The sequence below is a fragment of the Loxodonta africana genome, chromosome 12 (genome assembly GCF_030014295.1).
Source record: "Loxodonta africana isolate mLoxAfr1 chromosome 12, mLoxAfr1.hap2, whole genome shotgun sequence".
In the NCBI taxonomy this organism is placed as follows: Eukaryota; Metazoa; Chordata; class Mammalia; order Proboscidea; family Elephantidae; genus Loxodonta; species Loxodonta africana.
This window is the reverse complement of record NC_087353.1, coordinates 50,247,410-50,535,767: the sequence shown is the minus strand read 5'-3', so window position 1 is coordinate 50,535,767 and position 288,358 is coordinate 50,247,410. Positions and strand designations below refer to the sequence as shown.

Genomic DNA, 288,358 nt, shown 5'->3' with positions numbered 1-288,358 from the left:
AAGCTCAAAGTGGCCAATGCTATGAGCTCCCTAGAACACTCTGAGTGACATCTAGTTCAGTACAAACATCTCTCACTTTATGTCCTAATCAGACTTTCCAATCAAGGTCTTTCTCCTCCCCCAAACCCATGGCTCTCCATTGCACTTACAATAAAATTCATATTCCTTACATTTATTTTCCTTAAGATGGCCTATAAGTAGGGTGATTGTAAAATTTATCATCTAAACCATACACTGGGTAAACCAGAACACATGATCACATAAAGCCTTGGATGAGCTTGTTCCTTACTGACCTTCTCCATGCCATGCCACCCTTGCCTATTCTTGTTCTCCAGGCTCTAGCCAGCCACAGCCTTTGAAAGCTGTTCCTTCTGCCTGCAACGCTGTCCTCTATTCACCCTGCAATCTGCCCACAGATCTTCACACAGTTGGCTTCTCATTCTTTAAGACTCTTCTTAAATGTTGCCTCCTCCTGCCTGACCACCTAAAATAGTTGGCCCCTTCCATGTGATTCTGTAGCACAGCTTCCTGCCCCTTATCTCCACAACAATTGTTTAAATTTGTAATTATTTGTTTATTTGTCTGCTTTTGTCCCACAAGCACAGTGAAAACCAACAACCTAGTAGTCACAGAGGGTGCAGAACAGGCCTGGAGTTCTTCCAAAATGCTATTCTCGGAGAATTGACCCTGTTTGAAATTGGTGATTTTCTTGTTAACGAGGTCATGCCAGAGTAGAGTGCGTCCTAAACCTAATCATTTCTGAATGGTGTCACAAAAAAAGCAGAATAGACATAGACATGCACAAGCAGGAGAAGAGAGAGGCTATGTGAGAATGTTTCTACAAGCCAAAGAACACCAACGATTGCTAGCAGACACCAGAAACTAGGAGAGGTTCGCAGAAGGAACTGACACAGCCAAGACCCTCGTTTGGACTTTTAGCCTCCAGAACTGTGAGAAAATTAACTCCTGTTTTTTAAAGCCACCCATCTGTGGTATTTTTTGTTACAGCAGCACTAGGTAACTAACGCAGGGCTCAACAGCAGATTTTAGATGGCAGAAGAAAGAATCCATGAATTTAAAGATTGGTCAATTAAGGTTATTCAGTCTGAGGAACAACAAGAAGAAAAAAAAATAATGAATAAAAGTGAACAGTGCCTCAGAGACCTGTGGGACCATATCAAGTTTACCAGCATATACATAAAACACATAAAGTCAGAAACAAGGCCAAGATGGTGGAATAATCATGTACTTCCTGTCATCCCTCTTACAGCAAAGACCTGAAAAAACAAGTGAATTCAATATGTACAACAATCTGGGAGCTCTAATCATCCAAGACAGAGTTGAAGAATTGGACTGAGTGGCAGGTGGAGGGAGAGACTATTTAAAAGCAGTGGAAATGGGAAGTTCAGATCCTGGGATAGCCAGCCCCCTGCTAGCTGAGTCTTTGTGGTGCACACTGACTGAGGCAAGCAGCAATATTTAAAGCCAATGCCTACCACATTGGGTGCAGCCAAACACCAAGGAATCTGCACGCTCCTCCAGAACCAAGCAGGAGCAACACCAGACCTGCGAAAGTTAAGAGCAAGCTTCTAACCTACCAAGCATGGGATCAAAATAATCCTTTCACCCCAGAGCTTTCCAGTGGAAGAGTGCTTCCTTCCCCACATGCACTCCCCACCCAGCTCTGATCTCTGGCATTCAGCAACACCACGCCCCCTAAGCCAGGAACCCAGGGATGGTTGGGGGGCCCTGCCCCTTCACCCAGCCACTGGCATAAGGAGTCCATGGATTTGCAGTTCTCTTCCCCCCTGCCTGACCTCTTGTGGGCCAATTCAGTATCCCATGCCCTCGTTAGCATAAAACAGCAGGGCATACACCTGAAATTCATTTTACCAGCAACAGCCAAGATGGAGCTCCAGATCTGTGATATTTGACACCCCCCGACCCCTAAGTAGGGGCCTCACCTACCAACACCTGGGGCTGGAGGGCCAGCAGTACAGCTTGCTCCATCTACCACCAACTACAGAAATCTGAGAATTAGTGGCACCTCCCAGTCCCTCCAGCCAACAGCACTAGGTGCCCTTGGAGTGGCTGCACTGCCCCCTCATCCCCACTATGAGCTCTAGGGGACAGTGACATGCCTTCCATTCAGGCACCCCTGGGGGAAGCCATCAGCCCCCTGCCTTGCTCCACAGCAACCGGAGACCTGTGCCTGCTCCAAACACCCCCATGTAGCCCTGCCCGCCTAGGACTCTAGGTGAGAGTCTGTACCACACACTCGATGACCGACAACCTGGACATCTATGTGTTGAATAACCGCACCTCCACAAGAATAGTGAGCAGACTCCTGGGCTCACACACCAAGTAGCTGCTCTGACCACCTGGGGACAGAACGTGAGAGCTTCAAAGATGCCAATAACCAAAGTAGCTCACATGCCTAGCCTACTTGGGCACATCAAAACAAAAATATAGAACATAGTAAACAAAAATACAATAAATAAATATAAAAACTTATGGATGCCTCAGAGACAAGGGTCTATATCAAATCACATAAAGAAGCAGGTCAAGATGGGTCCAGCAAACACTGAAAATAAAGAACCAGAAAACCTCCCAGAGGAAGATAAGGCAATGGAACTACCCGAGAAGGAATTCAAAAGACTAACATGCAGAGCTCTTCAAGAGATCAGGAAGGAGATCAGGCAAAACTTAGATCAAGCCAAGGAACACAGATAAAGCCATAGAAGAATTCAGGAAAACAATACAAGAACAAAACAACAAATAAACAGGCTGCTGGAAACCATACAGAGACAGAAACTAGAAATCCAGAAGATTAACAATAAAATTTCAGAATTAGATGGTGTGGTAGGTCATAATAGCAGAAGTGAGACAATGTAAGTCAGAATTAGTAAGACTGAGGATAAATTCCTTGACACCAGTTTGTTTGAGGAAACATCAGAAAAAAGAATGAAAAAAATGAAGAAAGCCTAAGAATTGCGTGGGATACTATCAAGAGGAAAAACTTTCGAGTGATTGGAGTACCAGAACTGAAGGGATAACAGAAAACACAGAGAGAATGGTTAAAGATTTTTCTGGCAGAAAACTTCCCTAATATCATGAAAGATGAGGAGATACCTAGCCAAGAAGTTCAACAAATCCCATACATGAAATAGAGAAAATGGTTTTTTTCCAGTGTTTTAATACTAAAGTAGAGACAATATTTCCTCGTTTGTTTTCATATAGCTGTATAAGCTGTGATTAATCTCTAGTCTTTAGAAAATGGCACAGGTTCAGCTCAAGATATGCCCGAGCAAGCAACCTGCTCTACTCTTAACAAACACCCTAATACCTTACAACATGTCTTCTCCTATTCACAATGGGTGATTGAGAACTTGACATAACTAATGCCATAATGATGCTTTAAGTAATCTCTAAAAACATTTTTTTTTTACCGCACCAGCTGCAGTCTCTTCTAAAGGGGCGTGAAGCTCTCTCAGCTCCTGTGGCCTTGGTCTCTCTTCTCTGTTCCCTTGAGATGTGGCCTTCAGCCTATAAGACAGCAGCTAGAAAAACCTTCTGACATTTTTAATCTACAACTTTCTTTCTTGCTCCCTATCTCAGCCAGAGTGGACTTGGCAGAATAGTTCCACTAGCCAAGAGATTCTTATGTGAGTTTTTTTTAGCCTGTAACAATCATACCGATTAGAGTCCAGATGTCTGACAGGCATATCTTTAGTTTAATAAAGAGTTTCTTGTAGTAGTTTTGTGATGTATAAGACCATCTGTGGACTGCGTGATCAAAACATTGGGTGACCCTGACCTTCCCCCCATAAAACTCTCCCACTAGCTCTTTAAATTTAGACAGAATTTGGGAGGAATTTAATCCCCTCTTTCTCTTGAATACCAATATTCGATAAAGCCCTCTTACTGCTTACCTCCTCCTGTCTCAGTATTGTCTTTGCAGCAGGCAGCTCAAATCCATGATTTGCAGTAACATAGAGGTAGACCTCAAAAGAAAGTCACCAGTACTTGTCGTAATCAAACTCTCCAAAACCAAAAACAAAGATGGAATCTTGAGAGTGGCTAGGGATAAATGAAAAGTCACCTATAAAAGAGAACCAGTAAGACTAAACTCTGACTACTCAGCAGAAACCATGCAGGCAAGAAGAAAATGGGATGACATATATAAATCTTTGAAAGAAAAATTGCCTAATTCAGGGCACTGGCTCTAGGCGAAGGCTTTCTCTTTCTGTCACCTCTGGGGGAAGATCCTTGTTCCTTGGTTTCTTGGCGATCTCCATGTAGTGTGGCATCTACCTTCCCCCATCTCTGCTTCATTGATTCCTTGCTTAATCTGCTCCTTTTATATCTCAAAATAGATTGATTCAAGACACAACCTACACTAATATTGTCTCATTAACATAACAAAGAAAATCCATTCCCAAATGAGATTATAACCACAGGTGTGGGGTTAGGATTTACAACACATTGTTGGGGGACATAATTGAATCCACAACAGCTATCCACAAACAACATACATACCTATTACATACCTATTGTGTAATAGGTAGGAGTTAGGAGGTGGGGGTCCCAGTTCTGGCTTTGTAGTCGGTGTGATCCTCAACCCTCAACAAGTCTCGTACCTTCCAAACCAGATTCTTCTCTATATACCAATCCATTCACATACATTCTCATCCCTCAAGCTTCTCAGCTTTCATATGCACACAGATTACCTGGGAATCTTGTTAAAAAGCACTTCCTGATTCAACGTGTCTGGGTTGGGGCCTGATATTCAGCATTATTAACAAGCTCTCAGGTGATGTTACGATTCTGGTCCTTGGACCACACTTTGAATAGCAAGGTCTTAACCTCTCTGAGCCTCAGTTTCTTCCGTAAAATCAGAGAATAAGATTTGAAATTCCTTCCCATTATGCCATTTGATCCTCACAAATGTAAAGCAGGTTTTTTTTATCCTCATTGGGCCAATGAAGAAACTGAAGCTCAGAAGCAGAGCCAGAATACAGCTTAAGAATACCATAGTAAGATCTCCATTAATATTTTAATACGTGGATGATTTGATGGATGAGAATGTATATGAATGGATTGGTATATAGAGAAGAATCTGGTTTGGAAGGTAGGAATGTCCATGAGTGACCAGCGAGATGTCCATGGAATGATAACCCAACCAAAAATACCGGGCCCAGGATATGTTGTAACTGCTTTTCAAAGGTCATCAACACAGGCCCAACTCTTTGCCAAAGGGCATTCCAGAAAATTGATAAGGATGTGGAGAAATTGGGACCCTCATCCATTGTTGGTGGCATTTTAAAATGGTTCAGCCACTGTGGAAAACAGTTTGATGGTTCCTTAAAAAGTTAAACATAGAATTGTCATAAACAAACCAAAAAAAAAAAAAACCCAGTACCGTCTAGTCGATTTTCCACTCCTAGGTTTTTTTTAGGTTTATACCAAAAGACTTGAGAGCAGGGATGCTAGCAGATATCTGAACAGCACTGTTCATTGCAGTACTATTCACAATAGCCAAAAGGTGGAAACAATCTACATGTCATCAACAGGCAGATGGATAAACAGATGTGGTGTATACATACAATAGAATGTTACCCAGCCGTAAAGATAAATGAAGTTCTGATACATACTATGACATGGTGAACCTTGAAAACATTATGCTGAGTGATTTGGTCATTTACGAATGAATAAATATTGTATGATTCCACTTATACGAAATATCTAGAATAGGCAAATGCATAAAGACCAACATTTATTAGTTGTTCAGGGGTGGTATGCAGGGGAAAAGGAAGAGGTACGGCTTAAGGGGTACTAAGTTTATGTTAAGAGTGACGGAGAAATTTGGAAACGGATAGTAGTGACAGCTGTGAATCAGGCAGTCATGAAAAGGTTACTAACCATCCCATAATCATTGTTTTTCATAAAGTCTACTCTTGCTACATTTTTGTTACTACTTTTGCTACACCACTTCACGATGACTGGTCGAATCCCCAGGTTTCTTCTCTTCTTCTGGAAGAAAGTTGAGGCATAGGCATACTGGCTCTGAATTTACCCACTATATATGACCTTCCTGGAGTGGCAGTAGTAAGCTGTTGCCATCTTTGGACCAGATGCAAAGACCCATTCACCAAATATTAGGCATAAACCACTTGCGGACTACAGGCCCTTCTTCCTATCACAAGACTGAAGACCTTGCTCATGTTACTCCCTATAAAAGGAGCAAATCTGCCCTGGTTCACAGCCTTAGGTCACAAGACCCTGCCTATCTCCCAGTCTGCAAAAGCAGATAAACCTTTCTATTCTTCCAGCTCTTCATCTGGCTGACTTCAATTCACTAGTCTGCTTGAAAAGACCCTGTTAGTTGACGGCTTCAGTTGCACAACATGATGAATGTAATTAAATGTCACTGAATTGTAGGAGGTGATCCAAGATGGCGGAATAGACAGACGCATCCAGCAAGCCCTCTTTACAACAAAGACCTGAAAAAAAAAAGTGAAATGAGTATGTTTATGACAAGCTAGGAGCCCTGACCATCAAAGGCAAGCTTAGAAAACAAATAGAGGGGCACAGGGAGGAAGAGATGGTTCAGAAACAGAGAGGAGTTACCGGAAATGAATTGTGGGGAGCCCTCCGGCACCATTCCTGGAGCCGCGGTGGCAGGCTGATACTAGCATTCAGCTGCAGTTTCCTCAGGGAGAAGCAGCCAGCCACACAGCCTACTCACACCTCCAGAACCAGAGAATAATGGCGCTCTCGGCAAAAGCTAAGTACTTGCATGTATTTTAACGTGCCCCCCCCCCCAAGTTGGCTTCAGCGGCTGAATTCCCTGGGCCTGAGATAGGCACTGTTGAGCACCTAGAGCCATCCTCCCGTCCTTGAAGAAGGAAAAAATTTGCGTTTGGGGGAAAAGATAATTTGCCAGCTCCACTAACCAGGGGAGCTCAGAACAGAAGTGGCTCCTGTTCAGGCATAAACAGTCTGTGGACTTTGAGCATCTTTCCCCTCTGCATGAACCTGTGTGGGCCTATTTCAGGAGAATAGCCCCTTGTTGGCAGACTCCAACTGTTTCAGCTGTGCAGATGAGAGGTGGGTGTTCGATGCTTGGCATTGCTTTGCCTATTACACGGAGTCCTCACCTACCCAGATCAGGGAACTATGGACTCGTAGCCCCACTCACATCACCAAGCCACCCATGACAGGGGTCCAAGGATAAATGGTACCTCCCAGTCCTTACAACCAAAAACATTGGGTGCCCATGGTCTGTCTGCAGAAACTACTCACCTGCACGCTCTAGGGAACAGGGATGTGCTTGCATCAGAGATACTCAGGGGTCGGTTCTCAACCCCCTGCCATGTTCGGAGCATGACCCTCTGCTGCAACCAGATACCAGTACTTAAACCAATCACCCCTGCCCCTCTAAGACTGTAGGACAGAGCCTGTACCACATACTTGATGATCAGCTACCTGGACACCTGAGCTGAATTCATACAAGGAAAGTGAATGGACTCCTAGACTGATATACCTGATAACAGCTCTAGCCATCTGGGGACAGGACGTCAGAGCTCCCAAGGTGAAAATAAGCTAGTTCACTCAAGCAACCCATTTGGGCATATCAAAACAAAACAAGAAGCTATGACACAGTAAGCAAACAAACTAATACAATAACTTACATATGTCTCAGAGACACCAGTCAATATCAAGTCACATAAAGAAACAGACCATGATCCCCTCAAAAACTCTCAAAACAAAGAATCCAGGGATCTTCTAGATGGAAGTGCATTTCTGGAATTAGCAGAGGCAGAATACAAAAGATTAATATACAGAACCCTTAAGACATCAGAAAGGAAACGAGGCAATATGCAGAACAAGCCATGGAACACACAGATAAAGCAAATGAAGAAATTAGAAAGATTATTTAGGAACATAATGGAAAATTTAATAAGCTAGAAAAATCCATAGACAGACAGCAATCAGAAATTCAGAAGATTAACAATAAAATTGCAGAAGTAGACAACTCAATAGAAAATCAGAGGAGCAGAATTTAGCAAGTGGAAACTAGAATTTCTGAACTTGAAGATAAATCACATGGCACTAATATATTTGAAGAAAAATCAGATAAAAGGATTTAAAAAAAAAATGAAGAAACTTTAAGAATCATGTGGGACTCTATTTATCAAGAGAAACAACCTACGAGTGATTGGAGTACCAGAACAGGGAGGGAAAACAGAAAATACAGAGAGAATTGCTGAAGATTTATTGGCAGAAAACTTCCCTGATGTCGTGAAAGATGAGAAGATATCTATCCAAGATGCTCATCAAACTCCGCATAAGGTAGATGTTAAAAGAAAGTCACCAAGACGTATTATTATCAAACTTGCCAAAACCAAAGATAAAAAGAGAATTTTAAGAGCAGCTAGGGATAAAAGATAAGTCACCTAAAAAGGAGAGCCCATAAGAATAAGCTCAGACTACTCAGCAGAAACCATGCAGGCGAGAAGGCAACGAGATGACTTATAAAAAAAATTGAAGGAAAACAATTGCCAGCCAAGAATCATATAGCCAGCAAAACTGTCTATCAAATATGAATGTGAAATTAGGACATGTCCAGATAAACAGAAGTTTAGGGAATTTGTAAAAACCAAACCAAAACTACAAGAAATACTAAAGGGAGTTCTTTGGTTAGAAAATCAATAATATCATGTGTGAACCCAAGACTAGAATACTGAGCAGAGCAATCAGAAGTCAACACAGACAGGGAAATAAAAAAAACAAGGCAAGATTTAAAAAAAAAAAAAAAAAAGCTCAAAACAAGGTAACAGCAATGTTATTATATAAAAGAAGACAACATTAAAACAACAAAGAGGGACTAAGAAATGTAATCATAGACCTTCCACATGGAGATGAAGATATGTCAATACAAAGTTAGGTTTAAATTTAGAAAAATAGGGGTAAATAATAAGGTAACCACAAAGGAGAAAAACTATCCTATTCATCAAAATAAAATACAAGAAAAAAATAGTGACTCAGCAGGAAAAAATCAACAACAATGAATATGAGGAAAGGACAATATATAGAGATAATCTACTCAGCACATAAAATTAAGTGGGGAAAAGAAACTGTCAACAACACACAAAAAAAGACATCAAAATGACAGCACTAAATTCATACCTACCCATAATTACACTGACTCTAAATGGACTAAATGCACCATAAAGAGACAGAGAGTGGCAGAAGGGGTTAAAAAACATGATCCATGCATATACTGCCTACAAGAGACACACCTTAGACTTAGAGGCACAAACAAACTAAAACTTAAAGGATGGAAAAAAATATATCAAGCAAACAACAATCAAAAAAGAGCAGGAGTGACAATATTAATTTCTGACAAAATAGACTTTAAAGTGAAATCCATCATAAAGGATAGGAACGACACTATATAATGATTAAAGGGACAATATACCAAGAAGATATAACCATATTAAATATTTATGTACCCAATGACAGGGCTGCAAGACACATAAAACAAATTCTATCAACACCGAAAAGTGAGGTAGACGGCTCCACAATAATAGTGGGAGATTTCAACATGCCACTTTCAGTGAAGGACAGGACATCCAGAAAGAAGCTCAATAAAGAAACAGAAGATCTGAATGCCACAGTCAACCAACTCGACCTCATAGAGATATACAGAATAGTCCACCTAACAGCAACCAAGTATACTTTCTTTTCTAGTGCACATGGAACATTCTCTAGAATAGATCACATAGTAGGTCATAAAGCAAACCTTAGCAGAATCCAAAACACTGAAATATTACAAAGCATCTTTTCTGACCATAAGGCTGTAAAAATGGAAATAAATAACAGAAAAAGGAGAGAAAAGAAAACAAACACTTGGAAACTGAACAATACCCTGCTAAAAAAAAGACTGGATTATAGAAGACAGTAAGGATGGAATAAAGAAATTCATAGAATCCAATGAGAATGAAAATACTTCTTATCAGAACTTTTGGGACACAGCAAAAGCAGTGCTCAGAGGTCAATTTATATCAATAAATGCACACATCCAAAAAGAAGAAAGGGCGAAAATCAAAGAATTGTCTGTACAACTTGAACAAATAGAGAGCAACAAAAGAAACCCTCAGGCACCAGAAGAAAACAAATCATAAAAACTAGAACAGAATTAAATGAAACAGAAAACAGAAAAACAATTGAAAGAATTAACAAGACCAAAAGCTGGTTCTTTGAAAAAATCAACAAAATTGATAAAGCATTAGCCAAACTGACAAAAGAAAGACAGGAGAGGAAGCAAATAACCCAAATAAGAAATGAGTTGGGCAATATTACAACAGACCCAACTGAAATTAAAAGAATCATATCAGATTACTATGAAAAATTGTGCTCTAATAAATTCGAAAACCTAGAAGAAATGGATGATTTCCCAGAAACACACTACCTACCTAAACTAACACAAACAGAGTAGAACAACTAAATAGACTCGTAACAAAAGAAGAGATTGAAAAGGTAATAAAAAAAAAAACTCCCAACGACAACAAAAAAAAAGCCCTGGCCTGGGTGGCTTCACTGCAGAGTTATAAGAAACTTTCAGAGAAGAGTTAACACCACTACAACTAAAGGTATTTCAGAGCATAGAAAAGGACGGAATACCCCCAAACTCATTCTATGAAGCCAGCATATCCCTGATACCAAAACTAGGTAAAGACACCAAAAAAAAAAGAAAATTACAGACCTATATCCCTCATGAACTTAGAAGTAAAAATCCCCCACAAAATTCTAGCCAATAGAATTGAACAATATATCAAAAAAATAATTCTCCATGACCAAGTGGGATTCATACCAGGTATGCAGGGATGGTTCAACACTAGAAAAACAACTAATGTAATCCATCACATAAATAAAACAAGAATCACATGATTTTATCAATTGATGCAGAAAAGGCATTGGACAAAGTTCAACACCCATTCATGATAAAAACTCTCAGCAAAATAGGAATAGGAAGAAAATTCCTCAACATTATAAAAGGCATTTATACAAAGCCAATAGCCAACATCATCCTAAATGGAGAGAGCCTGAAAGCAATTCCTTGAGAACGGGAACCAGGCAAGGATGCCCCTTATCACCATTCTTATTCAACATTGTGCTGGAAGTCCTAGCCAGAGCAATTAGGCTAGACAAAGAAATAAAGGGCATCCAGATTGACAAGGAAGAAGTAAAATTATCTCTATTTGCATTCAACATGATCTTGTACACAGAAAACCCTAAGGAATGCTCAAGAAAACTGCTGAAACTAATAGAAGAGTTCAGCAGAGAATCAGGATACAAGGTAAACATACAAAAATCTGTTGGATTCCTCTACACCAACAAAAAGAACATCGAAGGGGAAATCACCAAATCAATACCATTTACAGTAGCCCCCAAGAAGATAAAATACTTAGGAATAAATCTTACCAGAGATGTAAAAGACTTATACAAAGAAAACTACAGTACACTTCTGTAAGAAACCAAAAAAGACCTACATAAGTGGGAAAACATACCCTGCTCATGGACAGGAAGACTTAACATTTTAAAAGTGTCTATTCTACCAAAAGCCATTTATAGATACAATGCAATTCCAATTGAAATTCCAATGACAATTTTTAATGAGATGAAGAAACAAATCACCAACTTCATAAAAAAGGGAAAGAGGCCCCAGATCAGTAAAGCATTACTGAAAAAGAAGAACAAAGTGGGAGGCCTTACTCTACCTGATTTTAGAACCTATTATACTGCCACAGTAGTCAAAACAGCCTGGTACTGGTATAACAACAGATACATAGACCAGTGGAACAGAATTGAGAATCCAGACGTAAATCTATCCACATATGAGCAGTTGATATTTGACAAAGGCCCCAAAACAGTTAAATGGGGGAAAAGACAGTCTTTTTAACAAATGGTGCTGGCATAACTGGATATCCATCTGTAAAAAAAAGAACAAGACCCTTATCTCACTCCATGCACAAAAATGAGCTCAAAATGGATAAAAGACCTAAATATAAAATCTAAAACAATAAAGATCACGGAAGAAAAAATAGGGACAATGTAAGGAGCCCTAATACATGGCATAAACAGTACACAAAACATTACTAACAATGCAGAAGAGAAACTAGATAACTGGGAGCTCCTAAAAATCAAACACCTATGCTCATCCAAAGACTTCACCAAAAGAGTAAAAAGATTACCTACAGGCTGGGAAAAAGTTTTTAGCTATGACATTTCCGATCAGTGCCTGATCTCTAAAATCTACATGATACTGCAAAGCGCAACTGTGAAAAGACAAATAACCCAATTAAAAAATGGGCAAAAGATATGAACAGACACTTTACTAAAGAAGACATTCAGGTAGCTAACAGATACATGAGGAAATGCTCACAATCATTAGCCATTAGAGAAACACAAATCAAAACTACAATGAGATTCCATCTGACTCCAACAAGGCTGGCATTAATCCAAAATACACAAAACAATAAATGTTGGAGAACCTGTGGAGAGATTGGAAGACTTATACACTGCTGGTGGAAATGTAAAACGGTACAACCACTTTGGAAATTGATTTGGTGCTTCCTTAAAAGGCTAGAAATAGAACTACCATACGATCCAGCAATCCCACTCCTTGGAATATATCCTAGAGAAATAAGAGCCTTTACATGAACAGATATATGCAAACCCATGTTCATTGCAGCACTATTAACAATAGCAAAAAGGAGGAAGCAACCAAGGTGCCCATCAACGGATGAATGGATAAATAAATTATGGTATATTCACACAATGGAATACCACGCATTGATAAAGAACAGTGATGTATCTGTGAAACATTTCATAACATGGAGGAATCTAGAAGGCATTATGCTGAGTGAAATCAGTTGCAAAAGGACAAATATTGTATAAGACCATTATTACAAGAACTCAAGAAATAGTTTAAACAGAAAAGAAAATATTCTTTGATGGCTATGAGAGGGAAGAAGGGTAATCACTAATTAGTAGATAAGAAGTACTTTAGGTGATGAGAAAGAAATCACACAATACAGGCAAGGTCACCATAACTGGACTAAACCAAAAGCAGTTTCTTGAATAAACTGAATGCTTCAAAGGCCAGCGTAGCAGGGCGGGGGTTGGGGACCATGGTTTCATGGGATATCTAAGTCAATTGTCATAATTAAATCTATTAAGAAACCATTCTGCATCCCAGCTTGGAGAGGGGCATCTGGGGTCCTAAACGCTAGCTAAAAAAAAAAAAAAGTTTTTTTTTTTTTTTAATGGCCATCTAAGATGCATCAACTTGTCTCAGCCCACCTGGATCAAAGGAGAATGAAGAACACCAAGGACACAAGGTAATTGTGAGCCCAAGAGACAGAAAGGGCCACATAAACCAGAGACTACATCAGCCTGAAACAAGAAGAGCTAGACGGTCCCCGGCTACAACCGATAACTGCCCTGACAGGGAATGCAACAGAGAACCCCTGAGGGAGCAGGAGAGTAGTGGGATGCAGACCCCAACTTCTCATAAAAAGACCACACTTAATGGTCTGACTGAGACTAGAAGAACTCTGGTGGTCATGGCCCCCAGACCTTCTGTTGCCCCAGGACAGGAACCATTCCCAAAGCCAACTCTTCAGACAGGAATTGGACTGGACAATGGGTTGGAGAGGGATGCTGGGGATGCGTGAGCTTCTTGGATCAGGCGGACACTTGAGATTATGTTGGCATCTCCCGCCTGGAGGGAAGATGAGAGGGTAGAGGGAGTTAGAAGCTGGCGAAATGGACACAAAAAGAGAGAGAGGAGGGAGGGAGTAGGCTGTCTCATTAGGGGGAGAGCAATTGGGAGTATGTAGCAAGGTGTATATGGGTTTTTGCGTGAGAGACTGACTTCATTTGTAAACTTTCACTTAAAGCACAATAAAGATTTTTTTTAAAAGTCACTGAATTGTACATGTAAAATAATGTTGAAATGCCAAATGTTTTGTTATATGTATTTACCACTATTTTTTAAAAAGAAAATACAGACTAATGTAACAAACATCCATCTATTCAGTCGACAAGTATTTAGTATCTGCCAGTTATGTGCCAGGCACTATTCTGGGCTCTGGGATAGTGCAGTGACTAAAATGTCTGCTACGTTTCAGGAGAGAGGAGAGGAACAGTCAACAATACAGACAAATAAATAAATAAATGATGTAGTATGTTAGAAGGTAATAAATGCTGTGGGAGAAAATCATAGTGCAGAGTAAAGAGGTCAGACATGGAGAAGGAGAGGGTTGAAACTTTCAATAAAGTGGTCAGGCAGCCTTTGTTGAGAAAATAACATTTGAGTTTAGATTTGAAGGAGGTGAGGGAACGAGTCATATTACTATCTGAGGGAAAAAATGTTCCAGACAATGAGAATAGGTGGTGCAAAGGTCCTGAGGTTGGAGCATGCCTGGCATCTCAAGACACAGCAAGGAAGCCAGTGTGGCTGGAGTGGTGTGAGCAGTTGGGAGAGCAGTAAGAGATGAGGCCAGAAAGGTTGTAGAAGAGGCTAGATCATGTAAGGCCTTGGTGGTCCCAAGAGGGCTTTGGATTTTACTCTGAGTGAAATGGGGAGCCATAGCATTGTTTTGAGCAGAGAATTGACTTGACCTATGTTTTTAAAAGATCACTCCAGCTGCTGTGCTGAGAACAGACCCGGGGGCGGGGGGCGGGGGGGATGAGCGGGCGGTTAGGGCAGAATCAGAGAATCCGGGAGACCAGTAAACGGGAATGGCTGTGCATTCCACCCTGGGACGTCCCGGGTTACAGCTGTTGCTGCAGCATAATTAGTTAGTATATTTTAAGAGTCCCTGTTTACTCTCAGAAGTGTTCCAATTAGATGATAAACTATATGGTCACCCTTATTAGGAGACTACTGTAAACCAGGTAAGAGCTGATGTAGCTCAAACAAGGTGGTAGCCCTGGTGACATTTTTTTTTAAAGTAGGTGTGGCTTTTTTTTTTTAAAGGAAAAATACAAGAAAAACTTTACAAAACTGCAACAATGTCTTAAAAATAAAATAAGATAATGCATTAAAAGAAAAAAGGGCTTTCCAGAAAAAAGGACAATAGTGGGAAAACTGACAAATTCAAGTTAGGTCTGTGTAGTAGTTAAGAGTATCCTATCAATGCTAATTTCCATGTTTCCGTAATTGCACTTGGGTTATGTAAGATGTTCACATGAGGGGAAGCTGGGTAAAGAGTACACGGAACTGTCTGTAATATTTGTGCAACCTTTTCTGTAAGTCTAAAATCATTTCAACGTAAAAGGTTTAAAATATGGACACATTATGTGCTTTGATTTAAACACCTACGTCCAGATTCATTTTTCTCTGAAAATACAGTTGTGTGCCGTTTCTTTGCTTTATAAGTTGCTAACAAAATTATGCGAAAAGCGGCTCCCCAGTTAACTCGTAACACAGCACCCAGTAACTTGTCTTAGAAACCTTGTGTTTTCAGTGCGTTCTGGTTCATGGAGACCTTATGTGTAACAGACCACAGCTCCTTTAGTTATATACACTTTGGCCAGTAGGTGGCATCATGTGATCATCCTGTTCAGCAAAACCCAGGAAGCAAGGGAGATGTTGAAGAGTGGAGTGAAACCCTGAGACATCCAGCAAATAGGAGCTGCAGGTGAGGAAGTCATTACCTGATGTGTAAGCATTATACGGAGATGTCATTTTTAGATGAGGAGGCATGGAGGAATTAAATTGTAAACAGTGATGTCAAGCATGGAAGCCAAATTATCTGCCCAAGCCCTGCCCCCACAACCTGCTTGAGGCATCAGGAAAGAGCCCTAAGCACTGCTTCTACTGAGTGCTTAATGCCACCCTGCTTAAGGAATAATAAAGGGTGAATTGCAAATTTTTAAGGCTTTCCAAGAATGAATTACAAAGAAACTACAAGTCATACAATAGTACAGGAAATGGAATCGTTTAAAATAAGACTATAGCTAAATTTGAGTCCCTGGGTGGCACCAACAGTTAAGCACATGACTACTAGCTGAAAGGTTGGTGGTTTGAACCCACTCAGAGACACCTCAGAAGACAGGCCTGGGGATCTGCCTCCAAAAGGTTCACAGGGCCTTGAAAGTCCTTGGAGCAGTTCTATTCTGCACACATGGGGTCACCATGAGTCAGAATCAACTTGAGGCCAACCAACAACAAGAGAGCTAAATTTATATTTGTGGGTTGGTTTTTCCTTAGACTTGTGTGCCTGGAAGGAATTCCATTCAATTCTTTTTCTCCTCTTTTTTTTTTTTTTTTTTTTGTTTTCAAACCCAGAACTGCTCACATCACTCAACAGCCATCTAAATCTAATACTTGACAACAGTCATCTCGGCTATCTTTGTTAGCACTGAGCCCCAGGAAGGTCAAGAGACTTGTTTAAAACACCACAGCTAGGAAGTGCCACACAGTGGAATGCTTGTGCATAGTCAGTAAATCACAGGTAAACATCTTTCTGGTATTCTCTGCTATCAGCCAAGACCCAAGATCTAAGATGTTTACCTGTGTTTCATTGACTATGCAAACGCATTCAAAAGTGTGGATCGTAGCAAATTATGGATAACGTTGCAAAGAATAGGAACTCCAGAACACTTAATTGTGCTCATGCAGAACCTGTACCTAGACCAAGAAGCAGTCCTTTGAACAGAACAAGGGGATACTGCGTGGTTTAAAATTAGGAAAAGTGTGCATCAGGGTTGTAAACTTTCAACATACTTATTTAACCTGTATGCTGAGCAAACAATCCGAAAAGCCGGACTGTATGAAGAAAAGCATGGCATCGGGATTGATGGGAGACTCATTAACTACCTGCGATAGGCAGATGACACGACCTTGCTTGCTGAAAGTGAACAGGACTTGAAGTACTTAATGATGAAGATCAAAGACCACAGCCTTCAGTATGGATTACACCTCAACATAAAGAAAACAGAAATCCTCATAACTGGACCAATAAGCAACATAATGGCAGACATAGAAAAGGTTGAAGTTGCCAAGGATTTCATTTTACTTGGATCCACAATCGATGCCCATGGAAGCAGCAGTCAAGAAATCAAATAATGCATTGCATTGGGCAAATCGCCAAAAAAAAAAAAAAGACCTCTTTAAAGTGTTAAAAAGCAAAAAAAAAAAAAATTTAAGAGGTCACTTTGAGGACTAAGGTGCACCTAACCCAAGCTGTGGTGTTCTCAATCGTCTCAAATGCATGCGAAAGCTGGACAATGAATAAGGAAGACCGAAGAAGAATTGATGTCTTTGAATTCTGGTGTTGGCGAAGAATACTGAATACACCATGGACTGTCAGAAGAACAAACAAATCTGTCTTGGAAGAAGTACAGCCAGAGTGCTCCTTAGAAGCAAGGATGGTGAGACTTGGTCTCATTTACTTTGGACAGTCTATCAAGAGGGACTGTAACCCAACGCCACTCGGGTTCTTGTCCTGTCTTATTAGCCGATTGAAATAAGACGGACACTGATTGCAACGGAAACAGAAAGTGGCAAGTTTATTGTCGGTGCATACAAGGAGCGCATGGGGTCTAGTGACCTTAAGGCCACAAGCTCGCTGACTAAGGGGGCTGGGGAGCTTTTTGTTTCCAGTGGCATCATGGGATTGGGTTTGGTACCCGGAATTTTCTGCCTTTAGCCCTCCCATGCCTATATTTGGGGGTGGGGGGGTCAGCTGAAGGATGTGATTTCAATCTGTGCATGCTTCAGGGTGTAACTTGGGCTAGTCAGTGGACGGAGCCACTACCTGCTGCAACTTCCTGCTCGAAACAAGCTTGTGGTTAGCAAGACAAAGAGAGGGGGGAAGGAGCATTGATTGGGGTTTTCAATATGGCTGAGCAGCCTGTTTCAGGACCAGTCCCTGGAGAAGGACATCATGCTTGGTAAGATAGAGGGTCATTGAAAAAGAGGAAGACCCTCAACAAAATTGACTGACACAGTGGCTCCAACCATGGTCTTGAGCATAACAACAATTGTGCTGATGGCGCAGGACCAGGGAGTGTTTTGTTCTGTTGCACATAATGTCACTATGAGTCAGAACTGACTCCATGACACCTGACAAGAACAAGAGGGTTCAATCAATCATGTTAAGATTAGCCAATGGTTGATCTTCTGTACTGCTCCCTCCTCTATAAGCCTCATTGTACCTAGCTTCTCCCAGCTATTTGCTTTTTCTGGAATCAAAATGATTTCCCTATAGGCAACAATGAGACCTCGTGGCACAGTGGCTAAAGCGCTGGGCTGCTAACCAAAGGGTCAGCAGTTGAAATCCATCAGCTGCTCCTTGAAAACCCTATGGGGCAGTCCTTCTCTGTTTTATAGGGTCACTATGATTCAGAGTCAACTTGACTGCAATAGGTTTGGTTTTGGTTACGGGGCAATTCTACTCTGTCCTTACAGTGTTGCTATAGGCTGGCATTGACAGGATGGTGATGGGTATATGCATATAGAATAACTGCTCCAAATAAACCTTATTTTCAGATTTTGTTGAGTTTTGGTTATTTTTAACACCACTAAACCTAATCCTCCCAGCAATGATGAAGATATTTAAAATATGTATTTTAGTAATATTTTAGTCTCTGATTTTTCAACACTAAGAGCTTCTCTTCCTCATTCTACTACTCCACCGGACTAATCTTTTCCTTCCCCTTTAAAGTAGGAGGTTAATTGGTAAGAAATATAAAGCCCAGAGCTTCCTACTACTTCTGAAGCCTCTCCCAGAATGATCTCAACCACTAGGCCTCAAACCAAACCAACAAATAGGAAATGTATTTAAAGATATCCTTTCTACCACCCCTAATCCATAGCCTACTGCTCGTGGACAAATGGCTCTCCAGCAGTATTAGAATACTCAGTTAACACTCACTGCCTGGCATCCTGAAACTCCTACTCCACTCTTTCAGCAAAGCAGCAGGTTGGAAGGATTTGTGGAGGGACGTGGCCTGGAGCATCAGCCAGAATCCAGCAGGAATCCCTGAGGGCTAGGCTTGAAAGATACTATGCAGACAAGGAAGAGCTCAAAGGATCCATTCTAATAGGAGTGTTCCTGAGTTTCTGGTCCAGGCCCAGTTGAGCCCACTGAGGGCAGCTATCTTTGAAGGAGCCCCAGCGTCTAGTCCAGACCAACAGTCCTAGGAATGTGGAGGGCCCAGATAATAGATGGATCCCATTGGTTCCTCCTGAGGAGGGACCCTTAGAATGTAGAGGCACAGACATTATTCTGAGATCTGTATGCTTGGGGGGCACAGAGGCCTCCCCTTCCAGCCCGAGCTCCTTGCAGTTCACAATGACAGGCACAGTAATGAGGCCTGGAGTACAGGTCGTTGACCTGGGGCATGCCTGTTGCTACTTTGGACTTTCTTGCCACATCTGCAGCTGAATGTGATAGGATGTGGGCAAGAGGATTTGAATACTGTGATGCAAGAATCCATGGCTTTACATAACATACGGCCTGCTCTGCTGACCCTGTAGATTTAATACAAGACCTCAGTTCCACAAAGCAGCAACTCAAGACTGTCAGCCATGCATAGCTGCAAACGTTGTGGTTTGCTGTGATCCACCACCACCACCCACCCATGCCCCAGCACCTGGCCCGCACCCTTTGTCAGTAATCACACTGGCTTTTTCTGTGTATGTGTACTTAAGGTGAAAGTTCACAGCTCAAGTTAATTTATCACATGAAAATTTATACATATATTATTATGTAACCCTACTTGCAATCCCTGTAATGTGACAGCACACTTCCCCTTTCCACCCCGAGTTTCCCATGTCCATTCAACCATCTTCTATTCCTTTCTAACTTCTCATCCCGCCTTTGGACAGGAGCTGCCCACTTAGTCTCATGTAACTACTTGAACTCAGAGGCACACCCTACATGAGTATTATTTTATGTTTTAGAGTCCAATCTAATCTTTGTCTGAAGAGTTGGCTTTAGGAATGGTTTAGGTTCTGGGTTAACAGAGAGCCTGGAGGCCATGGCTTCTGGGGTTCCTCCTGTCTCGGTTAGGCCATTAAGTCTGGTCTTTTTTAAGTGAATTTGAATTCTGCACCACACTTTTCTCCTGCTCCTTCAGGGACTATCTGATTTGTTCCCTGTCAGGGCAGTCATGGTTATAGCTGGGCACCATCTAGTTCTTCTGGTCTCAGGCTGATGGAGTCTCTGGTTTATATGGCTCTTCTGTCTCTTGGGCTAATATTTCCCTTGTGTCTTTGGTGTCCTTTATTCTCCTTTGCTCCAGCGGGGTGGGAACCATTTGATGCATCTTAGATAGTTGCTCACATGCTTTTAAGACCCCAGACGCCACTCACCAAAGTGGAATGCAGAACATTTTCTTAATAAACTTTGTTATGCCAATTCACCTAGATGTCCCCTGAAACAATGGCTCCCAGACCCCATCCCTGCTACTCTGTCCCTCAAAGTGTTTGGTTGTGTTCAGGAAACTTCTTAGCTTTTGGTTTATCCCAGTTATGCTGACTTCCCCTGTATTGCTAAGGTAATTCCTATCTACTACCTAGTTAGTGAATTCCCCTCTCCCTCCCTCCCCTCCCCATAACTGTCAAAGAATGTTTTCTTCTGCATTTAAACTTTTTCTTCAGTTCTTATAATAGTAGTATCATACAATATTTGTCCTTTTATGACTAATTTCACTCAGCATAATGCCTTCCAGATTCATCCATGTTGTGAGGTGCTTCGAGGATTCATCATTGTTCTTTACCAATGCGCAGTATTCCGTTGTGTGAATATACCATAATTTGTTTATCCATTCATCCATTGAGGGGCACCTAGGTTGCTTCCATCTTTTTTGCTATTGTAAACAGTGCTGCAATGAACATGGGTGTGCATATATCTATTCGTGTGACAGCTGTTATTTCTTTAGGATATATTCCAAGGAGTGGGCTTGCTGAATCACATAGTAATTCTATTTCTAGCTTTTTAAAAGGAAGCAATAAATCAATTTCCAAAGTGGCAGTACTATTTTACATTCCCACCAGCAGTGCATTTAAGTGTTCTAGTCTCTCCAAAACCTCTCCAACATTTAACATTTTGTATTTTTTGATTAATGCTAGCCTTGTTGGGGTGAGATGGTATCTCACTGTAGTTTTGATTTGCATTTCTCTAATGGCTAATGATCCTGAGCATTTCCTCAAGTATCTGTTAGCCATCTGAGTATCTTCTTTGGTGAAGTGCCTGTTCATACCCTTTGCCCATTTTTTAATTGAGTTACTTGTCCCTTTGTTTTTGAGGTTTGCAGTATCTTGTAGATTTTAAAGATTATACACTGATCAGATATGTCATAGCCAAAAATTTTTTTCCAGTGGGTAGATTGTCTTTTTACTCTTTTGGTGAAGTCTTTGGATGAACATAAGTGTTTGATTTTTAGGAGCTCCCAGTTATCTAGTTTCTGTTCTGGTGTTTGTACAGTGTTAGTTATGTTTTGTATTCTGTTTATGCCCTGCAATAGGGCTCCTAGCATTGCCCCTATTTATTCTTACATGATCTTTATCGTTTTAGATTTTATATGTAGGTCTTTGATCCATTTTGAGTTGGTTTTTGTACATGATGTGAGATATGGGTCCTGTTTCATTTTTCTGCAGATGGATATCCAGTTATGCCAGCACCATTTGTTAAAGAGACTGTCTCTTCCCCAATTTAATGGGCTTTGGACCCTTGTCAAATATCAGCTGCTCATAGGTGGATGAATTTATATCTGGGTTCTCAATTCTGTTCCATTGGTCTATGAATCTGTGGTTGTACCAGTACCAGGCTGTTTTGATTACTGCAGTGGTATAATGGTTTCTAAAATCAGGTAGTGTGAGGCCTCCCACTTTGTTATTCTTCAGTAATGCTTTACTTATCTGGGGCCTCTTCCATTTCCCTATGAAGTTGGTGATTTTTTTCTCCATTTCATAAAAAAATGCCTTTGGAATTTAGATCGGGATTGCATTTGTCTCTGTAGATCGCTTTAAGTAGAATTGACATTTTCACAATGTTGAGTCTTTCTATCCATGAGCAAGGTATGTTTTTCCACTTATGCAGGTCTCTTTTGGTTTCTTGCAATAGCGTCTTCTAATTTTCTTTGTATAGGTCTTTTACATCCCTGGTTAGATTTATTCCTAAGTATTTTATCTTCTTGGGGGCTATTGTAAATGGTATTGATTTGGTGATCTCCTCTTCAAAGTTCTCTTTTTTGGTGTAGAAGAATCCAACTGATTTTTGTATGTTTACCTTGTATCCTGATACCTTGCTCTAAGCTTTTATAAATTCTAGTAGTTTCCTTGTGGATTCTTTGGAGTTTCCTGTGTATAACATCATATCACCTGCAAATAGGTCTACTTTTACTTCTTCCTTACCAATTTGGATGCCCTTTATTTCTTTTTTTTGCCTTATTGCTTCGGCTAAGACCTCCAGTACAATTTTGAATAAGAGTGGTGATAAAGGGCATCCTTGTCTGGTTCCCATTCTCAAGGCAGAATGCTTTAAATTCTCTCCATTTAGGATGATGTTGGCTGTTGGCTTTGTATAAATGCCCTTTATTATGTTAAGGAATTTCCTTCTATTCCTATTTTGCTGAGAGTTTTTATCATGAATGGGTGTTGAACTCTGTCAAATGCCTTTTCTGCATCATTTGATAAGATTGTGTGGTTCGTATCCTTTGTTCTATTTATGTGATGGATTATATTGATTGTTTTTCTAATTTTGAACCATCCGTGCATACCTGGTATGAATCCCACTTGGTCATGGGGAATTATTTTTTTGATATGTTGTTGAATTCTATTGGCTAGAATTTAGTTGAGAATTTTTGCATTTATGTTCATGAGGGATAGTGGTCTGTAATTTTCTTTTTTTGTGGTGTCTTTAACTAGTTTTGGTATCAGGGTTCTGCTGGCTTCGTAGAATGAGTTTGGGAATATTCTACCCTTTTCTATGCCCTGAAATACTTTTGGTAGTCCTGGTGTTAACTCTTCTCTGAAAGTTTGGTAGAACTTTTGTTGGAAGTTTTTTTAATTGCCTCTTCAATCTCTCCTTTTGTTATAGGATTGTTTAGTTTGTGTTAGTTTAGGTAGGTAGTGTTTTTCTAGAAATTAGTCCATTTCCTCTAGGTTTTCAAAGTTGTTGGAATACAATTTTTCATAGTATTCTGTTATGATTCTTTTAATTTCAGTTGGGTCTGTTGTGATATTGCTCATCTCATTTCTTATTCGGGTTATTTGATTCCTCTCCTGTTTTTCTTTTGTCAGTTTGGCCAGTGGTTTATTTATTTATTTATAATCTTTTCAAAGAACCAGCTTTTGGTCTTGTTAACTCTCTCAGTTGTTCTCTATTCTCTATTTCATTTAATTCTGCTCTAATTTTTATTATTTGCTTTCTTCTGGTGCCTGAGGGCTTTTTTGCTGCTCTCTTTCTACTTGCTCTAGTTGTAGGATTAATGTTTTGATTTTGGCCCCTTCTTTTTGGATGTGTGCGTTTATTGCTATGAATTGACATCTGAGCAATGCTTTTGCTGTGTCCCAAAGTTTCTGGTAGCACATGTTTTCATTCTTATTTGATTCTGTGTATTTCTTTATTCCATCTTTAATTTCTTCTATAACCCTGAAGTTTTTTGAGCAAGGCATTGTTCAGTTTCTATGTATTTGATTTTTTTTTCCCCCTTGCTTTTTCTGTTATTGATTTCTATTTTTCTGGCTTTATGGTCAGAGAAGATACTTCGTAATATGTTGATGTTTTGGGTTCTGTTAAGTCTTCCTTTGTGGTCTAATATGTGGTCTATTCTGAAGAATGTTTCATGTGCTTAGAAAAAAAAGTATACATGGTTGCTGTTGATTGGCATCCTCTGTATATGTCTATGAGATCAAGGTGGCTGATTGTAGCATTTAGATCTTCTGTGTCTTTATTAGAAACCCTGGTGGCCTAGTGGTTAAGAGCTGTGGCTGCTAACCAAAAGATTAGCAGTTTGGATTAACCAGGCTCTGCTTGGAAGCTCTGTGGGGCAGTTCTACTCTGTCCTATAGGGTTGCTACTAGTTGGAATCAACTCAGCGGCAATGGGTTTTGGTGTCTTTATTGAGGCTTCTTTCTGGATGTTCTGTTCTTCATTAAAAGTGATGTGTTGAAGCCTCTACTATTATTGTGGAGCTGTCTATTTCTCTTTTCATGCTCTTAGAGTTTGTTTTATATATTTTGGAGCCCTGTTATCAGGTAGATAAATATTTATTATGGTTATGTCCTACTGGAGTATTGATCCTTTAATCATTATGTAATGTCCTTATCTTTTATGGTGGATTTTGCTTTAAAGTCTATTTTGTCAGAGATTAATATTGCCACTCCTGCTCTTTTTTGATTGTTATTTGCTTGATATATTTTTTTCTACCCTTTGGGTTTTAGTTTGTTTGTGTCTTTGAGTCTAAGATGTGTCTCTTTTAGGCAGCATATAGACGAATCTGTTTTTTTTTTTTCCATTCTACCACTCTCTGTCTCTTTATTGGTGCATTTAGTCCATTTACATTCAGAGTAATTATTGATAGGTATGGGTTTTAGTCCTATCATTTTGATGTATTTTTTGTGTGTGTTGTTGGCAATTTCTTTGTTCCACTTAATTTTCTGTTCTGAGTCATTTTTCTTTATGCATTTTCTTTTCATCTTTTTCATTGTTGTTAATTTTGTATTTGCCGAGTCTTTGTGTTTTTCTTCTTTTCTATTTTGATGTGTAGGATTGTTAGTTTCCTTTTTTGTTACCTTAATATTTACCTCTATTTTTCTAAGTTTAAACCAATCTTTTATTTCTTTGTATTGCCTTGACTCCCTGTTCATGTGAAAGATTTGTGACTACATTAGTCCCTCTTTTTTGTTTTAGTACTATCACCTTTTACATATTGACATCTCTGTTTCCCTATTTTGGTGTTTTAGCTTTGATTTACTTTTGTCACTTCCCTATCTGGGTTGATATCTGATTGTCCTGTCCTGTGCTCTATTCTTGGTTTGTTGTCTGATGTTATTGATTTTCTAACTACAGGACTTCCTTTAGTATTTCTTATAATTTTGGTTTGGTTTTTACAAGTTCCCTTAACTTCCGTTTATCTGGAAATGCCCTAATTTTGCCATCATATTTGAGAGACATTTTTGTTAGATATATAATTCTTGGATGACAATGGTTTTCCTTCAAGGCTTTATACATGTCATCCCATTGCCTTCTGGCCTGCATGGTTTCTGCTGAGTAGTCAGAGTTTAGTCTTATTGACTCTCCTTTGTAGGTAATTTTTCTTTTATCCTTAGCAGCTTTTAAAATTCTCTCTTTATCTTTGGTTTTGTCAAGTTTGATTATAGTATGTCTTGTTGACTTTCTTTTGGGATCTTCCCTGTGTGACACTTTCTTTTAATTAAGCAGAGTGAAAATAAAAATGTAGTATAGCCCTGTTTCCCTGATCTGGTGACCTTCATTTTAAGATCTCAAAGTCCCAGGGAGGAAAAACAGTTTTTGTTTTTAGTTTTTGCTTTGTTTTGTTATTTAACTTCAGTGTTTTTGTTGGTTGTTAGGTACTGACGAGCCAGTTTCAACCCTACGTACAACAGAACAAAACAGTGCCCAGTCCTGCACAATCCTCATAATTGTTGTTATGCTTGAACTCATTCTTGCAGCCACTGTTTTGATCCATCTCATTGAGGGCCTTCCTTTTTTTTGCTGATCCTCTACTTTACCAAGCATGTTGTCCTTCTCCAAGTACTGGTCCCTCCTGATAGCATGTCCAAATTATGTGAGATGAAGTTTCACCATCCTTGCTTTTAAGGAGCATTCTGGCTATACTTCTAAGACAAACTTGTTTGTTCTTCTGTCAGTCCATGGTATATTCAATATTATTTGCCAACACCATTATTCAAAGGTGTTAATTCTTTAGTCTTCCTTATTCATTGCCCATCTTTCCCCTGTATATGAAACAATTGAAAATATCATGGCTTCGATCAGATGCACCGTAGTCCTCAGAGTGACATCTTTGCTTTTCAATACTTGAAAGAGCCCCCCCCCTTTTTTTTTAAGCAGATTTGTTCAACGCAACACATCATTTGACTTCCTGACCGTGTTGATTTTGGATCCAAGTAAAATGAAATCCTTGACAATTTCAATCTTATCTGTACTTATCACGATTTTGCTTATTGGTCCACTTGTAAGGATTTTTGTTTTTTTATGCTGAGGCACAATCTATATTCAGGTGGGATATACTCAAGGTCATATTTTGGCTCATGGACTTGTTCTGCATTGGGCTTCTAACCAAAACGTCAGCTGTTCAAATCCACCAGCCGCTCCTTGGAAACCCTGTGGGGCAGCTCTACTCTGTCCTGTAGGATCACTGTGAGTCAGAATCTACTTGACGGCAACAGGTTTGGTTTTGGTTTGGGCTTGTTGTGATTTTCTTCAGCTTCAACTTGAACTTGCATATAAGCAATTGATCGTCTGTTCCACAGTCAGCCCCTGGCCTTGTTCTGACTGATGATATTAAGCTTTTCCATTATCTCTTTCCAAAGATACAATCAATTTGATTCCTGTGTATTCCATCCGATGAGGTCCATGTGTATCATCACCATTTATGTTGTTAAAAAAAGGTATTTGCAATGAAGAAGTCGTTGATCTTGCAAAATTCTATCATGCAATATCCAGCATTGTTTTTATCACCAAGGCCATATTTTCCAACTACTGTTCCGCCTTCTTTGTTTTCAACTTTCACTTTCCAATCACCAGTAATTATCAGTGCATCTTGATTGCATGTTTGATCAATTTTAGACTACAAAAGTTGGTAAAAATCTTCAGTTTCCTCATCTTTGGAATTAGTGGTTGGCGCATAAATTTGAATAATAGTTGTATTACCTGGACTTCCTTGTAGGTGTATGGATATTATCCTATTACTGATAGTGTTGTACTTCAGGATAGATCCTGAAATGCCTTTTTTGACGATGAACATGAAGCCATTCCTCTTAATTTGTCATTCTCAGCATAATAGACCATATGATTGTTCAATCCAAAATGGCCAATACCAGTCCATTTCAGCTCACTAATGCACCCATGGTGGCCTGGTGGTTAAGAGTTCCACTGCTAACCAAAAGGTCAACAGTTTGAATCCACCAGCTGCTCCTTAGAAACCCTATGGGGCAATTTTACTCAGTGCTGTAGGGTCACTATGATTCAGAATCAACTCAACGGCAAAAGGTTTAATGCCTAGGATATTGATCTTTATGTGTTCCATTTCATTTTTGACTACTTCTAATTTTCCTGTATTCATACTTCGTACATTCCATGTTCTGATTATTAGTGGATGTTTTCAGCTGTTTCTTCTCATTTTCAGTTGTGCCACATTAGCAAATGAAGGTCCCGAAAGCTTTACCCTGTCCATGCATGTCATTAAGGTCAACTCTACTTTGAATGCTCCTTAGAAGCAAGGATGGTGAGACTATGTCTCACATACTTTGGACATGTTATCAGGAGGGATCAGTCCCTGGAGAAGGACATCATGCTTAGTAAAGTAGAGGGCCAGTGAAAAAGAGGAAGACTCTCAACAAGATGGATTGACACAGTGGCTGCAACAATGGGTTCAAAAATAACAATTGTGAGAATGGCATGGGACCAGGCAGTGTTTCGTTCTGTTGTACATAGGGTTGCTATGAGTTGGAATTGACTCAACAGTACCTAACAACAATAACAACTACTTTGAGGAGGCAGCTCTTCCCCAGTCATATTTGGAGTGCCTTCCAACCTGAGGGGCTCATTTTCTGAAACTATACCAGACAGTATTCCACTGCTATTCATAAGGTTTTCACTGGTCAATTTTTTCAGAATTAGACCACCATGTTCTTTTTTCTAGTCTGTCTTAGTCTGGAAGTTACACTGAAACCTGTCCACTATGGGTGACCCTGCTGGTATTTAAAATACCAGTGGCATAGCTTCCAGCATCACAGCAACATGCAAGGCACCACAGTACAACAAACGGACAGACATCTAGGGAAATGAATTCAGTATACGTCTTTTAATAATATCAACGTTTTTCTATAGTCATAATAACATTTCACATTTAATTGAATAGTTCCTTAATGTTCCTTAATGGTTAAAATTCAAATTTCTCAAAATTTTCCCCCAGAGTTTCCATGTGTCTGAACCAGAATCCAAGACTATACATTGTATCTGTTTTTTGTTTTTTATGTCTCTTTAGTCTCTTAATCTACAACAGTCCCTTTCTTCATGCTACTGACTCATCAAAGACTCGGGCAAGTCGACCTATAGAATGCCTGGCCTCTGGGTGTGTCTGATGCTTCACCCACAGGCCCGTTTTTGTTTTTCTATCCCTTGCACTTCCTATAACCTGAAAGTTAGATCTAGAAGTTTGATAGATTACGATTAAATGTTTTTGAAGTGCCAGAATTCCAAGTATATTTTATAAATGGAGTATCACACAGAAAATATGAATTACATAAATGAAAATTACATAAAGAATCAAACATCAAACCAGTACTGCTCAATTAGATCATCTAAATCTCATAAAACACAAAATTTCCTTATTTATTCATTATAGGGACAGGGATATACTTATAACTCTACTTTTAAACCCAGTACCCAGTGCCGTCGAGTCGATTCTGACTCCCAGCGACCCTATAGGACAAAGCAGAACTGCCATTTAGAACCTATAAAGTCACCTACATATGCTCTGATAAGGCTTTGAAGAAATCAACGTAAGGGGAATCAGAATATTTGAACTTTCTACAGGGAATTCCTGTAGCAATGTCTCTGGCTGTTTCTACTTTTTGACTCACAGCCCACCATGATCCTAATCCTGATCTGGTGTCGTCCAAGCCCTTCTATTTCATACCTGTCCTGCCTGGTCTCTACCTCAGCCCTAAACCCAGATGTGACAAATCTGGGTAGACAAATACTGGACATTTGAAGTTCTATTTTGTTCTCAATGTTTACAACAGCTTCTAATTTCAAAACTAATCTATCCCCAATTCTAAATATTTGTGGAATAAATGCATTTGTTCCGTGTCTTACTGAAACAAGCCACCTTAAGGTAACCTTGGTCATTTCTTTTGTTTAAGGGAATGTTTAGCCTCTTGATCACCCTTAAGACACATCAGCTTCTGCCTTCTGATATGGCGATAATAGAACATTGGGCAGCTGCTGGGAGGGATGAAGTCCAGTTCCAAGGGCTGAGGTTCCCTCGGGATAAATCTGTCAGTTAAAAAAGCAAGGAGGTTATAAAAAAAAAGAAAAGACAGAAGAAAAGGCAAGGAGACTCAACTGTGTACTCAAAAAAAAAAAAAAAATGGCCATGGAATCCACTCCAACTCATGGTGACCCCATGTGTTTCAGAGTAGAACGGTGCTCCATAGGGTTGTCAGTGGCTGTGGATTGCCAGGCCTTTCTTCCAAGGTGTTTCTGGATACATTGACCCTCCAAACTTTCAGTTTGGCAGCAGGTTGGGCTAGCTGTTTGCACCACCCAGGGACTCTGTACTCCCATGTAGGTTAAAAAAAAAACGGGAAAGGAAAGAGTATAAGGGGACATACATACTTACATATGCCTGAATATGTATAGAATATTTCTGGAAGGCTAAGTAAGAATCTGATGAGAATGATATCAGGGAGGGGGGGAAGAGTAATTGGGAGACTGAAGGTATGGAGTGAGGAGAACTAATTTTAATGTGTAACCGCTTCTACTCTTTGAATGACTTTTTCAGCAACAAAAGAAAGCTTTGTGTGTTCTTTTTTTTAATACATTGATCTCTAATGTTATTATTAGGAGGATTTGCATTTTAACATGTCTTCAGCTAAAGGCATCTGTTAATGATAGAATTTCAGGTGCCTGGTCATCAGGGTTGTTGTTAGGTGCCATGGAGTATATTTTGCTGATAGTGACCCTATTTGACAGAGTAGAGATGACCCATCCGGTTTTCTTGGCTACAACCTTTATGGAAGCAGATCACCAGGCCTTTCTCCCCCAGAGCCACTGAGTGAGTATAACCTGCCAGCCTTTCAGTTAGCAGTTTAACCATTTGCACCACCAGGGCTCATCGGTTATCAGTATAGAGAAGATATTTTACTTAGGAGAAGGCCTTTCCCAACTTTTCTGAAATTGCAATGACTACTCAAGACAGACCAGACTATGCTTGGGGATGGGGGGAGTGTGTGGTGGACTACACAGGTATTTGCATAGCTCTCCAGGCCCTGGTCAGACAGGTATGGCAGTGGCCTTCACTGCCCTCTACAAGGTGAAGCCCTGCACTCCCTAACCAGAGGACAGAAAGGTGTTTTTAACCTTGGTGTAGGCTTACATGGGGTTTCAGGTATTCTCTGAGGAGTACTATGAGTTAAAAAAACTGAGATACAACACTTAGACTCATCTGCCCTACCTCAGTGTGCACCTTGGAGAATTGGACCATAAAAACTGTAATAAATGACAGCTCTTTATTACACTTCCCCAGAAACCCTTTGGATATTGTCTTTCTTTTTTTTCTGACACAAAAGTGCAGCAGAGGGATGTACCAGTACCACCCCCAGTCCCATGGGGAAGGGGATAGAGAAATTACCTCCTTGTCACCTGCCTTAACTAGACCAGGAAGAGAAACCAGATGTAGGTCTATTACAAAAGAACTAGAATTACAGGTAGGTTATTTAGGTCCTCTTCTGAAGGTGGTGTGCATTAGTCATAAGATCTAATGGCACATGAATTAGGCAAATCAAGTCAACAGGAAATTGATCATGTTATTCATAAAATGAAGACAAAAATTGAAGCATACATGCTACACAAATAGATTCTTTGGGAATTGGGAGGAGGCGGTGGTGGATTCCCCCCCCCCGCCCCCGTCCCCACACTTACCCAGAAAGTAGGTGAAGGGGTGCAAATTTACAAATTTATTAACAAAAGAAAGATGCAGACCCATCATAAGTAAATATATATCCCCATAAGCCCTGGCTAAGCACATGCTGGGCTAGAAAATACAGTAGTTTGATTTCATTTCAGGAGAGTTGTCCCCTCCCTTCAGAGAAATGGAATCTAAACTTAAGCAGGTATTGTGTTTGGTTCAAAAAAGAAACACAATAGGAAGTTAAGCCTAAAGAGACCACTAAATTTTTTATTACAAGTCTGTATGACTCTTTCAGTCCACGGCCTTTCAGAAAATGGAACCCATTCAAGAATTTAAATCAAATTTTGTCTGGGTTTTGTGGGTTCACGCTGGTCTAAGAATAAGCTTGACCTCCCAGCGGTCTCTCAGATTATGGTAAACTAAGAACTGGCTTCTCTTGTGTCACTGACATAGAATGCTCCCAGTTGCAAGGCAGGGATAGGCTAGTTTCATAGTTTATAGCTGTCTATCTTGTTCCAAATACCAGATACGTGTGTGGAATCCCTCAAGGAGTCCCTCAGGGCTGGCAGGAAGTGGGGCTGCTTTTAGAGCTTTGCTACCTGATTCCTCTCAGCTGTGGTATCTTTCCTTTCACATCTCCGTTCCTGCCATCCTACCCCTTCATCTTCCTAACTGCTCATCCCACTTCTTTCTGATTGTGAAGTATCTCAGCTAGCTTTTATTTTTTTAAATGGACCCTAAAATGACACTAATAATTAACACCATGTGGGTACCTAATTATTAAATCATTGTTTCGCACCTAATTCTTTACTTCTTCAGCAATGTGAAATGACACGATTGCAGAAAACCTGAAATTTCACATAAGCAATTTTTAAAATTAGAATTTTTATTTATAGACTAAATCCCCTGTTGTAAGTGATTTCACATAGTTATGGTCTAATGTCTATTGCTATACAGACTTATCTAAACAACCTTGGTTCTTCCGTCTTGCTTCTTAATTGGAAGAGGAATTTGGAAATCACTGGCAAATAACTGAATGAGTCACAACAGGTGACTGTATTTTTCTTTCCGGTGTGAGGCAGTACAAGATACATTTAGTTTTCATTATTTATGTTGTTTTTCAGGAAGAGCAAGATTTGCAAAATAAATTAGGATTATCAACCTGATCCATTTGTATTTCCTTTTCCTTCAGGGGTGTTTCTAACCAACAGTGAAAAAATCTTTTCATTAACTACTCAAAGGCTCTTTGTTAGTCAGACCAGAGATGCAAACTTTTTGTTGTTAAAACATATTTGCACCACTTAATAACCACAATCAATCATATGGTTCATACAATCTGTTTAATGTAGTATTGACAGCTGACAGATTTTGGTTCTTTGTTTTTCATTTCGTATTCATTCCTTCCATAAACACTAATTCAGTACCTACTGTGTCCAGGGTTGCACTATGAACTGTGAGGTAAAAGTACATGTAAGGTCTGGCCTGTGTCTGCAAGGGACCTAAATGTCAACAAAATAACTAGTGACTAATTCTCAGGTGAAATTCCTAGGTGGTGAAAATGGTTAACACACTCAGCTGCTAACCAAAAAATTGGAGATTTGAGTCCCCACAGAGGCACCATGGAACAAAAGAAGGACCAGTCCCTAGAGAAGGACATTATGCTAGGTAAAGTAGAGGGTCAGCGAAAAAGAGGAAGACCTCAACGAGATAGATTGACACAGTAGCTGCAACAATGGGGTCAAACATAGCAACAATTGTGAGGATGGGGTCAGATGGCGCAGTGTTTCAATTCTATTGTACATATAGGGTCACTAAGAGTCAAAATTGACTAGACGCCAATTAATAACAATGTATGCATAAGCGCTAAGAGTTTAAGGAGGGGAAGGCTTACCCTGAGGGACAATTACTCAAGACACCACCATAAAAGAAAGAAGAGTGAAATTCGTCCTTAAAAAAGCAAAAGAATTTGAGGCATTTCTGGCAATATGGCAGATTAAATACTCTGAATAGATACTCCCCGCAAAAAAACTAGATCTCCAAGGAAACATACATTTTCTCTTTTATTGTACTTTAGATGAAGATTTACAGAACAAACTACTTTCTCATTAAAAAGTTAGTACACATATTACTTTATGATATTAGTTAACAACCCCATAACATGTCAACACTCTCCCTTCTCAACCTTTTACCTATTACCAGCTTTCCTGTCTCCTTCTGCCTTCTAGTCCTTACCCCTGGGCTGGTGTATACCTTTAGTCTCGTTTTGTTTTATGGGCCTTTCTAATCTTTGGTTGAAGGATGAACCTCAGGAGTGGCTTCATTACTGAGCTGTAAGAGTGTCCAGGGGCCGTACTCTCAGGGTTTCTCCAGTCTCTGTTGGGCCAGTAAGCTTGGTCTTTTTTTGTAAGTTATAATTTTGTTCTACATTATTTTCCAGCTCTATCCAGGACCCTCTATCATGATCCCTCTCAGAGGAGTCAGTGGTGGTAGCCAGGCACCACCTAGTTGTACTGGACTCAATCTAGTGGAAGTTGTGGTCCATTAGTCCTTTGGACTAATCTTTCCCTTGTATTTTTAGTTTTCTTCATTCTCCCTTTCTCCTGAATGGGTGAGACCAGTGGAGTATCTTAGATGGCCGCTCACAGGCTTTTTAAGACCCCAGACACTACTCGCCAAAGTAGATTGTAGAACATTTTCTTCATAAACTATGCTATGCCAGTTGAGCTAGGTGTTCCCAAGACCATGGTCCCCACAGCCCTCAGCCCAGCAATTCGGTCTCTCAGGAAGTCTGGATGTGTCTATGGAGCTTCCATGACCTTGCCTTGTACATGTTGTGCTGGCTTCACCAGTATTGTGTACTGTCTTACCCTTCACCAAAGTTACCACTTATCTATTTTCTATTTCGTGTTTCTCCATCCTCACCCATTCCCTCCCTCATAACCATCAAAGATTGTTTCCTTTTGGTGTAAACCTTTTCATGAGTTTTTATAGTAGTGGTCTCATACAGTATTTGTCCTTTTATGATTGATTTATCTCACTCAGCATAATGCCTTCCAGATTCATCCATGTTGTGAGATGCTTTGAAGATTCGTCATTATTCTTTATCGTTGTGTAGTACTCCATTGTGTGTATGTACCCCAGTTTGTTTATCCATTCATCAGTTGATGGGCATCTAGGTTTTTTCTATCTTTTTGCTATAGTGAACAATGCTGCAGTGAACATGGGTGTGCATATGTCTATTCGTGTTACAGCTCTTACTTCTCTAGAATATATTTCTAGGAGTGGGAGCACTGGATCATATGATATTTCTATTTCTAGCTTTCTAAGGAAGCACCATATTGTTTTCCAAAGTGGTTGTACCATTTCACATTCCCACCAGCAGTGTATGAGTTCCAACATCCCCATCCCCGCAGCCTCTCCAGCATTTGTTATTTCCTGTTTTTTTTTTTTATTTGTGCCAATATTGCTGGGGTGACATGGTATCTTACTGTGGTTTTGATTTACATTTCTCTAAGGGCTAGTGATCGCCAGCATTTCCTCATGTGCCTGTTAGCCACTTGAATATCTTCTTTAGTGAAGTATCTGTTCATTTCCTTTGCCCATTTTTTAATTGGATTATTTCTATTTTTGTTGTAGAGGTGTTGGATTTTCCTGTAGATTTTACAGATTAGACCTTTGCTGGAGTTGTAATAGCCAAAAGTTTTTCCCAGTCTATAGGTTCTTTTTTTTTTAATCTTTTGGTGAAGTCTTTTGATGAACATAAGTGTTTAATTTTTAGAAGAGCCCAGTTATCTAGCTTTTCTTCTGGAGTTTATATGTTGTTAGTTATGGTTCGTATCCTGTTTATGCCATGTATCAGGGCCTCTAGTGTTGACCCTGTTTTTTCTTCTATGATCTTTATAGTTTTTGGCTTTATATTTAGGTCTTTGATCCATTTCGAATTAGTTTTTGTGTATGCTGTGAGGTATAGGACCTGACTTCATTTTTTTGCAAATGGACATCCAGTTTTTTGTTTTGTTTTGTTTTTAATTATTGTGTTTTAGGTTAAAGTTTACAAACCAAGTCAGTCTCTCATACAAAAAGTTATACGCACCTTGCTATGTACTCCTAGCTGCTGTCCTCCTAATGAAACAGCACATTCTTCCTCTCCACCCTGTATGTCCCATGTCCATTCAACCAGCTCCTGTCCCCTTCTTATCTCGCCACTACACAGGAGTTGCCCACATAGTCTCAAGTGTCTACGTCAGTCAAGAAGCTCAATCCTCACCAGTATGATTGTCTATCTTATAGTCCAGTCCTATCACTCTCTGTAGAGTTGGCTTTGGGAATGGTCCTAATCTTGGGCTAACAAAGGGTCTGGGGACCATGACCTCCAGAGTCTCTACAGTCTCAGTCAGACCACTAAGGCTGGTCTTTTTAGGAGAATTTCAGATCTGCATCCCACTGTTCTCCTGCTCGATCAGGGATTCTCTGTTGTGTTCGCTGTCAGGGCACTCATCCATGGTAGCTGAGCACCATCTAGTTCTTCTGGACTTAGGCTGATGGAGTCTCTGGTTTATGTGGCCTTTTCTGTCTCCTGGGCTGATCTTTACCATATGTCTTTGGTGTTCTTCATTCTCCTTTGTTCCAGGTAGGTTGAGAACAATTGATGCATCTTAGATGGCTGCTTGCTAGTGTTTAAGACCCCAGATGCCTCTCACCAAAGTGGGATGCAGAATGTTCTCTTAATACATTTTGTTATGCCAATTGACCTAGATATCCCGTGAAAGCATGGTCCCCAGAACCCTGTCCCTGCTACTCTGTACTTCGAAGCATTTGGTTGTATTCAGGAAACTTCTTTGCTTTTGGTTTTGTCCAGTCCTGTGTTGTGTATTGCCCTTCCCTTACCTAAAAAAATTTTTGTCTACTATCTAGTTAGGGAATATCCCCCTTCCTCCTCCCCACCCTTGTAACCATCAAAGAATGTTTTCTTCTGTGTTTAAACTTTACCTAGAGTTCTTATAATAGTCGTCTCATATAATATTTGTCTGTTTGCAACTAATTTTACTCAGCATATTGCCCTCCAGATTCCTCCATGTTAAGAAATGTTTCACAGATTCATCGTTGTTCTTAATTGTTGCATAGTATTCCACTGTGTGAATATACCATAATTTATTTATCCATTCCTCTATTGATGGGCACCTTGGTTGCTTCCATCCTATTGCTATTACCAACAGTGCTGCAATGAACATGGTGTACATATATCCGTTTGTGTGAAGGCTCTTATTTCTTTAGGGTATATTGCAAGGAGTGGGATTGCTGGATCATATGGTAGTTCTATTTCTAGCTTTTTAAGGAAGAGCCAAATCAATTTCCAAGGTGGTTATACAATTTGACAGTCCCACCAGCAGTGTATAAGTTTTCCTATCTCCCCATAATCTCTCCAGCATTTATTATTTTGTGTTTTTTGGATTAATGCCAGCTTTATTGGGGTAAAATGGAATCTCATAGTAGTTCTGATTTGCATTTCCCTAATAGCTAATGATCGTGAGCATTTCCTCATGTATCTGCAGCAGCCTGAATGTCTTTTTTGGTAAAATGTCTGTTCATATCCTTTGCTCATTTTTAAATTGGGTTATTTGTCTTTTTGTTGTTGAGCTTTTGCAGTATCAAGTAGATATTACAGATCAGATGCTGATTGGAAATATAGCTAAAAACTTTTTCCCAGCCTGTAGGTAATCTTTTTACTCTTTTAGTGAAGTCTTTGGATGAACATAGGTGTTTGACTTTTAGGAGCTCCTAGTTATCTAGTTTCTCTTCTGGTGTTTGCGCATTGTTAGTAATGTTTTGTATACTGTTTATGCCATGAATTTGGGCTCCTAACTTTGTCTCTATTTTTTCTTCCATGATCTTTATCATTTAATATTTTATGTTTAGGTCTTTGATCCATTGTGAGTTAGTTTTTGTGCATGGTGTGAGGTATGGGTCTCGTTTCGGTTTTTTGCAGGTGGATATCCAGTTACGCCAGCACCATTTGTTAAAGAGATGGTCTTTTCCGCATTTAATGGACGTTGGGCCTTTGTCAAATATCAGCTGCTCATATATGGATGGATTTATGTCTAGATTCTCAATTCTTTTCCATTGTTCTATGTATCTGTTGTTGTACCAGTACCAAGATGTTTTGACCACTTTGGGGGTATAATATGTTCTAAAATCAGGTAGTGTGAGGCCTCCCACTTTCTTCTTCTTTTTCAGTAATGCTTTACTTATCCGGGGCTTCTTTCCCTTCCATATGAAGTTGGTGATTTGTTTCTCCATCTCATTAAGAAATGTCATTGGTATTTGGATCAGGATTCCATTGTATCTATAGATCGCTGTGGGTAGAATACACATTTTTACAGTGTTAAGTCTGCCTATCCATGGTCAAGGTATGTTTTTCTACGTTGATTTCTTGCAGCAGTGTCTTAAAGTTTTCTTTGCATAGTTCTTTTACATCTCTGGTTACATTTTTTCCTAAGTATTTGATATACTTGGGGGCTATTGTAAATAATATTGATTTGGTGATTTCCTCTTCGACGTTCTCTTTGTTGGTGTAGAGGAATCCAACTGATTTATGTATGTGTATCTTGTATCCTGATACTCTGCTAAACTCTTCTTTTGGTTTCAGTAGTTTTCTTGAGGATTTGTTAGTTTTTTCTGTGCATAAGATCATGTCATCTGCAAATAGAGATATCTTTACTTCTTCTTTGCCAATTTGGATGCCATTTATTTCTTTATCTAGCCTAATTGCTCTGACTAGGACCTCCAGCACAATGTTGAATAAGAGTGGTGATAAAGGGCATCCTTGTCTGGTTCCCGTTCTCAAGGGGAATGTTTTCAGTCTCCCTCCATTAAGGATGATGTTGGATGTTGGTGTTGCATAAATTCTCTTTATCGTGCTGAGGAATTTTCCTTCTATTCATATTTTGTGGAGAGTTTTTATCATAAATGGGTGTTGGACATTGTCAAATGCCTTTTCTGCATCAATTGATAAGATCATATGGTTCTTGCCTTTTGCTTTATTTATGTGATGTATTACACTGATTATTTTTCTACCATTGAACCATCCCTGCATACCTCGTATAAATCCCACTTGGTCATGGTCAATTATTTTTTTGATATGTTCTTGCATTCTATTGGCTAGAAGTTTGTTGAGGATTTTTGTGTCTAAGTTCAGGAGGGATATTGTCCTGTAATTTTCTTTTTTGTGTGGTGTGTTTACCTGGTTTTGGTATCAGGGTTATGCTGGCTTCATAGGATAAATTTGGCAGTATTCAATCTTTTTCTATGCTCTGAAGTACCTTTAGAAGTAGTGGTGTTAACTCTTCTCTGAAAGTTTGGCAGAATTCTCCAGTGAAGCCCTCAGGGCCAGGGAGTTTTTTTGTTGGGAGTTTTTAAATTACCTTTTCAATCTCTTCTTTTGTTATAGGCTTATCTAGTTGTTCTACCTCTGTTTGTGTTAGTTGAGGTAGGTAATGTGTTTCTAGGAATTCGTCCATCTCCTCTAGGTTTTCAAATTAATTAGACTACAATTTTTCATAGTATTCCGTTATGATTCTTTTAATTTCAGTTGGGACTTTTGTGACATTGCTTATTTCATTTCTTATTCGAGTTATTTGCTTCATCTCCTGTTTTTCTTTTGTCAGTCTGGCCAATGGTTTATTGATTTTGTTAATCTTCAGAGAACCAGCTTTTGGTCTTGTTCACTCAATTGTTCTTCTGTTCTTTATTTCATTTAATTTTTCTCTAATTTTTTTTTCTTCTTGTGCCTGAGGGTTCCCCCCTCCCCTTTCTATTTGTTCAAGTTGTAGGGATAATTCTTTGATTTTGACCCTTTCTTCTTTTTGTGTGTGTGCATTTATTCCTATAAATTGACCTCTGAGCACTGCCTTAGCTGTGTCCCAAAGGCACTGATAGGAAGTGTTTTCATTCTCATTTAATTCTATGAATTTCTTTATTCCATCCTAAATTTCTTCCATAAACCAATGATTTTCAAGCAAAGTGTTGTTCAGTTTCCATGTGTTTGATTTCTTTTCCCTGTTTTTTCTGTTAACTGACTTCTAGTTTTATGGCTGTATGGTCAGAGAAGATGCTTTGCAATATTTCAATGTTTTGGATTCTGTTAAGGCTTGCTTTATGGCCTAATACATGCTCTATTCTAGAGAATGTTCCATGTGTACTAGAAAAGAAAGTATACTTGGCTGCTGTTGGGTGGAGTGTTCTGTATATGTCTGTGAGGTCAAGTTGGTTGATTGTGGCATTTAGATCTTCATTGTCTTCCTTGAGCTTCTTTCTGGATGTTCTGTCCTTCACTGAAAGTGGAGTGTTGAAGTCTCCTACTATTATTGTGGAGCTATCTATCTTGTTTTTCAATGCTGTTAGAGTTTGTTTTATGTACCTTGAAGCTCTGTTGTTTCACGTGTAAATATTTAATATGGTAATATCCTCCTGGTATATTGTCCTTTTAATCATTATATAGTGTCCTTCTTTATCCTTTGTGGTAGATTTAAGTTTGAAGTCTTTTTGTCAGAAATTAGTATAGCCACTCCTGCTCTTTTTTGATTGTTGTTTGCTTGATATATTTTTTTCCATCCTTTAAAAAAAAAAAAAATTTTTTTTTTTTTGAGTTTTAGATTGTGTCTTTAAGTCTAAGGTATGCCTCTTGTAGGCAGCATATAGATGGATCGTGGTTTTTTTTTTTTTTTTCCATTCTGCAACTCTCTATCTCTTTATTTGGTGCATTTAGTCCATTTACATTCAGCATGATTACAGATAAGTATGAGTTCAGTGCTGTCATTTTGATGTCTTTTTTTTGTGTGTTGCTGCCAGTTTCTCTTTCCCACTCAATTTTTTGTGCTGAGTAGTTTTTCTTTGTAAATTGTGTGTTCCTCTTTTTCATTGTTGTTGATTTTGTTTTTGCTGAGTCTTTATGTTTTTCTTGTTTTTTATTTTGATGTGTAGGATTGTTAGTCTCCTTTGTGGTAACCTTAATATTTACCCCTACTTTTCTAATTTGAAACCTGACTTTTATCTCCCTATATTGCCTTGATTTCCTCTCCATATGAAAGATCTATGACTACTTTATTTAGTCCTTCTTTATTGATTTAATGTAGTCATCTTTTACATAATGACATTGCTCTTTCCTTGTTTTAAGCATTTTCTTATACTGATTTATTTCTGTGATTTCCCTATCTGGGTTGATATGTGGTTGCTCTGTCCTGTGTTCTACTGTTCTGTTGATATCTGATAGTGGTTTACTAATCAGAGAATTCCCGTTAGTATTTCTTATAGTTTTGGTTTCGTTTTTGCAAATTCCCTAAGGTTTTGTTTATCTGGAAATGTCCTAATTTTGTCTTCATATTTGAGAGACAGTTTTGCTGGATATATGTTTCTTGGCTGGCATTTTTTCTCCTTCAATGCTTTATATATGTCATCCCACTGCCTTCAAGCCTGCATGATTTCTGCTGAGTAGTCCAAGCTTATTCTTCTTGACTCTCTTTTGTAGGTGACTTCTTGCTTGTCTCTGGCTGCTCTTTAAATTTTCTCATTATCGAGAAGCAGGACAACATGGCTGACTAGGTAAACGCTACCTCGGATCCCTCTTGCAACAAAGATTCGGAAAAACAAGTGAATCGATCACGTACATGACAATCTATAAACCCTGACCATCAAACACAGATCTAAAGAGTTGGCCTGAGTGACAGGTGTGCGAAAAGCTGTGCCCTGAACCAGCGACTGCTTCTGGAACCCGCGACCCACTCCACAGCCTTGAGCCCTCGTGGTTCCCTGGTGCTGAGTGGCAGGGCTGATAGCGGCTTGCTGAGGTGGGGCAGGCACGGGACACAGCGCTAACCCCTAGCCCCCTGGGGTAACATCCGTAGAGACTCAGCCAGTGCAAGCAGACTGCACACTAACAGGGCTAATAAGAGAACAAACAAGCAACCACGGGGAAGCAGCGACTGTTTTCAGAGCCTGGATCCACCATCCCAGTCAGAAAACCTTGGCACCGGGCTTTGGACAGGGCACAGGGGAGCTGATCACGGCATCCTGAGATGGAGCAAACATGGGACACAGCCCTAGACCCCTGAAATGACCTCGGGGGAAGCCCAGCCAGTGCATGCAGGCAGTGCAGCGACACGGCTAACAGGAGGAGAAGTCACTGGGAGGCAGCAACTGGTTTTGGAGCCAGGAGTGCGGCATCCCAGCTGGGGAACCGAGGCTCTGGGCTTTGGACCAGGAACAGAGGAACTGACCAGGGCTTCTGAGACACCACATGCACAGGACTCGGGCCTGACCCCTGGGGGCGATCTCGACCCAGTCAATGCACACAGGCTACACACCCCTCGGGAATCTCAGATAAAACAGTCCTCACCAAGCAAGATAAGTAAATTTGTCTATATTCCTGGGTGCTACTCTCTCCTATCTATCTGATCCCTCCCTCCCCTTCCCAGGCGGCTTCATTAACATTGGAATTTCCTGGGCCAGAGATTGAAGTGCTCTGCGGTTTTTTGTTTGTTTGTTTGTTTTTTGTCTTTCCCTAACCCATTCTCCTGGCCTGAGAGAAGCAGCTACAAAAAACCCAGAGACCAAGAATCCTTCCCTGACTTCCTGAAATTGGACTAAAAATACACACCCAGCTCCAGCCAAGCATATGAGATCCACAGTCTTGGGCTTTCATCCCTACAGGGAACAAGGTGGCTATTATAATGCGAAGGCAATTCTGATAGTGATCTGATTGTAATTGTTTTAGCGGATTACTGGAAAGACAAGTTTCCCAGGTCTGATATCTCGACCTATTAAACCGAACCCTCACTGACCCACAACAGGGAACTGAGGGCTGAAGCTCCACCCAAACCACCTAGCCTCCTGCCATAGGGGTCTGAGGATAGTGACATCTACCAGTCTGTAGAGGTACATGTATTGGGTGCCTAAGGTACAGCTGCAGAGCCCACCCACCAAAGTGCTTTAGGAATACAGACACATTACCTCACTGGTACTTGGGGGAAGCTTGTCAGCATCCTGCCCCCCTCCCCAGTGTGTGAACCCCTGCTGCTACTAGTATCTGGTGCACACAACTATCACCACTACTCCTCTAAGTGAATAGGTGACACTCTACCCTACACAATTGGTGACCCAAAATCAGATTCTACTCAGGAATAGTGAATGGACTCTTAGGCTTATATTTCTGGTAACGGCCCAAACCAGTTGGTAAGAAGACATAAGTGATTCAAAGACCACAACAATCAAGACTGCGCAATCTAGTAGCCCATCTACTTATATTGAAAGAAAACAAAACAAGATAAGACTCAGAGAGCAAATATAAAATAAATCACTACAATATCTTATAGATGGCTCGGAGACAGCAGTCATCAAACCACATAAAGAAGCAGACCATGATTGCTTCTACAACTCCCCAAAATAAAGAATCAAAATCTTTCCCAAATGAAGATACAATCCTGGAATTGCCAGGTGCAGAATATAAAAAACTAACTTACAGAATGCTTCCAGACATCAGGGATGACCTCAAAAATGAAATAAGGCAATCTACAGGAAAAGCCAAGAAACACACTGATAAAGCAGTTGAAGAACTCGAAAAGATTATTCAAGAACATAGTGGGAAAATTAATAAGCTACAAGAATCCATAGAGAGACAGCATTCAGAAATCCAAAAGATTAACAGTAAAATTACAGAATTAGACAACTCAATAAAAAGTCAGAGGAGCAGAATCGAGGAATTGGAATGCGGGGGGGGGGGAGTGGGAGGTTAAAGCAATCGACACCAATATAGTTGAAAAAAATCAGATAAAAGAATTAAAAAAAATGAAGAAACCCTAAGAATCATGTGGGACTGTATCAAGAAGAATAACTTGCGTGTGATTGGAGTCCAGAAAAAGGAGGGATAACAGAAAATACAGTGAGAAAAGTTGCAGGTCTGTTGGCAGAAAACTCCCCTGACATCATGAAAGACAAAAGGATATCTATCCAAGATGCTCATCAAACCCCATATAAGATTGATCCAAAAAGAAAATCACCAAGACATATTATCATCAAACTTGCCAAAACCAAAGATAAAGAGAAAAATTTAAAAGCAGCCAGGGATAAAAGAAAGGTCTCCTACAAAGGAGAATCAATAAGAATAAGTTCAGACTACTCAGCAGAAACCATGCAGTCAAGAAGGCAATGGGATGACATATATAGAGCACTAAAGGAGAAAAACTGCCAGTCAAGGATCATTTATCCACCAAAACTCTCTCTCAAATATGAAGGCAAAATTAAAACATTTACAGAATGTAATTAGAGAATTTGCAAAAACCAAACCAAAGCTACCAGAAATACTAAAGGAAATTGTTTGGTCAGAAAATCAATAACATCAGGCAATGACATAACACAAGGTCACAGAACAGAACATCCTGATATCAACTCAAATAGGGAAATCACAAAAACAAATTAAGATTAATTTTAAAAAGAAAAAAATGCTCAAAACAGTGAATCATTGAAGTCATTATGTAAAAGATCACAATAATCAAAAAGAGGGACTAAATACAGGAGGCATAGAACTGCCATATGGACAGGAAAACAAGGTTATATAGGATGATACAAGTTAGGTTTTTACTTAGAAAAATAGGGGTAAATATTAAGGTTACCACAAAGACGTCTAACAATTCCATAACTCAAAATAAAAACCAAGAAAAACATAACGGCTCAGCAAACATAACGGCTCAGCAAACATAAATTCAACTACTATGAAAATGAGGAACACACAATTTACAAAGAAAAAACGTCTCAGCACAAAAAAGCAAGTGGAAAAATGGAATTGTCAACAACACACACAAAAAGGCATCAAAATGACAACACTAAACACATACTTATCTATAATTACACTGAATGTAAATGGTCTAAATGCACCAATAAAGAGACAGTGAGTCTCAGACTGGATAAAGAAACACGATCTGTCTATATGGTGCCTACAAGAGACACACCTTAGACTTAGAGACACAAACAAACTAAAACTCAAAGGATGGAAAAAAATATATCAAGCAAACAACAAGCAAAAAAGAGCAGGACTAGCAATATTAATTTCTGACAAAATAGACTTCATAGTTAAATCCACCACAAAGGATAAAGAAGGACACTACATAATGATTAAATAGACAATTGATCAGGAAGACATAACCATATTAAATATTTATGCACCAATGACAGGGCTGCAAGATACATAAAAGAAACTTTAACAGAACTGAAAAGTGAGATAGACACCTCCACAATTACAGTAAAAGACTTCAACACACCACTTTCAGATAAGGATAGGACTTCCATTAAGAAGCTCCGTAGAGACATGGAAGACCTAATTGCTGCAATCAACCAACGTGACCACATAGACCTATACAGAACACTCCACCCAATAGCTGCAAAGTAACCTTTTTTCTAGTGCACATGGAACATTCTCTAGAATAGGTCCCATATTAGGTCATAAAACAAACCTTTGCAGAATTCAAAACATAGAAATAGTTACAAAGCATCTTCTCAGACCACAAGGCCATAAAAGTGGAAATCAATAACAGAAAAATCAGGGAAAGAAATCAAATGCTTGGAAACTGAACAATACCCTGCTCAAAAAAGACTGGGTTATAGAAGACATTAAGGAGGCAGTAAAGGAATTAATAGAATGGTATGAGAATGAAAACCCTTCCTATCAAAACCTCTGGGACACAGCAAAAGCAGTGCTCAGAGGTCAATTTATATCGATCAATGCACACATACATAAAGAAGAAAGAGCCAAAATCTGAGAACTGTCCCTACAACTTGAACAAATAGAAAGCAAGCAACAAAAGAATCCATCAGGCACCAGAAGAAAACAAATAATAAAAATTAGAGCTGAACTAAATGAATTAGAGAACAGAAAAACAATTGAAAGAATTAACAAAGCCAAAAGCTGGTTCTTTGAAAAAATTAACAAAATTGATAAACCATTGGCCAGACTGACTAAAGACATAAAGGAAAGGAAACAACCTGAATAAGAGACGAGATGGGCCATATCACAACAGACCCAACTGAAATTAAAAGAATCATATCAGATTATTACGAAAAATTGTACTCTAACAAATTTGAAAACATAGAAAAAATGGGTGAATTCTTAGAAAAACACTACCTACCTAAACTAACACAATCAGAAGTAGAACAACTAAATAGACACATAACAAAAAAAGAGATTGAAAAGGTAATCAAAAAACTCCCAAAAAAAAAAAAAGCCCTGGCCCGGATGGCTTCACTGCAGAGTTCTACCAAACTGTCAGAGAAGAGTTAACACCACTACTACTAAAGGTATTTCAAAGCATAGGAAATGATGGAGTACTACCTAACTCATTCTATGAAGCCACCATATCCCTGATACCAATACCAGGTAAAGACATTACAAAAAAAGAAAATTACAGACCTATATCCCTCATGAACATAGATGCAAAATCCTCAACAAAATTCTAGCCGATAGAATTCAACAACATATCAAAAAAATAATCCACCACGACCAAGTGGGATTTATACCTGGTATTAGAAAAACCATTAGTGTAATACACCATATAAATAAGACAAAAGACAAAAACCACGTGATCTTATCAATTGATGCAGAAAAGGCATTTGACAAAGTCCAACACCCATTCATGACAAAAACTCTCACCAAAGTAGGAATTGAAGGGAAATTCCTCAACATAATAAAGGGCATCTATACAAAGCCAGCAGCCAACATCATTCTAAATGGAGAGAGCCTGAAAGCATTTCCCTTGAGAACGGGAACATACAAGGATGCGCTTTATCACCGCTCTTATTCAACATTGCGCTAGAGGTCTTAGCCAGAGCAATTAGGCTAGAAAAAGGAATAAAGGGCATCCGGATTGGCAAGGAAGAAGTCAAATTATCTCTATTTGCAGATGACATGATCTTATACACAGAAAACCCCAAGGAATCCTCCAGAAAACAACTGAAACTAATAGAAGAGTTTGGCAGAGTCTCAGGTTACAAGATAAACATACAAAAATCACTTGGATTCCTCTACATCAACAAAAAGAACATCGAAGAGGAAATAACCAAATCAATACCATTCACAGTAGCCCCCAAGAGGATAAAATACTTAGGAATAAATCTTACCAAAGATGTAAAAGACCTATACAAAGAAAACTACAAAGTACTAGTGCAAGAAACTAAAAGGGACCTACATAAGTGGAAAAACATACCTCACTCATGGATAGGAAGACTTAACATAGTAGAAATGTCTGTTCTACCAAAAGCCATCTATACATACAATGCACTTCTGATCCAAATTCCAACGACATTTTGTAAAGTGATGGAGAAACAAATCACCAACTTCATATGGAAGGGAAAGAAGCCCTGGGTAAGTAAAGTATTACTGAAAAAGAAGAAGAAAGTGGGAGGCCTCACTCTACCTGATTTTAGAACATATTATACAGCCACAGTAGTCAAAACAGCCTGTTATTGGTACAACAACAGGCACATAGACCAATGGAACAGAATTGAGAACCCAGATATAAATCCATCCACATATGAGCAGCTGATATTTGACAAAGGCCCAGTGTCACTTAATTGGGGAAAAGATAGTCTTTTTAACAAATGGTGCTGGCATAACTGGATATCCATTTGCAAAAGAATGAAACAGGACCCATACTTAACACCATGCACAAAAACTAACTCCAAGTGGATCAAAGACCTAGACATAAAGATTAAAATGATAAAGATCATGGAAGAAAAAATAGGGACAACGTTAGGAGCCCTAATACAAGGCATAAACAGAATACAAAACATTAACTAAAAATGACGAAGAGAAACCAGATAACAGGGAGCTCCTAAAAATCAAACAGCTATGCTCATCTAAAGACTTCACCAAAAGAGTAGAAAGACCACCTACAGATTGGGAAAAAATTTTCAGCTATGACATCTCTGACCAGTGCCTGATCTCTAAAATCTATATGATTCTGTTAAAACTCAACCACAAAAAGGCAAACAACCCAGTCAAAAAGTGGGCAAAGGATATGAACAGGCAGTTCACTAAAGAAGATATTCAGGAAGCTGACAGACACATGAGAAAATGCTCTCGATCATTAGCCGTTAGAGAAATGCAAATTAAAACTATGATGAGATTCCATCTCACCCCAACAAAAATAAAAAAAGGCTGGCATTAATCCAAAAAACACAAAATAATAAATGTTGGAGGGGCTGCGGAGAGATTGGAACTCTTATACACTGCTGGTGGGAACGTAAAATGGTACAGCCACTTTGGAAATCTATCTGGCGTTATCTTAAACAGTTAGAAATAGAACTACCATACAACCCAGAAATCCCACTCCTCGGAATATACCCTAGAGATACAAGAGCCTTCACACAAACAGATATATGCACACCCATGTTTATTGCAGCTCTGTTTACAATAGCAAAAAGCTGGAAGCAACCAAGGTGTCCGTCAACGGATGAATGGGTAAATAAATTGTGGTATATTCACACAATGGAATACTACGCATCGATAAAGAACAGTGACGAATCTCTGAAACATTTCATAACATGGAGGAACCTGGAAGGCATTATGCTGAGCGAAATCAGTCAGAGGCAAAAGGACAAATATTGTATAAGACCACTATTATAAGATCTTGAGAAGTAGTAAAAACTGAGAAGAACACATACTTTTGTGGTTATGAAGGGGGGAGGGAGGGACGGAGGGAGAGAGTTTTTTATTGATTAATCAGTAGATAAGAACTGCTTTGGGTGAAGGGAAAGACAACACTCAATACATGGAAGGTCAGCTCAATTGGACTGGACCAAAAGCAAAGAAGTTTCCAGGATAAAATGAATGCTTCAAAGGTCAGCGGAGCAGGGGCGGGGGCCTGGGGAACATGGTTTGAGGGGACTAAGTCAATTGGCAAAATAATTCCATTATGAAAACGTTCTGCATCCCACTTTGAAATGTGGCATCTGGGGTCTTAAATGCTAACAAGCGGCCATCTAAGATGCAGCAATTGGTCTCAACCCACCTGGAGCAAAGGAAAATGAAGAACACCAAGGTCACACGACAACTAAGAGCCCAAGAGACAGAAAGGGCCACATGAACCAGAGACCTACATCATCCTGAGACCAGAAGAACTAGTTGGTGCCCGGCCACAATCGATGACTGCCCTGACAGGGAGCACAACAGAGAACTCCTGAGGGAGCGGGAGATCAGTGGGATGCAGACCCCAAATTCTCATAAAAAGACCATACTTAATGGTCTGACTGAGACTAGAGGAATCCCGGCGGCCATACTCCCCAGACCTTCTGTTGGCACAGGACGGGAACCATCCCCGAAGACAACTCATCAGACATGAAAGGGACTGGTCAGCGGGTGGGAGAGAGATGCTGATGAAGAGTGAGCTAATTATATCTGGTGGACACTTGAGATTGTGTTGGCAACTCTTGTCTGGAGGGGGGATGGGAGGATAGAGAGAGAGGGAAGCTGGCAAAACTGTCACAAAAGGAGAGACTGAAAGGGCTGACTCAATAGGGGGAGAGCAAGTGGGAGTACGGAGTAAGATGTATGTAAACTTATATGTGACAGACTGATTGGATTTGTAAATGTTCACTTGAAGCTTAATAAAAGGTAATAAAAAAAAAAAAAAAAGTCAAACACCCACCTCTCCACCACAGAGCTGAAACAGTTACAGTCAGACCTCAAACACATTCATCCATGCAATATAACAGTGAGAGCCTATCTGCTGTAATGGGGCCACCTGGATCCATGCAGGTGTGAAAGACAAAGTCTGTGGACTACCAGTGCTTCGACAGGAGTTGCTTCTGCTCTAAGTTTCCGAATTAGGGGAGTCGGCAGATTATTTTTTCCCATTTGTTAATTTGTTCCTTTTCCAAGGCCGGGAGAATGGCTCAGGGAGCGCAGCAGAACCTATATCAGGCCCAGGGAAATCAACTGTCACTGAAGCCAGATGGGGAGAGGAAGGAAAGATCAGATGGATGGGATGGAGTTCTTTCAAAAGGAGGAGCTATTAGATCCATGCAGTAAATTAGACAAAATCAATTCTTGTGCAAAGAGTCCTGTTTTATCTCGGATTCCAGAGACATGCGTAGATTCTCTGTGCTGCCTTGGCCCCACCTTGGCCATGCCAGGGGATCGGGGTGGCGCCACCTTGCCTGCCTTCTTTCGCTGAAGCAGCCGCATCCCAAACACTATGGCCAGCCCTGCCACGGTCGCACCAAGGGATCAGGGCTGAGGCGCTCCCGCCAACTCAGCAACTGCTCCCTCCTTCTGCACTGTCTCTCCCTCCCCCTGTGATTTCTTAACTTTGCCTTTGATATTCAGGGTTCCTAGCTTGTCATATGTATAATTGATTCACTTGTTTTTTTTTTTTTTTGAGTCTTCGTTGTAAGAGGGACCACCAGAAGAGTCTGACTACTCCACCATCTTGGCCTCGCCTCCCCCAGGACATCCAGTTTTGCCAGTACCATTTGTTAAAAAGACTGTCTTTTCCCCCATTTGATGGACTTTGGGCCTTTGTCAAAGATCAGTTGGTCACAGATGGGTGGATTTATATCTGGGTTCTCAATTCTGTTCCATCAGTCAATGTATCTGTTGTACCAGTATCAGGGAGTTTTGACTATAGTAACTGTATAGTATGTTCTCGTGTCAAGTACTGAGAAGCCTCCTACTTTATTCTTCTTCAATAGTACTTCACTTATTCGGAGCTTCTTCCCTTTCTATGTAAAGTTAATAATTAGTTTTTCCATCTCTTTAAAGAATGTTGTTGGTAATTGGATTGTTATTGTGTTTTATTTGTAAATTGCTTTGGGAAGAATTGTTATTTTCACAATGTTGAGTCTACCTATTCATGAGCATGGTATGTTTTTCCATTTATGTAGATCTCTTTTGGTTTCTTGCAGTAGTGTTTTGTAGTTTTCTTTGTATAGGTCTTTTACATCCCTGGTTAGATTTATTCCTAAGTTTTTTTTGTTTTTTTTTTAGGTGCTATTTATTATAAACAGTATTGTTTTCTTGATTTCCTTTTCATCATTCTCTTTATTGGTGTATAGGAATCCAGCTGATTTTTGTATGTTTGTCTTGTGTCCTCCTGCTCTGCTGAATCTATTAGTTCCAGTAGTTTTCTCATGGAGTCTTTTGGATTTTCTATGTATAGTATCATATCATCCACAAATAAAGAGAGTTTTGCTTCTTCATTACCAATTTGGTTGCCCTTTATTTCTTTTTCTTGCCTTGTTCCTCTGGCTAGGAATTCCAGCACAATGTTAAATAGGAGTGATGAGAAAGGGCATCCTTGTCTTGTTCCTGCTCTCAGGGGGAATATTTTCAGCCTCTCTCCATTAAGAATAATGTTGGCTGTTGGTTTTGTATAGATGCCCTTTATTATGTTGAGGAATTTCCCTTCTACACCTATTTTAATGAGATTTTTTTTTTTTTATCAGGAATGGGTGTTGGACTTTGTTGAATGCCTTTTCTGCGTTGATTGAGATGATTATGTGATTCCTTTCTTTATGTGTTAGATTATGTTGATTGATTTTCTACTGTTGAACCATAATTGCATAACTGGTATGAATCCCACTTGTTCATGGTGTATTATTTTTTTGATATGATGCTGAATTCTATTGGCCAGAATTTTGTTGAGAATTTTTGCATCTATATTCATGAGGGACATTGGTCTGTAATTTTCTTTTCTTGTGGTATCTTTGCTTGGTTTTGGTATCAGGGTTATGCTGGCTTCATAGAATGAATTAGGAACTATCCCTTATTTTCCTATGTTCTGAAATAGTTTGAGTAGTATTGGCATAAGCTCTTCTCTGAATATTTGGTAGAACTCTCCAGTGAAGCCATCTGGGCCAGGAGTTTTTTTTTTATTGGGAGTTTTTTTTTTTTTTTTTTTTAATTACCTTTTCAATCTCTTCTCTTGTTATGGGTCAGTACAGATTTTCAGCATCATTGTGCGTTAGTCTGTGTAGGTAGTGTGTTTCTAGAAATTTGTCCATTTCCTCTAGGTTTTCAAATTTGTTGGAATACAGGTTTTCATACTACCCTGTTATGATCCTTTTTATTTCAGTTGGGTCTGTTCTAATGTCCCCCACTTCATTTCTTATTTGGGTTATTTGCATCCTCTCATGTTTTTCTTTTGTCAACTTGGCCAGTGGCTTGTCAATTTTGTTGATCCTTTCAAAGAACCAACTTTCGGTTTTGTTGTTTCTTTTTATTACTTTTCTATTCTCTGATCTTTATTATTTCCTTTCTTCTGGTGGTTGTGGGCTTCTTTTGCTGTTCTCTTTCTATTTTCTCAAATTGGGTAGCTAATATTTCAATTTCAGCCCTTTTTTCTTTTTTTGATGTGTGCATCTTTTGCTCTAAATTGACCTCTCAGCACTGCCTTTGCTGTGTCCCAAAAGTTTTGGTATGAAGTGTTTTCATTCTTGTTGGATGTTAGGAATTTTTTTATTCCATCTCCGATTTCTTCTATTATTCAGTGGTTTTTTAAGCTGGTTGTTATTCAGTTTCCATGTAATTTTTTTCCTTTGCTTTTCTTGTTGTTAATTTCTACTTTGATGATATTGTGGCCAGAGAAGATACTTTGTATTACCTCAGTGTTTCAGATTTTGTGGAGGGTTGCTTTGCAGCATAAGATATGGTCTATTCTGAAGAGTGTTCCATGTGCGTTGGAAAAGAATGTGTACTTGCAGCTGTTGGGTGGAGTGTTCTATATATGTCTTTGAGTTCAAGTTGGCTGATTGTGTCCTTTAAATCTTCTGTATCTTTTTTGAGTTTCTTTCTAAATGTTCTGTCCTTACTGAGAGTCGTGTGTTGAAGTCTCCTACTATTATTATGGAGCTGTCAATTTCTCTTTTCAGTGCTGTTAGAGTTTGTTTTATGTATTTTGGAGCCCTGTCATTGGGTGTGTAGATATTCATTATGGTTATGTCTTCATGATGGATCGTCCCTTTAATCATTATATAGTGCCCTTCTTTGTCTTTTAGGGTGGATTTTGTTTTAAAGTTTATTTTATCTGATATTAGTATTGTCACTCCTGCTCTTTTTTTGGTAGCTGTTTGCTTGATTTATTTTTTTCCATCCTTTGATTTTTAATAAATTTACATCTTTGTTTTTAAGGTGCATCTCTTGTAGACAGCATATTGATGGATCCTGTTTTTTTTTTTTTAACCCATTTTGTCACTCTCTGTCTCTTTATGGGTGCATTTAGGCCATTTACGTTCAGTGTTAATTATTGATAGATGTGAGTTTATTATTGTCATGTTGTAGTGCTCTTTTTTTTTTTTTTGTGGTGTAGACATTTTCTTTGTTTCTATTACTCTCCTGTGCTGAATTCCTTTTGTTTGTGGATTTTTTCCCCTTTCTTTTGTTTTTGTAGATCTTGTTTTTACTGAGACTTTGTGTCTCTTCTTTATTTTGGTGAGTAGGTTTGTTAACTTTCTTTGTGTTTACCTTGAAATTTACCCTTATCTTCCTAGGCTTGAACCAGTCTGTTATTACTTGGTATTGCCTTGCCTTCCTCTCCATTAGAAAGTTGTATACCTACACCATTTATTCTCTCTTTTATTGTTCTGACGTTGTTACCATTTACAGATTAACCTTTTTGGTTCCCTGTTGTAAATCTTTTTTTTGTTTTGATAGTCCTTTAGTGTTCATTTCCTAGGTTGGTATCTGGCTGGTGTGATCTTCCAACTTAGATTCAGGCTGTCGTCCGATGTTGCTTATTTTCAAACCAAAGGACTCCCTTTAATTATTCTTGTAAGTTTGGTTTGGTTTTTACATATCCCCTTAATTTGTGTTTATCTGGAAATGTCCTAACTTCACCATCATATATGAATGAGAGTTTTGCAGGATATATTACTCTTGGTTGGCAATACTTTTTATTTCAAGGTTTTATGTATGCTATCCCATTTCCACATCCCATTTCCTTCTTGCCTGCATGGTTTATGCTGAGTAATCAGAGCTCAGTCGTTGTTTCCCCTCTGTACATGACTTTTTGTTTTTCTCAAGCTGCTCTCAGGATTCTTTCTTTGTCTGTGGTTTTAGTGAGCGTGATTATGATGTGATTTTACTTTCGGGTCTATCCTATATGGATATTGTTGAGCTTCTTGAGCATTTCATCTTTTATTGTATTAGGGAAGTTTTCTGTCAGCAATTCTTCAATGATCCTCTTGTGTTTTCCATTTTCTCCCTCTGTTCTGGATCTCCTATCACTTGCACATTTTTGCTTTTAATTGTATCCTACATTATTCTGTTTATCTTTTGGATTTCTAATCATTTTTGTGTGATTCCTAGCTGTGAATTTATTTTGACATTTTGTTCCTGTATTATTTCCCTGAATTCATCCTTTTTTTCTGTATTTTCCATGAATTTGTCTTCCTTTTCCATGAATTTGTCTACTTTTTCCTTATTTTTTTGCTTCAACTCTCGGATAACTCTGAATAGTAGAGATTTGAGTCCCCTATCAGGTAGTTCTAGTGCCTTTTCTTCTACTGGAAAGTCATCTGGTGTTTTATTTTAGATGCATACTGGAATCATCTTGTCTTTTTTTTTTTTTTTTTTTTAAGTTTTGTTAGTGTCTGCTGTCTTTGGGACATTCAGTAGTTATTTTCTTCATTTCTTGATTGTAGGTTTGTTTGTTTCAGCCTGCTTTTTTGTTTTATTTGGTTATCTTTGTGCAGGCAGGCTGTGCATTCTTTGTTGTTTGCTCATCTGTGGGCACAATATTTTTCACCTCTTTGTCCAATGGGCAGCACCAGTTGCTCAACTATGTTGCAGCAAGGCAGATCCAGCTGAAGGGGAGGAGCTAGGATGGGTCATTTGTGGCATGCACTGGGGCCAACAGGGTGGGCCAGGGGTCAGTGCAGGGAAGGTTCTGGTAGGCCATGCCTGTGCTGCTCGGGAGTGTGATAGCACACAGTGTAGATAGGCAAGAGGGAGGGGAGAGGTTGTGAAGAGAGAGAGAAGAGAGAAACAGGAGCCAAAACAAACAAACAAATAAAAAGTGCTGAGGGAGTTTATCTTTGTTGTGGAGTGACAAGAAATCAAGAAATGAAGAAAAACGAAAAGGAAAAGAGAAAAAAAAATAAAATTAAAAAAAGAAATGCTCCCCAGGGATCCCATAGGTGACCAGGGATGTTGCTCCCATGCCTCAGGGCACAGCCCATCTAGAAAGGGTGGAGATGGCATACAGCACCAGGTATTCCAGAGACAGAAAAAGAAGGAAAGCAAGAGAGATGAGAAACAGAGAAATGAAGAAAAACAAAAAGAAAAAAGAAAGAAAGAAAGGCCCCCAGGGATCCCAGGGGGAGTGGCTTCCAAGCTGCATAGTACTCCCCAGGTAGAAGAACAGATGACACACAGCACCAGGTATTCAGGAGACAGTAAAAGAAGGTAAATAGAGAAGAGAAGAGAAACAGTAAAAGAGGGTAAATAGAGAGAGAAGAGAAACTGAGAAATGAAAAAAGCCAAAAAAAAAAAAAAAGAAATGGCCCAGGGATCCCACTGGCATGGCTTCACGGTCCAGGGGAGTGGCTCCCAAGCTACACTGTACATCCTGGCTAGAAGGGGCTCTGAAGTCTTGAAAAGAAAAAGAAAACAAACAAAATAAAAGTCCCGGGGACCCCACCAGAGTGGTAGCATGGCCTGGGGTAGCAGTTCCCCAGGTGAGCTGTGCTTCACAGCCTGTCAAGAAGAAGCATGGAGCCAGGTGTTTGAAAGAAAGGAGGGGGAGGAGATAAGAGGCAGGGAAGAAAACAAAAGAGGCTAAAAAAAGCAACAGCAGCAACAATAAAATGGTACTGAAGGAGCCAGCCAGTGTGGGCAAGGCAAATCCAAGCATTATGGAGCTGGCACCTCTTGGCCAAGCAACTGAGGCCAGCTGGGAAGAGGCAGAGGTAGAGCAGGGGGATGAAGGGTGGAGGTAAGAAAGCATGTATCATTGGTTACCAGGTGCTCTGTCTCCTGCTGGGAGCTCTGTGAAGCTGCCTTCCAGTACTCCCTGGGCCCAGATCTCTGACAGGAGTCCAAGATGGTGAATCCATGCTGCATTGGCTGATAGCAGACCTCCTAACAGATCCCTCCTCACTCTCTGTTCTCTGTCAGTTTCTTATTCCATTCGGTGTTTGGTTGAGTTCTTTATCCCTTCGATTGACACGTAGGGTTCCAGAATTGATGTTTGCCTCTGTTTTACTTAGTTTTTCAGTTCTTTGCTGTGGAGGCACAACATGGTGCTTCTGTCTATAGGGCCATGTTGGCTCTGCCCCTTCCAATGAAACATACTTTTCACTGCATCAATGAGTTTATAAGAAGTAAGAAAAATTTCAAAGGGGTAGATATAGAAATGTAAGCTGAAACTGCAGTTGCAAATAAAAGCACCCAGGAAAGCTGCAGTTACCCTGAGGGCTAGCCCTGACAAGCTGCTCTACAGAGCTTGAGCTCTGGGTCAGCAGCAAGATGAGGGAGTTGAACCTTAGGCTCCAGATTAAGCCAAGAGTCCTGGAAGTGCTGAAGTGGTCCCAAGTAGGTAATGCCCCAAGCTGCTAGTAGATGCAAATAAAAATTTCCTCTGAAGGAAAGCAACCTCAGTTTAGGCCCTGAGGATTCCTACAGATAAAGATCAAACAAATATGAGCTCATTACCAAACATCAATTAGGAAAAAAGCCACTATGAGTGAGCATCAACAAAAACAACAGTTTGAACTCCCTAGAACTTTAAATAATAAAATTATCAGATAAAGAATAAAAACAATTATATATGAAATGTTTAAAGAAATGAAAGTTGGAATCACAAAAATGAAAGAGAGACAGAGATACTAAAAAATGACCAGGCTGATGTGCATATGATCCATATAAAATTTTAGAAGTAAAAATAGAAAAATAGAATTTAAAACAATTCTAAATGGAGAGCTTAATTAGAGTTGAAGCAAACAGTAGCTAACTAGAAGAGAGATCTTAAAAAATTAACCAGAATATAACACAGAGCGGAAAGGTAGCACATAGAAAAAAATGAAAATTTTAACATATGCCTAATTAGAGTATCAGAAGGAGAGATATGAGAGAATACAAGAGAGGCAATATTGAAAGAGATCGCTGCTGAGAATTTTCCAGAGTAATGAAAGACAAGAATCCATAGGTATAGTAAGAACAATCTATAATAAGCAAGGTGTCAACGAGTAAGGACACATACTCTGCTAATAATAAAAGTATAGACTTATTGAGGGTTCAAGGCAGTTTGAACCGAGCACACAAAGTGAAACCAAATGCTCCAAAATGACAGTTACAGAAGTATTTTTATGAGGTAAAATACAACATTCTGATTGGAAGCTGCAAGATTAGGTAAGCAGGAGGAGGGACAACTTGAAGGGGGCTTTACAATGTTTGGATGGAAACACGAATGTGGGCTATTTGATTTGGTTAGTTTAAATACATGACTAAGGGGAGTTTTACAAGATGGTCACAAGGTAGTTATCTTAAAACATTTTCTGAGGGCTTCTGAGGGGATTTCTGATAAGGGTTCTTTATCTTTAAGTTTGTCTAAGGGTTTGACAGTTGCAGGGAAAATCCTTTGTTATGTACTTAAGTCTGTCTATTAAGGGTTTGATGGTTGCAGAGGAAATTCTTTTTTATATACTTAAATCCGACTAAGGTTTTGAGGGTTACAGGGGAAATAAGCAAAAGCTAAGATGGAGTCAGGGCTCAGACCTGGGCCAATCATTCTGATACAAGCCAGGCACCTCAGTTTTGGAACTCTCACACAAAGGTAAATTTTTAGAAAATCCAGACCTAGTTACATGATGGTGAAATTTTGAAAACACCAGAGACAAAAATCTTAACACAGAGAAAAAAGACAGATCACCTACTGTCAATTTCAGTGACAGTACACAATGGAATAATACTTTCAAAGTTTGAGAGAAAATAACTGACAAATTAAAACTATGTATCCAGCAAAACTATTTTGCAAGAACAAGAAAGAAATGAAGATATCTCAGAAAAACAAAAACTGAATTTACTACCAACAAACTTGTACTAAGGCAACTTCTAAAGGATCTTGTCTTAGTTTGGGTTCTTCCAGAAAATACATCCTGATTTGAGTGCAAGTAGTTTATTTGAGAGGGGAGAAAACACCTGTAGGCAAGTGGGAACGTGAGAGAGGAAAAGAAAGGAAGCCAGAAAGGGGTACATTATCAGCAAGGTACGTCTATGGGCAACTGAAGCTTTATCCCACTGGGAAACTCAGTGTAGAAAATGTCTCAGATTATTCCTTCTGAAGGACAAGGGAGCTGGTGTATCTACCAACTTCTTTCAGACCTTGATTGAGGGCTGCTTCTAGAAGGCATTACTTCTCCCTAACTTCTTGACTGCTCCTGGCAGGGCAAGGGAAGGTCCAGCAGGCAGAGAGAGCCTTCAGGCAGAGCCACAGATGCTGAACTTGGAAATGGTAAGTGTTGAGGGGTAGGGAAGGGATACTGGCCACGTCTACCACCGATGTACTCCAGGAAAATGGAAAAGGATTGCTGTCTCAGGGAAAAAACTTTCAATGCAGTCAGTGATACAGACGCATAGTATGCTGACCATGCTCTCTAATTTTAATCTGGATTTCTAGTCTAACAGCTATGTTTTTGAGAAAAATATGTTTTTCCTCAGTGGTCAAAACCAGGCTGTGAAACCATATGCCCTGAGGGGTCTTGACCAAGAGACTATCTGCACCCCTCAAAGTACACATACCCAGGAAAAGTGTTGTCTAGGTGCTGTTGCCAGCAAGGTGTTTTTGCAAGATAGACAAACAAAATACATGTAAGCGTCTTGTGACCATTATCTAAACATCCTGTAAAACTACCTGTAATCTCTAATTATAGCTATTGATAATTAGTAACCAATCAGTGTTTTGCAGCTATGCTCTCTGGACCAATAAGGTAGCCTTCCCCCGCCTTGCAAAATCCTGCCTCTCACTTCGCTAATCAGAGAAGCACTAATCAAGCATAACCTGTGGCTGATGCCTTCCTTAGCAGTGGAATGATTCCTGATTCACACCCTTTCTTTGGACACCACTGTCTCATCTCAATGAGTTGAAACTGTAATCTTTGCTTAGGATAAACCTCTGTGATTTTATCTTAAACATATGTGTTTTCTGTACTGTGGCGACACTTTAAACCCTTAATAAACCTCTCTGTTTTACTTGAAACATCATTCGAGTTTTCTCTACAACATTGCGGAAGGGGAAAGTCTGGTGTATTATAAAGAACAATCAGTCAATAGATCAGTAACCAGTTAGATAAACCTAAGCAAACACTGTTAGTATAAACTTATAATTTAGTATCTAATTTTTAGTCCAGTACAAAACAAAACAGAACAGAACTAAAATATTGGATGCTAGCATATTTTAAGAGAGTATCTGCATCACTATTATGGGCAAGAAATAAAAAATTAGGAACCTTAAGTTCCTTTAAAGAATAAAGTTTGACCACTCAGATTGGTAAAAAGAGGATAAAGGCTGTGTCAACTGAGGTCACCTGATGGAAAATAAGCAGAAAGGGGAGTTGAAATAGCATGAGCTTCCAGAAATGCCAAGCTTGAAGGGAGTGAAACAACTGTGGTAGGGAATGGCTGGAGAGATAAGGCAAGGAGAGGGTAAAGATAAAAACAAAACCAAACCCATTGCCAACTCATGGCAACCTCACATGTCTCAGAGTAGAACTACTCCGTAGAGTTTTCTTGGCTGTAATCTTTCCAGAAGCAGATTGCCAGGCCTTTCTTTCATGGCACCGCTGGGTGGATTTGAACTGCCAATCTTTAGGTTAGCATCTGATCACAAACCACTTATGCCACCCAGGGACCTATTTTGTAGACCAGAGTTTCACAAATGTTTTTTAAATCACTAGCCCCATCCATAAAAATGTTTTAATTTATACTCCTGTAATACTTGTACTATCTTACTAATATGTACATAAAACAAACAGAATATTTTAAAGAGGAGTTAGATTAGATAATAAAAATATTAAATTTTTAAAAATATTTTTTCTCCCTAAAAACAATATTAATAATTTAGTTGTAATCAATAAGATTGTCTATGATTCATTATTGTGAAAATCTTGGCTTAACACAAAAGATCAGTATTATTTTGACACTGGGTTTTAATGGCTGTCATGGCTGATAAAAGAAACCTCACCAAAGGAAAGGCAACCCAAAGGAAGAAGTGTGCTGACTAAATCATAGTAATCATTTTTCAATCTCCCATCCATATTATGCAAACATTTTTGCTGAAATCCAGCTAGGAAATTTCCATCTTCTTTGATTTCAATCAGTGGTAACAGTATGCTAATCAGAAGGGGATGATTTACAATTTTTTAACAAATGGGTTCAAAACACAGTGAAATTTTTCATCAGACTGATTTTTAAACAGATTAGAAAATTCTTTTTCTGAGTTTTAAAAGCAGGGCCTGCTGGGTAGAAGGAGTAAGGACAGCAGTTATCTGCAGAGGTTGGCAAGGCTTTGTTCCAAAATCCTAAGGATCTGCGCTGTGATTCACCAGTAGGGGCCTACAAATGACTTCAAACAGCACCTCTATCTGCTACTGCCACTAACACCTCAGGCACCATTGGATCAGCCAGATCACATGGCCCAAGTGGCAAAACGGCTTGCATAGCAACCGGAACCTGTTGCAAGGTGTCTTTGCTATCTAGTGCTGCTATCACAAAAATACCACAAGTGGATGGCTTTAAGAAACAGAATTTTATTCTCTTGCAGTTTAGGAGGCTAGAAGTCCAAATTCAGGGCACCAGCTCTAGGGGACAGCTTTCTCTCTCTGTGAGTTCTGGGGGAAGGTCCTTGTCATCAAACTTAACCTGGTCTAGGAGCTTCTCAGTGCAGGGACCCTGAGTCCAAAGGACATGCTCCACTCCCGGTGCTTCTATCTTGGTGGCATGAGGTCCCTCTTCTCTCTGCTCGATTCTCTCTTTTATATCAAAAAAGAGATTGACTCAAGATATAACTTAATCATGTTGATTGACCTCTGCCTCATTAACATAACCGTCTCTAATCCTGTCTCATTAACATCATAGAGGTTAATATTTAAAACACATGGGATAATCACATCAGATCACAAAATGGTAGACAACCACACAATACTGGGAATCATGACCTAGTCAAGTTGACATACATTTTTGGGAGAAACAATTCAATCCATAACACAGAATCTTCTCTTATTCTGGGCCCCACACAAAATTAGCAGCTTTTTGAGTCACTAGATAAATGGGCCAGAGTAGCACACTCAGATGAGGAATATGTTGCCTCCAATATACAAAGAGGCACACCAAGTGCTTTGTCTCCTTTTTAGTTGTGGGAGGGGCCAGATGCAATAACTTATCCTTCACTTGAGAAGGAATACCTTCCTTTACATGCCCCACACCACTGGCCCCCCAGAAATTTCACTGAGGTAGAAGGCACCTGAATTTTTGTCAGATTAATTTTCCACTCTCTAGCACACCCTGGTGGCATAGTGGTTAAGTGCTATGGCTGCTAACCAAAGGGTTGGCAGTTCGAATCCGCCAGGTGCTCCTTGGAAACTCTATGGGGCAGTTCTACTCTGTCTTGTAGGATCGCTATGAGTCAGAATTGACTCGACGGCACTGGGTTAGCACACAAATGTTTTACCAATAAGTCCAGAGTCATTGACAATTTTTCCTACAAGGTCCATTCATCAAAATGTCATCAATGTAATGGACCAGTGTGACATTTGAGGAAGGGAAAGGCAACCAAGGTCCCTGTGGACTAAATTTGACATAGGGCTAGAGAATTGATATACCCCTGAGATAGGACAATGAAGGCATATTTCTGGCCTTGCCTGCTGAAGGCAAACTACTTCTGGTGTTCCTTCAAAACCAGAATGGAGAAAAAGGCGTTGGCAAGATCAATAGCAGCATACCGGGTACCAGGAGATGTAGTAACTTGCTCAAGCAGTAAAACCACGTCTGAAACAATTGGAGTTGCCACCTGGTTAAATTTACAATAAGCCACTGCCATTCTTTAAGATCCATCTGTTTTTTGCACAGGCCATATAGGTGAGTTGAATGCGGATGTGGTGGCAATCACCACCCATGTATCCTTCAAGGCCTTGATGATGGCAGTAAATCTCTGCAATCTCTCCAGGAATGTGGTATTGCTTTTGGTTTACTAGTTTCCTAGATAGGGGCAGTTCTATTGGCTTGCACTTGGCTTTTCATACCATAATAGCCCTTACTACACTTGTCAGGGATCCAACGTGGGGATTCAGCCATTTGCTGAGTATGTCTATTCCAATTATGCATTCTGAAACTGGAGGAATCACTACAGGATGGGTTCAGGGGCTCACTGGACCCTCTGTGAGACAAACCTGAGCTAAGATTTCAATAATAATCTGACCTCCATATACCCCCACTCTGACTGATGGGCCACAGTGATGTTTTGGCTCTCCTGGAATTAGTGTCAGTTCAGAGCCAGTACCCAGCAATCTCCAAAAAGTCTGATTATTTCCTTTTCCCCAGTGAACAGTCACTCTCATAAAAGGCTGCAGATCACTTTGTGGAAGGCTGGGAGAAGGATTAAGGGTACAAATTTTTGGCTATGTAGTGGGGGATCTTCCTCAAGGAGACCTGGCCTCTCCTTCGTTCAAGGGGTTGTGGGTCTGTAACGTGGTTCGTGTCTGGGAATTGATTGAGGGGCCGTGACTCTCTTCTCTGTCAATTTGAGTTAGATTACAATTCAATTGACCTAAAATTCTTCCACTTGTACAGATCAAGTAAATATTTAATAAGTTTCTCATCTATTTCTCTCCTAGAGACACCACGACTAAATAGTCAACAACAAGTCCTTACAAGTCAGACTATTCTGATTATGGCTTTGACTCTGCTGTCCAGTATGGTAACCACAGCCACCTTGTCTTTCTTGAGTAAATGCCACCACTTGGCCCCTAACACCACAGTATTCAACCAGCCCCATTGTAGCTATTGTCTTAATTCAGCTAGGGAAGTTTCCACTGACAAATATGACTTACATAAAATAGCAATCACAGCAGACTTCAATGATGCTGGGGCTAACTTCACAAATTTGTTCCTCACCATTGTGATAAAAAGTGTGCTCTCTGGGCACTCCATGTGTGCGTCTATGGGTCTAACCTGATAAATCCACTGTAACATGCCAACTGCCCTGAATTTTTGGATACTTTCTTCAACAGTATACCAAGGCAGGTCAAGTACTTCAACTTAATTTAGCATAGACCGCCACATGATCTGTGCTCCAGTGAACCAAATAAATAAACTATTGGATTTTTTCCTAATCTCTCAAGCTGAAACACTGAAAGAAGAATCTGTGCTTAGTGGATCCATATCAATAAACTCAGATTGATCCAACTTTATGTTCCTTGTACCATTATCCCATACCCTTAATAGCCATTCCCACACATATCCCCAGGTTTCTGATAGTACATATTAGAAAAGTCAAGCAATTCTTTTGGAGGGTAGTGTACCTCCTCCTGGGTCATGCTTTGTACTTCACCTTTTGAGGCTCGCTGGGGCTTAAGTCTAGTTATAGGTCTAGAAGTAAAAATGAGTGGTGGGGATGTGTTCCAAAAATGTTCAGCAATGTCTTGTAAGGCATCTGCCTCAGCTGATGCCCCGGGCAAAAACTCAGCAGGCTATTCAGGTAATGACCCAGATGCCCTCCCAGGTAATATCTCAGACAAAGGCTTTTCAGGTACAGAGAGGTTAATCTCATCATATGGGGATGGAGAAGCTAATGGTTTTATTAAGGAAAGTGGCTTAGCAGACAAAGATGGAGTAATTTCTTCAGATGGGAGTGAGAGAGCTGGTCCTGCTGGCAAGAGCGTTCAACAGAATTCAGGGGCTCAGTGTTCACAATTTCCTGATTATCTGCCCATATGTCCCCATCCCAAGTCTCAGGATCCCATTTCTTTCCAATCAATGCCCTCACTTTAACTTCAGACACCATTCAAATTTGGAAATTCAATTGGTGCTGTAATTCAGCAACTCTTATGATAAGACTCTGGGTTTGATTTAGGCAATATCAGCTCTGTTACTACAAGAAATAAGGCTTTCTTTCAGGGCACAAATGGCAACTTTGAAGTCGTTTATGCAGCACTTGAGCTGTGACTCAGAAGCTCATCTCTTTTTTTTCACCACTTTGTCTACCAAAAGTAGGACCAACCAACCAAACTCCTTATACTTCTCATTCTGACAAAATTTTAAGAAAAGTATCAAATATATGATCACTCAGAGACTTGCCTTTCACCAATACTTGATCTATTGGTGGTGATATTTTGTGTATTTCTATTGCCACTTCACACCATAGATTAGCAGTGCCGTTTTTAAAGAATCATCAACATCTTTAAAACTAACCAGACTTGAAAACCAATTTAGGAAACTCACCCTTACAATTTTGTTTCTCTAGAACCACTCCAGCACCAAATGTCTGAGGCTGGGTTCTCTACAGAAGCAAGACCAGTGAAGTATATATATATATATATATATATATCGAGGGAGATTTATCTCAAGGAAATGGCTCACATGGTTGTAGAGGCTGGCAAGTCCCAGGTCGATGGGGCTGGCATTAGGTTGGAAGTTTCTCCTAACTCACATAGCTACAGGGACCGACAAACCCAAGACTGGTAGCTCATAAGGCATGCTGCTTGCTCATGGGCTGCAGAGGTTGATGAATCCCAAGATTGGCAGGCAATAAGGCAGACTCCTGGCTCAGGTACCAAGAACTGAACGTCAGATGATAACGAGCTGGATGCAGGATCCAGAGAGAGCAAAAGCCATTGAGCTTTGCCAGAATGTCCATATAGACTGGATGCAGTCACAACTCTGAGGAAAGTCCCCTTACAATTGATTGGTTGATCACATCAGATCATATCACGGAGGTGATTACATCATATCACAAAATGGAGGATAACTACATTGTTACATAACTGACAAATTATATAAGGGCCAAACTACATTATCACATAGCTGCCAAACCACTGGGAATCATGGCCCAGCCAGACTGACACACAACCTGCACCATCACAAGGTCTTTGCACTATAATTCTCTACTTTGTCTTTTCAAGCCGCCCTTTGGAATCTTCTGTTCAGCTCCTTTACCTCATTATTTCTTCCTTTCCCTTTAACTACTCTATGTTCATGAGCAAGTTTCAGTCTCTTCTGACATCCATTTTGGTGTTTTATTTCTCTCCTGTCTTTTTAATGACTTTTTGCTTTCTTCATGATGATCTTCCCTAAATTGTGTTCAATGTGTCAAATTTATTCTTGAGATGGTCTCAAAATTCACATAGGATATATTCAAGGTTGTACTTTGGCTTTTGTGGACTTGTTTTAATTTTCTCCATCTTCAACTTGAAGTTGCATATGAGCAATTGATGGTCTGTTCCTCAGTCAGTTCATGGCCTTATTCTGGCTGATGATATTGAGCTTCTCCATGATCTTTTTCCACAGATGTAGTCAGCTTGATTCCTGTGTATTCTGTCTGGGGAGGTCCATGTGTATAGTCACTGTTTGTGTTGTTGAAAAAAGATATCTGCAATGAAAAAGTCATTGGTCTTGTAAAATTCTATCATGTGATCTCCAGCATCATTTCTATCACCAAGGCCATATTTTCTAACTACTCTTCCTTCTTCTTTGTTTCAAACTTTCATGTTCCAATCACCAGTAATTATCAATGCATCTTGATTGCATGTTTGATCAATTTCAGACTGCAGAAATTGGTAAAAATCTTCTATGTCTTCATCTTTAGCATTAGTGGTTGGTGAGTAAAATTGAATAATAGTCGTATTAACTGGTCTTCCTTGTAGGCGTATGGATATTATCCTATCACTGACAGTGTTGTACTTCAGTATGGATCTTTAAATGTTCTTTCTGACAATGAATGCTACACCATTCCTCTTCAATTTGTTATTTCCGGTACCGTAGACCATATGATTGTCTGATTCAAAACTGGGCAATACCAGTCCATTTCACCTCACTAACACCTAGGATATAGATCTTCCACTTCATTTTTGATAACTTCCCATTTTCCTAGATTCATACTTCATACATTCCACATTTTGATTATTAATGGATGTTTGCAGCTGTTTCTTCTTATTTTGAGTCATGCCACATCAACAAATGAACTTCCCAAAAGCTTTATTTCATCCACGTTCATCACTGAGGTTGACTCTATTTTGAGGAGGTAGCTCTTCCCCAGTTGAATTTGGAGAGCCTTCCAACCTGAGGGGCTCGTCTCCCGGAACTATGCCAGACAATGTTCTGCTGTTATTCATAAGGTTTTTACTGGCCAATTTTTTAGAAGTAGCTTTCCAGCTCCTTTTGCCTAGACTGTCTTAGTCTGGAAGCCTCAGCTGAAACCTGTCCACTATGGGTGACACTGCTGGTATTTGTAATACCAGTGACAAATCTTCCAAAATCACAGCAACATGCAAGCCACCACAGTACAACAAACTGACAGACAAGTGGTAGATTCTATGGGCAAAACATTGAATGAAACAGGAAGCATCAGTAGAAGATGGAAGGAATATACAGAGTCACTATACCAAAAAGAATTGGTCAACATTCAACCATTTCAGGAGGTAGCATATGATCAAGAGCCAATGGTACTGAAAGAAGAAGTCCAAGCTGCACTGAAGGCATTGGTAAAAAAAAGGCTCCAGGAATTGATGGGATGCCAATTAAAATATTTCAGCAAATGGATGTAACACTGGAAGCATTCGCTCATCTATGCCGAGAAATTTGGAAGACAGCTACCTGGTCAACCGATTGGAATAGATCCATATTTGTGCCCATTCCAAAGAAATGTGATCCAACAGAATATGGAAATTAATGAACAATATCCTCAATATCGTATGCAAGTAAAATTTTGCTGAAGATAATTCAAAAATGGTTGCAGCAGTACATGGACAGGGAACTGCCAGAAATTCAAGCCAGATTCAGAAGAGTACATAGAATGAGAGATATCATTGGTGATGTCAGATGGATCTTGGCTGAAAGCAGAAAATACCAGAAAGGTGTATATCTGTGTTTCATCGACTATGCAAAGATATTTGACTGTGTGGATTGTAACAAATTATGGATAACATTGTGAAGAATGTGGATTCCAGAACACTGAATTATGCTCATGCAGAACCTGTACATAGACCAAGAGGCAAGAGTTCAAACAAAACAAGGGAATACTGAGTGGTTTAAAATCAGAAAAGACATGCGTCAGAGTTGTATTACCATTTCACCATACTTATTCAATCTGTATGCTGAGCAAATAACCCAAGAAGCAGAATAGGAACATGGCATCAGAATTGGATAAATACTCATTAACAGCCTGCAATACGCAGATAACACAACTTTGCTTGCTGAAAGTGAAGAGGACTTGAAGCACTTACTGATGAAGACCAAATACTACAGCCTTCAGCATGGATTACCTCTCAACATAAAGAAAACAAAAATCTTCATTCTCTGTTCTCTGTCAGTTTCTTATTCCATTCGGTACTTGACTGAGTTATTGCTTCATTTGACGCTTGGGGTTCTATGATTAACGTTTGTATCTGTTTTACTTAGTTTTTCAGGTCTTTGCTGCAGAAGGACTGAATGGTGCTTTGCCTTCTTCTTCTCCTTTTATCCAATTCTACCCAAAGCAATCTACAAATACAATGCAATCCTAATCCAAATGCCAACAGCGTTCTTTAACGAGATGGAAAAAGTAATCGTTAACTTTATGTTGAAAGGAAAGAGGCCCCAGTTAAGTAAAGCACTATTGAAGAAGAAGAATAAAGTAGGAGGTGTCGAACTACCTCACTTCAGAACCTACTATACAGCTACAGTAGTCAAAACAGCCTGGTGCTGGTACAATAACAACTGCATTGACCAATGGAACAGAGTCAAGAACCCAGAGGTAAATTCATCCACCTATGATCTTTGACAAAGGCCACACCCCCCCAAAAAAGTCCATTAAATGGGAAAAAGTCAGTCTTTTTAACAAAAGGTGCCGGCAAAACTGGGTGAAAAAAAAAAATGAAACAGTACCCACACCTCACACCATACACATAAACTAATTCAAAATTGATCAAAGGTCTAAATATAAAACCATAAACTCTAAGGGTCATAGAAGAAAAAATAGGGTCAATGCTAGAGGCCCTAATGTATGGCATAAATAGGGTACAAACCATAGCTAACAATACACAAATGCCAGAAGATAAACTAGGTAACTGAAACATTATAAAAATTAAACACTTATGCTCAACAAAAGACTTCACCAAAAGAGTTAAAAAGAGAACCTACAGACTGGAAAAAACTTTTGTCTTTGACATATCTGACAAAGATCTTATCTCTAAAATCTATGGGAAAATCCAACACCTCTACAACAAAAAGACAAATAATCCAATCAAAAAATGGGCAAAGGTTATGAACAGACACTTCACCAAAGAAGACATTCAGGCGTCTAACAGACACATGAGGAAATACTCGTGATCACTAGCCACTAGAGAAGTGCAAATCAAACTGCGATGAGATACCATCTCACCCGGACATTACTGGCATGTATCAAAAAAACAGAAATAACATATGTTGGAGAGGCTGCCAGGAGATTGGAACTCTTATGCATCACTGGTGGGAATGCAAAACAGTACAACCATTTTGAAAACAATATGGCACTTCCTTAAAAAGCTAAAAATAGAAATACCATATGATCCAGCAATCTTACTGCTAGGAATATATCCTAGAGGAATAAGAACCATCACACGAATGGATGTAAGCACATCCATGTTCATTGCAGCATTATTCACCACAGCAAAAAGATGGAAACAACCTAGATGCCCATCAACAGATGAATAAATAAACTATGGTACATACAAACAATGGAATACTGTGCAACAACATGGATGAATCTGGAGGATATTACGCTGAGTGGAATAAGTCAATCACAAAAGGACAAATGCTGTATGAGACCACTATTATAAAAACTCATGAAAAGGTTTACACACAGAAAGAAACCATCTTTGATGGTTATGAGGGAAGGGTAGGGTAAGGAGGGCAAAATACTAACTAGACAATAGATAAGTGGTAATTTTGGCAAAGTGTAAGATAGTACCCAATACTGGGGAAATCAGCACAATTTCACCAAGGCAAAGTCATAGAAACTTCATAGACACATCCAAACATCCTGAGGGACCAAGTTACTGAACTGAGGGCTGGGGACCATGGTCTCAGGGGACATCTAGCTCAACTGGCATAAGACAGTTTATGAAGAAAAGCTCTATACCCTATTTTGGTGAGTAGCATCTGGGGTCTTAAAAGCTTGTGAGTGGCCATTTAAGATATCCCACTGGTCCCACCCCATCTGGAGCAAGGGAGGATAAAGAAACCAAAGACACAAGGGAAAAGATTAGTCCAAAGGACTAATGGCCCACAACTACCACAGCCTCCACCAGACTGAGTCTAGCATAACTAGATAGTGTTCGGCGCTACCACCACCAATAGAGGGTCCTGAACAGAGAGGGAGAAAAATGTAGAACAAAATTCAAACTCACAAAAAAAAAAAAAAACTTGCTGGTCTGACAGAGACTGGAGAAACCCTGAGAGTAGGCCCCTGGATGCCCTTTTAACTTAGTACTGAAGTCACTCCTGAGGTTCACCCTTTAGCCAAAGATTGGACAGGCCCATAAAACAAACAATAATACATATAGCTCTACCATGTATACCAGACTAGATGGGCACACCAGCCCAGTGCCAAGGACGAGAAGGCAGTAGGGGACAGGATAGCTTGAGGAATGGAAACAGGGAATCCAATGTTGAGAAGGGGACAGTGTTGATACATGGCATTGTTGGCAACCAATTTCACAAAACAATATCTGTATTAATTGTTTAATAAGAAACAAATTTGCTCTGTAAATCTTCATCTAAAGCACACACACACACACACAAAATCCTCACACATGGACCAATAAACAACATCATGATAAATGGAGAAAAAATTGAAGTTGTGGAGGATTTCGTTTTCCTTGGATCCACAATCAAAGTCCATGGAAGCAGCAGTCAAGAAGTCAAATGACTTGTTGCATTGGGCATATCTGCTGCAAAAGACCTCTTTCGAGCGTTAAAAAGCAAAGACGTCACTTTGAAGACTAAGGTGACCCTGACCCAAGTCATGGTATTTTCAATTGCCTCATATGCACGTGAAAGCTTGATAATGAATAAGGAGTACCAAAGAAGAATTTATGTCTTTGAATTATGGTGTTGGTGAAGAATATTGAATATGCCATGGACAGCTAGAAGAAGGAACAAATCTGTCTTGGAAGAAGTACAGCCAGAACGCTCCTTTAGAAGTTAGGATGGCAAAACTTCATCTCAGGTACTTTAGACATGTTATTAGGAGGGACCAGTCCCTGAAGAAGGACATCATGCTTGGTAAAGTACAGGGTCAGCACGAAAGAGGAAGACCCTCAACAAGATGGACTGACACAGTGGCTGCAACAATGGGCTCAAACATAACGATTGTGAGGATGGCACAGTACAGTGTTTCTTTCTGTTGTACATAGGGTCGCTGTGAGTAGGAACCAACTCAATGGCATCTAACAATAACAACAATAAAAATTTAAAATTATAGCCCGAAATATTCAGAAATATCTGTAGTGGTTTTATATTTTGATATATATAAAATAAATATTTTCTCATTCAGAGTTTCAAAAATATGTCCCCTGTTTTCATTTCACAGCCAATTCTGGGACACTGTAGTCTGGTAAATTTTAGGGTCAAAATTCTAGGAAAAGAAAGAATTTTTATCATAATAAGTATTCTTTTTAATTTTGTTTTATTTTGATTGTTTCAGAGCATTTGTTATATTTTCATAGTTTGATTCATTTCCCTCTAGATAAGGTCAAGTTCCCTAGAACTTTTGATGTCATTATTTAAAAATGAAGTAGATGTTACATGTTTATTAAAAGTGATTCAGAAACCAGGAAGCCTACAGTGATATTTTTTGCCTCAATAATCTTGCTGGCACACTTACATATTTGGATTTGAATGCTAGCTCAAATTAATCTTCTAAGCACTAATCAATAGTTGATGGGGTTTCCTCCAAATATTGAAACTGCAAAGTTCCATTATATTTACAGATGCAAATTTAAGCTAATCTTCAAGAAGTCTTTGTATTTTGAGATCACTTACCCTAACTGCGGGACGTACATCTGCATGGCGCTGAGCATCAGCACAATCCCTAACTTCCCAGCAAGTCCTCATTGCCAGCATTATTGTTGTGCCAGTCAGAGTCAGGTATGGATCAAAAATGACAAGAGAGAGACAAAGAATTTCAAATCAGATGGTTCAAAGGGGCAGAGTTCATGTTTCCAAATTAAACTTTATGTTTCGTTCCTTTCCAACTTCATACCGACACTGAAGCCCTTTCAGATTAGTAACAGTAGTCACCATCTCAGAGAGCTCCTCTTCCTCAGTTTCTGTGTGACCCATGATCTTCAGACAACATTACCCTCAGATAAAGTGAAATGAAATCACAGGGACTTGATGCCTCCCAACAAACTCAAATGTCCATACTAACATAATAAAACCAGTTGTTATCAAATTTATTCTGACTCATAGTGACCCCATTTGTTTCAGAATAGAACTGCACTCCATAGGGTTGTCAATGACTGTGACCTTCCAGAAGTAGATCACCAGGCCTTTCTTCCAAGGCACCTCTGAATGGATTCACAGTTAGTAGCCAAATGCTTAACAGTTCATGCCACCCAGGGACCTATATTCCTAGTCCGTCTTAGTCTGGAACATTTGTATCATAAATGCAGCATTTTCTGAGGACTGGTTGTGTATACAATATAATTCTGGGTAATGAAAATATACCAAAAAAATCACAAGAGATTTTTCCTGCTCTTAAAAAAAAAAAAAGTATCATCTTATTAAAGAGCGAAGAGTAGCAACAAGAAATGATTTGAAAATAGTGCAAGACAACATTTAATCAGAAACCCTAACTTAAGTCAGAGAGACCCAAATTGTAAATACAAGGCATTCTGGTGTAAGTGGTCTTGGGAAAAGCATTTACTCTTTCAGACCTCAGTTCCCTTGTTGTTTTGTTTTTAGGTAGGACTAATATTAATCCCTTACTATCTTTTTGAATTTTTTTTTTTAATCTTTTTGAATAATGCTGCAATGCACAAATTTAACAAAGTATGTGGAGGCACTTGGAAAAATTTTTACTACTATTCAAATGTAATACATTATCTAATTATTGTTATTTTAATCATCAGCACAACGATTATTAATCTAATTCTTAGAGTTCAGGGAGGGGTGGGGCCCTGGGACTCAGGGAAACCTGCCCAAAGAAGGAAGTACCTGAAAACTTGAGCCAGCTTTGAAGGACGAACAACCCCAATTTGGGGGAGCATAGGGGAGAACAGTGTGAATAGACACATTGTGACGAGCGTGAAGCATATGAGGCATCAACTGGGTACCAGCTTACGTGAACAGAGGGGTTTTTTTCTGAGGAACAGAATCCGTACTAGGATGAATAAGGAGGCTGACCCAAGACATACCTCATCATTAAGGTGGAGCATGTGTATGAGCTCTGCAGCTTGAGAGGCAGAAGTTGGCATTTTCTTTCCTCAAGACTAGGGTTTTGCATAGGAAAAGGGAAGTATACTTACCTATTCAGACTTCGGAGCATTAAAATGTTTAATTCTACTACCTCTTTCAAGCAGTGTCTCATTCTTTAAGTCAGTGTATTTTTTTCTTGTGGCTCTGATGGTATTCAGCCCGGAGCTTAGCAGACAGTAAGTGCCCTGGAACTACTGGCTGAGTTGAATCCATTCCACCTGTATTATCTTCCATCACTATTGTTGATAGTTGGCATTGAGTCGGCTCTGACTCACAGTGACCTGCTATATAACAGAATGAAACATTGTCCAGTTCTACGCTATCTTCAATCTCCTTGATATGTTTGGGCTCATCTTCCAGCACTATATTGGACAATATTCTATTGTGATGCATAAGATTTGTATTGGCTAATTTCGGAAATAGATCACCAGGCCTATGTTCCTAGTCTTAGTCTGGAACTTCCACTAAAACCTACCCACCATGGGTGACCCTGTTACCAACTGCCAATCTGATACAAAGGGTCCTTGTCTTTTCCCGAGTAAGAATACATGAGAAAGACAAACTTTATCTTCAGCAAGCTTTATTTTGCTTGAGTCAAGAAAAAGGAGTTAGCGGGGATCTAAGTCTCTCCAAAAGACTGACTCAAAAAGGGAAGCAAGGCTAAGGCTTATATGGGTTCTGTGGAGACACTAGAGTAATGAATATTTAGTAGGCTTCTTTCAAGGGGTGGGTATTTCTCAGAATGGCGGTGTGTGCTAATTAGGCTGTGCATGCATCTGGAATCTAAGATGGAACCTGTTGATATTCAAGATGGAGTCCTCTCGGCAGCCCTTGGCATCACTTATTATGGGATATAGCGCAAGCACACTTGATCTTTGGCACTACATCACCATCTTCAGAGGGCTAAGGAAGGTTAAACAGCAGTTACATTTTGTTCTTCTGTGCATGTGGAGCCTGTAAAGGAGGAGGGGACTAGAAAAACACCAAGAAAAAAAAAAAAACAGAAGGAGGTAGTAATTCATGCGTTGTTTCAATCTTATCTCATGTTGACAGGGTGGGTTCCTGTTTACCCAACTTCTAAATGGTAATCTTTTAACACCTCTTTTGTTCAGCTGCCGGCACAGTTAACCCTGTCTGTCTCAACCCTGCTGGTACAGTATTTGAAATACAGATGGCAGAGTTTCCAGCATAATAGCAACATTCAAGCCATCACAGTATGATAAACAGACGAATGGTGGTCCATCATCACTACTACTACCCAATTCCTTTGTTACCAATGACCTCATTCTATACCAGTCATGGTCATTTCTTTGTCTTCATCCTTCTTGACGTCTCTGCTGAATCTGCGCCTAGTCCTTACTCATTCTACATTTTCACAGAAGGCTGCATTGTCTACATGGTTCTGGGAACAATTGTATCACTGATTCCCAGACAAATAGCTTCAGAATTCTGCCTGAAATTTAAACCTAGATATTTATTCCTGCAAATCAGTAATTTCTTTTAAAATACAAATGCATCCAAGGTGGCTAGAGAAGCCTAAGATTTACACTTAATTGTTAATTATTTCAATTAATTAATTTTTCTCGTATGAGCCTATGAGCTACACTTGAAGGAATGAAGGAATGCTTGTTTTGACGCGTATAGGTGGAAGGAAAGTCATCGAGAACATGTGAGAATCATGCAGGAGGGCTTTGGTCAAATGAAGAGCAGGATGAGGATACCAGAGATGAACCTCATTTTCAACTTTTGTCGAAATTCAACCTTGTCCTCTCCTACTCATTTAGGTATTCCCACCCCCACCCCAGGCTTCTCTCCAGCTTCAGAGGGAAGTCAACTTTCATTCATGAAGGCAGCTTCAAGTAAAAATAAACACAAATTACTTTTTTCTCTCCAACCAAGTCCTGCAGGGTTCTCAGGAGGGAATTCTTGGCTCCTTTACAGGGTCGATCGATCTCAGAGCTACAATTGCGAATACTCAAACTGCAAATTACCTCTGCCTCCCTCTCCTTCCCTATCTTCACCCAAGAGCAACCTGGAGGGGATATTAGCTAGCTCTGCCCAGATTAAAACTTGGGCTCCTTTAAAATCTAACTTCCAAGACCCACCTGTTCTGGAAGGTTCTTTTGAAAGAATAAGACTGAGTCACATGACAGCCTCCCTTTATCTCATATTCCATCACTGGCCCCTACAATAGTAACTTGTGCCCACATTTTGTCCTCTCAGGGAAGTGAGAAAGCTGCTCCCAGCTCTGGCCCTTGGTGAGGAATGACCATATGACCTTGGGGGTAGAGGTCACACTGCTTGCTCACTGTTTCTGCCTGAGACCTGTCTGTATATCAGGGCTTTCAACCCCTTCTGGTTCCAAACGACTGTTCAGAATTTGCAGTTCTAGCAAGTTCCCTGCTGAAAATTCGCATTTCCACCCCAATACACTGAATCAGAATCTACATTTTAACAAGATCCCAGGTGAGTCTTACATATAACTTCCTGGGAACTTGTTAAAAATGCACATTCTCAGCAGGGGTTCCAATTAGAACGAATCTGTGTGAAACCCTGCTGTACAGTCTCCTGTCTGATTTTGTTTCCACGCGGCAATAGCTAGGTAAAGGCTCAGGGCCTGAATTCTAGGCCAATGGCTCCCTGCGTCTCCTCTCCGTGTTTGATGGACAATGAGAGTAGACTCAATTCCCTGAAGAGGCCAGTCAGGTGTGCTTGGCAGACCAGATCTCCCTACTCACAGATAGAACCAAGGGATCGGGCTGTGGTTGGTAGAGCCTCCTGCCTAGGTCACAGGTACAAGCCGTGTTCTCTAGTCCATATTGCCATTAGTAAAGCTCCATTTTTACTTCCATTAGACTTCTGTGCCTATTTCTCAACTGATTCTGAACCAGAGGGGAAGAAGGATACGATTGGCTGTTGTCCCTAACGTGTCAACAATGATTCCAGGAGAATTGCTTAGCCTAGAAATCTACTCCTCTGCTTCCCGGTGCCCCCTGAAGACCATGAATCCATTCCTATATTTTTCTTAGTGATCTCACTCCCTATCTCCAGGTCTCACCTTCTCCCGCCCCCATTTGAGGCCTGGTGTTTGTCAACTGTATTTTGCAAGATGTAAAGCACACAGAGTTGGAGCTGAGGATCTAGTCACCCATGAGTTATATCCTCTTCCACTCCTTTTCAGTGTTCCTGATTTGGGACATGCTGTGGATTACTGAGGTATTTGGAACCTGGTGGCTTACTGATTAAGAGCTATAGCTGCTAATCAAAAGGTTAGCAGTTCAAATCCACCAGGTACTCCTTGGAAACCCTATGAGACAGTTCTACTCTGTCCTATAGGGTTGCTATGAGTCAGAACTGACTCAGCTGCAATGGGTTTGGTTTTTGAAGGATATGCTCTAAGGGCTATAACCCAAGATATACTTAAGTCTATGTGGTTTATACTGCATGTTGTTGGTGTTACTTGCCGTCGAGTTGATTCTGACTGATAGAAACCCTATGTGACACTGTAGAACTATCCTATAGGATTTTCTAGGCTGTAATCTTTTTTTTTTTTTTTTTACAGGGAGCCCTGGTGGCACAGTAGTTAAGAGCTCAGCTGCTAACCAAAAGGTCAGCAATTCGAATCCACCAGCTGCTCCTTCGTAAGCCTATGGGGCAGTTCCACTCTGTCCTATAGAGTCACTATGAGTCAGAATTGACTCAACAGCAATGTTTTTTTTTTTAATCTTTATGGAGCTGATCACCAGGTCTGTCTTAGTTATCTAGCGCTGCTATAACAGAAATACCACAAGTAGATGGCTTTAACAAAGAGAAATTTATTTTCTCACAGTCTAGTAGGCTAGAAGTCCAAATTCAGGGCATCAGCTACGGGGAAGGCTTTCTCTCTCTGTCGGGTCAAGAGGAAGGTCCTTCTCATCAATCTTTCCTTGGACTAGGAGCTTCCCTACACGGGAACCCCGGGTCCAAAGGACACACTCTGCTCCCAGTGCTGCTTTCTTGGTGGTAGGAAGTCCTCAACTTTTTGCTTGCTTCCCTTTCATCTTTGGTAAGATAAAAGGTGGTACAGGGAAACCCCATTTACATTGGATCAGGGGTATGACCTTAGTAAGGGTGTTACAACCTCGCTCTAATCCTCTTTAACATAATCTAATCTTGCCTCATTTAACACAGGCAGAGATTAGGACTTACAATACGTAGTATAATTACAATCATGAAATGGAGGAGGAGAGCCACACAATACTGGGAATCATGGCCTAACCAAGTTGACACATATTTTTGGGGGGGTCACAATTCAATCCACTACAAGGCCTTTTCTCCCGCAGAACCACTGGGACCCTTTGCAGGACCACCAACCCTTTAGTTAGCCAAGCACTTAACTGCTGCACCACCAGGGCTGCCTTTTTTATCCTGCATAGTTAGCACTATTAAGAGAAAAAGTGGAACGTTTTTAAAATCCTTAATATTCTTTAGGAAAAAACGTCTTGGCTAATACTGTAGTATTTATCAATGTCATAAGACTAAATATTTTTATCTTGTAAACACATTTCTGATGTATTACTTTTAATGAAAAATATATTTTTAATTATTCATATTACAAGCGAATTTGGGACAATAACTCTATAATTCAATTACATTGTGAGAGTTTTCTGGCACAAACCACTATTGAACTGTCTCATAAAAAAGCAATGAGAGAAAAAACACATATAATCATTGTTTTTATGTCTGGATGGTTGGCTGGCTGGTTGTCATGGCCATATTTCTATTAGAATTATGTTCCATCTGCATATTTTCCACCTATGATTCAGCTAGATAGACCCATGATAGAAAAGGTCATGTCGAGGACTCAGGCTTAGTAAACTTACAAACAATTCCATTCTACAGATGGACTTTAAAAATTAGTGGTAAGCAAGAACTGAAAACAGTTTCTCAAACATGTACATGCATGGTCACAGCAGCACTATTCACAATAGCCAAAAGGTGGAAACAGCTCAAATGTCCATCAACAGATGAATGGATAAACAAATGTTGGTATATACATACATTTGGTCATGTAAAGGAATCAAGTACTGATGCATGCTACACCAGGAATGAATCTCTTAAACTTATGCTAAGTGAAAGAAGCCAAATACAAAAGTCATATTGTATGATTCCTTTATATGAAATATCCAAAATCATTAAATCCATAGAGACAAAATGCAGATTAATGGTTACCAGGGACAAGGGGGAAGGTGGATTTAGGGAGAAACTTAACGACAATGAGGTTTCCTTTTGATGTGATGAAATGTTTTGGAACTAGATAGATATAATAGTACCCTGTGAATGTACTAAATGCCACTGAATTATTCACTTTAAAATGTTTTATGTTACATGAATTTCATCTCAATACAAATAAATTAGTGATAAAGCAATTTCAATAGCCCTATTTTGCAGGTGATCTAATGAGTGAAGTTCATTTGCATGACTTGAGGCAACATATATTTAAATAGAAACTACACATCTTCCTAAACTATGTTGCTATAACATACTGCTGTAAGCATTTCAAAGAAAAGGTGTTCTTATATTTCATTCAGAGAGCAAATGCTTAAATATCTGCACGATTCTGAACACATATGAATCGGCAACAATTCTTTTTGTAATTATTTGGAAAAAGGTGTTGCCGAGGCATGAAAGTCATACATACTTAGAGTAATCTTGTAATATTTCCCTTGTTAGAGGTTTCCTCCTACCCCACCAGTAACCCAGGGTTGAAAATCTAGCATCTTCTTTTGTCTCCTTCCTTTTTTGTTCTCCCACATCTTGGTACTTTCTAAGTCCATAAATGTTTCCTATTTTTTTATGTGATCTTCCCAGTTGCTGCCTCCTTTTCACCCTTTTTGTCACAACCTTGTCACCCCTTCTAAATGAAGAGACCTCTAACTGAAGTCTTGTTCTTAAACCCAGGTAAGGGAGCTCCCTCCCCAGGTCCACTTGCAGTCTTCTGTGGCTATGTCCTCTCCACAAGGCAAGGATACTGCAGAGCTCGGAAACATGCTACTTGGAGTCCAAATCCGTACTTCCAGACCACTATTGTAATAGTATTGTTTGGACCCTAGAATTCCTTGTCCAGACAGTCCTGAGTGTGCTTCCAGAGCCTGTGCAGGGTTTTTCCTGGGGTCCATCTGAGTCGGAATGGACGTGATGGCAATGGGTTTGGATCCTCTGGAGGGTAAACCTTGCAACCACTCTGAGCACCACTAGGCCTAAAGGGTGCCCAAAAGGTGGCTATTTGAAGGGGGTGTGATGTCAGGGGAAGAGAAAGGAGGAGGGCTGTGGGCCAGGGCCTAGAGACTGGTAGAGGGGTTCAGCTCTCACTGTGACATCACATTTTGTGTCGGGATCTGAGAAGTTTAAATTTAAATCTGGTTTTCCAGGTTGTTCTGAAGGTGTATTTGTCAAGGTAGGAGGATAGAACATATTTTATTTAACACCTGGTCAGCTTTATGTACAACTTTTAAATATTTAGATGTATGGTGCATAGGCCTCCCTTTCTACTCAGGCTCTGAGCCCTATATACGTCAGTAGCAGGCCTGCCTAACTGGTCTCCTTACCCTGGGAAAATTTTAAGACAAACATTAGACCTCCAACCCCTAAGAACAAAAGGGAGACATTTGTTATATCTTAGGCTTTGTCCCTTAGAATCTTTGGAAATATGCTTTGAGGTTTTGCCCTGAGCTATTTATTTTGTGTCATTTACAAAGAGGTAAAAAAAAAAAAAAAAAAAAGCAGTTAGTTGTAACGACTAGTTACATTAAGTCCATCAACACCTCAAACCAAAAAAACTGTAGAGTCTATGGTCACATTTCTGTTCATTGAGCAAGCTATATGCTAGCAGACAGCAACCAAACCACCAACCACTTCTGTTTGTATGTAACAGGGAGTATTTGTGTAATCCAGTGATGTTGTTGGGTGCCTTTGAGTCAATTTCAACTCATAGCAACCCCGTGTGACGGAGTAGAACTGCCCTATAGAGTTTTCTTGGCTCTTATCTTTACAGGAGCAGATCCCCAGGTCTTCTCCTGCAGAGCTGCCAGATGGGTTTGAACCACCAACCCTTGGGTTACAGCTGAGTGCTTAACTTTCGCAACCAGGGCCCTCAACCACATGTCTGAATAATACTCCATACTCTTTGAAGTACTTCCACACACATAACCTCATTTGTTCTTCACAACTACTCTGTAAGGTCACTAAGGTACAACATCATTCCCATTTTACAGATGAGAAAACAGAGGACTGGAGAAGGTAAATTAGTGAACTGACTAAAATTATATAGGTAATAAATGGCATAGTTTTCTAAGGACTGATTCCAAATTTCTGCTTCTAAGAGGTACAGGATCTAGACTTACTAAGACATACACGTGTACTTTTTATATTTGGAAAAGCTGCGCTAGGAGAAAGTGTATTTGACTTCCTGTCCTGGTTTGGCACTGACAAATAACATTTCTTAGGGAAATCAACCAAGAGAGGTTAGGCCTCAGTTTCCTCCTCTTTAAGATAAAGGAGTTAATTAAAGTAGATAATCTCTATGGTTTCTTCCAACTCTGTGGCTCTTTTACAGTCTATACCCTAGATTGCTTTCACAAGTCTGAAATTTAGGTAGAGGTTATGTTACACTAATGAGCCTTCATCAAATGGCTCCAGGTGTCCTCCATCCCCTGAAGGTAACAGATCAACTGGCACCAGTTTAATCAGAAGTGAACAGTGAACACTGGGGGCAAATGGCAAATCAACTGTATTTTTTTGTTGCTATTTCAGGTTTTTTTTTTTTTTTTTCCAAACATTTTTTGAGACAAGTCCACAGGGCATTATTTAACAAATTCCGTTCCACAGTACATCGGTTCTAAGAGGTAGTAATAGGATCTCCTTGAAAAGGGAGTTTTTTGGCACTGGGTTAAACGATATCAAACAAGTTTCTTTTGTGCAGACCTTTAGTATGCATATGGTCACTAATTATTAATCTCCAGAGGAGGATTTCCCATCTCCAGGAACCAGTGATCCTCAGAACATAGTTTTGGGAAACACTGATTGTTGCTAGCACCTCGAAGTTTATCCTAAAAGCAAAGTGGAGCTTTTGATGATGTCTCATATGTGCTAGGAGCCCTGGTGGTTTAATGGTTAAGAGCTTCGCTGCTAATGAAAACGATGGCAGTTTGAATCTACCAGCTGCTCCTTGGAAGCCCTGTGGGGCAGTTCTACTCTGTCTTTTAGGGTCGCTATGAGTCAGAATTGACTCGACGGCAATAGGTATTTGGTTTTTTGGTTTTCTTTTTTTTTCGTATGTACTAAACACGATATGAGATCACGAGACTTTTTTTTTTTTTTTTAAATAAACCAAAAGACAAGAATGTTCCTACCTACCTGGCAGTTCTTTAAAAACTTCCTAAGGAAATGATACTTAATGCAATGATCAATCAAATCAATCATGGCAATTGAAGGAATGATGCCGGCTGTCTAAAAATTTTTAATTGCATTCTTTTGAAGTTGCATTCCGGACTGAATGTGACCCACAGAAAGAAATGTTCTTATGTAATGGTCATATTCTCGTTTTTTATTCCAAACAGCTTCACTCACCTACATTCTTCATTAAATTTAGCTCACAGTGACTGTTAGCTATTTTTGAAAGGTAAAATCTATCACTATGGCAGATTGTATTTTCCAAATGTACCTGCAATAATCACATTCTATATGCTCTTCTTACAATGAAACTTTGAGCCAGATCATAAAAGTGTCATGCATTTCTGCCTTGCTTTCTTGGGATGCTTGTTCTTGGAACCCAGCTGCCATGCTGTGAGAAAGCGCAAACTAACGTGTGTAGAGACCACCTCGATAGCCAGACATATGAGGGAAAATGTCTCTAGCAGATTTCAGCCTCCAGCCAGCCATGGATTCACCCCAGCCTTCATCCTGGCTGAGGACTCATTCATCAGAGAGCAGAGACATCCCCTCTCTGCCCCGTCAGAATTCCTGACCCACAGAATCTGTGAGCATAATAAAATGGTTAGGTTGTATCATGAAGTTTTGGGGTGATTTGTGAGGCAGCAATAGTAACTAAACAACCACCAAAGAATAAAATTTGCTGCTGCTGAGGAAATTCAAAAGAATGTGCCAACAAAGTTTTATTTTATAAATCTTCAGGATTAAATATTTATAATCCTAGAATCTTGGACCTCTTTATATTGAAGATTTTTGGGTATGTAATCCAATCAGCATTTTAGCATCTGAATTTCCCCAAGAGATATAGTTTCTGGGAAGGATTATCAAAATGTCTGCTTCTAGGAATGACTGGCACTGTCTCCTTCCCAACCCCACAGCACCTTCCTACAGAATCAAAGCCTCTTTTCAAATTTACAATCCCTGACAGTGACAGATGATCCAGTAAACAAGGTAAGCACAGGTTTACTTGTGCTTACTAATCTGTAGTGAAATTGTTTGCTACAGATGATCAGATAAGCATTTACCTTGCCTATTGGATAATCTGCCCCTGCACAGTTTAACAGAAAATTTCCAGGGATTTCAAAATAAAAAACCCAACCCAATGCCTAGAAGTAGAGCTCACAAAATCATGTAAAAACCTTCAGGGGCAGATGGGTAATAAAAACTAATCAAGTAGAGGCTTGGGGGCCTGGGGAAAATTAGAGGGTCCCAACAAGACCATTGGTGTATGACTTCTAGAGGGAAGCGACCTGGCCCCACCTCCTCATCCAAAATTCTAAAGGAAGCCCCCTGGGTCTATTGCAAACCCATTCTTGTGCCAATTCTCTTTTACAAGCTCAAAAGGACACTCAGAGTCCCAAAGTATCCCCAGAATCTGTATTCTTTGGATGTTGAAACAGGGCTTCAAATGTTATTCTCAAGGGAAACACACTAAGCCTGATAGATATGCTGATTCTAGAGGGCAGTCCTAATTAGACCTCTCAGTGAAAATGTAGTCTGAGAACTAGTAATGGGTCATTTGCTACACAGGATCCTATCAAGCTTCCAGGAATAAACTCTTTATTCCTTTATCAGTTCATAAACTTGGCTCAAATTCCTGAGAATTCTGAGCTTCTGGACTGGGAGCTCATCTCCCCCACTGACACATCTGTGTATGCATTCACAGCTTGATGAATAAACAGGCAATTCCTTATTTGTTTATAATTTTTTTAAAAACACAATATCAATCAATTGATTATCAGCTTAATTGTGTCTTCTGCTTTAGACTGAAACCTCCTTTGGGGGACTCCTTGCCTGTCTTATTTACTTTTACATCTCCAGCACTCAGCACCATGTCCTGCACGTAACAAGCACGTAATAAGCGTTGCTTAGTCAATGAATGAACAGTCTCCCACTCATTTAGTCTATACATACACATTAAACACCTACTATAGGGTCGCTGGTGGAGTAGTGGTTAAGTGCTATGGCTGCTAACTAAAGGGTCGGCAGTTCGAATCTGCCAGGCACTCCTTGGAAACTCTATGGGGCAGTTCTACTCTGTCCTATAGGGTGGCTATGAGTCGGAATCGACTCGACGGCACTGGGTTTGTTTGTTATAGGGCCACTGGAGCCCTGGTGGCACAGTGGGTTAAGAGCTGGCTGCTAACAACGAGGTTAGCAATTCGAATCCACCAGCCACTAGTTGGAAACACCATGGGGCAGTTCTACTCAGCCCTATACAGTTGCTATGAGTTGGAATGACTTGATGACAATGGATTTGGTTTTTGATAATGTGTTAAGTTTTTATCCTAGAAGTGGGCATAATGTGATGAGCAATAGGGACCCACTGTGCCCTCAAGGCATTTACATTGTAGTGGGGGGGAGGGAACAGGAAAAATATCCAAGTAAACAAAGGAGCCCTGCTTCCACAACAATTAAGCATTCAGCTGTTAATGGAAAAGGTTGTTGGTTTGAGCCCACCCGACAGCTCTTTGGGAGAAAGACCTGGCTATCTGCTCCCATAAAGAGTACAGTCTAGGAATGCTGTGGGGCAGTTTTACAGTCACTATTTACTGGGGTTGCTATGAGTTGGAATCCATTAGATATCACCTAACAACTAACAAACTTGATAATTTCAGGTAGTGCTTAGATTATAAAGAAAACAAAACAGCGTACTGTGACGGATTCAGGAAAAAAAAATCTTACAAAGACTGTGACTTCCTGAGCCAAGCACTGAATGAAGGGGAGCAAGGTATTTCAATAAAGGAGGTGAGATACATGTTTCAGTAGCAGGAGCAACCAGCGCAAAGGCCCTGAGGCAGACAGAATTTCTATGCCTTATTTAAGGGACATGGAACAACATTAAGAAGACAGTGCTGCTGAAGCATAGTGAAAGAGGGACACACGAAGGGGAGAAAGAGAAGTTGGCAGAGGCAGAGCAGGGAGGGTCTGGTAAGCCTTGATATTTGATACTGGTAAATCTGGATACTCAGGGGCACAGAGCAGCAAACTGTAACAAGAATCAAAGGAGTTGGTAGGCCCAAGCCTGTCCTTCATGGAACCTAAAATAACATAAATACACAAACTGAAACTTCACTAGTTCCAGCTGCAATCTCCCAGGTGCTCAGTCTTACACTTACCCACCAGGCCTCTGAACTTGAGGACACCTGACCTCAACGCTGCCTTTCTTTGGAATCTGCTGCCAGCAATACAGCACAGCAGTGACTGGCTGGCAATTCACTCGCTACAGAAATTTGTAATTCTGAGTTTCTGTGGGGCAGATGTCAACCCTTCAATGCAAATGTCAGAGTATTAAGGCTCAGCATCATTATCATTATAAGAATCACAAAGCATGCCATGTTGCTTTACTGTAGCACAGACAAAACAGACTGCAGTATCAGGGATCGGGCTTTGACAACAAAACTATTTTGGTTAGCCAAGTTGTGGCCATCAAGGCCCCCTCCTCCAACAAGCCATGGCTCCTGGCCTAGTCTGTCTAATTAACTTCTTTCCAGACTCCTCCCTCTGGCAGACTCCACCCTCTGCCTTGCTCTATTTACAGTTGAAGCAGCAGATCTAGTTGCTGCTGCTGCTGCCTCTGTCTACACACTGTCAGATCCTTGTCTCTCCCTTCTGTGGCAGGGCAAGCTCCTGGCCACAAGCCTGTGTGGACGAGACCTAGTAGGTATGTGTCTGGAGAAATGGGGATGGAAAGGGACACTGGCGGTTAGGAGACAAGAGATGGGAGGGGGCCGCAGGCATGAGGGAGAAGAGTGAGAAGAGGCCAGGCGAGGTGAAGGAGTCAGATAGCCTTGTAATAGGATGAGGTTAGAGAGGTACCTGGAGTATTTAATAAGAAATAAGCGGAGGCTGGATGCAATCTTAGGAAGCTTGAAAGTAAGTTCTATGCATTTTATGTTAAAAGGTCAATGCGAAAAATGATCCTTAACTTGTTTTGTAGCCAATAGCTTGGTCCTTTGGGAGAAAGCAGAATTAGAGCTTTGGTACAAAGTTCCACAATTATAAGAAATATTCTATGTGAAATTCTCAATCAGTAGTAACCATTCTACTACAAAAAGGCCAAGGATTTGGGAATGATAGGTGGCCAGCAAGAGCCTTGAAAGTTAATAAATACTGGGAAAAGGGCTCCAGGTCAGTTGTTAAGACAAATGTGAAATTTCAGAATGCTGAATATACAGCTTGAACGCAATCACAGGATCTGAGAGCTGAAAGAGAATTTAGACATCCTTGGATCTAGAGTGTTCAAAACTGACCCACTTGCTTGGATGTGTTTCGTCTGGTCTGCACAGTGTTCGTGTTTTTTTTTTTTTTAATTTTAACGTGGAGGCTTTCAGGCAAGAATGCTCAGCTGGCCTTCTGCCCTGGTTGGCCTAATCTTCACCACTCCCTATCACATCACCTCAGCCAACTTCAGTTGGGTTACCTGCTTGGCCCTGGAGACATTTGTGTTTGTGCTTAACTCAAAACCTCATTTTATCTAGCTATGTGTGAACACCCCCAAGTGTCTGTCAGTTTGTCGTACTGTGGAGCTTGCGTGTTGCTGTGATGCTGGAAGCTATGCCACCGGTATTCAGTTACCAGCATGGTAACCCATGGCGGACAGGTTTTAGCTGAGATTCCAGGCTAAGATTAGGAAAAAGGACCCTGCAGCCTTCTTCTGAAAAGAATTAGCCACTGAAAACCTTATGAATAGCAGCAGAACCTTGTCTGATATGGTGGCAGAAGATAAGCCACTCAGGTTGGAAAGCACTCAAGCTTTTGGGACCTTCATTTGCTGATGCCGCACAACTCAAAATGAGAGGAAACAGCTGCAAATATCCATTAATAATCAGAAAAGAGGAAGACCCTCAACGAAATGGATTGACACAGTGGCTGCAACAATGGGCTCAAGCATAACAACGATTGTGAGCATGGCACAGAACCTAGTAGTGTTTTGCTCTGTGGTAGATAGGGTTGCTATGAGTTGGACTTCACGGCAAGGGGTTTGGGTTTTTTTTTTTAAGAATCAGAATGGACTCAATAGCACCTAACAACGATCTGTGAACAATTGGATAATAGTGTGGTGAATCACCTAAGCGGATAAAGTTAAGAGGCTTGAGGGGATACTGTTCAGACCTCCAGGCACAGAAGGAAAAAAATGCAGTTTTAAATTGGTGCTATTTGGACGTGGGTTTCCAAAAAAGTGGCGGCGGATTTCCAAAAGTGGATTAACAGAAGCTCTTTTTTTTTTTTTCCCTCTATTCGGTCCCTCAAACTTCGTGAGGTAGATTTTAATTTAACACCCTTACTTGATTAAAAATCCTCCAAAACCTTGAACTCCTTTATAAAGTCAGCCTGATAGGCAAACTCATCTTCATAGGCTCTAGAAGGGTTAGACTGTTCTGGTTAGTCATAATCCTTCAAGCTGCTGTGAGTAGGACGGACCTCTTCCTTCCCTTCCTTTTGTTCATTTGTCATTTTTTCCTATTTACTGCTGTTCTAATTTAATACCATCTTGGAAACTCTATGGGGCAGTTCTACTCTGTCCTATAGGGCCCCTAGGAGTCAGAAGCGACTCAACTGCAATGGTTGCATTTAAAACTCACGGTGGTTTTCCCAGGACAGCTCCATTCTCCTTTCCTCAAGTCCTTGCACAGCATCCCAAATCTGTGATTTCAGCCTCTGGTGACAAGGTTTCTGTGACATGGGTGCAGTATGGATTGGGGACTAGGATTTTCCTGTCTATACAAAGACGAAATTGCTTTCAGTGGCTAACATATGAGAGGCAAATGAATTTAACAAATGTCATTTTGTATTTTTAATGAGCATTTCTCATTTCTCCTTTATATTGCTGAATTATTTTTATTTTTGTGTTTATTATCTGTAAGGGCAAATGAATTCCTATTTTTAGCCAGTGGGTTATAATCATTGTTATCATTTATTTTGATGCTCAATTTTCCCTGATTTGAACAGTGGGGGCCCTTTCAAACTGGTTTCTATTTCCTTTTGAAAGCCCAGTCACTTTTTTGAATATTTTCTTACTATAAGTTCATAATGTACCTTGCTACTCCAGCTCTGCAATAAGTCATTCTTCAAAGAGCTCTGGTCCCTTTTAGTGGGTGATAGTATTAAGAAACCAAGATCTGGGTGCTAGTCATGCTTATTGCTACTGTGGTGTCAATACTTTTCTGCCATTTTGGAAACTACGAGTTCCATACTGATAACTCCAATTCTAGTGTAACTCCATAGGGTTCTTCCTTGCCTTCTACTTTTTGTGTTTCAGCATCAGTGCATTAACTCATTTGCTCAATCCTATGTAGTATAGAGTCACTATGACTTGGAATCGACATGATGGCAATACATTTGGTTTGGTTCGGGGTTTGGATAATACTATAAAGTAATTTCAGAATTGCTAGACCCATGCCGCTATGAAAAATAAACGTACCAACTGCAGTATAATATTTGTAGTTCTTTTCTTCATAGACTGAGAATATAAATATAGTTCAAGTAATGTGTTCAAGAGCTAATTGAATTAGTTCTTTTCCCCCATTCACTCATTTGAAATGAAGTTGGGTTTATTGGTTCATTTATATCCATTTGCATTTAATTATAATTTTTTCTTCCATCCTCTTGGCTTAATTTTATTTTTTGAATATGTAGAACATTAGCTGCTTCTAAAAGGGAAAACTATTAGAAAATGTATACTCAGAGAAGCACCATTCCCTGACCTATCCTTCCCAACCCAATTCCCTTTTACTCCTTGTAGGTAACCACTTTATTTTCTGGTAGATCCTTCCTATCTTTCATTTTTGCAAAAATAATGGATATGTGTATGTTTTCTCTTATTTCCTATTAACAAGTTAGCATATGTCTTAGTTTGCTAGTGCTGCCATAACAAAATATACCACAAGTGGGTGACTTTAAGGAACAGAATTTTATTTTTGCACGTTTATGGAGTCTAAACTAAAAAAAGCAAACCCAAGACTGTCAAGTGGATTCCAACTTACAGTGACCCTATAGAACAGAGTAGAACTGCCCCAATAGGGTTTCCAACTCTGTAATCTTTATGAAAGCAAACTGCCACATCTTTCTTCTGTGGAGCCACTGTTGGGCTCCAACCACCAAACTATGGAGGCTAGGAGTCTAAATTTAGGATGAAGGCAGGGGTAGGCTCGCCCCGTCGCCGCGTCGCCCCGTCACTCTATGGAAGAGCTTTGTCTCTTTCCACTCCTGTAGCCCTGGGCTGGCCTTGGCTTGTACTAGATAGTCTCTCACATGGTCTCTTTGTGTTGTTTGTCTCTCTCTCCATGTATATTTTCCTTTTTTATAAAACATCACTCAGAAGGAATTAGGTTTGGGACTCACCCTACTCCATGCCTATGAAATATAACCTCAGTTATATAACAAAAGGAAAACCCTTCACAGGTACCACCAAAAACCCATGGGCATCGAGTCCGACTCATAGAGACCCCAGAGGGTTTCCAACGCCGTAAATCTTGTAGGAAAGCAGACCACCAAATCATTCTCAGAGCTACCGGTGGTTTCAAATCATTGGACATTTTGGTTAGCAGTCGATTGTTTTAACCACTGTGTCACCAGGGCTCCTTACAGGTATAGAGTTTAGAATTTCAATGTATGTTTTTTGGGGGACACAATTCAATCCATAATAGCATACTATAGATACTATTTTGCATTTTGTCTCCTCTTAACGGCACTGGGTTGGGTTAATATATCCTGGAAGTCACAACAAATTAGTTCATAAGACGTTTCTTTTGTTTGTTTGTTTGTTTTTACAGCTGCATAGTACTCCGTTGTGTATATGTACCATATTTTATTCAACAGTTTCCTATTGTGTAATTAATAATCTTGTACATATGCATTTTTATATTCTTGGGGGGATAGCGAATCTTCAAGTAAATTCCCAGGAGTGGAATTTCTGGTTAAAGTTTAAACACATGTTTAGTTTCCAAGGAGCGCCTGGCGGATTCAAACTGCCGACCCTTTGGTTAGCAGCCATAGTACTTAACCACTACACCGCCAGGTTTCCTTTAGTTTTGTTAGAGATTGCAAATTCCTTTTATAAGGGTTCTACCATTTTCCATTCCCACCAGCAATGTATAAGAGTGTGTGTTTCTTCACAGCGGTGCCAACAGACTATATCATCATTTTGTCAATCTGGTGGGAGAGAAATGGTATCTCAATGTGTTAATTTGCATTTCTCTTGTTATGACTGCAGTTGAACATTTTTTAAGGAGTTTTTGGCATTTTCACTCTAAAACTTGATCAGTATACAAACCATCCCATAATCACTGTAACAAACATCTCCATCACTCCTAAAAGTTTTCCTGTGTCACTTTTGTAATTTATCCATATTTCTTTCCACCCCCAGGGAAACACTGATCTGCTTTTTGTCACTACAGATTAGTTTGCATTTTCTAGACTCTTGTATGAATGGAATAGTGCAATATGTACTCCTTGGCTTCTTTCAGCATAATTTTGAGATTCATCTATGTCGTTGTGTGTATTGGCAGTTTGCTCCTTTTCATTACTAATATTCCATTGTGTAGTAAACCACATTTTGTTTATCCATTTACCTGATAATAGACATTTGGATTCTTTCCAATCTGAAGTTATTACAAATAAAGCTGTTGTGAACATTTGTGTACAAGTCTCTCTTTTTGTTGACATATATTTTTATTTCCCTTGGGTAAATACCTAGAAGAAAAATGGCTTATTATGACTGAAATTGAACATCTTTTAAATACCATTTTTCTTTCTTTTGTGATTGGTCATATCTTTTGCCCTTTTTTAAATTAAAGTTCTTTATTAGGAGTATATACCTTTATCATGCATATCTATGTATAGAAAACAAATATTCTTCCCCAATTTGTTATTCATATATTAATTTTGCTTAAGATTTTGTTATATGTAAAAGTTTATATTTTTATGTAGTCAAATTTACCTGTCTTTTCTTTAATTGCACCTGGATTTTTAACTATAGTTAGAAATCCTTCCTCTATACCTAGATTATAGAGAAATTCACCAATGTTTTCTAGTATTAGTATGGTTTGATTTTTTACCTTTAAATTCCTGACTCATTTGAAGTTTATTCTTGTGTGTGGTGTGAAGAAAAGATCTAATTTTTCTTTTTCTAAATGACTATCCAGTTACATAAAAATATTAAAAGTCCATTTTTTCCCCAGATTTGAAAAATCGCCTTTATCATATAATCACCTTTATCATGTATTCTGTCTCCATGTATATCGGGGGCTATTCTGAATGTTCCATTCTTTTCCATTGGTCGGTCTGTTTAATTCATGACTCAGCACTTTCGTTGTAGGTTTTAATTCTTGGTAGGACTGGTCATCCTCTCAGAGATCTTGCTTTTCAAATTTTCTAGCTATTCTTGCACGTTTATTTTTCTTTGTAAGCTTTAATATCAACCTGTTTAGCCCCCCCCCCAAAAAAAACTTGTCATTGAGATCATGTTAAATTTATAAGTTAACTTAGAGAGAACTGACATATTGATGATGATGGTGATGATAATTAAATATCCTAACCAAGAGCAAGGGGTGTCCTTCCAATTGTTAGACAAATATATATTTGTTTGAGATAAATATATCCAAAAGCTCAACCAGCGATTACTTCCATAAGACAGGTAAAAACAAGAAATCATATCTTTCTTTCCAATAAAAGAAAGCAACAGTTTTAAAACAGTAGTACATTGCTTAATTGTGTTCAGGAATTATAAGCATCTTGGTTTGCAGCATTCAAGCTTGTTAGGTGTCACTTCCTTGAGTGTGCTCTGCGTAAATAGGAAGGGTAGTGGCTTCTGGTTATATATAGTAAGCCTAGTCACTCTAAGGTTTTTGTTTTTGTTTTTTTGAAGGTGTCCTTGATAGTTTTAAGAATCTGAAAGCTGTGGACTCTTTCCCCAAATACAGACTCACAATATTTTTCATAGGGGAGGAGGGATCAAAGACCTTCTGAAGCCAGTTCTTGGGTCCTAGTTTTGAAACCCTGCTCACAGGGTTATATATTACAGGTTTACAAACCTAGAGCTGATTGGTCAATATTCCAGGTTTGGACACTTTTTTTACACACTGACATTAATACATATTATTCATCTTGCCTTATTTCTTCTGAGGGATTTATAAAATTTGTTTCTGAGAAAATTCTAATTTGGCATGTAAAACCTCACCAAGAAGATCATTAAGCTATCCCTATGGAAGTTCTAGAAAAGAGAATAAGTAACTACTTCCTTCACTGGTAGTTAACTTGCTCTTCTATTCCATGTTGAAATCTAAAAGTTGTATTCTAAAGAATGTGTACATAGAGAATAAAGTACTTGAAGCTACACCCATACATACTAAGCATTAGCAATGAAGAGGAAGCTGTCTTTTGGGATGCCCCACGTGTAGTGTTTAATCTCCTTCAGGTTTGGAAATCTCACCCTACAGCTGACAATTCTAGGAGACAAAGGCAAGAGGGCACATGACAGAGAATTGCTGATGATGTCACTAGGATACTTCAGATTCTCACAAATACTAAATCCAAATGCTACAGTAGGGAGCAACAGTAGGATACCCTCAGAATTCTGGGGAGTGGCTATCTGAAAGTTAACCTAAGGAAATTCCCACATGATAGCATATTCTGATGACTTGCACAGATGCCTGCTGGAGAGAGAGATAATGTGTGGACAGATCATAAAAGGCCTTGTTTATCATGGTAAGGAGTTTGGATTTTGTTCTGAGACAAAGGGAACCACTCAAGTGGAATGGCATTATCAGATCTGATTTTTGAAAAAAATCACTGTGGCTATTGTAAGGAGAGTTGTTTTGGGGGATGGAGAGGACATTTGAGGCAAAAAGACTAGGAGACTGTATCAGAGGAACACTGAAGGTCTTAAAAGGCCATGGCAGCCACAAGATTTGACTGAAGGGATATAGCGGTTAGATTAAGAAAAGGACCCACCAAGGGTGACTGAATATACTGACAATGATGTGGAAGTGTTGGACATTGGTGATCACTCCCTGTGAGTCCCTTCCTCCCTAGCCAAATGATCTTTCTCAAAGATATTTTCCTATCTCATCTCTGCAACGGGAATAAAATTATTCAGTCCCAAGTGCTACCAATGTGAGGGCACAGATAAGAAAATAGAGAAGAAATGGAAAGTAGTTAAAAAACAAAACATGTATGTGTACACTGAACAGGAGTCCGGCATTTCACGGTGTTCAGTAATTTCTGAGCATTGGTGGCTTAACTCAAGTTCTCAATATGCCAAGGTTGGGGGCATACTTGGGCAAAATGGTACATTTTGTAGTGCTCCTACTTTCAAAATACTTCTATTTTCATTCTTTTTTACTCATCCAAGATTAACTTTATTGCTCTTTCCAATAGGTCAACTGACAGCTTTAGACTATATTAAAACCATTCCCAAAGTTTTGTCATGGTTTAAGTTTCCAAAAACACTACCACCTCTGCAGATGTAACCAAGTTTATTTATTGTTTAGTAAGTAATAACATACAGTAAAATACACTAATCTTAAGGGCATGGTTTAAGTTTTTACATAAGTATATATCTGGATAGGAAGCTGTGGTAGCATAGTGGTTAAGAGCTGTGGCTGCTAACCAAAAGGTCAGCAGTTCGAATCCACCAGGCGCCCCTTGGAAACCGTATGGGGCAGTTCTACTCTGTCCTATAGGGTCACTATGAGTCGGAGTTGACTCGACAGCAACAGGTTTGGTTTGGTTTTGGTTATTTACTTGGATAACCACTATCTAGATAAAAATACAGAGTATTTCCTGCACCCCATGAGATTTTCTTGTGTACTTTTCAGTGTACACTGCTGAGAGGTTAATCACTATTCTGACTTCTATCAACATCTTTTAGTTCTGCCTATTCTTGAACTTTATATAAATGGAGTCATCTCTTTCATGCCTGGCTTCTTTCACTCAACATAGTATCTGTGAGATTTGTCCATCTTTTTGCCAGTGCTGATTATCCTTTTTTTAATTGATTGTAGTATTCCATTATATAAATATATCACTATTCACCTGTTGGGTTGTTTCGTCTTTTGGATATTATGAATACAGCTCTATGAATGTATTGCACAAATGAGAGGACATTTGCACTTGTTTCTCTTGGGCATAAAGAATAGAACTGCTGGGTCATAAAGTAAATGCTGGGTCCTAAAATATTAGATAGGGAATAGTTTTCCAAAGAGATTGTGTCATCTTGTACTCCCACCAGCAATATATAAGGGCCCTAGCAGTGCAATGGTTAAGTGCTCAGCTGCTAACAGAAAGTTTGGTAGTCCCAGCTGCCCAGCAGCTCTGGAGGAAAGACTGGCAATCTGCTTCTGTAAAGATTACAGCCTAGGAAACCCTACTGGGCAATTCTACTCTGTCACATTGGGTCTCTGATTTGAAATAGACTCGATGGCACCTAATAACACCTTTACAAACACTTGATGTTGCCTGCCTGTAATTTTAGCCAGTCTGAGGTGAGAACAGGGATCTTTCATGTGGTTTCAATTTCCATTTCCTTGCTGAGAAATGATATTGAGCTTTATTTCATGTTTATTGACCATTTGGTTATCTTCTTCTGGAAACTTCCTGTTCAAGTCTTTTGCTCAATTTTTTTTAATTTTTTTTTTTTTTCTTGTTGATTCGTAGTTCTTTTTTTTATTACTGTGGATATGAATTCTTTGTCAGATGTTGTATTGCAAGTACCTTCTTCTAGTTTACGGCTTGCAAACAAGTTTATTTACAAAAAAATGGAATTTCTTGCTCTTAACCTAATGATTATTAGGAAGACTAGGAAAAAACTCTCAAGTATATTTCATCATGTTCTTATGAATTATATATCATGTTCTTATGAATTATATGTTATATTCTCCATGTCAGCTTTCTGAACAGGCATTAATTTACTTCAATACAACTAGACATTTATCAAGCATTTGTTAGCATCCTCTTGGGATTCCAAGGTATATAAGATATAGTCTTTCTCCATGAAGTGTTTATGGTTGAGCAAGAGAGGCAGGCAAGTCAAACAAGACTGTTAAACAATATGAAAAGGTATATACAGTAAAACGTGTTAAAGGTGGAACCTGTGTAAGGCAGAAACCTGTCAGATAGGTTTGTGTAACCAATTTGTCACTTCTTTTTTAAATGTATGATGCATCTATTTGTCACTTCTTTTTTAAATGTATGAATTTGTCACTTCTTTTTTAAATGTATGATGCATCTATTGCTATAAATTGGCCTCTGAGCACTACCTTTGCTTTATCCGAAAGGTTTTGGTATGATCTCTTTTAATTCTCGTTTGAGTCTAGGAATTTTTTTAATTCTATTTTAGATTTCTTCTATTACCCAGTGGTTTTTTAAACAGGGAGTTATTCAGTTTTCATGTATTTGATTTTTTTTTCCCTTGTTCTTCCTGTTATTAATTTCTACTTTGATGGAGCTGCAATGAGAGAATAATACAAAGTATTATCTCAACGTTTTTTTGTTGAGGGTTCCTTTGTGGCCTAAGATGTGGGTCTATTCCAGAGAACACTCCACGTGAGTTGGAAAAGAATGTGTACTTTGGTGTTGTTGGGTAGAGGGTTCTATATATGTCTATGAGGTCAAGTTGGTTGATTGTGGTCTTTAGCTCTTCTGTATGTGGTTGAGTTTCTTTCTACATGTTCTGTCTTTTACTGAGAGTGGTGTGTTGAAGTCTCCTACTATTGTGGAACTGTCAATTTCTCTTCTCAGTGCTGTTAGATTTAGTTTTATGTATTTTGGAGCCCTGTCATTGGGTGTGTAGTTATTCATTATGGTTGTGTCTTCATGGTGGATTGTCCCTTTAATCATCATATAATGTCCTTCTTTGTCTTTTATGGTGGATTTCGTTTTAAAGTCTATTTTATCTAAGATTAATATTGCCACTCCTGCTATTTTTTGGTAACTGCTTGATAATTTCTTTTCCATCCTTTGATTTTCAATAAATTTGTCTTAAAGGTGTGTCTAGACAGGATATTGCTGGGTCCTGGTGGATGTAGATAGTTGGGTGGTCTGAAGTTCAAAGGAAAGGGTCGTGCTAGAAAAGTAGGCTTGGAAGCTAACTACCATGTGGAGCCTGTTGAAGCTATGAGCTTGTTCAGAGAGTACTTGTAGACTGATAAGACTGAGGAACTTTAGGAGAAAACTAACTTTTAAAAGGTAATCAGAAAAAGAGGAGCTAGCAAAGGAAATAAAGAGCCATCAGGGAAAATACAGATTGTTACATTTAAAAGTGGGAAAGTGGTAGTGGTTCTGGGAAGCCCGTGAGACACACAAAAATTTTTTTTTTAATTGTGCTTCAGGTGAAAGTTTGTAGCTCAAGTTAATTTCTCATTCAAAAATTTACACATACTGTTTTGTGACATTGGTTGCAACCCCACAATGTGACAGCACCCTCCCCCCTTCCCACCCAGGTTCCGTGTGTCCATTAGTCCCGTTCCTGTTTCTGCCTTCTCATCCTGCTTTTGGACAGGAGCTGCCCATTTGGTCTCATATATCTGACTGAACTGAGAAACACATTCCTCATGTATTATCTGACAAAATACATTTTTAAATTAAATTTTTTGATTCTTTGGCAACAGTGCTGTTGTAACAGGGTTTTTTGTGTTACGAATGTTTTTGTTTCAGCATTGATTATATTTTCTGTAGCTGATCTAACACAAAGGTGCTGGATAAGTTTCTATGAATTGAGTTTCTAAGCAATCACATATGAAAATGTACTCAGTTGGGGGTTTAAGTGGGAAATGCAAAGAGGCTGACATGAAAAATTGCAAAATTCTAGGTTATATATTTGAAGATGTATCAAAGTAGTCACATCATATGGTGCGCTTAATTTTAGGGCAACTCACCTATACTCACTGAACAATAGTAAGGAGAAAGCTAGGCATGAAAGAGAAGAGAAGAATTTAAATAGTGCAGGCACGCATACTTGCCGTTCCCCTCAAATAGTTATCTTTCTCTATGTGAGCATGAGAAGCAAGGCTTGAAGAGACTGCTCCGTTCTTTGGCATTAGTTTTCACACATCTTTCTTAGTGTAAGCATTCTGCTGTGCTAAGCATAATTTTAATGTTCCATGTAAACTAGCTTGTTAAATTCCATTTAAAAAACTTTCTGAGATTTTGACTGAGATTGCATTGAATTTATAGATTGAGAAACCTTATCTTTAAACATGGAGTTTTATCAAGGAACACAGTCTGTTTTTTCATTTACTTAAATCTTTTACGTCATTTTTTTTTTCCATATGTCTTCAATATTTTTCATTAGCTTTATGTTTAAGTGACGGTATGTTTTGTTGCTGTTGTCAATGCTATAGATGCAGTGTCAACACTGCAATGTATTCAGCCTTGTTATTTTGGCAAATCCATACCACTGGTATATGAGAAGCTATTAAATTTTTTAAGTTGATCCTATATTCAACCACTTTAATGAATTCTCTTTAGTTCTACTAGTCTAACCATACCCTCTGAAATACTTTTGTCTCAACCTTTCCCTTTATTTATATTTTATGTCTTTTTTTTTTTTTTGGACTTAGTGTGTTGGCTAAAACCTCAATGATAGTATCAAATACTAGTGGTGGCAGTAGGTATTCTTACATTGTTCTTGACTTTAAAGGGAATGTTTGCTTAGAATGTTTCACTATTAGGTATGTTGCTTGCTATAATGTTGTAGTAAATATAAGGAAATTTTCCTCTTAACTCTCTAAGGTGTTTTAATAGAAATAAGTATTTAATTCTGTAAAATGTATTTTTCAGTGTAAGATGATTGTTTGGTTTATTTAATCAGATAATGTGGTGATTTGTATTGATAGATTTCCCAAGGTTAAAGCAATCCTGCATTCCTAGGATAAACTCTCTTGATCATGATGTAATATTCTTTTACACTACTATATTCTGTGCTAATACCGTATTTGGAAGTTTTGCTTCTATGTTCATAAGTGAGAATCTATATTTTTTGTGGGCTTGTTTTTATTTTTTTTGGAGAGAGTGCTTTGCATTTTGTTTTGTTAATCACGGCTATATTGGTCTCAGAAGGAGAGAAGAAGCTTTTAATCCTTTTCTTTTGCTTTCGGGTAGTTTATATAACAAAGGAATTACTGTTTCTGATGGTTTGATAGAACTTTCTCTTAAACTGTCCTGGGCCTGTTATCATTGTTTTAGGAGTAGGTCTTTGACTAACTTTTCAATTTTTAGATAGCGATTAATCTATTTAGATTTTCTACCTAATCTTGATTTCTTTTTTCCTTCAAATTACCCATTTCATTTTAATTTTCAAATTTACTGGTATAAAAAAATATCTTTTTTTTCTGGTAATTGAAATTATCTTCTGTAGCTGTAGTTATATCTCCTCTTATTATTTAATGTTTGTGTTCTCTTCTTAGAGAGCTGCGGACATTTAAACTGCAGCCTATTTAGTTAAAAAACAACAGGAGATACTTTCCACAGCAGTACTATAGCAACCAGACTAGGTTTCATACAGCAATTAGAAGTTTAGGTGTTTAGGGATTTGGGTATTTTGGAAGGAAAGCCTGTAAAAAAAATTCAGTGGTAAAATACAACTAAGAGCATCTTTAGTCCCTTAGTATGCCAAATAAAATACTAGCTAGAGAGCCTGAGAAACTCTAAAGGGCTTAACAATGTCCCCCATCTCTTTACTCCCACTGGGACATCTTACCTCCACTGGGAAAGACATTCACTCTTAATTTTAGTCAGTCTAAGAAATAATAGCATTAAGATTTTTTGCTTGACTATTGAGTTACCAGCAGGGTCATCACAGAATACAATTCAATTTTACGTAAGCGTCAGATTCCATCTTCATTTTCCTTCAACGGTTTAATGGATCACCTACAGCTTTATTTTCAGCCTTGTTATCTTGGCCAATCTATATCTTTCACTTAGGAGATGGAAAAATGTTCAGCCCTGGTGGCTCAGTGGTTAAGAGCTTCGGCTGCTAACGAAAAGGTCGGCAGCTTGAATCTACCAACTGCTCCTTGGAAACCCTATAGGGCAGTTCTACTCTGTTCTGTAGGGTCACTATGAGTTGAAATAGTCTGAAAGGTAACAGATTTGTTCTTGTTTTTTCTTTATTCCAGGATTCGCACAGGTGGCACATTATCACTGGTGCAAAATGCTGCCATATGAATGTCATCATTGTGTTCTCTTCCTTCTACTGTTGACTTATGCAATCTCACCTTATTGTTACTATCTTCTGGATCTACTCAGGGGCCATATTCTAGTTAAGTTTTGCCAACCCCGATTTTTGTTTTTGTTTCAGAAGTGTTAAATCTTAGAAAACTCTGAACTAAGCTTTATTCTGAAATGAACATAGGCATCCTTAAATTAAAATGTTAACACACAGAATTTAATGCTATATCCTTGTCAATGTAAGGTTTTTGAAAAACCAGGGTTAGTTAAAACAAAACAAAAGTAGATCACAAGGATTCTGAGAAATATTTTTAGGCTTGTCCATATAATACACATTAAGACCCAAATAAGTATTCCAGACTAGACCTTATTACCATATGGGCAGAAGCCATGTCAATCTTACTCACAAACAAATTGCTTATACTAGTACATGTCCGACACTTAGTAAGTAATCAGTACATATTGTTGATTGAATAAGTAATTGAAGGAGGCGGGGCCAAGATGGCAGAGTACTCAGATGCTTCTAGTGATCCCCCTTACAACAAAGACCGAAAAAACAAACGAAACAATTATATATATGACAAGTGAGGAGCCCTGAACATCAAAGGCAAAGTTAGAAAATGGATTGAGTGTCGGGGGAGGAAGAGACAGTTCAGAAGTGGTGAGGAGTTGCTGGATGTGAATCACCAGAAACCCTCAGGGACCATTCCCTGGAGCAACTGCAGTGGGGCTGGCAGTAGCATTTCAGATGTGGTTTCCTCAGGGAAAGACAGTGAGCTCACACCTCCAGAACCAGAGAAAAATGGCACTCTTGGCAAAAGATAAGTACTTGCATTTATTTTACTGCACCCCCAGCCTCCAAGTCAGCTTCAGTGGCTGTCAATTTCCCTGCATGCCTTGAGCCATTCTCCCAGCCTTAGAGAAGAAATAAATTCACAATTGGGGGAAAAGATAATCTGCCAGCTCCACTAAGCTGGGGAGCTCAGGACAGAAACGGCTCCTGTCCAGGCACAAATGGTCCATGGACTTTGAATAACTTTCAGCTCTGCATGGACCTGTGTGTGCCCATTTCAGGAGAATAGGCCCTTGTTGGCAGACTGCAACTGTTTCAGCTGTGTGGCGAAGAGGTGGGTGTTTGGTGTTTGGTGTTTGACACCGCTCTGCCTATTAAACAGGGTCCTCACCTACCCACATCACAGGCCAAGGACTGGTGGCTCCACCCACATCACCTAGCCACCTGTGACAGGGGTCCAAGGATAACTGGTACCTCCCAGTCCCTACAACCAAAACCACTGGGTGCCCATGGTCCAGTTGCAGAACCCACCCACCTGTGCACCGTAGGGAACAGGGACATACTTTCCTCACAGACACTCAGGGGACGGTTGTCAGCCCCTGCCTTGTTCAGAGTGTGACCCCTGTTGCAACCAGATACCTGTACCTACACCAATCATGCCTGCCCCTCTAAGACTGTAGGACAGAGCCTGTACCGCAGAATTGATGACCAACTATCTGGACACCTGGGCTGAATCCATACAAGAAAAGTCAGTGAACTCCTGGGCTCCTATATCTGATAACAGCTCTAGCCATCTGGTGACAGGATATTAGAGCTTCAAAGATGAAAATAATCAAGCTAGCTCACTCAAGCAACCCATTTGGGCATATCAAAACAAAACAAAGAAGCTAGGATATATTAACAAACATAAATAAACTAATACAATAACTTATAGATGGCTCCGAGACAACAGTCAATATCAAATCACATAAAGAAGCAGACCATTTTCATTTCAACAAGCTCTCAAAAAAAGAACCAAGGAATCTTCCAGACGAAGGTGTATTCCTGGAATTACCAGATGCAGAATACAAAAGATTAATATACAGAACTCTTCAAGACATCAGGAATGACATCAGGCAAAATGCAGAACAAGCCAAGGAACACACAAATAAAGGAGTTGAAGAAATTAAAAAGGTTACTCAAGAACATAATGAAAAACTTAATAAGCTGCAAGAATTCATAGACAGCAATCAGATATTCAGAAGATTAACAATAAAACTGAGGAATTAGACAACTCAATAGAAAGTCAGAGGAGCAGAATTGAGGGACTGGAAGGCAGAATTAGTGAGATTGAAGATAAAACACTTGGCACCAATATATTCCAAGAAAAATCAGATAAAAGAATTGAAAGAATAAAGAAACCCTAAGAATCATGTGGGACTTAAGGAAGAAAAATAACCTGCAAGTGACTGTAGTACCAGAACAGGGAGGGATAAAATACAGAGAGAATTGAAGATCTGCTGGCAGAAAACTTCCCTGATGTTGTGAAAGATGAGAAGATATCTATCCAAGATGCTCATCCAACTCCACATAAGTTAGATCTCAAAAGAAAGTCACCAAGACATGTTATAATCAAACTTGCCAAAACCAAAGATAAAGAGAGAATTTTAAGAGCAACAAGTTTTTTTTTTAGGGATAAAAGGAGAGTCGATAAGAATAAGCTCAGAGAGGTGGGGCCAAGATGGCAGAGTAGTCAGACACTTCTGGTGATGTCTTTTACAACAACCCCCCCCCCCAAAAACAAGTGAGTTGATTATATATATGACAAGGTAGGAACACTGACCATCAAAGGCAAAGTTAAGAAATCAGACTGAGTGATGGGGGAGGGAGAGTCCGTACAGAAGCAGGGAGGAATTGCTAAGCCCGTGGCAGCACATCAGCCCTGATTACTTGGACTGACTTCAGCAGGGCTGATGGTAGTTTTCGGGGACACAGCTGCTTCAGTGAAGGAAGGCAAGTGAAGTGGCGCACCCCTGACCCTGTGCTGTCTGCAATGGGACGGGCCTTGGCATTTAAGACACAGAAGCTTCAGTGAAAGAAGGCAAGCGCGGGACACAGCCTTAACCTCCTGGAGTGACCTCAGCGGGGACCCATCCAGTGTACACAGACTACACACACCTCTGCAATCTGAGATAAAACAGCGCTCTCAGCACAAGGTAAGTGATTTCTCTAATTTACCACACAGATCTAATACTCTTTTGAAATAACTCTCTCCTATCTATATGATCCCTTCTCTCTCTTCCCCAGCCGGCTTCATTAACAGTTGATTTCCCTGGGCCTAAGATAGCTCCTGCTGCACTCCCTGAGCCATTCTCCCGGCCTTGGAGGAGGAACAAATCAAGAAACGGGAAAAATACTCTTCTGACTCCCCTGATCCAGAAACTCAGAGCAGAAGTGGCTCCAGTCCAGGCACAAGTGATCCACAGACTTTATCTTTCACCCCTGCATGGGTCCACGTGGCTCCACTACACCAGACAGGATCTGGATATTATATGGCAAGGGCAAATCTGTTTGAGGCCCAAGTGTAACTCTTTCAGCTGTGTGGTTGAGAGGCAGGTTTTGGACATTTGATACTGCTCTGCCTATTAAACAAGGCCTTCACCTACCCACAGCAGGGGCCTGAGGACTGGAGCCTCCAACCATGCCAACTAGCCACCCATGAAAGGGCTCCAAGAATAAGTGGTACCTACCAGTTCTTACAGGTAAAACCCTTGGGTGCCTATGGTATGGCTGCAGAGCCCACCAACCAGAGTGCCCTAGAGAACAGAGATGTGCCTTCCTCACAGACACTCGACGGAAAGTTGTCAGCCCCCTGCCTCCCTCAGAGTGTGACCCTCTGCTACTACCAGAAAACTGCATATACCGATCACCACTGTTCCTCTAAGATAGTAAGTGCGAGCCTACGCCACACACTAGGTAACCAACTATCAGGACACCTGAGCTGAATGTATACAAGAATAGTGAATGGACTCCTAGGCTCATGTACCTGGTAACAGCTCTAGCCATCTGGTAACAGGACATTAGTGCTCCAAAGGCTCCAATAATCAAGTCAGCTCTCTCTAGTAGCCTATTTTGGTATATCAAAACAAAACAAAGCAAGAAACTAGGACACAGTGAGCAAACAAAATAAATTAATACCTTAGAGATGGCTCGGAGAAAACAGTTGATATCAAATCACATAAAGAAGACCATGATTGCTTCAACAAAATCCCAAAACAAAGAATCAACAGCTCTCCTGGATGAAGATGTATTCCTGGAATTACCAGATGTAGAATACAGAAGATTAATATACAGAACTCTTCAAGACATTGTGAATGGCATCAGGAATGAGATCAGGCAAAAAGCAGAACACACCAAGGAACACAGAGATAAAGCAGTTGAAGTTAAAAAGATTATTCAAGAACATAATGAAAAATTTAATAAGCAGCAAGAATACATCGAGAGACAGCAATCAGATATTCAGAAGATTAAAAATAAATTGCAGAATTAGACAACTCAGTTGAAAGTCAGAGGAGCAGAACTGTGAAAGTGGAAGGTAGAATTAGACTGAAAACACTTGGCAATAATATATTAGAATAAAAATCATATAAAAGAGCTTAAAAAAATGAAGAAACCCTAAGAATCATGTAGGACTCTATCAAGAAGAATAACTTGCAAGTGATTGGAATACCAGAACAGGGAGGGATAACAGAAAATACAGAGAGAATTGTTGAGGATTTGTTGGCAGAAAACTTCACCGACATTGTGAAAGATGAAAGGATATGTATCCAAGGTGCTCACTGAGCCCCATACAAGGTAGATCCTGGAAGAAAGTCACCAAGACGTTATAATCAAATTTGCCAAAACCAAAGATAAAAAGAAAATTTTAAGAGCAGCCAGGGATAAGCGAAAAGTCACCTACAAAGGAGAATCAAGAAGAATAAGCTCAGATTACTTGGCAGAAACCATGCAGGCAAGAGTGCAGTGGGATGTCATATATAAAGCATTGAAAGAGAAAAATTGCCGGCCAAGAATCATATATCCAGCAAAACTGTCTCTGAAATATGAAGGCGAAATTAGGACACTTCCAGACAAACGAAGTTTAGGGAATTCGTAAAAAACAAACCAAAACTACAAAAAATACTAAAGAGAGCCCTCTGGTTAGGAAATCAATAATATCAGGAATCAACCCAAGACTAGAACACAGGACAGAGCAACCAGTATCAACCCAGACAGGGAAATCACAAAAATAAATCAAGATAAAAAAATGTTCAAGACAGGGAAACAGCAATGTCATTATGTAAAATAAGACAACATTAAAACAGTAAAGAGGAACTAAGAAATGTAGTCATATGGAGAGGAAGACAAGGCAATATAAAGAAATAAAAGTTAGGTTTAAACTTAGAAAAATAGAGGTAAAGATTAAGTAACCACAAAGGAGACTAACAATCCTACTCATCAAAATAAAATACAAGAGAAAAATAAAGACACAGCAAAAACAAAATCCACAACAATGAATAAGAGCAAAAGATAATACATAAAGATAAACTAAGCAGCACAGAAAATTAAGTGGGAATAAGTGATTGACGTATGTAGGGAATCTAATTCAATAATGTATCTTAACTTTTTTACTCATAATTTGAAAGCAGTGTAAAACTGCATTTTTTTGGGTTTCAAGTATCAAAGAGATGTTCAGGTTGCCTTTGTTATAGGGGTTTGTTGGAAGGATTCATGGATCCATAAAAGAAAGAAAAATTCTCGACAGGTATACAGCCAGGCCACACAGAAAAGAGGACCATCATCTCCATCTTTCAGGACTGATGGCACCTCTAGCAGCCTAACAGTAGCTCTTGACTTAAGAGCACTCAGTTATTATTCCTTTAGAATCGGTGTCAGTTGCTCCTTTCTACATTGCCCGTTGTTAGGGAGGCCTCTGTGTCTACTTCTCCAGCTGCTACCAAAGCCATGTGTCTGAAGCACATCAGCAACCTCCCACTACCACCATCATAAATAATATGATTAGCTAGTCACTAGCCATTATACAGTCATCCTGCTGAGTTCAGTTCTCTAACACTTGGCCACTTCACAGGCCACTAGCCAGCCTATAAAGGGTTATATCGGAGTCAAGTGTTGATCCCTGGTTCAGATAATTGTGGCAGGGAAGTAGAGCAAAAAGGGGGGCACAAATGCGGCAGGCATTCTGAGACATCTCGCATGGCTTAGTACTTTCCAATATTTATTTTCTGTTTTTTGATTCATGCCAGTAATGTCTGGGTGAGATGGTATCTCATTGTGGTTTTGATTTGCATTTCTTTAATGGCTAATGATCGGGAGCATTTCCTTATGTATCTGTTAGCCATTTGAATGTCTGCTTTGGTAAAGTGTCTGTTCATATCCTTTGCCCATTTTTTAACTGGATTATTTGGGTTTTGGTTGTTGTTGTTGTTATTGTTGGAGAGGTGTTAGATTTCCCTGTAGATTTTAGAGATTAGACCTTTGTTGGAATTGTCATAGCCCAAAATTTTTCCCCATTCTGTAGGTTCTCTTTTGGTGAAGTCTTTTGATGAGCTAAGTGTTAAATTTTTAGAAGATCCTAGTTATCTAGCTTGCATGACTGATTTTGCTGGTACACTTTATGAGATCTTGGATAACAGTCTTTCTGTGATATAATTCAAATGATGGTGAATTCCTAAAATGTGTTCAGGATAAAAACCTACCAGCTATTCTCAGGATTATGCCACACTGACCTCGTGTATAGTGATTTGATTCAAAACAATGACACAGTTAATTTCCCATCTGAGGGTTATTTTCTGAATACACAGTGAATCAGTTGGGCCCAGGCCACTTCAGTCCATTTGTAAAAAGAGGTTTAAAATTGTTCCTTTTCTTTGACACGATTGCCAAACCGAAAGGACATTTCTCAGTCCTTATCTTATTTAACTTTTCCACAACCACCAACACTGTTGAACATCTTTTCCTCAATATTCCAAGATATTTTCCCTACTTTCATGGAGTAGTCACCATTTGTATGCCGATGGCTTCTAACTAATACATATCCAGATGAGACCTCATCCCCAAGATCCGAAGAGGAATCTTTCCCTGCCTTCAGAATACAATATGTCTAAAGCAAAATACATACCCCTGCTTTGTTCTCTACCCTCCCCCCACACCTCAGTGGCCAATCTGATCTTTCTTCTGTATTTCTTATCTTAAAGGAAACAGTAGTTCACCATCTGTCTTTTGCGGGGGAGGGAGAAAGGGCAGAGAGAAAGGTGCCCTTTCTTTATCTATAGCCGACCACCACTAAGTTCTATCTCCTAAATCTCTATTTCATTCCCGCTGCCATTGACTTAGTTCGGAGCTAGACCATTATAATAGCTCCATTGTATCCGCTTCCTCACCATCCTCCTTTTATCTTCATCTTCCACACTGCTGCCAAAGCTATCTTTCTGAAACAATCTAGTTATATATGTATTAAAATTCTTCGTAGTTTTCTGTCATCTATAAGATAAAAACCAAAAGCACGAATATGACTATATTGGCTTGCTATTGTTGCAATAATACTGCATTTAAAAAATCCCAAAACTCAGTGGTTTAAAACAATTTATTTTCATGGATCTAGGGATCAGCTGTAGTGGTTCTGCTAATCAAGGCTGGGGCTTGCTCACCCATCTGTGGGTCGCTTGGGGAGGCTCAGCTTCAATCCACTTGTCTCTCATCTTCTTCCTGGGATCAGCGGGTTCACCCAGGCATCTTTGTATTTTTCAGCAATGGGAGAGGCACAAGAAAGCAAACGGAAACAGCTAAGACTTCTTAAGGGCTAGCTCAGAATCGGTACAGTGTCAGTTCATCCTCATTCTATTTGCTAAGGCAAGTCATGTGGCTGAACCCAAAGCTAAGGGGTTGGGAAATACATTCTGACTCTTTATTGGGAGAGAGTACAAAGGGCATGGACACCCAGGAGGGATGAAGAACTGGGGCCAATGCCTCCCATTACCCCCGCCCCACACACACACAAAAAAAGCTCTAATGTAATTATCACTTATATATAACCTGTTTGAATCTGATCCTCTAGTATCATGTCTTGAGCAAAACATGTTTTATCATGCCTCAGTGTACACTGTTTCTTCTGTCAGGAGAAACTCGCCCCATCTCAATCCCACCCCACTTTTCCTGTCTCATGGCCTCCTTTTATCCTCCAAACTTAGCGATTATGTTCTTTTTTCCTTCCTTAGCAGCCCCTTCTGGAGAGAATTAATTTTTCCTTCCTTCATGCCTCATCTTTTCCTTACACATGAATTTTACTGCTGTTATCAAACTAAATTGCAGTTATTTATTTACATGGCTGTCTCCCCTTCTAGGTTAAAAAAATTCTTTGAGGGTGTCTTTGTTATCTAGTGCTGCTATAACAGAAATAAAAGTGGGTGGCTTTGTGTATGTGTGTGTGTGCGCTTTAAATAAAAGTATACAATTCAAGTCAGTTTCTCTTACAAAAACTTATACGTACGTTGTAATGTGACCCTAGTTGCTTTCCCTCAATGTAACAGCACACTCCTCCTCTCCACCCTATATTTCTCATGTCCATTCAACCAGTGCCTGTCCCCCTCTGCCTTCTCATCTCGCCTCTGGACAGGAGCTGGCCACATAGTCTCATGTATCTACTTGAGCTAAGAAGCACACTCCTCACCAGTTACCACTTTATGTCTCATAGTCCAGTCTAATCTTTGTCTGAAGAGATGGCTTCAAGAATGGTTTTAGTCCTGGACCAACAAAGAGTCCAGGGGCCATATCCTCTGGGGTCCCTCCAGTCTCAGTCAGACCATTAAATCTGGTCTTTTTACTAGAATTTGAGTTCTGCATCCTACTTTTCTGCTGCTCCATCAGGGATTCTCTGTTTTGTTCCCTGTCAGGGCAGTCATTGGTAGTAGCCGAGCACCGTCCAGTTCTTCCAGTCTCAGGATGATGGAGTCTCTGGTTTATGTGGCCCTTTTGTCTCTTGGGCTCATATTTTTCTTGCATCATTCTCCTTTGCCCCAGGTGGGTTAAGATCAATTGATGCATCTTAGATGGCCGCTTGCTAGCTTTTAAGACCCCAGATGCCACTCACCAAAGTGGGATGCAGAACATTTTTTTTAATACAGTTAGGCCAATTGACCTAGGTGTCCCCTAGAACCATGATCCCCAGACTGCTACCCCTGTTATGCTGATCCTAGAAGTGTTTGGTTATATTCAGGAAACTTCTTAGCTTTTGGGCTGACTTCCCTTGTATTGTATGTTGTCCTTCCCTTCATGTAAAATAATTCTTGTCTACTATCAAGTTAGTGAATACTCCTTCCCTCCCAACCCTCATAACCACCAAAGAATATTTTCTTCTGTGTTTAAAACTTTTCTTGAGTTCTTATAATAGTGGTCTCATATAATATTTGTCCTTTTGTGACTAATTTCACTCAGCATTATGCCTTTCAGATTCCTCCATGTTTCATGGATTCATTGTTGTTCTTTATTGTTGTGTAGTATTCCACTGTATGAACATACCATAATTTGTTTATCCATTCATGTGTTGATGGGCATCTTGGTTGTTTCCACCTTTTTGCTATTGTAAACAGTGCCACGATGAACGTAGTGTGTATGTATCTGTTTGTGTGAAGACTCTTATTTCTCTAGGATATATTCAAAGGAGTAGGATTGCTGGATCCTATGGTAGTTCTATTTCTAGCTTTTTAAGGAAGCACCAAATTGATTTCCAAAGCGGTTGTACCATTTTACATTCCCACCAGCAGTGTATAAGTGTTCCAGTCTCTCCACAACCTCTTCAACATTGATTATTTTGTGTTTTTTTGGATTAATGCCAGCCTTGTTGTGGTGAGATGGTATCTCACTGTAGTTCCAATTTGCATTTCTCTAATGGCTAATGTGAGCATTTCCTCATGTATCTGGTAGCCACCTGAATGTCATCTTTGGCTAAGTGTCTGTTCGTATCCTTTGCCCTTTTTTTAATTAGATTATTTGCCCTTTTGTAGTTGAGGTTTTATAGTATCTTGTAGATTTTAGAGATTATGTTCTGATTGGATTTGTCGTAACCAAATATTTTTTCTCAGTCTATAGGTTGTCTTTTTACTCTTTTGCTGAAGTCTTTGGATGAGCACAAGTGTTTGATTTTTAAGAGCCCCCTGTTATCTAGTTTCTCTTCTGGTGTTTGTGTGTTGCTAGTAATGTTTTGTGTACTGTATATGCCATGTATTAGGGCTCCTAGCTTTGTCCCTATTTTTTCTTCCATGATCGCTATCGTTTTAGATTTTATATTTAGGCCTTTGATCCATTTTGAGTTAGTTTTTGTGCATGGTGTGAGGTATGGGTCTTGTTTCATTTTTTTGCAGGTGGATATCCAGTTATGCCAGCACCACTTCTTAAAGAGACTGTCTTTTCCGCATTTAATGGACTTTGGGTCCTTGTCAAATATCAGCTGCTCATAGGTGGATGGATTTATGTCTGGATTCTCAATTCTGTTCCATTGGTCTGTATATCTGTTGTTGTACCAGTACCAGGCTGTTTTAACTACTGTGGTGGTATAATAGGTTCTGAGATCAGATAGTGTGAGGCCTCCAACTTTGTTCTTCTTTTTCAGTAATGCTTTACTTATCCGGGGTCTCTTCCCTTTCCATATGAGGTTGATGATGTTTCTCCATCTCATTAAAAAATGCTATTGCAATTTGGATTGGGACTGCGTTGTGTCTATAGATTGCTTTGGGTGGAATAGACACTTTCACAATGTTGAGTCTTCCTATCTGTGAGCAAGGCTCATAAGTGTTTTTCCACTTATGTAGGCCTCTTTCAGTTTTTTGCAGTAGTGTCTTGCAGTTTTCTTTGTGTAGGTCTTCTACTTCTCTGGTAAGATTTATTCCTAAGTATTTTATCTTCTTGGAGACTATTGCAAATAGTATTGATTTGGTGATTTCCTCTTCAACGTTCTTTGTTGGTGTAGAGCAATCCAACTGATTGTTCTATGTTTATCTTGTATTCTGATAGTTTGCTGAATTATTCTATTAGTTCCAGTAGTTTTCTTGAGGATTCTTTTGGGTATTCTGTGTATAAAATCATACCGTCTGCAAATAGATTCTTTCACTTCTCTCTTACCAATTTGGATGCCCTTTATTTCTTTTTCTAGCCTAATTACTCTGACTAGAACCTCTACCACAACGTTGGATAAGAGTGGTGATAAAGGGCACCCTTGTCTGGTTCCTGTTCTCAAGGGGAATGCTTTCAGACTCTCTCCATTTAGGATGATGTTGGCTCTTGGCTTTGTATAAATGCCCTTCATTATGTTGAGAAATTTCCTTTCTATTCCTATTTTGCTGAGAGTTTTTATCACAAATTAGTGTTGAACTTTGTCAAATGCCTTTTCTGCATCAATTGATAAGATCATGTGGTTCTTGTCTTTTGTTTTATTTATGTGATGGATTACACTGACTGTTTTTCTAATGTTGAACCATTCTTGCGTACCTGGTATGTTCCCGGTTGGTGATGGTGATTTTTTTTTTGATATGTTGCTTAAGTCTATTGGCTAGAATTTTGTTGAGAATTTTTGCATCTGTGTTCATGAAGGATATTGGTGTGTGATCCTTTTTTTGTGATCTTTTTTTGTGGTGTTTTTACCTGATTTTCGTATAGTGGTTATGCTGGCTTCATAGAATGAGTTTGGGAATATTCCGTCCTTTTCTGTGCTCTGAAATACCTTTAGTAGCAGTGGTATTAACTCTTCTGTGAAAGTTTGGTAGAATTCTCCATTGAAGCCATCCGGGCGAGGGCTTTTTTGTTGTTGTTGAGAGTTTTTTAAATTACCTTTTCAATCTCTTCTTTTATTATAGGTTTATTTAGTTGTTCTACCTCTGTTAGTTTAGGTAAGCAGTGTGTTTCTAAAAATTTGTCCCTTTACCCTATGTTTTCAAATTTGTTAGAGTACAAGTTTTCATAGTATTTTGTTATGATTCTTTTAATTTCAGTTGGGTCTGTTGTGATATCAACCTCATGTCTTATTCGGGTTATTTGCTTCCTCTCCTGTTTTTCTTTTGTCCGTTCGATCAATGGTTTATCAATTTTGTTGATCTTTTCAAAGAGCCAGCTGTTGGTCTTGTTAACTCTTTCAATTTTTTTCTGGTCTCTATTTCATTTAATTCTGCTGTGATTTTTATTATGTGCTTTCTTCTGGTGCCCAAGGCTTCTTTTGCTGCTCTCTATTTGTTCAAGTTGTAGGGATAATTCTTTGATTTTGGGCCTTTCTTCTTTTTGTATGTGTGCATTTATTGATATAAATTGACCTCTGAGCACTGCTTTTGCTGTGTCCCAAAGGTTCTGGTAGGATGTGTTTTCATTCTCATTTGATTATACGAATTTCTTTATTCCATCCTTAATTTCTTCTATAACCCAGTAGTTTTTGAGCAAGGTGTTGTTCAGTTTCCATGTGTTTGGGGTTTTTTTTTTTTTTTCTTCCTTGCTTTGTCTGTTTCTAATTTCTACTTTTATGGCTTTATGGCCAGAAAAGATACTTTGTAATATTTTGATCTTTTGGATTCTGTTAAGGCTTGCTTCATGACTTAATACGTGGTCTGTTCTGGAGAATGTTCCATGTGCACTGGAAAAGGAAGTATACTTGGCTGCTGTTGGGTAGAGTGGTTTGTATATGCCTATGGGTCAAGTTGGTTGATTGTGGCATTTAGATCTTTGGTGTCTACATTGAGCTTCTTTCTGGATGTTCTGTCCTTCACGAAAGTGGTATATTGAAGTTTCCGGAGCTGCCTATCTCTTTTCAATGCTGTTAGATTTTGTTTTATGTATTTTGGAGCCCTGTCATTGGGCATATAAATACTTAATATGGTTATATCATCCTGGTACATTGACCCTTTAATTATTATATAGTGTCCGTCCTTATCCTTTGTGGTGGGTTTCACTTTAAAGTCTGTCTTTTCACAAATTAATATTGCCACTCGTGCTCTTTTTTGATTGTTATTTTCTTGATATATTTTTTCCATCCTTTGAGTTTTAGTTTGTATCTTTCAGTCTAAGGTATGCCTCTTATACACAGCATATAGATGAATTTTGTTTTTTTAATCCATTCTACCACTCTCTTTATTGGTGCTTTTATTCCGTTTACATCCAGCATAATTATTGATAGTTATGAGTTCAGTGCTTTCATTTTGATGTCTTTTTGTGTGTGTGTGCTTTTGACATTTTCTTTTTTCAGCTTAATTTTCTGTGCTGAGTAGTTTTTTTCTTTATATATTGTCTTTTCCTCTTTCTCGTTGTTGCTTCTGTATTTGCTGAGTCTATATGTTTTTCTTTTTTTATTTTGATGTGTAGGATTGTCAGTTTCCTTTGTGGTTACCTTAATATTTACCTCTATTTTTCTAAGTTTAATCCAATCTTTTATTTCTTTATATAGTCTCGACTTCCTCTCCTTATGAAAGATCTGTGACTACATTTTTCAGTTCCTCTGTTTGGTTTTAATGCTGTCATCTTTCACATAATGATGTCTCCATTTCCCTCTTTTGAGCATTTTAGCTTTGATTTATTTTTGTGATTTCTCTATCCGAGTTGATATCTGGTTGCTCTTTCTTGTGTTCTTGTGCAAATTCCCTAAAATTCTGTTTATTTGGAAATGTCCTAATTTCACCTTCATATTTGAGAGACAGTTTTGCTGGATATATAATTCTTGGTTGGCAATTTTTTTCCTTCAAGTCTTTATGTATGTCATCCCATTGCCTTCTTGCCTACATGGTTTCTGCGTGGTTTCATGCTTTCTTTCTCTCTTTTGTAGGTGACTTTTCATTTATCTCTAGCTGCTCTTAAAATTCTCTCTTTATTTTTGGTTTTGGCAAGTTCAATTATAATATGTCTTGGTGACTTTCTTTGGATCTACTTTGTATAGGGTTCGATGAGCATGTTTCACGATATCAGGGAAGTTTTCTGCCAACAAATCTTCAACAAATTGCTCTGTATTTTCTGGATTTCCCCCCGTTCTGGTACTCCAGTCACTCATAGGTTGTTGCTCCCACATAATTCTTAGAGTTTTTTCATTTTTAAAATTTTTAAAAATTCTTTTATCTGATTTTTCCTCAAATAAGTTGGTGTCAAGTGCTTTATCTTCAGTCCCACTAATTCTGACTTCTATTGCCTCAATTCTGCTCCTCTGACTTTCTATTGAGTTGTCTAATTTTGAAATTTAATTGTTAATCTTTCAGATTTCTGTTTGCTGTCTCTCTATGGATTTTTGCAGCCTATTAAATTTGTCATTATGCTCTTCTCTAATCTTCTTAAGTTTATCTAATGCTTTGTGTGTTCCTTGGCTTGTTCTGTGTTTTGCCTGATCTTCATGATCTTTTGAAGAGGTCTGTGTATTAATCTTTTATATTCTACCTCTGGTAATTCCAGAAAGTTATCTTCATCTAGAACTTTTCTTGATTCTTTGTTTTGGGAGCTTGCTGAAGCCATCATGGTCTGCCTGTTTATGTGATTTGATATTGACTGTTGTCTCCAAGTCATCGATAGGTTATTGTATTTAGTTTTGTTTGCTTAATGTGTCCTAACTTCTTGTTTTGTTTTGATATGCCCAAATAGGCTTCTCAAGTGAGCTTGTTCCATTATTGGCACCTGTGAATCTCAAAGTCCTGTCACCAGGTAGTCAGAGCAGTTACTATGTATATGAACCAGGAGTATATTTACTTCCATTGTATGGATTCATCTCAGGTGCCCAGGTAGTCAATTACCAGGTATGTGGTGCAGGCGTGATTGGTGTAGGCACAGATATCTGGCTGCAGTAGTGGCTCATGTGCTGAGCAAGGCAGGGGGCTGACAACTGCCCCTGAGTGTCTGTGAGGAAAGCGTGTCCCTGTCCCCTAGAGTGTATTGGTGGATGGGTTTTGCATCCAGACTGTGGGCACCCAGTGCTGTTGGCTCTAAGGACTGGGAGGCAACACTTATCCTTGAACCCCTGTTGCAGGCAGCTGGGTGGCATGGGTGGAGCCATGCTCTATCAACTACGTGTAAAGAATTTAGATTCAATTATGAGTTTTCCCATTTGTGAAAAGGACTTGGGGATTTCTGGCCATGTTGTGTGTATTCTTACAAACCAGAAGGTAAAGCTCTGCACAAAATATTTTTTTCTGAAGTATCTGATCATTTAGTTTATTATTGTACATTTTGAAACAGTGATCACTGCTGTTGTTCATATCTACTTTTCAAGCTAAATGGTATGGAATCTGTTTAACATGAAAAGCACTATCCCGGAATTCTCAGTAGGATGCAATGAACTTATGCAGTGATTCTGATGGAGAAATTTAAAGGATCAGTAATTTGATTTATAACACACCTAATGTCTTTGAGTCAGAATCGACTTGACGGCAGTGGGTTTGGTTTTTAATTATTTTTTAATGCCTCTACCAGCTCATAGACCAAGACGCCGTCATTCAAGCAGAACAAGGGGATACTGCATGCTTTAAAGGCAGGAAAGGTGTGTATCAGGGCTGTATCCTTTCCCCATACTTATTCAAACTGTATGTTAATCAAATAATCTGAGAAGCTGGACTATATAAAGAAGAACATGGGATCAGGATTGATGGAAGGCTCATTAACAACCTGAGTTATGCAGAGGACACGAAACTTCCTTGCTGAAAGTGAAGAGGACTTGAAGCACTTACTGATGAAGATCAAAGATTACAGCCTTCCGTATGGATTGTACCTCGATATATAAAAATCAAAAATCTTTACAACTGGACTAATAAGCAACGTCATGATAAACAAAGAAAAGACTGAAGTTGTCAAGGATTTCATTTTACTTGGATCCACAATCAACGCCCATGGTAGCAGCAGTCAAGAAATCAGCTGCTATATCGTGTTGGGCAAATCTGCTGCAAAAGACCTCTTTAAAGTGTTAAATACCAAGATGTCACTTGGTCATATGCATGCAAAAGCTGGATAATGAATAAGGAAGACCACAGCGGAATTGACACCTTTGCATTATGGTGTTGATGAAAAATACTGAATATACCACGGACTTCCACAAGAACTAACAAGTCTATCTTGGAGGAAGTACAGCCAGAATGCTCCTCAGAAGCCAGGATGGGGAGACTTCATCTCACATACATTGGATATGTTTTCAGGAAGGACCAGTCCCTGGAGAAGGACATCATGCTGGGAGAGTGGAGGGTCAGTGAAAAAGAGGAAGACCCTCAATGAGATGGATTGACATAGCGGCTGCAACAGCGGGCTCAAGTATAGCAAAGATTGTGAGGGTAGTGCTGGACCGAACAGTGTGTCATTCTGTTGTACATAGGGTCACTGAATCAGAACTCACAGGAAGGCACACACCATCACCACCAGCTCATAAAGAATGTTTAAGTGTTTTGTGAAGCCTACTTATCACTGCTTCTGAAAAGAGTTTCTACCATTTAGGTTTAGGTATTCTCTAATAAATGGGCATGAAGAGAAAAGTAATTTTTATGAAAATGCTATTGAATTCAGCATGTGTGTTTGTAAGAGTGATTCACTACTGTGCTCACTGTATGTAAGGTGTACCCTAACCACTTTGTGATGCATTCAAGTCTCATTAAGATGCCTTGAACTCTTGGTAAGGTTAGGGTAAGCAGCAAGTTTCCTTAGCCCACATTTTACACTGGTAGAAGGCATCTCTTTTTTGATGATGCTGGATAAACTACTAAGTCCTAGAGCAGTGCTGTCTAATAGAAATATTATGCAAACTACAGATGTGATTTTAAGTATGTCATTATTCACATTAAAAATGTACCAGTAGTCACATTAACAAGAAATCCAATATGTCTAAACTACCACTTAAACATGTAATTAATACTTTAAAAGTTTAAAGTTTTTTTTTTTTTTTACAGTCTTTTTGTCATACTAAGTCTTTGAAATCTGGTATATATTTTAACACTGACCAAAAAAGCTAAACTCGTTGCTGTCAAGTTGTTTTCAACTCACAGCGACCCTATAGGACAGAGTAGAAATGCCCTATGAGGTTTCCAAGGCTGTAATCTTTACAGAAGCACACTGCCATGTCTCTCTCTTGTGGAGTGGCTGATGGGTTCAAACCACTGACCATTAGGTTAGCAGCCAAGCACTTAACTACTGTACCACCAGGGCTCCTTATTTAACACTGATAAAAATCTTAATTTGGACTCTAAATTTTTATCCAAAATACTGATCTGTATTTAGGTCTCGTAAGTTTACAACTAGAAGAGTAGACTCAGACTCAAGTTGTTTCAAATATACTTCAAAGTTTTCCAATAACTGAATCATGAGTTTTAAATTTTATATTTAAGTTAAATTAAAAAAAAAAAAATTCAATCCCTCAGTTACACTAGTCAAATTTCAAGGGCTCAGAAGCCACATACGAGTGGTTACCATGAGAGCCAGTACAGTCCTACAGAAGAGTGAAGGCCCTGAGGCTTCAGTAATTACTTGTGTCTTTGTGCTCAGGCTGGAGCTATGCGGAAAAATACAAAGGAATTTGAAGTCACAGCCCATCCCTGCCCATAAAAAGATAAAATGAATATGTAGTTTTAAGATGAAAGATATAATACACATTCAGAGAAAAGATGGTTGTATGTGAGCGTGGGTTATAGAGTGTTGTGGGGTGAGACTTATTTGGGCCCTGAATGTTCACAAGGGTTTTGGTAGAAGTTGGGATGGGGCCCCATGTGGGCAAAATGGCAAAAGTCCAGTGGCAAGAATAAGTAGAGTTTAGGTAGAATACCAAACTACATAGAAACAGTACTGGGTACTGGTTAAGAACTGAATGTGCCAGAGTTATGCTCCTTGGGTGTGAATCTTGGCTCTGCCATTTCCTAATTGCTTGGCCTTGGGCAAGTTAACTTCCTTTTCCTGTTTATTCTGTTATAAAATGGAGATAATAATACTTCATAAGGATGTTGTGAGGATTAAATGCAATGATGCGTGCCTATAAAGCACTCCGAATACTGTCTACCACCTAAGAGTTCAAGAACTGTTAGCTGCTTTTATTACCTGCATGTGAGCATTTGCTCTTTGGCGCTTACACATAACAAACAACAGAGCCATTCTTTTTAGAACTTATATCTCAAAGCATTGAGCCTAAGTTCATATAAATCAGTTTAAATACTAAATGTGCAAACTCTCCTCAGTGTTTCTGAGCCTTAGTATCCACACATGAAAAAATCGAAATAATCTAGACTACTATTTAATGTTGTAAAAGTTGTAGTCGGGGTTAAATGAGGCTATTTAAAAAGAAGCTTCTTTCAACTTATTAACTGTACCCTTGGGAAAGTTATTCTTCTCTGAGCCTGAATTTTCTAATCTGCAATATAATATCACAATCTTATAATCAAATATATAACAAACATGAAGTGCTCAGCACACTTAAACAAAAAAAAATTGTTGTCAAGCTAATTCCGACTCACAGTGACTCTATAGGACAGGGTAGAACTGTCCCGTAGGACTTTCAAGGCTGTAAATCATTTTTAGTTTTTATTGTGCTTTAAGTGAAAGTTTACAAAACAAGTCAGTCTCTCATACAAAAATTTATGTACACCTTGCTATATACTCCTACTTGCTCTTCCCCTAATGAGACAGCACACTCCTTTCCACTCTCTATTTTCATGTCCATTCGGCCAGCTTCTGACCCGCTCTGCCCTCTCATCTCCCATCTAGACAGGAGCTACCCACATAGTCTCATGTGTCTACTTGGTCCAAGAAGATCACTACTCACTAGTATCATTTTCTATCTCATGACAATTCCTGTCTGAAGAGTTGGCTTTGGGAGTGGTTCCTGTTTTGGGCTAACAGAAGGTCTGGGGACTATGACCTCCAGGGTCCTTCCAGTCTCAGTCAGACCATTAAGTCTGGTCTTTTTACGAGAATTTGAGGTCTGCATCCCACTGCTCTCCTGCTGCCTCAAGGGTTCTCTGTTGTGTTCCCTCTCAGGGCAGTCATTGGTTGTAGCTGGGCACCATCTAGTTCTTCTGGTCTCAGGCTGATGTAGTCTCTGGTTTATGTGGTACTTTCTGTTTCTTGGGCTCATAATTACCTTGTGTCTTTGGTGTTCTTCATTCTCCTTTGCTCCAGGGGGGTTGAGACCAATTGATGCATCTTAGATGGCTGTGTGCTTGCATTTAAGACCCCAGATGCCACTCTCCAAAGTGGGATGCAGAATATTTTTTTAATAGATTATGCCAAATGACCTAGATGTCCCCTGAAATCATGGTCCCCCAACCCCGCCCCTGCTACTCTGGCCTTTGAAGTGTTCAGTTTATTCGGGAAACTTCTTTGCTTTTGGTTTAGTCCAGTTGTGCTGACCTCTCCTGTATTGTGTGTTGTCTTTCCCTTCACCTGAAATAGTTATTGTCTGCTATATAATTAGTGAATACCCCTCACCCTCCCTCTCTCCCCACTCTTGTAACCATCAAAGAATATTTTCTTCTCTGTTTAAGCTATTTCTCGAGTTCTTATAATAGTGGTCTCATACAATATTTGTCCTTTTGCAACTGACTAATTTCAGCCAGCATATTGCCTTCCAGTTTCCTCCATGTTATGAAACGTTTCACGGATTCATCATTGTTCTTTACCGATGAGTAGTATTCCGTTGTGTGAATATACCATAATTTATTTATACATTAATCTGTTGATGGGCCCCTTGGTTGCTTCCATCTTTCTGCTATTGTGAATGGTGCTGCAGTTAACATGGGTGTGCATACATCTGTTTGTGTAAATACTCTTAGTTTTTCTAGGATGTATTCCAAGGGGTGGGATTGCTGGAACATATGGTAGTTCTATTTCTAGCTTTTTGAGGGAGCGCCAAATCGATTTCCAAAGTGATTGTACAATTTTACATTCCTACCAGCAGTGTATAAGTGTTCCAGTCTCTCCACAACCTCTCCAACATTTCTTATTTTGTGTTTTTTGGATTAATGCCAGCCTTGTTGGAGTGAGACGGAATCTCATTGTAGTTTTGCTTTGCATTTCTGTAATGGCTAATGATCGTGAGCATTTCCTCACGTATCTGTTAGCTACCTGAATGTCTTCTTTAGTGAAGTGCCTGTTCATATCCTTTGTCCATTTTTTAATTGGGTCATTTGTCTTTTTATACTTGCGTTTTTGCAGTATCATGTAGATTTTAGAGATCAGACGCTGATCGGAAATACAGCCAAAAACTTTTTCCCAGCCTGTAGGTAATCTTTTTACTCTTTTGGTGAAGTTTTTTTTTTTTGGATGAGCATAGGTTTTTGATTTTAGGAGCTTCCAGTTATCTGGTTTCTCTTCTGGTGTTTGTGCATTGTTAGTAATATTTTGTATACTTTTTATGCCATGTGTTAGAGCTCCTAGCATTGTCCCTATTTCTTCTTCCATGACCTTTATTGTTTCAGATTTTATATTTAGGTCTTTGATCCATTTTGAGTTTGTTTTTGTGCATGGTGTGAGGTATGGGTCTTGTTTAATTTTTTGCAGATGGATATCCAGTTATGCCAGGACCATTTGTTAAAGAGACTGTCTTTTCCCCATTTAACTGACTTTGGACCTTTGTCAAATATCAGCTGCTCATATGTGGATAAATTTATGTCTGGATTCTCAATTCTGTTCCGTGGGTCTACGTATCTGTTGTTGTACCAGTACCAGGCTCTATTGGCTACTGTTGTGGTATAATAGGTTCTAAAGTCAGGTAGAGTGAGGCCTCCCACTTTGTTCTTCTTTTTCAGTAATGCTTTACTTATCTGGGGCCTTCTGCCTTTCATATGAAGTTGGTGATTTGTTTCTCCATCTCATTAAAAAATGTCCTTGGAATTGGGATTGGAATTGCATTGTATCTACAGGTTGCTTTTGGTAGAACAGACATTTTTACATTGTTAAGTCTTCTGATCCATGAGCAAGGCATGTTATTGCACTTATGTAGGTCCCTTTTGGTTGTCTGGAAACCCTGGCGGTGTAGTGGTTAAGTGCAATGGCTGCTAACCAAGACGTTGGCAGTTCAAATCCAGCAGCTGCTCCTTGGAAACTCTATGGGGCAGTTCTTCTCTGTCCCATAGGGTTGCTATGAGTCGGAATCGGCTCAAAGGCAGTGTCTCGTAGTTTTCTTTGTATAGATCTTTTAAATCTCTGGTAAGATTTATTCCAAAGTATTTTATCTTCTTGGGGGCTACTGTAAATTGTATTATTGATTTGGTGATTTCCTCTTTGATGTTCTTTTTGTTGGTGTGGAAGAATCCAACTGATTTTTGTCTGTTTATCTTGTACCTTGATACTCTGCTGAACTCTTAGTTTCAGTAGTTTTCTTGAGGATTCTTTAGGGTTTACTGTGTATAAGATCATGTTGTCTGCAAATAGATATACTTTTACTTGTTCTTTACCAATCTGAATGCCCTTTTTTTCTTTATTTAGCCTAATTGTTTTGGCTAGGACCCCAGCACAATGTTGAATAAGAGTGGTGATAAAGGGGGCATCCTTGTCTAGATCCTGTTCTCAAGGGGAATGCTTTCAGACTCTCTCCATTGAGGGTGATGTTGGCTGTTGGCTTTGTATAAATGAGCTTTGTCATGTTGAGGAATTTTCCTTCTATTCCTATTTTGCTGAGAGTTGATCAAAAATGGGTGTTGAACTTTGTCAAATGCCTTTTCTGCATCAATTGCTAAGATTCTGTGGTTCCTGTCTATTGTTTTATTTATATGATGGATTACATTAATAGTTTTTCTGACGTTGAACCATCCCTGCATACCTGGTATGAATCCCAGTTCGTCAGGGTGAATTATTTTTTTGATATGTTGTTGAATTGTATTGGCTAGAATTTTATGGAGGATTTTTGCTTCTAAGTTCATGGGGGATATAGGTCTGCAATTTTGTTTTTTTTTTTTTGTGGTGTCTTTAGCTCGTTTTGGTATCAGGGATATGCTGGCTTCATAGAATGAGTTTGGGAGTATTTCATCCTCTTCTATGCTCTGAAATACCTTTAGTAGTAGTGGTGTTAACTCTTCTCTGAAAGTTTGGTAGAATTCTGCAGTGAAGCCATCCGGGCCAGAGTTTTTTTTTTTAGGGGGAAGGGGAGTGTTTTGATTACCTTTTCAACCTCTTCTTTTGTTACGAGTCTGTTTAGTTGTTCGACCTCTGTGTTAGTTTAGGTAGGTAGTATGTTTTTAGAAATGTATCCATTTCTTCTAGGTTTTCAAATTTGTTAAAGTACAATTTTTCATAGTAATCTGATATGTCTTTTAATTTCAGCTGTGTCTGTTGTAATATTCCCCATCTCATTTCTTATTAAGATTATTTGCTTCCTCTCCTGTTTTTTCTTTTGTCACTTTGGCCAAGGGTTTATCAATTTTGTTAATTTTTTCAAAGAACCAGCTTTTGGTCTTATTAACTCTTCCAAATGTTCCTCTGTTCTCTATTTCATTTAATTCTGCTCTAATTTTTATTTGCTTTCCTCTGGTGCCTGAGGATTTCTTTTATTGCTCTCTTTCTATTTGTTCAAGTTGTAGGGATAATTCTTTAATTTTTGGCCCTTTTTCATTGTGTACGTTAATTGATATAAATTGACTTCTGATCACTGCTTTCGCTGTGTCCCAAAGGTTCTGATAGGAAGTGTTTTTATTCTCATTGGATTCTGTGAATTTCTGTATTTCATCCTTCATGTCTTCTGTAATCCAGTCATTTTTTAGCAGGGTTCTGTTCAGCTTCCAAGTGTTTGATTTCTTTTCCCTGCTTTTTCCCTTACTGATTTCTACTTTTGTGGTCTTGTGGTCACAGAAGATGCTTTGTAACAGTTCGATGTTTTGGATTCTGCTAAGGCTTGCTTTATGACCTAATATGTGGTCTATTCTAGAGAATGTTCCATGTGCACTAGAAAAGAAAGTATACTTGGTTGCTGTTGGGTGGAGTGTTCTGTATATGTTTATGAGGTCAACTTGGTTGATTGTGGCATTTAGGTCTTCCCTGCCTTTACTGAGCTTCTTTCTGGATGTCCTGTCCTGTATCAAAAGTGGTGTGTTGAAGTCTTCTGGTATAATTGTGGAGCTGTCTCACTTTTCAGTGCTGTTCGAGTTTTTCTGTATCTTGCAGCCCTGTCACTGGGTGCATAAATTTGTAATATGTTATATCCTCCTGGTATATTGTCCCTTTAATCATTATGTAGTGTCCTTTTAGGGTCGCCATGAGTCGGTATTGACTCGACAGCACTGGGGTTTTGGGTTCCTTACGCTTTAGATTTAACTTTTTAAAGTCTATTTTGTCAGAAATTAATATTGCCACCCCTGCTCTTTTTTCACTGTTGTTTCCTTGATATGTTTTTTTCCATCCTTTGAGTTTTAGTTTGCTTGTGTCTCTAAGTCTAAGGTGTGTCTCTTGTATGTAGGCAGCATATAGAGGGATCATATTTTTTAATCCATTCTGCCAGTCTGTCTCTTTATTGGTGCGTTTAGTGCATTTACATTCAGTGTAATTATGGATAGGTATGAGTTTTGTGCTGTCATTTTGATGTCTTTGTGTGTTGTTAACAGTTTTTTTTCCCATTTAATTTTTTGTGCTGAGTAGTTTATCTTTATATATTGTCTTTTCCTCTTATTCGTTGTTGTTGATTTTGTTTCTGCCGAGTCTATTTTTTTCTTGTATTTTATTTTAATGAGTAGAATTGTTAGTCTCCTTTGTGGTTATCCTAATATTCACCCCTATTTTTCTAAGTTTAAACCTACCTTTTATTTCTTTATAATGCCTTGTCTTCCTCTCCATATGAAACATCTATGACTACATTTCTTGGGTCCTCTTTATTGTTTTAATGTTGTCTTCTTTTACATAACGACATCGTTGTTTCCTTCTTTAGAGCTTTTTTTAATCTTGATTTATTTTTGTGATTTCCCTGTCTAGGCTGCATATGATTGCTCTGTCCTGTGTTCTAGTCTTGGGTTGATATCTGATATTATTGATCTTCTAACCAGAGAACTCCCTTTAGTATTTCTTGTAGGTTTGGTTTGGTTTTTACGAATACCCTAAACTTCTGTTTGTCTGCTTTTTATAAGTCATCTCATTGCCTTCTTGCCTGCATGGCTTCTGCTGAGTAGTCCAAGCTTATTCTTATTGACTCTCCTTTGTAAGTGACTTTTCGTTCGTTTATCCTTAGTTGCTCTTAAAATTCTCTCCTTATGTTCAGTTTTGGCAAGTTTGATTATAGTATGCCTTGGTGACTTTCTTTTGAGATCTACCTTTTATGGAATTCAACGAGCATCTTGGATAGATATCGTCTCAGCTTTCATGGTATCAGGGAAGTATTCTGCCAAAAAATCCTCAACAATTTTCGCTGTATTTTCTGTTACCCCTCCCTGTTCTGGTACTCCAATCACTTGTAGGTTATTTCTTTTGATAGAGTTCCACATGATTCTTAGGGTTTCTTTTTTTAAGATACTGTTATCTGATTTTTCTTCGAAATACATTGGTGCCAAGTGTTTTATCTTTAGTCTCACTAATTTTGGCTTCCAGTTCCACAGTTCTGCTCCTCTGACTTTCTATTGAGTTGTCTAATTCTGTAATTTTATTGTTAATCTTCTGAATTTCTTATTTCTGTTTCTCTATGGATTCTTAGGAAACCCTGGTGGCTTAGTGGTTAAGTGCTATGGCTGCTAACCAAAGGGCTGGCAGTTCAAATCTGCCAGGTGCTCCTCGGAAACTGTATGGGGCAGTTCTACTCTGTCCTATAGGGTTGCTATGAGTCAGAATCGACTCAACGGCACTAGGTTTGGTTTTTTGGTTTATGGCTTATTAAATTCTTCCTTATGTTCTTGAAAAACCTTTTCAATTTCTTCAACTGCTTTATCTGTGTGTTCCTTGGCTTGTTATGCATATTGCCTGATCTCTTTCCTGTTCATGTTCCTGATGTCTTAAGAATTCTCTACATTAATCTTTTGTAATCTGCATCTGCTAATTCCCAGAAGGCACGTTCATCCAGAAGATTCCTTGATTCTTTGTTTTAAGAGCGTATTGAAGTGACCATGGTCTGCTTCTTTATTTGATTTGTATTGACTGTTGTCTCTGAGCCATCTATAATTTGTTGTAGTTTATTTTATGTTTGCTTACTGTATCCTAGCTTCTTGCTTTGTTTTGTTTTGATATGCCCAAATGGGTTGCTTGAGTGAGCTAGCCTGATTATTTTTGCCTTTGAAGCTCTAAGGTCCTGTCACTAGGTGCTAGAGCTGTTATCAAGTATATCAGCCTAGGAGTCCATTCGCTTTTCTTGTATGGATTCAGCTTAGGTGTACAGGCAATTGGCCATCAAGTGTGTGGTACAGGCTCTGTCCTACATTCTTAAAGGGGCAGGGGTGATTAGAGTAGGTACCGGTATCTGGTTGCAGCAGGGGTCATGCTCTGGACAGGGCAGGGTGCTGAGAACTGTCTGAGTGTCTGTGAGGAAAGCATGTACCTGTTCCCTAGAGTGCACAGGTGGGTGGGTTCTGCAGATAGACCATGGTCACCTGATGCTTTTGGTTGTAAGGATTGGGAAGTACCAGTTATCCTTGGACTCCTGTCATGGGTGGCTGGGTGAACTGAGTGGAACCACCAGTCCTTAGACCTGTGATGTTGGTAGGGGAGGACTCTGTTTAATAGGCAAAGTGGTGTCAAACATCAAACACCCACCTCTTCACTGCACAGCTGAAACAGTTGCAGTCTACCAGTAAGGGCCTATTCCCCTGAAATAGGCCTACACAGGTTCACATGGGGGGAAAGGTATTCAAAGTCAATGGACCATTTATGCCAGGACAGGAGCTGCTTCTGTCCTGAGCTCCCCAGGTTAGTGGAGGTGGCAGATTATCTTTTCCCCCAGTTGTGAATTTATTCCTTCTCCAAAACCAGGAGAATGGCTCGGGACACTCAGCAAGACCTATCTTAGGCCCAGGGAAATCATCAGCCACTGAAGGCGGCTTGGAGGCTGGGGGCATGGTAAAATACACACAAATACTTAGCTTTTGCCGAGAGTGCCATTCTTCTCTGGTTCGTGAGACGTGAATAGGCTGTGCGTGTAGCTGGCTGTTTCTCCCTGAGGGAACCGCAGCCAAACACTACCACCACCCGGCTACAGCTGCTCCCGGGAATGGTGCCTGAGGGTTCCCGGTGATTCAGGTCCGGCAAGTACTCTCTGCTTCTGAACTGTCTCTTCCTCCCCCTGCTGCTTAGTCCATTTTTTAACTTTTCCTTTGATGTTCAGGGCTTCTAAACTTGCCATAAATATAATTGTTTCACTTGTATTTTTTGGTCTTTGTCGTAAGAGGGATCACCGGAAGCATCTGACTACTCCACCATCTTGGCCCTGCCCAGGCTGTAAATCTTTTGTGTGTGTGTGTACATGTGTGCTTTAGGTGAAAGCTTACAGAGCAAATTAGATTCCTATTCCATAGTTTGTACAAGGTGTTTCATGGCCTTGGCTTCATTCCATACAATGTGTCAGCACTCTCCTGTTTTTGTCCTAGGTTCTCCATTTCCTTATTTTCTACCTTCTCATCTTTGCTTTGGGGCAAATATTGCCCTTTTGATCTCTTATTATTGCTTGATTAAGGAGCACGTTCCTCTCGGGTGTTAAATTGTTTATTTTATGGGCTTGTCTATTGTTTGGCTAGAAGGTGGTCTCTGGGAAACAGCTTCAGTTCCAGGTCAGAAGGGTGTCTTACAGCTATAGTCTCAGGGGTTCCTCCATTCTTTGTCAGACCCATAAGTCTGGTCTTTTTTGTGAATTTGATCTTTTGTTCTACATTTCTCTCCCACTCTGTCAAAGATCCTCTGTTGTAATCCCAGTCAGAGCAGTTGCTAGTAGTACCCAGGCACCATCTAGTTTTTCTGGTAGTAGGGTCATGTAGGCTATGGCTTACATGGTCTATTAGTCCTTTGGACTAATTCCTCCCTTGAGTCTTTGGTTTTTTCACTCTCTTTTGTTCCAGACTGGAAAAGACCAATGGTTGTATCTTATATGGCCATTTGCAAGCTTTTAAGACCTAGACACTCCTCACCAAAGTTGGATGTACAATGTCTTTAAGAACAATGTTGTACCAATTGACACAGATACCCCCCAAGTCTTTGGTCCTTTGTCTTTACCTGGGGAAGTTCATCCCATGTGGTATTTAGTTACGTCTAAGAGATTTCTCTGACTGTGCCACTTGTGTGCTCTATTGTCTATATTAATATATAAGGAGCACCTACAGTCATATGTTTAGAAATTGCCACCACCGAACCTGTATCTGCCAGTTGGTGTGCTTTCTTGGACCTTCTCTCACCTCTTGGCACATCTGTCTATCTACATACCCATTCGTAAACTATCATTTGTAAAACTATTGTTTTAGGATTGTCTATTTATGCTGTAATAGTTACCATAGTTGTCCTTTATTCCTGCATTCTTCTCCATGTCCTCACGTGCCATGTTGTGCCGACCTTTCCCATATTGTATATTGCCTTTCCCTTCACCATTATTAACATGTGTCTACTATCTGTATAGGGTCGCTGTAGTGTCGCTATGAGTCAGAATCCACTCAACAGCACTGGGTTTGGTTTTTTGGTTTGGTCTACTATCTCTTTGGTAATTTACCCTCTCTGCCCCTCCTATGCCCAGTAATCATCACAGAACTTTTTTTTCCCATGTGTAAACCTTTTGTTGTTACTTCATAATAGAAGTCTCATACGTGTCCTTTTGCCATTGACTTATTTCACTCAGCGTAATTTCCTCCAGATTCATCCATGTTGTGAGATGTTTTGCAGATTCATTGTTATTCTTTATCATTTTATAGTATTCCATTGTGTGTACGTACTATAGTTTGTTTATATTTATCTGTGGATGGGCACTTAGGTCGTTTCCATCTTTTTGCTGTTGTGAATAATGCTGCAATGAACATGAGTGTGCATATGTCTATTTTTCACAGCTCCTACTTCTTTAGGGTATATATGTAGTGGGATTGCTGGATCATATGGTCTTTCTATTTCCAGCTTTTTAAAGAAGTTCCATTCCACTTTCTATAGTGGTTGTTCCATTTTCCTTTCTCACTAGCAGTGAATCTCCCCACAGCCTCACCAACATTTGTTAATTCTCTGTTTTTATGATTTGTGCCAGTAATTTCAGGGTGAGTTGGTATCTTATTGTAGTTTTGATTTACATCTCTTTAATTGCTATTGATCGTGAGCATTTCTTCAAACAACTGTTCGCTGCCTGAATGTCTTCTTTAGTAAAATGTCTGTTCACATCCTTTGCACATTTTTTAATTGGATTGTCTTTTTTTTTTCTTAAGCTGTTGAAGTTTTGTATAAATTTTAGAGATTAGAACCTTATCACATATATCATAGCCAATTTTTCTTTTTAACCAATTCGTAGGTTCTCTCTTTTTACCCTTTTGGAGAAGTCCTTTGCTGAGCATAAGTATTTAATTTTTGTTAGTTGTTAAAAAAATCAAGTCCATTCTGACTGATAGCAACCCTATGTACAACAGAAAGAAACACTGTCCAGTCCTGTGCCATCCTCATGGTCATTGTTTGCTTGAGCCAACTGATACAGCCACTGTGTTAATCCATCTCATTGAGGGTCTTCCTCTTTTTCACTGACCCTGTACTCTACAAAGCATGATATCCTTCTCTAGGGACTAGTCCCTCCTATAACATGTCCAAAGTATGTGAGACAAAATTTTGCCATCCTTGCTTCCAAAGGAGCATTCTGGCTGTATTTCTTCCAAAACAGATGTGTTTGTTCCTCTGGCAGTCCATGGTATGTTCAATATTCTTTGCCAACACCATAATTCAAAGGCACCAATTCTTCCATCTCCTTTATTCATCATTTCTCAAGCTGAACTGAAGAAAAAATTCAAACCTCGAGTTGCAATATTGAAGGATCCTATGAGGAAAATACTGGATAATGCAGAAAGCATCAAAAGAAGATGGAAGGAATACACACAGTCACTGTATCAAAAAGAATTAATCAATATTCAGTCATTCCGGAGGTAACATATGATCAAGAATTGATGGTATTGAAGGAAGAAGTCGAAGTTGCACTGAAGGCATTGGTTAAAAACAAGGCTCCAGGAGTTGACAGAATACCAATTGAGATGTTTCAGCCAGTGGACGCAAGTGCTAGAAATGCTCGCTCATCTATGCCTAGAGATTTGGAAGACAGTTGCCTGACCTACTGACTGAAAAAGATCATATTTGTACTCATTCCAAAGAAAGGTGATCTAACAGAATATGGAAATTATAGAACAATATTATTAATGTCATAAAAAAAAATGTCATAGGCAAGTAAAATTTGTTGTAGCAGTACATGTAGCAACAGGGAACTACCAGAAATTCAAGCTGGATTCAGAAGAGGATGTTGAACAAAGGCTATCATTGCAGATGTCAGATGGGTCTTGGCTGAAAGCAGAAAATACCAGAAAGATGCTTACCTGTCTTTTATCAACTATATAAAGGCATTTGACTGTGTGGATCATAACAAATTATGGATAACATTTCAAAGAATGAGAATTCCAGAACACTTAATTGTGCTTATGCAGAACCTGGATATACACCAAGTGGCAGTCATTCAGACAGAACAAGGGAATACTTTGTGGTTTAAAGTCAGGAAAGGGGTGGGTCAGGTTGTATCCTTTCACATACTTATTCAGTCTGTATGCTGAGCAAACAACCCGAGAAGCCGGACTATGTGAAGAAGAATGTCAGCAGGTTTGGAGGAAGACTCATTAACAACCTGCATTATACAGATGACACAACCTTGCTTGCTGAAAGTGAAGAGGACTTGAAGCACTTACTTATGAAAAGCAAAGGCTGCATCATTCATTGTGGATTGCACCTCAACATAAAACAAAAATCCTCATAACTGGACTAATAAGCAACATCATAATGAATGGAGAAAAGATTAGAGTTGTCAAGAATTTCTTTGATTTCATTTTACTTGGATCTACAATCAATGCCCATGAAAACATCAGTCAAGAAATCAAACAACATATTGCATTGGGTAAATCTGCTGCAAAAGACCTCTTTAAAGTGTTAAATACCAAGATGTCACTTTGAGGAGTAAAATACACTTGACCCAAGCCATGGTATTTTCAATCACCTCATATGCATGTGAAAGGTGGATAGTGAATAAGGAAGACCAAAGAAGAACTGATGCCTTTGAATTATGGTATTGGCAAAGAATACTGAATATATGCTGGACTGCCAGAAGAATGAACAAATCTGTCTTAGAAGAAATACAGCCAGAATGGTCCTTAGAAGTGAGGATGGCAGACTTTGTCTCAAGTACTTCGAACATATTATCAGGAGGGACCAGCCCCTGGAGAAAGACATCAAGCTTGGTAAAGTAGAAGGTCATCGAAAAAGAGGAAGACCCTTGAGGAAATGGATTGACACAGTGGCTGCAACAATGGGCTCAAGCATAACAACAATTATGAGGATGGCACAGGACCAGGCAGTGTTTCCTTCTGTTGTACATGAGGTTGCTATGAGTCAGAAGCTACCCAACAACATCTACCAATAACACTAATAGCCCATTTCATTAAAACCTGTAAGGTTCAGAAAATTACTCCCTTGCTAAAGATAGTTAAATTTTTTGGAATTAATTACTCATCTGGCTTTGGAACTCTGGGGGAAAGCAAAATGAAGTGCAAACGGGATGCAAAGAGCTTGAGGTTCCTGTCCGTTAAGTTGATTTCATTGCTTCACCCACCCTCATCCCTCACCCCTCACCAAATAGGAAGTAGAGAGATTTGTTCTGCTTGGGTGCCTTGACATTTGAATCAACATTTAGAGTGAGTTGTCATTTTAGGTCCTTATTTTCAATCATTGTAGCCATGTTTTATACAATTATAGGATTGCTTTAGAACTGGAAGGGAAATTATTTATTGTCAGAATCCATTTTCACTTTTATAGGTGAAACTCAGGCTGTGGAATGTGACTTCACCAAGGCCCTGCACCTATAGTAGTCAGTACTTCAAGCTCCATGAGAGTAGTATCCCTGTCTCTTTTTGGTGACCTTTGTAACCTCGGACACTAGCAGGTGCCTAGGAGATATTAAGTGAGCAATAAACGTGTGTTGAGTGGATGAAACAATGACTTGAATAATGAATGAGTGAGTCAGAATTATACCACTTTCTAAATATTTTTTTTCCAACTGCCATGAGGATCTCAAATTTTCAGACGGATTTTTAAGATTGTTTGAAATTTCCAGATTGGTCTAACAAATGTTCAGACATCATTATTTATCCACCCACTGTTAAAACAGTACATTTTTCTTTTCTTTTTTTAATTTAAGAAAGAATTCTGTAGTTTGTATCCTGTTGCTGTTAGGTGTTGTCGAGTCCATTCCAACTCACAGCAACCCTGTGTATAACAGAATGAAACGCCGCGTGGTACTGCATCATCCTCAAAATCCTTGCTGTTTGAGTCCACTGTTGCAGCCACTGTGTGAACCCATCCTGTTGGGGGGCTTACTCTTTTCCCCAGACCTTCTGCTTTACCAAGCATGATGTCCTTCTCCAGGGATTGGAACTGCCTGATACACATCCAAAGTATGTGAGACAGTCTCACCATCCTCACTTACAAGGAGCACTCTGGCTGTACTTCTTCCAAAACAAACTTGTTCCTTCTTCTGTCAGTCCATGGTTCGTGTCCTAGATTAACTATACTTTCAGTTTCTGCTCTTTATACCTCTTGCAAATTAGGCGGAGGAAGAAGAGCTGAATCACAGATCTTCCTGCCTGTTTACCCAAGTAAGCCTTTTACAATAGCTGTTATCTGGTCCCAGCTGTTGTGTTAAATTTAGGATTTTGTATTATCTGTAACTGTTCTGTCTCGCATTACCAAGGTTAATTGAGAAGTGATTGTAGAACAAGTAAAACTTGAGTTCACAAAAGAAACTACATAATACAGTACTCAAAAATATCAAAATAGAATCCACTGAGAGCGTAAGGGTTCTAGCCATTATAAAGATTAAGGAACTGCTGCCATTAGTGAGAAGTTTCATGATGCCAGAACACTTCAGGAAAAATGAAATGTTACCCTCCTGAAATGTTCTGCCCTTTTCTGATTAGATACAATCTTGGAGTTATGGTTAATAATTATAGCTGTGCATATGATTTTACTGTACAGATGTAAGTATCTAGAAAATATTACTATTTTTATAATAGAAATTTTCTGTATTTGTGATAGATCTGGAGGAGCCCTGGTGGTGCAGTGGTTAAAGCACTTGGCTGCGGACCTTTGGCTGCTAACCAAAAGGTTGGCAGTTAGAACCCTCAAGCCTCCCTGTGAGAGAAAGATGTGGGGTCTGCTTTGTAAAGATTACAGTCTTGGAAACGCTATGGGGCAGTTATACTGTCTTCTACGGTCACTATGAGTCCGCATAGACTTGACAGGAAGAGTTTTGGTTTTAGTGATAGATCCGAAGCCAAAAAAATGCTTTGTCATTCTTGTATGTTACAAAAACAACTTTTCTGATTTAAAAGTAATACATACTCATTGGAAAATACAGAAAAGTACAGAGTAAAGTAAAATATCCCCTTTCCATCCACCCTAGTACTTTTCTGTTGTGACTCTTGCATGCAAAATTATTTCTACAAAATAGTCTTTTTTAACGAAACCAAAGAGCATTGCAAATTTTACTTCTTGTTTCCTTTTGGGCTCACAGCTCCACATAAATTCGTCTGTAAACTGAGTAGGTAATAGCTTCAGTCCTTTTTATGATTGCTTTTTTAAACTACAGCAGATCCTTGTCATCTGTTTGTGTTTAAGGGATGGCACAGCATCACAATATGAAATGTCATCATGTCACATTGTTATAGCACAACAAAATTACAGTTCTCCAACAATAACACGGTGTGTCGCAAGTGTCTTCCTGCCATGAGTCAGTGTTTTAGAAGTTATAAAAATTATTTTTAAGCACAGCTAGTGCCTCAGAAGCTTGGGTTCCGAATCCTGACAAAATTACTAGTTTGGGTAAATCTAGGGTGAGGGTTTTTTAAACTCCCCACTCCCTGACCCGCATGACTACCCTCAGTCCTGTCCTGGCCACGTTAAACGCAGATTCCAATGTGTGCCGCAATCCACACAGGGCTGGTTCACAACTCTGCGCCAGCATCTCGCGTGGAGGAGAAAACTATAATTATCCGCCTAGTCTGGGGCAGGCCCTTCAATGACATCTCTCCAGTTACCCTGTGCTCTAACAGCACGGTTCAGATTCCTGGTCCCAGACGTTTGCTGCAGCTGGCTCCCAGCACCTGCAGGAGGTGAGCAAGGAGGAAGCGCTTCCGGCCCCCCCTCCCCCCGCTGCCACACGCTGGCCCCTCCCAGCCACCATCCTTAGCGCCCTCACGCTAGCCAGGCACCTGCACCGAACCCGGGCCAGAGCTAGAGCCCTGGGCACGCGCGGAGGCGTTGCCATAACAACCAGGCCTCGGACCTCAGCGGCTGCCTGGGAGGAAGTGACGAGCAGTGGGTTGGCTGCTGTTGGGACACGTGACCTGGGCAGTGTTTTGACAGGGCAAACAGCAGAGAAAGAACTGGGCGAGCGAGGGGGAACGGGAGCTGGGGCGCCCGAGCTAGAGACAGCGGGCGGGCAAGCAGCCGGCAGAGGCGTGGGGCAGGCGGGTTGGCCGGGGTGACGGGCGAGCGAAGCCCGGGCTCGGGTGGGAGCCAGGCAGGGAGAGGGTCTGAGCGCAGGGAGTGGAGCCAGGCGGCGGCTGAGGTGGGGGTGGATGGCCACAGTGGCACCGGGGAGCCGTGTCTGGCTTGCCATCTCGGACTCCCATGGTTTTTTAACGCAGCCCCGGGGGCCGCTGCGTGCAGCACTCCACTCTCGCCGGCCTTGCGCTTCCAGGAGCCTAGGGTCTGAGGTGGGAGTGTGATGTGAGCCGCTGGGCGAGCGGCCCAGAGAAGTGCCTAGAGAAGGCGTCCGGAGCTTGAGAGAAGAGCGATTTAGTCAGCAGTTGGCCGAGGAGCCAGGCATCCCAAGAGCTCCGTGAAGACAACTCTCCCGAGGAGAGAAGAGCGGGCGTGGCGCTTGGTGCTTCGGGCTGAAAGAAATCCCGGGGGCGCTGCGGGGACGGAAGGAGCCCGCACCCGGCAGGCGGGAGCGGAGCGGAGGCAGACACCTTCTTCGCCTGGCCCTCAGGCCCGGCGACGTAGGGCGAGGGTTGGGAGGGGGCGACCCGGGACAGCCAGGGAGAGTTCGTTTGGAGCTGGGGGTTGGGCATGAGGAGATGACTCTGATTGTGTAAACTTGGCTGCGGTTGCCAGCAGGAAGGCTAGCCAGAGGGGTTATTACACAGGTGAGGCCTGGGCGGGCAGGAGGAGCTCTAGGCTAGGCGCTGGGGGTCTTGAGTCTCCTGTGTCCAGCCACGAAGTCGAAGAGTTTCTGTAACAGACATTGTGGAGGTACCACTGTTCCCAGGGGTGCTTTTTACGAAGGGGTTAGTTAGCTTGTGTTGCTTTTTTCCCTCCTTGCCCGTACCTCCAGGTTATAAATAGATCTTGCTTTTGTTTCAGAGACTCTGTGTCAAAGAAGGACACACTGGCCTGGAGAGGGCAGGGAGAGGGGTGCTCGGTCGGAGGAGGTGGGGGGGGGAGCAGTTTTGCTTTTTCAGTCGTGACCTGCTGATAGTGCTGTCACCACAGTTCCTGCCAGGAAGAGGCCTAGCTGTTAGTAGTTTTCTTGCAAGGTTCAGGTGTTTGCACAGGACCAAACTAATTTGTTTTGATCTCTTTTAGCATTTTGAAAACAAAGCAGAAGCCACAGAATCAGCGGTGAGCCTGTTGAAACAACCCACACGTGTATTTTTCAAAGCACTCTGGGTGGAAATTGGATGTGAAAATGAAGCCAGACCGAGGTAAATGATTTATTTAAGTAGGGTTTGGCTTTTTTTCTGTGCCTGATTTTAGAAGCGTTAACCTAATTCTGAGGCAGGATCAACTATTTCTGTATTATGTGTGATTATCTGTTTGTTACAGATTCCAGCTGGTGAGGTAGAGAAGGGCATTTGTAAGAGAGAGTTAGGGTCTGGATGGAAGGATGGGTTCTTCAAAAGTGCTTGTAAAGTAGTAGTTTCAAGAGAGGCTCTGGGTGGAACTCAAAATGAACGAAGTTGTTCCAGAACAAAATTTTATCTGTAGCCATGATACTTAATATCGTTTTAGAGCTGCGTTTACTCATTTTTAGGTAAAGTAAATCTAACTTTAACTTTAAAGAAGTTGATAAGCTTTTTAAACTTGATAATTAAAATTTGATAATTGAAGAAAAACTTGACTTTATTTTTATTGCTTTCTTTAGCTGATTTTTGTACTTTAAGCAAACTCCAAAAGTTGTAACATGTACTCCACTGTCTTATTCAATATATCAATATATGGACAGTTGGGGTTATGAAATTCTTGGTTCAGTAATAGGTAAATATGTCACTTCTTTCCTAAACCTGTATATATTTTCAGGACTTCAGAGAATAATATATACACCATGCTTTTCAAGGACTTTAAAGGAATTAAAAACTCATTTGTCAATCTTTTGACTAATGGCAAGGGCCAGTGTTAGAAAATTTTTATGTAACAGTGGTTAGGAATGGAGGCTTTGCAGGCAGACAGACATAGGATTTCAAGGGCCATAGTAAGGAGGGGATTTTTGTCTTGGATAGGTGGTTGGACTAGATTAGATTACATGGAGTTCCTTCCAAATTTGAGATTTTGATTGGAAATGTTAACTTATCCTGATATGAATTAAATGCTCATTTTTAAAAAGGTATGTGTTAAACTGGATATCTTTTCCATATGTATTTTTTCCTTTCTCTTTTTCATTGTACTTTAGATGAAGGTTTACAGAACAAACCAGTTTCTCATCGTTCCATGACATTGGCTAACGACCCCAAGAGATGTCAGCACTCTCCCTTCTCAACCCTGGATTCCCTATTACCAGCTTTCCTGTTCCCTCCTGCCTTCCAGTCCCTGGCCCAAGGCTGGTGTGCCCCTTTAGCCTTGTTTTGTTCCATGGGCCTGTTCAGTCTTTGGCTGAAGGGTAAACCTCAGGAGTGGCCTCATTACTGAGCTGAAAGAGTGTTCAGAGGCTATACTCTCAGGGTTTCTCCAGTCTCTGTCAGGCCAGCAAGTCTGTTCTTTTTGAGTTAGAATTTTGTTATACATTATTCTCCAGCTCTGTCCAGGACCCTCTGTTGTGATCCCTGTCAAAGTAGTCAGTGGTGATAGCCAGGCACCATCTTGTTGCTCTGGACTCAGTCTGATGGAGACTGAGGTAGATGTGGTCCATTAGTCCTTATGACTAATCTTTCCCTTGTATCTTTAGTTTTCTTCATTCTTCCTTGCTCCCAAAGGCGTGAGACTAGTGGAGTATCCTAGATGGCCGCTCACAGGCCTTTAAGACCCCAGACACTACTCAACAAAGTAGAACGTAGAACATATTCTTTATAAACTATGTTATGCCAAATGAGCTAGATATTCCCTGAGATCATGGTCCCCACAGCCCTCAGCCCAGCAATTTGGTCCCTCAGGGAGTTTGGATGTGTCTATGGAGCTACCATGGCCTTGCCTTGTACAAGTTGTGCTGGCTTCCCCTGTATTGTGTACTCTTACCCTTCACCAGAGTTTCCTCTTATCTGTTGTCTATTAAGTATTTTTCCATTTCCACTCCTCCTTACCCTTATAACCATCAAAGATTATTTCTTTTTGTATGTAAACCTTTTCATGAGTTTTTATACTAGCGGTCTCATACAATATTTGCCCTTTTGCAATTGACTTATTTCACTCAGCATAATGCCCTCCAGATTCATCCATCCTATGAGATGCTTCACAGATTCATTGTTATTCTTTATCATTGCATAATACTCCATTGTGCGTATGTAGCAGTTTGTTTATCCGTTCCTCAGTTGATGGGCATCTAGGTTGTTTCCATCTTTTTGCTATTATGAACAGTGCTGCAGTGAACATGGGTGTGGATGTGTCTGTCCATGTGATGACTCTTATTTCTCTAGGATATATTCCTAGGAGTGGGATTGCTGGATCATATGGTATAGGTGTGAGTTTATTGCTGTCATTTTGTTGTGCTTTGTTTTTTTGGTGCTAAAGTTTTCTTTGTTCATCTCACTTTACTGTGCTGAGTTCCTTTTGTTTGTAGATTTCTTCTGTTTTTGTAGATTTTGTTTTCATTGAGCCTTTGTTTTTCTTCTTTATTTTGGTGAGTAGGTTTGTTAACTTTCTTTGTGGTTACCTTGAAATTTACCCTTATCTTCCTAGGTTTGAACCAGTCTATCATTACTTGGTATTGCCTTGCCTTCCTCTCCATTAGAAAGTTCTATACGTACACCATTTATTTCCTCTCTTGTTGTTCTGATGTTGTTGTCATTTACAGATTAATCTCTCTGGTTCTCTGTTGCAGTTCTTTTGGTTTTGGATAGTCCTTGAGAGTTCATTTCCTACACTGGTATCTGGCTAGTAGTCTTGCGTCTTAGATTCAGGCTGTGGTCTGATGTTCTTTGTTCTTAGACCAAAGGACTCCCTTTAATAATTCTTGATGTTTGGTTTGGTTTTTACATATTCCCTTAATTTCTGTTTGTCTGGAAATGTCCTAATTTCACCATCATATTTGAACGAGGGTTTTGCAGGATATATTATTCTTGGTTGGCAGTGTTTTTCTTCAAGGTTTTATATATATCATCCCATTGCCTTCTTGCCTGCGTGGTTTCTGCCGAATAATCAGAGCCTAGTCTTACCATTTCTCCTCTGTATGTGACTTTTTGTTTTTCTTGAGCTCCTCACAGGATTTTTTCTTTATCTTTGGTTTTAGGGAGTGTGATTATGATATGCCTTGGTGTTTTTCTTTTGGGGTCTGTACTGTATGGGGTTCGTTGAGCTTCTTGGATGGTCCGCTTTTCATCATTCATGCTATTAGGGAAGTTTTCTGTTAGCAACTGCTCAATGATCTTGTCTGTGTTTTCCGTTTTCTCTCCCTGTTCTGGAACCCCAGTCACTCGAGAATTTTTGCTTTTGATTGTATCCCACGTAATTCTGAGTTTCCTCACTCTTTTTCTGATTTTTCCTCAAATAGTTGTATCCAAGTGTTTGTTTTCAATTTCACTGATCCTGTTTTCCATCATTTCAAACCTACTCCTCGGTCCTTCTATGACAGTGTCCATTTCTGAAATCTTGTTGTTTATCTTTTGGATTTCTAATTGTTTTTGTATGATTTCTAGTTGTGAATTTATTTTGACCTTTTGTTCCTGCAGTATTTTCCTGAATTATTCCATTTCGTGGTCTGTATTTTCCATGAATTTATCTGCTTTTTCCATAAATTTGTCTATTTTTTCCCATTTTTGTCTGCTTTTTGCTTCAACTCTTGGATAGCACTGAACAGTAGAGATTTGAATTTCCTTTTCTCCTACTGGAAAGTCATCTGTTTTACTTTGAACACCTACTAGAACCATCCTGTCGTGTTTTTTTTTTAAATATGGTTTGACATTGTCTGCTGTCTTGGGGACATTCAGTAGTTTTTTTCTTCATTTCTTGTTTGTGGATTTGTTTCATCCTTCTTTTTTGTTTTATTTGGTTATGTTGAGCATGCGGGCTGTGCATTCTTTGTTGTTTGTTTATCTGTAGTCATGACGCTCTTCACCTCCTTGTTCAATGTGGGGGTTGGGGGCAGTCACTCAGCTATGGTGTAGCAGGGCAGGTCCTACTGAAAAGGAGGGGCTGTACTAGGTTGTTTGTGGCATGTACTAGGGTCGACAGGGTGGACCAGGAGTCAGTGCCGGGCAGGTTCCGGTAGGCCGTGCCTGTGCTGCTCAGAGGGGTGGTGTTCAGTGTACAATGCAGGTTGGCAGGAAAGAAGGGGGGAGGTTGCGATATATGGAGCTAGTATGGGTATTGGAAAGAAGAGAAAGAAACAGGAGCCAAAAACAAAGGAAAACACACATACACGCCCCCCTCCCCCCAAAAAAAAGAGTGCAAAGGGAGCTTGCTGTTGGAGTGGAGAGATGAGAACCTGAGGAATGGAGAGAAGCAAAAAGGAAAAAAAAAAAAAAAAGAAAAAGGGAAATAAAAGATGAAAAAAATAACTAGATAAAAATTTGGAAAAGAAAAAAAAAAAAAAGTAGAAAAGAAAAGCCCCCAGGGGTTCCACCAGTGTGGCCGTGAAGACCGGGGAAGTCTCCCAGGTTGCTCAGTATAACCTGGCTAGAGGGGGTATAGATGTCACACAACACCAGGTATTCAGGAGACTGGAAAAGAAGGTAAATATAGATAGACGAGAACTGAGAAATTAAGAGAGACAGAAAGGGAAAAAGAGAGAAGGAAAAAACAGAAATGCCCCAGGAGTCCTGCCTATAGGGGTGTACAGATTAGGGGAGTGGCTCCTAGGCCATACAGTGCAGCCCAGTTAGAAGGGGATCCCAAGTGCAAAAAGAGAAAGAAAACCAACAGAACAAAGCAGCAAAACAAAACAAGCAAAAAAAAAAAAAAAGTCCCAGGGATCCCACCAGCATGACATCACAGGCTAGGGGAGTGGATCCCCAAGTTGAGCGGGGCTTCACAGCCTTTCGAGAAGAAGCAAAGATGGCACACAGAGCCAGATGTTCAAGAGAAAGGAGGGGAAGGTGGTAGGAGGCACAGAAGAAACCAAAAGAGATGGAAAGAAGCCACACCAGCTCAGTGACCCAGCCAGTGTGGACAGGGCGAATCCAAGCATCCCAGGGTGGAAGCAGTTGCCTCCTGGCCAAGAGACTGCCGGTGGCGGGAAGCAGAGGAGGCCGAAGGGAGAGGGGAAGAAGGGTGGGAGTTAAGAAGTGTATATAGCTCCTCGCTGGGTGCTCTGTCTCCTGCTGGGAACTTCATGAAGCTGCTTTCCTGTACCCCCTGTGATGTGGGTGGGGCAAATCCAAGCTGCATGGACACTGCACTTCCCAGCCGATGGAGCTAGGAATCTCAGAGGTAGAGCAGCAGAAAGAAGATGGGGGGTGGGAAAGTGCATATTGCTGGTTACCTGCTGGGAGCTCCATGAAGCTGCTTTCTCGTGCTCCCTGTTAGCTGATCTCTGACAGGAGTCCACAATGACAAACCTGTGCTGCGTTAGCTGATAAAGTATCTCTCCTCGCTGTCAGTCCTCTGTCAGTTTCTTATTCCATTCAGTGTTTTGGCTGAGTTCTTCATCTCTTTGCTTGGCACTTCAGGTTCTAGGAATGATGCTCATCTCTGTTTTACTGCTCTTTGCTGTGGAGGGACGGCGTAGTGCTTCTGTCTATGGTACCAGTTTAGCCAGAACTCCCATATGTATTTTTAAAGGGGGTTAGAAAGACAAATTTTCTAGTTTAAATGCCTTTGGTAATAGTGTCTTAAAATGTACTAGAAGGAAATGGAGAAAGTCATTCTTCATTGTTTTATTTTATTTTTATTGTGATTTAGGTGAAAGTTTACATAGCAAATTAGTTTCTCATTTAACAGTTAACGCACGAATTGTTTTGTGACATTGGTTACCAACCCCACACTGTGTCAACACCCTCCCCTTCTCCACCTGAGGTTCCCTGTTTCCATTTGTACAGTTTTCCTGTCCCTTCCTGTCTTCTTGTCTTTGCTTTTCGGCTGCTTAAATTAGTTTTAAGTGGCTGTTTAAAATCAGGCTACTGCTGTGTAGCTAAAGTATTAGGGAGGTATGTTGCCACTGAGCAGGTTGCTTGTACAGAATGTCAAGTTTTGATTTGGAAAAAATGTCACCAGCGTCAATAATTGCTTTTTAGAATAAACAAGCAAATAAAATCACTTTTTTTTCGTATTGCTATTAAAACTTGCTTTAAGGTCAAGTAGTTTAAAATACAGTATTTGCACACAATCTCTACGTTAGTCAAAACTAGTGTTAAACACAATAATATGTTATATTCTAATGTAAATTACTAGGGAAAATAAATTTATTCACCAAGATTCCTAAAGAACTGGCTTTCTTTCGCATTTTGAAGTAAAATTATGGGATTGCAGGTTTAGTATTGGGATATTTCATAATGTTATATGTATCTTTAGGCCCATTGCTGTCTTTTGACTGGCACCCAGAATGAGAAATACCCTTTATTTTGAAAACTAGTACACAAATACTGAAAGACATTTTTCACAAAACATATTTACCCTTACTTTGTGCAACGTTGTCCTGTATTTTCTGTTTCTTTTTTTAAAAATTGCTGTTACAACCTGTTGAATTGATTTCTTGATCAGTTGCTAGGTCATGAAGACCTGAAGTTTGAAAGGCAGTGTAGTTTGGGCAACACCTAACTAGAAGATAGTAATATTTAACTTTTTTTCTTTTGGTGTCCAAGGAACTTTTCTATGTGAATGAATTTTCTGGATAATTAAAACTTCACTCTTTAAGTCCCAAAAATACTTTCTACTGTAATCACGATATATAGAGAGATTCTTAAAGTATTAATACTTCCCTGCCCTTAAAACAAACAAAAGCAGAATATACAGTAAATGTTATGTAACCTTTACTTGATGATAAAAGAGTATTATTGTGAATTTCAATATTGTACTCTGCTATAATTTAGGAATACCCTTAAAAGATATTTAAGTTTGTAAGGTTTTTTGTTTCTACCTTAAATCACTTTCAGCCCATATTTTTTTGAGTATTGATTTTTAAATTCCCTTGCTGTCAGTAGTCTTTGTTGCTCATATGCCTTTTCTTGCCCACTTTAAATTTTACTGCTTTTAAAAAACTAGACAACCATGCTTAACTTGAGTTCTCTATAAAATGAGAGTAAGTAGGATAACCCTTCAGATACTCATTCAGAATGTGAATGAAATGTGAGGATTTTAGTGTGAACATGCTGAGCTATTTGCTTTAGTGGGATAGTACAACAGGAGCCTCTTATCCCACATGATTGGGTATAGTAATTGGTTGGCTAATGGAAGAAGTGAGTTAAAGTCAGGAATAATAAAAAATAGCAGTCTTAATTATTTCACCTATCTTTGATGCAGGACCACGGTCTTATTTGGAGCTGGAGCCTGGGTTCTAATTTTTAAAGTTGCCCACGATCTTTCTTCTATAAAAACAAGACAAAACAGTTGTCACTGAGTCAACTTGAATTCATGGTGTCCATGCATGTATAAACCAACCAATAACATACATTTAAGATTTCTATTTTTGATTTCTTTAAAGTGGAATCTTTTACATTTTAAAATACTTTTTCGCAATCTTTAGTAGATGTGATTTTAGTGTGGACATGCTGAGTCCTTACTCAAAATGATATCACATACAGAGCCCTAGTAGTGCAGTGGTTAAAGCGATCAACTGCTAAAGTCAGCAGTTTGAAACCACCAGCGGCTCCTTGGGAGAAAGGTATGCCAGTATGCTTCTGTAGAGATTTATAGCCTTCGAAACCCTGTGGGATCACTATAGGTCAGAACCTGCTCGATGGCAGTGGGTTTGGGTGAATATGTACACATAATTAAACAGGACTTTTTTGGGGGGAGTGGGGAGATGTATGTTCATCAACTCTTTCTAAAGCAGTCAACTTAGCTTTCATATAAATTACTGCTTATATTTTATTGGTATATATGGTACTTTAAGTACAGTTTGCATAGACTGATATGAAAACAAGCACATTCTTGTTAAGCATATGGCACAATGAGCTGAAGTAGTGTGCAGATGAACGAGATCATAGCCTATTAGCTAATGGTGTTCAGTATCCATGGTGTCTGTCAGTTTCTTCTTATGGAGTATAAGAAGAGCATTGGTTGATCCTGTAGCTGATTAAGTGGAGGTCAGTTAGGAAAGCTTCTCCTGTACTGTCAGATACTCCTTGTCATCAAGTTGATTCCAACTCACAGTGACCATATAGGACAGAGTAGAACTGCCCCAAAAGGCTTCCAAGTTTATGGAAGCCTATTGCCATACCTCGCTTTCTTTTTTTTAAAATTTTCATTGTGCTTTTAGCAAAAGCTAACAAATCAAGTCAGTCTCTCGTACAAAAATTTATCTACACCTTGCCCCTAGTTGCTCTCCCACTAATGAGACGGCACACTCCTCTCCACTCTATTTTCGTGTCCATTCAGCCAATTTTTGTCCCCCTCTACCCTCTCCTCTCCCAGACAGGAGCTGCCCACATAGTCTCATGTGTCTGCTTGATACAAGAAGCTCACTCTTCACTAGTACCATTTTCTCTCCCATATTCCAGTCCAATTCCTGTCTGAAGAGTTGGCTTTGGGAATGGTTCCTGTCTTGGGCTAACAGAAGGTCTGGGGACCATGACCTCTGGGGTCCTTCTACTCTCAGCCAGACCTCTAAGTCTGATCCTTTTACGAGAATTTGAGATCTGTATCCCACTGCTCTCCTGCTCCCTCAGGGGTTCTCTGTTGTGTTCCCTGTCAGGGAAGTCATCGGTTGTAGCTGGGCACCATCTAGTTGTTCTGGTCTCAAGCTGATGTAGTTTCTGGTTTATCTGGCCCTTTTGGTCTCTTGGGCTCATAATTACCTTGTGTCTTTGGTGTTCTTCATTCTCCTTTGCTTCAGGTGGATTGAGACCCATTGATGCATCTTAGATGGCCGCTTGCTAGCATTTAAGACCCCAGGCACCACTCTCCAAAGTAAGATACAGAATGTTTTCTTAATAGATTTTATTATGCCAGTCGACTTAGATGCCCCTGGAAACCATGGTCCCCAAACCCCCACCCCTGCCACACTGGCCTTCAAACTGTTCATTTTATTCAGGAAACTTCTTCGCTTTTGGTTTAGTCCAGTTGTGCTGACCTCTCCTGTATAGTGTGTTGTCTTTCCCTTCAGCTAAAATAGTTCTTATCTACTATCTAATTAGTGAAAATTCCTCTCCTTCTCTCCCTCCCTACTCTCGTAACCACAAAGGAGTATTTTCTTCTCTGTTTAAGCTATTTTTCGAGTTCTTACAACTGACTAATTTCACTCAGTATAAGGCCTTCCAGATTCCTCCATGTTATGAAATGTTTCACAGATTCATCGTTGTTCTTCGATTCGTAGAATTCCATCCTGTGAATATACCATAATTTATTTATCCTTTTATCCATTGATGGGCGCCTTGGTTGCTTCAATCTTTTTCGCTATTGTGAACAGTGCAGCAGTGAACATGGGTGTGCGTATATCTGTTCATGCAAGGGCTCTTACTTCTCTAGGATATATTCTACGGAATGGGATTGCTGGATCATACGGTAGTTATATTTCTAACTTTTTAGGGAAGCGCCAAATCGATTTACAAAGTGGTTGTACCATTTGATATTCCCACCGGCAGTGTGTAAGCGTTGCAGTCTCTCCAAAACCTCTCCAACATTTATTATTTTGTGTTTTTTGGATTAATGCCAGCCTTGTTGGAGTGAGATGGAATCTCATTGTTTTAGTTTTGATGTGCATTTCTCTGATGGGTAATGATGCTGAGCATTTCCTCATGTATCTGTTTGCTACCTGAATGTCTTCTTTGGTGAACTGCCTGTTCTTATCCTTTGCCCATTTTTTAATTGGGTTATTTGCCTATTTGTAGTTGAGTTTTTGCACTATCATGTAGATTTTAGAGATCAGACACTGTTCAGAAATATCATAGCTAAAAAATTTTCCCAGGTCTGTAGGTAATCTTTTTACTCTTTTGGTGAAGTCTTTGGATGAGCATAGGTGTTTGATTTTTAAGAGCTTCCCAGTTATCGAGTTTCTCTTCTGCATTGTTAGTAATGTTTTGTATACTGTTTATGCCATGCTGTCCCTATTTTTTCTTCTATGATCTTTATCGTTTTAGATTTTATATTTAGGTCTTTGATCCATTTTGAGTTTGTTTTTGTACATGGTGTGAGGTATGGGTCTTGTTTCATTTTTTTGCACATGGATATCCAGTTACGCCAGCACCATTTGTTAAACAGACCCCCCCTCCCCCCAATTAACTGACTTTGGACCTTTGTCAAATATCAGCTGCTCATATGGGGATGGATTAATGTTTGGATTCTCAGTTCAGTTCCATTGGTCTGTGTATCTGTTGTTGTACCAGTACCAGGCTGTTTTGACTACTATGGTGGTATAAAAAAAAAAAATAGGTTCTAAAATCAGGTAGAGTGAGGCCTCTCACTTTTTTCTTCTTTTTCAGCAATGCTTTACTTACCTGAGGCCTCTTTCCCTTCCACATGAAGTTGGTGATTTGTTTCTCCATCTCATTAAAAAATGTCCTTGGAATTTGGATCGGAATTGCATTCTATCTATAAATGGTTTTTGGTAGAATGGGCATTTTTACGATGTTAAGTCTTCCTATCTGTGAGCAAGGTATGTTTTTCCACTTATGTAGGTCTCTTTTGGTTTCTTGCTGTAGTGTCTTGTAGTTTTCTTTGTATAGGTCTTTTACATCTCTGGTAAGATTTATTCCTAAGAATTTTTTTTTCTTGAGTGCTACTGTAAATGAATGGTATTGATTTGGTATTTCCTCTTCGATGTTCTTATTGTTGGTGTAGAGGAATCCAACTGAGTTTTGTATGTTTATCTTGTATCCTGATACTCTGCTGAAGTCTGTTAGTTTCAGTAGTTTTCTTGAGGATTCCTTAGGGTTTTCCCTGCTTTTTCTGTACAAGATCATTTCATCTGCAGATAGAGATAATTTTACTTCTTCCTTACCAATCTGGATGCCCTTTATTTATGTAGCCTAATTGCTCTGTCTAGGACCTCCAGCATGATGTTGAAAAAGAGTGGTGATAAAGGGCATCCTTGTCTGGTTCCCGTTCTCAAGGGGAATGCTTTCAGACTCTCTCCATTTAGGTGATGTTGGCTGTTGGCTTTGTATAAATACCCTTTATTATGTAGAGGGATTTTTCTTCTCTTCCTATTTTGCTGGGAGTTTTTAATCACGAATGGGTGTTGAACTTCGTCAAGTGCCTTTTCTGCATCAATTGATAAGATCATGTGGTTCTTGTGTTTTGTTTTATTTATATGATGGATTACAGTAATTGTTTTTCTAATCTTGAACCACCCCTGCATGCCTGGTATGAGTCCCACTTGGTCATGGTGAATTATTTTTTTGATATGTTGTTGAATTCTATCGGCTAGAACTTTATGGAGGATTTTTGCATCTAAGTTCATGAGGGATATAGTTCCGTAATTTTCTTTTTTTATTGTGTCTTTACCTGGTTTTGGTATCAGGGATATGGTAGCCTCATAGAATGAGTTTGGGAGTATTCTGTCCTTTTCTATGCTCTGAAATACCGTTAGCAGTAGTGGTGTTAACTCTTCTCTGAAAGTTTGGTAGAAATCTGCAGTGAAGCCCTCCAGGCCAGGGCTTTTTTTTGTTGGGAATTTTTTTTATTACCTTTTCAATCTCTTCTTTTGTTATGGGTCCATTTAGTTGTTCTACCTCTATTTGTGTTAGTTTAGGTAGGTAGCGTGTTTCTAGGAATTCATCCATTTCTTCTAGGTTTTCAAATTTGTTACAGTATAATTTTTCATAATAATCTGACATGATTCTTTTAATATCAGTTAGGTGTGTTGTAATACCACCCATCTCATTTCTTATTCAGGTTATTTGCTTCCTCTCCTGTTTTTCCTTTGTCAGTTTGGTCAGTGGTTTATCAATTTTGTTAATTTTCTCAAAGAACCAGATTTTGGTCTTATAAACTCTGTTCAATTGTGTTTCTGTTCTCTATTTCTTTTAATTCTGCTCTACTTTTTATTATTTCCTTTCCTCTGGTGCCTGAAAGTTTCTTTTGTTGCTCTCTCTTTTGTTCAAGTTGTAGGGGTAATTCTTTGATTTTCGGCCCTTTGTTCTTTTTCTATGTGTGCATTTATTGATATAAATTGACTTCTGAGTGCTGCTTTCACCATGTCCCAAAGGTTCTGTTAGGAAGTGTTTTCATTCTCATTGGATTGTATGAATTTCTTTATTTCATCCTTCATGTCATCTGTAACCCAGTTGTTTTTGAGTAGGGTATTGTTCAGTTTCCAAGTGTTTGATTTCTTTTCCCTGCTTTTTCTGTTATTGATTTTTACTTTTATGGCCTTATGGTCAGAGAAGATGCTTTGTAATATGTCAATGTTTTAGATTCTGCTAAGGCTTGCTTTATGACCTAATATGTGGTCTATTCTAGAGAATGTTCCATGTGCACTAGAAAAGAAAGTTTACTTGTTTGCTGTTGAGTGGAGTGTTCTGTATATCTCTATGAGGTCAAGTTGGTTGGTTGTGGCATTTAGATCTTCCGTGTCTTTATTGAGCTTCTTTCTGGATGGCCTGTCCCTCACTGAAAGTGGTGTGTTGAAGTCTCCTAGTGTAATTGTGGAGCTGTCTATCTCACTTTTCAGTGCTGTTAGAGTTTGTTTTATGTACCTTGCAGCCCTATCATTGGGTGCATGAATATTTAATATGGATATATCCTCCTGGTATATTGTCCCTTTAATCATTATATAGTGTCCTTCCTTATCCTTTGGTGGATTTAACTTTAAAGTCTATTTTGTCAGAAATTAATATTGCCACTCCTGCTCTTTTTTGATTGTTGTTTGCTTGATATATTTTTTCAATCCTTTGAGTTTTAGTTTGTTTGTGTCTCTAAGTCTACAGTGTGTCTCTTGTAGGCACCATATAAACAGATTGTGTTTTTTAATCCATTCTGTCACTCTCTGTCTCTTTATTGGTGCATTTAGTGCATTTACATTCAGTGTAATTATGGATAGGTGTGAGTGTAGTACTGTCAATTTGATTTCTTTGTGTGTTGTTAACAGTTTCTTTTTCCCACTTAATTTTTTTGCTGAGTAGTTTGTGTATTGTTTTCCTCTTATTTGTTGTTCTTGATTTTGTTTCTGCTGAGTCTATATTTTTCTTGTATTTTTGTTTTTGATGGGTAGGATTGTTTGTCTCCTTTGTGGTTGTCTTAATATTTACCTGTTTTTCTAAATTTAAACCTAACTTTGATGTCTTTGTTTCGCCTTGTCTTCCTCTGCTTTTGAAAGAGCTATGACTACATTTCTTAGTCCCTTTTTATTGTTTTAATGTTGCCTTCTTTTACATATTGACATTGCTGTTTCCCTCTTTTGAGCTTTTTTTATCTTGATTTATTTTTGTGATTTTCCTTTCTGGGTTGACATCTGATTGTTCTGTCCAGTGTTCTAGTCTTGGGTTGATACCTGATATTATTTGATTTTCTAACCAAAGAACTCCCTTTAGTATTTCTTGTAGTTTTGGTTTGGTTTTTTACGAATTCCTAAACTTCTGTTTATCTGGAAATGTCCTAATTTCACCTTTGTATTTGAGAGACAGTTTTGCTTGATATATGATTCTTGGCTGCCAATTTTTTTCTTTCAAAGCTCTGTATAAGTCATCCCATTGTCTTCTTGCCTGCATGGTTTCTGCTGAGTAGTCTGAGTTTATTTTTACTGACTCTCCTTTGTAGGTGACTTTTTGTTTATCCCTAGCTGCTCTTAAAATCCTCTCTTTATCTTTGGTTTTGGCAAGTTTGATTATAATATGTCTTGGTGACTTTCTTTTGAGATCTAAATTTTGTGGAGTTTGATGACTATCTTGGATAGATATTTTCTCATCTTTCACAGTATTAGGGATGTGCTTTGCCAGCAAATGTTCAACAATTCTCTCTGTATTTTCTGTTATCCCTCCCTGTTCTGGTACTCCAATCACTCATAGGTTATTTCTCTTCATAAACTTCACATGATTCATAGGGTTTCTTCATTTTTTAAAAATTCTTTTATCTTATTTTTCTTCAGATATATTGGTGCCAAGTGCTTTATCTTGAGTATCACCAATTCTGCCTCCACTTGCTCAGTTTTGCTCCTCTGACTTTCTATTGAGTTGTCTAATTCTGTAATTTTATTGTTAATCTTCTGAATTTCTGATTGCTGTCTCTCTATGGATTCTTGCAGCTTATTAAACTTTTCATTATGTTCTTGAATGACCTTTTTAATTTCTTCAACTGCTTTATCTGTGTGTTCCTTGGCTTATTCTGCATACTGCCTTATCTCCTTCCTGATCTCACTCTGATGTCTTGAAGAGTTCTGTATGTTAATCTTTTGTATTCTGCATCCGGTAATTCCAGGATGGTACCTTCATCCAGGAGATCCCTTGGTTCTTTGTTTTGAGAACTTCTTGACACGATCATGGTCTGCTTCTTTATGTTATTTGATATTAACTGTTGTCTCTGAGCCATCTCTATGTTATTGTATTAGCTTATTTTGTGTTTGCTTACTGTATCCTAGACTGTTGTTTTGTTTTGATATGTCCAAATAGGTTGCTTGAGCAAGCTAGCTTGATTATTTTTGTCTTTGAAGCTCTAATGTCCTGTCACCAGATGGCTAAAGCTGTTATCAGGCATATGCACCCAGGAGTCCATTCACTTTCCCTGTATGGATTCATCTCAGGTGTCCAGGTAGTTAGTAATCAAGTGTGTGGTGCAGGCTTTGTCCTACATTCTTAGAGGGGCAGTGGTGATTGGCGTAGGTATTGATATGTGGTTGCAGCAGGGGGTCACACTCTCAACAAAGCAGGGGGCTGACAACCATACCCCGAGTGTCTATGAGTAAAGTGTGTCCCTTTTCCCTCTAGTGCACAGGTGGATGGGTTCTGCAGATGGCCTGGGCAGGGTCAAGATGGGGGAGAAGTCAGATGCTTCCGGTGATCCCTCTTACAACAAAGACCAAAAAAACAAGTGAAATGATTATATTTATGATAAGCTAGGAGCCCTGAACATCAAAGGAAAAGTTTATGCTTCTGGTTATAAGGACTGGGAGGTACCAGGTAGCCTTGAACCTCTGTCATGGGTGGCTGGGTGACCTGAGTGGAGCCACCAGTGCTTAGGCCCCTGATGTGGGCAGTTGAGGACCCTGTTTAATTGGCAAAGCAGTGTCAAACATCAAACACCCACCTCAACACTGCACAGCTGAAACTGTTGCAGTCTGCTGACAGGGCCTGTTCAAAATCCTTGTACCGTTTATGCCAGGACAGGAGCTGCTTCTGTCCTGAGCTCCCCAGGTTAGTGGAGGTGGCAAATTATCTTTTCCTCCAATTGTGAATTTATTCCTTCTCTTAGGCAGTGAGAATGGCTCAGGATGCTCAGCAGGCCCTATCTCAGGCCTAGGGAAATTAACAGCCACCGAAGCCAGGTTGGGGGCAGGGGTGTGATAAAATATACGCAGTAGTTCGCTTTTGCCAGGAGCGGTGTTATTCTCTGGTTCCAGAGGTGTGAGTAGCCTGTGTGGCTTGCTGTTTCTCCCTGGGGAAACTGTGGCCAAACGCTACCATCAGCCTGCTGTAGTCACTCCCAGGAATGGTGCCTGAGGGTTCCCGGTGATTCAGGCCTGGCAACTCCTCTCTGCCTCTGACCTGTCTCTCCCTCCCGCTGCTGCTCAGTCCATTTTCTAACTTTTCCTTTGATGTTCAGGGCTCCTAGCTTGTCATAAATATAATCATTTCACTTGTTTTTTTGGTCTTTGTGGTAAGAGGGATCACCGGAAGCATCTGACTTCTCCCCCATCTTGACCCTGCCTTTCTTCTTTCTTTTTTTATTGTGATTTAGGTGAAAGTTTACATAGCAAATTAGTTTCTCAATAAAAATTAATACGCATATTGTTTTGTGACATGGGTTGCCAACTCTGAGATGTGTCAACAGTCTCCCCTTCTCTATCCCTCATTCCGTGTTTCCATTCCTCCAGTTTTCCTGTCCCTTCCTGCCCTCTCATCTTTGCATTTGGGCTGGTATATCCATTAGCCTTGTATACGCGGTTGAACTATGAAGCATGTCCCCCATGTGTATTGTTGTTTGCCCTATAGATCTGTCTAATCTTTGGCTGAAGGGTGAGGTTCAGGAGTGACTTCGGTACTGAGTTGAAAAGGCATCCAGGGGTTCTTCCTCATTTTTCTCCTGTGGAGTGGCTGGTGGGTTTGAACTGCCAGCCTTTTAACCACTGTGCCACCAGGGCTCCAACCAAGATATTACAGTTGCTTAAATGTTGGGCAGTTATACAGCATAGCAGGGGTGGGGATTTGGGGACCATGGTTTCAAGGGACATCTAAGTCAACTGGCATAATAAAATCTATTAAGAAACATTCTGCATCGCACTTTGGAGAGTGGCGCCTGGGGTCTTAAACGCTAGCAAGCGGCCATCTAAGATGCATCAATGGGTCTCGACCCACCTGGAGCAAAGGAGAATGAAGAACTCCAAAGACACAAGGTAATTATGAGCCCAAGAAGCAGAAAGGGCCACATAAAGCAGAGTCTGTATCAGCCTGAGACCAGAAGAATTAGATGGTGCCCGGCAACAATGGATGACTATCCTGTCAGGGAACACAACAAAGAACCCCTGAGGGAGCAGGAGAGCAGTGGGATGCAGACCCCAAATTCTCGTAAAAAGACCAGACTTAATGGTCTGACTGAGACTAGAATGACCATGGAGGTCGTGGTCCCCAGACCTTCTGTTAGCCCAAAACAAGAACCATTCCCAAAACCAACTCTTCAGACAAGGATTGGACTGGACTATGGGATAGACAATGATACTGGTAAAGAATGAGCTTCTTGGATCAAGTAGATTCATGAGACTATGTTGGTATCTCCTATCTGAAGGGGAGATGAGAGGGAAGAGGGGGTCAGAAGCTGGCTGAAAGAATACGAAAAGAGAGAGTGGAGGGAAGGAGTGTGCTGTCTCATTAGGGGGAGAGCTATTTTATTTTTTAATTAGTATATAGCAAGGTGTTTATAAATTTTTGTATGAGAATCCAAGTTGATTTGTAAACTTTCACTTAAAGCACAATAAAAATTAAAAAAAAATGTTGGGCAGTTATAAAATATGTTCAGTAGAAGTAAGGAAATAATCAAATGTATGATAACCTAACATTGTTTTGTTTTGCATTCATAGTGTTCTACCTGCCAAGGCTCAAGTGGATTTAATAAGCTTTCAATATGTAGTTATGTGGGAATATATAAAAGCTACAAAAGGATGCTTTACATTTATGTGGAATTTCTTTATTTTGTCACTTGCTATTACAATTATAGGGTGTCTTGGCCTCGCAGTGGTTAAAATGCTTGGCTGCTAACCAAAAGATCGGCACTTTGAACCCACCAGCTGCTCCATGGGAGAAAGATGGGGCCATCTGCTTCTGTAAAGATAACAGCCTTGAAAACTCCATGGAGCAGTTCTAATCTGTTCTACAAGGTGGCTATGAATTGGAATTGATTTGATGGCAGCGAGTTCATTACAATTATAGTTTAATTTCTATATGTGGGGTAGTGACATGAGTAGACCAAATTTTCCAGGAATAATTAGATTTTTAAGAAATAATGTTAACTGCTGATGTTAGAGCTGGGCAGCTAGGGAGGTTAAACAACATTATTCCACCTTGGACTCGAGGGTGTGTAAGTTTAAACGTGGTCATGTATTGCTCTCTATATCTCAAATGCCCAGTGTTCCGAGAGGAGTCTAAAGTGTGGTCTTTGTGGAGAAGTAATTAAAAAATTTTACATTATTACAAATGTATGGTATTTCTAATCTTAATTATTTTTGAATGATGTCTTTTCTATAGAAACATTTTAAAATAATAGAATATAAGCTTATGTTTTGATTTTGAAAGTTCCAGAAGTTTCAGAAATTCTAAATTTATGCTATTGTACAACAACTTGAGTAGAATAAAAATGTTAATTTTAAAGATAAATGTCAGTTTGTTACGGTTTAGTTAGAAACATTTTTTTCATCACCCATTTCTAGGAATGTTATCTGAACTTATCAAATGTTAAGAAAGATTAAGACCTATAAAATTTAATAAATTATCAATAAATAACTTAAGCATGCTGTGTTTCAGTTCACATTTAGATGCATATATTATTTATGATCCTTATGTAAAACAATTAGTGAAAAACCTGCTATATAAACAAAATACCAAAAATTTTGTTTTTGAAGTTAAAACTGAGGTTACTGCTGTTCTAGTTTTCTCTTCGCTCCTGGTTATATTACAAATTTAAGCCTCTAGCTTTAGTATTGCAGTGGCTTATGAACTTACCTATAGTGTGATGCAACCCTGTTAACCTCAAATACTTCCTTTGGTGGATAGCTGAAATAGGAGGGAAAGTGAAAAAGACTAGACAAAAATAGCAAGGAAGTTAGTTGCATTGCTCCCAGGCTAAAAATGGTTCATTGTTAATGTATGTAAAATCAAACAACAGAAGTGACAGATGTTGGAGGAAAAGAAACGATAACTAAATAGAACAGCCTTTTGCTAAATTCCCATGTGGAGTTGGTTGTGGAGGCTATGTGCCGGGCATTGTTCCAAGTATTTTACATATACCAAAAACCAAACTCAGTGCCGTCGAGTCAATTCCGACTTATAGCGACCCTATAGGACAGAGTAGAACTGTCCCACAGAGTTTCCAAGGAGTGCCTGGTGGAGTCGAACTGCCGACCCTTTGGTTAGCAGCTGTAGCACTTAACCACTACGCCACCAGGGTTTCCAATTTATAGCTCATTTAACTCTCACAACTCTTCTAGGAAGTAGATGCTGTTGTCATTTCCATTTTACAGGTAAATAAAACCTAGTCACAGAGAGAGGTTTGGTAACTTATCCAAGGTTACAGCTAATAAGAAGGCAAGCTTGGATCTTCATTGAGCTCAAGTTCACACTCTTAAACCACTGACTGGTTGTAGTAAGTTATATAAAATATTGGGGCCAAATTGGTTTAAAAGTGGGTTTGTGAGGTGAAGAAAATCCATAACTCAAAACAAATATTTAGTAAATATTATGATCTTAAGGAGCCCTGGTGGTGCAGTGGTTAAGCATTTGGCTGTTAATCAAAAGGTCAGCGGTTCAAACCCACCAGCTACTCCGTGGTAGAAAGATGTGGCAGTCTGCTTCTATAAAGATTACAGCCTTGGAAACCCTATGGAGCAGTTCTTCTCTGTCCTATAGGGTTACTGTGAGTCAGAATTAATTCCATGGCAATGAGTTTAGTTTATTATGATCTTGGAAATCTGCTTATCTTCCCTGTACCTCAGCTTCCTCGTCTTTACAAGGCTATTTTGAGAATTAAATAAGTTATTGTATGTAATATGCTTAGAACAGCAGCTGGCACATTCAAATAATGAGTTGCTATTATTATCGGACATTTTCTAAATTAAGAAGCAGCCAGTCATTTAGGGAAAGCTGGAGAGGACAAAAGAAAGGGGCTAATTCAGCTGCATATGTTTGGTATATTCACTGTGATCTGAAGTCAAAAGTTGGCTTCTGTTGTTCTATCATGTATTTACATCGATTGGTCTTGACACATCAGTAGTTGTCAAATAATTGCTGGCTTGGTATAACTTCTGAGCTTCAGCTACTAAAGGGATTGACAAAGGGGTTCCTCATCTATGTTTTTGCCTGTCATCCAATAAGAAGGAAATGGTTCAGTGGACTGAACACTGTCATTTCTTTGAAGGACGAGAAAAAAGATAATCGGAAGGTAGAATTGAGAGGCTAATGTGTTTATAGGGAGAGTGACTTAAAAATTGATTTCTTCCTCAAAAAATGAAACACATGAGGTCATAGCATTTTGGTATTATGAATAAGTATAGAAAAAAAATTAGCTGTTAAAAAATATTCTGCCTTTCTTAACTTAGTATCTAATTATGGTAATAGTTTTTTTCCCCCTTTGAGGCTTATTTTAATTGAGGATATTAAATTTAGAATAAGTTAATACTGTCTTTTTTTGTAATTAAAAAAATAAAATCTTACTTATAGTACCTGGAAACAGTACTTTTTCTCAGTAGGTAAACCAAAGTCAATTTGAAAATAGTTAATTCTGTCTGTTTCAGATGAGTGAAAAATAAGAATAGTGGTTAGAATTTCTTGGTTATATCAGATGTTCTTACTAAACTCAAGCAGGATGCACTGCATAAAAATGCTAGTAGCTAGTCAAGATGCAGACTAAGAGCCCGTGTGTAATACTAGAGACACTTAGCAATAATTTGAATTGAATCATATTTTCCTTTCCATGTAAAAGATGCTTATCCAGTAAAATTATAATAAGACCTTTTACATCCCTTCCACCTCTTTCCCTTCACCATGGTAAGGCTATGCCTAAAAGGCCTTTCTCCCCAGTCATCAAATGGTTGGCTTTGTCATACTTTTGATCTCAGTTTAAATGTCACTTTTCAGAGAGGCTTTCTTTGACTACCCCCTAAAATGCTTGATTAATATTAGCTGCTGTAATTTAGATATACTTTGTTATTCTCTGTCTCAGCAGCCTGTTTTCCTTCATAGCATTTACCGCATTTTTAATTTTTTTTTTGTTTGTTTATTGTCTGTCTTTACAACTAGATTTTAAGTTCCATGAGACCAGGAACCTTGTCTCTTGTTCACAGCTCTAGTCCCATCACCTAGCAGACAGCCTTGTACATGGTAGGTACATCCTAGGTACATAGAAAGTGCCTAATACATATTTGTTGAATGAGTAGATGTTCAGTGTTTGTGGAGCAAACACGAGCAAATGGCTGTATTGATTGTTTTACTGACTCCAACTGAAATTTTTCTAATTTGGGCATTTATATGAATTAATGACTGTTTTCTTTAGACTATATTTGTAATTTTATACCCTATTAATTTTTTTAAATAGATTTAAAAATGTACTTGCCTATAACTTATTTGAAGGAAATTCAATAATTTTGTTAAATTGATGAAATACTGATTAAATTTATTGAACTGAAATAAAATAGCTAAGGAGCAGGCAAAAACTGGCATAGACAGTCCTTGGGTTATATAAATCTGGTTAACAATGATCCATGCACAGACATTTGCCAGAAGGTCTCTGCCTCCATCTACCATGCTGAAATTGTTCCTGTTGTTGTTTTCTGAGAATTTTTTTTGTGTGTGTGTGCACGTCTTTAAATTGACTAGAGAACCTCAGGTTCACAAGTACAAGAAGGTAGGATAGAATAATAGGAAAAAGACCTAAAGGATTTAATTTGGATTTGACACCCCTTCTGTCTCTCATAGGTTCTGTGACTTAGATCAAATCTCAAACATGTTTTCTGTAAATATGCCCTTCTGAGAGTGCGCAGGTTCACGCATAGACAAGCAAAGGGCCAGATACTCCTAAAGCACAGCCAGCTTTTTCTTAGTTGGGGCCACTCTGTCTGAAAATGTCCATTCACACATTATTATTTTCAAAGTTCCTTCATGTTAACTTGACTGAAATTATACCAACTAGAGATTCATTTAGATAAATAAATGTAAATTTAATTACAAATTTTGGGGGGAGAATTGAACCGATGACCATACTTTTATATAAAGTTAGCTCAAACTGTTTGTAACAGCATGCTATAATGCAGGAAGACTTGGCGCTTTAGAGTCAAACTTAGATTCAGATTCTAACTACAGCACTTACCAGCCAAATGATATTGAGCAAATACATAGCCTGTTTGATGGTATCTGCTCTAACACCATCAACCTTAAAGATGTGGGGAAGATGAATTGAAAACATGTGGTTCAGCATCTAACATATGCCTGGCACAGGGCAGGGATTAGTAAATGGTTTCCTTTACTTTTCAGGATATACAACTTGGGTCAGCTGCACTGAGGAAATGAGGTGCTCTGTTGTGAGGAGTAGCGCTAATAGGCATAAGAGGTCACCTGACCCTTAATTATGGCACTTTCAACCTTATCTTCTGTGATATACAACCGTTGTTGTTGTCGTGTGCCATTGAGCTGATTCCAACTTGTGGTGACATGATGTTTTACAGCCTAGAACTGCTTCACAAGGTTTTCTTTCTGTAATCGTTACAGAAGCAGATCACCAGGCCTGTTTCCTCCACAATGCCAGTGAGTAGGTTTGAACTGCCAAACTTTTGGTTACCAGCCAAGTGCAAACCACTGTACCACCCAGGGACCTTAATGTATGACTAGAAGAACTCAAACCCAAATTGGACTACAAATATTTAGAATAGGAAGTGGGGTTTGGGCGGGGGGGAGGGTGAGTAGGTACTTTGAAGTACAGGCAAGTATTTCTGAGTGATAATACACCATCATGAGCAGTTTAGAGCAGAGTTAGGACAAAGACATTGGGAGTTGGGGGAGAGGACCACTAGAAGGAGATTGATGGAAAACGTTAGAGTGGTGAGAATGGTACCCAAAATGGCTTTTTCTTCATTTCAGAATATTACCTAAAACTGAGTGCTTGCAGCATGGCCCTTTGCTTCTGTGACCTAGAAATTAGACTCATTACATGATTTCGCAAGCATTGCATTCTTTATTTACTCCACGCCTAACAATTTTTTGGACTTAAAAACCTATTGTTTTGGGGAGCACAACTAATTTGTAGTTGAGGATTAAATTTTTCCAACAGTTTCTACATGTACAATTTAGTGACACTGATGACATTCTTTGGGGTGTGCAATCTTTCTCACCCTCCTTTTCTGAGTTGTTTTTTCCACCATTAACATAAAGCCACTGTCCCCTAAGGTTCCTATCTAATCTTTTGAGTTGCTGTTGTAAATTTGATCCCATATAGATCTTAAAAGAGCATAATGGTCAAGACAGACTTCTTTTTTAACTAGTTAGGCTAAACTATCGTTTGGTTTTAAGATTTCAGGGGATATTTTTGGTTTAAAGTTTAAAAATTATCTCAGGGCAATAGTTTCAGGGGTTATCCAAACTTCATGGCTCCAGGAAGTCTGGAGTCCGTGAGAATTTGAAATTCTGTTCTACCTCTTCCCCCTTTTGATCAGGATTCTTCTGTGAAATATTCGGTCAAAATGTTTAGTAATGGTAGCTGGGCACTATCCAGTTCTTCTGGTCTCATGGCAAAGGAGGCAGTTATTCATGGAGATAATTAGCCACACATTCCATATCCTCCTTCTATTCTTGACACTACTACTTCCTCAGATAAATAGAGTTGTGCCTTGGATGGCTGCTTGCAAGCTTTTAAGACCCCAGGCGCTACAGAATGAACTAGGAGATAGAACAGAAGCACTAAACACGTTAATTGGGATGTCCCATGAAATCATGACACTAAATCTCCAAACTAAGGAACCTGCTTATGTTTGGTTATACATAAGCAGCCTCAGCGGGTACCATTTTTTTCTTTTTGTCATTGTTGTAAATATATCTGTCACGTAACTTTTGCCACTTCAACTTTTTACAGGCATACAACTTATTAACAGCAATTACAGTAATCAGCTGTGCAATCCTACCCTTAATCAATGTGATTTTTCTATCACTAGTAGCCCTCCTTTTCCTCCCTCCCTTCTTCCCTGGTGACTACTAATAAAGGTTGGTCTTTATACATTTTCTTTTTATTGTCTTTTTATATAAGTGAGGTCATATAAAATTTGTCCTTTTGTGATTGGCATATCGCAGTCAGCATAATGTCTTCAAGCTCCATCCATATGGTAGCATGTATCAAGACTTCATTTCTCCTACTGGCTGAGTAGTAGTCTATATTTACCACATTTTGTTTATCCATTCATTTGATGATGGGCATTTAGGTTGTTTCTACCTTTTGCCTATTGTGATTAGTGCTGCAGTAAACGTTGGTGTACAAGTCTGTTTGAGTCTCTGCTTTCAAGTCTTTTGGGTATCCAGGAGTGCAATTGCTGGGTCACTTGGTAGTTCTATTTTTAGTTTTTTGAGGAACCACTGCACCATTTTCTGTAGCAGAAAATGGTGCATTTTCATTGCATTTCCATCAGCAATGGATACGGGTTCCAATTTCCCTACATTCTCGACAACATTTGTTATTTTCTGTTTTTTTTTTTTTTTAATCTTAGCCATCCTAGAGGGAGTGACATGGTATCTCATGGTGGTTTTGGTTTGCACCTCTCTGATGGCTAATGACTTTGAGCATCTTTTCATGTGTTTGGCGGCCATTTCAATGTCCTCTTTGTTGAAGTGTCTATTCAAGTCCTTTTCACGTTTTATGATTGGGTTTTATGATTGGGTCTTTTGTTGTTTAAGTTTTATATACACTTTTGTTATTAGATTCTTGTTGGACATATGATTTGTAAAGACATTCTCCCAGTTGGTAGCTTGTCTTTCACTTTTTTGGTGAAGTCTTTGGATGAACAAAAGTTTTTCATTTTTACTAGGTCCCATTTATTTATTTTGTCTTTTGCCATTGTGTTTTGTTACTATGTTATTTTTTTTTTAGATAATCCATTGTTGAAGGCTAGGCCTGACAGCCTTGTCTCTGCTTGTTCTTCTAAGAATTAACTATTACGGTTTTGGTTTGCACATTTAGGTCCTTAATCCATTTGAATTTGTTTCTGTGTATGGTGTGAGGCATAGATCCTGTTTCATTTTTCTGCATGTGGAAATCAAACTTCTCCAACACGATTTATTGAAGACACTGTTTTTTCCCCTGTCAAATGGACTTAGCACTCTTATCAAAAATCACTTGGCCATAGATGTGTGGGTTTATTTATGGACTCTCAATTCTATTTATTTGGTCTATGTGTTGTTACCAGGCTGTTTTCTATACTGTAGTTGTATGTTTTAAAATCAGGAAGTGTGAGTCCTCCTACTTTGTTTTTCTCTTTCAGCATTGTTTTAGCTGTTCGAGGTCTCTTGCCAGTCTATATAAAGTTGAGCACTGCTTTTCTGTTTCTGTAAAGAAGGCTGTTGGAATTTTGATCAAGATTGCGTTGAATCTGTAGATCACTTTGGGTAGTGTGGACATCAGAACAATATTAAATCTTCCGATCCATGAGCATGGAACGTCTTTCTATTTAAGTCTTCTTTAATATCTTTCAGCAGTGTTTTATAGTTTTCATTATATAAGTCTTCCACGTCCTGGTTAGATTTATTCCTACATATTTAATTCTGTTAGATACTATTGTAAATGGAATTGTTTCTATAATTTCCCTTTCAGGTTTCTCACGGCTGGTGCATAGAAACCCAGCTGATTTTTGTTTGTTGACCTTGTACCCTGAAACTTTGCTGAATTCCTCTATTAGCTCTAGAAGCTTTCCTGTGGACTCTTTTAGAATTTTCTATACATAGGATCGTATCATCAGTAAATAGAGATAACTTCACTTCTTCTTTTCCAATCTGGGTACCTTTTATTTCTTGTCTTATTGCTCTGGCTAGGACTTCTAATTCAGTATTGAATAGAAGTTGTGAGAGTGGACACCCTTGTCTTGTTCCTGATTTCAAGGGGAAAGCTCTGTCTTTCTCCATTAAGTATAATGTTGGCTGCTGGCTTTTCATATATACCCTGAATCATATTGAGGAATTTCCCTTCTATTCCAATCTTCTTTAGGGTTTTCATCAAGAAGGGGTGTTTGGATTTTATCAAATGCTTTTTCTATACCCAAAGAGAGGATCATGTGGTTCTTTTTCTTTGTTCTGTTGATGTGGTATATTACATTGATTGATTTTCTAGTGTTGAACCACCCCTGTATTCCTGGGATAAATCCCACTTGGCCATGGTATATGTCTCTTTTAACATACTGTTGAATTTTGTTCACTAGTATTTTGTTGAGGATTTTTGTATATATAAGATATATTGGCCTGTAGTTTTCCTTGTATCTTTGTCTGGTTTTGGTATCAAGAGTTATGTTTGTTTCATAGGATGAATTAGGGAATGTTCCCTCCTTCTCTATCTTTTGGAAGAGTTTAAACAGTATTGGTATAAATTCTTCTCTAAATGTTCGGTAGACTTCCCCAGTGAAGCATCTGGTCCAGGGCTTTTTTTTTTGTTTGGATGTTTTTGATCACTGATTCTATCTCTTTACTTGTTACAGATTTGTTGAGACTTTCCATTTCCTCTTGAATCATTTTGGTCAGGTTGTGTGCATCTAAGAATTTGTCCATTTCATCTGGCTTATCCAGTTTGTGGCCATATAGTTGTTCTTTATATTCTCTCATAATTCCCTTTATTTCTGTTAGGTCAGTTGTAATGTCTCCTCTTTCATTTTTTATTTTGGTTATTCATATCTTTTTTTTTTTTTTTGTCAGCCTAGCTAAAGGCTTATCAATTTATTGATCTTTTCAAAGAACCAACTTCTGGTTTTAAGATTTTTTCTTCAATTTTATTTATTTCTGCTCTGATCTTCGTCATTTCCTCTCTTCTCGTAGGTTTAGGTTTAGTTTGCTCTTTTTTCAGTTCCTAGAGTTGTTGAATTAGGCTATTAATTTGAGATCTTTTCTTTATATAGGCTTTTATTGCTATAAGTTTCCTTCTGAGTACTGTCTTTGCTGCATCCCATATGTTTTAGTATGTAGTGCTTTCATTTTCATTTGACTTTAAAAATTTGTGATTTCTCTTTTGAATTCTTCCTTGACCTATTGATTGTTTAATAGTGTGTTGTTTAATTTCTATATGTTTGTATATTTTCAAGGTTTTATTCTGTTATTCATTTCTAGCTTCACTCCTTTGTTGTCAGAAAAAATACTTTGTATGATTTCAGTCTTTTTAAATTTATCAAGACTTGTGGCTTAAGATGTGGTCTATCCTGGAGAATAATCCGTGTGTACCATATATTGTGTTATTTTTGGGTGGAGTGTTCTATATATGTGTGTTAAGTCTAATTGGCTTATAGCATCATTCAGGTCCTCTGTTTCCTTGTTGATCTTCTTTCTAGATGTTGTCCAGTATTGAAAGTGATGTATTGAAGTCTCCGATTATTATTGTAGTACTATTTCTCCCTTCAGTTCTATCAGAGTTTACTTTATACATTTAGGTGCCCTGATGCTCGGTGCATATATATTTATGATTGCTAAATCTTCTTGATTAATCGACCCTTTTATCACTATATAATGTCCATCTTTATCACTTCTGACAGATTTTGTCTTAAATTCTACTTTGTTTGATATTGAGATTGGCACCCCAGCTCTCTTGGTTATTATTTGCATGGAATATTTTTTTCCTATCATTTGACTTTCAACATGTGTCCTTGGGATTAAGGTGTGTCTCGTAAACAGCATATAGTTGAATCACATTTTTTTAAATCCATTCTGCCACTCTCTGCCTTTTGATTGGAGCATTTAGTCCATTTACATTCACTGTAATTACTGCTAAGAAGGACTTACTTCTGCCATTTTGTTATTTGTTTTTTTGTGCCTTAAGCTTTCTTTGTCCTTTAGTATTGCTTGCTTTTGTGTTTTCTTGGTTTGTTGTAGTCGGCCGTTTTGGTTTCCTTCCCATTTCGGTTTGTGTACATTTTTTATGTATTTTCTTTGTGGTTATCATGAATATTACATTTTAAAAGCTTGTATTTATAACAGTCTAGTGTAAGTTGGTACCAACTTCAGTAACAAAGTAGAAATTCTATGTATCATTCCTCTCCTCCCCCTTTTGTTGTTATCACTAATTACATCTTTGTAATTCTTGTGCCCTGTAACGTAATTTATCCTTGCCTTTTATATATTTGTTATTAAAAACCACGAAGGACAAAACTTTTAAAATTGCCATGCATGAATACCTTACTATCCCTTCTAAATTTTCATGCGTTTCCCTTTATTAAAAAACCCATTGCCATCAAGTTGATTCCAACTCATAGCCACCCTATAGGACAGAGTAGAACTGCCCCATAGAGTTTCCAAGGAGAACCTGGTGGATTTGAACTGCCTTCCTTTTGATTATCAGCCATGGCACTTAACCACTACGCTACCAGAGTTTCCAACAATCAGCTGCATTGAGTCCACTCCAACTCATAGCAACCTTATGGGACAGAGTAGAACTGCCCCATAGGGTTTTCAAGAAGCTGCTAGGGAATTCAGACTTCTGACCTTTTGGTTAGCAGTCAAGCTGTTAACCACTGCTCCACTAGGGCCCCCTTGCCTTTATTAGGGACCTTTTTTTTTTTTTTTAATGTATAGCTTTGAATTACTTTTTAGTGTCTTTTCTCTTCCATCTACAAACCTCACATTAGTAATTTTTGTAGGGCCAGTCTGGTGGATATGAACTTGCCCAGCTTCTGTTTGTCTGGAAATGTTTTAATTTCACTGTCACTCTTGGAGGATAGTTTTGCTCATTATAGTATTCTTGTTTGACTTTCTTTTTTTTTCTTTCAGCACTTTAAATATATCATTCTATCGCCTTCTGGTCTCCCATGTTTCTGAGGAAAAATTGGCACTTAACCTTATTGGGGATAGTTTGTATTAGTTTCTCGTTCAACAATTTATACACAAATTGTTTTATGACATCGGTTACAATCCCTGCAATGTGTCAACCCTCTCCTCTTCTCCACCCAAGTCTTCTCATTTCTGTTCGTCTCTTTTTCGTGTTCCTTTTCTGCCTTCTCATCATTGCTTTTGTACAGGTGTTGCCCACTTGGCCTCATTTACATGATTGAGCTAAGATGCATGGTCCTCATGTGTGTTAAATTATTTGCTTTATAACAGCAACAACAAAAAAACAAACCCCTTACCTTCAATTCCAACTCATAGTGACCCTATAGGACACGGTGGAATTTGCCCATAGAGTTTCCAAGGAGCAACTCGTGGATTCGAACTGCTTACCTTTTGGTTACAGCTGAGCTTTTAACCACTGTGCAACCAGGGCTCCTTGGAAATCTTATGGGGCAGTTCTACTCTGTCCTGTAGGGTTGCTATGAGTTGAAATTGACTTGACAGCAATGGGTTTCTTTTATAGACCTGTGTAGTCTTTGGCTGAAGGGTGAACTTCGGAGTTACTTCAGTTCTTAGTTAAAAGGGTATCCAGGGGCCATAGTCTTGGGTTTCTCCAGTCTCTGTCAGACCAGTAAGTCTGGTCTTTTTTTTTTTTTTTGTGAACTTGCATTTTGTTCTACATTTTTCTACCTCTCTGTCCGGAACCCTCTGTTGTGATCCCTGAGTGGTCAGTGGTGGTAGCCGGGCACCACCTATTTCATTTGTGTCTTTGGTTTTCTCCATTCTCCTTTGCTCCAGATCAGATGAGACGAGTAGATGTATCTTAGGTGGCTGCTCAAGCACTTTTAAGACCCCAGACACTACTCACCAAAGTCGGATGTAGAACCTTTTCTTTATGAACTATATTATGCCAATTGACCTAGATGTCCTCCAAGACCATGGTTCCCAGCTACTAACTTGGTCCCTCAGTGTGTTTGGATGTGTCTATGAAGTTTCCATGACTTTGCCTTGGTCACGTTGTGCTCATTCCCCCTGTAATGTGTACTTCTTACCCTTCACCAAACTTACCACTTACCTACTGTCTAGTTAGTGATTTCCCCTCCCCAACACTCCCCTCCCTCATAGCCATCAAACATTGTTTCCTTCTGTGTGTAAACCTTTTCTTGAGTTTTTATAATAGTGGTCTCATACAGTATTTTTCACTCAGCATAATGCCCTCCAGATTCACCCATGTTGTGAGATGTTTCACCAATTCATCGTTTTTCTTTATTATTGCAAAGTAGCCTATTGTGCGTAAGTACTGTAATTTGTTTATCCATTCATCTGTTGATGGGCACTTACGTTGTTTCCATCTTTTTGCTATTGTGAATAATGCTGCAATGAACGTGGGTGTGCATATGTCTGTTCGTGTGATGGCTCTTATTTCTCTAGGATATATTTGTAGGAGTGGAATTGCTAGATTATATGGCATTTCTATTTCTAGCTTTTTTTTTTTTTTTAAGGAAATGCCATATCATTTTCCATAGTGGTTGTACCATTTTGCATTCCCACCAGCAGTGCATAAGAGTTCCAATCTCCCCACAACCTCTCCATTTGTTATTTTCTGTTGTTTTTTTTTTTTTAGTGCCAATAATGTTGAGGCGGGATAGTATCTCATTGTGGTTTTGATTTGTGTTTCTCTAATGGCTAATGATCGCGAGTATTTCCTCATGTGTCTGTTAGCTGCCTGAGTGTCTTCTTTGATGAAGTGTCTGTTCATATCCTTTGCCCATTTTTTAATTGGATTGTCCTTTTATTGTTATGGTGTTATAGTATCTTACAGATTTTAGAGATTTGATGCTTGTCGGATATGCCATAGCTAAAAAGTTTTCCCAGTCTGTAGGTTCTGTTTTTACTCTTTTGGTGAAGTCTTTTAATGAATGTAAGTGTTTAATTTTTAGGAGATCCAAGTTATCTAGTTTATCTTCTGGTGCTTCTGTATTGTTAGTTATGGTTCATATCCTATTTATGCGATATTTTAGGGCCCATAGCATTGTTCCTATTTTTTCTTCCATGATCTTTATAATTTGGGTTTTATATTTAGATCTTTGACCCATTTTGAATTAGTTTTTGTGTATGGTGTGAGATATGGGTCTTGTTTCATTTTTTTTACAGGTAGATATCCAGTTTGCCAGCACCATTTGTTAAACAGACTCTTTTTCCCACTTAATGGACTTTGGGCCTTTGTCAAAGATCAATTGACCATAGGTGGATGGATTTATGTCTGAGTTCTCAGTATTGTTCCATTGGTCAATGTGTCTGTTATTGTACCAGTACCAGGCTGTTTTGACTACCGTGGCTGTATAGTAGGTTTCTAAGATCAGGTAGTGTGAGGCCTCTAACTTTGTTCTTCTTCTTCAGTAATGCTTTCTTTATCCTGGGCCTCTTTCCTTTCCATATAAAGTTAATGATTAGTTCTTGCATCTTGTTAAAAAAAATGCTGTTTGTATTTGGATTGGGCTTGCATTACATCTGTAGATTGCTTTGGGTAGAACTGATATTTTGACAATGTTTAGTCTCGCTATCAGTAAGTATGGTATGTGTTTCCATTTATGTAGGTCTCATTTGGTTTCTTATAGTCTTCTTTGTATAGGTCTTTTATGTCCCTGGTTACATTTATTCCTAAGTTTTTTATTTTATTAGGTGATATTATAAATTATATTGTTTTCCCTTATTTCCTTTTTGTAGTTTTCTTTGTTAGTGTATAGGAGTCCAACTGATTTTTGTATTTTCATCATGTATCCTGCTACTCTACTGAATCTTTCTATTAGTTCCAGCAGTTTTCTTGTGGAATCTTAAGAGTTCTGTTTTATTTCTTCTTTACCAATTTGAATGCCTTTTATTTCTTTTTCTTGCCTATTTCTCTAGTGAGGACTTATAGCACAATGTTAAATAGGAATGATGATAAAGGACACCCTTGTCTGGTTCCCATTCCCAGGGGGAATACTTACAACCTCTGTCTGTTGAGAATGATGTTAGCTGTTGGTTTTGTTATCCAAAACCAAACCCAGTGCCATCAAGTCGATTCCGACTCATAGCGACCCTATAGGACAGAGTAGAACTGCCCCATAGAGTTTCCGAGGAGTGCCTGGCAGATTCAAACTGCCGACCCTTTGGTTAGCAGCTGTAGCACTTAACCACTATGCCACCAGGGTTTTGTTATAGATGCCTTTTTTTATATCGAGGAATTTTCCTTCTATTCCCACTTTACTGAGTTTTTGTCAGGAATGGGTGTTGGACTTTATCAAATGGCTTTTCTACATCAATTGAGATGATCATATGATTCTTTTTTTCTGTCCTATTTATGTGGTGGATTAAGTTGATTTTCATAATATTGAATCATCCTTGCAAACCTGGTATGAATCCTATTTGGTCATGGTGTGTTATTTTTTTGATACAATGCTGAATTCTATTGGTTTGAATTTGTTGAGAATTTTTTTTGTCTGTATTCATGAGAGATATTGGTCTGTAATTTTTCTCTTTTTGTGGTGTCTTTACCTGGCTTTGGTATCAGGGTTGTTATGCTGGCTTCATAGAGTGAATTTGGGAGCCATCCCTTCATTTTCTATGCTCTGAAATAGTTTGAGTAGGATTGGTGTGAGCTCTTCTCTGAATGTTTGGTAAAATTCTCCAGTGAAGCCCTCCAGGCCAGGGCTTTTTTGGGGGGGAGGTGGGGGAGGGGTTAATTACTTTTTCAATCTCTTCTCTTATTAAGGATCTGTTCAGATTTTCTACCTCAGTTTGTGTTAGTTTAGTAAGTAGTATGTTTCTAGAAATTTACCATTTCCTCTAGGTTTTCAAATTTGTTGGGGTATGGCTTTTCATAAAAAAAAAGATTTTTTTTTTTAGTACTCTGTAAATCCTTTTTTTTTTTTTTCTTCAGTCAGGTCTGTTGTAATGCCTCCCGTCTTGTTTCTTATTTGGGTTACTTGCTTCCTCTCCTGTTTTGTTTGTCATTTTGGCCAGCGGCTTGTCAATTTTGTTGATCTTTTCAAAGAACCAACTTTTGTTCTTGTTGATTCTTTCTATTGTGTTTCTAGTCTCTATTTCATTTATTTCTGCTCTAATCTTTATTATTTCCTTCCTTCTGGTGGCTGTGGGCTTTTTTGCTGTTGTGTTTCTCTTTGTCCAAGTTGTGTGGCTAACCTAGTGGTTTTCAATTTTTTAGATCTCTAAATTGCATTATGATCTAAACCAAAAACCAAACCCATTGATTCCAACTAATAGCAACCCTTTAGGACAGAGTAGAACTGCCCCTTAGAGTTTCCAAGGAGGGCCCAGTGGATTTGAACCACCTACCTTTTGGTTATCAGCTGAGTCCTTAACCATTGTACCACCAAGACCCAGCGTTATGACCTGGTGCTATAAAATTTATCTGAAGCTCATCTCTTCTGGTTAATCCTTTTTTCTTCTGTACTTTCCCTTTGCCACCATTCTTTATTTGTAATATATTGAGAGACTAGTGTTAACTTTTATGAAAAGGTACACAATACTGATAACACTGTATCTTTTGTCCTATGATACCTTATTGTGAGTAGTATGCTGTACTGCTTTTTAAGTAGCTGTGTGTTTATAACAGGTAGAGGGGAGAAAAGCAGAGGATGAAGTTGGAGGTTTCTCCTGCTGTCATTCTAGACAATTGCCAGCCTAATGGTATTAGGGGCAGTTGTACCCTCCAATCATGGGAGCTGTAGCAGTGAAGCAGATCCCCATGATATAGATAAGCTTTCCTACCTGTATTAAGGAGAGAAGTCTTCCACTTTACAGCAAGAAAAAAAGTTTTGTTTTTGACCATAGCAGGGGTTTGCTCATTGTTCTGTGGTAGAAAGTGCATTAAACAAGAATTTCTAGATTTCTAGTCTTAAGTCTGCCACTGGTTATGTGAATAATCTCCAGCCTCTTTGATCATGAGTTGCCTCATCTGATGGAGATTAGATGATTTCGGAGGTTCTTTCTAGGTGTAGGATTCTGTCACTCATAACTCTTTTTTATGTATTGTTGCTCTGGGCCTGCTTACACTGTTCAGAAGTTGAAGTAAGGAATATACCTATGCTTTTGAGGAAGTATATTCAAATCTTAATAATTCTTCTATTGATTGATTGCTAGTCCTAGAGACATTTTTCTGTACTTTAGCATATAACAGCCCTGGCCTGTGCTCTTCTTGCAGCTTATGTTGCAAAGTTCGGGTGTGTACAAGGGACTGTGAACGGCTAACAATGAAGAAAAAGAAATCCTCACATTACGTAGTGGTACAGATTAAATTCCCTTATGAAGAGCTAAGGATGTGGAAATGCTTTTTATATTTTCAAATTACTTTCAAAATTATTCTGTTCCTAGAAATCAGGGCTGGAAAGGTTCTAAGAAAGTCTGAGTCTCTTTTATTTTACAGTTGAGAAAACATAAGGCCCAGAGAAAGGAAGCAACTTGTCCAGCTATTAAATTCAAATTTCCTGCTGGTCGATTGGCTCTTTTCTATACTGTTTTATTTCTAGCAAGAGCACAGTTGCCTCTAGGATCTAGCACCAGAAATGAAATAATGTTCATCCAGCTTTCTCTCGGGAATTGGAAATTAAAAAACAAAGGCTGGGTGATTATATTTTAATATTGTTGTCAAAGTAATATATAGGTAGTTTTAGAAGAAAGCCAAATGGTAATAAATAGACTGAAGTGAAAAAGAGCATATCCTCAGATAAATAACAGACTCTATTTTGTCCATGACACTACGCTACTAAAAAGAGGGAAACAAATTAGAAATTAGAGATAGTGTCTAAAATTTAAAAATCAAGAATTGCCAGTGTGTGCTTATTATTTTAGAAATATGGAGAGAAATACTTAACGTTTCAGTCTTTAGTTTCTTCATCTGAATAATGGAACGAGTAATTAAAAAAAAAAAAAAAGTTGCTGTCAAGTTGAGCTGATTCTGACTCATGGTGACCCTCGTGTGTGTCAGAGTAGAACTTTGCTCCATAGGGTTTTCAAGGCTGTGACCTTTTGAAAGCAGATCACCAGACCTTTCTTCTGAGGCGCCTCTTGGTAGGTTTAAATCACCAACTTTTTGGTTAGTAGTTGAGAACAAACCATTTGTGCCACCCAGGAAGTGGGTAATGGTACCTACTTAAAGGGCTGTTGTAATGATTAAACGAAGTAATCCATGTAAAGTGCTCAGAATGGTATTTGATTATAAATAAATATTCAGTAAATGTTACTATTATTATTAATATAGTAACATCTCTTCAACAAGTAAGATAAGTACACATTCTAAGTGGTCTGAAGGAATTCACCCCAAGGGCTAAGAGCTGGGCAGAGCCCTCTTTGGTTAGGACAGTTAGGTAAGGCTTTTGAGAGTTTGCTGAGCATGAGAAGGAGCCAGCTGGGTGAGGCATGAGGGGAAGAACATCCCAGGCTGAGAGAGTGATAGTACAGAGGTCTTGAATTTAGGAAGATCTTGGCATACTCAGGGAACTAAAATAAGATCAGGACACATATCACAGTTTTTGTTTCCTTAATTGTCTTGTTTTAGACTCTCCTTCACTAGAATATTTGTTCCCCAAGGGCAGGGACTGTGCCTGGCTTCCTCTACGTCTACATCTGTTGTATCCCTCACACTGTCATGGTGCTTGGCACAGAGTTGGCGTTTATTAGATGTTCATAAAACATAAGTTCCTCAGTTAAGGAAATTTCCTAAACATTTCCAAACACTTCATGGGACTGAGTTACTGGGTTTGAAGGCTCAGGACCACAGTGTTGGGGGACATCTAGGTGAATTGGCATAACATAGCTCGTAAAGGTAACATTCTGCATTCTAAGTTGGTGAGTAGCATCTGGGGCCTTAAAAGCTTGCATGTAGCCATCTGAGATACAACCATGGGCCTCTTCCCATCTGGAGCAGAGGAGAGTGAAGGAAAGCAAAGAAAGACCCAAGGAAAAAATTAGTCCATAGGACTAATGGCCCACGAGAGCCACAGCCTCTTGTAGCTTGAGACCAGAAGAACTAGATGGTGCCTGGCTACCACTACTGAGCTTCTTACCAGGGACACAATAGAAGGTCCCAGTTAGAATGGGAGAAAAATGTAGAACAAAACTCAGATTCCTAAAAAAGGCCAGACTTACTGGAGCAAAAGAAACTAGAGGACTCCCCGAGACTATTGCCCTAAGATATCCTTTGAACTTCAGACAGGAGCCATTTCCAGTAGTCACCTTCCATTCAAGTAAGACAAAAAAAAAAAAATTTTTTTAAAGACATTGGCTAATAAAAAACAGCATCACTCGTGAATACTGTGCTCCCTTAAATTGATTAATTAAAAAAAAATGTCCATTGCTTTCTTAATCCTTGCCAGTGCCTTTGGGTGAGGACTTGATCTTTCTTTCCCTTGCCATCAGACAAGGGTAAGCTGAGATGCAGTAAGTTGCACATGGTAACTTAAAACAAAACAAAAACAGCTAACACAGATGTAAAAGTTTTTCAAATAGTCTGTAAGTTTTAAAATAAGAAGTTTTATGTTTGGATTCAGGAATGAGTTTCATGGAATAAAAAACTTGTATTTAAAAAAATTAAAGTATTCGGATTAACTATTTTATATCTCTATTTAACTGTACCATTAGGTTCAAACTTTTTGGTGGAATGGGATGGGTTAAAGGCTACGTGGTGCGTCCTGGTTTATGTCTGTTGTTTCTGTGTCCCATCTTATTTCATAACTGTCATGTTACCTTTCACTCTAAACGTGTCACTTGCTGTTCAAACTTTGAATTGTATAGTCACCCTAATAGCCGTTTCGTTGTCTTCTTAGTGCACTCAAATGTTGTCTTCCATGAACTGGAATTTCATTCTGTTTAAATATAGATTGAGACAGATAATTTGTTCCAGCTGTGTTCTATAGATTATTGCATCTAGTATAACTTATGTTGATATTTGTACTAAATCAAGAGATTGACAACATGGAATGCTTGCTTTGATTTAGTATAAACACTTGGACTTTGTTTCAGAAATGTTTGATTTCTAAAATGTTTCTTCTCCCAAAATGCACATATTTTGACAGAAAGTTTTTTTTTTACAAAGTGACCTGAATTCTTCTGAACAGTGTCTTCTCTAATATGTATTTAATTAGTGATTACAAAATTATATTGGTTAAGTATGAGTTAACATTTTTAGAACTAGATATAGTAAAATTTTAGAAATTTGTGTTCCTTTCTCTTCTCTGAAACAAATATTCATTGAGCACCCGCTACATGCCCGGCACATATGCGCTGGAAGTAAAATGATAACATGGCCTCTGCCCTCATGTGACTTGTAGTCGAATGTGGTCTTTTCTTGCCTTTTCTCTGGAGTCCACAGACAAGTTAGGAATGGAGGTTGTTACCCTGTGCTGTTTTGGAAGAGTGGAAGCTGACCCAGAGAGAAGGTATCCAATGGCCTGCACAGACTACCAGAACCCCTACAGTTCCGCTAACACTTTCTATTTGTGGTGTTCTGTTTATGAGGCCTTACTGATTTCACCCCTCTAGATGATGCAGCTAAAGCCTTGCGGGTTGTAAAAGGTTAGAAACTATTGAGATGTTCAAATGTTAAGTTCTTCCCACTTGTTTGCTGGGTGAAATAATTGCATAAACAAATTACGTTGAAAATGGAGAGCTTTGATAGAAAGGTTGACAGTAGCATTTATGTGAGCGGAAAAAATCTTCTCTCTACACAGAAACGTTTGTTCAGAACTTACAGAATTTGTACTTTCAGTGATCCTCAGGGATCTCTAAATATCTGTGTCTTTAATAATGTAGAATCACTTTTAGTCCAGGAGGGTCTGTAGATCCGAGCTGTGGCAGCCTATGACGTATACGTGAATTTTGACTGTAAATCTCTAGCAACAACTCTCTTTCTTAAACTCTATTTGGTAAAATAAAACCTAAAATCAACCTTTAATACGTACTTAGAAATGTGATATTGGTTCAATGTGATATGGTAGACCCTAATAACCTAATTGGATATTGGTGGGGGCAATCTGTGGAGGATGGTGGTAATTGAGAGACAGTATTACATGAATCAGTGGCCTTAACATTTTTTTTCACTGTAATCCACAGTCATTTGATGTTGCTGCCCTGTAGCAACACCCTGCCCTCACCCTAAAAAAAAAAAAAAAAAAAAGTCATTACTCAGTCTTGCTACATGCAGTGGTGGCTGATGTGTAACTTCTTTGTGCTTCAGTTTCCTCGTGTGAGAAAATTGAAATAATAATGGTATCTATCTCATAGGTTTGTTGTGAATAATAAGTGGTATAGCCTGAGTATGGTGGTCATGCTAAGCTCTTAGTAAGCACACAGTAAATGGTTATTTTGATTGCTGTCTCAAAAGTTGGTTAGTTTAGGAAGTTGGTAGGGTACCGTTGATAATGATGGAAAATTTCATTCAGAGGAAAATCAGTTCAGTTTTAGGCATTAGAGTTTGAGTTGTTATAGGTAGCCAGAAGAGTTCCGTCATTTGGAAACAGGCCTATATGAAATAGCCTGAAATTAGCCAAATTTAAAAATGCAAGCATTAAAAGTTTGGGGACTTAATGATTGAGCCCTTTCAAAGCTACACAAACTTGATTCAATTATACGTAAATGTTTCATTCTACCAAAATTCTAACATTCACCAAAACTTAAGATGAAGAATCTGTCATTTTTATGACTCCTACCATAATTAATAGAAGTAGTGATAGCTACCAGTGATAGGTAGTTATGTGGAAAAAACACAAGACTTGGAATTAAACCTGCCCTGGTGGTGCAGTGGTTAAATGTTAGTCCGCTAACCAAAAGATCGGCAGTTCGAATCCACCCGAAACCCTATGGGGCAGCTCTACTCTGTCCTAAAGGGTTGCTATGAGTCAGAATAGACTTGACGGCAACAGGTTTGGTGTTTTTGGTTTTTAGGGTCTCATAACTAGGTCACCCCCGGCTCTCTTAATCTCTATGCTTCGGTTTCTTCATCTAGAAAATATTCTTGTTTCACAAAGTTATGATTGTCAAAGGAGAAAAGTAAATGCAGGATATGTAATCTCCCTGGAAATACTTTTAGTAAAACACCAAAAAAAAGAAAAGAAAAAGAAAGCCCAAACCCATTTCTATCCAGACAATTTCAACTCATAGCAATCCTCGTAGCAACCCTATCAGACAAAGTAGAACTGCCCCATAGGGTTTCCAGGGAGCACCTGGTGGATTCAAACTGCTGACCTTTTGGTTAGCAGCCATAGCCCTTAACCACTACGTCAGCAAGGTTTCCAGTAAAACACCGTTCTGTCAGAATAAAAACAATTCATAATTGGTTTTAGATTTAGACTGAAGCGAACATAGCATTCTTTGTAATATAGCAGCAGCAGGAGATTGGCAACATTCAGAACGTTTTTAAAGAAGTGTGGTTATGGGTAAATAAGAATCCATGTGCATCTTGGTACACATTTTATGTAATAATGGTGATAATTTATAAAGGCTAAATATTGTAGAATATTTAAAATCAATTCTTGTAGCTGATCCTGATACTTAAGTCCGACTAGCATGTGTACAAGATATTATTAGGCAAAGTGTTTGTCCAGTAGTTTAGATTATAAATAACCCTTGTTCTAGCTCATTTTAAACAATGTAGTATGAATGATGCCAAAAAACAAGCTAGAACATTTTCTTCTGTCCAAGATCTTAGGTTTTGTAAACAAGGGTCTGGTCCTGGAACCAATCTGGGTCATCATAACTCAAAATCTTTGGAAAGCTGAGAACCTCAATTAAGTCTTTTAGGTACTTTTAGTATTAAGAATCTATTTTAACCCTTAAAAAATGCACAGTATTTTTGGATTACAATTATCCCAGTACAGACCTAATAGTGTAATATTGTTTTTTGAATAAAAACTCTGTTTTAATGAGAAAAAATGTAAATATCTGTTTTGCACAACTGTTGCCAATGTTAAATTTTGCCTGTCTAGTCTTCCTTGAGAACTAGTTAAGTCATATTAAGCTGTTAAATATGTTATTAAATGTGACATTATTTAAGAAATTTTTCAGAGTATCAGTGCCATAGAAGTTGTCAAGATTTGAATTTTCTTTGGTAGTCAAGATTTAGATTTCATCCCCATTGTTATTAATCTGGATACTACTTATGTATTGTCCTTAATTTGTTCGGGACGGGGGGGAGGGGGAGTGTTTTGTCACTTTCATCCTTTATTAACATTCTTTAGAACTGATGTCTGCAAAGGAAAAGAAAAAAATTGTTTGAGAGCCAAGTACTGGGCTAAGTGGTTTATAGCCCTGAAAGAAATTATTATTACCATTTACAGATAAAGAAATAGGCTCAGATAGGTTAAATAATTTGGTAACACAGCTTGTAAGTGGAAAGAACTTGAACCCCTAGACTACTTGGCTCTTCTCTATTATGTTGTGCTACTTTAAAGGATCTTTGCAGTTGTGAGGTTGGGTTTTGTGCAAACACGTTTATACTGCCCCACCTGAACTTTTCCCACTGTAGCCCAGAAGACCACCAAGGATGCTGATATTTTGTTTGTGCAGCATGTTACTATTTTCAAAATTGTTTTATCTTACCCTATTTTATCTTTACAACAGACCAACAATCCAGGCAAAAAAGAATGATTCCTGACTTAGAAACAGGGAATTTGAGATAAGTGACCAAGGGGGAATTTGAGATCAGTGATCAAGGTCACAAAGCTGATTGCAAGTTGAGTTTGTACCAGAACTCAGACCTGTGGTTTCTGGTTCAACATCCTTTTCTACTTTCTTTCACTTCTCTGGATTAGGTAGGTGATCTATGATAATGAAGTAGTGAAGTTTTATAGATTGAACCTTTTGTCGTTGTCCGCATGATCACACTATAGCTGTACCCTGGTTCCCTGTTTAGTAATCAAGTCCTGGTTTCCTGTGTTACAACCATTACATTAATTTTAGTTTTGAGTTGTAATGGGGCCGTAGTGCTGGTTATTGAATGAGTTATGAATGGAAAATGCTAGCTTGAGATTTCTGTATTAACTTTATTCTTGGGTGATGCCATATTTACTTTATGCAAATTTAAGAAAGGAATTGTTAAGGGAAGGGTAGTACTGGTTAAAAGCACACATATTTGATTCAGAAAGACTTAAATTTGAATCCTGGGTCTACATACTTGGCTCTGTGGGATTTTGAGCATGTAACAAGCTACTTTTCTAATTTGTGGGAATAATGGTTAACTGAGGATTAGAGGAAACGGATATGTAAAGAAATTAGCACCATGCTGGGCCCATGGGCCTATATAAACAAAACCCATTGCTGTCGAGTCGATTCTGAGTCAGAGCGACCCTATAGGACAGGGCAGAACTGCCCCATAGAGTTTCCAAGGAGCGCCTGGTGGCTTTGAACTGCTGACCTTTTGGTTAGCAGCCATAGCACTTAACTACTGCACCGCCAGGGTTTCCTGGGCCTGTATAAGTAGAAGCTGTTTAATAATTGCCTTTAAAGAGTTCTTCTTTTCTGATAGAAATACTTCTTTTTGTTTAGAAAATGTCAAAGATAGTATGACTTGCTGCAAAGTATCTTACTATGAGGTAAATCTCAATTATTTCTGTTAATCAAGGGCATAGAACTTAAAAAGTTTATATTTAGAATTTTTCCATTTTCTATTTGATGTGTAGTTTTAAAAAAACTCCTATAGAAGATCCTCCCAATTTATTATTTTTTTTATTGTGCTTTAATTGAAAGTTTATAAATCGTCAGTCTCTAATACAAAACCTTATGTACACCTTGCTATGTACTCCTAATTGCTCTCCCCCTAATGAGACAGCACATTCCTTCTCTCCACCCTGTGTTTCCGTGTCCATTCAGCCAGCTCTGTCCTCTTTGGCCTTTACATCTACCCTCCAGACCGGAGCTGCACACATAGTCTCATGTGTCTACTTGATCGAAGAAGCCCACTCGTCACCAGTATTATTTTCTGTCTTATTGTCCAGTCCAATCTGTCTGAAGAGTTGGCTTTGGGGGTGGTTCCTGTCTTGGGCTAACAGGAGGTCTGGGGACCATGACCTCTGGGGTTCCTCTAGTCTCAGTCAGACCATTAAGTCTGGTCTTTTTAAGAGAATTTGGGGTCTGCATCCCACTGCTCTCCTGCTCCTTCAGGGATTCTCTCTTGTGCTCCCTGTCATGGCAGTCATTGGTTGTAGCTGGGTACCATCTAATTCTTCTGGCCTCAGGCTGATGTAGTTTTTTATTTTTGTGGTCCATTCTGACCCTTGGGCTCATACTTACCTTGTGTCTTTGGTGTTCTTCATTCTTCTTTGCTCCATGTGGGTTGAGACCAATTGTTGCATCTTAGGTGGCCACTTGCTGGCATTTTTATTTCTTTACATTAGAATAATATAAGTAATTTATATTTCTTAACTGGTCCATTTGGAGAGTACACTTATGACCATGCTAGGTAGCAGGGGGAAAGGGGTTTGTCGTGGTTGGGGGTGGAGAGTTGGGAACTGAATGTAGAATTTCATGTTATTCGGATTTTTAGGTTGTAGACCTTTGAGATATACAAGGTAATTTTATGCCGTTATTTTATAACATACCCACTATAGTTTTGTGTACCAAAATGAACAAACTAGTGAAAAGTAAGCGGTCTTCAGAAATACATAAAGTACCATTCTGAGAATTACTGGAAAACTATGGCACAGAGGAGGCATTTCACTAAATCCAACATATCTCTAGTTGAGTTTTATTTTTTAAGGTGATGTGTCTCTAGGAGTGCATTTTGTCATTTATAATTATATGCTTCTGACTAAATAAATATGATATCTTTTTCTATATGTTTTTTCTATGATGTTAATCAAGAGTCTTAGGTTATAGATATGAAATCATTAGTTTTTAATTTAAAAGTTTAAGGATTATAACTGAAAGGAATTTTTCCAAAAACATTTTAAAGATTATGTGTTAGCCTTCCTTTTTTTAAAAGGTAAAAGAAAAAGTTAATCTTGAATTATAAATTTATTAATTAAAAACTTTAAAAATTTGATTTTCTTTGACTTTTTATATGACTTGAGTAAATAAACTTTTAAGCTAATTGCCTTATTTGAACGATGAAGATAATGATACTTGTTCTGTGGGATAGTTCTACTGTGTCCTATAGGGTTGCTATGAGTTGGAATTGACTCCATAGCAATGGGTTTGGTTCTGTGTACCTCACATGATTGTGAAGTCAAATAGCGTATGGAATATAAATCAAGCATGGCTTCAGGTACTTTGCATCTGGTATAAGTTATTCAGCACATTTTTTAAAAAATATTTTGTTGTGTTTTAGGTGAAAGTTTACACAGCAAATTAGGTTTCCCCTTTAACAGTTTTTATACAAATTGTTCTGTGCCATTGGTTACAATTTTCACAATGTGTCAGCACCTCATTATTTCCATCCTGTTTTTTCTGTTTCCGTTAATCTAGCTTCCCTTTCACTACTTGCCATCTCATCTTTGCTTTTGGGTAAATGTTGACTGGTCTCATATAGTTGTTTAAGGAAGCACATTATTCACGGGAGATATTGTTTGTTTTATAAGCCAATCCGTTATTTGGCTGAATGAACACATTTTTGAAGGGCCTAGGATGCTGTTAACCAAAAGTTCAGCAGTTTAAACCCACTAGTTGCTCCATGGGAGAAGGATATGCAGTCTGCTTCCGTAACAATTTACGGCCTTGGAAACCCTATGGGGGAAGTTCTGCTCTCTCCTAAAAGGTTACTATGAGTGAGAATCAACTCAATGGCAATGAATTTGGTTTTGGTAGAATGTTCTAGGCATAGTGCTGGGTGCTAGGGTTAAAGCAATTAACTCAACAGACATGGCACCTCCTTTTATGGCACTTAACGATGTGGCAGAGGAGACTGTCATTAAACCAGCCATTTTGCAAATAACATTTTATGGATTAAGTACTAAAAAAAACCATACTGGGGGCTTGAGACTGGTCTTGGATCAGGGAAAACTACCCAAGGGGAAGAGAAACTTAAGCTGAGAGTTATCGAAGGAAGAAAGAGTGGGAAAGTACTCCAAGCAGAAGAGGAAGAGCTTTTGCAAAGGCCATGAGGTTGAAGAAGTTTGAGGGTCCTCAGTAACCTAAATGCCAGTCTGGCCTGTAATCCTGGCAATAGCTCTGTGACTTAACTCCATTTTACAGTTGAGGAAACTTCAGTTCAGAACAGTTAAGTAATTTCTACATGTCTCACCATTATTAAATGGCAGATTCACGTTTTGAACTGAGGTCAGCCTGACTCCAAAATCCTCGCTGTCTTTACTATGCCATTCTTTTCCTGAGTCACCTACCTGAGGCTTATTGTATTATAAAACATATCTCCATTCTTGTCATTTCTTAGAGGGCCTAGCAGCTCTCTCTCTGGCTAATTATAGAGGCAATGATCAGATTCTTTACATACTCTAAGGTAATAATGAGATTTAACTCTTACATGTTACATTTACTTTTTGAACATGGTAATTGTTAGCCCAAATTAGTCCCTAATCCTTTGACTTTCAAACTGTGCACTAGGGAAGGAATCTTGTGGATACCAGGGTAGATACTGAAAATGCAGTGCTGTTCATGGCCCCTCATTTAAAAATAGCCCCTTGGTGCTCATTAACTTTAATAAATAATTGTTTAAAAAAAGAACTTATTATCCATACTAATGAACTACTTTTTGTATCTGATTTATCTGCTGCAGTGGCAGCATCAATAAGTGGCTGGTGGGGAGTGCTTTAGTACTGCCGACATTTCCATCAGCCTCCACCCTTTACCCCAGATACTCAGATAAATAAAGGTTTGAATAATAAGCATCATACTTCTGCTGCAACTGCAGCCTCTTCCCACAATCGTAACGGTGGCCCTAGGATCCCTATACTCTCTTGTATAGAAATCCTAGAGCAACTAATGATAACAATGCATTTTATTGGAAGAGGGCAAATAAAAATGGTTCCACTGCTTTAAAAGTTTTAAAACCAAGGCGGGGCCAAGATGGTAGAATAGACAGACACTTCCAGCAAGCCGTCTTACAACCAAGACCTGAAAAAACAAGTCAAACGAGTATATTTATGACAACCTAGAAGCTCTGAACATCAAAGGCAAGGTTAGAAAATGAACTGAGGGGCAGGGGGACGAAGAGACAGTTCAGTAGTGGAGAGGAGCTACCGGACCTGAATCACTGGGAGCCCTCAGGCACCATTCCTGGGAGTGGCTGTGGTGGGCTGCTTACTAGCGTTTGGTCACAGTTTCCTCAGGGAGAAGCAGCCAGCCGCACAGCCTACTCACACCTCCAGAACCAGAGAAGAACAACGCTCTTCGCAAAAGCTAAGTACATGCATATATTTTACTGTGCCCCCCACCCCCAATCCCAAGCCAGCTTCGGTGTCGATTTCCACGGGCCTGCCATGTAGGCCCTGTTAAGTGCCTGGAACCATCCTCCTGGCCCTGAAGAAGGAATAAATTTGCAATTGGGGGAAAAGATAATTTGCCAGCTCCACTAACCAGGGGAGCTCAGGACAGAAGCGACTCCTGCCCAGGCATAAATGGTCTGTAGACTTTGAGTACCTTTTCCCTCTGCACGGTCCTTTGTGGGCCTATTTTGGGAGAATAGGCCCTTGTTGGCAGACTACAACTATTTCAATTGTGCAGTGGAGAGGTGTGTCTTTGATGTTTGACATTGCTTTGCCTATTAAACAGGGTCCTCACCTACCCACATCACGGGCCTAAAGACTGGTGGCTCCACTAAGGTCACCCAGCCACCCACGACAGGGGTCCAAGGATAACTGCTATCACCCAGTCCTTATAACCAAAAGCATTGGGTGCCCATGTTCCATCTGCAGATACCACCTATCTGTACGCTCTAAAGAACAGGGACACACTTTCCTCAGAGACACTTGTGGGACAATTCTCAGCCTCCTGCCTTGTTCAGAGTGTGACACTCTGCTGCAACCACATACCGATACCTACACCAATCACCCCTGCCCCTCTGAGACTGTAGGACAGAGCCTGTACTACAAACTTGATGATCAGCTACCTGGACACCTGAGCTGAATTCATACAAGAAAAGTGAATGGACTCCTAGACTGATATACCTGATAACGGCTCTTGCCATCTGGGGACAGGACATCAGAGCTCCAAAGGTGAAAATAAGTTAGCTCACTCAAGCAACCCATTTGGGCATACTAAAACAAAACAAAGCAAGAAGTTACAAAACAGTAAGCAAACATAAACTAATACAATAACTTATAGATGGCTCAGAGACACCAGTCAATATCAAATCACATAAAGAAACAGACCATGATCGCCTCAACAAGCTCTTAAAACAAAGAATCAAGGGATCTTTTACATGAAAGTACCTTCCTGGAATTACCAGATGCAGAATACAAAAGATTATATAGATTATATATAGAACCCTTCAAGACATCAGGAAGGAAATGAGGCAATACACAGAATAAGCCAAGGAACACACAGATAAAGCATTTGAAAAAATTAAAGATTATTCAGGAACATGATGAAAAATTTAATGAGCTGGAAAAATCCGTAGACAGACAGCAATCAGAAATTCAGAAGATTAACAATAAAATTACAGAAGCAGACAACTCAATAGAAAGTCAGAGGAGCAGAATCGAGGAAGTGGAAAGCAGAATTTCTGGATTGAAGATAAAGCACTTGGCACCAATATATTTGAAGAAAAATCAGATAAAAGAATTTTTTAAAAATGAAGAAACCTTACTCATGTGGGACTCTATCAAGAGACGAGTGATTGGAGTACCAGAACAGGGAGGGATAACAGAAAATACAGAGAGAATTGTTGAAGATTTGTTGGCAGAAAACTTCCCTGATATTGTGAAAGATGAGAAGGTACCTATCCAAGATGCTCGTCGTACTCCATTTAGGTAGATTTTAAAAGTCACCAAGACATATTATAACCAAACTTGCCAAATCCAAAGATAAAGACAGAATTTTAAGAGCAGCCAGGGATAAAAGAAAGTCACCTACAAAGGAGAGCCAATAAGAATAAGCTCGGACTACTCAGCAGAAACCACGCAAGCAAGAAGGCAATGGGATAACTTATATAAAGCACTCAAGGAAAAAAATTACCAGCCAAGAATCATATATCCAAAAAAACTGTCTTTCAAATATGAAGGTGAAATTAGGACATTTCCAGATTAATGGAAGTTTAGGGAATTCATAAAAACCAAACCAAAACTACAAGAAATACTAAAGGGAGTTCTTTGGTTAGAAAATCAATAATATCAGGTATCAACCCAAGACTAGAACACTTGGCAGAGCAATCAGAAGTCAACCCAGACAGGGAAATCACAAAAATAAATCAAGATAAAAAATTCATCAAAACAGGGAAACAGCGATGTTATTGTGTAATAGGGAACATTAAAACAATAAAGAGGGACTAAGAAATGTAGTCCTAGAGCTTTCATATGGAGAGGAAGACAAGGCGATACAAAGAAATAAAAGTTAGGTTTAAATTTAGAAAAATAGGGATAAATATTAAGATAACCACAAAGGAGACAAACTTTCCTACACATGAAAATAAAATACAAGAAAAAAATAGAGACCCAGCAGAAACAAAATCAACTACAACAAAACAGAGGAAAAAACAATATATAAACTACTCAGCACATAAAATTAAGTGGGAAAAAGAAACTCAATAACACAGAAAAAGACATCAAAATGATAGCACTAAATTCATACCTATCCGTAATTACACTGAATGTAAATGGACTAAATGCACCACTGAAGAGACAGAGAGTGGTAGAATGGATTAAAAAACAGTCAGCCGATATGCTGCTTACAAGAGATACTTCTTAGACTTAGAGACACAAACTAAAACTCAAAGGATTGAAAAAGAAAAGCAAACAACAATCAGAAAAGAGCAGCAGTGGCTATATTAGTTTCTGACAAAATAGACTTTACAGTTAAATCCATCGTAAAGGAGAAGGAAGGACACTATGTAATGGTTAAAGGGACAATATACCAAGAGGATATAACCATATTAAATATTTATGCACTCAATGACAGGGCTGCAAGATATGTAAACTCTATCAGCATTAAAAAGTGAGATAGCTCCACAAGAATAGTAGGAGACTTCAAAAGACCACTTTCGGTGAAGGACAGAACATCCAGAAAGAAGCTCAATAAAGTCACGGAAGATCTAAATGCTACAATCAAACAACTTGACCTCATAGACATATACAGAACACTCCACCCAAGAGCAGCCAAGTATATTTTCTTTTCCAGTGAAGATGGAACATTCTCTAGAATAGACCACATATTAGGTCATAAAGCAAGCCTTAGCAGAATCCAAAACACTGAAATACTACAAAGCATCTTCTGACCGTAGGCCATAAAAGTAGGAATCGATAACAGGGAATAGCAGGGGAAAAAAATCAAATACTTGGAAACTGAACAATATTGTGGTCAAAAAAGATTGGATTATAGAAGACATTAAGGATGCGATAATTTCGTGGAATCCAATGAGAATGAAACACTTCCTTTCAGGACTTTTAGGACACAGCGAATTCAGTGCTCAGAGGTCAATTTATATCAATAAATGCACACATCCAAAAAGAAGAAAGGGCCAAAATCGAGACTTATTCCTACAGCTTGAACAAATAGAAAGAGAGCAACAAAAGAAACCCTCAGGCATCAGAAGAAAACAAATAATAGAAATTAGAACAGAACTAAATGAAATAGAAAACAGAAAAACAGTTGCAAGAATTAGCAAGACCAAAAGCTGGTTCCTTGAAAAAAATCAACAAAATTAATAAACAATTGGCCAAACTGACAGATGAAAAACAGGAGAGGAAGCAAATAACCCGAACAAGAAATAAGGTGGGCAATATTACAACAGACCTAACTGAAATTAAAAGAATCATATGAGATTAGTATGAAAAATTGTACTCTAACAAATTTGAAAACCTAGAAGAAATGGATGAATTCCTAGAAACACGCTACCTACCTAAACTAACACGGAGGTGGAACAACTAAATAGACCCATAACTTAAGAGATTGAAAAGGTAATGAAAAAACTCCCAACAAAAAAAAACTCTGGCTAGGACGGCTTCACTGCAGAGTTCTACGAAACGTTCAGAGGAGAGTTATCACCACTACTTGCAAAGGTATTTCAGAGCATAGAAAAGGACAGAATACTCCCAAACTCATTCTATGAAGCCAGCATATCCCTGATACCAAAACCAGGTAGAGACACCACAAAAAAGGAAAATTACAGACCTATGTCCATTATGAAGTTAGATGCAAAAATCTTCAACAAAATTCTAGCCAATAGAATTCAACAACATATCAAAAAAGTAATTCACCATGACCAAGTGGGATTCATACCAGGTATGCAGGGGTGGTTCAACATTAGAAAAACAATTAATGTAATCCATCACATAAATAAAAGACAAGAATCACATGATTTTATCAATTGATGCACAAAAGGCATTGGACAAAGTCCAACACCCATTCATGATAAAAACTCTCAGCAAAATAGGAATAGAAGGAAAATTCCTGACCATAATAAAGGGCATTTATACAAAGCCAACAGCCAACATCATCAAAATGGAGAGAGCCTGAAAGCATTCCCCTTGAGATCAGGAACCAGACCAGGATGCCCTTTATCACCACTCTTATTCAATATTGTGCTGGAGGTCCTAACCAGAGCAATTAGGCTAGATAAAGAAATAAAGAGCATCCAGATTGACAAGGAAGAAGTAAAAGTGTCTCTATTTGCAGATGACATGATCTTATACACAGAAAACCCTAATGAATCCTCAAGAAAACTACTGAAACTAATAGAAGAGTTCAAAGTGTCAGGATAGAAGATAAACATACAAAAATCAGTTGGATTCCTCTACACCAACAAAAAGACCTTCGAAGGGGAAATCTTCAAATCAATACCATTTACAGAAGCCCCCAAGAAGATAAAATACTTAGGAATAAATCTTACCAGAGATGTAAAAGACTTATACAAAGAAAACTACAGTACATTTCTGCAAGAAACCAAGAGACCTACATAATTGGAAAAACATACCTTGCTCATGGATAGGAAGACTTAACATTGTGAAAATGTCTATTCTACCAAAAGCCATTTATAGATACAATGCAATTCCAATCGAAATTCCAATGACATTTTTTAATGAGATGAAGAAACAAGTAACTGACTTCATGTGGAAGGGAAAGAGGCCCTGGATAAGTAAAGCATTACTGAAAAAGAAGAACAAAGTGGAAGGCCTCACACTACCTGATTTTAGATGCTATTATATCACCACAGTTGTCAAAACAGCCTGGCACTGGTACAACAACAGATACAGAGACCAATGGAACACAGCCTAGAATCCAGACATAAATCCATCCACATATGAGCAGTTGATACTTGACAAAGGCCCCAAAGCAGTTAAATGGTGAAAAGACAGTCTTTTTAACAAATGGTGCTGGCATAACTGGATATCCATCTGTAAAAAAACGAAACGAGCCATACCTCCTACTGTGCACAAAAATGAACTCAAAATGGATCAAAGACCTGAATATAAAATCTAAAACAGTAAAGAGCATGGGAGAAAAAATAGGGACATCGTTAGGAACCCTAACACATGACATAAACAGTATACGGAATATTACTAACAATGCAGAAGAGAAACTAGATAACTGGGAGCTTCTAAAAATCAAACACTTAAGCTCATCCAGAGACTTAACCAAAAGAGTAAAAAGATTACCTACATAATGGGAAAAAGTTTTTACCTATGACATTTCTGATCAGTGTCTGATCTCTAAAATCTACATGATACTGTAAAAACTCAACTACAGAAGGACAAATAACCCAATTAAAAAATGAGCAAAATGTATGAACCAGACACTTCACTAAAGAAGACATTCAGGTAGCTAACAGATACATGAGGAAATGCTCATGATCATTAGCCATTAGAGAAATGCAAATCAAAACTACAGTGAGATTCCATCTCACTCCAACAAGGCTGGCATTAATCCAAAAAACACAAAATAATAAATGTTGGAGAGGTTGTGGAGAGACTGGAACACTTAAACTCTGCTGGTGGGAATGTAAAATGGTACAACCACTTTTGAAATCCTTTTGGCGCTTCTTTAAAAAGCTAGAAATAGAACTACCATAAAAAAATTTTTTTTTTTTTTACCATAGGATTCAGCAATCCCACTCCTTGGAATATATCCTAGAGAAATAAGAGCCTTTACACGAACAGAAATATGCACACCCGTGTTCATTGCAGCACTGCTTACAATAGCAAAAAGATGGAAGCAACCAAGTTGCCCATCAATGGATGAATGGATAAATAAATTATGGTATATTCACACAGTGGAATACTAGGCATCGATAAAGAACAGTGATGAATCTGTGAAAGATTTCATAACATGGAGGAATCTGGAAGGTATTATGCTGAGTGAAATTAGTTGCAAAAAGGCAAGTGTTGTATATGACCACTATTATAAGTGCCCAAGAAATAGTTAAAACAGAAGAAAATATTTTCTTTGATGGTTATGAGAGGGGGGAGGGAGGAAGGGTAGGAGAGGGATATTAATCAGATAGTAGATGAGAACTACTTTAGGTGAAGGGAAAGACCACACAATATAGGCGAGGTCAGCACAACTGGACTAAACCAAAAGCGAACAAGTTTCCTGAATTAACTGAATATTTCGAAGGCCAGAGTAGCAGGGGTGGGGTTTTGGGGACCATAGTTTCAGGGGATGTCTATGTCAATTGGCCTTATAAAATCTATTAAGAAAACATCCTGTGTCCCACTTTGGAGAGTGGCGTCTGGGGTCTTAAACGTTAGCAAGAGGCCATCTAAGATGCATCAATTGGTCTCAACCCACCTGGACCAAAGGGGGATGAAGAACACCAAGGACACAAAGGAATTACGAGCCAAGAGACAGAGAGGGCCTCATAAACCAGAGACTACATCATCCGGAGACCAGAAGAACTAGATGGTGCCTGGCAACAACCGATGACTGCCCTGACAGGGAACACAACAGAGAACTCCTGAGGGAGCAGAAGAGCAGTGGGATGCAGACCCCAAATTCTTGTAAAAATACCAGACTTAATGGTCTGAATCAGACTAGAAGCACCCCAGTGGTCATGGCCCCCAGACCTTCTGTTGGCCCAGAACAGGAACCATTCCCAAAGCCAACTCTTCAGACAGGGATTGGACTGAAAATGGTATGGAGAGGGATGCTGGTGAGGAGTGAGCTTCTTTGATCAGGTGGACACTTGAGACTATGTTGGCATCTCCCGTCTGGAGGGGAGATTAGAGGGTAGAGTGGTTAGAAGTCAGCGGAATGGACACGAAAAGCGAAAGTGAAGGGAGGGAATGGGCTTTCTCATTAGGGGGAGAGCAATGGGGAGTATGTAGCATGGTGTATATAAGTTTTTGTGTGAGAGACTGACTTGATTTGTAAACTTTCACTTAAAGCGCAATAAAAATTTCAAAAAAAGAAGAAGCCCTGGTGGCACAGTGGTTAAAAACAGTAACTGCTAACCCAAAGTTCAGCAGTTTGAACCCCGTAGCCACTCTGTGGGAGAAAGATGTGGTAGTCTACTCCTGTCAAGATTTACAGCCTTGCCAAGGTAATGGAAGCTCCATTGCCACATCCAAACTCCTTAATGGACTGAATTGATGGGTTGTGGGCTGTGGGGATCATGGTTTCAGGGAACATCTAGCTCAATTGGCATAACATAGTTTATATAGAAAATGTTCTACATTCTCCTTTGGTGAGTGGCGTCTGGGGTCTTAAAAGCCCGTGAGCGACCATCTATGATACTTCACTGATCTCACCCCTTTGGAAGCAAGGAAGAATGAAGAAAACTAAAGACATAAGAGAAAGATTAGTCCAAAGGACTAACGGACCACATCTACCACGGCCTCCACCAGACTGAGTCCAGGACAACTAGATGGTGCCCAGCTACCGCGACTGACTGTTCTGACTGAGATCACACTAGAGGGTCCTGGACAGTCCTGGAGAAACATGTAGAACAAAATTCTAACTCAAAAAGAAAGACCAGACTTCCTGGCCTGACAGAGACTGGAGAAACCCTGAGAATATGTTTCCCTGATAACCCTTTCAGCTCAGTAATGAAGTCACTCCTGAGGGTCACCCTTCAGCCAAAGATTGGACAGGCCCGTAAAACAAAAGGAGACTATTGGGGCACACCAGCCTAGGAGAAGAGAAAGTGTTGACATGTGGGGTTGTTAAGCAGTGTCATAAAACAGTACATGTACTGTTTAATGAGAAGCTAGTTTGTTCTGTAAACCTTCATCTAAAGTACAATAAAAAATTTGAAAAAAAAGTCTTAAAACTACTAACCTAGTTTGTGTGATATTCAGGGAAAATATTTCTGAAATGAGGAATTTTTCTGACCCTTCGTATCTCTTCTTACTCTACCACATGCATTGACTCCCCTAAACAACTTTGTAAGTTCGGGAGGGATTTTGTAGTTATTGTTAAAGCTTATGGAAATAGTGTGAACTCATACACTGAAGCCCAGTACTTAAAATCTGAAAAAAAAAAATCTACTGTACCTTCATATCTTCAGGTAAGTTTATGATAAAGTAAATGAACTTAGGCAAATGCATTTTTTTAATGTAAGAAGAGATGTTTTAATACCAATACCTAGTTTTTATACAAATACCTAGTAAATCTTTTATCATCAGATTTTACTACATAAGTGATTATTTTTCCTTTTTTAATTTTTTTAATCAACCCATCAGCATCACTTTTTCTTACCCTCTTAAATGACACTGCATAAATTCGTGGGGAGACTATTTCTGGTCCTGCTTTTCTAGGAGTTTGAAAAGTTTGTTGTAAGGTAAATCATAGGTCTAAGTGGATGGATGTTGATGGTTTATTCTGATTGTTGTATGTTTTTATCTTTCCATATTTTCAGAGGATTTCACTTTGTAGAACCCAAATTACTTGAAAGGTGAAGTAAATTGATACCCCCACCCCCACCCCTCTTTATTCTCAGTTTTATGAGGAATAAATTTTGGCTTTCAAATTTCTTCCTTTTTGAAAGCAAGTAAAGACAGATTTTAGAGGCACATACTTTGTCATTATCAATCTACTATTCTTTCCTTTCAAGTTGCCTAAACACAGCAGAATTCATAAGAGGAGCAAAGAAAACATGACACTGCCACCAATATACTGGAAGCTGTAGTGGACCTAGGGAGCTGGGGAGGCTGAGCACACCCTCTGTCCAATCGGCTGTAAGTGCTGTTGCTATGTGCGCTCTTACTCTGCTGCCTTTGTGAAAAACCTTACAGAGGGAAGCAGAAAAAGCACCCAACATTTGTTTTAACCATTGCAGACATCTGGATCCCTCAGTTACTACCAGTGTAGCTACTGACAGCCAGAAAGCAACTTCTTTTATGCAAGGAGTCCAGTATGATTTTCAGTGGAAACAACGGGCTTCACAGAGAAGGTGTGTAACTAAGTAATTTCAATGGCTTTATTTTGAAGCTTCCAGTTCTTGGTAGCTGTTTACCAGTTCTGGTATTTGTTTCACATAGATTTTTAATAAATAGGTCTAGGAAGATGATTGCACTTGGAAAAACAGTGAACTCAGCAAATTTTCTTTAGCTTCATATGGTCTGTTTTCTTTGAACAGCATTTCTTCATTAAAAGATTATTAAAATGCTGATCTGAAAAATGAGTAGGAAGAAAAATCAAAATACAGTGTGCTCATTTTAATGGGGGAAAATATAGAAATGAGAATACTGGTTAACTAGAAGCATTTTTTTTAGAAGCATTAACTGTATTTAGAAGTGGGTTTTTAATAACAGCTGTTAAGGAGAATGTATTTAAAATAAATTATATGTAATTGAAATTTCATTTTTTCTGAATTTGAGAGTGATTGTCAGAATTTAGCTTATTGAGAATTTTGACATATTTTAAGGAATTGGTATCCTGTCTTTTTATGAAAGATTTCTGAAGATGCTGCCCCAAATTGTGCAGTCTCTTAATTACTTGATCCATTGACTAGTTTTGTGCAGTTCAGACAAGAATAATAATATAATATAACAGAAAATTCAGTGCAGTATTCTAGTAAATATCCATACAGAAATTAAAGAATAAGGATTTTGAAGGCAACATATGACAACATACCACAAATGGTTAACATAGTATTTTGAAATTAAAGTAGGTTTCCCAGATGTAATAATTTTATATCTGACTTAGTACTGCAAATAAAGTAAAATTTTAACAGTTTAAACCCCAAAATTTCAATATTTGTAGCACATAGGCTATAGTTTTTTGTTTTTTTTTTTTACTGTATCTGGAAGAACTAGTTTGTCCAATAGATTACAGGAAAGTTTGAGCTATTTTAGATAAACAAGCTTTTTTTTTAAAAAAAAAAAAAAAAGCTTTTTACATATCCTCAAATACTGTGAAATTATGGAGTTTACGTAATTGATTTAGCTAAGGATTCTTGTAAATCAAAGCAGAACACAAGACCAGTTAGCATATTGCCCATTTTATGAATAGTCCATGTTGAGCTAATAATCATTTTTTCTTTCACTTACTCAATTTCATATGGTTGTCTGAGTAGCTGCTTTTTAATTTACTCAGTGATTTGTCTGATGACTAAAGTTAGTACAATATAAACTCCAAGTTAATATCTGAGCTTTATTTATCTGTACAAGTAAAATATTTTAGAATAGGGTTGGTTTTGTTCTTGTTATTTTTAAGAAGCTCTTGTCCTCAGAAAGGCTTGGCAGTCAATATTAGCATTATTTGATAAGTGAGGAGAGGTATTTTTCCTTGAAAAGAAATAAAAATATATGTCATGCTTTTTTAGCCCTTTGCTGATTGTTTTTAGTGATACACATATAATATCTGTATTAGTTAAAAAATTCTTCAATAAATAGGTGCAAGTTTATAAAATAAATTGTCCTAAACCCTGGTGGCATAGTGGTTAAGAGCTCTGGCTGGCTGCTAATCAAAAGGTCGGCAGTTTGAATCTACCAAACCATATGGGGCAATTCTGCTCTGTCCTATAGGATCACTATGAGTCGGAATTGACTTGATGGCAATGAATTTAAACATTTAAAAAAAAAAAAAGTTTCACGTAGGCCTACAAGTTTAAAAGACGGGCATCTCTTAGTTTTTCCAGTTGGCTAGATGCGGTCCATAACTTGAACTTGATAAAAGTTATCAAAAAAATTATAGGAAAATAAAGCTATTATATTACTTGGGTTTAATGGCCTCCACAATTATAAAGCACTGATTTCCAGACGAGGAGCTGTGTGTGTGTGTGTGTATGTAAGAGGTGCGGGGCTGGGGGAGTTGGGTAGAGGTGGGGACATGCAGAGAGGACCCAAGTACATTAAATACAATTCTAAATACATGGAGGCAGTCTAGTAATTTTCATTTTTTGAACTATCATTCTCAATTACTAATTTAATTTTCTCATTGTAGAAGTGCAAAAACCAAAGATTTGCTTAAATTGACTGGCTACCCCACCTCCCTCGGTTTGTTTAATAAGAATTAGTAGGATTTAAAAGAACAGACTGGTTTCATTCATATGCTGCAAAAGCTAGAGGAACGTGAAGTTGGCAAAATGTTGGATCTACTGCTGTGTCACACAAAGGTTTTGCCATTGTGTTGCAGGAGGAATATTCTTGGCAGAATCTCAGACTTTATTCCTGGACTCAGTACCCAAAAATGTGTGCACTGGAGTATCTGAAGGTTCCTGTTCATTATCAGGATCTCAGGGTGCTAACTGATGTTTGTAATCTTGTCAAATGTAGTAGCATTGAATTTATTATTATTTCTGCAATACAATTCTTATATCTTTAAACTGGCTACCTTTTTGTAGTTGCAAGTGGAAAAATAACAGTTCTCAAAAACCATGATTTAAAAAACAAAAAAAACATGGTTTTTTTTTTTTTTGGTCTTAGCCATTTGATAAAAAATAATAGATTTGCTAATATTCATCAGATGCAGTGATTGCTATAACTGATTTTACTTTAAATGAAGTAAATCTAATATGTGAATACTATCTCATTTACAGTTCTGTAGTTTAAATTTTTTTTTAATTATGATTTTAAAAATTCTGTAATTTAAAATCTCAGGTTGGAAGGGGTAACCATCTGTGTTTTCCCTTTTCTCTAGGTCTTCTGTTAAATATTATAATTCCTGCTTCAGATATCCTGTATGTATACCTTAAGTGTTCTATAACGCAATGTTCCTTTGACTCTTTCTTGCAGAAATTTCGTTACTTGTTTACATTCTGAATCCAAAAAGAGTTTATTTATCATAGTCAGTTGAGCAGAGAAGTTTGATCTTGACAACTTTTTGTCAGGATTTTTCACATATTAAACAGTGCTATTACATAAACTACATTCCTTTTTTTTTAATCTTCAGATGTCACTGTATCTAAAATCAAAGGCCTTGAATTTTAAAAATATGATTGTTTAGAGCATTATTTGAGTCTGATTATATAACCCATTGTGATAAGGCTAAGTTACAAAAGTGGCACATAAAAAAAAATGAGGACTATTAATTGAGAAACTGGAAATATTTTCTTGTTCTTTCTTTACTTTTACTCATTTTCTTCAATTTTGCTCACTGAAGGACTTCTGAACAGAAAGGATTCAAGTGAGATGGTTTATGATAAACACAGGGACAGTAAAATTATAAATTACAGGTAATATTCATGATAGGGTAGAAAAAATAATCAGTTCCTAAGCCTCATAGGTTAGCGTCGGTATTTAAGCTTCCTGTCCTCAACGGCAATGGTATGGGTTTGGTCATCCAGAATATGAAAAGGAAACTATGACAGTTATATTTGTCCCTACTCTTTAATATTGTACTGCTAGACATTTGCAATTAAAATTTAAGTTGGTTTCTGTTTTCTTAATACTTTGGGAGTTTTTTTTTTCCCCCCAGTTCAGATTTTGGGTGGCTTCCTGTATGCTGTGTGATTTACAATTATTTTGCTATGTGATAGTGAGCATGTTATTTATACCTCTTTAGGCCCTAGTTTCCCCGTCAAGGTGATAACGTTTAAATTAAATAGTGCATAAAAACACCCTGTATTAATGGCACAGAGCACTCAGTAAAATGTGAGTTTCTTATTGTAGTAAACTTCCCCTTTCTTTAAAATTATTCTACATTAAAATTGTTAACTTTTTCAGTTTTCTCAGCATTTTGAGAAATTTAAGTATTGTTTTTTAGGCATTCCCCCTGAACTGCACATTTGCAGATGAATAAGGTTTCTGAATTTTCTAAGGTACTTCAGGATCTGGGAAGCCGTGGAAATGTGGGGATTTAGGCAGAAGAGAGGGCAGAGCTGGTGGCTAAGTACATAACTAAATCTGTCAGGAGACATAGTCAATAAAGGATGAGTACCCCGGGAAAATAGAGAAAAAAGGTCGGAAAGAAATATTTGCTGTGTTTGATGTAGCATTATTTTTGAGGCGTTTGTGTGTATACATGTGTAAGTGTGGCTCACATGCAGAGTTTGTTGACTACAGTTGCTAAATCCCCTAGGGATTTCTCAGTTTTCTTTTGAATTACTCAGCCAAGGTTGGACTAAGGGTAACTTTGTAATTGCCACCTGTATTAATGACAAGGGACAACATAGATGCCTAGGAGTCAGAAATTAAATGTTATCACAGATACTATCAATGTAACTATCTTGAAATATAAGACCCTCCAGAGTAAAAAGTCTGGTGGTGTAAGCCAAATACTGAAAGCTTAAACTCCCAAGGCAGAATGTTCAAAAAGTGCTCTTCTATTCGTCATTTTAGTAAGTGTCATGGATTGAATCGTGTCCCTCCAAAATATGTCAACTTGGCTAGGCCGTGATTCCCAGTATTGTGTGATTGTCCACCGTTTTGTCATCTGATGTGATTTTCCTATATGTTGTAAATCCTACCTCTATGATGTTAATAAGGCAGGATTAGAGGCAGTTACTTTAATGAGGCAAGACTCAATCCACAAGATTAGGTTGTGTTTTAAGCCAATCTCTTTTGAGATATAAAAGAGAGAAGAGCAGACAGACATGGGGACCTCATACCACCAAGAAACAAGAGCCAGGAGAACAGTGTATCCTTTGGACTCAGGATCCCTGTACTGAGAAGCTCCTCGAAGGGGGAAGATTGATGATAAGGACGTTCCCCCAGAACTGACAGAGAGAGAAAGCCTTCCCCTGGAGCTGGCATCCTGAATTTGGATTTCTAGCCTCCTAGACTGAGAGAGGATAAATTTCTCTTTAGGTAAAGCTGTCTGCTTGTGGTATTTCTGTTATAGCAGCAGTAGGTAACTAAGACAGGAAACAAACAAAAAACCAAGCACCAAACTCATTACCATCGAGTCAATTCCGACTCATAGCGACCCTATAGGCAGAGTAGAACTGCTCCATAGGGTTTCCGAGGAGCGGCTGGTAGTTTGAACTCCCAGCCTTTTGGTTAGCAGCCGTATCACGCAGTAGCTCTTAACCACTGTGCCACCAACTAAGACAGTAAATAAAATTTCAGGTTCCTTTCAACTTACTACACAGTATTTTCATTACTTTGAGATCTCATAATTATGTTATTTTGGGAAAAGAGGCTTAATCAGTTTCACCCTTGTTTTCAATTTTCATCAGGTACGAAGATTTTATGATTCCTAAATAAACTTATGTTATTAGGTGAACCCTCCAATTTGCTGAAGGTACATTTTAGTTTACTGAGAATTAGAGGACAAGCAAATATAAGGAAAAGACAATGTTTTCCAAGTGTACTCCATTTTTTCATCGTTGGTACATTCAGTAGTACTGCCCAAGTGATTTCTGCTTTGGGTCTGGAGACTATTTTGCAACTGACAAAACAGTACAAGAACCTGTTTAGAAATAAGTATACTGATTTAACCTGATTGCATTGCATTGGTGTGTTTGTTTTAAGTCATGCATTGCTGTTGTTGTTAGGTGCCACTGAGTTGGATCCGACTCATAGCAGGCCTGTGTACAACAGAATGAAACGCTGCTCGGTCCTGCGCCATCCTCACAATCATTATTAATGCATGAGCCCATTGTTGCACCCACTGTGTCAATCTATCTCATTAAGGGTCTTCCTCTTTTTCAGTGACCCTCTATTTTACCAAGGATGATATCCTTCTCAAAGGACATGTGAGATGAAGCCTCTCCATCCTTGCTTTTAAGGAGCATTCTCGCTGTACTTCTTCCAGGACAGATTTGTTTGTTCTTCTCGCAGTCCATGGTATATTCAATATTCTTTGCCAACACCACAATTCAAAGACATCAATTCTTCTTCAGTCTTCCTTATTCATTGTCCAGCTTTCGCTTGCATATAAAGGCGGTTGAAAACACCATGACTTGGGTCAGGTGCACCTTAGTCTTAAAAGTGACACCTTTGCTTTTTAACATTTTAAAGAGGTCTTTTGCAGCAGACTTGCCCAATGCGATTGTCATTTGATTTCTTGACTGCTGCTTCCATGGGCGTTGATTGTGGATCTAAGTAAAATGAAATACTTGACAACTTCAAATTTTTCTGTTTGTCATGATGTTGCTTATTGGTCCGGTTGTGAGGATTTATGTTGAGGTGTAATCCATATTGAAGGCTGTAGTCTTTGATCTTCATCAGTAAGTGCTTCAAGTCCTCTTCACTTTCAGCAGTCAAGGTGGTGTCAATCTGCATAACTCAGGTTGTTAATGAGTCTTCTTCCAATCCTGATGCCATGTTCTTCATATAGTCCGTCTTCTCTGATTACCTACTCAGCGTACAGAAAGGGTACAATCCTGACACACACTTTTCCTGAGTTTAAACCACGCGGTATTCCATTGTTCTATTCAAACAACTGCTTCTTGATCTATGTACAGGTTCTGCATGAGCACAATTAAGTATTCTGGAATTCCCATTCTTCACAATCTTATCCATAATTTGTTATGATCTACACAGTCCAATGCCTTTGCATAGTGAATAAAACACAGGTAAACATCTTTCTGTATTCTCCTTTCAACCAAGATCCATCTGACATCATTCCACATCCTCTCCTGAATCTGACTTGAATTTCTGGCAGTTCCCTGTCAATGTACTGCTTCAGCTGCTTTACCATAATCTTAAGCAAAATTTTACTTGTCACAAAAAATACTCACATAGAAAAAGAACAAGAGTTAATTGTTCTGTGCCAGTATTTCATCCATTTTTGGTACTGATCCTTTTGCTAGGGGGAAAGTGCATCTTTGTGTATACACACGTAAATTTGTAGAAAATATCTAAAATGTAAAAAAAACAATTGCCATTGAGTTAATTTTGACTCATAGTGACCCAATAGGAAAGAGTAGAACTACCCTATAGGGTTTCCAAGGAGTAGTCGGTGGATTCAAACTGCCAACCTTTTGGCTAGCAACCTAGCTCTTAACCACTGTACCACCAGGGCTCCACAGGTGGATAAATTCTTTTTGGTTAAGAAATCTTGTTAAATATAATTTGATTTTAATCAGTATGAAATTATCAAGTATAAAAAGGGGGGGAGGCTTAGAATAAGAATATCAGGATATGTATGCAAGCAAATCATTAAGTAGTGAGTGTGGGGCTGAGTTTTGTAACTTCTAAGGAGATGGGCTTATGGTAGAGAATTTAGAACAAAAGAATCAAGCCTGGAATGCAGTGTCCAAGTCCCCAGCACCTCCATGCCATCTCTGAGTTGTAGACTGAGGTTAGAGGTGACCTAAAAGACACCTCCTTTGGTCTAACACAGACACCTGGAATCTCTTTTCAGATATAATTCTGCATTAGTGATGACAGATCCATGCTGTGGGTGTCACCCAGTTCCATTTGTGTTCAAGAGAACAGAGCAGACCTGGTCTCACTGTATGCTCAGGTTTCTCAACTACTAATTACAAAAAAAAAAAAAACTATTCCATCTACGTTTTGTTTCTCCAGTAATTTTAGGTTTCACACATACAAATACAAATACACACATAGTAGAGAATATGAATGTTGAGAGTACTTAAAAGGCGAGGATCGTGCGTGTGGTAGAGGGAAGGAGGTTGTTCAAAGGAAAGAGTATATTTTTGGGGATCAGCCTATGTTGTAATCATATTCCCATGAGTTAAAAATGTAAGACTGAATTAGGGTAAGCTTAAAGATAATTTTGGAAAGTTCTGTGCCAGTTATTTGGGATTGGGAAAGCTAGAACAAAACGGTATTCTGAGTGTATTAGCTAAATCTAAAGTTTTCAGTTTTGAGAGAGTAGGTTTTATTTCCTTTTATGGCAATGTATTCTTAACTCTTTGTCCCAGGGTTCTTTGTGCATGGAGTGTGGAGTGATAATACCATATAACCAGGAGCATTCCCACAGGATAGTGAAAATGACAAAGTTTTCTACTTGAGATTTTCAGACCCTGAAACAATGATGAATTAGGTGTGATGGTTTACACAAACCACAGAGAAATGAAATCAGCTTAGTGTAGAAGGAAGTGAATAAAATCTGTGTGTGGCTCTAAGTGTGTGCCTGTGTCATCTGTGATGTGTGGCTAAAAGCGTAAAACAAAAGGACACCAGAAATTTCTTCAGTAACACTGACTGAAAAAAATTAAGTTCCCACTAGTTGTAATTGTTATATTTTAAATATTATGTCTTCTGGGAACTTTCCCTGATACCCAAGATCAAGTTCCTTCCTGAGTATTCCCATAGACCTCAACCTACCTGTTGTATCACCATGTTTTATGGTTATCTGTAGCCTCTCCATAAGACTGCGCTTTACTGGAATGCAGGGATGGTAGCCTGTTCTCCCATTACCTTCTGGAGAAGAGCTGAATTCCACTGGCAGTCAGTTTTTGACATGCAGGTGTCAAATACTTTTGTTTTTCCGTTCTTACCTTCGAGTCTTTAAAATTACTTACAATTCAGTTTTCTTTTAAGGTTGAGCTGCTCCCCAGTTCTTCAAATAAGCATTCAGTAGTCTTAAAAGACTGTTGAGGCCTAGAAATTCTAATAGTTAATAAGGAAATTGGAGCACAGAAAGTGACTTCTCCCTTAAAAAAAAAATTTATTTTGCAATTTAAAGATTTTAGTCCTTGCGCTACATATTTGGTGAGTAACTGCCTAATACAATTACATTATTTTGAAAAAAATTGTTTCCTTGCCCCATTTAAGAGAATTATATTGAGGGCATTAAAAACAACTCACTAAGCTATCTCAGTGCAAAAGAGAGGTGGGTTAGAGCTAGACTCCTCTTGACTGAAATAAGATCTGCTTAAGGAAGCAATGAAAGGCCAGGAAATTCCAATTAGTTGGTAAGTGTGATATTCCAGGTGATAAATTTGTAGAATATTATTTCCAACTTTGTCTTTTAAACTTAAAAAGATAGGAAAATAGGTGTTAATTAAATATCAAATTCAAGAGAAGAATAATAATTATCTGGAAAGTATAATAGTAAGCTTTTTATCATTTTAGCAGAAATCAGCTGGAAATAGGAAGAAAGCAAAATATATTGGAACATTTGAGCATTCATTAATTCAACAAGTGTTTCAGGGCCTATAGAAGCCCTGGTGGCACAGTGTTTAAGCTCTTGGGTGCTAACCAAAAGGTCGGTGGTTCGAATCCACCACCTGTTCCGCCGGTGAAAGATGCAGCAGTCTGCTTACTTCCATAAAGATTACAGCCTTGGAAACCCTATGGGGCAGTTCTACCCTGTCCTATAGGGCTGCTATGAGTCAGAATCAACTCAATGGCAGCGGGTTTGATTTGGTTCGTTTTTGAGTGTCTGATGTCAGCACTGTGCTGGCCAACAGAGATTTGGCCCTTGCTCTTGTGGATCTTTATGAGTCAGAGGAGAGATACATACAAATAAATAATGATTTAATTATATTTGTGCTAAATTTTAGGAAGGAAAAGTATAAGGTGTAATGATCTCTTCTTAAAAACAGTAAAAACTACGAAGAGAGTAATGGGATCAGATGCGGTAGGATGAGACCTAATCAAGAAATACGTAAGCTGAAATAGGTATCTTCTAATTATTTCATATACTTTTTTATTTCTGTACAACTTTAAACAAGTGGCAAATTTACTTATCTTTTCCCTTTATAAGAGTAGGAGTCTCTGGGTGGTGTAAACAGTTAACACATCTGGCTGTTAACAAAAAGGTTGGAGGTTTGAGTCCTCCCAGAGATGCCTTAAAAGAAAGGCCTGGCGATCTGCTTCTGAAAAATCAGCCATTGAAAACCCTATGGAGCATAGTTCTGTTCTGACAAACTGGCTTCTGGCTTTTTGTTTTGTTTTTAAATAAGAATCATACAACCAATATATTTTATTAGAAAATGTACTGAAAAAATCCATTCACAAGAACAAAAAAAAATATATAACTCTGAATAAACCTAATAGAAATGTTTGAGATTAAAGAAAATTTTAAAACTCTACCAAAGAATATTTTAAAAGGCTTGCGTAAATGGTGAGATTTAAACCCAGGCGCTCCTTGGAAACTCTGTGGGGCATTTCTGCTCTGTCCTATAGGGTCGCTATGAGTCGGAATCAACTTGACGGCACTGTTGGTTGCTGGGTAAACCTTTAAAATGTAGTTTTTAAAAAGTTATCTGAAGTGAGGTTTTTTTTGTATGTGTGTGGTGAGTATAACAAAAAAAAACTCAATTCAGTGACACTAATTACGTTCATCATTTTGTACAACCATCATGACTATCCTGTTTCCAAAATTTTCAATAACACTTAAGAGAAGCTCAGTGCAATGACTCTCCCTTCCCTCTTCCCTTTCACCTCTAGTAACCACTGATAGACTTTTGGTCTCTATACATTTACTTATTGTAGATATTTCATGTAGGAAGTAAGTTTTTGAATCACCAGAATTGCTGATAAGCTAGTGAACTATCTGCAGATTGGAAAACCAGTAAGAGTGTTAAAAGAGCCTAGAGTGCTGTCCTAATGCAGTTTGAAACAAAGGATGAATCACCTCCTGAACCACAAAAATTTTCCATGCTGTCGTTTCGAGAATATTGGTATGGTGTGAGATGGATTAAAACAACTGAGATGGGGCTCCGAGGCCTTCCAGAACAGAAGTGCTGGAAACAGGAGGAAGGCTGTGAGTCAGTGGGATATGGAAGGTGGAGCAGCACTAGGAGGTGGCCTTAGGAGAGAATGAGTAGGTCAACTTTGCCAAAGCATTAGATGCAGAAAGGGGAGTAATGAGTGACGAGGTGAAAAAAGTTCTCTTCACAGAGGATGGTGAGGGACCCAATATGGAGGTTGTTGACATAGAAACAGTGGGATTTAATCACTGATGTCTTATTGGAGATGAGATAGCGAGGAGGTGTAGATGATTTTGAGGTCTCAACTCTCAAAAATGCAAAAACAGCTGTGGTTGGGACAAGTTTTATATAGTGACCAACACCCCCATAATTGTTTGTGGCAGGCTAAATATAGTAGGGTCCAGTCTGTGCTTGTGGCCAAAGTGGTACTAACAGTAAATGGGATGGGAATATTTTGTAACTCCAAAACTTGGCTCACATAAAATTAGATAATATTTAAATTGGAAGGGGTCATCTAGTTTCATATACCTTCATTTTACAAATAAGTTTGCTGTGGGTCACAGAGTTTAATGACTTTTCCCTACATCTGGGGCTTGTTTATTACAAAGATGAAACTAAAATCCACACCTTCTGGCTTTTAGTATGGTATCTTTCATACTTTTTGCAAGTTGCTATAATATTTTTTCATTTAATTTTTATTTTGAGAGATTTGTATATTTCAACATCTATTACAAGTTTAAATATTGATCTTAAGATCTGTTATCTAACCCAGTGCTGTCAAGTTATCTAGCTATCAAAATTTAGGGGATGACCTAAGATAAATGTGGAATTTAAGCAGATTGGCAATTTATATTCTAAACAGGTGATTTTGGAATAATACAATAATAAATAACTAGTTGATCATAATAACCCCCCAAACCAAACCCACTGCCATCAAGTCAATTCCTACTCATAGCGACCCTATAGGACAGAGTAGAACTGCCTGATAGAGTTTCCAAGGAGCGCCTGGCGGATTCATACTGCTGACGTCTTGGTTAGCAGCTGTAGCACTTAACCACTACGCCACCAGGGTTTCCTTGATCATAATAAAAAAAAACGCTATGCTTAATTGATTATACTTCTAATTGTGTGTAAATTGGCTGAACTAAAACTAGTTTAATCTGGTTCTAGGAAGTATTCTGTACTTAGCTGCCTGAAGTTGGTGATAATGACCACGGAGTCATTGAATAAAACATGAATTAAAAGCATTACGTTAGCATTAAATCCTTCTGCTACATCATTATGTTTTTGAAATGATACTGCCTTTGGCAGAGTTGTCATTTTAAAGGGGAAATACAGCAATATGAAATTGCCTTTCAGGGAAAAAAATTAGAGAGAAAAAGTATTTTTTCTGTTCTTACCAACTTTATATTGTAAGGTGATACCTTTGCAACAGCCATTTACAACTAAACTGTAATTTTCCATCCTGAATAATTGATCTGACATTTGCACAGAGGTCAAAGAACAAATCAACTTGAACAAACAAATGGTTACAAGGGTGGCACTGTCTGCCTCCTTCGGCTGGTCGAATCATTGTTAAGAATTGGTGGGTATACTTTCCTTCTTGGTGCTATTACATCATCTCATTCTCTTTTTGGCAAGCTATCATTCTCATAGACTCCGGTTCATTGCTCTCTTTTTTAGAATTGGCAGTTTCTCACTTTTGCAGAACAGTCTCCACTCTCCCCATCATTGCTACTTCTATGAAAGATTAAGCTTCTTTGGCTGATTGAGGTGGAAGGGGCCAGTGGGAGGGAGGGAAGGACTCTATATATAGCACCCTAGTTAGGCACTCAGGTACTAGTCACACAGAGGCCGATATCAAATAGCATTCATCTTAGTACCTTCTTTATGTTGGTGGTTTCCAAAGGCTGGTCATCACGTTCATACTAGTCAAAGATCAGGTTTCACTTGCCCACAACAAAGAGAGCAATCTTTCCCAGGAGGGACTGTGTTTTATCTGTGATCATATCATCCAACTTATTGTTATTAAATGCCTTTTTTGAAATGCTGGTGAAAGATCAGATAGGTAGTACTTTTTTTTCCTTCCAATTTTACCTTTATTTAAGAAGTAAAACATTAAATTTTTTTTCCAAAACATTAAAATTTTTTCACAGTAGTAAAGTTCCTTAATCCACTCTTTTTTCACAAACTTATTTTTAACTCTTTATATTGTCATTAATATATATATATTTTTTATATACAAGTTGATACATTATTGAAGTAATCATAAGAATTGTGTGTCTTGCTGTTTAACGTAATGGACTTGATCATGCATTTTTCTAAATAATACTCATAATTATTTTAATGGTTGTTAGGATGGTCCATCATATTAGCATAACAGATCATTTTCCTCAGGTAATTTTTTTTAAAAATCATTTTAAACTTAACTGTTACAGTAGATATAAAATGAGGTTTCAATATAGTTTTATTGAATTTATCTTTATCTTTGATGATCAGAGATTAACACATATCTCTGTGTTTACTATTTGTAGTTCACATATGTAAATTTTTATTCTGTTTTCATTTGACTTTTTTTGTTGTTGAGAGTATACACAGCAAAATATATACCAACTCAACAGTTTCTACATGTACTGTTTAGTGTCATTGATTACATTCTTCAGGTTGTGCAACCATTTTCACCCTCCTTTGCTGAGTTGTTTCTCCTTCATTAACATAAACTCATTGCCCCCTAAGGTTCCTATCTAATCTTGTGAGTTGCCATTGTCAATTTGATCCCATATACATATAGTTTTTTAAAGAGCATAATGCTCAAGGCAGACCTGTTTTACCAGTTAAGCTAAACTTATGTTTGGTCTTAAGAAGACTTTGAGGAGTATTTAAAAAATTATCTTGGGGCAATAGTTTCAGGGGTTCATCCACCCTTCATGTCTCCAGGAAGTATAGAGCCCATGAGAATTTAAGCTCTGTTCTGCATTTTCCCCCTTTTGCTCAGGGTTCTTGTATGGAATCTTTGGTCAAAATGTCAGGAATGGCATCATCCAGGTCTTTTGGTCTCATGGCAAAGGAGGCAGTTGTTCACAGGGGCAGTTAGCCACATAGTCCATATTCTCCTCCTATTCCCAACTCTCCTTCTTCCTTTGTTGCTGCAGGTGAATAGAGACTGATTGTTGTGCCTTGGATGGCCACCTGCAAGCTTCTAAGACCCCAGGCACTATGCAACAAACTAGAGAACAGAAGCACTAAACATGTTATTAGGCCAGTTAACAGGGATGCTCCATGTAACCATGATCGTAAACCTCCAAACCAAGGAACCAAATCCCATGAGGTGTTTGGTTGTACATAAGCAGCCTCAGCAACTACTGTTTGTTTGTCTTTCTGTCATTGTTGTAAATATATCTATCAAACAACTTTTGCCAGTTCAACTTTGTACAGGTGTACAACTTATTGACAGTAATTAACGATAATCAACCATGCAATCCTACCCTTAATCTAATTTTTCCATCACCATTCACTGCCCTTTTTCCCTCCTGCCTGTAGTAACCACTACAGGATCCAAGTAAAATGAAATTGTCGACAACGTCAGTCTTTTCTCCGTTTATCATGATGTTGCTTATTGGATCCATTGTGAAGGTTTTTGTTTTCTTTTTGTTGAGGTGTAATCCATACACCTCAGTTGTTCGAACAGAACAAGGGGATACTGCATGGTTTAAAGTCAGGAAAGGTGTATCCTTTCACCATACCTTTTCAGTCTGTATTCTGAGCAAATAATCCGAGAAGCTGGATTATATGAACAAGAACAGGGCATCAGGATTGGAGGAAGACTCATTAACAATCTGCGTTATGCAGATGACGCAACCTTGCTTGCTGAAAGTGAAGAGGGCTTGAAGCACTTACTGATGAAGATCAAAGACCACAGCCTTCAATATGGATTACACCTCAACGTAAAAAAAACAAAAATCTCACAACTGGACCAATAAGCAACATCATGATAAACAGAAAAGATTGAGATTGTCAAAGATTTCATTTTCCTTGGATCCACAGTCTATGCCCATGGAAGCAGCAGTCAGGAAACCAAAAGATGCATTGCATTGGGCAAATCTGCTGCAAAAGACCTGTTTAAAGTGTTGCAAAGCAAAGCTGTCACTTTGAGGACTCAGGTGCACCTGACCAAGCCATGGTATTTTCAGTCACCTCATGTGCTTGCAAAACCTGGGCAATGAATAAGGAAGACTAAAGAAGAACTGATGCCTTTGAATTGTGGTGTTGGCGAAGAATATTGACTATACCATGGACTGCCAAAAGAACGAACAAATCTGTCTTGGAAGAAGTACAACCAGAATGTTCCTTAGAAGCAAGGATGGCAAGACTACGTCTCACATACTTTGGACGTGTTATTAGGAGGGATCCGTCCCTGGAGAAGGACATAATGCTTGGTAAAATGAAGGGTCAGCGAAAAAGAGGAAGACCCTCAATGAGATGGATTGACACAGTGGTGGCAACAATGGGCTCAAGCATAGCAACAATTGTGAGGATGGTGCAGGACTGGGCAGTGTTTCATTTTGTTGTGCATAGGGTTGCTATGAGTCAGAACTGGCTCCACGGCACCGAACAACAATAAATACCACCACCACCAACAAACAACACGTGACCTTGGGATAGTTTTGGTTTAAGGTTTAAAAGAGTATCTCAGGGAGATAGAGAGTCCTCCAGTCTCAACTGCTCCAGTAAGTCTGGCCTGTTTAAGAATTTGAGTTCTTTTCTGTGTTTTTCTCACATTCTATCTGGTTCCATCTATTATGGCATTGATCAGAATGGTCAGTAGTGGTAGCCGGGCACCATCTACCATATTTTTACGCAAATAGTGTGTGCCTTCTATGTTTGTTTGCCAATCATGCTCTTCCCCCATGAGGTATTTTTGTAAGTGTGCTTTGTTAATTTTTTTTTACAGCAACATATTAAAAAAATTGGCGTATTGACACTTATAAAAATACCTCACTGGGGGAGGGCACAGTTGGCAAACATACGTAGAAGGCATGCATTATTTGCATAAAAATCCGGTAGTTCTTTTGGTCTCAGGATAGATGAGGCCATGGTTTTTGCAGGCTTTTAACCCTGCAGACAGTTTCTTCTCTGAGACTTTGGTTTCCTTCTTTCTCTTTTGCTCCTAAAAGTAGAGACCAATAATTAAGACCCCAGATGCTACTCACTTCACTAGGATGCAGAACGTGAACTTTGTGGTGCCAATTGGCTGAGCTTTCTCATGAGATTAAGAACCTAAGCCTTCAAACCCAGAAAACCATTCTTGTGAAGTGTTTAGTTATGTCTGAGAAGTGTCTGTCACTGTGTCATTTATAAACATATACAGGTAGTCCCAGACTTATGACGGGGTTCTGTTCTGATGACTCATCAGTAAGTTGGTTCTGACGTAAGTCAAATACCTCTTTTTTTTTTTTAATTTTCATTATTATTGCCTTTTATTATCGCTATCTTTATAAATCTGATTTTTAATCTTTGGGGGTTGGAAACATTAAGTATAAACTTACTGATATATTTTAATAATACATACATGTATAAAGAAATACACAAATCATAAAAATTTACTCTGACAATGAAGAGGAGTTGGACGACATTGGCATTTAGTTGTGGTAATAACTCCATTTGTGGAATTGTGAATGGGGATGGCATTTCTACTCAGAAAATCAGTGAGTGTTATCTGCATTGTCCTTTTCTGTTGTCTTCATATATTTCTCAGAAACATCTCACTGTTTCCTGACTCTGCCTATCGACTTTAGCAAAGCAGTGAGCATTTGGGTTCATGTTTTCAAGCAACGGAAGCCCCTGATTTAGTTTGGAAAACTAAATCTATGCGGGAGTGTTTTGAACAGTAAATCATAAAATTGAACATCTGTGATTAAATATCTGAGGATGAGAACATCAGCAAACTGCACACTGCAACATTGTATGTAGTACATATTACTAACAATAAGATGTACCAAAAAAAAACCCAGATGGTCTTAAGTATGGTTTGGCATAACTTGAATATGTTGGGGAATACCTGTATATGCATGCACACACATCTGTATGTACGTGTACATATAGATGCTTCTATCTTTGCACACATATGTACTCACCTCTACCTGTATATTCTTATACCTACATATGTGACCATATACTCATTTTTTTATATTGGTGATGGCGTTGCCAAATTGCTTGTGTCATATTCTTTAGCACAAACATCCTTTTCTCTTGTGCATTTCTTAGTGGCATTGTTAACTTTGGTCAAGCTTTGCTCATTACACCCACATTCTGTGCTACTTTTCCCATCACCCAAAATAACCAGAATCTACAGCCTGGAGAGTGAATCCCCTTAGCCCACCCACCCATCCCTGATAACCACCAATGAACATTGGTCACTGTATATATATCTATTCTTGTCTTCTTATAAAAATGGTACTATTGAATATTTGTCGTTAGGTGGTTGACATGTTTTAGTTAGCATTATGTCCTTCAGATCATCCATGTTATAATGTTTTGCAGACTTATCATTCTTTACGGTTGCATAGTATTCCATTGTATTTATGTACTACATGTTGCTTATCCATTCATCCACTGAAGGACACTTAGGCTGTTTCCTTTTTTTTTTGCTATTGTGAATAATGCTGCAATGAACGTAAGTGTGTGGTACTCAGTCTTGAATAGGGCCCTGAGTTTTTTGTTCCTGTTGTTTTTGTTTTTCAAAGTTCTTTAGTTCAGTGTGCAGCTAGGAATAAACAACCACACAATTCTAGAGCTTTTGAAAATTTCTACAGAGTCATTTTTTAAGGCATTTATAAAATAATTACATTATTTGGCTTATTAAGGATGAGTAAAAATATTATATTATATAATATATTTACTCTATATCAAGTATTGTGTTCAACAACTTACTGTTACCTCATGAAATCAGCAGTGTCATGAGACACATATTACTTGCATTTTTCAGAAAAGGAAAGTCAAGATACCAATCAAGTTTCCTCAGGCTACACAGTGAGCAGCAGAACCAGCGTGCAAATTCTGCCCATTAACTATGCTCTTAACCACAAAAACTCTAATTTTTAATAAAAGCCTTTTGCTGTCAAGTCGATTTCAACTCATAGTGACCCTTTAGGACAGAGTAGAACTGCCCCGTAGGATTTCCAAAGAACGGCTGGTGGATTTGAACTGCAGACCTTTTGGTTAGCAGCCATAGTTCTTAACCACAGTGCCACCAGGGTTCCACTAATAAAATACCCAACATATTTCACACCATTAGCACAATATTTATTTAATCAATCTTTATTAAACATATATTTTGCTGAAAGTATTTTTATTTTGGTTAATGTACAAGCATAGCTTGATTAGAAATAAACATAAAATATGAACTTCATCTATGTGTATATATATGTATATTTATATATATATATATTTTTTAATATATATATATATTTTTTTTTCTTCAATTAAAGTTTGTTGGACAAATGGGTTCACCCTCCAAGACTGGTTTTCTTTTCAAAAGAAACAGAAAAGAATTCAGCTATTTTGATCAGTTTATTTTCATGTCTATTAAGATATATTGCATTTAAATTGGAATCTGATGAAACCAAGAATTTTAGGGTTGATTTCAAGATGTACAGTTTTTCACATTCTAAATCTCTGAAATCAGATTGCTTCTTAAACTTGATGGCACATAGTAATTTAATTGCTAGCTTTTTTCCCCCTTTTCTAGTGAAAGAAAAAATAGTCACGTATCTTAAAATCAATGGCATCATAGATTTGATGAAATAATAATTGTATGTATGTTACTGTTACATATATAATTGGCCCAATTTTAGAGGTAAAACAATGTGATGGGTAAATATATGAGCTTAGAGCAAGTTTCTTAACTTTCCTAAATCTTAGATTCCTTTCCTATATTATTGGAGCCCTGGTGGCATAGTTGTTAAGACCTCAGCTGCTAACAAAAAGGTCAGCAGTTCAAATCCACCAGCTGCTCCTTAGAAACTCTATGGGGCTGTTCTGTTCTGTCCTATGGAGTTGCTATAAGTCAGAATTGACTTGACAGCAACAGGTTTGGTTTGGTTTTTCTTACGTTATTAGTATTGTCATCACAATTAAAAAAAAAATTGTCATCACGATTAAATAAGGTAAAATATTATAGTTTCTGGCACATAATAAGAGTTTAAGTGTTAGCTGTTATTATAATGGTAGTTATTACATTGTTAAAATTTATAGCATGATGGACCCTTTACCATAGATAAGAAAGCAGTGTCCAACAATCTTTTCTTCAGTATAAATGACATCAACTGTTTTTTTAACTGTTTTCTGTAGACAAGTCCTTTTAAACACAGAAATCCTACTTCCATTAAACTGATGTTTTCCATGTTATATTTATAGAAAGCTGAAAGTCATCATTATATAACATACTGTACTGCTCATTAAGGACTCTCATTCTTACATAGTTCTAAAATATAGAAATTTAATATAGATATCCAATACTCTAGACCAGGAGAATTTTGACGAAGGGGTTATATGAGAAACAAGGTTATTACCAGTACTTTGAGAGTGCCAGTTATTGTGAGAACCGTGCTTTCTTCAGCTACTTAATAACTTTTTGCATATTATACAAGTCTGATAGCAAATAATATTGCAAATTAGCATTTCTCCCTTCTTCCAGTTCATATGAAAGCAGGTTAAAAATAAGTTTTTAATCCTATTGCCTGACTAGTGACTAAACTTATTCAGGTCTTGACTGCTTTGTAAATATAGTCATGTTAATCAGGCATTAAAATTAAAATTCTTAGATTAAAACAAACAGTGTTAATATAGTTTGTAGAGAAGACCATTTTTTGGTACTGGGATAGTAAAGATTCATCTGAGCTTTGATACTTTTATTTTTTGACTGTGAAGTTGTTTTCTGTTATAAATTTTGTTCTTTTCTTCAGGTAAACTTCTTTTTAAATAAGATTTTAGGTTAAGTGTTTAGATTTTTTTCATTATCCATTTTTATTTTTTAAAACTACAAAAAGCGAAAAACATGAAGAAACCCTAAGAATTATGTGGGAAATAACCTATAAATGATTGGAGTACCAGAACAGGGGGGATAACAGAAAATACTGAGAGAATTATTGGTCTTTTGTAAGAAAACTTCCGTGATATTGTCAAAGATGAGACGATATCTATCCAAGATGCTTATCGAACGCCAAACAATAAAATCACCAAGACATATTATAATCAAACTTACCAAAACCAAAGACAGAACTTTAAGAGTGCCTAGGGATAAACAAAACATCACCTACAAAGGAGAGTCAGTAAGTAAGACTAAGCTCAGACTACACAGCAGAAACCATGCAGGCAACAAGGTAATGGGATGACATATATAAAACATTGAAGAAAAAAAATCACCAGCCAAGAATCATATATCCAGCAAAACTGTCTCTCAAATATGAAGGTGAAATTAGGACATTTCCAGATAAACAAAAGTTTAGGAAATTTGCAAAAACCAAACCAAAATTACAAGAAATACTAAAGGGAATCCTTCTGTTAGAAAATCAGTAACATCAGATGACAACCCAAGACCAGTACACAGGACAGAGCAACCAAATGTCAACCCAGATAGGGAAATCACAAAGTAAATCAAAGTTAAAATGCTCAAAACAGGGACATCATTATGTAAAAGATGACAACATTAAATAGAAAAAGAGGGACTAAAAAGATGTAGTTATAGATCTTTCATATGGAGAGGAAGTCAAGGCGATATAAAGAAATAAAAGTTTGGTTTAAACCTAGAAAAATAGGGGTAAATATTAAGGTAACCACAAGGGAAAGTAACAATCCTACACATCAAAATAAACAAGAAAAACATAGACTCAGTAAGTACAAAAGCAACAATGGTGAAAAAGAGGAAAAGACAATATATAAAGAAAAACTACTCAGCACAAAAAATTAAGTGGAAAAAAACTGTCAGCAACACCCAAAAAGAGACAAAAGTGACAGCACTAAATTCTAACCTACCAATAATTACACTGAATTTAGGATTAAATGTGTCAGAAAAGAGAAGGTGGCAGAATGAATAAAAATAAATGCAATCTGTATATGCTGCCTACAAGAGACACACCTTAGACTTAAAGACACAAACTAAAACTCAAAGGTCAGAAAAGAATATATCAAGCAAAAGTGAAAAACAAATAAGGATATATCTTTTTAATGACATTTTTATAGTAGGTAATTTTTTTTAACACATGGCTATTTCTTAACTAAAAATGAGGAACATGCATGAAAAATGGTATGTTTTTCAGCATTTTTATTCTCTAGAGGTTTTTTTTTTTGGTTGTTTTATAATTTAACACAAATAAGGCATTCTGAATTCAGTAAAAGATGTTATTTTCTTGAAGAATTTATTTTACATGATTATCAAATTAGAATGTCCTTCTCAACCCAACAAAAGACATCCGTAGAAAAACCTACATCTGATATCATACTTAGTAATGAAATATTGAATACTTTCTCACTAAGATCAGAAAGAAGACACTCATTCTAGAAACTTCTGTGCCACATTGTACTAGACGTTCTAACCATTGCAATAAAAAAAGAAAGAAAGAAAATGTTAAAGATTATTGTTATGAATTAAACTGTCTTCCCCCCAAATATGTGTTGAAAACCTAACTCGTATACCTAGGCACAGACAAGCAGGCACAAACTGGGGAAGAGAGAAGCACATGTGAGGATCCCCAAAGAACTGAGGAATGCCAGGGCAATAGAAGCTGAGACAAGGATCTTGAACCAGCACTAAAAGAGGGGGAGAATGTCTTTCCCTAGAACCAGAACCCCGAATTTGGATTCCTATCCTCCTAAACTGTGAAGAAATAAATTTCTGTTGTTTAAAGTCACCCACTTGAGGTATTTCTGTTACAGCAGCACTAAGAAACTAAGACAACTGGAAATAAAGAAGTACCATATTTTTATGCAAATGATGTGTGCCTTCTATATTTGTTTGCCAACCACACCCTCCCTTCTTGAGGTATTTTCATAAGTGCTGCTATGCCAATTTTTTTTCCATGTTGCTGTAAAAAAAAAAAAATAGCATAGCATGCTTACAAAAATACCTCACGGGGGAAGGGCGCAGTTGGCAAACAGAACGTGTGTGTTGTTTGCTTAAAAATACGATAATACTCTATATACAGTGACATAATTGTGTAGAAAATTCTAATGTGTCTACAAACCTACTCCTACAATTAATAAGTGAATAAGTGAATTTTGCAAGATCTCAGGAAACAAGGTTAATATAGAAAAATCAACTTATTTTTATATAATAGCAAACAATTGGAAAATAAAATTTTAAAATTACTGTTTTTATCTAGTCCCTAAAGCACTCCATACTTTTCCTGTTCCTTTGTTTATTCCTTCAGCATTCGTTTATGAAAGACTCACTGTCTCCTAGTCACTGTTCCAGGTGCTAAGGATACAGGAATGAATAAGATAGCCTCTGTCTTATGTAATGTCAGCCTGAGTGATTAAGGGAGGCTTCACCTTTGCCTCTCTACAGCAACTTTAAAACTGATTTTTTTTTTTTTTTTTTGAGATCTAGTTACTGTTTTATTACAACTTTAACATTTAACGTTACCCTTATAAAATTTTATAAATGTATGTCTTGGATTTGGAGTGTTTTGCAAAATGATTGCTACTTGTACTAATGTTTTTTTTTTAGAATTTATTTTTATTGCTGTTGAGAATATATACAGCAAAACATACACCAGTTCAACAGTTTTTACTTGTATAATTCAGAGACATTGACTCCATTTTTCGAGTTGCGCAACCGTACTCACCCTTAAACTGATTCTTAAGAGTGAGAATTTAGACTCATAGTGACCCTATAGGACAGAGTAGAACTGCCGTATAGAATTTCCAAGGAGAGACTGGTGTATTTGAACTGGCAACCTTTTGGTTAGCAGCCAAGGTCTTAACCAGTGTCACCAGGGCTCCTTAAAATGTTAATAGTGGAGACCATTGTAGAGACTTAAGCCAACATAATAAGATTTATATTTTATATTTCTCACAAGGGTGGTGAGAAAGGTAAGGGACTAGGTGCAAGGAGACCAATCACAGAGGTGTTGTGATTTTCCATGCAAGAGACGATGAAGTCCTGGTCTTAATGGTATTGGCGGAGGGCGTATAGCAAGGAAGAGAAACAGCTAGAGCTATTTATTGTTTTTAGGGGCCCCCAAGTCGATTTTGACTCATAGCAACCACATGTGACAGAGTAAAACTGCCCATAAGATTTCCTTGGCTGTAAACTCTACAGAAGCAGTTCCCCAGGTCTTTCTCTCACAGAGCCACTGGAAGGGTTCAGACCACCAACATTTGGGCTAGCAGCCTAGCGCTTAACCATTTGCTCCTTAGAGCTATTTAAGTGGTACAATTTATAGGACACAATTCTCAAGTTTTTGGCTTGTTACCCAGCAATCCCTGAGTTTTGGAAGGGACAAGGAAATATGGAACCAAATTCATGACTTTTAGCCTTGGTAACCTTACTTCATAATAAAGGGGTGGTCCAATGACTATTAAAATCACACCACTAATTTAGTTTCCAAGTATTTCAAATTTTCCAGATACTCTTTTGCTTATTGACTTCTAATTTAATTCCACTGTGGTGGAAGAATACACTTGGCATGATTTAAATCCTTTTACATTTATTGAGACTTTTTTTATGGCCCAGAAGATGGTCTGTCTTGGTGAATGTTTTGTGTGCACTTGGTTGCAGTGTTCTATAAATATCAGGTAGGTCAAATTGATGAGGTGGTTCAAGTCTACATCTTTATCGATTTTCTGTTACTTTATTGATTATTGAGAGAGGAGATGTTTAAATCTCCAAATGTAATTGTATCTCCCCTTGTAGTTCTGTCAATTTTTCTTTCATATATTTTGAAGCTACATTGTTAGGTGCATAAATACTCAGAGCTGTTATTTCTATTGGTGGATTAGTGCCCTTATCATTATGAAACAGCCCTTTCTATCACTAACAGTATCATTTGCTCTGAAATCTGTTTCATCTGGTGTTAATATAGCCATGCTGGCTTTCTTTTGATTAGTGTTCACACGGTATATCTTTTTCGAACCTTTTACTTTTTTGTGTCTTTATATTTGAAGTGGGTTTCCGGTAGGTAGCATATAGTTGGGTCTTGCTTCTTAATCCCATTTGACAATCTCTTAACTGAGACCATTTACATGTAAGGTGATTATTGATATGGATAGACTTAAAGGTACGCTTTCTGTTGGTCCCATCAGCCTGTGTTCCCTTTTCATTCTTTTTCTGTCATCCTCTGGATTGAGTAATTTTGTTCTAATTCCATTTTTTATCCCCTTTGTGTTTTATTAGTTATACCTCTTAGGCTTTTTTTTTTTTTCTGTACCAGTAACTTTAAGGTATGCAGTATTTATCTTTAACTTGTTAAGCAGCATTACACCACTTTGTGTATACTATAATAACTTACAACGATGTACTGTTATCTTACCCTCTCTTGGCCTTTATGCTTTTATCATACATGTTATTGTTATAAATCCCACAATAAGTCATTATTACTTTTCCTTTAAACAGTTGATTATATTTAAAAGTGATTTTCAAAATGAAGGTTTTTTTTTTTTTTTAATTTTTATTGTGTTTTAAGTGAAAGTTTACAAATCAACTCGGACTCTCATACAAAACTTTATAAATACCTTGCTATATACTCCTAATTGCTCTCTCCCTAATGAGACAGCACACGCCTTCCCTCCACTATTTCTTTTTGTGTCCATTCGGCCAGCTTCTGCCCTTCTCTGCCCTCTCATCTCCCCTTCAGGCAGGAGATGCCAGTGTAGTCTCATGTGTCTACTTGACCCAAGAAGCTCATTCTTCACCAGTATCATTCTCTATCCCATAGTCTAGTCCAATCCCTGTCTGAAGAGTTAGCTTTAGGAATGGTTCCTGTCTTGGGCTAACAGAAGGTCTGGGGACCATGACCTCCAGGGTCCTTCTAGTCTCAGTTAAACCGTTAAGTCTAGTCTTTTTACGAGAATTTGGGGTCTGCATCCCACTGGTCTCCTGCCCCCTCAGGAGTTTGTTGTGTTCCCTTTCAGGACAGTCATCAGTTGTAGCCAGACACCATCTAGTTCTTCTGGTCTCAGGCTGATGTAGTCTCTGGTTTATGTGGCCCTTTTGTTGTCATGGGCTCATAATTACCCTCTGTCTTTGGTGTTCATTCTCCTTTGCTCCAGGTGGGTTGAGACCCATTGATGCATCTTGGATGGCCGCTTGCTAGAGTTTAAGACCCCAGATGCCACTCTTCAAAGTGGGACCAGAATGTTTTCTTAATAGATTTTATTATGCCAATTGACTTAGATGTCCCCTGAAACCATGGTCCCCAACCCCCTGCCCCTGCTACACTGGCCTTCAAAATGTTCAGTTTATTCAGGAAACTGCTTTTGGTTTAGTCTGATTGTGCTGACCTCCCCTGTATGGTGTGTTGTCTTTCCCTTCACCTAAAATACTTCGAATCTACTATCTAATTAGTAAGTACCCCTCTCCCCCCACCCCTTTCATAACCATCAAAGAGTATTCTCTGTTTAAACTATTTCTCTAGTTCTTTTAATAGTGGTCTTATACAATATTTGTCCTTTTGCAACTGACTAATTTCACTCAACATAATGCCTTCCAGATTCTTCCATGTTATAAAATGTTTCACAGATTCATCTCTGTTCTTTATTGATGCGTAGTATTCCATTGTGTGAATATACCATAATTTATCCATTCATCCATTGATGAGCACCTTGGTTACTTCCATCTTTTTGCTATTGTAAACAGTGCTACAGTGAACGTGGGTGTGCATATATCTGTTCGTGTAAAGGCTCTTATTTCTCTAGGATATATTCTGAGGAGTGCGATTGCTGAATCATATGGTAGTTCTATTTCTAATTTTTTAAGGAAGTGCCAAATCGATTTCCAAAGAGGTTGTACCATTTTACAGTCCCACTAGCAGTGTATAAGTGTTCCAGTATCTCCACAACATCTCCAACATTTATTATTTTGTTTTTTGGATTAATGCCAGCCTTGTGGGAGTGAGATGAAATGTCATGAAATGAATATAATATTATTTTATATTTACTTACATATTTACTATTCCTAGTGTAGTGTTTGTGTAGATCCCAGTTTCCAAATGGTATTTTTCTTCTGCCAGAGGACTTCCTTTAGCATTTTTGGCAGTGCACGTCTGCTGGTGAAGAATTTTTTCAGCTTTTGTAAGTCTGGAAAAGAATTCTGCCTTGGTTTTTGAAAGAATTCTAGGTTGACAGGTTTTTTTTGGTTTCTGTTTTTGCTACTTCTCTGTTCTTGCAGAGGTCTTTTTCTGTGTTTTACTCCCTGCCTTCCAACCTCTAGTACTCTGCCCTGCAACTCTAGCCGCCTTGGCCTTCCCTTCTCCTAATTCTTTTGTCTCAATTTAGGGAAAATGTGGGCACTGTCTAGCTTCCCCTATTCTGTGCTTCAGCCTGGAAACTTGCTCCAGGCAGTGAGCTAGGGCAGTCATAGAGCTCACCCGTTCCCCTTCTCTCAGGGATCACTGCCTGGTGCTGCCTCTTGTCCAATGTCTGACAACCCTTGTTTTGTATATTTTGCATGGTTTAACATGGGAGGGTAGTTCAGGTCCCTGTTACTCCATCTTTGCCAGAAGCAATGCCTGTCAAAATCAAACCAGTCAGGTTAACTACCCCCACCTGCCTTGTAGAGGAAATTCATAAAATGGGTGGAGGTAAAAATCAGAGGTTTCCCCTCCAGAATAAGATAAAGCTTGTGGTTAAAGTCCTGCTCTCTTTCTGTTCAGAGGCTTAACCCGAACTAAGGCGGTAGTAAGTTCCTTTCTACTTAAACACCTACCATTCTCATTTTATAAATGAAGAAATTAAGTAATTTGCTTGAATTTTCCCAGCATTGGACTAACTTTTTAGCTTTTTTAAAGTAGTGCAATTGAATTCTGCAGTGAATGTTTTACTTAATACAATTAGGAAACAATTATTGAACAATAATTGTTTTCAAATCCTTACGTGAATTTTAATTTTTACTTTGACCATCAGTTGTGTTCTGTATAATCTCATTTCATTTTTTTTTTCTTGATGGATTTTATTATGCCAGTTGACTTAGATGTCCCCTGAAACCACGCCCCAAACCGCTGCCCCTACTACACTGGCTTTTCGAAGTATTCAGCTTATTCAGGAAATTTCTTTGCTTCTGGTTTAGTCCAGTTGTGCTGACCTTTCCTGTACTGTGTGTTGTCTTTCCCTTCACCTAAAATAGTTCTTACCTACTATCTAATTAGTGAATACGCATCTTCCCCCCTCCCTCCCTCCACCATCTTGTAACCATCAAAGAATATTTTCTTCTCTGTGTCAACTATTTCTCGAGTTGTTGTAGTAGTGGTCTTATACAATATTTGTCCTTTTGCAACTGACTAACTTCACCCAGCATAATACCTCCCAGATTCCTCCATGTTATGAAATGTTTCACAGATTCATCACTGTTCTTTATCTATGCAAAGTATTCCATTGTGTGGATATACCATAATTTATTTATCCATTTATCCGTTGATGAGCACCTTGGTTGCTTCCATCTTTTTGCTATTGTAAACAGTGCAGCAGTGAACATGGGTGTGCACGTATCTGTTCCTGTAAAGACTCTTATTTCTCTAGGATAAATTCCAAGGAGTAGGATTGCTGGGTCGTATGGTAGTTATATTTCTAATTTTTAAGGAAGCACCAAATCAATTACCATTTTACGTTCCCACCACCAGTGTATAAGTGTTCCAGTCTCTCCACAGCCTCACCAACATTTATTATTTTCTGTTTTTTGGATTAAATGCCAGCTTTGTTGGAGTGAGATGGAATCTCAGCGTAGTTTTGATCTGCATTTCTCCGATGGCTAATGATCGTGAGCATTTCCTCATGTATCTGCTTGTTAGCTACCTGAGTGTCTTCTTTAGTGAAGTGCCTGTTCATATCTTTTGCCCATTTTCTACTTGGGTTATTTGTCTTTTTGTAGTTGAGTTTTTGCAGTATCATGTAGATTTTAGAGATCAGGCACTGATCAGAAATGTCATAGGTAAAAACTTTTTCCCAATCTGTAGGTGATCTTTTTACTCTCTTAGTGAAGTCTTTGGATGAGCATAGGTTGTTTGATTTTTAGGAGCTCCCAGTTATCTAGTTTCTCTTCTGCATTGTTAATAATGTTTTGTATACTGTTTTTGTGGATGGATTTATCTCTGGATTCTCAATTCTGTTCCATTGGTCTGCATACCTATTGTTGTACCAGTACCAGGCTGTTTTGACTACTGTGGCGGTATAATAGGTTCTAAAATCAGGTAGAGTAAGGCCGCCCACTTTATTCTTCTTTTTCAGTAATGCTTTATTTATCCGGGGCCTCTTTCCGTATGAAGCTGGTGATTTGTTTCTCCATCTCATTAAAAAATGTTATTGGAATTTGGATCTATAGATTGCTTTTGGTAGAATAGACATTTTTACAACGTTAAGTCTTCCTATCCATGATCAAGGTACGTTTTTCCACTTATGTAGGTCTCTTTTGGTTTCTTGCAGAAGTGTTTTGTAGTTTTCTTTGTATAAGTCTTTGACATCTCTGGTAAGATTTATTCCTAAGTATTTTATCTTCCTGGGGGCTGCTATAAATGGTATTGATTTGGTGATTTCCTCTTCGATATTCTTTTTGCTGGTGTAGAGGAATCCAAGTGATTATTGTATGTTTATCTTGTATCCTGATTCTCTGCTGAACTCTTCTATTAGTTTCGGTAGTTTTCTCGAGGATTTGTTAGAGTTTTCTGTGTATACGATCATGTCATCTGCAAGTAGAGATACTTTTACTTCTTCCTTACCAGTCGGAACGCCTTTTATTTCTTTACCTGGCCTAATTGCTCTGGCTAGGACCACCAGCACAATATTGAATAAGAGTGGTGACAAAGGGCATCCTTGTCTGGTTCCCGATCTCAAGGGGAATGCTTTCAGACTCTCTCCATTTAGAATGATGTAGGCTATTTTTTTTTTTTTTTAGGCTATTGGCTTTGTATAAATGCCCTTTATTATGTTGAGGAATTTTCCTTTTATTCCTATTTGCTGAGAGTTTTTATCATGAATGGGTGTTGAACTTTGTCCAATGCCTTTTCTGCATCAATTGATAAAATCATGTGATTCTTGTCTTTTGTTTTATTTATGTGATGGATCATATTAATTGTTTTCTAACATTCAACCATCCCTGCATACCTGGTATGAATCTCACCTGGTCATGGGGAATTTTTTTTTTTTTTTTTGATATATTGTTGAATTCTTTTGGCTAGAATTTTGTTGAGAATTTTTGCATCTAAGTTCATGAGGGATGTAGGTCTGTAATTTTTGTTTTTTTATTGTGTCTTACTCTGGTTTTGGTATCAGGGATATGCTGGCTTCACAGAATGAGTTTGGGAGTATTTCGTCTTTTTCTATGCTCTGAAATACCTTTAGTAGTAGTGGTTTTAACTCTTCTCTGAACGTTTGGTAGAACTCTGCAGTGAAGCCATCCGGGCCAGGGCTTTTTTTTGTTGGGAGTTTTTTTATTACATTTTCAATCTCTTCTTTTGTTATTGGTCCATTTACTTGTTCTGCCTCTGTTTGTGTTAGTTTAGGTAGGTAGCGTGTTTCTAGGAATTCATCCATTTCTTCTAGGTTTTCAAATTTGTTAGAGTATAATTTTTCATAGTAATCTGATATAATTCTTTTAATTTCAGTTAGGTCTATTGTAATATTGCCCATCTCATTTCTGTTTCAGGCTATTTGCTTCCTCTCCTGTTTTTCTTTTGTCGGTTTGTCCGATGGTTTATCAATTTTGTTAATTTTTTTTAAAAGAACCAGCTTTTGATCTTGTTAAGTCTTTCAATTGTTTTTCTGTGTTCTGTTTCATTTAATTTTGCTCTAATTTTTGTTATTTGCTTTCTTCTGGTGCCTTAGGGTTTCTTTTTTTGCTCTCTATTTGTTCAAGTTGTAGGGATAATTCTTTGATTTTGGCCCTTCTTTTTGTATGTGTGCATTTATTGATATAAATTGACCTCTGAGCACTGCTTTTGCTGTGTCCCAGAGGCTCTTATAGGAAGTGTTTTCATTCTCATTGGATTCTATGAATTTCTTTATTCCATCCTTAATGTCTTCTATAATCCAGTCTTTTTTGAGCAGGGTATTATTCAGTTTCCAAGTGTCTGATTTCTTTTCTGTTATTGATTTCTACTTTTACGACCTTATGGTCAGAGAAGATGCTTTGTAATATTTCAATATTTTGGATTCTGCTAAGACTTGCTTTATGACCTAATTTGTGATCTATTCTAGAGAATGTTCCATGTGCACTAGAAAACAAAGTATACATGACAGCTGTTGGGTAGAGTGTTCTGTATATGTCTACAAGGTCAAGTTGGTTGATTTTGGCTTTTAGATCTTCCATGTCTTTATTGAGCTTCTTTCTAGATATCCTGTCCTTCACCGAAAGTAGTGTGTTGAAGTCTCCTACTATAATTGTGGAGCTGTCTTTCTCACTTTTGAATGCTTTTAGAGTTTGTTTTCTGTATCTTGCAGCCCTGTCATTGGGTGCATATTTAATATGGTTATATACCCTTGGTATATTGTCCCTTTAATCATTATATATGTCCTTCCTTATCCTTTGTGGTGGATTTAACTTTAAAGTCTATTTTGTCAGAAATTAATATTGCTACTCCTGCTCTTTTCTGATTATTGTTTGCTTGATATGTTTTTTTCCATCCTTTGAGTTTTAGTTTATTTCTTTCCTAAGTCTAAGGTGTGTCTTTTGTAGGCAGTATATAGACAGAACATATTTTTTTTATCCATTCTGCCACTCTCTGTCTCTTTTTTGGTGCATTTAGTCCATTTATATTCAGCGTAATTATGGATAGGTATGAATTTAGTGCTATCATTTTGATGTCTTTTTTTGTGTGTTGTAGAGAGTTTCTTTTTCCCACTTTATGTGCTGAGTAGTTTATCTTTATATATTGTCTTTTCCTCTTCTTCATTGTAGTTTTGTTTCTACTGAGTCTCTATTTTTTTCTTGCATTTTATTTTGATGGGTAGAATAGTTTGTCTCCTTTGTGGTTACCTTTATATTTATCCCTGTTTTTCTAAATTTAAACCTAATTTTTATTTCTTTACATTGCCTTGCCTTCCTCTCCAAATGAAAGATCTATGATTACATTTCTTAGTCCCTCTTTATTGGTTTAATGTTGTCTTCTTTTACATAATAACATTGTTGTTTCCCTGTTTTCAGCATCTTTTTTATCTTGATTTATTTTTGTGATTTCTCTGTCTGGGTTAACATCTGATTGCTCTGTCCAGTGTTCTAGTCTTGGGTTGATACCTGATATTATTGATTTTCTACACACAGAACTCCCTTTAGAATTTCTTGTAGTTATGGTTTGTTTTTTACAAATTTCTGAAACTTCTGTTTATCTGGACATGTCCTAATTTTACCTTCATATTGGAGAGACAGTTTTGCTGGTATATGATTCTTGGCTGGCAGTTTTTTTCCTTCAAGCCTTTATATAAGTCATCCCATTGCCTTCTTGCCTGCATGGTTTCTGCCAAGTAGTCCAAGCTTATTCTTATTGACTCTCCTTTGTAGTTGACTTTTTGTTTATCCCTAGCTGCTCTTAAAATTCTCTCTTTATCTTTGGTTTTGGCAAGTTTGAGTATAATATGTCTTTTAAAATCTACCTTATGTGGAGTTCGATGAGCATCTTGGATAGATATCTTCTCATCTTTCACAATATCAGGGAAGTTTTCTGCCAATGAATCCTCAACAATTCTCTCTGTATTTTCTGTTATCCCTCCCTGTTCTGGTGCTCCAGTCACTCGTAGGCTATTTCTCTTGGTAGAGTCCCAAATGATTCTTAAGTTTTCTTCATTTTTTTAAATTCTTTTATCTGATTTATCTTCAAATATATTGGTGCCAAGTGCTTTATCTTCAAGTTCACTATTTCTGCTCCTCTGAATTTCCACTGAGTTGTCCAATTCTTTAATTTTATTGTTAATCTTCTGAATTTCTGATTGCTGTCTCTCTACGGATTCTTGCAGCTTACTAAATTTTTCATTATGTTCCTGTAAACTTTTTAATTTCATCTACTTTATCTGTGTGTTCCTCGGCTTGTTCTGCATATTGGCTGATTTCCTTCTTGATGTCTTGAAGGGTTCCGTATATTAATCTTTTGTATTCTGCATCCGGTAATTCCACAAAGGCACTTTCATATAGAAGATCCCTTGATTCTTTGTTTTGAGAGCTTGTTGAAGTCATCATGGGCTGTTTCTTTATGTGACTTGGTGTTGACTATTGTCTCCGAGCCATCTATGTTATTGTATTAGTTTATTTTATGTTTGCTGACTGAATCCTAGCTTCTTGCTTTGTTTTGTTTTGATATGCCCAAATGGGTTGCTTGAGTGAGCTAGCTTGATTATTTTCACCTTCAAAGCTCTCACATCCTGTCAACAGATGGCTAGAGCTATTATCAGATATATCAGACTAGGAGTATATTAACTTTTATTGTATGGATTCAGCTTAGGTGTCCAAGTAGCTGATCACGATGTGTGTGGTACAAGCTCTGTCCTATAGTCTTAGAGGGGCAGGGATGATTGGTGTACGTACCGGTATCTGGTTGCAGCAGGGGTCACACTCTGAACAAGACAGGGGGCTGAGAATCATCCCCCATGTGTCTCTGAGGAAAGTGTGACCTTGTTCCCTAGAGAGTACAGGTGGGTAGGCTCCACAGACGGGGCCATGGGCACCCAATGTTTTTGGTTGTAGGGACTGGGAGGAACCAGTTATCCCTGGGCTCCTGTCGTGTGTGGCTGTGTGACCTGAGTGGAGCCACCAGTCCTTAGGCCCCTGATGTGGGTAGGTGAGGACCCTGTTTACTAGGCAAAGTGGTGTCAAACATCAAACACCCACCTCTCCACCACATAGCTGAAACAGTTATAGCCTGCCAACAAGGGCCTATTCTTCTGAAATAGGCCCACACAGGTCCATGCAGGGGGGAAAGGTACTCAAAGCCCATGAAATGTTTATGCCTGGACAGGACCCACTTCTGTCCTGAGTTCCCCAGGTTAGTGGAACTGGCAAATTATCTTTTCCCCCAAGTGCCAATTTATTTCTTCTCCAAGGTGGGAAGGATGGCTCTAGGCGCTCAAAAGGGCCTATCTCAGGCTCAGGGAAACCAACATCTTCTGAAGCTGGCTTGGGAGCTGAGGGGCGGGGGGTGGGCAGTAAAATTTACACGAGTACTTAGCTTTTGTTGAGAGCGCTGTTCTTTTTTGGTTCCTGAGGTGTGAGTAGGCTGTGTGGCTGGCTGCTTCTCCCTGAGAAAACTGTGGCCGATTCGCTCGTATGAGCCCACCGCCACTCCCAGGAATGGTGCCTGAGGTCTTCTGGCGATTCAGGCCCAGTAACTCCTGTCCACTTCTGAACTGCCTCTTCCTCCTCCTGTCACTCAGTTTATTTTCTACATTTGCCTTTGATGTTCAGGGCTCCTAGCTTTTCATAAATATACTTGTTTCACTTGTTTTTTTCGGGTCTTTGTTGCAAGAGGGCTTGTCGGAAGTGTCTGTCTATGCCGCCATCTTGGCCCCATCTCACATTTCATTTCTTAAGGTTGGAAGATTTTATGCTTTATGACATTCCTTGAATCAAATGCATTTGAAGGAAATATAGCATGAAATCAACAAATTTTTAATTTGTATTCTGGTCCTTTGTATGAAAACTTTGCTAAGAATGTCTTTGGACTGTATAGGGCAATGTGAAAGCTCAGGTCATTTATAGTAGGTTTTTAAATAAATACTTGTTGACTCTAGTAGGTGTGCTGTTTTGAAGTATAAAAATTAATCGAAATGTAATCTGACACTTCTTACCATAGCAAGCTATACAAGAAATCAAAGGGCAGAGTCTCTTTCCCCTCAGAAATTACCTTATAGTTCACAGTATTTTGGATCTGTTTATACTAATACTGATACTACTTGTACCAATGCCATTTATAGAGTAGCCAGTATGTTTTAGGCCCTCTTGGCATTCTCATTTTTTGTGCACAGTTAAAGGGATAACAATGATTTCAACTTGCCCTGAGGCATTCAGTCTTTGAATTTCCATCTTTTTGAGTATAAAACCTACCTTTTTCTCACAGTTACTCCACAGTGTTTCACCTTCACAGTTCCTTAAAAAAGTATAAAATTTCAGTATTTCAAGTTCAAAATGAGTTACAATTTTGGCATCTTATTTGACCCTTAATAAAATCAATTTTTTAAAAATGATTTATCTAAACATACAGAAGGTATTATTAGAAGCAATATGATTATCAAACAATTAATCATCGCTTAGTTACCAGAGAAATAAAAATTTAGAGTGCTACTTGCTTTAGTTATAGTCAACATTTTATGTTCACCAAATTGAGGCACTGTGCCTTTTGAACACAATTGTAAACCAAAATTCAGATCGAATTAGCTTTTTTCTACTTTAAATACAGCTTACTTCCTATAGTGAAGGGAAAGTTATTTAGGAAATACATACTATCACAATTCTGGGTTGAGTGTGGTATTGATTTTATATTAATTCTTTCACAACTTAGAACTAAATAATTATTTCCACTACTATTTTTGAGTGCTTATTATGTTCCATTCACAGTTCCTGGGTGTTGATGCTATATCAGTCAACAGATCAAACAGAATCCCTGCTCTTGTGGAGCTTACAGGGGGCAGAAAAGTAGTAATCATATTAAATAAATAAGTAAATCATATATGTAGTTTATAAGAAGGGTTGACTTCCTAATGCAATCAGTTTAAATTCTGCCATGAACATAAAAGAGTCCATGATGTAAGGGGACTACATCAAAAAAGGCAAACAATGCCCTGGGGAAGTGAGTGGTGGTTGTACAGCTTTGGCATAGACTGGGTCTGTTGCATATCTAGTAACTTTTGCTTACCCCAAAAGTGAGTGTTGTGGTAATGTGAAAGCAAAGGACTGCTTACTCAACTTCAAAATGAAACATTTTGAGCCTTGCAATTACTTGAGTCAGCATTGAATTTTAGAACATTTTAGTTAATTGTCCAATAGACAAGGAAATCTTCTAACTTTACATTATAGTAGCTTTCAGTTTTGGTGTTTAATTTGAAATAAGTTTCTTGCTTGAAAAATGGAAATTCTTACATGACAAAAACAAAATTCCTTCCAGAAATAATATATATTAGGCATAAGTATTTGTCTTATCACTTGGGTTTATCAGCTTTGTATCCTGTAGAAAGTTGAATAGTACTGTTTTTTGTATTTGCTGCTTTATTTTATACAGTGATTCGTCACATTAATATTTTCATCATTTATAAAATCTTAAAGCTGGAAGAGATTTTTTAGAGATGATGTAGTCTGACAATATTCAAGGAAACCTAGAAAAAAGAGTTTAGTATAGGATAATCTGGGCCTCATGAATCCCAGCACAGTGCTTATTTTTCAGTAGATAGTACCAGAGGAGACTCTGAAACTTGCTCTTGAATGTTGAGCAGCTAAAGCAAAAGGAAGAATTAATGAAGTAAAAGAACTGAACAGAAGATTTCAAAGGTCATCTCGAGAAGACAAAGTAAAGTATTATAATGACATGTGCAAAGAGCTGGAGATGGAAAACCAAAAGGTGAGAACACGCTGGGCGTTTCTCAAGCTGAAAGAACTGCTGAAAAAAATCAAGCCTCAAGTTGCAATAGTGAAGGATTCTATGGGGAAAATATTAAATGACACAGGAAGCATCAAAAGAAGATGGAAGGAATACACGGAGTCATTACACCAAAAAGAACTAGTCGATGTTCAACCATTTCAAGAGGTGGCGTATGATCAGGAACTGATGGTACTGAAGGAAGAAGTCCAAGCTGCTCTGAAGGCATTGGTGAAAAACAAGGCTTCAGGAACTGATGGAATATCAATTGAGATGTTTCGACAAACAGATGCAGCGCTGGAAGTGCTCACTCATCTACGCCAAGAAATATGGAAGACAGCTTCCTGGCCAACTGACTGGAAGAGATCCATATTTATGCCTATCCCCAAGAAAGGTGATCCAACTGAACGTGGAAATTATAGAACAATATCATTAATATCACACGCGAGCAAAATTCTGCTGAAAATCATTCAAAAACGGCTGCAGCAGTATATTAACAGGGAACTGCCAGAAATTCAGGCTGGTTTCAGAAGAGGATGTGGAACCAGGGATATCATTGCTAATGTCAGATGGATCCTGGCTGAAAGCAGAGAATACCAGAAGGATGTTTACCTGTGTTTTATTGACTATGCAAAAGCATTCAACTGTGTGGATCATAACAAACTATGGATAACATTGCGAAGAATGGGAATTCCAGAACACTTAATTATGCTCGTGAGGAACCTTTACATAAATCAAGAGGCAGTTGTTTGGACAGAACAAGGGGTTACTGATTGGTTTAAAGGTCAGGAAAGGTGTGAGTCAGGGCTGTATTCTTTCACCATACCTATTCAATCTATATGCTGACCAAATAATCCAAGAAGCTGGACTATATGAAGAAGAACGGGGCATCAGGGTTGGAGGAAGACTCATTAACAACCTGCGTTATGTAGATGACACAACCTTGCTTGCTGAAAGTGAAGAGAACTTGAAGCACTTACTAATGAAGATCCAAGGCCACAGCCTTCAGCATGGATTGCACCTCAACATAAAGAAAATAAAAATCCTTACAACTGGACCAACGAGTAACATCATGATAAATGGAGAAAAGATTGAAGCTCTCAAGGATTTCATTTTACTTGGATCCGCAATCAACAGCCATGGAAGCAGCAGTCAAGAAATCAAAAGACGCATTGCACTGGGTAAATCTGCTGCAAAGGACCTCTTTAAAGTGTTGAAGAGCAAAGATGTCACCTTGAAGACTAAGGTGCGCCTGACCCAAGCCATGGTATTTTCAACCACATCATATGCATGTGAAAGCTGGACAATGAATAAGGAAGACCGAAGAAGAATTGACGCCTTTGAATTGTGGTGGTGGTGAAGAATATTGAATATACCATGGACTGCCAAAAGAACGAACAAATCTATCTTAGAAGAAGTAGAACCAGAATGCTCCTTAGAAGCAAGGATGGCGAGACTGTGTCTTACATACTTTGGACATGTTGTCAGGAGGGATCAGTCCCTGGAGAAGGACATCATGCTTGGCAGAGTACAGGGCCAGCGGAAAAGAGGAAGACCCTCAAAGAGGTGGATTGACACAGTGGCTGCAACAATGAGCTGGAGCATAACAGCAATTGTGAGGATGGCTCAGGACCAGGCAGTGTTTCATTGTGTTGTGCATAGGGTCACTATGAGTTGGAACTGACTCAACGGCACTTAACAACAACAACATCAAAAACCAAAACCAAACACACTGCCATCGAGTTAATTTCAATTTCTAGCGACCCTGTAGTACAGGGTAGAACTGCCCCATAGGGTTTCCAAGGCTGTAAATCTTTATGGAAGCAGACTGCAACATCTTTCTCCAGTGAAGCAATTGGTGGTTTCGAATCACCAGCCTTTTGGTTAGGAGCCGAGTACTTTAACCACTACACCTCCTGGGCTCTTTCACTAGATAATAATACTTTACAAATAATGAGACCTAGAAAAGAGTGAAATCTAGTACATTAGTTCCTAGACATCACTTTTCCACATACATGCTAAAATTTAAAAAACTGATCTATTTTTGTGACATACAAGACAGTGTAGTAATTCAGTTTTTTCAAATTATGAAGCACATCAGACATACAAAGAGTATATATACATTTTTAGCTGCTGTCAAGCCACTCATGTGCAATAGAAAGAGTATAGACAGCTTAAACAGTAATAATAATATAATAATAATACAAAAATAATCTCCATGGTAGCTGCCACCCAGCGCTAGAAGCAGAACTTGTTAGGACCTCATGTACTCTCCTCAACTACAACTCCAGTCGCTTTCTAAATATCTACCCTTCTGAATTTCAAGTTGATTATTCCTTTGTTTTTCTTCACAATTTTAGCACACATGTATACAACCATGAACTATATTGCTTAGTTTAGCCTGTTTTGAAAACCTTTGTATAGAACCATTTTAGTTATAGTCTTCTTTCAGGTTCACTGCTATATTGTATCTCATTGTATTGCCTTGTATGAATACACCACAATTTTTCCATTTCATAGGTGATTGACATTTGTCATTTCCAAAGTTATTATTGCTGTTGTTTCAAACAGTGCTATTTTGAACATTCTTACTGGTCACTTCTGGTGCACATGTACAAAATTTTTTCTAGGTTACATATCAAGAATAATTACGGAGTTATAGGGTATGTGCTTCTCTACTAGGGAGTACCAAATTTTTTTCAATGTGGTTGTACCAATGTATACTCTTACTGGCAGTGTCTGTTTCTTTGCTCTATATCTTTACCAACACTTACTATTGTCAGTAATTTTTTTTTCCCCAAAATCTAGTGACTGTGAAATGGTATGCCATTATTTTAGTTTGTACTTTCTGACTATTAAGGAGGTTCAGCATTTTATGTTCGTTAGACTTTCAGACCGACGGCACTGGGTTTTTCTGGGTGGGTAGACTTTCAGAATTCTTAGGCGAAATACTGTGGATATTAATCTTTTATCAGTTATTTTTGTTGTTAGTTGTTGTTTGCCATCAATTCTGACTCATAGCAACCCTTATATCAGAATAGAACTGCCCCATAGGGCTTCCTAGGCTGTGATCTTTGTGGGAGTAGATCATCAGTCTTTTCTTCTGTGATTTGAACCACTGACCTTTTAGTTAGCAGCCAAGCACTTGACCATTGTGCCACCAGGGCTCCTTGTGTGTGTGTGTGTGCGCGCCCGCGCTATAGATGAAGGTTTACATAGCAGATTAGTTTCTCATTAAACAATCAATACACATTTTGTTTTGTGACATTAGTTGCCAACCCTGCAATGTGTCAACACTCTCCCCTGCTTGACCTCAGGTTCCTCATTTCCATTCATCCAGCTTTCCTGTCTCCTCCTGCCTTCTGGTCCTTGCCCTGGGCTGGTATGCCCATTTAGTCTTGTATACTTGGTTGAGCTACATGTATTGTTTGTTTTATGAGCCTGTCTAACCTTTGGCTCAAGGGTGAACCTCAGGAGTGACTTCATTACTGAGCTAAAAGGGTGTCCGGGGGTCGTACTCTTGGGGTTTCGCTAGTGTCTGTCAGGCCAGTAAGTCTGGTGTTTTTTTGTGAGTTAGAATTTTGTTCTACATTTTTCTCCAACTCTGTCTGGGACCCTCTATTGTGATACTTGTCAGAGCAGTCAGTGGTGGTAGATGGGTACTGTCTAGTTGTGCTGGATTCAGTCTGGTGGAGGCTGTGGTAATTGTGGTCCATTAGTCCTTTGGACTAATCTTTTTCCTTGTGTCTTTGGTCTCCTTTATCAGTTATTTTTATTTATCATTTTCTCCCTGTGTTTGACTTGTCTTTTCATCCTCTGTAGTTGGTGCTTTTGATGTAGCCCTTCATCTGTCTTAGTGCACAGGAGCCTCCTTAGTGCCCACCATTGATAACTGTGAATAAAGAGAACTGTTCTGAACTCTTAACAATTAATATGGAAAACCAAGTTTTGGAACACAATCTTTTTAGAAGTTTGGAGCTCTTTTTGTAGAGGTTTTGGTAGAATATGTGTGAGAAAACGTGACAGCCTATACTGGGATGTTTGAAAGATGGGAGTTTGGTAAAAGAGCCTGAGAAACAATTATGAAGCAGCGTAAAGGCTTTCCTTAAGTGCTCTGCTCTCCCATCTGTTCAACTCCTCTAGCTCTATTCTTACTCTATTTTCCCTCTTCCTATTTTTCCACTGTTCTTTCTCTTCGTCTATTTTATTTCTTTTTACCCCACTCCCTTTTTCTCTATTTCTTTTTCAATTCTGAGTTACTTACCCCGCCCCCTTTTTTTCTGGCTGTTTTCGTAAAAAGACCCTTGCCTGCACACAGATGACTCCAGTTGAGTTGTTAAGGAGCCAAGAGGAGAATGTGGGAGGCACTTGTATATTGGCTTTCTGTAATTGGGAATTCAGATTAGTGAGGAGAGATGTCTGTTGTGGCAGCCAGTCACAGAACTCCAGGAAGAAAGTTGTCTTTCAGGCCTGCATGGAGTACAAGCTGTACCTTCCTTAGCTGTACATTAACTCTGTTTAGTCTTTCATGGCCTAGCAAATATCACAACTGATAAAAATTGGGTTAAAAATTCAACAATAGGAAGTTGAATAAAGTAGACAGAAATTTTTCAATGAAGTCACCAATTGTTTACTGTATAAAAATCGTTATTGTTTCTTTTGTCTTATGCCTTTGTGGTACTTTAAGTAGGTAAAAATATTTTGCTGGAAGATGTGAGAATACCAGTCATAAATGCCATATTGCCTCTTTATTTGTTGTGTAAGCTTTTAATCTATTTGTAACATAATCAGTTGAGCAGTTTAAATGATATAAAATATATGACTTTTAAAAAGTATTAGTATATCTAGGATACTTTTTCAAAATTATATACCATATGTATTTCTTACTATAGTTAGTAGTAATAAATGCAGCAGCATTAGAAAATTTTTAGAAACATTTTAAAGCATAGAAAATAATTGAAGTTCCTAATTCCCATGTGTCAGGTGGGAACCTGGCCTTCCTTTCTTTAATTTCCATTGGTGATCCTAGTCATTCTAACCATTAATGGCAGAGAATTAGCGCTTAGAGAATTAGCCACAGTTTTCTCTTTGTTTTTTGAAATTTGTGTGATGAAACCTGTGAAGCCTGCCCCTCACAGTCACCTTAGGCTGTACGGAACTCACTTTCCAATTTTAGAAGAGCCACTTCTAGATGGCAGAACTGGCTATTAGTATAATATAATCATTTCAATTGTGTGTGTGTGTGTTGAAAGCTCTTTATTAAAGTATCAGGGTGAAGGAGTTAAATTCTGTTTTAAAATCATAGCAAAGAAAACAAAACAAAACAAAAGTTCACAGCAAATAAAAGTTAAAGCAAAAGGACTTCTTGTGCATTGACTGATGCCCTGGCCATCTTCAGCTTGCCATGTTTTTTCCTGATTGTAAGGCTAATAATCTGAGCTCGCATGTCCTATAATATCTAAATCTTTCAGAGTTAGTCATACTTTAATAGATCTCAAGTTGATCTAGAAGTGCCAGAACCTTTCAATTAATTAAATAACTACATGTAAGCCCTCTTTCATTTTGTTTATGTATTCATTGAGCACCTCCTGTGTGCCAGGCACTGTGCTAGGCTCTGGTAAGAGACTGATGATTATGTTAGATTTGACCCCTACCCTCGTAGAATTTATAGTCAAGTTAAACAGGCCATTACAATTGTGTAGTAATTACAGTGGGAACACATGAAGCTTATGAGAGGCTTTGTCTCTGCATTTGCTTTCCACCTGACTTGAAATTTAACTGAATTCAGGCTAATTTTCAACTTCTCCATAGGAAAATATGCAGTTTGTAACAGTTCTGGTTGTTGCTGTTTCCATTAATATGGCTCCCTGCCCCTCCCCCTACCCCCCCCCACCTTTTCATCTTTGGCCTAGGGTAAATGTTTACTATTTGGTTTCATTTAGATGATTATTTTGAGGTGCACAGTACTCACGGGTGATATTATTTATTTTATGGGCCAATTTGTCATTTAGCTACTTGCTTTTAAAAGTCAGTTAATGATGTTTGTTTATAGATGATTTATCTTTTTCATAATGAGTGCTGAGGATTTTTTTTTTTTAATTCAGTTTAGGTTTCTCCCAGTTTGGTTAACAACAACAAAAATAAAAAATATTTTTGTGTTTGAATATACTCTTCTATGAGAATATTTATATGTAATTAATATTACTAAGAGACAGTGGTGGTTCAGTGGTAGAATTAGAAAATTCTATGTGCACCTCATGTGCGGCCACCACCCGATTGTCAGTGGGTCACTTATGTGTTGCTGTGATGCTAAACAGATTTCAATGGAGTTTCTAGACTAAGATGGACTGGAAAGAAAGGCCTGGCAGTCTAATTCTGAAAATCAGCCAGTGAAAACCCTATGGACCACAACAGTCTAATCTGCAACCAGTCATGGGGATGGCACAGGACCAAGCAACATTTCATTCTGCTGTGCATGAGGCCAACTCAGTGTCAGCTAACAACGTAAATAACGGTGCATATATAAAAATTACTCTTACATCCAAAGTCAGTATTTTTAGCCCTTGTCACTAAGTCAACTCTGCTTTTTATTCTCTGCCTAAAGATTTTGCATGGCGTATGGAAAGTGAGTTGTGCTAGGATTCAGGAAACCTGGATTCTAGTTCATAGTACGCAACTTTGAGCAAGAAAGCTGATGTCTTTGTACCTTGTTTTCTTTATCTGGAAATAAGGCGGATTGGGCTTGATGATTCTAATATCCTTTACATTTCTCACTTAAAAACACACACAAGTCTCATGCCTTTGAGATGGGAACATATATAGATGAGAAGCCAAAAATATTTCATTGTATGTGGAATTACACCAATTAGGAGATCTACCTCTATGAAAAATTAAGAATGGTATTATAAAGAAATTAATGGGATGGTATAACTAGAGAGCTGTTAAAATAGTGCTGAACGTTACCTAAGTGATACGGTTGGTTTGCCCTGATCTGTTCTTGTTTTTTTTTTTATTAACTTTTATTGAGCTTCAAGTGAACGTTTACAAATCAAGTCAGTCTGTCACATATAAGTTTATATACATCTTACTCCATACTCCCACTTGCTCTCTCCCTAATGAGTCAGCCCTTCCAGTCTCTCCTTTCGTGACAATTTTGCCAGCTTCCAACTCTCTCTATCCTCCCATCGGCCCTCCAGACAGGAGATGCCAGCACAGTCTCAAGTGTCCACCAGATATGATTAGCTCACTCTTCATCAGCATCTCTCTCCTACCCACTGTCCAGTCCCTTTCATGTCTGCTGAGTTGTCTTCAGGGATGGTTCCTGTCCTGTGCCAACAGAAGGTTTGGGGACCATGACCGCCGGGATTCCTCTAGTCACAGTCAGACCATTAAGTATGGTCTTTTAATGAGAATTTGGGTTCTGCATCCCACTGATCTCCTGCTCCCTCAGGGGTTCTCTATTGTGCTCCCTGTCAGGGCAGTCATCGATTGTGGCCGGGCACCAACTAGTTCTTCTGGTCTCAGGATGATGTAGGTCTCTGGTTCATGTGGCCCTTTCTGTCTCTTGGGCTCTTAGTTGTCATGTGACCTTGGTGTTCTTCATTCTCCTTTGCTCCAGGTGGGTTGAGACCAATTGATGCATCTTAGATGGCCGCTTGTTAACATTTAAGACCCCAGACGCCACATTTCAAAGTGGGATGCAGAATGTTTTCATAATAGAATTATTTTACCAATTGACTTAGAAGTCCCCTTAAACCATGGTTCCCAAACTCCCACTCTTGCTCCACTGACCTTTGAAGCATTCATTTTATCCCGGAAACTTCTTTGCTTTTGGTCCAGTCCAATTGAGCTGACCTTCCATGTATTGAGTATTGTCCTTCCCTTCACCTAAAGCAGTTCTTATTTACTAATTAATCAGTAAAAAACCCTCTCCCTCCCTCCCTCCCTCCCCCCCCTCGTAACCACAAAAGTATGTGTTCTTCTCAGTTTATACTATTTCTCAAGATCTTATAATAGTGGTCTTATACAATATTTGTCCTTTTGCCTCTGACTGATTTCGCTCAGCATAATGCCTTCCAGGTTCCTCCATGTTATGAAATGTTTCACAGATTCGTCACTGTTCTTTATCGATGCGTAGTATTCCATTGTGTGAATATACCACAATTTATTTACTCATTCATCCGTTGATGGACACCTTGGTTGCTTCCAGGTTTTTGCTATTGTAAACAGAGCTGCAATAAACATGGGTGTGCATATATCTGTTTGTGTGAATTCTCTTGTTTCTCTAGGGTATATTCCGAGGAGTGGGATTTCTGGGTTGTATGGTAGTTCTATTTCTAACTGTTTAAGATAACGCCAGATAGATTTCCAAAGTGGTTGTACCATTTTACATTCATTCCCACCAGCAGTGTATAAGAGTTCCAATCTCTCTGCAGCCTCTCCAACATTTATTATTATGTGTTTTTTGGATTAATGCCAGCCTTGTTGGAGTGAGATGGAATCTCATCGTAGTTTTAATTTGCATTTCTCTAATGGCTAATGATCGAGAGCATTTTCTCATGTATCTGTTAAAAGAAGATTAGTGAAGTGCGTGTTCTTATCCTTTGCCCACTTCTTGATTGGGTTGTTTGTCTTTTTGTGATTGAGTTTTGACAGAATCATGTAGATTTTAGAGATCAGGTGCTGGTCAGAGATGTCATAGCTGAAAATTCTTTCCCAGTCTGTAGATGGTCTCTTTACTCTTTTGGTGAAGTCCTTAGATGAGCATAGGTGTTTGATTTTTAGGAGCTCGCAGTTATCTGGTTTCTCTTCATCATTTTTGGTAATGTTTTGTATTCTGTTTATGCCTTGTATTAGGGCTCCTAGGGTTGTCCCTATTTTTTCTTCCATGATCTTTATCGTTTTAGTCTTTATGTTTAGGTCTTTGATCCACTTGGAGTTAGTTTTTGTGCACGGTGTGAGGTATGGGTCCTGTTTCATTTTTTTGCAAATGGATATTTGGTTATGCCAGCACCATTTGTTAAAAAGACTATCTTTTCCCCAATTAACTGACACTGGGACTTTGTCAAATATCAGCTGCTCATATGTGCATGGATTTATATCTGGGTTCTCAATTCTGTTCCACTGGTCTATGTGCCTGTTCTTGTACCAATACCAGGCTGTTTTGACTACTGTGGCTGTATAATAGGTTCTGAAATCAGGTAGAGTGAGGCCTCCCACTTTCTTCTTCTTTTTCAGTAATGCTTTACTTATCCGAGGCTTCTTTCCCTTCCATATGAAGTTGGTGATTTGTTTCTCTATCACCTTAAAAAATGACATTGGAATTTGGATCGGAAGTGCATTGTATGTATAGATGGCTTTTGGTAGAATAGACATTTTTACTATGTTAAGTCTTCCTATCCATGAGCAAGGTATGTTTTTCCACTTAAGTATGTCCTTTTGAATTTCTTGTAGTAGAGCTTTGTAGTTTTCTTTGTATAGGTCTTTTACATCTTTGGTAAGATTTATTCCTAAGTATTTTATCTTCTTGGGGGCTACTGTGTGAATGGTATTGATTTGGTGATTTCCTCTTCGATGTTCTTTTTGTTGATGTAGAGGAATCCAAGTGATTTTTGTATGTTTATCTTCTAACCTGAGACTCTGCCAAACTCTTCTATTAGTTTCAGTAGTTTTCTGGAGGATTCCTTAGGGTTTTCTGTGTATAAGATCATGTCATCTGCAAATAGAGATAATTTTACTTCCTCCTTGCCAGTCCGGATGCCCTTTACTTCTTTGTCTAGCCTAATTGCCCTGGCTAGGACTTCTAGCACGATGTTGAATAAGAGCAGTGATAAAGGGCATCCTTGTCTGGTTCCCGTTTTCAAAGGAAATGCTTTCAGGTTCTCTCCATTTAGAGTGATGTTGGCTGTTGGCTTTGCATACATGCCCTTTATTATGTTGAGGAATTTTCCTTCAATTCCTATTTTGGTGAGAGTTTTTATCATAAAAGGGTGTTGGACTTTGTCAAATGCCTTTTCTGTATCAATTGATAAGATCATGTGGTTTTTGTCTTTTGTTTTATTTATATGGTGGATTACATTAATGGTTTTTCTAATATTAAACCAGCCTTGCATACCTGGTAGAAATCCCACTTGGTCTTGGTGGATTATTTTTTTGATAAGTTGTTGAATTCTATTGGCTAGAATTTTGTTGAGGATTTTTGCATCTATGTTCATGAGGGATATAGGTCTGTAATTTTCTTTTTTTGTGATGTCTTTACCTGGTTTTGGTATCAGGGAGATGGTGGCTTCATAGAATGAGTTAGGCAGTATTCCGTCATTTTCTATGCTTTGAAATACCTTTAGTAGTAGTGGTGTTCACTCTTCTCTGAAAGTTTTGTAGAACTCTGCAATAACGCCATCCGGGCCAGGGCTTTTTTTTTGTTGGGAGTTTTTTGATTACCGTTTCAATCTCTTTTTTTGTTATGGGTCTATTTAGTTGTTCTACTTCTGATTGTGTTAGTTTAGGTAGGTAGTGTTTTTCTAGGAATTCATCCATTTCTTCTAGGTTTGCGAATTTGTTAGAGTACAATTTTTCGTAATAATCTGATATGATTCTTTTAATTTCAGTTGGGTCTGTGGTGATGTGGCCCATCTCGTTTCTTATTCAGGTTATTTGTTTCCTTTCCTGTATTTCTTTAGTCAGTCTGGCCAATGGTTTATCAATTTTGTTAATTTTTTCAAAGAACCAGCTTTTAGCTTTGTTAATTCTTTCAATTGTTTTTCTGTTCTCAATTCATTTAGTTCAGCTCTAATTTTTATTATTTGTTTTCTTCTGGTGCCTGATGGATTCTTTTGTTGCTCACTTTCTATTTGTTCAAGTTGTAGGGACAGTTCTCTGATTTTGGCTCTTTGTTCTTTTTGTATATGTGCATTTATCAATATAAATTGGCCTCTGAGCACTGCTTTTGCTGTGTCCCAGAAGTTTTGATAGGAAGTATTTTCATTCTCGTTGCATTCTATGAATTTCTTTATTCCCTCCTTAATGTCTTCTATAGCCCAGTCTTTTTTCAGGAGGGTATTGTTCAGTTTCCAAGTATTGGATTTCTTTTCCCTAATTTTTCTGTTATTGATTTCCACTTTTATGGCCTTGTGGTCTGAGAAGATGCTTTGTAATATTTCGATGTTTTGGATTCTGCAAAGGTTTGTTTTATGACCTAATATGTGGTCTATTCTAGAGAATGTCCCATGTGCACTAGAAAAAAAAGTATACTTTGCAGCAGTTGGGTGGAGAGTTCTGTATAAGTCAATGAGGTCAAGTTGGTTGATTGTTGTAATTAGGTCTTCCATGTCTCTATTGAGCTTCTTACTGGATGTTCTGTCCTTCTCCGAAAGTGGTGTGTTGAAGTCTCCTACTATAATTGTGGAGGTGTCTATCTCACCTTTCAGTTCTGTTAAAATTTGATTTATGTATCTTGCAGCCCTGTCATTGGGTGCATAAATATTTAATACGGTTATGTCTTCCTGATCAATTGTCCCTTTTATCATTATGTAGTGTCCTTCTTTATCCTTTGTGGTGGATTTAAGTCTAAAGTCTATTTTGTCAGAAATTAATATTGCTACTCCTCTTCTTTTTTGCTTATTGTTTGCTTGATATATTTTTTTCCATCCTTTGAGTTTTAGTTTCTTTGTGTCTCTAAGTCTAAGGTGTGTCTCTTGTAGGCAGCATATAGACGGATCATGTTTCTTTATCTTGTCCGAGACTCTCTGTCTCTTTATTGGTGCATTTAGTCCATTTACATTCAGCGTAATTATAGATAAATGAGTGTTTAGTGTTGTCATTTTGATGCCTTTCTATGTGTGTTGTTGACAATTTCATTTTTCCACATACTTTTTTGTGCCGAGACGTTTTTCTTAGGAAATTGTGAGATCCTCATTTTCATAGTGTTTGACTTTATGTTTGTTGAGTCGTTACGTTTTTCTTGGCTTTTATCTTGAGTTATGGAGTTGTTATACCTCTTTGTGGTTACCTTAATATTTACCCCTATTTTTCTAAGTAAAAACCTAACTTGTATTGTTCTATATCGCCTTGTATCACTCTCCATATGGCAATTCTATGCCACCTGTATTGAGTCCCTCTTTTTGATTATTGTGATCTTTTACATATTGACTTCAGTGATTCCCTGTTATGAGCATTTTTTTTTTTTAATTAATCTTAAGTTGGTTTTGTGATTTTCCTATTTGAGTTGATATCGGGACGTTCGGTTTTGTGACCTTGTGTTGTGCTGGTATCTGATATTATTGGTTTTCTGGCCAAACAATATCCTTTAGTATTTCTTGTAGCTTTGGTTTGGTTTTTGCAAATTCTCTAAACTTGTATTTATCTCTAAATATCTTAATTTCGCCTTCGTATTTCAGAGAGAGTTTTGCTGGATATATGATCCTTGGCTGGCAGTTTTTCTCCTTCAGTGCTCTTTATATTTCGTCCCATTCCCTTCTTGCCTGCATGGTTTCTGCTGAGTAGTCTGAACTTATTCTTATTGATTCTCCCTTGAAGGAGACCTTTCTTTTCTCCCTGGCTGCTTTTAAAATTTTCTCTTTATCTTTGGTTTTGGCGAGTTTGATGATAATATGTCTTGGTGTTTTTCTTTTTGGATCAATCTTAAATGGGGTTCGATGAGCATCTTGGATAGATATCCTTTCGTCTTTCATGATGTCAGGGAAGTTTTCTGTCAGCAGATCTTCAACTATTCTCTCTGTGTTTTCTGTCCTCCCTCCCTGTTCTGGGACTCCAATCACACGCAAGTTATCCTTCTTGATAGAGTCCCACATGATTCTTAGGGTTTCTTCATTTTTTTTAATTCTTTTATCTGATTTTTTTTCAGCTATGTTGGTGTTAATTCCCTGGTCCTCCAGATGTCCCAGTCTGCATTCTAATTGCTCGAGCCTGCTCCTCTGACTTCCTATTGTGTTGTCTAATTCTGTAATTTTATTGTTAATCTTTTGGATTTCTACATGCTGTCTCTCTATGGATTCTTGCAACTTGTTAATTTTTCCACTATGTTCTTGAATAATCTTTTTGAGTTCTTCAACAGTTTTATCAGTGTGTTCCTTGGCTTTTTCTGCAGTTTGCCTTATTTCGTTTCTGATGTCTTGAAGCATTTTTTAAATTAGTTTTTTATATTCTGTATCTGATAATTCCAGGATTGTATCTTCATTTGGGAAAGATTTTGATTCTTTTGTTTGGGGGTTGTAGAAGCTGTCATGGTCTGCTTCTTTATGTGGTTTGATATTGACTGCTGTCTCCGAGCCATTACTGGGAAACTTGTTTTTCCAGAAAATCTGCTAAAAAGAAAAATGCAGTCAGATCCCTATCAGAGCTGCCTTTGGATTATAACCGCCACCTTGTTCCCTGTAAGGATGAAAGTCCGAGATTTGGATCATATATGCTTGGCTGTAGCTGGTTCTGTGTTTTTAGTCCAATTTGGGATGGATTTTTGGTCCTTGGGTTTTTTGTGGTTCCTTGTCTCAGGCCGGAAGAATGGGTTAGGAAAAGACCAAAAGAAAAAAAAAGGGGGGGGGGAAGCAAAGCTGCCATGGATCCGGAGCCGTTCTCCCTCTGGCTCAGGAAATTCCAATGTTAATGAAGCCACCTGGGAAGGGTGGGGGAGGGATAAGAGAGATAGGAGAGTAGCACCTCGGAATATAGCCAGAGTTGCTTGTCTTGCTTGGAATGACTATTTTGTCTGAGATTCCGGAGGGGCATGTCGCCTATGTGTGCTGGCTGTGTGGAGATTGCCCCCGGGGGTCTGGCCCGCTGAAGCCGCAGTCAGATCCGCCGCTGCCAGTCCAAAGCCCAGCGTCAAGGTTCCCCTGCTGGGACGCTGCACTCCCGGCTCCAAAATCAGTCGCTGCCTCTGGGGACTTCTTGTCCCGCCAGCCGCGTCGCCGCGCTGCCAGCGCGGACCGGCAGGGCCCCCTCCCAGGGTTAGTTCAGGGGAGTAGAGCTGCGCCCCATGCTTGTGCCGTGACAGCTCCCGGTCAAAAGCCCGGCGCCAAGGTTCCCCAGCTGGGACGCTGCACTCCCGGCTCCAAAATCAGTCGCTGTCTCCCGGGGACTCCTTGTCCCACCAGCCGCGTCACCGTGCACCCCTGTGGACCGGCTGGGCCCCCTCCCGAGGTTAGTTCAGGGGAGTAGAGCTGCGCCCCTTGGTTGTGCCATGACAGCGCCCAGTCAAAAACCCGGCGCCAAGGTTCCCCAGCTGGAACGCTGCACTCCTGGCTCCAAAACCAGTCACTGCCTCCCGGGGACTTCTCCCACCAGCCGGGTCGCCACCCCGCCCGGGCGGACCGGCTGGGCCCCCTCCCGGGTTCAGTTCAGGGGGTTAGGGCTGTGCCCCTTGTTCGCGCCGTCTCAAGATTTATGAGTTCAGCTTCACTGGGCCCAGAAGCCCGGCGCCAAGGTTACCTGACTGGGACACTGGCTCCAGGCTCCGAAAACAGTCGCTGCTTCCCCGTATTTGTTCGTTTTCCGTCTCTAACTCTGTGTTTGTTGTTCGGGGTTCATAGATTGTTATGTATGTGATCGATTCACTTGTTTTTCCAAGTCTTTGTTGCAAGAGGGATCTGAGGTAGCGTCTACCTAGTCCGCCGTCTTGGCCCCGCCTCCTGTTCTTGCTTTTTTTATGGTCATTTTTATTTCTGAAATAGTTGGCTAAAGTTAGCAGTACAGTTTGTCCATGGAACAGAGTGAAACTTACCTGCACAGACATGAAATTCATGACATTAGGACTGTGCCCCAGTGCCCTCAAGTAACCATTCATAGACTGGATGGCTTACATGAGTTTGGGGGAACAGTACAAAGTAAGTGAAAGACAGCGTGGAAAGGAGTTAGGAAAGAGCTTTGGACTGATGGAAAGAAGAGGAGGAAAGTTAAAGAAAGAATGAGTAGTGACTCAAGGTAGGAAATGAGCAGGGCATTGTGTAGAGAGCAGTTCACCTGAAACATAAAGACTGTGTAGGGAGCATTAAAGATGAGATGGATAAACAAAGACGAAGATGCTAATTAATACCCATTGCTATCAAGTAGATTCTGACTCACAGTGACTCTGTAGGACAGAGTAGAACTGTCCCGTAGGGAGCCCTGGTGGTGCAGTGGTTAAGAGCTCAGCTGCTAACCCAAAGGCCAGCAGTTTGAATCCACGAGCTGTTCCTTGGAAACCCTATGGGGCAATTCTGCTCTGTCTTATAGGGTTGCTATAGGACCACTACGAGTCAGAATTGACTCAATGGCAACCGGTTTTTTTTTAATCTTTACGGAAGCAGACTGCTACACCTTTCTCCAGCATGACAGCTGGCAGGTTGAAACTGCCAACCTTTCAGTTAACAGCCGACTGCTTAACCACTGCCAGAAGACCCTAATAAAAAAAAAAAAAAAAATTTTTTTTTTTTTTAGATAGCCTTAAATTAAGCAGAGTCACCTCAGTGTATAACTCCAGGAGGAAGCATGTAAGTGAAATCTGATTGGTGCCTCCTACCATTGCGCGGTGCCCAGCCTGTGCAGCTGGCTGTATGTGGCGTCCCTGGTCCTAATGTCAGCCTTAAGAGTTTGCACTGGCTCCAGTAGGCAGTTAGGGAGCGGGTAAAGATAAACAAAAATCTTTGAGATGACAAGAATGTGATGAGATGGCTTTTTGGGAAGACCGACCTGCATCATGGTACAAGATAAATAAGGAGAGGCCTAGAGTCCTAGACTAGGAGGCTGTTGTAGTAATTCAGGTGTAAAGTAATAAGAATCTAACTAGGTAACTGTCATGAGGATGAAAGAAAAGAGTTTAAATTCAAGAGAAATTTAAAAGAACACAGTAGTAATATTTAATGACTGAATTTCAAGATTGTAAGAGGGAGAATATTCCCAAACAATTCCCCTCCCCCAGCCTCCATAGACTGAGATGGGGAAGCAATTAGAACTTCTTTATTCTTGTTTTGGGGTTTGAAGACAATTTCGTATGAGTGATGACGTTGCATAATTTATACTTATCCTGCGTTTCTAGAAAGGGCTATTGTAATACACGAATGGGCATTGTTTTAAGGGAGGACTAGGTAAGTATGCTATTCTATTTATCATCTATATTCTTCAGAATAATTTACAATGCATGTTAAATCTGTCAAACCTTCCATCATCACCATCTACTGAGATCACTATTGTCAAGGTCACCAATGACTTCCTTATTGTCAAATGCAACGGACACTTCTTTGTTTATATGTTATTAAACCTCACCAGTGTTTGATATCATTGACTATGTCCTCCTTCTTGAAACATTTTTTTCTCTGGGTTTCCATGATATCACACTTGGTTAGGTTTCTTCTCATCTCACTGGCAGTTCGTTTTGCTAATTCGTGATCTACCAAATCTCTACTTGTCGGAATGCCCCAGGGCTCTGTCCTCGATTCCCTTTTCTCTTCCATCTTCACATTTCCCTAGGTAACTCTTGACTCTAAATTCTCTCCAAATGCCAGTGAGTCCCAAAACTGGACAACTACAATACCTGTATACCAAACAAGTACATCTACTTTGCTTCTCTCTCCCCTGTTCTATTATTGACCTAGCAGCCAGAGTGATTATTTTAAAATGTAAATCAGATCATGTCATTGAGGATAAAATTCCAACTCTTTCAAAACCCTATGTGAACTAGGCCCGACCTTTTTTCCTAACCATGTTCTCCCTCTCCCACTAATTCCAGCCTCACTTGCCTTCATTTTAGTTCCTTCATGTTCCTGGACATGACCAGTTCATTCCCACCTTGGACTTTCTGCTTGGAATGCTTTTTCCCCTAATTTTTGAATGGTTAGCTCCTTGTCCTTCATATCTTAATTTAAATGTTACCTGTTTCAGAAAAGCCTTCTCTGACCACTTCATATAAAATATTCACATAATCACTCTCATATTCCTCTTTTTACAATTACGACATAATTACTGACAATCAGTACTTATCACCACTGATATGATCTTAGCTGTGGGTTTTTCATTTATGGTCTTTTCATGTTGTTTTTTATTCCTAATTTACTGAAAGTGTTTTTATAGCAAATGGGTGTTGGATTTTGTCAAATGCTTCCTCTGCATCAGTTGAGGTGATCATGTGGGTTTTCTTCTTCATTCTGTTAATGTAGTATATTGTATTGTTTGGTTTTCTCTTGTTGAACCACCCTTGCATACCTGGATTAAATCCTACTTGGTCACAGTATGCAATCCTTTAATATGCTGCTGAATTTGATTTTGTAATGGATTTTTGCATCTACATTCATAAGGGATATTGGTTTGTAGTTTTCTTGTACTGTCTTTGTCTAGCTTCATTATCTGGGTAGTGCTAGCCTCACTGAATGCATCAGAAAGTGTTCCCTCCTCTTGTCAGAGTTGGGCATGAAGTGGTATCTCTTTGTGGTTATTCTTACCAACTGTCTCGGATGCCTCCACTCCAGTTCATATATGTTACACATACTATCAATATGAGGTTCTAGTTCTTTCCTAATTAAAACAGACAAAAAAACTTTAAAACATTTTTATTACACTAAAATATATATAACAAAAGATTTTCCATTTTAACCATTTTCAGTGAGATTAGTTATACTCACCATGTTGTGTAACCATCACCACTATCCATTTCCATGTTTTTCATCACCGTTACAGAAACTCAGTACCCCTTAAGCAGTAGTTCCTCAGTTCCTCCTCCCCCCAGCCCCTGGTAGCCACTAATAAACCTTTGTCTGTATGCGTTTGGCGATTTTACATATTACATATAAATGGGATCATACAATATTTGCCTTTTTATGTCTGATTTATTTCATTCAGCACAGTGTTTTCAAGGTTTATCCATGTTGTAACATGTATTAGAACTTCATTTCTCCTTATGGCTGAATAATATTCCATTGTGTACATAGACTACATTTTATTTATCCATTCATCTGTTGATGGACACTGGGGTTGTTTCCATCTTTTGGCTAATATAAGTAGTGCTGCAGTGAACATTAGTGCACACACATACCGCAGTCCCTGCTTTCAGGTCTTGAGTTTATACCTAGGAGTGGAATAGCTGGAGCCAGCAATGAGTGAAGGTTCCAGTTTCTCCACATCCCATAACTTGTGGTTTTGATTTGCATTGCTCTGTATTTTTAAAAGAAAGAAAAAATTTTAAACTGCTAAGTTCCAATTTCTCAACACCAGAATCAAATATGTTACTTACGTGTGACATCACAAATTCCTGCATTTTAAGTAACCAAACTATGACCTCCTTTAGAGATAGTGGGGGCTCCAAAAAGCAATAACTCTAATTAATTAAAATATATACCATTAGATCATGTTTTTTCTTAAATATTTTTCATTTAATAGGCCTGATCATTTATCTAATATCAGTCAGAGAATAATAATTTATTTAAAATTTAGTGCATATATTTGCATGTTTGCTATGTAGGACTGATAATAATTTGTTTTGTTAACTATGCAAGTTTTCTAACGATGACTATGATTCAGTGTTCTCATTTATTAAAATTAAGACATCTATAAATTTTTCCTGACAAATTCCTGAAAGTTGTCATCTATAGTCATATGCACTTAGATAGTACTTTGTGTTTCATAATACCATCAAATAATCTATAATACCCATTGCGTTGAGTCAATTCCTACTCAGTTTACCCTAAAGGACAGAGTAGAACTGCTCCATAGGTTTACCAGGAAGCAGCTGGTAGATTCGAACTGCTGACCTTTTGGTTAGCAGTCTGAGCTCTTAACCACTGTGCCACCAGGGCTTGATAATCCATAATATTCTTGCAATACTTATGTAATAGTTGGATAGATAACTACTAGATATTTAATATCATCTCTAATTGTTTTCAAAAATTTCATTTAAACATTTTATACCCTGGCTAAATTCAGTAAGTCATCTAAATGATTGCCTTTCCTCCTGCACTCCAGTCATGGTTTTAGAGTTTGTTTAGTTTATTATTTGAGGAGATAATGATTAAAGCAAGCAAATTTTAGCCAAAGGTTGCATTATTCAAAAGTGTTTTTTCATAACTGTTTAGTTTTTATCACTTTAAACTTTATAATTCTCCTATAGTGTACTGATACCTTAACTTAGCACTGAAGAATAGAATTAAATTCCACTTTAGCAAATTTCCTTGATAATAGTTTGTGTTCTATGCATTGATTTATAGAGCTGTGTTCTAATCTAGTGCTTCATAGGAAGAAATGACAACCTCTGTTTACACAGCTTAAATGATGCTGTGGTCACTGTGGGTTGTCTGGGTGCCCAGCAGCCATAGCCAGGTTGATAGATTATTCCTTCTTAGCAGTGGTTCCTAAACTTTTCATGAAAACCCCTACTTGAGGTAAAAATTTCACAAGCCCACACACAATACTACTTTTACTTTTGGTATTTATGGTTAAGAAAATAGAAATGATATAAAATTCAGTGGTACTTTTATATACGTTAGTATTTTAGTAATCCCAATAATATCTATAAATTTTTTTTTAAGTAGTAGCGCATATGTATGAGCCATCACCTTGGCTGCAAACAGTCCTTGACATTCACATGGAGCAGCTGCCTTCTAGACATCATTCAGTGTTCCCAGATTAGGAGGCACTGCTCAGCTACAATTCTTAGCCCTCTAGGATTGAACCCAGAGAATCTGTTGGGAGCTAAAATCATGTCATGTGGCCCATGGCAAGCCTATAAGCCTTGAAAACCCAGAGAACCAGCAAGCAAAGGGTCTGAATGGATTTCTTTTGCACATCTTTTGCCTCCCTCTTTATGCAGGATACTATGATTTCATTCAGCGAATCCCAGGAGACCGACCATAGTAGACCCTTGACTTATGGTATACTTGGTTCCTGGAAGAGAGTTAAAAATTGAGCCTTTCCCTCCGTAATTGGCATGCTATTATAAATTAGGGTTCCATTCCTGGAAGCAAATTCTGTACCATAAAAATACCAAAATATATTATTAAAATATTTTTTGGTTTATGTTGAATATATATTATTTTCATTTATATTTTTACAAATATATATTGTTGTTAGTTGCCTTTAAGTCTATTCCGAAACATGGTGACCAACCCCCCGTTAGAGTAGAACTGCTCTATAGGGTTTTCTTGGCTGTGATATTAATGGAAGGCGATCACGAGGGCTTCTTTTCTCCAGGACTGCTGAGTAGGGTTGAATGGCCAAACTTTAGGTTAGCAGTTGAGTGCAAACAGTTTGTGCCACCTAGGGACCTACAAATATACATTAAAGTTATACATACTAAAGTTATACCAAAGTAAATATATTAAAAAAAAAGAAACCAAACCTGTTGCGGACGAGTCGATGCCGACTCATACTATAAAAGACAGCATTTATGGTGGTTAAAGGTACAGTTCCTGGAGCCAGATTGTCTGGGTTCAAATCTCAACTCTGCTACTTACTAGTAGTTGATCTTGGCCAACTTGTCTATAAAAAGGTGGTAATAGTGTCCACCCTCTAGAGCTTCTCTGAGGATTAAATGGATTAATGTAAAAGAAGTACTTAGAATTGGTAATGCATGGCAATGGTTGAGTTCCTATCTAAGTGTTGGCTGTTATATGTAAATGGTCGTTTTAGGGAAACTTTTTTGATGGTCTTTTTAAAATGCTATTTCATTAAAGTTGGCTGTCAAGGGTCCTTCTTTTCCTAAAGCTAGAAATAAGCATTCTTCATCAAACCCTTCAAGGCTATTCACAGTCTGGCTCCAGCCCTGCTTTTTGTACACTTTATGTAAATCCTCCATCCAAGCTGTACCTTCTCTCACCATGCGTTAAGTATCCTTTTCACATCACCATTCTGATTGTATTATTTACCTCATTTGGAATGGCTACTTATCTTTATTAGTCATATGTACCCACTGCTTATAATTCAGTTCAACACCTACCTCTTTTGCAAAAGCTTACCATTATCGTCTGAACTTATTATTTTGAATTTATTATATGCTGCATTAAAAAAAATCATAAAGTCTTTGAGACTAGGAACGATGTGTAGTACAACTCTGTCCCCCTATTACCTAATACAGTGTAGTAGACACTTTAAACGTTTGGTACTTAATTGACAGAGATAAGAGAAAGTAACTTTTCCAGAATCACACAACAAATTGGATTGTGTGTGTTCAACTTGTATACCAGGTTAACAACTTTGCAAATTAACTGCTTAAAACAATTAGAGCACTTGTGAGAAATTTTTAAATTACCACAGCTTCATCTTCAGGTTAGATTCTTTGGAACTGCTAAGTAACTATATCATACTCGATATATTATAAAATAGGCCTGCCTCTCCTGCTGGATAATTAGAACATTTTCTCCATCTAAAAGTACTACTGCTATATTGGAAAGGCACAGGGGACCCTAAGGCTCTCAATGTCCACATCACACAGTTTGGGCTGTGAGTGCAGGAACTTAAGAAGGCAGCAAGGGAGAAACAGATAGTTGTGTCTGCATCTCTTTCTAATATTTAACAATAGTAATAAAACATCTTAGCCAAAAATATGTGACATAATAAGACATTTTAACATTTTGGATATTGGTGATGTTTTGTGTACTAAAACTATTGTATTTTATATAAAAAATATAATTTTCTATAAGATTCTGAATGTACCCCTAAATTTTAACTGAAGCTTAATAATTTTATGCTGTAATTTTAACCAGCTTTGTCTTAATTGGAATTTGAAGTGTCTGTCATCTCCTCACTTCTCTGTCCGTTATGAATCAAGAGTTTATTTTGATTGCCTCATCTTTGTCCTCTTTTCACTCTTTGTTAATGCATATACTCGAATATGGAATATGTGATTAGTTATTTTAGGCGTAAAAGATGAATTCTTATTAAGAGTACATTAAAGTGAGCACCTTCTTTCTATTAATTAATTAATTACCAGATACTCTAGATGAATATTTTGAATATGATGCAGAGGAGTTCTTGGTCTCTTTGGCCTTGCTAATCACAGAAGGTCGAACGCCTGAGTGTTCTGTAAAAGGTCGAGTGGAAAGTTTTCATTGCCCTCCAGCACAGTCCTGTTACCCAGTAGCAACCAGGCATGAATGCAGTGACAAGCTGGCCCAGGTAAGCATCATGTGTCTAATGCTCTTTATTTATCTTTTATATAAACTAGTTTAACTTCTGTCATCACCTTCATTACATCATTTACAGCATAATTATAATTTCACAATTTAAATATAAAATTGTCATAACCATAAAGAAAAAGCAATAATATTAATAATAATTCCATAGCTAATAGCCTCGGCTCTTAAACAAGGATCTTGAAGGCATAGCAGGTAGCTTTGCATATCAGCAAACAGGTGGGCAGCCAATTTCTTACTTAGCTTCTCTTCACACTTCAGATTTAAGATTGCCATTGCTGCAGTGGTTTAGCTTTATTTTTAAAGCCTCATTGTAGAAACTGAAATTCAACAGTTTCTACATGTACCATTTAATGATGTTGATAACTTTCTTCCAGTTGTGTAACCATTCTCACCCTTCTTTTCTGAGTTGTTCCTCCCTCACTAACATAAACTTTACGTTAACATAAATATAACATTGCGCCCTAAGTTTCCTATCTGATCTTTCGAGTTACTGTTGTCAATTTGATCCTGTATAGATAGTTCTTAAAAGAACGTTATATTCAAGGCAGACCTTTTTTTTTTTTTTTTTCTTTTACTAGTTAAGCTAAACTATGGTTTTAAGAAGATTTCAGGGGATATTTTTGGTTTAAGGTTTAAAAAGTATCTCAGGGCAATAGTTTCAGGGGTTCATCCACCGTCCATGGATCCAGGAAGTCTGGAGTCCATGAGAATTTGAAATTCTGTTCTGCATTTTCCCCCCTTTGATTGGGATTCATCTGTGGAATCTTTGATCAAAATACAATGCTAGCTGGGCACCATCTAGTTCTTCTGGTCTCATGGCAAAGGAGGCAGTTGTTTATGGAGACAATTAGCCACATGTTACATGTTCTCCTCTGATTCTTGCCTCTCCTTCCTCTGTTGTTCCAGGCAAATAGAGACCAATCATTGTGCATTGGATGGCTGCTTGCATTGAACTGTGCTTTGAACTAGGAGGTAGAACAGAGTAACTAAACATGTTATTAGGACAATTAACTAGGATGTGCCATGAAACCATGACCCTAAACCTCCAAACCAAGAAACCAAATCTCATGAGATTTTTGATTTTACATAATCGGCCTCAGCAGCTACTTTTTCAATCTTTTATTTTTTGTCGTTGTTGTAAATATATCTAGCACACAGCTTTTGCCAATTCAATTTTTTATAGGTGTGCAATTTATTGCCAGCAATTAAAATAATCAGCCGTGCAACCTTACTCTTAATCACTGCAATATTTTCATCACCGTTAAATGTAATACTTTTAAATGTGAACTTTTAAAATCTTGTCTATTTTGAGGGCTTAATGAGAATAGTTTTTAATATTTTAGTCTTCAGACTTAGAATCATTCTTTTCTCTCTAATGTGATTAATTAACAAACGAGGCAAGGCTGAGCCACCTCCGAGGCCTGTCAGACACTGTGTGTGGCAGCTCTTTTCTCACAAGATAGAGCAAAGATATCCTCCTCAGAAAAATTTGCATCATAACTGCTGTTCAGTACTAATCTCTGCCCTCAAGAGTTCACAAATATTAATCCTCTACTTAGTGAGAGAACCTACACAGTGAAACCTGAACAAAGCTCTACAATAGATGACTCATTTTTCATACAGATGCCTGCTTTACAATTAAATTTTCAAATTTAAGTGCAAAATTGAATGGGTTGTTGCAATATCTTGCTTGTATTCCTTTCCTCTAAGTGTCGCCAAGCCAGACGAACCAGGTCTGAGGTCACGTTGTTGTGGAAGAATAATCTTCCAATCATGGTGGAAGTGATGCTACTACCAGACTGCTGCTACAGTGATGATGGGCCCACCACAGAAGGAATGGATCTAAATGATCCTGCAATTAAGCAAGATGCATTATTATTGGAGAGATGGATCTTAGAGCCAGTTCCCCGACAGTAAGTTGTATAAGTTAATTTGAGGTTGTTCTTGGTAAATCCAGTTTTCCGTTACTTTCTATACATTATTTTAATAATAATCATATATTTGAATCCCTCTATATTTGTGTAGTAAAACCTTTTCTTTTAGATACTTAGTACTTATGTGACTTCAAGTAACATTGGTAAGTATATTTCTATGGTCTTAAAAGCACAGGTCCCGATTGATATGTTTACTTCAGCTTCTACAAATCTAAAATCCAGTCATTTTACACTTGCTGACATTTATATTATGTTATTTCCCTTAGGAATGGTGATAGGTTTATCGAAGAGAAGACGCTTCTGTTGGCTGTCCGCTCATTTGTGTTTTTTTCTCAGTTAAGTGCTTGGCTGAGTGTTTCTCATGGTGCTATTCCACGAAATATTCTTTACAGGTATGCCTAGGGCAAAAAAAAAAGGACAGTATATACTCAGCCACATTGGCTAACTACCGAATGATATTTTACCCTTTAAGTGGTTTATTTCCTTCATCCCTAGATATAAGTACATAAAACTTACTATGGTTTTTCTCCAAACAAGTTCAAGAAATTTAAATGAGAATCAGTATGAATTTTGATTGCTGAATTAAATTTGAGTAGAATTATTTTCAGAAAACTTTAGAGAACTGAGAATGGATTTAGTACTACCATTATGAAGTGGAAAAACTTTCTGGGCTATTGAATTTCCGTAATGGTAGGCTTGCTTGATTTTTGGCATCTTGAAAAGTATGAGTAATACAGCCTGCTGAACTACTAATTGTCATTTTAGGCAGGTGGCCAGGAGTTGGAGAGTATCTCTTAGTCTCTCTGTACAATAGAATTAGCTGAATCTATTTAAGAGTAAATACCAAGTCCTGTATTTTTTGTGTTTTGACAAATAATTTTAAACTATTCTTAAGCTTTAATGCTTAAATGATCTGGTGTTCTTAAAAAAAAAAAAAAACATTTCTATTCCAACCACTATCTATTATACCACTTATTTTTATTTTATCAGACTGACATGCATGGTAATAAGGCTTAATAAAGCCTCAGTAGTAACTAATGCAAACAAATATAAGTAAGTATATGCCTGCTTTAAAATTTTTATAATATACAATAATAAGGATCTAACTTTCATAATCCATTGATTCAGTGTTTTTGTCTGATTCCAGAATCAGTGCTGCTGATGTAGACTTACAGTGGAATTTTTCCCAGACTCCAATTGAACATGTGTTTCCTGTTCCCAATGTTTCTCACAACGTGGCCTTGAAAGTCAGCGTTCACTCCTTGCCCAGACAATCTAATTACCCAATTTTGACCTGTAGTATTCATGCTAATATTGGCCTTTATGAGAAAAGAATTCAAGAACATGAACTTAAAATCTATCAACGCTGCAATTCCAATGAAGTAGAACAACGTACAAACAGTTCACAGTGTCTGTGTAGCAAACAAACTTGGACCATGGCACCCAAAAATGTGTTACATGCGAAAAATGGCGCAATTCCAGAATATACTATAGCACACAAAAATGTCAAACTATATCCAGGCACTGGCAGTAAATCTGACTATGGAGCATCTCAAGCTAATATTCTGGGCTTCAGTGGTATGGAAGATGTAAAGTCACACGAAACATCAGTGAGAACTTTAAAACCATTTTCATTGATTGATCCCAGTGTTCTGAGCCACCAGAGTTCCTGGCAGCCAGTTGGTGAGACTAATCCCTTAACAGGCTCTTTAATTCAGGAGCGAAAAGATGTTATTGCAAGAATTGCTCAGCATTTGATTTATTGTGACCCAAGTGCTTCACGTGTTTCTGGACATCCGTTTAATACACAAGAGTCTAGTTCACTTACTTCAAAACTTTTCTGGGTTTCACAAGAAAATGAAAATGTGAGGAAATGTAAGGAAACTTTCTCCATTTCTTTTGGTAGTCCAGAGTTTACCTCCCCAGAAGACACCAGTGAGGGGAAAATTCAAGTAAAACCAGAAACTCCTCGAAGTGAAACTTGCATGTCTAATGGTCTTTATTCTCGTCAGTCCACTGGTGAGACTAATCCTTTGATAGGCTCCTTACTCCAGGAGCGACAAGATGTTATTGCAAGGATTGCTCAACACTTAGAACACATTGATTCAAGCGCATCGCATATCCCCCAGCAGTCATTCAGCATGCATGACTCCAGATTGGCTCCTTCTAAAGTGTGTAGGAGTTCATATGAAGACAAAGATTTACTGAAGAAAAACAAGGATAAAGTCTCAGCTTCCATTTCTAACCCAAAATTTTATTTGTTAGAAGACAGCAGTGAAGGAAAAAACCTAATACCTGATAAATCTTTTAGTTCTTTTAAATACAATAGTAAATTGAAATCCTCTTTGAAACCTCAAATAAGAAGAAATCAGTACCAGGAAATTCCTAGTGAAATCATCCAAAGTACATTTCAGGAAACACATAATAAAGCTACTAATTTATTGACTCCCTCAAATATGTCTCCTTGCAAAGAAAATAACTTAGATTTGACAAGTAGGTTGGAAAATATACTTTCTGGGTATCAATTTAAGGAGCAAGAAATCAGCCATGGAATTGATAAACAGTATTTAAATTGCAACAGTATTGACAAACAGCTTTGCATGAATAAATACAAGAAAAAAATAATAAAAAATGAAAATTGTAATCCAGAATCTTTAAACACTCACCAAATTCACTCTAAAGTAAATGTCACTGCGCTGGAAATGTCAGAATACCTGCACAAACATGATAATAAGTGCTCAAATGAAGACTCAAAAAGGCCTAAGGCATGTGAGAAAAATACTCAACTTAATCGTATAAAAAATTATTGCAATAAAGATAATGCAGGTTTCAAATGCAAAAAGGCCGACCAGTTAAAAAATGAACAGGATAAGAATGAAGACTCAATTGATGAAAAATCTCGAAACGTTTCTCAGAGAAAAGGTATAAAAGACTGTTTGTCTACATATGAACAACTGAAAAATGTGGAGGCACTGGTAGGTAACAGTATTTCAAATATAATTCCCAGTCATTTGTTACGGTTTGACTTTTGTTCATAAGAGATCTAGTTGGGGAGATTAACTGACATACCAGTAGCTGTACAAGTATTAGTGGCTGAACTGGCACACACATCCAGGTCTTTTAACAACTAACCCAGAGTTATTTCCACTATCTTATAATTCAAGGACAGATTTGTGGACTATCGTATTCCTTGGCCCATTTTAACTCTTCCTGTTCCTTTTTTTTTTATTTTGAGTAAACAGGAATCAGAAAAGAAACTCTCATTAGCTTAATATATTGCATGTTAGTAGCTCTGGCCTAGTACAAACAGTATGCCCATTATATTGTGCCATTGATCAACTAATGGTTTTAGGAATATCTGTAGGGAAATCACTAGGCTATTTCTCAAAACACCTGAATTCCAGTCCTGGTTTCATAGTTTAGTACTTGAATGACATTGAATAAGTCATTTAACATCTAATAACCTCAGTCTCCTCAGTTTTAAAATAAGAACATTAAAGCTCTTTTGCCTATCTCACAGAATTAAGATAATCAAATAATAGATTTGAAAATATTTCATAAACCTTTAAGGAAACCCTGGTGGCGTAATGGTTAAGTGCTACAGCTGCTAACCAAAGGGCCGGCAGTTTGAATCCGCCAGGCGCTGCTTGGAAACTCTATAGGGCAGTTCTACTCTGTCCTATAGGGTCACTGTGAGTCAGACGGCTGGGTTTGGTTTTTGGATTTTTAATACAGTGTATAAATACAAAATATTTAAGTTGCTTTTATTTTAGTTGACTTCCCACCAAACCACTTTTTAACTTCAAAAAATGATTATTAGTCTCAAATTTCCACTTTTTCCCCAAGTAATATCCCAAATTCGTATCTGAATTTATGGTAAGCTACTTTGTACCTGCCTTGATCAAATCCAAACGTCCTTGGTTCATCTACTTTATCACTTAGATTAGTTTTGCAGTACATTAATGTTTTAAAATTGTGCCATGTTCCCAATTTATATTTTTCAATGATAATTTCCAATTTCCTAAAATTATAATTGCCACAAAGCCCTACCCTGGCCTTAAGAATATTCATTTTCATGATCCTTTCTGGAACTTAATGGGGAGGCTTAATCTGGCCATGGTGTATTTCAAGCCACTAAGAATCACTTTTTCACACACTTATTTTAGATATAATGATATAGCATTTATGATGTGCCCAGGGACCCTTCTGAATATTTCACACGTGTTAGCTAACTTAATCATCTCACTTCCCTTTGAGATTTTATCCATCTCATGTTATAAGTGAGGACCTGAGGCCTAAAGGGGTTAAGTAACTTGCCCAAGGTCACAAAGCTGGTAAATGGTGGAGCCAGGACCCAATTTAGTCTTTTCTCATTTTTATCCATGTGTTTTTATGAATTTCTGATATTTGGGTATAAACTCACCCAAATTCTTAAGAATTAGCCAATTTCCTATATTATTTCAAAAACATAGCACTGATGGCATTGTGTATATTTTTAAATTTACAGTGTTTATTTTTCTGTTTCACACTCCCACCAAATTATATCCTCTACAGATGGCTCTTTATATTGACATAGTTCTGTATTTTAAAACAGAAAATGAAATTTTTTTCTATACCTGTGAGTAGTTGTTTTTTCACAAATTAAAGAATCAAAATATTAGCTTCAGGGCCAGATTAAGGCATGTGACAGGGCCCTAAACACTGATAATCTGTGTTACCCCTTCCTCTGCTTACTCACACTTTCGTACGGGATATGTGATTAGATATATACACGTGTATATATATATATATATGTGTGTGTGTGTGTCTTAGCTATCCATGATGTTAACTGCTTTTTAAATGCAACTATAATATTAGCAATTGAATACAAAAGTGACTTATGCCATTTTAGCAAAATAAGATGAACTAGATCATAAAATTTTTAGTGGATGCAGGGTACTAAGATTTTTACTAAATACCAGATTTTCTACAAAAAGAATATCCCACATATTCTACAACAAAGAAAATGAATCAGTGAACTTAGTTGTTTCAACAGTGTAAAATTCTGTTGATCTCTCACAACAAAAATTTGATTTTTCACCAATTTTGCCTTAAGTGGCTCATATTTCAATTTTGATGCTTGTTTAGTAATAAAGGAAACCCTGGTGGCACAGTGGTTAAGCACTACAGCTACTGTTAACCAAAGGGTCGGCAGTTTGAATCTGCCAGGCACTCCTTGGAAACTCTATGGGGCAGTTCTACTCTGTCCTGTAGGGTTGCTATGAGTCAGAATCAACTCGACAGCACTGGGTTTGGTTTTTGGTTTTAGTAATAAATGCTATAATTATAAGTGAACAAATATCATACAAGAAAATTTAGTGATCAGAAAACAAATATTACAACAAATTACTGTATTTTATTTTTAGATAGATCTTTCATCTCTAACATGTTATAATTAAAAATATTTCTAGTCTTTGCTCTTATAAATTCTTCTGTGATTTCATCACAATTAAACTGCTGAACAATATCTACTTCCATACATAATAAGGATAACGAATCGAGTCTTGAATTATCATTGTGCCCTCACTTTTCCTTGTGTCCTGTCTACTTGGCACCTATGTATAAGTCTTTGCTTTGGACAACTGGTGCCCCTACTTTGTTGATGCAGTAAGTATGTTCTTATTGGGTAATCTGTCCTTGATTAGCTTACTAGATGCTAGATTCTGCATATTTATAAATATGTTGACAGGGTAGTTCTATTGTAGACATATTTTCTTTAGAACATTTGCATTTATTCGGCATATTACAAAATCATCTTAGACATTGTTTTCTAACTCACTGCCATTCACTGAATTGCAACTCATAGTGACCCTATAGGACAGAGTCGAACTGCCCCATAGGGTTTCCAACGAATGGCTAGTGGGTTCAGACTGCAAACCTCTTGGTTAGCAGCCAAATACTTAACCACTGTCCCACCAGGGCTCCTGAATAGAATTGTACATACGTACACAGACTTAATTTGTCAGTCTGTCTGTCTCAGTCATCAGCTTTACCAACCAAGGATGTTTAAGAATGAGTCTAAAATCCTAAAGGTATTTAAACATTAAATTATATATTAAAATTAAATTAAAATCTAATTCTTTTCTTAGCAGAGGACTATACCACTGAAACACTCAAGTGTCTGGCAAAAACATAATTTTCGTTCCTTGGATGGAACTTCAACCAGGGCCTTCCATCCTCAAACTGGATTGCCTCTTCTTTCAAGTCCTGTGAGTGTTCTTTTCCCTTCTCTCACGTTTAGATCTTGAAGAAACTTATTTGAAATGTTTGCAAATAATTTTATTCATATTCTAGATGAAAAAAATCTTTAAGTATCTTTAAAATAAATTTCTAGTTGTAAAATATTTATTTTTTAATAGCACATTTCAAATCTAAATGATAAAATGGAAAAAAAAAACCTAAGAAATGAATAAAAAGGGAATTTATTGTATCAGGATTACATAATTTCTCCAAAAATTCTTTCTTTTGCCTAACATTTTAAATGCTATTCAATGTAAAGAAAATACTTGGTGTCAAGTGGATTTTATATAAATAGATACGTATCTTAGTACTGGAGCTGGTTGACACCCTCAGCTGAATCATCTGGGAATCAAATTCATGGCTCTCCGGCTTGAAGCTCCTGTACACAATCATCTTACGCAAAGGCATATGAGTCTCCCACACAAACTACATTTACAAATAGATAGATCTGAGTGCAAATGTTAAGAGCATAGCTTTGGAGTCACACTGGCTTCATTGTAGCTGTGTGACATTAGGTAAGTGATACAACCTCTTTGGGCCTCTTTTCTCATCTGTAAAATGGGGACGATAATGTGTACCTTAGTGCTATGAGGATCTTCCCAACTTGCATGTTGCATATGATTTTACCTTTAATTTACATTTGAGTCTTTTCATTTTTCGAATATTTTGAGTTAGGTGGTGGTTTGTTTTCTTTAATGCAGTGTGGTATACAGTGGTGTTTGACAATCCAGAGCAGTAATTTTCAAACCTTCTGTGAATCCTCAGGGAATGCTTTTTGGGAATGCTTCAGTGGGGTGGAGGTGGGCATCTCTATTTCATTCTTTTTTTCTTTTTCTTGATTTTAAAGTTATAAATGTTTTTCAAAAAATACAGCAGAAGTATATAAAGAAGTAAAAATCTCACCAGTAATACATACTGGAATTCTATTTAAACTTTGGTTTGGGAAAAAAATATTTCTGCTTCTTAAAAAATCAACCCTAACACCTATTGAATGGAAAACTGATTTGCTCTGTAAACTTTCGCCTAAAACACAATAAAAAAACAAAAAATCAAACCATAGTAAAAGTGCTTTTATTAATTTTTTTCACATTGGTTAATAAAATTAGAACATAAGAATATTATGTAATAAAAAAACATGGTTTTAAGTAAATTGTTAAGAGGAAAGCTTTATTGTTTTTAAGATATGCTTAACTTTCATTTGAAAAGTATTTTATCAATTCAAAAAATTTAGCCTTTTAATATCATAAATGATTATTTTGACTTTAGGTTCCTCAAAGAAAAATACAGTCAGGTTGCTTTGACCTGGATTCATCATTACTGCATCTGAAAAGCTTATCTTCTAGAAGGTATTTATCTTAAAATTCATTTGTGTGCATGAGACAGAATTACACAAAATCTGGTCTTTCGCAATAAACAGTGTTTACTGTAAAGATCAAAATTATAACAGGAATCTTATTTTCCACTTGATTTTCATTTTCAGTTTGATGTCATGTGACATGCACACAATTATTAAGAACCAGTGAGAAAGAAATTAACATGATGAATTGCTGTTTTATATTGATCATCATAATAAACCAGCACTCTCCTCTGGTTTTAGCACTTGCATGGGTTTGTGTATTTCTAGTCATTCATTTCCACCTTTGTATATACCCCTTTTCAAAAAAAGCCTAGGCAGTTATTTCCGTGGTGGCAAATGATACTCTCATTATATTCTTTAGTTAAATAATTTTGCTGTTATATATGCATTTTTAACTGAAAATGATAATTGATATCAAATTCTGCGTTATTGCATATTTCCAATAAATGCGATGATTTAGTATGGGATAAATTTCACCTCAAATATTATAACATAGAGATCATAAAATCTAGTCAGGGGTTTTAAAATAGGAATTTTATATCTTAAAATTTGGTTATATTGAACCTTTGTTTTTATGGATAATATAAGTAAAATAAATTAGATTCTCCTAATTTAATTTTATACAGAAATAAATAATATTATGGTTAAACCATGTTTAATAATGTGTCCTTTTGCTAATTTGTTTTTTTAATAGTCCTCAACCATGTTTGAACATTGAAGATGATCCAGATATTCATGAAAAACCATTTCTGAGTTCTAGTGCTCCACCTGTAACAAGTCTTAGTCTCCTAGGAAATTTTGAGGTAATGTGTTTTGAAACTATTTTAAGAGTTGAAGTTTCTTCACCTAGATTCGGGTCTACAATTTGTTTGTAAACAGAAATAAATGGATTATATTTTTCCAAAGCCTTGAAAATATCATCATCTTCATTATTTTTAAGAGGCGGAGAGTTGGGAGAATTGTGGGCAGTGGCATCTTAGAATTGAGTAGCTGGGAGAGAAGATGAAGGACTTGGTGAAATCAGAGTGGATAAACTTTTGATTACACCTTTCTACCTGGCAAAATTGGCTCTAGGATCCCGGAAGGGTGATGGTGGACTGATAACAGCCCCTTTATGATCAAGTAGATTGATCTTCAAAATCAAATGGTTCTCTGTACTATCTTTCCAACTTTTCTGTGTATCTAACTGACTGCTGTAAAAAAAAAAAAAAAAACTGTAGGTGACTTAAAATAAATAAAGAATTTTGAGTGGTAAGTTTTTTTTGGAGAAATAACTTAAAATTTGTATTTTTTAATTCCAGTAGCTTTTCTAGAATAGTGGTGATTTGATATATTAATTGAATGCTTTATTTATAACAATATTTTAATTTTGAAGTTATCTTTTAAGTTTTAGTGGGAATAAAAAGATATTTTGTGGTAAATTGACCTCTTTTCCATGTCACTTCCAAAGTATTAGTTCAGGTATGTTGAACTCTGTATTCCTCCTTTTCATTGATTTAAAATTGCAGAGGTCAAAATGATAATAATGAATAAATAAAATTGCAGAGGCCATTGTGAGGGCTCTCCATAACCTTTGCACTATAATAATAATTAAAAGAAAAAGCAAACAGCGTGATAAATGAAAACTTTAAGAAGGGGAAAATGATTTAAAAATCAATACACTTGTATTTTCAGAGAATTCTGTTTATGCTAATATGCATACATTTTTAAGTGACTTAAGGCAAAAATACAGAAAGCTCTGATACAATCCGTACCAAACAAAACCCACTGCTATTGAGTCAATTCCGACTCACAGCAACCCCATAGGGTTTCCAAGGCTATAAATCTCTATGGAAGCAGGCTTCTCTTTCTCCTGCGTACCCGCTGGTGGTTTCAAACTGCTGACCTTTCAGTTAGCAGTTGATCACTCTAACCGCTGCTCCACTAGGGCTCCTCATCAGGTCCTTTTTAATTTATAATGAATTTGCTCCTCTCAAAGTTGCTGCTCTCTGTCAGTTTGTTGTACTGTGGAGGCTTGCGTGTTGCTGTGATGCTGGAAGTTCTGCCACTGGTATTCAGATTCCAGCAGGGTCACCCAATGTGGACAGGTTTCAGCTGAGCTTCCAGACTAAGACAGACTAGGAAGAAAGACCCAGCAGTCTACTTCTGAAACGAACTAGCCCGTGAAAACCTTATGAATAGCAGCAGAACATTGTCTGATATAGTGTCAGAAGATGAGTCCCCCAGGTTGGAAGGCACTCAAAAGACGACTGGGGAAGAGCTGCCTCTTCAAAGTAGAGTTGACTTCAGTGATGTGAATGGAGTCAAGCTTTCAGGATCTTGATTTGCTAATGTGGCATGACTCAAGATGAGAAAGAAACAGCTGCAAAGATCCATTAATAACTGGAACATGGAATGTACAAAGTATAAATCTAGGAAAATTGGAAATTGTCAAAAATGAAATGGAACACATAAACATTGATATCCTAGGCATTAGTGAGCCGAAATGGACTGATATTGGCCATTTTGAGTGGGATAATCATATGGTCTACTATGTGGGGAATGACAACATGAAGAGGAATGGCATTGCATTCATCGTCAAAAAGACCATTTCAAGATCTATCCTGAAGTACAACGCTGACAGTGATAAGATAAAATCCATATGCCTACAAGGAAGACCAGTGAATATGACTGTTATTCAAATTTATGCACCAACCACTAAGGCTAAAGATGAAGAAATTGAAGATCTTCACCAGCATCTGCAGTCTGAAATTGATCAAACATGCAGTCAGAATGCATTGATAATGAGAATTTTGCAGTACTAATGACTTCTTCAGTGCAAATACCTTTTTTCAACAACATAAATGGTGACTATGCACATGGGCCTCGCCAGATGCAATACACAGGAGTCAAATTGACTACATCTGTAGAAAGGGATGATGGAAAAGCTCAATATCATCCATCAGGACAAGGCCAGGAGCCGACTGCAGAACAGACCATCAATTGTTCATATGCATATTCAAGCTGAAACTGAAAATTAGAACAAGTCCACGAGAGCCAAAGTATGACCTTGAGTATATCCCATCTGAATTTAGAGACCATTTCAAGAATAAATTTGACGCATTGAACCGTAATGACCAAAGACCAAATGAGCTGTGGAATGACATCAAGGATATCACACATGAAGAAAGAAAGAGGTCGTTAAAAAGACAGGAAAGAGAGAAAAGACCAACATGGATGTCAGAAGAGACTCTGAAACTTGCTCTTGAATGTCAGGCAGCTAAAGCAAAAGGAAGAAATGATGACGTAAAAGAACAGAACACAAGATTTCAAAGGGCAGCTCAAGAAGACAAAGTGAAGTATTATAACGATAGGTGCAAAGAGCTGGAGATAGAAAACCAAAAGGCAAGAACACGCTCAGCATTTCTGAAGCTGAAAGAACTGAAGAAAAAAATTCAAACTCGAGTTGCAATGGTGAAGGATTCTGTGGTAAAAACATTAAAAGATGCAGGAATCATCAAAAGAAGATGGAAGGAATACACAGAGTAATTATACCAAAAAGAATTGGTTGACATTCAACCATTTCAAGAGGTAGCATATAATCAGGAACCGATGGTACTGAAGGAAGAAGTCCAAGCTGCACTGAAGGCATTGGTGAAAAACAAGGCTCCAGGAATTGATGGAATATCAATTGAGATGTTTCAACAAATGGGTCCAGCGCTGGAGTGCTCACTTGTCTATGCCAAGAAATTTGTAAGACAGCAGCCTGGCCAACCGACTGGAACAGATCCATATTTATGCCTATTTATAAGAAAGGTGAGCCAACCAAATGCGGAAATTCTCAAACAACATCATTAATATCACATCCAAGCAAAATTTTGCTGAAGATCATTCAAAAGCGGCTGCAGCAGTATATCAACAGGGAACTTGCAGAAATTCAGGCCAGATTTGGAAGAAGACGTGGAACTAGGGATATCATTGCTGATGTCAGATGGATCCTGGCTGAAAGCAGAGAATACCAGAAAGATGTTTACCTGTGTTTTATTGACTATACAAAGGCATTCAACTGTGTGAATCATTAACAAATTATGGATAACATTGTGGAGAATGGGAATTCCAGAACACTTAATTGTGCTCATGAGGAATCTGTACATGGATCGAGAGGCAGTCATTTGAACAGAATAAGAGGATACTGCATGGTTTAAAGTCAAGAAAGATGTGCATCAGGGTTGTATCCTTTCATTATATCTATTTAATCTGTATGCTGAGCAAATAAACCGAGAAGCTGGGTTATATGAAGAAGAACAGAGCATCAGGATTGGAGGAAGACTCATTAACAACCTTGCTTGCTGAAAGTAAAGAGGACTTGAAGCACTTAGTGATGAAAATCAAAGACCGTAGCCTTCAGCATGGATAACATCTCAACATAAGGAAAACAAAAATCCTCACAACTGGACCGATAAGCAACATCATGATAATGAAGAAAAGATTGAAGTGTCGAGGAATTCATTTTACTTGGATCCACAATCAATACCCATGGAAGCAGCAGTCAAGAAATCAAACCATGTGTTGCACTGGGCAAATCTGCTCCAAAAGTCCTCTTTAAAGTGTTGAAAAGCAAAGATGTCACCTTGAAGACTAAGGTGCGCCTAACTCAAGCCATGGTATTTTCAATCGCATCATATGCATGTGAAAGCTGGACAATGAATAAGGAAGACCGAAGAAGAATTGACGCCTTTGAATTGTGGTGTTGGCGAAGAATATTGAATATACCATGGACTGCCAAAAGGATGAACAAACCTCTCTTGGAAGCAGTACAACCAGAATGCTCCTTAGAAGCAAGAACGGCGAGACTGTGTTTTACACACTTTGGACATGTTTTCAGGAAGGACCAGTCCCTGGAAAAGGACATCATGCTTGGTAAAGTAGAGGGTTAGCAAAAAAGGGGAAGACCCTCAACAAGATGGATTGACACAGTGGCTGCAACAATGGGCTCAAGCGTAATTATGACTGTGGGCATGGCATAGGACCAGGCAGTGTTTCATTCTGTGGTACACAGGGTCGCTATGAGTCGGAACCGACTCAATGGCACCTAACAACAATGCAGTAAATTACAGAAGAGGTTCATTTTAAGTAAAGAATTTGACTCTCTGTGGCAATAATAAAAATATATTACAAGGATAGACTTGAATTACTAAAGTAACACACTGGTCTTGTTTCATGAAGCGCAGGACAAAGTCTTACTCCTGTAATGCTGTTGAGAGAGACTTACAGCATTATTTGTGGGGCTTTGGGGGGAGTCTGGAAACAAATTGACCAGAGTTAACACTCAAATGGAAGTTCATCCATCTGATTTCTGCTGTTATTTGTTATGTTTTTCTTGTTACCATTTAGAGTTTTCTACTCCAAAAATCTTGACCCTTTCCATTACATTCATCTATCCTGTGATTCTCTCCCTCTATCAGTTCAGTTCAGCACAATACCTATAACCACGGGAAGTGGGTAAACTATTTTTCTCATATGAGGAAATCTCAGAGCTTTCTGTCGCTATAGAATAGTTTGCATTTTCTAGAATTTTATATAAGTGGAATCCTGAAGTGTTTACTCTTTTTTTGGCAGGGAGTCAGACTTCTTTCACTATCATTATTTTGAGATTCCTCCATGTTGTGGTGTGTATCAATAGTTTGTTCCTTTTTATTGCCATTGTATGGCTATACCATAATTTGTTTATTCATTCACCTGATGGTCGACATTTGGTTCGTTTTTAGGTTTTGGCTATTACAAATAAAGCTGCTTACTGTATTTTTATGCAAATAATGGACACCTTCTACATTTGTTTGCCAACTGTGCCCTCTGCTTGGAGGTATTTTCGTTAGCACCACTATGCCATTTTTTTTTCATGTTGCTGTAAAAGAATTAGCATAACACACTTATGAAAATACCTCAGGTGGGGCCGGGAAGGCTCGATTGGCAAACAAATTTAGAAGGCATGCATTATTTGCATAAAAATGCTGTATATACATTTGTGTGTACTTTTTTGTGTTTATATGTTTACATTTCTTTTGGAGTTGAACTTTTAAAGAAACTCCCAAACTATTTTCCAAAGTGGTTATATCATTTTAAATTCTTGCCAGCTGTGTATGAGAGTTTCAATTCTTCCACATCCTTGTCAACATTTGCATTGATCAGTCTTTAATTTTAACCAGTCTAGTAGGTGCATAGTGCTATCTCATTCTGGCTTTAATTTGTATTGCCCTAATGACTAAAGATGCTGAGCTTCTTTTCCTGTGTTTATTTTCCAGATGAGCACATATTTTCCAAATAATTTTTCCAAGTCTGAAGCTTGGCTTTTTTTGTGACATAAAAGCCTGCTGAAGTTTTGATTGTGGTGATTGTATTGATAGAGATCAATTTGGAGGAAATTGACACTTAACAATTTAGTCTTGGAAGCTATTAATACAGCGTATTATCTCCATTTATTTATATTTTATTTCTTTCATCACTGCTTTGTAATTTTCTGCACACAGATCTTGGACATAGTTTTCTAGACTTACATCTACATGTTATTTTATGGCTTTAGTGATATTGTAAATTATACTTTTTAAAGAACTTTAAATTCCCTATTTAATGAACAATTTCCAATGGCAAATATATTACAATATGAGTGATTTTTTAATATAAATAGTAACCTTGCTAAACTCGTTAATTTTAGTAAAAAAAATTGTAGATTCCTTGGGAATTTCTACATAGATTCTCATGTCATCTACAAATAGGGACAGCTTTTTTACTTTGTAATCTGTGTGCCTTTTATTTCCTTTTCTTGTCTTATTGCACAAGGTGGGATCTAGCATGCATGCTAGCATATTAATTTAAAGTCACAAAAATCTGAATTATCTCAGATAAAATCAACAACTAACATGGGTCATTGGCCTTATCCATAAACATATTTGTGTGTGCCCTTCCTGTGAAAATTTTAACCACCTCTAGAATATTTTTCTCAATAAAGAAACATTTGAGTACCTCCTATGTATCATGCTGTATGCTAGGAATACAAAGCTAAATGATAAAGATCCTGTCACAAAAGTATACAGTCTACTGGGTAAGATGGACATGTAAATTACACACCCAACTGTTGTGGATTGAACTGTGTCCCCCCAAAAAATATGTCAACTTGGCTAGGCCATGATTCCCGGTATTGTGTGATCGTCCACCATTTTATCATCTGATGTGATTTTCCTATGTGTTATAAATCCTACCTCTATAATGTTAATGAGGCGGAATTAGTGGCAATTAATGTTAATACAGCAGAACTCAATTTATAACATTAGGTTGTGTCTTAAGCCAATCTCTTTTGAGATATAAAAGAGAGAAGTGAGCAGAGAGACGTGGAGACCTCATACCACCAAGAAAGAAGCACTGGGAGCATAGTGTGTCCTTTGGACCTGGGATCGCTACGCTGAGAAGCTCCTTGACCAGGGCAAGATTGATGACAAGGACTTTCCCCTGGAGCTGGTGCCCTGAATTTGGACTTCTAGCCTACTAGACTGTGAGAGAATAAACTTCTCTTTGTTAAAGCCATCCACTTGAGGTATTTCTGTTGTAGCAGCACTAGATGACTAAGACACCAAGTAATTAGTACTGTAATAGACATTTCTTCAGCACCTCTACTAAAGGAATTGGGGAAGACTTTACTGAGGAAATGCCACATGAGTTAGTCACAAAAGATTAATAGGAATTTGTCAAGTAAATCTGTTTGGAGAGTGGAGAGTGGCAAATTATTCTAGACAGAGGGAATGACGTGCACAGGCACATGTGCAAAAGTAGTAAAAGAGCATGATGATATTGAAAAGCATCAATTTATAATTGGAGCATGGAACTCTGTGTGTAAGTGGGAGAAATGAGGCAGGAAACGTAGGGTGGGCCTTATGTGCTGTCATAGATTAAATTGTGTCCCCCAAAATATCTGTCAACATGACCAGGCCATGATTCCCTTGTATGATTGTCTACCATTTTATCATCTGATGTGATTTCCCTATGTGTTGTAAATCCCATCACTATGATGTAAGAAGGTGGTTTAGAGGCAGTTATATCGATGAGGTCTACAAGATTAGGTAGTATCTTAAGCCAATCTCTTTTGAAATATAAGAGAAGCAAGCAGAGAGATATGGGGACCTCATACCACAAAGAAAGCAGCGCCGGGAGCAGAACCCACTCTTTGGACCTGAGGTTCTTGCACTGAGATGCTCCCAGACCAAGGGAAGACTGATAACAAGAACCTTTCTCCAGAGCTGGCAGAAAGAAAAAGCCTTCCCCTGGAGCCGGCACTGTGATGGACTTCTAGCCTACCGGACTGTGAGAGAATAAACTTCTCTTTGTTAAAGCCATACACTTGTGGTATTTCTCTTTTATAGCAGCACTAGATGGCTAGGACACATGCCATACTATGAAGTTTTTACTTCATCTTATAAACAGCAGGAAACAAAGTTTTTCAGCTGGTAAGTGATACAAGATTTTCTTTATTAAAAAAAAAAAAAAAAACCTGTCGATAGTACAGACAATACACTAGACATAGAAAGACTAATTTAGAAAATGTTACATTTGTCGAGAGAGGAAGTTGTGAGGGTCTAAGATAGGTTAGTGGTGGTGGGAATGGAGATGAGGGCATGAGACTGAGAGATAAAATTGACAGGATATGGATTGAATTGATTGCAGGGCAGGAGAAAAATATAGAAGGTTGGTGTGACACGAGTCTCTTCATCTTGTCTTTATGACCAGGAGACTTTAGAATTGCTGATATGTCACTGTTTTAAATCTAGACTACATGGTTTTAGAACCATGAGGGCTTGCGGTGTTCCTTTTCTAAGAATTACTGAATCAAAGGAATGAGAGTCACATTTCGTGATGTAATAGATGGGTATATGTGAAAAAGAACTTCTGAAAAGTTTGAAAATGTTTCTGATACCTAGAAAGATAAAGTCGGATTAACTAAATTGTGAAAGTCGTTACCTTAGTGCGTGAGCTCGGGAGGGATCAACAAGGAGCTTCTCTACTGTCTTCATTTCTATACCTTTAAGTTTTTTCCACTAGTTGTTGTTAGGTGCCGTCAAGGTAGTTGATTCTGACACAGAGTGACCCAGTGTGACAGGACAGAGCTGCCCCAGAGGGTTTCCTAGCCTGTAATCCTTACAGAAGCAGATTGCCAGATCCTTTGTCTTGCAGAGCCACTGGATGCAAGCTGCTAACCTTTTTGATTAGGAGCTGAGTGCTTAACCATTGTGCTACCAGTGCTCTTTTTTTCAGCTTAGCATGTACTATTTTGATATTAAGCTAAATAATAAAACACTATGTATCATACAACAGAACTTTTTTAAGAAGCGATTATTTCTCAAAATTAAAAGTGCTTGGATTTATCCCTTTTTTTTTTTTTACTTAAAATATATACACAGCAAAACATATACACATGCAACAATTTTTACTTATATACAATTTAGTGACATTGGTAACATTCTTCACATTGTGTCATCCATCTCTTCCCAAATTATTTCACCCCCATTAACTTAGATTCACTGCCCAGTAAACATCTCACGTATGCTTTAGAGTTACTGTTGTCAGTTTGGTCTCATATACATAATTCTTTAAAAAGAGCACAATGCTCTTGGTCTCAGGGAACATCTAGCTCAATTGGCATAACGTAGGTTATAAAGAAAATTTTCTTTTTTCAGCTTTGATGAGTAGCTTCTGGGGTCTTAAATGCTTGTGAGCGACCATGTAGGATACTCCACTGGTCTCACCCATTCAGGAGCAATAGAAAATGCAGAAAACTAAAAATACAAGGGAAAGATTAGTCCAAAGGACTAATGGACCACAACTACTACAGCCTCTACCAGACTGAGTTCAGTACAATTAGATGGTGCCCGGCTACCACCACTGACTGTTCTGACAGGGATCACAGCAGAGGGTCCCGGACAGAGCTAGAGAAAAATGTAGAACAAAATTCTAACTCACAAAGACCAGACTTACTGACTTGAAAGAACCTGGAGAAACCCTGAGAGTATGCCACCTGGAAACCCTTTTAGCTCAGTAATGAAGTCACTCCCGAGGTTCACCCTTTAGGCAAAGATTAGACAGGCCCATAAAACAAAATGAGACTAAAGGGGCATATCAGCCCAGGGGCAAGGGCAGGAGGGTACAGGAAAGCTGGTAGTAAGGAACCCAAGGTTGAAAAGGGAGAGGGTTGACATGTCATGGGGTTGTTAACCAATGTCATAAAACAATATGTATACTAACTGTTTAATGAGAAGCTAGTATGTTAAAAAAAAAAAAGATTGGCTCAAGATACAATCCAATCTTGTAGATTGCATCCTGCCTTATTAACATAACTCCTGCTAATCCCATTTAAAAAACATCATAGAGATAGGATTTACAACACATTGGAAAATCGTATCAGATGACACAATGGTGGATAATCACAGAATATTGAGAATCTTGGCCTAGCCAAATTGATACACATATTTTTGGGGGACACAATTCAATCCATATCAGAGACCCAGGAATCAGAGAAGGTACTGGATTGCAGATATAATTGCCTCCAAGAACTATGGCCTTCTTTTTCATGAGAACAGAAGAACTGGATGGATTATTGAACATTACCAAGCATCTTGATCAAGGACTTAATAGATTGATCCTTATCAGAAGGGGGAAATGTGGAACAGAATCTCAAATTCCTCTGAAATCCAGACTTACTGTACCCATTGAGACTAGAGGAACCCCTTAAATCTATTGCCCTGAGATATGTATTATTTTTTTTAATAGTGCTTTAGGTGAGAGTTTACAGCTCAAGTTAATTTCTCATACAAAAATTTATGCACATATTATTATGTGACCCTAGTTGTAATCCCTGTAATGTGACAGCACACTCCCCTTTCCCACCCCGCCATTCAGTCCTCTCCTATGCCTTTCTGCCTTCTCATCCCACCTTCGGACAGGAACTGCCTATTTAGTCTTGTGTATCTATTTGACTTAAGAAGCACACTCTTCGTGAGTATTTTATGTTTTACAGTTCGGTCTAATCTTTGTCTGAAGAGTTGGCTTTGGGAATGGTTTTAGTTCTGGGTTAACAGAGTCCGGGGGCCATGTCTTCTGGGGTTCCTCCAGTCTCAGTCAGACCATTAAGTCTTATCTTTTCATGTGAATTTGAACTCTGCACCACACTTTTCTCCAACTCCATCAAGGACTCTCTGTTCCGTTCCCTACCATGATGGTCATTGGTGGTAGCTAGGCATCATCTAGTTCTTCTGGTCTCAGGCTGATGGAGTCTCTGGTTTATGTGGACCTTTTGTTTTTTGGGCTAACATTTTCCTTGTGTCTTCATTCTCCTTTGCTCCAGGAGGGTTGCGGCCAATTGATGCATCTTATATGGCTGCTTGTAAGCTTTTAAGACCCTAGACACCTTTCACCATAGTGAGATGCAGAACAGTTTCTTAATAAGCTTTATTATGCCAGTTGACCTAGATGTCCCTTGAAAACATGGTCCCTGAAGTCCCACCCCTGCTATTCTGTCCCTCAAAGTGTTTGGTTGTGTTCAGGAAACTTCTTAGCTTCTGGTTTAGTCCAGTTGTGCTGACTTCCCTCTATTGTGTGTTGTCCTTCCCTTCACCTAAGATAATTCTTGTCTACTATCTAGTTGGAAACCCTGCCGTAGTGGTTAAGTGCTACAGCTGCTAACGAAAAGGTCAGCAGTTTGGATCCGCCAGGTGCTCCTTGGAAATTTTATGGGGCAGTTCTATTCTGCCCTATAGGGTCACCATGAGTTGGAATCGGCTCGACAGCACTGGGTTTAGTTTTTGGTTTTCACTATCTAATTAGTGAATTCCCCTCTCCCTCCCTCCCTGCTCGTAACCATCGTAGAATGTTTTCTTCTGTGTTTAAATCTTTTCTTTAGTTCTTATAATAGTGGCCGCCATGAGATAAGCTTTAAACCTTGAGCCGAAACTATCCCCTGAAGTCATCTTTAAACCAAACAATGGTTTCACTCAGTTAGTAAAAAAATGTTTACTGTGGGCATTGTGCTCTTTTGTTTTATTTTTTTATTGTACTTTTTAGCTGAAGGTTTACAGAGCAAAGCAGTTACTCATTAAACAGTTGATACACATATTGTTCTGTGACATTTGTTGCCAACCCACAACATGTCAACACTCTCCCCTTCTCAGTCTTGGGTTCCCCATTACCAGCTTTCCTGTCTCCTCCTGTCTTTTAGCCCTTACCCCTAGGCTGGTGTGCCCATTTAGTGTTGTTTTGTTTTATGGGCCCGTCTTAGGTATCTGGAAACCCTGGCGGCATAGTGGTTAAGTGCTATGGCTGCTAACCAAAAGGTCAGCAGTTCGAATCCACCAGGCGCTCCTTGGAAACACTATGGGGTAGTTCTACTGTGTTCTATAGGGTCGCTATAAGTCGGAATTGACTCGACAGCAGTGGGTTTGGTTTTGGTTTTTGCTTAGGTATCTAAAAAAAAATGTATGTAGTGTTGCTATAACAGAAATATCACAAGTGGATGGCTGTAACAGAAGTTTATTCTGTCACAGTCTAGTAGGCTAGAACTTCAAATTCACCATGTCAGCTCCAGAAAAAGGTTTTTTCTGTTGACTCTGGAGGAAGGTCCTTGTCATCAATCTTTCCCTGAACTAGGAGCTTCTCTGTGCAGGAACCCTGGCTCCAAAGGATGTGCTCTGCTCCCAGTGCTGCTTTCTTGGTGGTATGAGGCCCCCTTGTCTCTTTGCTCCCTTCTCTCTTTTATATCTTAAAAGAGATTGGCTCAAGACAGTCCAATCTTGTAGATTGAGTCCCGTCTCATTAATATAACTGCCACCTATCCCACCTCATTAACATCATAGAAGTAAGATTTATAACACATAAGAAAATCACATCAATCACAAAATGGAGGACAACCACACAATACTGAGAATCATGGCCTAACCAAGTTGACACATATTTTTTGGGAGACACAATTCAATCCATGACCAAAACCAAAAAACCAAACCCAGTGCTGTTGAGTCGATTCCGACTCATAGCGACCCTACGGGACAGAGTAGAACTGCTCCACGTAGTTTCCAAGGAGCGCCTGGTGGATTTGAACTGCCGACCCTTTGGTTACCAGCTGTAGCACTTAACCACTACGCCACCAGGGTTTCCCAATCCATGACAGGGCCTAATATTGGGCTGAAGCATGAACCTTAGGAATAAGGGTGCCCAGGGGTCATATTTTAGAGGTTTTTCCAGTCTCTGTCAGACCAGTAAGTCTGTGTGTGTGTATGTGTGTGTGTGTGTGTGTGAGAGAGAGAGAGAGTTAGAATTTTGTTCTACATTTTTCTCTAGCTCTGCTGGGGCCCTCTATTGTGATCCCTGTCAGAGCAGTTGGTGGTGGAAGCTGGGCACCATCTAGTCATGCCGCACTCAGTCTGGTGGAGGCTGTGGTACTTGTGGTCCACTAGTCCTTCGGACTAATCTTTCCCTTGTGTCTGGTTTTCTTCATTCTCCCTTGCTCTCAAAGCCCTCAGCCCAGCAATTCGGTCCCTCAGGGAATTTGGATGTGTCTGTGGAGCTTCTGTGACCTTGCCTTGTACAAGTTGTGCTGGCTTCCAAAGTATTGTGTATTGTCTTACCTTTCACTGAAGTTACCACTTATCTATTGTCTGTTTAGTGTTTTTCCATCCCCACCCCTCCCCTCCCTTGTAACCATCAAAGATTGTTTCTTTTTGTGTGTAAACCTTTTCATGAATTTTTATAGTAGTGGTCTCATACAATATCTGTCATTTTGTGATTGACTTATTTCACTCAGCATGATGCCTTCCAGATTCACCTATGCTGTGAGATGCTTTGCAGATTCATCATTGTTCTTTATTATTGTGTAGTACTCCACTGTGTCTACGTACCATAGTTCATCCATTCATCTCTTGATGGGCATTTAGGTTGTTTCCATGGTTTTGCTATTGTGAACAATGCTGCAGTAAACATGGGTGGCATGTGTCTATTCATGTGTGGCTCTTATTTCTCTAGGACATATTCCTAGGAGCGGGATTGCTGAATCATATGGTATTTCTGTTTCTAGGTTTCTAAGGAAGTGCCATATCGTTTTCCAAAATGGTTGTATCATTTTGCATTCCCATAAGCAGTGCGTAAGAATTCCAGTCCCTCTGTAGCCTTTCCAACATGTTATTATTATTATTTTGTGCCTGTAATGTCAGAATGAGATGGTATCTCATTGTGGTTTTGATTTGCATCTCTCTAATAGCTAGCGATCTCAAGCATTTCCTCATGTGTCTGTTAGCCACTTGAATGTCTTCTTTGGTGAAGTGTCTGTTCATTTCCTTTGCCCATTTTTAAATTGGATTATTTGTCTTTTTGTTGTCAAGGTGTTGGATTTTCCCGTAGATTTTTAGAGATTATACCTTTGTCAGATTTATAGTAGTCAATTTTTTGTTCCCAGTCTGTAGGTTCTTTTACTGTTTCTGTGAAGTCTTTTGATGAGCATAAGTGTTTCATTTTTAGAAGATTCCAGTTATCTAGCTTATCTTCTGGAGTTTGTGTGTTGTTAGTTATGGTTTGTATGCTGTTATTACAGCCTCTAGCATTGATCCTATTTTTTCTTCTACGATCTTTATGGTTTTTGAATTTACATTTAGGTCTTTGATCCATTTTGAATTAGTTTTGTATGTGGTGTGAAGTATAGGTCCTGTTTCATTTTTTTGCAGATGGACATCCTGTTTTGCCAGCAGGATTTGTTAAAAAGACTATGTTTTCCCAATTTATGGACTTTGGGCCCTTGTTGAAAATCAGGTGACTGTAGGTGGATGGATTTACATCTTGGTTCTCAGTTCTATTCCATTGGTCAATGTATCTGTTGTTGTGCCAGTACCAGGATGGTTTGACTACCGTAGCTGTATAGTAGGTTCTGAGGTCAGATAGTGCAAGTCCTCCTACTTTATTCTTCTTCTTCAATAGTGTTTTACTTATTTGGGGCCTCTTCTCTTTCCATGTAAAGTTAATGATTAGTTTTTCCATCTCTTTAAAGAATGTTGTTGGTATTTCGATTGGGATTGCATTGTATTTGTAGATTGCTTTGGGTAGGACTGTCATTTTCACAATGTTGAGTCTACCTATCCATGAGCATGGTATGTTTTTCCATTATGTAGATCTCTTTTGGTTTCTTGCAGGAGCGTTTTGTGGTTTTCTTTGTATTGGTCTTTTACATCCCTGGTGTTAGATTTATTCCTAAGTGTTTTATTTTTTTAGGGGCTATTATAAATGTTATTGTTTTCTGGATTTCCTTTTTGTCATTCTCTTTATTGGTGTATAGGAAGCCTACTGATTTTTGTATGTTTATCTTGTATCATGCTTGTCTGCTGAATCTTTCTAGTAGTTTTCTTGTGGGGTCCTTTGGGCTTTCTATGTATAGTATCATATCATCCACAAATAGGGACAGTTTTACTTCTTCATTACCAATTTGGATATACTTTATTTCTTTTCTTGCCTCTCTAGCTAGGACTCCCACCACATTGTTAAGTAGGAGTGGTGATAAAGGGCATCCTTGTCTCATTCTTGTTCTCAAAGAGAATGTTTTCAGCCTCTTTCTATTAAGAATGATGTTGGCTGTTGGTTGGTATAGATGCCCTTTATTATGTTGAGGAATTTCCCTTCTATACTATTTTATTAAGAGTTTTTATCAGGAATGAGTGTTGGACTTTGTCGAATGCCTTTTCTGCATTGATTGAAGGCATCATGTGATTCTTTATGTGTTGGATTATGTTGATTGATGTCTTAGTCATCTAGTGCCATTGTAACAAAAATACTACAGATGGATGGTTTTAATGAAGAGAAATTTGTTCTCTCACAGTCTAGTAGGTTACGAGTCCAAATTCAGGGCGTCAGCTGCAGGGGAAGGCTTTCTCTCTCTGTTGGCTCCGGAGGAAGGTCCTTGTTCTCAATTTTCCCCTGGTTGAGGAGTTTCTCAGGCACAGGGACCCCGGGTCCAAAGGACATGCTCTGCTCCTGGTGCTGTTTCTAGTAGTCTGAGGTCCCCAACTTTCTGCTTGCTTCTCTTTCCTGTTATCTCTTGAGGGATAAAAGGTGGTGCAGGCCTCACCCCAGGGAAACTCCCTTTACATTGGATCAGGGATGTGACGTGGGTAAGGATGGTGTTACAATCCCACCCTAATCCTTTTTAACATAAAATTACAATCAGAAAATGGAGGACAACCACACAATGCTGGAAATCATGGTCCAGCCAAATTGATACACACATTTTTAGGGGCACATAATTCAATCCATGACAATTGGTTTTCTAATGTCGAACCATCCTCGCATACCTGGTATGAATCCTACTTGGTCGTGGTTTATTACTTTTTTTGATATGATGCTGAATTCTGTTGTCTAGAATTTTGTTGAGAATTTTTGTGTCTATATTCCCGAGAGATGTTGGTCTATAATTTTCTTTTTTTGTGGTGTCTTTGCCTGGTTTTGGTATCAGGGTTATGCTGCCTTCATAGAATGAATTTAGAAATATCCCTTCCTTTTCTAAGTTTTGAAATAGTTTGAGTAGTACTGGTGTAAACTCTTCTCTGACTGTTTGGTAGAATTCTCCAGTGAAGCCATCTGGGTTAAGGCTTTTTGTTGTTGTTGGGTTTTTTTTTTTTACCTTTTCAATCTCTTCTCTTGTTATGGGTCTGTTCAGATTTTCAGAATCATTTTGTGTTAGTTTGGGTAAATATTGTGTTTCTGGAAATTTGTCCATTTCCTCTAGGTTTTCAAATTTGTTGGAGTATAGTTTTTCATAATACTCTGTTATGAACTTTTTTATTTCAGTTTGGTCTGTTGTAATGTCCCCCATCTCATTTCTTATTTGAGTTATTTACATCCTTTCGTATTTTTCTCTTGTCAATTTGGCCAGTAGTTTGTTGATTTTGTTGATCCTTTTAAAGGATTAACTTTTGGTTTTGTTGATTCTTTCTATTGTTTTTCTATTCTCTATTCCATTTATTTCTGGTCTGATCAGTATTATTTCCTTTCTTCTGGTGACTGTGGGCTTCTTTTGCTGTTCTCTTTCTATTTGTTTGAGTCGTGTAGCTCATGTTTTGATTTTGTCCCTTCTTATTTTTTGACATTTTCATCTATTAATATAAATTGGCCTCTGAGCACTGTCTTTGCTGTGTCCCAAAGATTTTGGTACGATGTGTTTTCATTCTTATTTGTTGAGGCAACCTCTTTTGAGATATAAAAGAGAGAAGGGAGCAGAGAGACCAACAGAACTCATACAGCCAAGAAACAGGAGCCAGGAGAATAGCCAGTCCTTTGCATCTGGGGTCCTTGCACTGATAACCTCCTCCACCAGGGAAGGTTGATGACTAGGAGCTTCTCCCAGAGCTGACAGAGAAATTTGGGCTTCTGTCCTCCCAGACTGTGAGAGAGTAAATTTCTGTTTGTTAAAATCACCCACTTGTGGTATTTTCTTATAGCAGCACTGCATAACTAAGACAGTCTCCTTTTTCTTCTGCTACTCCAGGCAAAAAGAGACCAATTGTTGTATCTTGGATGGCCGCTGGCAAACATTTAAGACCCTGGGTACTACTCGCTGAACTAGGAGGTAGAACAGCAACTCTAAAAACAATATTAGGCCAATTGACTGGATTATCCCATGAAACAATGACCCTATTGTTTTTCTCTTTTGATAGAACTTCTGTGTATGACCTGTCAACAAGTTTTCAAGTGCTTCTTTATGCTAACAATGAACAGACACTGTGATGGATTAAAAAAATTTTTTTTCATATTATCCCTGTTGTGCCAGAGCATATTTTTTTACTTATGGAAAGGAAAATAACGTACATTAAACAATTAAGCCTAACTGAAGTTCAAGGAGTGTTTAGCATGAGTTAGAATTGTGAGATGAGGTCAAACTTTGTAGGATGGTAGAAGATCAAAAATTATTTTATTTTGTCTTCCAGGAATCGGTCTTGAACTATCGTTTAGATCCTCTCGGCACTGTTGATGGTTTTACTGCTGAAGTAGGGGCAAGTGGTGTTTTCTGCCCTACACATTTGACTCTTCCAGTTGAAGTGTCATTCTACAGTGTTTCAGATGATAATGCTCCCTCTCCTTATATGGCAAGTATCTTTCAAATTGTCTTTTTTTGCCAGAATCAACTAACTTAATGAAAAATGTCTTTAAGTTTAAAGAGAGTTATGTCTTTGGTCCAGTGCTTAAAAATATAAAGCATTTCCTAAGAGAAACTTCAAGACTGAATAGACTAATACACCAAAATATTGCCTCACAACTTCTTTCTGAGGTAGCTTTAACAACACGTAACCCTTTTTTGCATTTGAGGATGGTGCTAAAAGTTTGTTTCTGTGTAATTACAAAGATAAAATTGATTAAACTAATATTCTATATCTTGCTGAGTTCCTGCATATTCTAGTCCTACAAGAGTTGCCTTCCCATGTGATCCTTCTATTTGTAGAATTTGGGTGAGGATTTGGTGGCCTAAGGTTTCCGTGAGTATTTTCCACCCCCTTTCTCCTATTTAGTTTTTCTTTGGATCACTCTGTTATAGTCCTGGGGTCCTTTAGAATACTGAATACAGACAGTCCCTGACTTACAACAGGGTTCAGCTCTGACGACTCCATTATAAATTGGTTCTGACATGATTTGAATACCTCATTTATTTTTTATTTTTCATTATTATTGCCTTTTATTATCCATATCTTTGTAAATTGATCTTTGTCTTTGGGGAGTGGCATAAGAATGATAACATCAGCAAATTACACACTGCAACATTGTATGTAGTACATTAGTAATGATAAGATGTATCCCACCCCCCCCCCCAAAGAAAATGGATGGTCCTAAGTGTTCATCAAACTTGAATACGTTGTAAGTTGGGGACTACCTGTATTTCTAACTCCATGCTAATGTCTTAGTGGATAGTAAGATAGCTGAGGGAAATGAGAGCCCAGTGTTGATGCTTAGGGTCCTATGACTTCATCTTTCCCATTGTTTACTCTAGTAGATTGTGAATAAAATAAGCCGTCTACTGCAAAATGATACTGAGTCTTCATGTATGATTAGTATAATACCTTTTCCAAAAAAGACAAAAAGGGACACGTGACTGGCAATGTAAGCCTGTAAAAGGTTTACAGTGATGGCATCAAATATGGAGTCAGACCTGGGTTTTCCCGTTAGGTATTACTTTGTGGGAGCCCTGGTGGTACAGTGGTTAACAGCTCAGCTGCTAACCAAAAGGTCGGTAGTTCGAACCCACTAGCCGCTCCTTGGAAACCTTATGAGGCAGTTCTACCCTGTTCTATAGGGTCGGTATGAGTTGGAATCAACTTGACAGCAATGGGTTTTGGTTACTTAGTGAAATATAAATGGCTATTGGCATAGAAATATAAAGCTGTAGCCTTGCTACTTGAATTTCGTAGCTTACCACCCAACCTGTTACCTCTCCTAGTATCCCTCTCTCCCCACCCTCAGGTTGTCAGAGACATTAATGACAACATCTTTTGTTGTGAGTAAGAGCTATGCAAAGGGAATTCTCCATGATTGAGAAACAAAACAGAACAAGAGAAGTTATGGTATACTTTTTTTAGGAACCTAAATATGGACTGTTTCTTATTGGCCCAATCAGCTCAAAGAAGGGTGGTGAGGCTTACTTTACTCCAGTGGTGCAACTTTTAGTCAAAACCCTAATCACTATTTGACACTTTGATTTAAAATTTTTTTTAAGAAGCATAATACTGTCAATTCATTTATTCAAAGATTTTTTTCCCCAATAATTTTTACACTTGTAGGTCATAATCATGAAGCTGTACATTTGTTATTATCAAAATCAGAGACACACCCCTTCATAAACATGTCCATATATCACCATAGAAAGATAAATGCACTTTTTTTCCTTGGGAGTATCATTTTGAAAAAAATAAACGCTGATTTCTGATAATTGAAGTATTGGGAAGCACTACTGAGACAAACTCAATACCAGAATAAATGTGTAGCATACTAAGATTCTTGCAATATTAGAATATAGGTGTAAGGTGGCTATTTTGCTTTACCATGACATTAATAAATCTCATCAGTAATAGAAAAGTCTCATCAGTAATTCTGTTGGCACTTGGTGATAGACAATGGGGAAAAGAAGGCCTAACATACCATAATGTGTCATTAGTGGACAGAGTCCCTGATGGTCATTGGAACGGCTTAGAAACAAGAGAGTGAACTGGCTGAATATCAGCGCAAGTATTTTGAGTGTAATTCAGGAGCAAGGAATAATCTGAATATGATTTTAAAAAGCAAAACAGCATTAATCCTAGATCTTTGTTAACATATAAAAAACATAGGTTAAGAGACATGAATTTGTCACTGTCTCCAAAAAGTACTGGAAAGCACACATACATGGTTTTGAATAGATACTGGAAAGGGTAGTAAATCAGGTTATTGCTTTGAGTTTATCTATCCTTCAAGAATAGTGAAGCCAGGATAAAAAGGTCTGAAGCAGGTGTGCCAGTGGCAAGGCTATGAATGATTTCCTGCCATTTGTGACAAATTAAGATATATTTCTTTTGGGTTTCCATTTAGCTTTGCATATTCTCTGTTCCACAATAATTTTAGCATCTGTGTAAGATTTTGACCAAATTTAGTTTCTTAACCTTATTCTATCCTAAAATGCCAGAAGAAAATATATATTTCTTCCATATGTTAAATATAGTGATTTTTCTAGGTAGAAATATTAATATGCCAACTAATTAAGATAACTAATAAAGACAATTAATAAATTTAATAATGACATATCAAATAATTTCCCAATCCCTTTCTAAAATCCATAACTTGCCAGTGCAACTACTGATTTTTACATTGCTTAGAAGTTGTTGTAAAATGTTGCCTTAAACATAAAGATTTTCTAAATCTATATATTTTCTTCATGAATTGATTTTGTTACTATTATCATGTCCTAATAACTATTAACATTATATGTATTAAATAAAATATGTATAGGTTTGGTAGTAATTTTTGCCTCACAGGTTTTCATACATATCTTTGGTGAGATTGGGGTGGCAAGGAAGAATAGTAATGTGTATTGTCTATAATAATGTGATTATAAAAGTAGCTATTTAGGTATATTTTACTTTCTCTTTGTGGAACTAGGAAGAGGAGTATATACCATTTTTCTTGTAGAGTAAATATCCATACTCTGCTCATATTAGAAAAGTGGCATACATAGTTCCTCACTAGACCAGTGGAGAGCCGATTCCAAGAGACAGATGGTTAAACTTCCTTGCTGTTTTGATTAGGGATGCAGTTTGTTGATTTTCTGTTTTCATTTTTTAAATGAACTTATGATAACTCAGGTTTATCAAGGACCATGTCTGTCTTTCCAGTACCCATTCTCATGAATTTTTCCCAATATGAATGTGTTAATTTAACAGTCTGATGTCCAGTGCTGTTAACTTGGACTTGAGGGATTCACATGTGGAAATCTGGCCTTCCCTTTTACGATTTCTGCTCCTTTTACTTGCCTCCCATGGTCTGACTTTCAAACCCAGCAGAGATGTTGCCTGGTGGGGCAGCTCTGTTTTATATTTACTTTTACATAAGGCTGGCATGTTTTGACATGTACAGTGTAAAATGATGAAATGTAGAGCATGTGATTATTTGGCCTACTTAACTACCTTAACCACTGGAAAGATAAGTATTAAAAAAATTAGCCTAGTTAAAACAAATGAATCGGCATTCATTTCTTAAAACTAAGAATTAAGTATCACAATGACCACCTGTAGTCATTTGGTCATTCTGGTTATTGAGAAGCTTTCACACATTCTATTTGAATTTCATTCGTTTTAATTTATACTCATTTATAGGATCTGAGTCAGAATCGACTTGACAGCAACGGGTTTGGTTTTTTTTGTTTTTTTTCCCCATTATTTGGACTTCGGCAAAGATTAGAGACTAATTGGTGAGCATCCTTGGCAGAAAAACTACTTCATATAGTAGAGCAGTGCTTCTCAAAATTTAATGTACATATAATATCCTCTGGAGAATCTTGTTAACATATAGATTTTGATTTGGTCGGTCTGGAGCGAGACCAGAAATTCTTCATTTTAACAAGTTCACAGTGATGTGATGATGCTGGTCTGAGGACCATTCTTTGGGTAACTGAGTACCAGAGGAGTCCTGTAACCACCTTTTAGTCTTTTTTAAACAAAACAACCCTAATTTAGCTTTAATTTTGACTCAGATCTTAGCTCTCAGAGCTTCAATTGATTGTATTTTGATGTAGAATCAATTTGGATTCTTAGGTTCCTTAAAAAGTAAATGACCTCTCTCCCCTGCCAAAAGGCAATATCCTAATTAAAACCCAGGTAAGGCACAACATGGTATAGGATTATTTCTGAAGAAATGCTGAATTCTAGGGAAGCAAGGTTTTATATAGAACAAGTCAAAACCTTGAATGTTGTTGATTAAACCTTCATTTCCTACCTTTTGCCCTGAATTTCCCTTCTCCTGTAACTTAAGAGATCAAGTAGGAAACACAGACTCCAAATTCCCTTTCTGTTTTTTTCTGTCTCTGGCCAAGAATACAGACATATGACAACTCAACAAAAGTGAGGAATTGACTTCATTTTTTTTCAACACTTAGACCCTTCCACATATGTGACTTTTCACATTTTCAAAAACCAGTAAATTGTTTTGCTTCTTCATTGTCACCCTCATGATACTTGAGAATAATTCTGTAATCTCCCTTTCTTTCCTTTTTGGTTAAGGAACATCTTATTTTTATATCTTCATAATAGTAATTTCAAGCAGCATGGCCATTGATGTTATGTATTATTTACTGCAACATTTCCAGAGAGAACTGTAAATTATTTCTTTTTAATGGAACCCTCACTAACTCATACTCATAGAAAGTACCTTTATTAATTCAATTTGAGTGTTTTTCCATACAAATAGGATTTGAAATTTTAGTAATTACATGATTTATTATTCTTGTCTTATAGTCTTTTATATATGTATGCATCAGTTTGTACTCAATTTGTCTTCTTTTATTTAAGGGTGTGATTACTTTAGAGTCCCTTGGTAAAAGGGGTTATCGAGTACCTCCTTCAGGAACAATACAAGTGGTATGTGTTTTATAGCCTACAATTGCAATAATCATTCTCTCACATACATATAGAACTTAGCCCTTTCTCCTGCTCCTGCTGCTGCAACAACTTTGGTAAGTAACAGTGGGGCTGCAGCTTTGTTCGGAGTTTCCCTGCTCTGCCACAGGAATGACCATTTGGGGACCTCCATAAAAGGAAAGCATTAATAAGCTAATCAAGGTGAATGCTTTAGAAAAATAGTATATGACAGTTTGCTTAAGTTAATAGAGCTGTTTTCAATATAATTAGAACCGAACATTACCATTGCCTTCTGTTCATTATAATAAATCAGACTGAGATTGACCTGTTTAAAGGGAGACCCCAAATATTAGTATTGCTTTGGCAGGAAAATTTGGGAAACAAAATGATATCCCTAGTGTGATAATATCTGAAATTGATCCTAATGGCTGTGATCATACAAACTATAATGTGACAGATAATCAGGATGGAAAGACATCATTCTTTGGTCTAAGCGATGATCTAGTTTTGTCCCAGGAGAACCCTTCTGGCCTGGAGTAGTCCTGTATTATCCCTGGTCTAGGATTCTGAGAAGATTAATTTGATGTCCAGGCCAGTTTGAGATTCAGCTCATCTCTAAGTCAGACACAACAATACTACAAGCCTTCAAGTCTATTACAGAGTTGGCTCCTGCAGACTGCAAAGAGTCTATCTGAGGCTGGTTCCTCACACTAAGTATCTGGTCTAATCCAGTAAGACTTATGCACGTTGGTGTTGTGTTCAGTGCTTTGTCAGGCCACTTTTACTCATCACCATTGTTTTAGTACTGCAAGGAGTCTTTATATTTATTTCTTATCACACAGGATTGAAACATAGTACTATGCATTAGATATACTCACCCGGATATACAGATATGTAAATTTTACTGAGCAAGGATCACTGCATATTAAAGTATGATTTTTATGTTAAATGGATTTTTTGAACTCTAAGAGTGATAATCTTCTTTCTCTTGCCCCTGACTGTATAGCTCATGAGAAAGCGTGGGTCACTGGAAAGCTAGCTGTCAGTTGTCATAATAATGAGGCATAAACCCAGAGGCAGCACACTCACTTCTTGTTTGAGGACTGCCAACTTTAGTACTTAATTTTAAATCTGAAATTTGGGTATGTCTTTCATTCCTTATATAGTTTAATTATGTATAAATATTGTTTGAACTCCTAGTTTGCTAGTTGTGGTTGTTGAATGTATTAGCCTTAATCTTAAGACTCAGTAGACCTCAAAAATTGGATCATAATATTGATATATTTCTCATTTTGATTCAGTGAGTGATGTCCAGTGCCACGGATGAGCTTCTGAAAACATGGGCACCAAGTTACCTATTGATGTGTTGTTGGTAATTTGGTTAAAGTCAGATTAGCAGTTTGGGGTTTTATTTAGAAATTAGTACTTTTAATATTGCTTTAATTATTCATATCCAAGTACCAATTGAATCCAATTCAGTCATTGCTAAGGAAAAATATTTTTGTTCATTATGATATATTAATGATGATAAAAAAAAATCTAGTGTTACTCCAAGTTTTGAAATGAACCTGAATATGAGAACATGAAGTATTGTTTAGCCACTTTGGATCTAATGATAATGAACTTCATTTTCTAAATTTGGAAAAATTTTCAAATAGGTGCTCTAAAAAATGACTTCCTTTAATTTTACAATAAACATGTGTAACTAAAACACCAAAAACTCTAGTTTTACTGCTCTTTTATTTATTTATTTAAAAAATTCTATTAACTCACCATTAAGATGTGAGAGAAATTAAAATTCAATTTTGAGAACTTTGTAGTGGATTCTCTTTAATGAAGCAAATGGTTGCAACAATTGAACTAGAGTGTTTTAACTCATTAAGTGTGTGTCTTAAGTTAGTGGAACTACTTCTTAAGACTGAAACCTGAATAAAAAGCAAAAGATATTGTCTATTATTAACATGAAATTTTGTGGCTAAAGATTTTGATGTGTTCCAGGATTTCATATTACTGCAAAAGAGATAATTAAATTGATCTTTTTTAAAAAAATTGAATATGTTATATAAACTTCTGAGATTTATTAACTTTAGTCCCTGAAACTGAATATGTCCCCTGGGATAACCTTATTATTTAAAAAGCCTATTTTATATTGGCACAATCATTTTGAGTCATATCAACAAATCACTGTTTTTAAAGAGTAATTTCTATATTGTTTCTTCAGACCTTATTCAACCCTAATAAGACTGTGGTGAAGATGTTTGTTGTGATATATGACTTACGAGATATGCCAGCCAATCATCAGACATTCCTACGACAAAGAACTTTTTCTGTACCTGTTAAACAAGAAATGAAGAGAAGTGTTAATAAAGAGAACATCCAGCATGCAGAAGAACGGTTATTACGCTACCTCATTCACCTGAGGTAATGTTAAATTAATAAGAAAATGTTACTTTAGAAGAACAATACTAAAATTTTTTGTTTATTTTTAAAAACCATACTCTATTTGGACCAATGCAGATTGAATTTTGCTTAGCTCAGGAGTCCTGAATGACATGCCAAGATACAGAAAGCCCATGGCATACCTTCCTGCAGTCATTATGCCTTGAAGAACTAGAGGAGTTTTAATTTAACTGTGAAATGTAAAATATTTTTATATCAAAACTAATGCTTATGTACAAATGTTGATGTATCTGGGGCAGTGTAAAACACCGTTTCCTAAACCAGAAGTGTCCAATGGAGATATAATATGAGCCATGTATGTAGTTCTGTATTTTCCAATGTTGTTGTCGTTAGGTGCCATCAAGTCAATTATAGGGACCCAATGTGACAGAGTAGAACTGCCCCATAGGGTTTTCTACACTATGATCTTCACAGGAGCAAACTGCCAGGTCTTTTCTCCAGCAGAGCCTCTGGATATGTTTGAACTACCAACTTTTTTTGGTTAGCAGCTGAGTGCTTGACCATTGCGCCATCAGGGCTCCTAGTTACATTTTTAAAAAAAGAGGCGATAATAATTAAACACATTTTATTTAACCCAATGTATCCAAGTGTTATTTCAAGATATAATTAATAAAAAATTAAGGTATTTTACATTCTCTTTTTGTACTAAATCCTCAAAATCAAGTGTGTATTTTGTATTTATAGTCCATCTCACTTTGAACTAGCTACATTTCAGTGTTCAGTAGCTGCATGTGGCTAGTGGCTACTGTATCAGACAGGAAAGTTCTTAACTTCTATTCATTTCATTCATTCATCTACTCGTTCAGCAAATATTTATGTGCCAGGCATATTTCTAGGTACTAAGGAAACAGCAGTGACAAAAATCTCTGTTCCCATAGAGCTTTTTTTCTAGTGGGTCTGTCAGAAATATCTTTTTTCCTTTCAGTAGCCAGTTTACAGCACTAGGTTTTGAGAAGCCATTGGTTTGCCTTTGAGGGACTCTAGTATAGCTCCCAGAATTGATGAGTAAGTCAGGTGGTTTAGGGTTTCTGCTACCCATTGTAAGTCCTCACTCATCTCATCGACAGTAATTCATCTTTGTGTAACTCCTCACTGTAAGGAGCCCTACTCATCAGGAGGATACACCTTTCATCCAGGGCCCAGAGTCTTTAGTCTGTTACTGATGGTGACAACCAACTATCTTTTTATTAGATCTGCCTTGCAGTGGTGGTCTGGAGTGATGTAAAAATGGCATGGGGATGCCGTCTGACCTCCTCTAACTTCACAAGAGGAAGAAAGAATCACCATCAGCATCAGCCCAAGGCTGATTACTATGAAGCGGAGGTCAGACATGCCTCCTCTGTCTACCATCTTTACCAATTTTGACACTAACAGTCCCTCCCATGGTACTACTTCTCTGCTGGGTTCGATAATCCATTGCAGTTGCCACATAGAACTTACAGAGCATACTCACGATTATGAGGTTTATTAGAGAAGTAACAGGTTATAGTTTAGGTTCAAGAATGATCAGGATACAGTTCTTCCATCAGGATATCCTCTTTTGAGCTGTGCCTGCAGGCATGCCTCTCTCTGACCCCTCATCCTCTGACCTTCTCAGGCAAGTGTTACAAAGCTCTTTTAACTCTGCTGGTAAGTGCCCCAAGGCAACCCCAGACCACCAGTAAGCCTTGGCCAGAGGGTCTCAGCTCTAGCTCCATGAGCTGGCAAACCTAGCTCCACCAAGTACTTGGAGGCATCCTACTCTGCCAGCAAGCCTCCTGCCTAAAGGCACTCTTGCTCCGTGCGCAGCCCTCAGTGTTGTCTCCTCCTGATCTCCTGACTCTACTGCCACCATTTCTCTGCCACTGCTTCTCACCATCTTCAATGTTTACAGCTCTCTTTCTCTTGGTCTTCTGGTTCCAGGAGCTTCTCAGTGCAGGGATCCTAGGTCCATAGGACACACCCCACTCCTGGCTCTTCTTCCTTGGTGGTAGTGAGATTCCTCTCCCCCTGCCTCTGGGATGGCTCATTTTAAGCCTGATGGGATGGCAAAACTGATCAATCCCTTCTTTAGTGTTCCATAGACCTTATTTGCATAGCCACACTCAATCATTGTATCTGAGTCACAGAGACTGTGGCTAGAGGAGCCATATTAAGTAATTCATGCACTGCAAGTGAATAAGGAGCTATACGCTTATGTCCCATGCTTTAAAAAGTCTATTAAGTTAATTGGTTTCCCCCAAAGCACTACTTAATTAGTGGTCTCATCTTGGAGTCTTCTGCCCAGTGTTCTTCATCTGAAGGACATGTTGAACTGGCATAAATGTGTATAAACCCACCTTGACACTGCCTGACATGGGCTTCACAGGAAATGTTACATAGATTAGGGGAATAAGAAATCTACCAAAACAGGCCTGGAGGACTTTTGTTTTTGTTGAGAATATACACAGCAGTTGTTGTTGTTGTTAGATACTGTCAAGTCAGTTCTGAGTCATAGCAACCCTATGTACCACAGAACGAAACACTGCCTGGTCCTGTGCCATCTTTACAATCGTTATTATGCTTGAGCCCATTTTTGCAGGCACAGTGTCTATCCACCTCGTTGAGGGCCTTCCTCTTTTCCGCTGACCCTGTACTCTGCCAAGCATGGTGTCCTTCTCCAGGGACTGATCCCTCCTGACAACATGTCCAAAGTATGTAAGACGCAGTCTCACCATCCTTGCTTCTAAGGAGCATTCTGGTTGTACTTCTTCCAAGACAGATTTGTTCATTCTTTTGGCAGTCTATGGTATATTCGATATTCTTCGCCAACACCACAATTCAAGGCATCAATTCTTCAGTCTTCCTTATTCGTTGTCCAGCTTTCACACGCATATGATGCAATTGAAAATACCACAGAAAATACACAGCCGAACATATACCAATTCAGCAATTTCTACATGTACAGTTCAGTGACATTGATTACATTCTTTGAGTTGTGCAACCATTCTCACACTTCTTTTCCAAGTTATTCCTCTTCCTCCCCCATTAACATAAGCTCACTGCACCCTAAATTTCCTATCTAAACTTTTGAGTTGCTGTTGTCAATTTGATCCCACATAGAAAGACCTAAAGAAGAGCACAGTGCTCAAGGCAGACATTCTTTGCTAGTTAAGCTAAATTATTGTTTGGTTTCTAAAGAAGACTTCAGAGGATGTATTTGGTTTAAGATTTAAAGATTAACTCAGGGCAATAGTTTCAGGGATTCATCCAGCCTCCATGGCTCTAGAAAGTCTGGACTCCATGAGAATTTGAAATTTTTTTCTAAATTTTCCCCCTTTTGATTAGGATTCTTCTGTAGAATCTTTGTTCAAAATATTCAATAATGGTAGCCAGGCCTGGAGGACTTTTAAAAAGAATGTTATTGTTGTTTGTGTGCCATCAGTCGATTCTGACTTGTAGCAACCCTATATGACAGAATAGAACTGCTGCATAGGTTTTCCTAGGCTGTAATCTTTATGATACAGTGGTGGAGCACTCGACTGCTAACCAAAAGGTTGGCAGTTCGAACCCACTAGCCACTTTGCGAGAGAAAGATGTGGCAGTCTGCTTCCATAAAGATTGCAGCCTTGGAAACACTATGGGGCAGTTCTGTTCCATCCTATAGGGTTGCTATGAGTTGGAGTCAACTTGATGGCAATGGGTTTTGTTTTATTTTGTTTTAATCTTTATGGGAGCAAATTGCCAAGTCTTTTCTCCTCTGGAGCCGCTGGTGGGTTCAAACTGCTACCTTTCAGTTAGCAGCTGAGCCCTTAATCATTAAGCACCCAGGGTGCCTTTTAAAAAGAATGTTAGCATGAAATAGTAGACTATAAGAATACCTCAACCTAGGAAAAGATTTAACTCTCTCTGATTAAACTTCCATTTGACACTATTCTTGAAGTTTAACAACCTTAGCCAGAACACAACGTTTGCCAAAGGAAAAACTACTCTAGCTATTATTCTGCCCCACATAATGACTATAATCCCTAGATACTTCAAATGCTGTAAAGAAACCTCCTTGGGGAAAATGGTATACTTTCCCAAACTTACTATGTTTTTCAGATTGGGATGGTGAAAAACTTTAGAGAGAAGGAGAGTGAGTCCTTTTACATATACAACTGACCACAACATTTTTAAGCTAGTTTAGGAATAAAATTCACAAAAAGAGAGTGTGAAAATGGCTGAGAAGTAACAGTGTCAGAACCTGTCTAACTTCAGGGTGGATAATGATCAGGATCAGCCCAAAGCTAATTTTCGTGAGGTGGAAGTCAGACATACCTCCACCCTCCAACCTTTTCACCAATTCTGACACCAGCTGTCCCTCCCAGCACATCTCTACTTCTCTTCTTGGTTTGATAATCCACTGGAATGGCCACATAGAACTCACAGACAATACTTACTCACAGTTAAGTGGTTTATTAAGGAAGTAACAGGGTACAACCCAGGATCAGGAAGCATGTAGGTAAAGTTTCCCTTCATCAGTACAGGATAGCTCTCTCAGGTCCTCTTGGCTGTGCAGACTTCCTCTCAACCACCTTAGGACAGGCTCCTCTTGGCCCTACTGTCTGCCACCACCAGCTCTGCCTCTGGGCCCCTTCTGGGCCTGTCACTGTCTTCAGTGTTACAGTTTTTGACCCGTGTTACAGCTATTTTAGGAGGTTCCTTGCCTCCTTTCTTTCTGCTTCTCTCCTCTTTCTTCTGCGTCCTGTCTTTCTGTTTCTTCCTGTTTCCTTCTGCAGCTTCTTACTGCTTCTCTTCCTGCTTCTGTCTGAAAAACCCTGTGAGGTTGGCTGCACATATACACACCAAAACCAAACCCATTGCCATCGAGTTGATTCTGACTCATAGCAACCCTATAGGACAGAGTAGAACTGCCCCATAGGGTTTCCAAGGAGCGGCTGGTGGATTTGAACTACAGACCTTTTGATTAGCAGCTGTAGCTCTTAACCATTGCACCACCAGGGCTCCTTGTCAGCAGTGCCACAAACTGACCAGTCCTCTCTCTGTAGGCCACAGACACTTTGTTTGCATAGTAGGCTATAGTCACCTTATGTGCATAGTCTATTGACCAATCCCTACAAGGTGCAATACCAATCACAGAGCAGGCTGCAGCCCATGCCCAGACAAAAACTATGAAACCACAAGTTATTTACAGCTTACCCAGGAAATATCAATCAACATGGACAAAAGTAACAAATGCTCTGGGGCAGAAGACTATGGCAAAGGTAACTCCTCAAAGCTTAGGGAAAAAAAAATCTCTCAAGCTGTTTTTCCAAAGAACCAAGGCAAAAGGCCACGTGAAGGAGCTCATTTCACAGAGTATTTCTGCTGTGCCAGGGGAAAGACAAAGAGAAATTAGCACTACAGGTTTTGTTTGACTAAACCAAAAAACCAAACCCATTGCCATGGAGTTGATTCTGACTCATAGTGACCCTTTAGGACAGGGTAGAACTGCCCTGTAGAGTTTCTGAGGACCACCTGGTGGATTCAAACTGCCAACCTTTTGGTTTGCATCTGTAGCGCTTAACCACTATACCACCAGGGTTTCCTTTGTTTGATTAAATGCCAGGTAAGCTTATGTAATTAAAGATTCCAGTTTCTTGTCTTGTGCTACAGATATTAGCAGGAGCTAGAAACTGTTTCATATATTGTTTTGATAGCCATTTTCATTACACTACTACATTTTCTCTTGATTTTTGACAATGGCTAGGCTTTATTTAGCTAGCCTCTATTGATAATAGCAGTCCTTTCTCATCTTGTGATTGCCCTCAAAACTTGACCATTTTCTTTAGTGATTTTCCATGTGTGGAATGTATTTTAATCAACCTAAACCATGGGAGCCCAGATTGTGTGAAATGGATTATTCTGTGTGACTAGAAGATGGTAGGGCTGCAAAGACCTAAGAAGTGTAGTTGGCTGATGTAACTGAAACTGGACATGGTAGAAGAGGAAAAGTACATATACTTCTTAGGGATGAAAAGTGACATTATGTATGAAACCCAGACTTACAGGAACAAGCATCTCAGGCATTGGAACAAAAGAAGGGAGGAGTGCATGGAGTGCTTAAGGAATAGTAAGTGAGAGGCACTTAAATAGAAGCATGTGATTTAGCGATATAAGACCTTAAATACAATATTGAGGAGTTAGTGTTAAGCTAATTCTTCCTGCTTTCAAAATTACTCAGGGTTTTTTATTGTTTTGTTTTGTTTTAAAGACTCGTTCCCCCAAGATGATGCATCTTTTTCTGTTTGTTTGTTTAGGTTCCAGAGTTCTAAATCTGGAAAGATCTACCTCCATAGAGATGTACGGCTCCTGTTCTCTAGAAAGTCAATGGAAGTTGATAGCGGTGCTGCATATGAACTCAAATCTTACACTGAATCGCCAACAAACCCTCAGTTTTCACCACGATGTTAATAAGGAGTGACAATTTAAAAGTATTTGCTCAGTACCCAAGTTTGAAAGTAAAAATTAGCATAGAACGGAGTATACCAAATTTAACATTTCCTGTTGTCCTGGACCAGTTTTTATTAAAGGATTTCTGGAATGAGATCCACATATTCTAAGTAGACTGGAAAAACTCATGTCCTAATCCTTTTTGTACTGTCAAAGCCACTTCATTGGACATGTTGCAATAGCAAAACCCCCAGTTAGATTAGCATTTACACATTTTATTTCTCAGTTATTTAATATTTAATGTTTCCCTTAACATACTCAAGTGATGTTTGTCTCTAATGTTCTAATATAGCACAAATCCTATGTAAAATCATACTATGTATTTTTGACATGAATGTTGAAATCTGAAATATATGCACAAGTCTTTAACTTCATGTGATATGTTTTAAGTGCTGTTCATTTAAGTTATTAAAAGAATGAAATGTTCAGTTTCTTTAAGATTAATGCACTATGCAAGCACGTGTACCTTCATTGTTACGAGCTTTTGTTTCTACAAGATCCCGTCTGGGTTACTGTCTCACATAGTAGTCCTTTAGCATGCTGTATTGGCAGCACAATGTGGACTAACTTGCTTCACCTTCTCCTTGCAAGTTCAAATCATCATGCCTATTTGTATTCCTTCTAGGATCCCTTTTCCCGAAAGCAGTTCTATTTTTCCTTAATCACTACTATAGTGACTTTACATTACGTTGCTGTGCCATGCTAGATAACTTTCTCAAAGTGTTAAATGAATATGTACTTTGAAAACAAATTAGTATTTATATTGCAAATATATACAAAAAACTAAGAAATACGTATTTGGCTTTTATTTTTGGATGAAACATTTAAGTGATTGGTTGACTCTCTGGTAGGCATCAGTTAGTTTCCATTCTGGCTCTACAGCTACTGTGGAGGGAGAAGATGTCTTACGCCTTGTCCCAATTATCACTTCCTTATGCAAAAGTCACAATGGAAAGCATCAGGAAACTAGGAAAACCACCAACTGTTAAAAGCCTTCCCTCAACCTCCATGGAAAGAACAGGGTGGTTTTTGATGTTTGCACTGGGACAGTGCGCAGCTGCAGATCATATTTAGTATACTGGGAATGTTGGCACAAAGCTGAAAGTACAGGTTAGAAAATCCATACCACTCAGGTAGGCCAGACCCAGAAGACCTGGCAATCTAGAACCAGTTAAGCAGTCTGGAATTGGCAAGTGGGAAGGTCTTTATTTTGAAACCCAGGTAATGCGCAGACCACTTAAGAGAATCTTGGCTGGGTGATGAGTGTGGGGTTGCAGGCGGTAGGTTGGCAAGCAGAAGCCTCTTATAAATTTATTTTAAAATAACCAGGTAAAAGAGAAAAGGTATTTATATCCCATAAAACTAAAAATAAAGTTTTCAGTGGCACAAATTTATATTTATTCTTAGCCTTCAGGCTATAGTGGAAAGAATGTGGGCCTGGGACCCAGAAGGCTTGGTTTATAGTCTTAGCTCTAATGGTGTCTGATGGCACTGACTCCAGGAATCCCCTAAACTTTCTAAGTCTGTGAGAAAATGGGGTGGTAGTATCATTAATGTGCCTTCTATTCTTAAATTCTGTCATCTAATACTTTAAATAAGCATTTCAATACATATATCTAAACTTCTTACACATTTTGGCAGAAGTCAATATTGAAATTGATAATTTTATATAAAATTTGGAAAACACCAAAAAATTAAAACATCAAACTGATTTTATTAAATTTTTCATTGCTTTTTTGACCTCTCCAGTAAAGTTTACCCAAAAATTAATGATGTGTGTTGTGTGTAGGTTTTTTTTTTTTTTTTTAAATTTTTATTAAGCTTCAAGTGAACATTTACCATTCCAATCAGTCTGTCACATGTAGGTTTACATACATCTTACTCCCTTCTCCCACTTGCTCTCCCCCTATTGAGTCAGCCCTTACAGTCTCTCGTTTCGTGCCAATTTTACCTTCTTCCCTCTCTCTCTATCTTCCCATCCCCCCTCCAGTCAAGAGTTGCCAACACACTCTCCTGTGTCCACCTGATTTAATTAGCTCACTCTTCATCAGTATCTCTCTCCCCGCCACTGACCAGTCCTTTTCATGCCTGATGATTTGTCTTCGGGGATGGTTCCTGTCCTGTGCCATCAGAAGTTCTGGGGAGCATTGTCTCTGGGATTCCTCTAGTCGCAATCATACCATTAGGTGTGGTCTTTTAATGAGAATTTGGGGTCTGCATCCCATTGGTCTCCTGCTCCCTCAGGAGTTGTCTGTTGTGTTCCCTGACAGGGCAGACATCGATTATGGCCGGGCACCAACTAGTTCTTCTGGTCTCAGGATATTGTAGGTCTCTGGTTCAAGTGGCCCTTTCTGTCTCTTGGGTTCTTAGTTGTCGTGTGACCTTGGTGTTCTTCCTTTGCCTTTGCTCCCGGTGGGTTGAGACCAATTAATGTATTTTAGATGGCTGCTTGTTGGCATTTAGGACCCCAGGTGCCACAATTCAAAGTGGGATGCAGAGTGTTTTCATAATAGAATTGTTTTGCCCATTGATTTAGAAGTCCTCTCAAACCAAGTTCCCCAGACCCCAGCCCCTACTTCGCTATCCTTCGAAGCTTTCATTTTATCTCGGAAACCTCTTTACTTTTAATCCTGTCCAATTAGGCTGACCTTCCATGTTTTGAGTGTTGTCTTTCCCTTCACCCAAAGCAGTTCCCATCTACAGATTGATCAATAAAAAGCCCTCTCCCTCCCTCCCTCCCTCCCTCCCTCCCCCCTTTGTAACCACAAAAGTATGTGTTCTTTTCCGTTTTTTCTATTTCTCAATATCTTATAATAGTGGTCTTATACAATATTTGTCCTTTTGCAACTGACTCATTTCGCTCAGCATAATGCCTTCCAGATTCCTCCATGTTATGAAGTGTTTCAGAGATTCGTCACTGTTCTTTATCGATGCGTAGTATTCCATTGTGTGAATATACCACAATTTATTTACCCATTCGTCCGTTGATGGACATCTTGGTTGCTTCCAGCTTTTTGCTATTGTAAACAGAGCTGCAATAAACATGGGTGTGCATATATCTGTTTGTGTGAAGGGTCTTGTATTTTTAGGGTATATTCCGAGGAGTGGGATTTCTGGGTTGTATGGTAGTTCTATTTCTAACTGTTTAAGATAACGCCAGATGGATTTCCAAAGTGGTTGTACCATTTTACAACCCCACCAGCAGTGTATGAGAGTTCCAGTCTCTCCGCAGCCTCTCCAACATTTATTATTTTGTGTTTTTTGAATTAATGCCAGTCTAGTTGGTGTCAGATGGAATCTCATCGTAGTTTTAATTTGCATTTCTCTAATGGCTAATGATCGTGAGCATTTTCTCATGTATCTGTTGGCTGCCTGAATATCTTCCTTAGTGAAATGTGTGTTCATATCCTTTGCCCACTTCTTGATTGGGTTGTTTGTCTTTTTGTGGTTGAGTTTTGACAGAATCATGTAGATTTTAGAGATCAGGCGCTGGTCTGAGATGTCATAGCTGAATATTCTTTCCCAGTCTGTAGGTGGTCTTTTTACTCTTTTGGTGAAGTCTTTAGATGAGCATAGGTGTTTGATTTTTAGGAGCTCCCAGTTATCTGGTTTCTCTTCATCATTTTTGGCAATGTTTTGTATTCTGTTTATGCCCTGTATTAGGGCTCCTAGGGTAGATCCTATTTTTTCTTCCATGATTTTTATCATTTTAGTCTTTATGTTTGGGTCTT

The 288,358-nt window shown here is 38.5% G+C and overlaps 1 protein-coding gene across 12 annotated transcripts; it reads left to right on the top strand.

Moving 5' to 3' along the window:
* The first annotated feature begins 130,014 nt into the window (after nt 1-130,014).
* Nucleotides 130,015-286,381, top strand: ATOSA (atos homolog A). 12 transcript variants are annotated; one of them, XM_064295241.1, is made up of 15 exons: nt 130,423-130,526; nt 131,802-131,920; nt 185,235-185,358; nt 185,460-185,573; nt 242,802-242,986; nt 244,717-244,919; nt 245,207-245,332; nt 246,088-247,915; nt 251,069-251,188; nt 252,486-252,565; nt 253,271-253,379; nt 270,549-270,707; nt 275,646-275,714; nt 277,936-278,135; nt 284,435-286,378. In XM_064295241.1, exons 4-15 carry the CDS (start codon nt 185,537-185,539, stop codon nt 284,586-284,588), a joined length of 3,270 nt encoding a protein of 1,089 aa, XP_064151311.1. In that variant the 5' UTR covers nt 130,423-130,526; nt 131,802-131,920; nt 185,235-185,358; nt 185,460-185,536; the 3' UTR covers nt 284,589-286,378. The 12 variants fall into 12 exon arrangements, 11 of the variants coding, with proteins under 11 accessions (XP_064151310.1, XP_064151314.1, XP_064151315.1 ...); XM_064295240.1 differs by lacking the exon at nt 130,423-130,526 and adding an exon at nt 130,015-130,321 and having other exon boundaries at nt 185,235-185,573; XM_064295244.1 differs by lacking the exon at nt 275,646-275,714 and adding an exon at nt 275,768-275,809 and having other exon boundaries at nt 130,415-130,526; nt 185,235-185,573; nt 284,435-286,380.
* Nucleotides 286,382-288,358: the final 1,977 nt, after the last annotated feature.

Coding starts and splice junctions, on each gene's coding strand:
- ATOSA (XM_064295240.1), top strand. CDS start 185,537: ATGATTTTCAGTGGAAACAACGGGCTTCACAGAGAAG. Junction 270,708..275,645: donor ATGCTCCCTCTCCTTATATG/GCAAGTATCTTT, acceptor CTTTTATTTAAG/GGTGTGATTACTTTAGAGTC. Junction 278,136..284,434: donor CGCTACCTCATTCACCTGAG/GTAATGTTAAAT, acceptor TTGTTTGTTTAG/GTTCCAGAGTTCTAAATCTG.